This window comes from Mytilus edulis, chromosome 2, assembly GCF_963676685.1.
Source record: "Mytilus edulis chromosome 2, xbMytEdul2.2, whole genome shotgun sequence".
NCBI classification, from domain to species: domain Eukaryota; kingdom Metazoa; phylum Mollusca; class Bivalvia; order Mytilida; family Mytilidae; genus Mytilus; species Mytilus edulis.
In genome coordinates, this window is record NC_092345.1 from 60,264,472 (window position 1) to 60,537,375 (window position 272,904).

The window sequence follows — 272,904 nt, forward strand, 5'->3', positions numbered from 1 at the left end:
TCAGAAACCCCGCTCGTCACACCCTGTGTTCAAATTTATAGCTAAAACTTGTGTCAGAAATATAGACTATGAAGTATAACAATAGTACTTGGGTGCACTTTGTTTGAAAGCGTGAGTAAATGACATGACGCAACACCTACTTAGAAAATGTATTTCATATATTCTTCACAATTATGAATCATCATAACTTTTTTTCTGTAACTGCAAGTGCATTTTGTATATGTGTTGGTCCTTGATAGAAACTTCCCCTTTTCAAGGGGTTCTATTGTTAATAAGTATAAGCTTTGCGACTGTCTTCGTTGTATTTATTCAGTCAAATAAATATGGCACAGATAAGCAGTCGGTTTATAGGAATTTTATTGTTTTCATCTTTATATTATATTTCCAATGGGTAAGTCTAACATGGCGTTCAATACTTTTATTTCAACATTTCGGCATTAGTGAAAGTCGATCGCTTTTTACTACATTTTAACAATATTAAAAAGAAGATGTGGTATAATTGCCAATGAGACAACTCTCCACTGGAGATCAAATGACACAGACATTAACAACACAATAGGTCACAGTACGGCCTTCAACAATTAGCAAACCCCATACCACATAGTCAGCTATAAAAGGCGCCGAAATAATAAATGTAAAACATCTCAAACGAGAAAACTAACGGCCTAAATCATGTACAAAAATGAACGAAAAACAAATATGTAGCACATCTGCAAACGACAACCATTAAGGATTAATGCACTCCATAGTATACTAATTCAAGATTTCCAGAAAACAAGGGGTTATTTATAGTGGTACCTCTATTCGGGCGACCTCTTCTTTGTTAAATGATTTTAAAGGTGTGTGGAAAATAGGCATGTAGAAAGATGATACCTGTACAATTCAGGATATAGATATAGGAAGATGTGGTGACCTGGTTTCAATGAAGTTAAACTTATGGTAAAATACTTAGAAAGCAGCACGTGAAAATTGCAAATTTTGGTTAAACAAATAGGGACTTTTAATTGGTGGTCTAACACCTATAGAAATATCTTAATATTTATAAAAAAAATGAGTTTGTGTGGTTGTTTTTTACAATAAGGTTTCAGATCACATTAAATCATTATATTTTCACTTTAAAGACAGATGAAAGAATATCCAAAACCGCTAATAGAAAAAATCTTCTTCAATATGAATACTAAATCATTTCCTTGCTAAACGATTGCTTATAGTTTCCAACCATGCGATAATAGGGATCAAATATGTACGAGGCATGCACGATACGATAACGCTGTAATCTGGAGTTTCAGACATTTATCTGATTCGCAAATTTATTTACTTCTTTTTAAGATATCTTCTGCATTGAAGACTTAGTCTACATAAGTGCAAGATGCATACATTCAAGCTATCTTCTTCATTGAACACTTAGTCTACATAAGTGCAAGATGAATAATTTAGTATATTTATTATATTTTGCTGACATTAAGCAAATATTGTATATCGATGGCTGATCTTCATATTCCAACATTATTTAGTGTGAAAGTGTAACAGCATTTTTTTTTGGTACCGGATTACTTAAATACTGTTATTAATAAATTCACCTTCATTCTTTATCTTATTTATTCATTAAATTGTATATCTTGAATAAGTTTTTATTCAATAATATCCTGTCGAGAGAATAGCACTTTTCTCTTTAAAATTTCTAAATAGTAGAATCGACAAGTATCTTTTCTTTGGAATTTTATCCAAGATGAAGTGAAACTGAAAAGAAGCATGAGCTTCAGAGAAAAGTTGTGTTTTTACACCTTTGTTTTATTCGTAAATTTCCATTATTTTGATTTTAATATTAGCGAAAAGATAAGGAAACTTTTCGGGGTCATGAGTTTCAAACTTCCCTTTAACAGGAAGTTTTTCTAAATTAAATCTTAAATCATACTTTTAAAAAAGATACTTATATAAATCAATAAATGATAAACAATGTCTATCAAATTCGTTTGTTAAAAATATATTCGCATGATGATAAAGAAAAAAGTCTAAATTATTTGATATATGTTGAAATTTTAAAATTGTACAAACTTTGTTCTGTTTTTGCTTCATAAATTTTAAAACATGTTTAAGGAAGATCATTGGCATTCTTACTTTACTTTATAGATCATTCATAGTTATCAAAGTATTAGGCTTATAACTAAAACACATGTTTGTGAATAGAAAGATATATTTGTGATTGAATTATGAATTAAATATAATAAGAAGCTAGCTTTTATAGTATGCTTTAAAAAATAAAAATAAAACATGCCGAACTTGTTTTCCTGACACAAGTAAAAGATTGAAGTTCACAATAATTACAGTTTAAAAAATTTACAAAACGAGTGATTCCCCCCTTGAATCGTCATTCTTTAAAATTAATACTTAAAACATAAATAGTTGCTTCTTTCAAAAGTTTTGGAAAATGCAACGAATAACATATTTTACTTTATACAAATACAGAATCTATATATACTAATTAAACGGGTCCGGGATTCCTCTATGCATTGAAGACCAATTGGTCGGGTTGTCTCTTTGACATTTCCCCATTTCCATTCTAAATTTATTGCACATAATTTTCAAATTTGTCTCAAAGACAAATAAAGGTAAAGATATAGACCAATTATTAACTTCTATTGTACAATCCAATTTCACCTATTTACTATAATATATAGATATACGTTTCGATATCTAACATCACTGAAGAGACATTTATTGTCGAAATCTAGATCTGATGTACAAAAAAAAATATTGACACCTAATGTTTATGGCATAACATCTGGGCCACAAGTTTATTGTTTTCTGTTTAGTATTGAATTTATATTAAGATTTATTTTGTTACATCGCGTGATCAATTTTATTTGGCAATCGCCAATGACAGTGAGCAGGGTTAAAGAACATCAGTTGTTCAACCTGTTAGTCAAATGCATTTTGTTTAAATACACTTTTTCACTTTTTTGGTCTTTTGGAAAATGTTGTTTGTGCTGTATTTAGACCCTTCTACAACGATTTCTTTTATCCAACGCAATCAGGTTTGAACGTAGTTTTTAATTTAGACTTGTTTATATTTTATATATATATATATACAACTCGTCTAAACATCAACCCAACAATGTTAGATCTGTAAATTTGCATTTGCAAATGTTTGTTCTATCCCTGCCGGGATTCGAACCCATGCTACTGAGATATCGTGACACCAAATCACCTGCACTGTAACCGGCGCGCTAGACCACACGACCACCTTGCCTTCATAAACTTAAACTAATTGGATGTTTATCTCCTTTTGAAACTTATGTATAAGAACTGCGTCGAACAAAAATTCATCATCAAACTCGGACCATATAAATGTGAGAATCTGACTTATTCGTATCTATACTACTAAAAGAAGAGACCGATCTCATTGACCCGCAACTCCTCTGAAACCATACAAAGTCGGAAATATTTGTGACATGACGTATAAATGTAGTGTTTTGTACTTTAAGTTTGTCTTTGAATTATTTTTTCCACAATAATCGTCAATTTTGTAGATTTCCAATTTTGGAGTTGTTATCCATTTTTGTCTAATGCATGCTCAGTAGCAAAATTTAAAAGCTCTTGGTTTCAACACTTGCCCTATTGAACCGCAATTTTGCGGGCGTCTTCCAGTATCAACTATTCAACTATTCTATTATGTAAATCTCAGTGATCGTTTAGGATTCGTGATGTTGATCGTAAAACATATTTAGAGTCGATTTCAATCTAGTACTGTAGGGTAAACATGATTCCAATTTGTATCTGCTTTTAGTAACTGTACGAACAGCGTCTGATTAACGCTTCCGGGTGCAGGAATTTCTCGCTGCATTGGAGACCTGTTTATGACCTTCTGTTGTTGTCTGTTCTATAGTCGGGTTGTTGTCTTTTTGACACATTCCCCATTTCTATTCTCAATTTTATGATTAATTATATCATTGAATCGGAGCAAATGAAAAATCGTTGTCTTTGCTTTTAATTTAGAGAAAGTTGTCGAGCCTTAATGTGAATCATACTCATTCGTATATCAAATATTTCAGAAATTTGATTTCAGAAATTACTGTAGAAGACAGAAAGCCAAATGGTATACAGAGACAGTCTGCACGTGTTGGTTTTGGTGGTCGTATGTAAAATTTTAGTTTTTCTTAAAGACGAACGAGACCTTCCATATTAATATATTTTTTAGATATTAATTTTGTCAGTGTTTTAAGCAAGTTCTATTATCAATAAATAATAATTTTGCCTGTTTATCTGGTAAAACATGTTTACCAAATGAATATAGATGTATCATTTAAAATGAAAAATTAGGGAAATTTTTTATTATTTTACGACTCCATAAAAGAAAAGATGACTGGAATCTTACTTTTTAAACATTTTCTTTTCAACATCGCGCATGTATATATTCGTCTTCATCATTCAAAGTTTATATTTAGAGCACATGAATGAAATTGAAATGAGAGTTTATATTTTTACACCTTTTTGTCGCATTATTCGCAATAATAAAAAAACCCTCGCAAAAATGTTCTGAATTTAAAATAAGTTTAATTATTATGTCAAGGTTACTGCTAGTACCAAAAACATATTATATCAAAATATCAAGGTCCAATTCATCTCTATGCATCTTCACATTCAGACACTACTGTTTGTATCATTTGAGTTACACTTTGTCGAGGCAAAGCTTGAGATGGAATGGCGGAAAAGTTTAAGATTTACGAAACTACAAGGGAAAGTACCGTAGGTTTTCAAATTATCGCACATCATTGCTACTTACAGATTAATGATCTGTAGTTGTTTCAACTTTTATATTTTTCGTGAAAAGGTATGTCACTGAAAAACATATCACAAATCCTTATCGTTTTATTTTCATTAGAAAATTATAATGTGATATTTTACAGCTTTTTACAAATTGTGTTGGTTTGTATTTGTATATTCAAAATCATTTGATTTTTTAAACTTCATTTGCAATCGAGTATAGATACTTTATAGTTGTCAAAGGTACTAGGTCAGATTCATTTTGTCTACATTAAACTCGTCAGTGACGCTTAAATCAAAATAGTTAGATAGCCAAACAAGTGCAAAGTTGGATATCATTGAGAAACCTAACTTCTAAAAAGTTTTGCCAAATACGACTAAGGTAATCTGTGCTTAGGATAAGGAAAATCCTTAGTATTTCAAATAATTCATACTTTGGAAAACTGTGAATTTATAAAGTTGAATTACTAAGGTCTTTCTATCTAAGGAATAGATTACCTTAGATGTATTTGGCAAACCTTTTAAGAATTGTTGGTCCTCAATGCTCTTCAACTTGGTACTTTATTTTTTATTTTTTTAAATGATGCGTCTTTAAGAGATGAAACGCGCATCTGGCGCAAACACAAAATTTCAATCCTGGTATCTATAATGATGTGTTTATAGAAAGTGAAGATAATTATCCAGTACATATTTCTAATATACTAGGTGATGTATTGGGGCCTATCAACCGACGTTATCGATTTCCTTTTGTATAACGCCTTATTACCAAATATGACTTATTGTTTGATTTTAGAAAGAGTGACACAGTGGATGTCATGCGAACAGGAGCAAATGACCCCTCCGGACTACATTAGTTCTTTTCTGGTTCTAAGTGCGAGTCGTGTTCATCACGTATTACAAGTGATTTGTTTTTGACCATGGACAATATGACAGGTCTTCACTCATACCAAATTAACAATTAAATGTTTTTTTCTTTTTTTAATTAAATGCTTTATTCTAAATATCTTCAAGGTGTACCCATTATAGAAGTGTTTCGAGAGTTTCCTATACATATGAACGTTACTGCTGTCCTGGATGGCAGGGATATTCTTGTCAAACACGTACGTAACTTAATTCTGAATTGAGCTGTACTGAGTTTTGTACTCGTTTTATAAAATTATGAACTCATTCTACTGGTTTGCTCTTATTCTTCAATCCATTCACCCTATTTAAAGAAAAAAGTAGGTTTTGTGTGAGATTTTTTTTCTTAAAACAACTCAAATGCATATTCAGACTTTTAAAATTTTATCAACCGCAAGTGAACCATTTTTGAAGGTTATGAATCTGTACTTTATTACACAGTTAATGCAAAAGCAAACAAAAAATCGAATTTATATATATTTTTTTTAAGAAAGAAAATAACGTTACTTGTGTTTGAAATAATGGTAATGAAAGGCTTTCTGAACGCATTTGGTATAATGACCATTCGCGCGGACCTGAGAAATTGAACCTTATGTCAAATCAGCTTTTCTGTTGTACAAAGTTTGACTTTTGACGATACTGGTAATGATATTTAGAACAAGTGTTTTGCAACCGCTGAGAAAAGGTTGTATTTTGAAAATAAGTCATCAGTGTCTGAGTAGAAAGTTGATGAAACAGGGGTATGTCAAAGAACGTCTCGTTCTTTTTCTAAAAAAGTTCATCGGAAGGTACCAATTAAGACCTTGTTGATAAATATTCCGTATCAACTTCTCAAATAATACACGATGGTCTTGATGTATAGATTCTGCGTACTGATGTTGTTTATCATCTTAACAACGTGTTTTATAGTTCTTTCATTTGTCTTTGTTCTATTATTATTATTACTTTTACTGTTGAATGGTTTCATGTGATATCCGTTTCACGTGGCTCGGTACTTATACATCTCGTCAATGTGTTTGTATTGGCTTTCGTTTTTTTGTGGTTTGTTTTGTATTTGCGACTTTTTGTATTTCTTTTGTTCTCATAACGTGACTCTGTACTTTAAAAGATCCCGTCAATATGATATTGTTCTATTATATGTCATTATGATATATTTCTATTATGAATTACAATATACGTTGAACCACAAACGTCAAAATCATACAATCGCGTAGTGGAATTAACTATTTTTGGATTCTTATAAATTCTATATATAACTTTTGGACTAGTTTAAATCTCGGTCTATTTCTTAAATTTATTCTTACATACTTTTGATTTTTTAACCCTGTATGCTAACATTCCCATGAAAATTTTAAAATTGTTTGTATGCACATTGAGCGACAAATTTATGTGACGTATACAATTTTCTGACGTCAGACACTCAAATCAATAAATGTGTTCGTAGATAGTAGATGTTTTTGTGTTCTGTTAAATTGTTCCTTTTGGGGTTGTTAAACGATGATGACTGATGTACCCATATTTTGACTATTTTATTTATTGTGTCTATTTATTTAACGCATCAATTTAAAAATATCGGAAATTGATGAGACTGTCATTAAAGTGAGAGGGTTAGCGCTATAGAACCAGGTTTAATCCACCATTTTCTACATTTGAAAATGCCTGTACCAAGTCAGGAATATGACAGTTCTTGTCCATTCGTTTTTGATGCGTTTTGTTATTTGATTTTGCCATGTGATTATGGACTTTCCCAATTGATCTTCCTCTAAGTTCAGTATTTTTGTGATTTTCCTTATTATGTAACACTTAATTAGCAATAGAATTTGAATTTCTGGTTAAAATATCAAAAGATAATGGTTTCAAAGGATTGAAACTAGTTTTTAAACATACAGTTCAGAGATAATGAAATCAAACTCATAAAAGAAAAGATAAAAGAAATTAAAAAAAAAAACTATAATAAGTAACAATGCAATATGATTCCCGATAATATACAAGATCTAGTGTCATAAAATACTGAATTCACAGACATTTTCAATGAGGGAAAAATGTGTTTTAATTTTCTATTACACTTGTACCTTAAATGTTAATAAGCTCCGTATAAGTTCATGTACATAACTTATCGGTATACACAACTCGATTTCAGTGGCAATAGTATTAAAGAAATACGTACGAATAGTAGGACACAATATTGATATTGTTTTTTTTAAATCATTACAAATTGAATGCATTTCTCTACGTTTCAGCTATTTGTAGCCCGTCTTGTCAGAATGGTGGTACATGTGTCAGTCCGTTTAAATGTTCTTGTCCTAGTGGTTATAAAGGAGATATATGTTCAGGCTGTAAGTATTATTTGCTTATATTTAATTTTGTTTAAGCATAACAACCAAATTTTGTGAACGCTGACAGTACCACATTGTACAAAGTCAATACGTTTTTGTGATACACAACATTAGCGTTAAAACATGTGGTTAACTCTTCTTCTTTTACATGTGTACCAAAATGACTCAAAGTGACATGAGCTGATTAAGTTGAAATACATCTTTTGGCTTATCAGATCATTTAAATCAAGAGTTCGAAATGGTGAAGTTGAAATCATCTCGTCGTAAATTTTACGGACGCTATCACGAGTTGGTTGACCGTTATGGAATAACCGTTTAACAATTGATATCGGATATGTTCCTTACGTCGTAACTACAATCCCCTTCCCTTTCATGAATGTGACCTACCGAATTAGACTATTTACCGGATTTGTAATCACATAAGCAACACGACGGGTGCCACATGTGGAGCAGGATCTGCTTAACCATCCGGAGCACCTGAGATCACCCTTAGTTTTTGGTGGGGTTCGTGTTGTTTATTCTTTAGTTTTCTATGTTGTGTCATGTGTACTATTGTTTGTCTGATTGTCCTTTTCATTTTGAGCCATGGCATTGTCAGTTTTTTTTCGATTTATGAGTTTGACTGTTCCTCTGGTATCTGTCGTCCCTCTTTTTTAACTTTTTTAATAGACGACAAAGGCAGACCTTCGCATGACGGTAGATACATGCATATCAGGAGACGCTTATTCTGTCGAAACATACACACTCGCTTCCTATATCCTTCACGTACGTGTGTAAATGTATATAGTAACATCCAATTATTTATAACTGTAGGTAAATTAATTTCAAATTGGGCCATTGTTTCATATTCAACTGTTCAAACAGTAAACGTAATACAAATCGTACATTTGACAAGAGTTTGTTAACCGTTAAGGAATATCTGTTTCACAGATGACGACGGAAATGTTCCAATTGGCACTGAAATCTTTCCCAGATTTTTGTTAGGGTTGTTATGCTAAGCCTTTAGTTTTTATGTTGCGATTTGTGTACCTGTGAGTTTGAATGTCCAATTGGTATCTTCGCCTCTCTTTTGTAGACGTTCGTTTTCTCTCTAAAATTCTGTAATTTGTTTGTTTGAGTTAAGAAACTGTAATAACTAAACAAAATCATTATAGGAACTAGAATTAAAATTGTGTACGTCACACTGCAAAAGACATGCCAACGACAATCGAACCCACCAAAATTTAAAAATGCCAAAAAAAATTAAAGAGAATTGAGGACCCAAATTAAATGTTTTGCCTTTAACATCTAATATACTCTATTCCTGGGGTAGGAAACCTTTAGTTTAACGTCCCTGCTAAAATAGATTTACCCCACAGCTGGAGATAACAATGATTAACTCTTTTAGACTTTTTGAGTATACATGCTTTTCAGTTTATCTCCAACAAGCAAAATACACAAACACTTTTCAGTTAATCTAAGCCATTGAAAGAGTTCACAATTTCGACTACACGAAAATTTTTATGACTACATTATATTTCTTGTTTTTTAAATTGATTAACAAAATTTTAGATATTCAGTCTTTTTGTCTATTTTAATTACTTAAACATAGGAAACAACTCATAAACAAGTATAAAAATTGGCCAAAAGATACCGTTGGGACATAATAGACACATGTGATGAAGAACAATGACAACGCCATAGTTAATAAAGAATAGAATAAAAAAGAAAAAGATAGAAAAGATTCTTTTCTACTGTTTCTTTGTTTTAAATTTCAAAACAGAATTGATAATTGAACCTAACACTGAATTGACTAAAATGTTTCTAACATAAGAACATTAAAAAAAAAGAGCGGTGTATTTAATAGAAATTTTTACAATCCTATATAAAAGATACACGGCTATTAAAAAGAGGTATTGTGATAAATTAAAACATATCTAGTAAAAAGTGTGAATAGTGTATTTTTGTATATATTTTTGTTTTAAGATCAGGGTCTCATGAGACAATTTGTGTTTATGGATATTGATTGGTTCTGTTTTGTTACATTGTTTGCTAGATTGAATCATTTGCTGGTTTATTGTTTGCTTTCTTTAGTCTTGTGACAGAAAGCTACTAATAAAAACGAAGATGTGGTATGATTGCCAAATGAGACAACTCTCCACAAGAAACCAAAAATGACACAGAAAATCAGAACTATAGGTCACCGTATAGAATGCTATGGGAATATTTGGTCCTTAATGCTCTAACAAGTAAATATATTACCATGAATAGGCTGTATTTATTGACTTTTTTTATAATTTTATGTTTTATTTTAGTAGTCTTGATTTACAATTTTTTTTAAATTATTTAAAATAGAATCCCATTCATTTACAAGACTGATCGCTTATGCAATCAACTAATTTAAATGCCTTATAATTTTGATATGTAGATACTCAAAAATCGTCTTCTTGCACTAAAGCGCATTTTAATGTCATTATTTTAGTTGCCATTGGCGTTACACTGTATTACGCAACTACAACGAAGTCCATATTCTGCAGCTTCTATTTATAAATAGGGATTTACTTAAATACCTACAAATCACTGATATTTCAAGAGTTTTGTAAAATTAACATACCATATTTGGACGAAGGAGTTTACCAAATCCTGAAAATAGTTAAGATTCTTGTAAAAGTTCACTGATATAGTTCAAATGTTTTTTTGGTCAAAATAAAAAGAAAAAAGTGGTTCATACCCCAAATATTATTGAGGAAAAGGCATACTTGACCACTGAATAGATTTCTAGGGATAAGATGAGGACAGGGATAAACCTATTATCATATCGGATAGTTGAAATACGTTATCTTTAGTTATTGTAAGTTATCAAAAATAAAGGCAACAGTATTATACTGGTGTTCAAAAGTCATAAATCGATTAAGAGAAAATAAATCCGGGTTACGAGCTAAAACCGAGTCAAACACACAAACTATAAAAGGAAAACAAAAGAACAAGAGGAACACTGACGCGCAATAAAAACAAACGCCAACATACATAGAAACGCGATATTCGATAACACAGATCCAACTTAACGTATTGTAATTTAGAGTTAGCATTTTGACGACTCAATTCTTCATCACGCTGTCTTAACTATATTTTAATCGTTTTGTACATCTCTAATATATGACAGCTGAGGGTTAATAATATAATTAAAGGAACAGATCTTGTAGCTTTTCTTGACATCTCATATATTTGGATTGATTAAAGCCATATGCTAAAATATGATTTTAATTTAATTGATACTTATCTTTACAGTAGCTGATTGCTCTCACACAAAACCTTGTTATCCAGGAACGTGTTATGGTGGTCGTGGGTGTGAATGCACCATTGGATTCACTGGCAGAACGTGTTTAACATGTTAGTCAATAATAATTAGCATTTATTGCTTCCTTTTGAAATTGTCTTTCCTCTTTTAGTATGTCTATTTTCGAAAAAAATTTACCTTGACTTCCCTGAGAATGCCAGGTGAAAGAGGGTGTATAAGGAACTAATCCATTTTCATAACACTTGCTGTCAAATCAGCAATGGGGCTCCGGTGTATTTTTTAGTTGTATTATATCAAGAGATAATATAATTACTGTGTTTTAAAAATAGAAGCACACCAAATGCTATTCACCATTTAAAAACACTGCAGAAAACAAAACCACATACAATAAAATTGAGAATGGAAATGGGGAATGTGTCAAACAGACAACAACCCGACCATAGAAAAAAACAACAGCAGAAGGTCTATACATTTGTAAGTTCAATAGTCGATTATCTTGAAAAACCATTTGAACAGAAATGTTTACACAAAACAATTATATTCCTAGTGCAATCTCTAAATGAATTAAGACTTTCTTTTATTTCGTTTATTCGTCTGAATAGTTTTAAAAAACAATGAATGCATGAAATATTTGTCACTACATATAATGGAGACAATATTTAATCGTTGTATTTAGAATTTAAAATATCAGATTAATATTAATGTTAACACTAACCTTTCAAACTCCATGTCATTATATTATTATTGTCTTTCTGTATAGTAAATAGTGACAAGTTCAAGCTTTTCTATAGTATGCCACATAAGCAAAAGCACTCAGTTCATATGTTTAAAAGGTCTTACTCGCACATTATTTTTATTTCACTTATTTTTTAGTGTACTGCAACGTAATCCATTTAAACCGTTAGAGGTAGAAATATTTGTCCAAATTGAACATGTTGAATGCTTTATACACAATGTAACAGGTGATGAAACAAATTTTATGTACCTGGGTACGTCCGTACTTCACGGGTTAATAATTGACACGAGATTAAATAAGGTCGAAAATTTTTACCTGTTGTCAATTGAAAGTTTGTACTTTAATGTTAGAATAGATCATATAGATAAATCAACGAAATTAAATTACCTTTTAACTAATCATTACAATGACAAATATTAATTTATGTACACTTAATGTTAATGGTATACAAAATAAAGAAAAAGGATTAAGAGTCATAGATTGGGTTAAACGTAATAAGTGTTCCATTGCACTTTTACAAGAAACACATCTAAATGAAGAAACTAGGGCTAGTCTAGAAAAAGAAACTGATTTTATTTTTCACTGCAGTCATGGAACTACGGCAAGTAGGGGGGTAGCAATAGGTATAAACAAGCATGCAGACATTGAGGTTATTAATAAATTCTGCGATAATGACGGAAGACTTATTTTATTAAATGTGAAAATGGATAATGTAATATTGTCTTTAGTTTGTCTTTACGCACCAAATTATAGAACCGATAGAAATTCTTTCTTTAAAAAAGTAAACAATTTTATAAAAGAAAATTCTATAGGCATTACTCTAGTTGCCGGCGATTTCAATGAAGCATTGAAAACTTTAGATAGGAAAAGCTTAAATAAAAATACGAAATTTTCAGAGCCTGTTAATAGTTTAAAAGTTCTTTTAAAAAATCATAATTTTATAGATATTTGGCGTATTTTACATAAAAGCACACAACAGTTTACATGGAGAAGAAAGGATAAGACACAAGCTAGTAGGATAGATTTAATTTTAATTGCAAAAGAATTCCAGTCTCTCGTTGAATATTGTAAAATTAAACCGGCACTGATTAAAGTGACTGACCATCAAGGGATAGTTTTAAACTTTAAGACAGGGGCTTCAGAAAGAGGGAATGGATACTGGAAACTAAATAATTCTATCTTAAAGGATATTGAATATAAAAACACAATCAACAGGGTAATAAATCAGTTCGAAAATCGTATGATCAATAATGACAGTAGCGATATCCGTCTTTTATGGGACAATCTAAAAATTGAAATTAGAGATGAATCTATTCTATACTGTAAAAGAAAATCGAAGTTATCAAGGGAGACAACAAGAAAATTAGAAAGCGAATTAGAACACTTAATGACAACCAGAGATAAACAATTAAAAGAAGATGAAACACTAACAAATAATATTAAACAATTAGAATTACAATTAGACACAATTTATGAATATAAAGCAAAGGGGGCTCAAATTAGATCAAGGGAGAAATGGATAGAACTAGGGGAAAAGAATAATTCTTATTTTCTGGGATTAGAAAAACAGCGACAAGTCAAAAAATCTATTAACAAACTCAGAAATGAAAATAACGAGGTAACAACAAATCAAGAACAAATTTTAGAAATGATTAAAAACTATTATAAAATATTATATACAACCACGGCTCCAGATAAAGATCTACTGCATACATATGTAAGTGATACTATTATGGAAAGGGAGATAAATGTAAATGACTTTAAAGTTTGTGATGGGGAGGTTACTATAGATGAATGTACTAAAGCTATTAACACGATGAAGCTAAATAAATCACCTGGTCTAGATGGTTTAACATTAGAATTTTATAAGACATTCTGGGAAAAATTAAAAACAATGTTGGTAAAAGTTCTAAATAAGGGACATGAGGAAAAACTTCTTTCATATACACAACGAACAGGTGTTCTTTCTTTATTATTCAAGAAAAATGATCCATTATCTTTAGACAATTATCGTCCGATATCATTATTAAATGTAGATTTGAAAATACTATCTCATGTTTTAGCACAGAGACTAAAAAAACTTCTTCCTAAATTAATTAATGAAGATCAAACCGGATATATAAAAAATCGTTTTATTGGATTTAATTTACGGCAAATCCAAGATATAATGGACTATGCAGAATCAAACGGAATAGATGGGGCTATAATATTTGTTGATTTTACAAAAGCTTTTGATTCTTTGGAATGGGAATTTATGTTAAGTGTTCTAAAGCATTTTGGTTTTAATGAATCATTCATATCATGGGTGGAAACATTATATAAGGGAATACAGACGTGTGTAATAAATAATGGATGGGTATCCGAAATTTTTGAAAACTCTAGAGGAATCCGTCAAGGGTGTCCTTTATCGGCTTTACTTTTTGTTTTATCAGTCGAAATTATGGCCGAGCGATTGAGGCAAACCTCAGACATTAAAGGTTTTCGTGTTACTATAGATAATAAAACACATAGCATTAAAATATCACAATTAGCTGATGATACAACTCTGTTTTGTAGTTCAAAATCAGATATATCTAAAGCTATGAATATAATTGAAACATTTGGCTCTTTCTCAGGGTTAAAGCTAAATCGTAATAAAACAGAAGGAATTTGGATTGGGGCGCTTAAAAACAGCGTAGATAAGATTGAAGGCATACGCTGGACCGACAAACCCGTCAAAGCTTTAGGTATTTATTTTGGTCACGATAAACTTCAATGTGAAAAGTTAAATTGGGAACCTAAAATAGATAACATGAAATCATTAATTAAAACATGGGAAAAAAGAAAATTAACAATGGTTGGGAAAATATTGATCATAAAATCTTTAATATTACCAAAATTTACATTTTTGGCTACTTCGTGTAAAGTTCCAGAGATTTACTTGAAAGAAATTGAAAGCTGCTGTTTCAAATACATTTGGGAAGGAAAAAATGACAAAGTAAAAAGAAACACACTTATTGGAGAATACCAAAAAGGGGGGTTAAGAATGATCGATTTTGATAGTTATTTTACTGCACTGAAAGCCTCATGGGTCTCAAAATTAACAACAACCAATATGTCGAATTGGAAGATTATTCCTACTAAGTATTTTAACAATCTTGGTAAAAACTTTCTTGTTTTTAACATGAATTTAGATAATATTAAATCAATAGATAGACTTGGAAAAATACCCGACTTTTATTCACAAGTAATTTCAAGTTGGGTTAAAACAGGAGGAGGTTTATCAACATTTTCTAATCACTTCTCTAATATTAGAAAACAGATTATTTGGGGAAATAAATATATTAAATATCGCAACAAATGCCTGTTTTTCCCGAACTGGGTTAAAAGTGGATTGGTTTATATAAACGACATGTTGGATAGTAAAGGAAATTTATCCGAAAGTTTTATTTTAAAAAAGTTAATTAATAAAACAAACTGGATTGCAGAGTTTAAGATGTTAAAATCCTGCATCCCAAAAGAATGGATGCAAGTTTTAAAAAAAGAAAACTCCGTTAAGAGTAAAATCAATATATGTAAGGTTAAATTAAGATGGCAAAATAAACAAATTGAAACAAAAGATATCAATAATAAAATACTCTATAAAACTTTAGTAGATACAAAATATACAAAGCCAATCGGTATCAACATTTGGACAAGATATTTAAAATTAGAATACGTACCACAGATGCCATTTGTATATGATTTTATATTTAAAATTTTAAAGGAAAATAAGTTGAAAATTTTCAGATGGAAACTGCTTCAATATATCATTCCTACAAAGCAGCTACTATTAAAGTGGAAAATATCTGAGAACGATAAATGCAACTTTTGTAAAACAAAAGAAGAAGATTATTTACATTTCTTTATTACATGTTCATTTTTGAAAGATTTTTGGGAGAAAGTACATTATCTTCTAGCCAAAATGAATTTTCAAAACAAGATATTGGCAAAGCATATAGTATTTGGATACAAAATATCAGATCAAGGATATAACGGTTTAAATTATTTCTTGACAATTTTAGGTTTTTGTATTTACAAGTCGTACTATGTGTCAGAGCAAAAACTGAAATTTTTAGATGTGTATGCTATGTTTATAAAGGAACTACGAAGGTTTATGAATGAGAACAAAACAATATCTCATAATGTATTTTTCATAAAGTTAAAAAGATTGATATAATTGATGGAAAAAAAATAATGTTTATATTTATTTATATTCTGTGTATTTTCCTGGATACTCAGAAAGTATTTCACAGGGATACTTTATTGAAGCTTGGACAATGAAGTAAAGTTGTAACAAGCAATTTGATGAATAAAGAATATTTATTTGTTGTAAAAGACAAGTTCAAGCCACTCATTGAGAGGATTAATTCAACGTTCACTTACCACAGTTTTACTAAAAATAGAGATGTTTACAACTACATGGCCGATGCGACAAACAGGATTGATGGTGATGTTGTGTGGACAAATCAAAATAAATTCAACCAATTAGAATTTGACCTGGAGGCCTACTTAGATACTGAAACTGTTTTTCCTAACAACCCACCAGTACCTTCATATATAACAGAAGCTAGATTGGGTATTGTAGCTGCAAGTGTTAAAATCATACACGAAAAACTGAGAAGAGGTAAAATCAATGTTTGATTAATAAAAGTAAATTCATGTTTAATTAGAGCTATTGAAAAAAATTATCAATGTCTGTACAAAATGTATGCAAGATAATTATTAAACTACAAAAAAAAACAAGACAAATATATATCTAGGGTCGTCTAAAGGGTATGTCTGGCATACCACAAACAGATAAACAAGACAAATATATATTCAGCTCTTCTAGTAGCATTTTCAATATCTATGAAAAGCAATTGTGTATTGACTCAGTTTCAATATATAATATTTGTATACTTTATACATTACTGTATAGTATATATCCTTAATGAGCATTATATACAATGATTTAACATGTTAAATTAACAGAGAGTAAGTATCCACTAAGCCTGGTGTAATACTAGTATATGAATCGTGGCTCCATTAAAGATAAAAAGAAATCGTGGCTTCATTTGCTTAATGTTTCGAGTTTAAATACCGGCAGAGACACTGGAAATTTGGTACATGTTTTTTTCAAAATACATTTTTGAAAGTTATAAGTCTTTAATCTGGATATATATTTTCAAGTTTTATTGAGTATTCGACATTCCAGCTAAAATGTTACAGAACAAACGAAAGCATTTAAAGGTAGGGCGATTTGGTAGGGCTGATCCGACTGAGATCACATCTGTAAGAACAAAGGATTTGAGATTTAAACTATATGATTCTATTAATTCACAAGTTATGATTGTAGGATCCTGATTTGCATAACCTTTGTAATGAGAAATATAGTCTGCGTTCAATTTTCGAAATCCTTCTCCTATTATAGACAATAGAGGGTTAGTGACTTTTTAATCTTTTTATGTAGCCTAATACAGATATATGACAATGCTTAGCCGCGTCGTATGTTTAAATCATTTGCTTCTACTGTTGTGTTATTTTGTAGGTGAGAGATATATAGCAAATGAAACGACCCTTACGTGTTCAGGCGTCTCAGATGTACAACCCATCAGTGACAAAAGTTTCAAGTGCTATAAAAAGGAACCGTATATAATTCAGTTTGACTCCGGAGACAGGTGGGTCACTCCAAACTAAGAAAGTTTATAAGTTACTATTTTTTACATGAATGTGCAATTTGTGTGAGATCAGGCAGGACTAACTAGATCTTACAATACAATTAAAAACCCACTTTGAATTAAGCTTGGCTTATAAATGTACAATTTTATATTTAATAAGTTGGCGCCGCTGCTCGGGAATTATCAGTATATCCCTCCAAAGCAGTAGATCTACACATAGTCTGCATTGGGACTATTAGGACCATTGTTATTTAACAAAGACTCAAGTCGGGGATGTAATCAAATTGAAGTTACATCGCATCTTATCAATTCACTAACTTACTAGTTGATTTCTTTACATTTCGTATAGAAAAAAAACCCACCTTCATTAACATCAAAGATAGTGGATTTACATTGTTCAATATTAACTGCACTTTGAGTATAACCATTAAAGTCAATATGGTTTCAAATTGTCCGCATGAATGAGAAATAAAGTGTATATTCATAAGATGTTGCATCTCTTATGATTTAATCGTGTTTGTAAACAGTAATGCTTTGTTTATAAATTCAACTGAAATAAAATTAACCATAAACAACAGCTTTGAAGTAATTTGGAAGCGTATAGATCACAAAGAGAATACAACGCATGTTTATAGTTTGACCAAAAGCACATGATATATTACATAGTTGACATTGTATTCTAAGTGCAATGATCCCAGATTGAAAGATAACAGTTCAAATAATTAAGCTTATTTTTGTCCTGGCATACTGCAATGATTTAAGTAATTATGTGATCCTTACAGTTTATGTTTAAAACAAAATACTGTATATATAAGGCGAAGGGAAAACGTGAAATTTGAACAAAATACTACATTATTTTCTCATTATACAAGAGGTATAAAATGTTAAAGTCAAAAGTTTGACCTTTGTTTTTCAAATATTTCAAATCGGAACACAATTTATCTTATTTATTTTCTGGTCAGTTTGTTGTTTCTTGTTTGTAAAAACCCTAGATAGATCATGCTGCTGATATACTACTATATTACTTAGTTTTCATTTATTATTTGATTTCTACCTATTGAACGTATGCACTATATCTTCGTTTGTGATATCACTGCAAACAAAATCCGAAGAACTTATATCCCACCTTGTCTACCCGTTCGTCGATCTGTCTGTTAGTTTGTCTGTCTGTCCAGGTGCGTTGTATACGAACCTCCTCCTAAATCTAAGCGAATATCTATGAGACTTTACGCAGTTATAGAACACTAACCCGATGATATAAATAGAGGAATATATTTTTAACTTACTACCCAAAAGGGATGTAAACCGAATTGATATGCTGAAAGATTGCGGACCTGGGGTGTTTCTTTATGAAATTAATTCAATGGTACAAGAACATGTTAGCAGAATACAATTTTTGATTCAAAGAAATATTTATTTTGATTTGATAAATAAAAGTTGCATTTCTGTAAATATTGACAATGCAATTTCCCTTAGGAACTCCCTTTACGGCAAAAACTGTACCACTTTTACTATGAAGTTTTGAAAAAAATCTTGTCCTAGAATTGAAAGTTCATATGCACTTCAATTTTATTTTAAAGGTCAAACTATAGGGCTGTGCGGCATATTTTCAACGTTTATATGCCCTGAACTTTTCAGAGTTTAAACTAACACTAATTTTCTTAACTACCCCTACCTCGAATGAAGGGTTACCACAGATTTCAATGTAAACAATATGCACATGTATATTTACTGGTAACATAACCAAGTTATGTCTCTATGAGATGGAACACAGAGAGCATAACTGGGAACCAGTATGTCAACAAAATTAATTTTCTATGAATATTCTAAATCTCCCCAAAAGAGGCGTGGTTTGAGAAACAGCTGTATTTACAAAGTGCAACCTATACTCAGATCTAAATACAATTAATAGAAAAGGACACACTTTTGTAAATTATTATCTCTACATGATTCCAATATTTCTAATGAAACCGAATAGTTGTACTTATATTTGGTATTAGAATGGTGACATTGCTGACACGGAAAGGAGGATGTTTTTTTTTCTGTCTTACGATATGTTCATCGTTGTTTCTCATATTTTTGCAGGTATAAATTAAAATATTCAATAACAACTGGCGGGTTTAGGAAGCTTAGAAATACATATTTGAGAACACAAACGTACTCCGGTATCAGCGAAGAAAACTCTATGGAGTTCTGGTTTGACTATGATGAACCAAACCATTGCACCGAAGACTACAGTTGTACGTCAAATGAATCCCCACTGCAGTTAGAGGAAGATATAACTAAGGTAAATTAAGATAATAGTAGTTTATCGATTTACACATGTCATAAATCGATTAAGAAAACAAATCAAGATTAGAAACAAAACCTGATGGAAGCATATGAACTCCAAAATGGATGATATCGGGTTCGTCGACTAGGACGCGTCTACTGCTATGCAATTATAACACGCCATCGAAATCCACAGACGGTCAAAATGTCACCGTTGATCGCATAGTCGATTTTAGTTGCCGTTGAAATCCAAACAGTGTTAAGATGCAAAAGTGTACAGTATCAATTGGATATGGGATGGAGGCATAGGGTAATACTCTGTTACTGCCTAGCAATGAGATAATCCTTCACGGCATCAATTTTACTGCACACATTGCGCATTTCAACAATTTATTTAACTTCAAAATGGCTCGACGCAAAACATTTGAAAAAAACAAAATTTAAACAAACGTCTAAAAGCTTAACAAACCAAAAAAGAACATTAACTATAGTCAAATCGTACAGTGGGAGCAAAATGTTAGAAATATCTTCACCTGAGATCACCCCAAGTTTTATGTTGGGTTCGTGTTGCTAAGACTTTAGTTTTCTATGTTATGTCTTGTGTACTACCGTATAGCGGTTTATTTAACTGGGGTGTAAATTTTCGCTTATTTTCGCGGATAGAAAACAAATCGCCAAAATAAATTCCGCCAATTTAAAAATGTTCATACAAAGGTATTGATAAAGTTATGAATCGGCTAAATAATAAATGCCAAAATAAATCTGATACCTTATTCAAAGAAAGCGTCGTAATGCAGTACATGATATATAAGGCATGCATATGGTATTGTGACAAATCAGCTGAATTATCTATTGTAAAAAATCCTTCAAATTAATGCAGGATACAGTCACAGAAATTAATATATTTATAAGTACGTGTGAACCAGTGACTATAAATATAATAAATCTAAAAGGGAACAACATCACCTAAACAATAAAAATCATGAGGAAATGTTAAATATATCGGAAAACTAAAATCTTATATTAGTAAGATGTAAAATTATTTTTTATCTTTACATGTGGAAGTCAAAATGAAATTATAATCTTGACTGTTATAGAAATAATCACGAATCAATACGCTAGTAATCTTTTTTAATATGATGTTTGGGTTGAGAAATAAGTTTCGTCAACTGTGAGCGTCCTGTACTAAATTCTGAGTTACTGGAAACGAGTGATGGTAGGGATTCATTTTGTGTCTTGTTTTTAATGGCCTCTTGGGGAAACTGTTATCGTGGTCTATGATAGTGATAGTACCAGTGAAATGACTGTAAAAAATCCTTGCAATATATTTAAATTCTATAAAAAAAATCAAACTTCGTAGTGTAATAGCACGCGCACTATCATTTAATGTTTATGGCGTCATCTTTCTGGAGAATTGACAATATGCATTTTACTAAATTTTAATTTTAATCGAGTTTTACGAAATCATAAAACATTTTATCAAATATGTAAATACATATATGAACGATATTTTATTTTCGTAACTAATTATCTTTATGGTATTTCTTATAATTTGAAGTTACCAATCTCACCGAAATGGTCTGGATGGATTGACAAGCTTTCGGGAATAGGGAAATATGTCATAGAAATTTGGAAAATGGAGTATAGCATCGATAACTCAGGTTTAAGAGAACCAGAAATAACAACAAACTTCAATCCGGTTCCGGATTATATAAAGGAACTTCCTGAGAACCCTACAAAGTTTCCTACATACGAACCAAAAGATCCCGGTGTTTATTCTGTTATTATAGAAGTTAATGATAGAGCGAAAAATTCTAAATATGCCAGGAGATTTGTCATTTATGATAAAACATCAGAAATTAGTACTAGTGAAATTCACCGCTTGTATGCCACTTCTGCATCAAATGATACTAATTTCTCATGGAAAACTAAATTTGACAAAAACATTGATTTGTCATGGACTAGTCATTTTTTAAACGAAGTACACGAAAAGGGTCATTTTCTGACCAAGATTTTAGACTATACACCAAGACTGAGTGATAATATAGATAGAGTCGATTACAAGAAAATCCTACCGAAATTTGATGACACTGAGGGTGCAAGAAACAAAATGGCTATTACAAACATCAACTCAATTGTACGATTTGAAACCAATCATGGAAAAGTTAGCACAAAAATACCACAACACGGATGGGTTTCCGTTTCTCCTATACGGGAAAACTTTTCATTTACGTTGGATGAAATTCAAATACAAGATGGAGATTCACACCAGTTTTGGGTTCGAGCATTTGATATCATGGGTAATACAAAAGTGGACTCTACCGTTGTTCATTTTGATAGCAGTGAACCGTTAATATACGAACCGAAGATACGTCTTAATCTCAAAGATGGAAAGTATCCTTTCTCAAGCAGGTAACATTTATATTTCACTATTTTCTATGTTCAAAAATTATGACTAAGATAACGGATGTGAAAGGCCAAACATATAGTATATTTATATAGACAAACGATGTTACAAAAATGTATATGTTAAGTTCTATTTTCTACTTTTTTATGAAAAAAAATGTACTCTAAACTGTATTATTATGTTTCATACAGTCCGATTTGAGATCATTAAGTAACTGTTAAAAATGTAAGATAAAATCCCCAGCATCAAACCGACCAAAGTTTTTATAAATATGAAAACTGTTATTCTTTTTTTTCAATCGTCTTTATGTATTTTGATTTTCATGAATATTACAACCTAGTTACTTTAATTTTGAATATGTATTAGTTAACTTTATTTTTAATTATACGTAATAGTAACTGTTTTCAGTGTTGTTGTGTCTGCAAAGGATGAACACAGTGGTATAAAGAAAGTGTCATTTAAATTCAAAATAAAACACACAGACGAGGTCAGAAGCGAGCATAGGTTTGACATGCTAATAAAGGTAATACAATACAGTAAAGAGGAAAGTGTAGAACTTATCCTCAAGTTTAATTATTATACAATTCTTAGTCGTAAAAGTAACTTTTGTGTAAACTTTTTACTTGTTTCAATCTTATGTTATGTTTGAAATTAATCATTTGATTCAACTAGAACAAACAGAAATTAAAACTAAAAACATTTTGGAGTCAGAATACGATATTCAACAATAGTGCCTTTATAATAATATCTCATACTTTGAATTTAATACCCTCTAAACATCTCGAAAAACAAACAAAAAAAAAACAAACAAGTAAAGATAATCCTAACTATAGTCACCTAAAATGAACAGTATTAACTTGTTTTTAGGGAGGCTAAGGATGCCTTTTTAAAACCTTAGTTATACAGGTATACTTAATAAAAACATGGCCAAATATCATTTCACTTTTCACTAGTTAAATTGGTTTAATCCACCATTTTTCTACATAAGGAATACCTGCACCTAGTTAGGAGTATGATATTTGTTTTCTTTTCGTTTGATGTGTTTGAGCTTTTGATGTTACAAACTGATGAAGGTCTATCTATTTTGAAATTTCCTCTATATAACTATTAACTTACTTTTAAAATATGGTCAATTTTTCACTTAAAGGTAATAAATATAAAAAAAAGATGTGGTCTGATTGCCAATGAGACACCTCTCCACGAGCGAGTAAAATAACACAGAAATTAACCACTGTAGGTGTTAAATAATATAATATTGATACAGTGTTGCTGAAAACAAGAGTTAAGAACCTTATTTTCATATTTGAATTGATAGGACTTTTATGATATGTTTGTGAGTGACTCTGTCAAGTCCAACATCAACACATTTCTTCAAAAATGCGTTAAAATTCTTATAATTTTTTACAATTTGAGATGAAACATTTGATTTCTCCACACGTAAATTTAAAATATGAAGCATTGAATTATCCTCTGGCATGAATATGTTTATAGAATAACGCCAAAAAATAATTGAAATTTGCTATCTGAAAAACCTGATTTTTTATCTTCCTTCAAATAAATGTTGTGCATTTATATTTTGATTTGACGATGAACACAATCACATAAACGTTTTCCCTGATATGCAAATCATAAAAGAATTATTTCGAAAAAAATTATAAGGGGTACATTATATATCCAACACCATTTACATTTTTTTTGCAAATGCATTAATTGTAATTGTCATTACAAAATGCAGGCATTGATTTCCACAGAGTTTGCACTCTTCTGGTATCAATACTCAACGACCACGAACAACACGAACAAAGCAGCTAAATAGAACGTATGATTTGTATTTCCTTTGGAAATATGTTATTTATAAGTATAAACTTGTATTATTAAGCAACAGTGCTTAAGCAATCCTATATGATAACATTCATTTATTCAAATTTTCAAAAAAGTGCACAATTTTTTACACTCTTTTAGAAATGGAATTTTAATGAATATACTGTAATCATGTATTTCTTTCTTTCAACTTTAGACGCGAGAATACTGCAACAAACTACCAAAAGAGTGTTACTGTGTTCGGATGGGCGATTGTTTCATGATAGACACAAAACTTGAAATAAACAATTGCTGGATGAAGGTTCCTATTGATGACATAGGGAATGATGTCTATGTACTTGAAATTACGGTGTTTAATTCTGCAATGCTACAATCAAGCATTACAAAAGAGGTACATACAATTAATCTTTAAATCGATGGTTTAAACATATTAAACGACGACAAGTCGTTTGATAGTCCACTCAGTGTCAATCATTCCACATTTCTAATTTATATATGAGGTTTACGATACATTTTAATTGATTATGATTGAAAATGATTGATTATTCTTATTTCATTTTTCTACATCTAGAAATTAATAAAATCTGTTTAATCATGGAACAAAATAAAGTGCATGTCATTGATACAAAACATTGTACATAGAAGCATTTCTATCAACGATATAACACACATTTTCTTTTTCTGCAATAGATTGGAATGGTTAGAAACATCAACGGTGTACAGGACTGTAAGTTGCTTCCTTCTACTTAATCCAGCAAATATTTTTCCAAGAAAAATTTTAAAAAATAAAATATTGGTGATTACTGGTTAACGTCACTAGACCAAGATATGATATCGATTTTTTTTTATGCCCCATTTACGGGAATTATATTTTCTGGTCTGTGTGTCCGTTCGTCTGTTTGTCCGTCCGTCCGTTCGTCTGTTTGTCCGTCCGTCTGTTCGTCAGTCTGTCCTTCCGTTCGTTCGTCTGTCATGTCTGTCACGTTTCAGGTTAAAGTTTTAGTTAAAGTTTTTGTTCGAGGTAGATTTTGATGAAGTTGAGATCCGATCAACTTGAAACGTAGTAAAAATGTTCCCTATGATATGATCTTTCTAATTTTTATGCCAAATTAGAGATTTTATCCCATTTTCACAGTCCCCTGAACATAGAAATTGATAGTGCTAGAGGTTTTGGGCAAACAAAAATATCTAAATATTAAAAAGAACATTTAATTACTAGGACAACGATAAATATACAGAAACCATTCTATTATTGCAAAATCATTTTGACTAGTAAATATCTTATATTTGATTTTTTTTATTAGTTTAGTGACTTTGTAATTGATGTATTTGCCATGTTTTAATGAACTGACAATACAATACACGATTTTTATGTCCTCATGTGAATGTTGTTATTGTTTGTCTAAGATTTTGCAATTGTTTCCGTCCTATAACTTCCCATACTAAAGATACCCATCGGTCACCTTCTATTGTATTTGACAAAAGCTTTTGGACTTTAGAGTTCCGAATGCTCTTCAACTGGGTACTTTACTTTTTAATTGTTTTCATTCGACAGTCACAAATGTTTAAATCTGGTATCTATTATGCGTTTATTTACAGTACCGTTCAAAAACCACATGTAAGATAAAAAAGGAAAAACCCAAGTTACCTTGATGTTTATATTTTATCCATTACGGGTTTTGTAAATGAACTGTATTCTTATATCCTTTGTTTAGAGCCTTGATTGTGAGATGACTTTGTTCAAAAATTAAATTTCGATTCCCAAACTGAAATTGAACAATATTTAGATTTCAGTCCCTCAAACATAACTGTTTTGAAGACAACAGACAACAGTGTAAGGATCAAGTGGATTCAAGCCCCAGCATGTTATGAAAGGGCTGGGATATGGATTATTCTGTTTAGACCAGATAATTCGACAAAGTTTTTCAAAGTTCACAAAGAGGCAACAACCTTTGACCTCACAGGTTTATCAGCAGCAACATCATACTGGTTTAAAATGACAACTAATTATGGGAATGATACTCACTATGTCAGCAGTTCTGTTCCGACAACATTTGCATTTGTTACCACAGAAGAAGGTATTTTGTTTGTTTTATATTTTTATATCGTACGTACCATATAATGTGTAAATGAAACGCCCTTTACATTTCTCAAAAATAATGTCTGTATATATTTTATTCATACGAGATGCCATTTAGTCAACTCTCCATCCAAGTAACAATTTGTAAAAACGATACCATTATTTTATAGGTCAAAGTATAGTCTTCAACACGGAGCCTTCGCTTACACCAAACAGCAAGCTATAAAGCGCACCAAAAATACTAGACGTGTAAAACCATGCACACCGGAAAACCAAAATACTAATCTATATAAAAAACGGGAAACAATTATGAAGCACATTAACAAACTACAACCTCTGGGCATCCGGTTCCTAACTTAAGACAGATGCAAACAACTGCAGTAGTTTGTTTTAACGTTTTAATTAGTAACAACCGTCTCCCCTACCTGAATCAATAATATAACCCATAACATAAAAGACACATTTTAAATATCAATAAAGATGGCTTAGCTCAATCAAAAGACATATAAACACACACACACACACAAGTGAACATACCCTGAACGAATTTGTGTGATATATAACAAAATGTAAATAAAACCTCAATAAAATTAGGGTAGTGATGTTAAACTATTATCAGAAAAACAACGTTTAACTGGGACATGCACCTTCCCTATTTATTTTCCCTTTTAATTTGATACTTTTATTAGGTTTTTTGGTGAGTTTTTCTAAAGTTACCTTTAAAAATTTGATAAGTGTGGAATTAATTTATCTCAGTGTAGCAAATATACATCAGTTCATCGCGTTACTTTCCTTCTTCGAAATGCATTAAGTAAACATAAATAATACAGGAAAAAATTTCCGAATATATGTTAATCTCAACAAAATGTCGAGACAGGTGAATATTAAATTTTGGGAATACAATATCGTCTGACTTTTTTTAGAAGTTGGAATATCCAGCGGCGGAGTTGGTGGATTAGTAGCAGGTAATCTAGAAATTTACTATTAATTTTTATTGTTAGAAGAAAAGATTGGTTATTTAAAAAAAATATGAACAAAACAGACACAATATTACATTTTGTAAATAACACATTGCTAGGTCGTTTGCTAACTCTCCTCGGTTGATCATATCTATTCCGAGAGGTAACAGTTTACTCAATCAATACCTAAGCTACGCTGTGTTTTTTCTTCTTTCATATACTGAATATTCGGTTATATTCGGTCTTTTACTTAAAAATCAATGTCTTTTGAATAATTGATTTCACTTAAAAGTTATTTTTTAAATAAGTAACTCAAAAGAATATTATTGCGTACTATATCAATAATTTTTGTATTGCACTGCACGAGATTGGCATTAACAAAAGGTTAAACGTAGTTACATGAATTTAAATTAAATGGCATCCACGAATCAGCTTTCAAAAAACATTTAAACAATAGTACAATAATATAAATTTAAGATTTCTGCATGTTTGGCCTAATCATAAAAAAAAATTATATGATAATTTATACCTTATAATGTTATACTTTAACAAAGTTCCAAGTAAACGTTACTTTGAAATGTAAACCATTAGAGTGGTTAGATTTGCAATAAAACAAAGTTGTCTTTTATTAGGCTTCCTTTTGTTACTGATTGTTGTCATTGTCGTGCTGGTCTTTCTTGGGAGAACCGGTAGACTACAACCCGCTAAACAACAAGTTACTGCAGGTATACGCACAATTCGAAATACCATAAGAGAACGTCGTGCGACACCCAGTGGAATAAATGTAAGTACTTGCATCACTTGAGTGACATCATCCACATAATTAAAATCAAAATTTTTTTTATGTTAAATAGTCTATTTAACATGAAATAAACTGTTTTGAAATGGGGATTTTAGGAAGAAAAAGAATGATTAATAACATAATGGTGGATTACATAAACCTGATAAAAAACAAATTGTTGATTGAACTTTTTGATACATACAACGTCAATAGTAATGCCAGTTTAATATTCAAGATATTTTTTATCATGCAGTATCGAGCTTTTGTTTCGAAAGAATATGATGACATATATTTCTATGGCGGTATGGATATAAAGGGAGAAAAATCTTGGATATTGTCTCGAAAGGATATTTCATTGGAGTCCGAGCTTACACGGGGACGATTTGCGATTATATATTTAGCACAATACTATACCCATCAAGAAGCAATCACAGTTGTGGCAAAAGCCCTGAAAGGTATTTTAGAAATACAATTCAAACGATCTTTTTTACAATTGTCATATTTTACGGTTACCTATAGTTGTAAATTTCTGTCTCATTTTGGTCTCTTGTGGAGAGTTGTCTCATTGGCAATCATACCACATCTTCTTTTTTATAACAATTTTGGGTTAGTCCTGGTAAACACAAAATCCCAGTGTCCAATACGACTATTTCTCTTGACTGAGATTTTTCAACTTACTGTAGTTGAATGCTGAAAGGGAGTTTATTTGTATGCATAACCAAATCATCTTACACACTACAAAAATCTAAAACAAACGGCAACAAACTACTATGTTTCTCATTTATACGCGTTGTTGTTATCGCGTATTTTTGGTTGAAATTGGAAGTGATTATTCTTGTCGTACTTATTCGTTTCATGGTTGAATAGTTGTAATCACATCTGCCATAAATATAACAAACGACTACTAAATATAACTTTTGATGAATGATTCAACACCTTAACCGACAGTTATGCTACACTGACCTTGAGAAAATTTAAATAATTGTTTTCTACATACGAAAATGCCCGTACCAAGTCTGGAATATGACAGTTGTTGTCCAATCGTTTGATGTTTGTGCTCTTTATTTTGCAATTTGATTAGGGACTTTCCTTTATGGACTTTCCTCGGATAGGTTCAGTATTTTTGTGATTTTACTTTTTTCTGATCAAATAATTTGAGAAAAAAATGAAAAGATATGTTGCAATATTACGCTTTTTCATTACAGTTTGATTTCGAAATATGTATGATACCAATGAATTGCTTATTAATATAAGGTTTTGTCTACAGTTTTTAAAATATGACAAAAAACGCGCAGTTTTATTTGTATCCCGATAATAGTGAACACATCTCTTGTATATCGCATTAAATAAGGTATAATTGTTACATATGGTGAGAGAGATATTTTCTACTACTGTGATGTTGTCATTTGGAACCAATGCGTTATGAAAATATCAAAACTGTTAAGTGAATTCATACATATGTTAAACACGTAGTAAAATTGCTTTACATTTAATCTGTACTAAATGTGGTTATTTTGTATAATTCAAGATGAACAAAATGATGAAAATGTGCTTAAAATGAGAGCTAAGATAAATTTTTATGCGATTAAAGTGGGACATCACAAAAATATCTTGGATTTCATTGGATCAGTTGAAGATGATATCCGTAAGTAAACATAAAAGATGAATTCAAATGAGTGCATATACACATACTGTTTTGATGCATCCGGTTATCTATTTTTAAAGTCCATCCGAACATTGTTGTTTTATTTGTTACGTTGAATTGTCTACTTAATCGATTTATAAGATTTAAATACCGGTAAATTACTATATTGATATCTACAGAAGCCTAGATTTCAAAAACTTATATGAATAAGTGCATTGGAATTTCATCGTGAACAACCAACGACAACATGATATAAAGCTTTCAAGATGAATTTGTATTTTTTTCAACAAGTGCATTTACATTATGTCTGAGTTTCCGAGAAACTATATTTTACATGACAAAGCATGAAGTCGCTTTGCCTTATTTGTAGGTGGTCCAATGATGATTCTGGAATATTGCCCAAATGGAGTTCTGAAAGAATTTCTTGAGAATGCGAGATCAAACATTTCGGTAGAATTAGTGGAGAGATTGTTCCGAATGGCATTTGGTATTTGTAACGGAATGGATTATTTGGCCTCTAACAAAGTATGTATTAAATTCGTTTTAAATGCAATTATGAAAACATAATTCTTAGATGCATATTAAGGAATACGTTGATATAATTGGTCGAAAGGACTTCCGATAACTGATCTTAAGCTTAACGTTGTTTATTTTTCGAAAGACGACGTTGACCGAACTTCTTTACGTAAACAATGTAAACAAGATGGCGGTGATAATAACACTAACGTTCACGAAACTTATTTTCACTGACTTTAATTTTTAAATTAAATAATAAACACAAAAACATTCGTTTGAATGATAATGAGAGTTTTTGTACCAAGTCAGAAAAATGGCCATTGTTATATTATATATCGTTTCTGTGTGTGTTACATTTAAATGTTGTGTTTCTGTTGTGTCGTAGTTCTCCTCTTATAATTTAATTTTGGATGTAACGCGTCTTCTGATTGGCTGACGTTGTTTTGTTTATCAGCTCATAGACATAATTGTGTCATGTGACCGTGACGTCATCAATGTTTTTTCATGGTTTACTCCGGTTTATTTTGAATTAGATTATAAGAAATGACTGTAATATTTTTTTCTGTCTATTCAAAATAAAAAAATAGTACAGTCATTTCTTAAATATTTGATGTGTTTCCCTCAGTTTTAGTTTGTAACCCGGATTTGTTTTGTTCTCAATCGATTTATGAATTTCGAACAGCGGTATACTACTGTTGCCTTTATTTGTAGTTTATTTTTTTATCAGATAACAAATTTCATTGCGTACATATTTTTGCGTTAACCAATAAATATATGCATGCGACATGCCTATTCAATGACACAAATATACAATTTACGTGTGTTAGAGGTAACGAGTGTGGAAAAATATATTCCTTATCTCCAATTTTAAAGAATAATAAGGATTACAAGCCTTTTTAACGGAATTTATTGGTATATAAACTAGACCAACTCACACACAAACATATCAATACATAAGATTTTATATCAAATATACACCATTACGTTAAGAGCTGTACTAATTCTTTATATCTTGATTAAAATAGTACACACGCGTTGTTTAACTCCTGTTTAAACGCCATCAGTGTTTTGTTTGTTTTTGTAATTTGTCGCGTGCTATTTAAAGAAAGATTGTGTTCATTTATGAAATGTTAACTATGGGATTGGGACTACAATTTGTAACTAAATGTAATCATAGGTAGTACATAGACTTTTTTAGTTAATTTGTAACTAAATATTATCATAGGTAGTACATAGACGACTAGCTGCTCGAAATGTGTTACTCAACAAATTGCTTGAACCAAAGATCACTGGATTTGGTCCTGACCCAGAAGCAAATAAAGACGAAGAGGTAAAAATACTTTAATTTACAACTGAAAAAATTTAATCGTCCTTTCTTAAATTTTGGACATCTTATTGTTACCAGATTCAGATTTTGGATATTTTTGTTTTTTCTGTAATACTTTAATACCTGATTTATCCTTTTCTTGACCTGCTGATTATTTTAATTCGGTCCACGTGTGGTTCCTTTGATCTCCGTTCTTCATTGGTCAACATGTGATTTAGACGTAAAATGTCTTTCTTTTCTCCGGGTTACGTAGATTTGCGACTATTGGACGAGTTGCTAGCATAGCTGCTATCAATATCTATGTAGCAACTAGGCTAGCTACACGTTCAATAGTCATTAATCTACGTAGTCCTATGTAGCCGGTACGGTATTGAACGCAACCCTGGTTTACCCACTCTCGTCATTAACTTTAAAATATCTCAAACGCTCGGCAAAACCTCGCCTTTTAAATTTGAAAATTTTACTGTCTCGAGTAAATATACATTGTATCTTACTTTATGCAGAGGTTGAATATATATACGTTAACTTAACTTGAAATGTATTAAAGATCAGTAATATTGGTGTTGAATTCAATATAGTATGCTATAAAAGATAGCAACACTATGCATCAAATTATAAATTACTTGTATTCTTTTCGGATGGTTTCGGGGATGTAAAAATACACATTCTCGTTTATTTTCAATCTTGAGAATGCTATTCCTGTACAGTTTATATAATAAAAGTTTTTTTTAAGGTTGACATCCTACTGCCTTGCGATACATTTGTTTTGGTATGCAATGGTCATATATTCTTCGAATGTCCATGACGTTTAGAAACTAAACCCTTGGAAATATTTCATTGATTTTAGTCTCGTTGATTTATCTTGGCTTTCAACAAGCTTTCAGTAACTTTGAGTTCTCTCAAGTCGTACTTTCGTGTTGATTTGACCTTTTGACACAATTTTTAATGTATTTCTGTAATTCAACGTAAACTATACTTATTTTGTGTTTTGTCTCGTCTCAATATATACCACCTTTGATACCTTTGAAGTATCTTTTATGACGAATTCCACTCCTGTATATATCCGTACTCTCAACAATAAATTTATTTATTTCGTAAAAATGAAACAGAAATATACCTTTTTATATTTTAGTTTACGAATCTCCAACTGCCATAAATTATGTCAGCGTCTTTATCAGGAAATGAATTGAGTTCGTAATTGAAGTAATTCGGAAAATTTACATTTTTTTTTAAATAATCAGTAGTTCGATGCAGTGTATATGCTTTGATTTTTTTGTCTTATTTCGTCCAGTTATAGATTAATTATGTAATATAGAACGAGGTCTGAAATATACCGAAGTCGGAACGTAGACATTTTCTTCAACGTACTATGAATAAAATCAATTATTAATCATATAATGGCTGGCATTTTGTTAAAAGAGAAGAAAATAAAATGAGAAAGTCATTAGATTAGATTGAAATATATATATATATTGATTTAAAAAAGAAGCAACTCGGGGTCCATATATACATATTAACTAACAAGTCGTGACATGCTGAAATGGACCATTTTTCTTTCAGATGATAAAGAGTAAACTATAACATGTTGTTGTTTTTTTCAACTTCAGATACTTTATTTCACTATAATAGCCCCTCAATGTTACAACAATGGCACTAAGGTTCTTCCCTGTATTGTTTATTACCAATAAAACCAGACATGTTTGTCTCGCAAGCTTTGTTGTTACTTCATAGATTTATGTGAGAAAACATTCATATAATCGAATTTTCAATTATTTGAAGGAAAGAGTTCCAATCAAATGGATGGCCCCAGAATGTATGAAATCAACAGAACATGCAAATGAATTGAGTGATGTTTGGTCTTACGGCATCGTAATGTGGGAGATATTTTCTCTCGGTATGTATTCATTCGTCTATCGCAATTTTTAAATATTAGACAGTATATTCGTGGTTATATTTCATTATTAGTTTATGAAATATGTGCTTTGTCTATCTTAATAATGAATAGTAACATATTCTAACAAATAAAAATGAGATATCATTTATGAATTGTATTCCTGTACCAAGAAATATGACAGTTGTTGTTTATTCGTTTGATGTATTTATCATTTGATTTTGCCATTTGATTAGGGACTTTCCGCTTTGAATTTTCCTCGGAGTTCAGTATTTTTGTGGTTTTACTTTTTAGATATTGTTTTGTCTTTTGAAATATATTTTACAAAAAAAAAATGAGAGGGAGGCCTTCTAATGGGTTATTCTTGATGCCAACATGTGTTTTGGGAGGGATCAAATTTCGATTGTATCAAACTACTCGGTACATATCGTATAGAAGGAGCGGGATATTCGTATCATTGACTTTGTTTATTTCAACAATCTCGCTAACGTTTAAATTCAAACTGAAATATATAAGATAAAATATATTTCAGGGGATACTCCTTACCCAGGTGTGCAAAGTAGAGATGTACCGGGTAAGGTCAGACGTGATTATAAGATGAAGAAACCAGAGCAGTGTGATGATGCGTATGTATCAGACTTATGTACTGTTCAGAGGTCAAACAATAAATTCCTATTCATGTAATTAAAATCAATGGAGAAATATAAATAAAGGCAACAGTAGTATACCGCTGTTCGAAACTCATAAATTGATAACATAAAATCGATAAACATGTTTTCCAAATGGTTTGCCTTTTTATATAGATATTTGATACATAAAGGAATACAAGTAATTGTAAACGAATACATCAAACTGAGTGAGAACATTTTCTACACTATGATAACCGTACGGATCAGTGTCTATCTTTTTTATCGAAGTATTTTCTTTTTCTTCTTTGGAGAAACATATGAGAGTTATCACGGTATGAACTAATGTCTGCACTGTTTGCATCATTCGTTTTTTATTCTGAATATTAAGTCTAATAGAATTTCTGAAGAAAAAGTCATTGAATTTGCTTTCTCGAGACCAATTGAAAAAAAGAAACGGATAGGAATTTGGACATGCATGAAAATAAGGGCGTACACAATTTTTATCCTGGTACTATGATTTATTCCTCCCACAATAACTACAGTTTACAACCTTAGAGTCTTCAACCACCAAAAAAAACGCATTATCACTTGCACACAGTTGGAAATTTTAAGCAAATGAAAAAAATGCCAATTTTCAGCACCATTACAAAGAATAGACATAATTCGTGTTATAAATTCTCCACATAGTTTTTGAAGGAGCTGTGTGTGAATGTGTGTGTAGAAACATTGCACCATGATTGTCTCCTTGCATAAACTAATTATATGTCAAGTATGATTCTTCATGTGACAACTGTCCTTTAGATGTGGGTGTACATAGTAGTCCTTTCTGTGTAGTTTTGAAACTATTGTAGATGTGTTGGTTTTAAGGATATAAAACTTTCGAATTTGCAATATATGAGTTCTATCACAACTAAAGAGGATAACGGTTTACTTGCATACAATTAGAATATAATGTTTTGCCATGTTGTGTCTCAGTTAAAAATTACACAGATAACCCATCTACAATGCAATGTGAGTCCTCATTTCATATGACAACTTATTAATTGATTGTGTATTCGAATGAAAAACATGTCGACTACAACTGAATAGCGCAGAGCAATTGCTAGATCCCCATAGTACCTGCGTATAGAGTATATATCCCAGTTGATACGATTTTAAAAAATTGCCTTTCATATCTTGGTTTCTTTACTACTTGGTTGCTGTTATGAGAAGCTATTGCAGCCTGATTCTAAGTGGAAACATTGAAATAATTCCTTTGAAAACTGAAACGTCATCACGAGCTGAGTTGGTTGACCATTATGGAAGATCTTGACATTGATGATATTTAATATGTTACGATTGTTGTAACATAAATTCATTCTTTTCTAATCGAACATGACATCAGTGATTGAAAATTTTAACACCGGTTTTGAACTAACGATGAGCAACATAAAGGTCCCCTTAGTGGAGCAGGATCTGCTTATCATTGCACTGCTTCTGAGATCTGCTTGCAAATCCTTTATTTTAGGTCTGAAGATAATGTCATATCATTGTGAAGGCTATGCAAACTCAACAATTATCCTAGGAAAAGTAGTATCACACAGTTTCATTCATTTGAAAATAAATCGTCTGCTTTAAAATGTCCATCTTAAAGTACTTATATTCCATATGAAAGTAACATTACAATAACACCGTACTCCACGGATAATTGAAAAAGGAAATGTATTAATGATTCAAGGGTTAATAATGAATAGAAAAAGATAATTAACTTATTAAAACATGCTTAAATATAAGAAGTTGTGGTATGAGTGCCAATAAGACAACTATCCATCGAAGACAAAATTTGTTAAAGAAAACCATTATGGATCAAAGTACGGTCTTAAATATAGAGCCTTGACTCACAGAGAACAGCAAGCGATAAAGAGCACCCATAATGACTAGGGTAAAACCATTCAAACGGGATTAGTACAGATTGTGTAGCAAATATGTTTTGTAAGGAAAATAAATAACTTTCCCTGTTTGAGTATACTCAGTATTTATCGTTTACGTAAGGCTTTGGCTTATTCTTTTTTGGCCTTAGAAATATCCAAACAGGAGTAAATCGGTTCTGATGTGTGTTGTAGATGCCGCAAAACCTATACATATATAATAATAAAAAGTGTGATGCATTCTTTTTTTTTTATTTCCAGTTTCTACAATATCATGCTGAAGTGTTGGCACTATGATCCTCGTAAGCGAGCTGGATTTTCCCAGATGAAGGAGGAAATGAATAAAATATTTACAGAAGTGCCCGGTGATAGTTTTTACTACCAAACAAATGAACTATAATTTTATTCTTGCTTGCTTTGTATATTGCACATACATGTATCTTTACATAACTACTTTGGAACAAAGATGACACTAATTGGCAAAAACTATAGTACACATATTATCATGATTTAACTTTGTATTTAGGTAATGCAAGATGGCAGTCCAATTCTGGAAATTGACAGAGATTTTACGTAATATCATTACGTGTATGTTTTATTTTTTTTTATTTTTCAAGTTTATAAAATAAAAACAGAACCTACTGAAAACTAGTTTTTTCCCTTGATTATGCAAATGCTTAAACAAAATATTTCTCTATTTCTTTTGTTGTATTATAGTTGTTTGAGCAATAGCCAAATTTCAGAAGCAAAAAAAACATGAAAATTTAAAGGAAGGAAAACCCGTGTTTTTTTTTTTTACTGATAGTGCCCTTTAATTCCATTCTTATACTAAAGAACGATGATTAACATTTTTTTAATATATGACGTGAAACGATAATAAAATTGAGATTGGAAATGGGGAATATGTCACAGAGAAAACAACCCGAACAAAGATCAGACAGCTGCAATTCGGACTTCCGCTCGTCATAAAAACCACGATTAAAATTGTTTACACCAGACTTGCTTTCGTCTACAAAATACTCATCAGTGATGCTCGAATTAGTAATTAAAAAGTGCAAAAATTGACCTTGAAAAATCGTCATTATACGATTGCACGTGTTTGTCGGTCAATTTATAAATATTTTCATATCGGTCGTATGGCCATCTTAAGTTTTTTGGATGTCAACTCGATGGCTAATTGAATGGGGTCTTATATAAAACGTGCACTTAATATTGATACAGTATAACGAGTCGATTCACTTTTAATTGTTATTTTTGATAGTTTGCCATTTTTGATAATTGTTTTAGCATCACGGAATTAATTAAATATGAGAATTTAGGTCAAATCGGTGATTACCAATTTGATACCTACAAAATGTTATCCTCCTTTAATAACTGCATTTAGAAGTAAGTACAGAGACTGGTTTTCTCGGTGTTAAGGTGGTACCTAACACTACAGGGAGATAACTCTATGAAATCAGCAGAACGTTTTAATGACATTGTGTTGTTAAGGGAATATTAAGCTTCTCAATGACCAAAATAAGTGTTTGTCAAATTGCTATATAACCAGTGTAATTTTTCTGATTAAACGGTTGGTTCAATTTTTTTGATTTTTTTTATATTTTTGTCAAAGGGTCAAAGTAAATAGTTTGTCAAAATTTTAAGAAAATTAAACGAGCCAAATTAATTTTAGTTAAGGTGTTAGGTACCACCTTAACATGCGATGTCCAGGTAATGTGATACGTCTTTCTGTGAACTGTTACTTTGTGAATTAAAACTCTAAAACCAGCTCAGTGTGTTAGTTTAATTCAAAGTCATTTTTATATTCATAACAATAACATGTTCTCGTCCTGAATATAATAAAATTGAGAAAGGAAATGGGGAATGTTTCAAAGCGACAACAACCCTTCCATAGAGTAGAATGTATATTAACGTGTCGCTGGACGTTAATTGTAAGCAGTCATCAATTATAATCAGCAGCAATGACATCAATGCGTTACTTATTACAGTTTAAGGTTTTTTTACAATCGCTTTGGGTCGTAAATTACAAGTAATCAGTTTATCCACGAAAGGCAGTGGCGAATCCCGCCATTTGAAAAAGGGAGGTCCTAACCCAGGAAAAGGGGGGGGGGGAGCCAACTATATGTCCCCATTCAAATGCATTGATTGTCCAAAAAAAGGGAGGTTCCAACCTTCGGAACCCTCCCCCTGGATCCGCCACTGGAAAGCCCACAAATATGCGAGAATACGTAATAATATTAGAGGAATTAAAAACAAATGTTTTCTTTTTTAATTTACCAACAGCTGATATATATATAAATCTTATATTTCTTTTTTAAATTGATGAAGTCATACTGAATGAAACAAAGCAGTGATTTGATTCATTTGATGATGCTTTAACTTAATTTAAAATTATTTTGAGATTTTCTCAAATTACTGCGTCCATCCGTTCATCACAATTTTACTTTGGTCTCTTGCCAGCGTTGTGTTAATAGAACATCGTGGTAAATAAAAAATACAAAATGGTTTGCACACGTAAATTATGTAATACAAATCTTGTAAACAAACAGGTGATTCATTTCGATACCATACATTTAGACAAAGGAATTATACTGCATAAGAAAACCATGTAAATGTAAGTTTGCCTCTATATAATTTCTATAATTTCTTTATCATAAATAATGTATTTATTAATCAGCTCTGGGTGGGAATTAAGATTAGCAATGTATACTGCTATCATATACAGCTAAACATAACATAAATCAAAGATGGAAACAGCAGATAGTTAGAGTTGCATTTCACATAAAGTATTTTTACTCCTATGCAAATCAATTCATAACATATCATTCTTAATGTAATTTCCTACTACCAGTGCGTGTCACGTGGTAAAAAGTACCGATCAGCTGGTTGTTTGCATATTGATTTCGTAAAATATCAGGTGCGAGTCACAATATGAAGCTTTTTTGTCGAGTGAGCGCAGCGAAAAAAAAAGCCATCATATTGTGTCCAGCAGCTGATACTTTACAATCTCAATATGCAGATAACCTGATAATGGATTTATCGGGCTGCAATTGCGCCTTTGGGATGTGTTTTCTTTGATTCACTAGCAAACAATATGACGTCTCTAATATGTATGGGTCAAAGTTATTAAGACCGGTCACTGTATTTGACGTCACATTTATTCTAATTATAAAACCCATAGACTACACAACTCTTAACGCATGCCACAGTCACGAAAATGTTTATATAAACCAAACTAGAGTTTCAAATTGAATACCCACACAACAGTGCCATATTCTGAATTACATAGAACAAGCAATACGAATTGTGCATTGCTTTTAGAATTTACTTATCTCATACATGTGTTCAACAGCGGTTTATTATCCTTCCGAAGTACACATTCTTTCACACATCCGAATCCATACATACTATCAAACTACAGAATTGCCATCACGATAAATATCGGGGTTTTTTTTCTTTATAAATATAGACAAATAACCCAATTAAAATTTATACCACATCTTTGTATATTTAATGACTCGGTCACTCTTATAAAACCGAAATAAGCAAGTAAACACGTGCAAATAATACACAACAATATATTCCTCAAATAAAGAACTTTTTGATAGGTGCTCAAGAGTAACTTTTTTCTTTTTCTCAGTAATTATAGCTAAACGCTGTTTTGTACCTTCTTTTCTTTGCAAATAAATGTCCGATAGGAGACGTTTGACCGGTCATACGATGTGTCAATTGAATACTTTAAAATGCTGAATTAACTGGACTATCAGTGTGACTGTTGAAGAAAAATACAGTGCAACGTGCAAGGGTTTTGCCAGTAAAATATCACAACCATAATTTATACCAATTATGACCGGTCCACTTTTCCCAACGAATAAACCTGAATGATAAGTATTAACGGTAACGCCCGCTTTAAATTCGTAAAGTAAATCCACAAAAACATCAACATCGGTTTGCAGAGTAGGTGGCAAGAAATTAATCTCGGATCCATTACACTTCAAAAACACATGTAGACGATAGAATAGAATCAAATCTATAAAGACAATAAATAACAAATCATAAGAACCAATATCTTTTCAAAAATTTGGCATTTTCTGTCAACCTTCCCGTAACAATAATATTATTACCATCCCGCTCATGTCGGAAACCTCCATTCTGAACACGACTGTCCACCTCTAATTAGTGTTATTGATGATTTAGACTGGGATTAGACTTAGCAGAAATGTGCTGTTGTTTAGCTGCTAGTTTTCTCTTTGTCTTTTTCTTCCTAATGGCCCTTTTTATTTCATATAATCTTAGATTCATACTCTGATTCACTATAGCTAGCGATTGGTGTTGCCTCGTACTGGCGAGTGATATCCGTTCTTCAATTAGACGTCTCAACGATCGTCATTAGCTAATTTCACTGTCGGTGAAGGATAGTCAACTATGCCGTTGTCAATATTGAAGGAGCTTGTCTTGTTACCATTGAATTGAAATTTGTTACCTCCAGAACGCTCCGCTAAATAAACTGAATTTCCGACAGTAAAAACTACGTTTTAAGAGGCCAGGCTTACAAGTATTACATTGCAGTTATTTCCTAATTGGTATGAAACAAATTCAGATCTATCTTCTTATAAATTGAAAATGTTCTCTCATTCTAGGACATATAAATGTTTAACAGCTTTGCATGCAAAGCAAGTCAATCATTTCTAACTTCCAACAGAAAGACACAGCGACATTTCGTTCTCTTTTGTTCTCCTTTTACATACAATTACATATAAGAATAACATGTGATATGGCGGTGGTTTATTTAATGTTATTTTCACCATAATTAATCTGAATTGAAACAAAAAGCATGTACAAACAAATTAGTATGAATATCAAAAGATTATATATGACGAAAATAACGCTGTAGACATGATCTTCCGATCCCTGCATATTAGTTTTAATATTGGTGGTGAACAATTTTTAGTATATGACAATACAAATATTGTGGTGTTTTTTTTTTTTAGGTATGCATGAATAAGTTTAACCCTGGCTGTTTTCTTTATTTCATCATAAGCTATGACACGGATGAGCAGGTGGTTTTCAGGAATGATGTTATTCCCATCTTTATATTGAGTTTCCTGTGAGTAAGTCAAATATGATTTTCATCACTTTTATTTTAACATTCATAAACTAAACGGATGATTAATGACTATAACCTACACACAGTAATGTGTGAGCCAAAACTCCGTGTTGAAGGCCGTACCTTGACCTATAATGGTTTACTTTTATAAATTATTACTTGGATGGACAATTGTCTAATTGGTACTCATACCACATCTTCATATTTCTACTTAAACGAAAAAGGGTTATTTACGATCTAATCATTTTAAAAACTGGTTCAGTATGACGATCAAATGGTTTCAAATATATATTGCATAAAGGTTTCTCCTAGACTTAAATTAAAAGAGGGTAGTAAGCAATCTTTAACCGCCTTACTACACAAAAAACCCAGTGATAAATGTAAATATTTTCAAACTAATACAATTCGGCAGGCATTATACAATTTAATATACACACCTAACATATCATTAACAATTCAAATACACCAACTCGGTTATATATCATATCAAATTCGAAAGCCTCCGTTCTTCCCAATAACTTTGATGGACAGTTGTTATTTGAGCGGAATAATAAACCATTTTTTTTTTCAAAAATAATTTATTTGTAATTTCATTTACCATATAATTGCAGTAACATGAACTTAAGCCTTTAAACTAAAATGAAAACCACATGTTGAATATGTTGTACCCATCGTCAAAAGTATTAAGTGATATAGTAAAAAATGTTTCACTGGTAAATTATTAAGTCAGGGATTTCGTTAGCATAACTTACTTATTTTTTTTACTTAATTCTTTCATAGGTACATATATTTTATTTGATTTGTACATTTGGCTGAAAACTTATTGAAAACGGTATTTCACATCCTACATGTTATAGTAATTTTGTACTTCAGCGCGGTAATCACTATTTGATCTATGTAAACTCATCGAACCTTTTAACACGCTTATCAGTAAAGATTATCTTACTAGTGTGATAATTAGACCTTTGAATATAGTTTACATTGGCACAATTATCGATTATGTCATCAACAAATTAAAACATAACTAAATTTTTATTTTTTCCAAACGGTTTGATTAAAGATGTATAATAACACATCCACGTTAGTTTTCTATAGAGTTTTAACCTTAACTATCCTACTGTGCTACCTGTCGAAATGTTTATTTTTGGCATAGCACGAGCAAGTCATGTTTTCTTTGATTGTCAATGACGTTTTTAAAAATACTAAATCCATTGGATGTGTTTTAGTCGGTTTTAGTCTCTGATGCGCGAGTTTTTTTTATTTATTGATTTTCCCATTTAGCCAGCTTTTTGGAATTTTGGATTTTCATTGCTCTTCAACTTTGTACTTGTTTGGTTTTATTAATATTTTGATATGATCGTCACTGATGAGTCTTATGTAGAAACGCGCGTTTAACATTATATCTCGTTTCTCTATTTTTGATATATACCAGATTTAATAAGTGTTTGTAGATTAATATATAAACATTTATGTCTCTGGTGTTTGGTGTGACTATAAATTTTCACTTCTGCTCTCGTACTATGAACAACAAATTATTTACTTTAATAACAAAACAAATCCGTTTCTCCATTACTGTATACCTTACAACAAGATTATTTACATTTACCTTTGTACCTAATTTTATTTGGCGGCATTTTGGCCAATGTTATGGTTTGGTTTCTGATATTGTTTAACATCTAACACCGTATTTTATCGATTTTGTATTTTCGTTGTATTAAAGATCACGCAAATTCGTTCAGTGTATGTTCACTTGTTTGTTTTAATATGTATTTTGATTGAGTTAGGCCATTTCAATTAATATTTTATAGTGCGTCCTTCTATATTGTGACGTTATACTATTGTTTCATGCAAGGGTGAAGGTTGATCCTTAATAAAATGTTTAAACCCGTAGCATTTGTTTGCACTTGTCCGAAGTCAGGAACCTTTGTGTTTACATCGTTGTTTCTCCTGTTTGAATAGCTTAACACTGTTCATTTGAGGGCCTCTATAGCTTGCTGTTCGGATTTAGCCAAGGCTCCATGTTAAGACCTTTTAGTGGTTTACTTTTTACAAATTGTTACCTAGATGGAGTGTTGTCTCATAGGCATTTATTTCACATCATCTTATATCTATTCAGATATCATAATCCGAGTTCTTATTATTGTGAAACTTAGTCGAATTGTTCACATTAAGAAACATTTTCGTTGCAATATACTTGCGACGTCAGAACTGCCTATTTGTATAGTTTCCCCATTCTTTCTGATGAAACCATTTTAAATACAGAATTGTTTATATTTCTAAAATTGTCATATTTATTTTAAAATGTTGTTAAAATTTGCCAGCTATAAGGTTCAGAACTCTTTTTCTTCAACACCGTGTCTACCTAAGTATAGATAATGTATAAGAGTTCTATAACAAGTGTGTATTCATCCTTATCTAAGTGCCTCCTCTTGAATTGGTGTAAACAGTATTAACAATAACTTCCTTATTGCATACATTTATATAAAACCTCTTCAATGTCACTTGAAAGTACTTTAAATGTTATTGGTAAATGTCAGAAGATTGAGTATCGCCTACAAGATTTCTAAAAAAACACAAACATTTTCTGAGAAAATGATGTTAAAAAGACTATGACATATGACATGATTTTCCACAAGACCATTTTTGCGAAAGGGAGCGTATTTTCTCTTATCGTTGATGTAATTCTCCTTCGTGAATCATTCCATTTCAACATCATTTACACCAAGTTCGTGTTTAATCTTATCTAAAAATAAACGTTTTTTAAATTGACATTTTTACGGTGAGATCACCAGTATTGAATCTGAACGAGCTTGTTTGGGGGATCATTGCATACATATATTAGCCTCTTCGTCTATATTTGATACGTATACGTGAAACATGAAGATGAGTAGGCTTCCTTTTTTAAATTTTTTGTAAAGGTTAGATTAGTGTCATAACTATCATTTACCTAAAACAATAAAATTTATCAAATTTTGGTTTGTTATTATTGTCGAAATTTACGAAGCTTATGAAATTCGAAAATTTCCTCAAAGTCACTAATTTAAAGTGTTTGACAAAATGACAAAAAATTGTTTACCAACAATTTCGTTCTTTTAACCTTTGCACACATCATTTGTAGCTTAGTTTTAAGAGTAAATGTGCGATCAAATTTAAGATATTTGAAATAGTTATTACTTCCAAAATATGATGTATCCATATTTCTTTTGAATTTTCAAATTTCCATTAGAAATTATTTTTAAGAGTGAACGGCATATATTTGTTTAAAGTTCTGTTGACAAGGATTTAGTCATTGTATACATAATATGGTTATCACTGTTTCCTATTATATCTAAAGTACCGATAACCGAAAGAGTCTGTAACAACATAAAACAACCTCATAACGAAAGTAGTTTAAATAGCTTTAAAACACAACGAATAAAACTGCATATAAAATAATGATTACATTTCTTCAATATTCCCATATTTGTAAATCTAATTACAAAAGATCAGAAAAAAAGCATAAAACGTATGACTCGTTTCCCTTTGTTACATTAAATATTGAGTACTCAATGCATACATCTCATAAACCGTCATAACGCCTGACAAGGTTTTGTGAAGTAGACGAATCCGGCCTATATAAGTCTAATAGACTGTTGATGTTCAAAAATGGAAATATTGGTCATATATGCACTTCATTCGCTAACTGCTTTCGTTTCAGTTAAATTGGAATGAAACGTATAATGTTGTTTTCTGTTAAGACACACACACGTTGTACATTAAGTCTTTAAAATTATATGCAATAAAAGTTTTTCCATATTTCTGTTTAAAATTTTAACCGAGTCAAAAAAAGTATTGCATGATCTGTAAAAGTGCTTAAATTGATGAAAAATGCGCTATTTTTATATCGTAAAGATGTACTTAGGTGAGGTTTTGGATTTTGTGTCAAATGTTTTCCATACACTACAACGTAAAATATTTTGCCCCATAACACCCATTCATAATTTTATACAAGACTTAATAGATCATGAAAGGTCATTAACCAAAATTTTAGAAGATTTTTGATTTTCTTTCTTTTGTTTTGAGACCCAAATAATACCAATGCAAATATAATGTAAAAGTCCGAGTCAGCCTTTTTACCGCCATATTTTAAATCTCAAATATCTCGAAAAGGAGGTTCATGACCTATCAATATTTTAGCTTATTTTTGTTTTATCCTTAATGAATGCTCTACCAGCTTATAGTATTAATTTTAAATTCTTAATCTATTAATTTTTTCCTAACCTCACCTAAGTACATCCTTAAATAGTCTCTGCATTGCGTATGTGTTGATACAATACGAACTAGGAAATCAAATCTTTTGGGGTCATCTTAATGGCATTGGCAGTGACGAGACAAATTCCTAATTGTCAAATATGAATATCAACTATACGGAATTCCGCCTTAACAATGTGAACTTTCAATGTCTTGTTGCAACATAACAATGTTAATATTGGTATGTATGCATCTTCGCTAGCCAAGGGTTACGATCCACTCCCGCTAACCCTTGGCTAGCGAAGATGGTATGTATGATGAGTTTATTGATTTTCCCATAAGAATTTTTTTGATAAAGAGAGTTGTTATTTAAAAAGAAACTATAAAACCAATGGTTCAAATGGTAAGTTCTAGTTATCCAGACGCATTCACTCTGTTGTTGATCGTTATTGAATGTTTAGGTAATAGATGACCACGATTATGTTCCAATTGGTGTTCCATGTTTCAATTCACACATACCACCGAATGACACTTATTTCCAAATCTGTACTTTTGTATCTAGTTGTGTTAAGATATAACATTAAGAGTGCACTTTATTGTCTATAAATATTAGATATATTATTATTAAAATCTAAGACTCAAAGAAGTTTAGATTTTAACTATAAAAAAAAGTAATCGATATATTGATGTTCCAGTTTTTGATTTGTCGAGTGTATGTCACATTTTACCAAAGTAGTGACAATGTTGTTTAAAACTTTAGAACGCAGGGTTTTGAAAATTATAATCCTCTTAAAAAATGGACTTAGAGGTGTAATAACCAGCTCAAACATTAGACCAAGTCTAACTGTATAAGTACTTGAAATAGTAGAAATATGATGTGTTTTGAATACATGAAACAGCAATGCATGGCCTAAATAGTTTGGTTGTGGAAAAGAGACAAAGTGATAGAAGCGTCGATTGTGGTCTACAAACTAATTTTCAACAAATTTGTCATAATTTCAAACGGTATTCAGCGTGTTATGACAGTTAATGTTAATAACTTTGTTTATCACAATTGTATAGTCCTTACATTTGAAACATTCTAAATTAAATAGTAAATATGAAAGTACATTTATGTCATCAAAAACAATAATCACTATACATGGATATGGAAAAGAATAGTGTGTAAAATAACGGTGTTTCCCAAACTTAAAGTACTTTAGAAGTGCTTAGAGTGAACACTTATTAGACCTCCGGTCTGATTCAATATAATTTCAGTTAACAAAAGTATGGCGAAGATTACACACTGTAGTCGTTTGTTTCAAGGAATACTGTTTCTTTCGTCTTTACACTTTTTGTTATGTGGGTGAGTACACTAGAACATTTTTATACACAATATATATATAAAACTCGTCTAAACATCAACCCAACAATGTTATATCTGTAAATTTGCTTTCACAAATTTTTTGTTCTTCCCTCGCCGGGATTCGAACCAATGCTACTGAGATATCGTGACAACAAATCGCCTGCACTATAGTCGTCCCGCTAGACCACACGATCACCTTGTCATCACTATATATTTACTTTGCATTTCAAAGATTCAAAGTATTTGTTTTTTCATGATATTTAACTTGCAGTTCACATTTAAAGAATTCATATTCTTTTATATAAGAAAACATCAAAATGTTCTTAATTCGATGCAATCAACCCATTTGTAACCGATGGCCAGAGTGAGAGTTGTTGTAAAAGGAATTTCTTATCCAAGGCATAAAATACCTTAGCAGTATTTGGCACAACTTTTAGGAATTCTGGGTCCTCATTACTCTTCAACTTAATACATGTTTGGCTGTTTAACTATTTCTATCTGAGCGTCACTGATGAGACTTATGTAGACGAAACGCGCGTCTGGGGTATCAAATTATAAGCCTGGTACCTTTGATAACTATTTACATCACTGGGTCAATGACACTAATGGGGGACGTTTCGTCCCCGAGGACATCACCACCCCAGTAGTCAGCAATTCGGTGTTGACATGAATATCATTGTATGGTCATTTTTATAAATCAACTGTTCGCAAAAGTATGCAATATTCGAAATACTAAGAATTTTCTTATCCCAGGCATAGAATAACTTTGCACGTCTGTTTATCTTTTTTATTTTTAGCCATGATGTTGTCAGTTTATTTTCCATTTATAAGTTTGACTGTTCCTCTGGAATCTTTCGCCTCTCTTTTAGTCGTATTTGGCACAACTTTTGTAATTAAGGGCCTCAATGCTATTCAACTTTATACTTGTTCGTCTTTTTAACTATTTCGATTTGAGCGACACTGATGAGACTTGTGTGCGTCTTGCGTATTTAATTAAACTGGTACCTCCGATAAGTATTGTTGCATGCAGGGCACAACATACTTTTCTTGATTTGTTTCATTATCCATTTATTTCCAAAATTAGTATGTTAGCATTGAATTAAATTCTTAAAATATTTACACGTGGCGTGGGCATATTTACTTGATATTTAAAAATGTTCATTTTATCACCTACTAGTCTTAGAATGATAAGATGAAAATCCCCCCAAAAATATACAATTGTATAAAATACAGGTAAAACTGACGAAAAGTTTTGTTGATGTTGTCTTTATGATCCCCCCTCCAAAGTCAGTTGGTATATTATAGTTTTTCCTTAAAACAGACATATACAAATTGATGTTTAGTTTTAATGCTTTAAAATAGTTAAACTTTAAAGGGGCACTAGCTGTCAAATTCATTGTAACCGATTTGACTCAAATTCTCATATTTGGTTTATAACAATGTAAAACATTTATCCAAACTATCAAAAGTATAAAATAAACAGTTTACAGAGCATGGGGTAGATAATATATAGGTTCGTTTCGTGTGTATTTCAGTCCAGACGCTATCTAATTAACTATCGATTTGACCTCAGATGACCATATAAGCGATGTAAACAAAAATAAAGATACGAATAGATTAAACCAACACGTGCAATTGCATTTTTATAGGTCTGTTTGATTTTATTTTATAGATTAAAAATAGATGTTTCTCATTGTTTTAACCATATAAGAATGATTTTATGTGCATCGAATTAGTAATCAAATGATTTACCGTAGTTTCACTTTCATTGTTGACATTCTTTTTCTTTAAATAACCAGTACACGTACAATGCATGCGTTGTCAATCTCTAGCTTGGGGTTAACTTGAAGTTCACATGAATACCGGTTAGAATGATGATGACGTTTTCACTTGCAAGTGAATCAGTCAAAAATTATGTTTAATCGCTTATTTCAACAAAATTAAAGGAAATTGATTGCTAAAAGCAAATTATTATTTCATTATTCCAATTTGATTAATGATTGATCTAAAAAAAAATCATACTTTATTTTTTTATATATATCGTAGCTAGTGCCCCTTTAAGTCTCAACGAACATAAGTATTGTTCTGACAAAACCCATTTCCGAAAAATTATAAATTATTCAACTTTTCTTTTTTAAAGTCACTTTTGAGTTAACCAAATTACACACACAAACATGTTTACGTATGAATGTCGTAGCATTTTACATTTTTTACACAAATACAGTCTTTCACATTTAAAGCAAACATTCATAAATTACACTTTCTTTTTATCGAGCGTGTGATTAATTATCGTTCTCCTTCAATGTGCTGTTATAAATTAGACCCGATTGTTGTTTTCCATTCGTTTGATACGTTAGAGCGATTAAATTTGCCATTTGATAACGGAATTTCCATTAAGAATGTTCTTGGAGCATTTTTCTTTTCTTTTTTTTTTTAGAATTTTTACTTTTGTTCATCTTCTTTTTTGTTTTGTTTTGTTTAATGAAGAACATATTACTTTCATATAACTACAAAAATAAGATATATTTTATTGCAATATATTGGGTATTAATACGACATAATTTAGTTTTGAAATATATTATTAGCTCACCTGGCCTACAAGGCCAAGTGAGCTTTTCTCATTACTTGGCGCCCGGTGTCTTTTACAAAAATCTTCTTCTCTGAAACTACTGGGCCAAATTTAACCAAACTTGGCCACAATCATCATTGGGGTATCTAGTTTAAAAAATGTTTCCGATGACCCGGCCAACCACCTAAGATGACCGCCATGGCTAAAAATAGAACATAGGGGTAAAATGTAGATTTTGGCTTATATCTCTGAAACCAAAGCATTTAGAGCAAATCTGACGTGGGGTAAAGTTGTTCATTACGTCAAGATCGATCTACCCTGAAATTTTAAGACAAATCGGAAAACCTGTTGTTGGGTTGTTGCCCCCGAATTAGTAATTTTAAGGAAATTTTGCAGTTTTTGGTTATTATCTTTAATATTATTATAGATAGAGATAAACTGTTAACAGCAATAATATTCAGCAAAGTAAGATATACAAATAAGACAACATGACCAAAATTGTCAAATGACCCCTTAAAGAGTAATGGCCTTTATAGTAAATTTTTAACCATTCTCTAAAATCTTAGTAATCTTTTTAAAAAATCTTCTCCTCTGAAACTACTGGGCCAAATTTAACCAAACTTGGCCACAATCATCATTTTGGTATTTACTTTTAAAAATGTGTCCGATGACCCAGCCAACCAACCAAGATTGCCGCCATGGCTAAAAATAGTACATAAGGGTAAAATGTAGATTTTGGCTTTTTTCTCTGAAACCAAAGCATTTAGAGCAAATCTGACGTGGGGTAAAATTGTTTATCAGGTCAACATCAATCAAAACATTTTCCACTGTAATTACTGGGCCAAGTTCATTATAGATAGAGATAATTGTAGCAACTAGAATGTTCAGTAAAGTAAGATTTACAAACACATCACCACCACCAAAACACAATTTTGTCATGAATTTATCTGTGTCCATTGTTTAATATGCCCACAAGACCAAGGTGAGCGACACAGGCTCTTGAGAGCCTCTAGTTTTTATATACCTATTATGTTTGTAAATGACATTTTATTCAAAATAGAAAACTCTGACATTGAAAAACTCTTGCATACGTTAACCATAAAAGTTACAAACGTTCCCACACACACAACACGTTCTTTCACAGTCTAATAAATCCAATTATTACAATTTATATGAGATTTTTTAAGATAGGAAAAGGCTGCTATTGTAGATAATTTATGTTATAATACTAGTATATGAACATTCTCTGCAATAAGTCATGTCATGGTATAGGCTATGATAGTTATGGTTTAATAGTACGTTTATTTTCTGATCTATAATACTAAAATAACGAGGTCCAATTTGTCAGCCGTCATGGGGTAAAAACGACAAATCAAAGAATTCAACTTTATATATAGCTAATATAGGAGAATGGTGTTGATTAAAAATTACACAACTCCAGACCCTTTTGTTTTCCACATAATTAATATTGCCAATAATTGACAAGTTCGGGTTAGGATTTGCTATATACACGGGTCATAATCACAAGGTTGACCCTTCTAAATTCTATCATTGTCACATTGTTTCCTTTTGTAGTATTTTAATCAGTATGACTTTAAAAGATGACAATACGAATACTAAAATTCTAGGTTTAAAATAAGGCGTATAGGTACAGTTTTCAATTTGTTAGCGGGCATGACGCAAAACAGCGGAACAAAGAATCAAATTTATTCAATAATAATATTGGACAATGCTTTGATAAAAAAGTACTTCATTTCAGGTCCTTTTGTTTTTCAAATAGTTTATATTACCAATAATTGATAAGCACAAACAGAAAGATTTTGAAAGTAGAGAAAACTGTGCATCTTATAATCAGCATAACTTTATCAGATGACAATATCAATACTAGATATCTAGGCTAAAATAAGGCTTACACATAATTTTTTACTTTAATTCAGTCACGGACCAGCGAGTTCACGGGTGTGTTCTTCTATATATATAAAATTGAGAATGGAAATTGGGAATGTGTCAAAGAGATAACAACCCGACCACAGAACAGACAACAGCAGAAGGTCACCTGAATGTCTTCAATACAGCGAGAAATCACGCACCCGAAGGCGTCATTCAGCTGGCCTTTAAACAAATATATATAATAGTTCAGTGATAATGAACGCTATACTAAGCTACAAATCATATACAAGAAACTAAAATCAAAAATAATACAAAACTAACAAAGGCCAGAGGCTCCTAACTTGGGACAGGTGCAAAAATGCGGATGGGTTAAACATGTTTATGAGATCTCCCCCCTCCCCCTATACCTCTAGCCAATGTATAAAAGTAAACGCACAACAATACGCACATTAAAATTCAGTTCAAGAGAAGTCCGAGTCTGATGTCAGAAAATGTAACAAAAGAAAATAAACAAAATGATAATCATACATAAATAACAACAGAATACAAGCAGTGAACTGACATGCCAGCTACATATTCAATTAAACTGATTGGAAGATTATGTCATCATCATATGAATATCAGGCACAATCCCTCCCGTTAGGGGTTTAGTATCATACCATAATAACATATATGAGAAGAGAATAACCCGTGTCATGCCAACAACTGTTTTTATTTTAGATTAATGAGCTTAGTTCCGATGCAAAGACCCTATAAGTGAATCAATATTAAAGCCAAATTATGCAATCTTTAATTTACTGACAGTATCGTAACTATATCCCTTCTAAATAAGTATATTCAAAGGTTTTGTTAGCTTCTGATGTGAATACAGACATTTTTGTGCTTTATAAAGAATATTACCATAAAAGATTAAATGTGAAATACCTGAACGTATAAGAAGTCTGCATGTTGAGATCTATTTACGAATGATGTCCTTCTACCGATGATAAAATTTAGTAAATGTTTTGACTAGTAATAGTTAATGGAATGGGATGAGGAACATATTACAAAAGTCATTACTATATAAAGTTAGATAATTGACAAACGATAACCTGGTATGTTGCTGTCATTGTTAGATTATATTTTCATACTTTGTAGAAATTTTTGCTCCAGACAAAAAATATACCAGTATGGCACTAAGTCTTGTCCTGGGTATGTATTCTGATATTTTACCATAATGAATTGTTATAAATAGAGTATACACGCAAAGAAGTATCATCCTACCCGAGATAACATTAAGAAATTCCCATTCAATTAAACATTTGTTTTACATCAATGAATAAATATTTATTCATATGAAATTTTAAAATTAGAATTAATGGAAAACATACAATATTATAGAAAAATGCCGAGCAGCACAACTCTCACCAGATAAAATCAAACGGAAATCATTACACAAAAAAAAGTGGAACACAAACTGAAAAAAGAAATGCAGTAAATAATTATTAAAAATATTCAATCAAAAACACCAACATGCTTTCCGCCTGCAATATCAAATTGCAATATCATAATGTGTCCCGCGCATCGCGATACGAGTAACAAAGAAATACCGGGCGTCCATCCATCCTGTTTAGTAAGCACTCGAACCTGAACAAGTCTGGACATATTTTCATTAGATTTATTTCAAAGGTTTATGTCTAGAATGTCTTCAACTAAGTGAAAATAAGGCAACAGTAATATACCGCTGTTTAAAAGTCATAAATCGATTGAGAAAAAAAAACCCAAATCAGTGTACAAACTAAAACCAAAGGCAACACATCAACTATACGAGGACACAACGGAACAACAGAAACACTGATGTGCAAATAAAAACAACGCCAAATTACATAGAAAAGGACCTTTTGATAAAAACTGTCCTGACTTAGTACAGGACATATCAAGAATAATGATGGGTTGAACTAATTAGTTTTATAGCTACCCAACCTCCCGCTTATATAAGTTAGAAAATATCGCAAAAATTTCAACACTCCGTGACAGAAATACAGAATTCACACCACAAACAAAAAGACATAACACAATATACATCTGAACTCACGTAATGAACATCGTAACTAAACACATTTTGGACGAATAAATACCGAGATATGTCGTATAGCAATGCAAATTCACACTTGACTCGGTAAAATATTCATATTTGGGAAAAGTTACGTTCGGTACTTTACAGACAGAAGACATAGATGTTAGACAACAATCTAAGACGTGTATAAAATGATGTTTGTCAGTTGAGACCCATATATTGTAAATACCAACCAATTCGTGATGGTACTCATAAAATTTACGGAGAGTATTTTTAATATTTCTACCTCAAAACTCTTTTGGAACAGTTTCTGCGTATGAAGCACACTCCTTTATATGAAGCCCGTATAATGAGAACATGCACGAACATAACGTATCATTTATGATAAGTAAACATTATACTTTTGAGAAATTGGAAATTGGGAAGTTGAAATCATCTCCTTTGTTATAGATTTTAGTGTGAAGTTGTCCATCTGTGTCAATATTGAATAAAATATCAAGGTATCAGTGGTATCCTTAATAATGTTTACTGTGATATATAAACGGAAGAATTGACAAAAATATAAGTTATTCAGTAATGGGAAATCATCAATATGTCTGAAAGTAAAATAAATGATTATGCAAGGTGCTTTTTCTTTTTGAATTTTTGATGGATAAACATCAGTCCAAATTGACTTTTTTCAATGGGTATCCTCAGTGCTCTTCAACTTTGTACTTGTTTGGCTGTATAAATATTTTGATATGAGCGTCACTGATGAGTCTTATGTGGACGAAACGCGCGTCTTGCGCACCTGGTACCTTTGATAACTTTCTGGGTATGGGAAATTGCCTTACTTGCGCGTTGAAGGCTACACTTCAGTTACAATCATTCCGAATTTTTTGTTCATATTTATAATAGACAATATCAATGGTTGGGACAAGTTTGAAAATCAACGCTAATCAGATATTTTTACACGAGAAACGTCCGTTATTGAGGAAGCATCTATTAAAAAATGCATTGTATTTACTATCAAGTGTACCATTCTTCAATATGTTTTATAAAATTTGTATCATAGGATTATAAACATAATCAACGATGTTTCGAATGTGCTCTAAACTCGGTTCCAATTTTAAAGAGTTATGTCCCCTGGAAGTTTGAATTATAAAGAAAATTGCATTGAAAGCACTCTCACACCAACAAAGGATTGTTATGATATTTAAATTATGAGTTTGAATGAAGCATATTAATCGGTGTATAGCAATTGTTATGCCCCTGGGATTTTTAAACTGTAGAAAATTGCATTGTAGGCACTATCACACATACATATATTGTTGATTTTTAATGAAATTTTTATACCTGAATGTGACCTACCGAATTAGACTATTTACCGGATTTGTTATCACATAAGCAACACGACGGGTACCGCATGTGGAGCAGGATCTGCTTACCCTTCCGGAGCACCTGAGATCACCCCTAGTTTTTTGGTGGGGTTCGTGTTGTTTATATTTTAGTTTTCTATGTTGTGTCGTGTGTGCTGTTGTTTGTTTTTCTTTTTCTTTTTTAGCCATGGCGTTGTCAGTTTGTTTTAGATTTATGAGTTTGACTGTCCATTTGGTATCTTTCGTCCCTCTTTTATACCAAAAGTTTATATTATAAAAAGATATGAATTAGCAGACCGATGTTTTTATAGGATTCATGCCTCTTTGCAATAAAATTATATGGAAACGTTCTTGTGCCTACATTAATATACGATATATTTTTTTTTAAAGACATTTTGTTTACTTATGATCACTGTCCTTGGACAGATAAGAGACGTGCGACGCGTGGGACATTGGAACGATATCCTTTTATTCATCTTCGTACCTTCGTTTTACTCAAGTGTGCAATTTACATTAAGAACACATCATGACAAGGCCTGAATTTGTTTCCGTGCACAATAATTGTATTTCTTTTATTTCTTATTTTTCTTTATTTAGTTTGAATGACAAGAATATTTAAACATACATACGCACATTTGTTTAGACTATGAAATGGTTAGATTATGTATTATTTTAAGTGAACAATCATGGAACCTGAGTAAGATTTAAAAAGTATATATCTACTGTGGAATATGATATAAATCCTATACGAAAATGTCTGCAACATTGACATTCCTGAAAATCCTTCAACTTTGAAAATGTAATTTCAGTTGAACGCAATAGTTGGTCTTAAATTTAAAAAAAAAACATTGATGCTACAATATTTTATAATGAAATGAACCCACAATAGTGTTGTGCTTCGCTGTCGTATTAGAACATATGTATATTTTGTTTATTTGGAATATAATAGTAAAACTATTGCACGTGTAATGATAATTTAATGATTGCAATATTTAAATGTATACAGGTGTTCAAATACAAAACTTTACAGAGAGATCCATTGCTGCGATAAATGGAAAGGATATACCTGTGATGTTCGTAAGTTTTTCTAATATCATTATTTCAAATCGAATGAAAATAAATTTCTCTATTAGTTTTACATAGAACGATGCAACTAAAATCTAAGGAAAGGTAACACCCGGGAGATAGACATGAGACACGTGTTTTTAAGCGTGTGTAGATATTATATTATTATTTTTATACACAATGTATTTATTATTTATCAGCAATCTAACTCAACAATTTTTATATATCATATAGGATATAGTAAAAACTATAACACAAATTCCCATACGTTTCGCCCATTACGGCTTTCTTCATAGGAATAAATTACAACATTGAAACATCAATTACATCTCTTGGATACATTACGTTATAATAACTTCTATGACGTTCATTTGCCGCGTTTTTCGCTTTTTCAATATAAATATTTTTATTATCGTTCATACATTGTGTTGAGATCTTCAGGTTCTAAAGTTTTTATTTTTTTTTTATCCAAAAGGCTCCTTTAGTTTTTCTGTCAATTTCTGTCCCAAATACACTTTCTATGGCGGTACCTTTTAAATTTGTCATTGAATGATTGTTCTGAATGAAATGGTTGGCTACTGGATCTTCTGTTTTCTTTGTTCGTATTTTTAAAAAGTTCAATAGCATCCGTTGATATAGTGTATCACCCGTTTGTCCTACATATATAACTTTTTCACATTTTGTACAAATAATTGCATATACTACGCCTAGGGTTTTACATTTTATTTGTCCCTGAATGGTATATTCTTTGCGGTGTTGTCACAAAATACCTTGGTTTCATTTATATGTGAGCATACCACACAATGTTTACCACATGATCCATGTGAAGCCCAGGTGGTCGTGTGGTCTAGCGGGATGGCTACAGTGCAGGCGATTTGGTGTCACGATATCTCAGTAGCATGGGTTCGAATCCCGGCGAGGGAAGAAAAAAAAATTTGCGAAAGCAAATTTACAGATCTAACATTGTTGGGTTGATGTCAAATGAATCATGCCAAATATATTCAAATTGAGACACTATCATAATCTTGAAAGTTCATACAATTTAGGCGGACATCACAGACGCTGGAACAATTTTAAAATTTCCAAACACGGCGCAAAGATTGCAAATATATGCCAAATATAAATAGTTATTTGCGATGTGAAATGGCACAACTCTAAATTTCCAAAGGTTGTGACAGTTGAGATGTTATATATATATATATATATATATATATATATATATATATATATATAGATAAAAAGTCTGAATAGTCAACGATTTTCCCTACGAGGGCGCTGGATCGTTCCGATTAACGATACATGTACACAATAAATAAATTATATAAACGCCTAAAAAATGTACACAACAACACCAAATACAAAAAAAAAGGTAACTATAAAATGTAATTATTTATAACGGAGTGGCTATTTGTCCGGCCATTGCAATGCGCATGTCATTATGTGCGTTCGGAAGTGCGTGTAATATTATCTTTTGTAGCACCAGGAGGTCACGTGTAATCCGATCACTGATTTTCAATTTTATGATCATGGCTGAAAACGGCAATATCAATATTTGTGATATATTTTGACGTTTTCGGAATTTTAAAATGGAATACTATAGAATGAACTTCAAAGAATGATACAATACTCGCTACAGCTGTATATATGTTGGAAAAGATTTTCAATGCAAGAGCAGTTGAGAAAGGCCTTTACAATTGCATGTCTAACTAATTAAATTTAATTATATTTCGCAAATGAATCTTGCAAGTATCGAAATTGGATATAGTGGGATGTGGTGGGACGAGATTACCAAAAGTGGGGAAGTTGGATATAGAATTATAAAAAGTGGGGTAATGAAATATGGGGGACAACAAAGGTGTGATCTGGGGAAAAAAAGAAAAGAGGAATTTGGGAAAAGAGTACACCGTGTCACCGACCCCCTCACGTAAATTAAATAAAATCCCACCTGGAATTTCTGAATAAGATTTTAATAGTGCTGTTTGCTTATTTTATTAGGGGGAGGGGGGGGTATAGAAAAATCTCCAGCCTCTCACTCAAAATATGGATAACTTTATGTCAAGGTGTCTATAATTCTCTTTGACCGCTACAGACAACCTTTTTAAGCTCGACACAGTCCTTTATGTTAACTTAAAATGCATGAATCAAACACAACCCGAGTTTATTTTACAAGTAATTTCTTCTCTCTTCTTAAATTGGAAATATATATGATTTTTTTCTAATTATCATTATCCACATTGGACTATATACTAGTATAAAGAAAACAACAATTTCAATTACCAGTAACAAAATGGGGTCCTAACAATAAAGATTACAAACATTTGCTACCCCCTGGTGCTGCTGAAGATAATATTACACGCACACACAAATAGTGATATGCGCATTGTATTGGCCGGACAAATAGTCCTGGTACTATTCGTCCGGCTAGCCGGACAAATAGCAACTGCCTATTTATAAATATTTTGGATAACAGATATCCTTCCTCAGTGAGATTCTGATGTTAAATGAATCATCTTTAAGTCTTCTTAGATTTAACTGTTACAATCTTGAAATTTATACAATAAAAACGTCAAACCGAACATCAGTTAAGACGCTTGCACCATTCTAAAATTAAATACAAATAATAATGTGCGATATGAACTAGCACAATTCCAAAACTTTTCAAAACGGGAACGACAATTATGATGGTACAAGAATGATTACGTTAATTAAATTACCAAAATAGACAGCACTGAACGTTCTAAATTTATAAATATTTTAAATTGACAGAGTAAAGTAGCTACTTTATTCTGTCAATTTAAGATATTTCTAAATTATATATATAAAACGCCTAGAAAATCAATCAAACGATTTTAGAATAGATTTGATTATAGATATATACTATGTCCGACAGTTAGTTTCCAGTCGTTCCGTTGGCTGATATAGTCGGACGTTTGGTTTTGTACTTATTTTACTTATTACACGCTGCGACAAACAAATCTAACGGTAACTTGTGTATCGGGTATTAACCAGATTGTTGCATCTTTAATAGAGAAAGATTCTTATATTCGTGAAAGATTTGACACTTAAAGAGTGCATTATTAGGTTTAATCCACCATTTTCTACATTTGAAAATGCCTGTACCAAGTCAGGAATATGACAGTTCTTGTCCATTCGTTTTTGATACGTTTTGTTATTTGATTTTGCCATGTGATTATGGACTTTCCGAATTGATTTTCCTCTAAGTTCAGTATTTTTGTGATTTTACTTTTTATGTGATACGAATGACTCTTTAGCGTTCTGACCATTTAAGGTATTGACAATCTCAACCAATTTTCCTTAACGATTATATTAGAAATATTATCATTTTAAAAATAAACAGACGGTTTCTAAACTTTAGGTATCATTTGCATTAAGAAATAGATGTTTTATGTGTTAATGTCTTAAATGACGTATTGAATTTAATTTCAGCCATTTGTGATCCTCCTTGTTACGATGGCAAAAACTGTTATGGACCTGATTCATGTCGCTGTTCAAACAAAACCGTAGGAGGAGTATGTTCTAGTCGTAAGTTAAGATTTATTCAATGTATTATTTTGTTTAGCTGTTATTTATTTGATGGTCACGGTTAGTAGTTTTAGGTGAAACTGTTATAGTTTGATTCAATTGGTCATGATTTTAATACTACCTCAAAAAAATTGACTGACTTCTTTTCAAATGATCAAATAAAACACAAATTAACATTTTGAATCTTCATTTTATGCAAGCGATGTACATTGACAAGGTTGTTTTAAGAAATCAACGCAGAATAAGTACCGCCATTATTATTGTTTCGATTTGGCCGTTGACATGGTTGAGTTAAATTTTTTAGAAATGCAACCTAGTGTTAATTAATTTGTCACACTTTAGATCCAAATAAATATTGTTTTGCCTTTCGGTGTTTTATTCCCAATGCTGTACAGAGGATCAATATTTACGCACCAACAATTTAATATATAAGTGTCCATTAAAAGGGTATTTGTCAATTCCCGTAATTGACCCTGTAATTAGAGATCCCATTTTTAGGTGTCTCCCTTATGAGGGACAATAATTTTTTTTACAATGGAGAGCTAACAGTAAGAGCAAATTTACCTGTGCGTAATGTGAGTAATCTTTAAGGTTTTTAAATCTTTTAATTACAATAATTTGTGATAAAGATAAATACTTCTGACATCAGAAATTATTATTCATGAAAAATTAGTTAAACCGCCGATACATCAATTTTAATTCATCATGCTTTGCATTGGCAAGAGTAAATTTTGTCCGGTATGGAACCAGTCTGCGATTGAAAAAGGGAAGTAATTTGTTTTAAAAGTGTGTAATTACAGAATCAATTCGGTAATTGGCAAAGGGACTATTGCATATGTTGATTTGAATATGCATATTCAGAACAAAAAAAATGACGTAGGACTTGGCTGTGTACTTAAACGACACGCGGCAAAGTTGCATTTTCGAGGTTTTCCAAAGACTAAATGTAATACTATTGAACATTTGTAATTTGTTTGATATTAAAATTCGTTTGGATTTGTGGCTACAGGATTACCACTAAATCCACGACAATTGATACCCAAAGAATAATAATTAATCCACAGTACACGAACATGTATATTCAAACTTTTGAAACTAGAACAGTACATGTGGCACAATGTCCCTTCGCATTATCAGATATACATGTATAGTGAACCACTGAATCCTGGTCTTATTTGGTTAAACGCCAAACATATGTTTTAAAGATGCATTCTTATAAATTCTATCTAAACCATGACAACGGGGAATGTGTCAAAGAGACAATAACATGACTAAAGAGCTCTCTTTAGTTTGCTGTGCGGTATGGGTGTTTGTCTCTGTTGTAAGCCGTATGGCTACCTGTAGTTGCTAACATCTACGTCATTTGCGGGTGTCTGGTGGATAGTCTCATTGGAAATCCTAATTTATCTACATATGATACATTACTATGATAAATCTTAGTGTAGAGATTACCAACATAAGTGCGTAAAAAATGCAAGAATTACATAAGGAAAAAGTTGAATAAAAATATTGTATTAAGACAAGACAAAGTTGCATTTTCGAGGTTTTCCAAAGACTACATGTATATAAATATACTTCACTATTCAATATTATGAAACAACTTTGTTGACATACATGAATAAGAACAGAAAAGCAGGCAACATCCCGACCTAAATGAAAAAAATAACAGACAAACATCAGTAAATGACAACTTGATAAATTGATTAAATTCTGTTTTATGCCACTTTTAACACCAGTGAAAATGTCTTGGTGGTCAGCTTATTTAAGTACAGAATGCCGTAATGCCTCTAGAAAAACAACGACTTTTGTAAGGAAAATTGACAAACCACACGAGTAGAATGGCATATATTCGACTGTTTTATGGAATCTCATTTAATTATGACGTCAATTTCAGGAACGAAAATTGATCTTAGTCTCACAAATATATGTTTGAAAATAAAGGCGCTGATTGAATGCATTTTATTTTTACAGATGCGTGTTTTCCACCTTGTCAGCACGGCGGGGAATGTTATGGACTAAATAAATGTTCTTGTCGACCAGGATATGCAGGGGATTTCTGTGACGTTAATCGTAAGTATGTTAGTAAAGTTATTCATGTTGCAGTTTTCAGTTTAATAGAGCCATTGGTTAACATGCTTAGTCTTTTAAGAAATATATGAGTTGTTTTACTTAGTAGTTTCCATTTAAGCTCAGCTTAACGAAATTAAGTATATATGTGTGGTTTGATTAAAAAGTTTCAGAAATTTAATCATTAACTTGTAAAAAACATTATATACTATTCTCATTTAGAGGGCATTACACTATATAATAAAAATCCTTCTTGTGGAGTCCAGGTAGACGAGTTGCATCTAGCTTGATGCAAAAGATCCATATACCAGGTAAACAGGATATGTCGATAAACACTGACTTGTTACTGTTATAGTCCATGTTGAAATATATATACAAAAGTAAAAATTGTTGTTAATGGAAAAAAAAATCTTCTTCTAAAACCCGAATTTCTTGCTATTGGGGGGGGGGGGGGGGGTATCCATCGGAATTCGTATGATATTGTATTAAAACTGATTTTTTAAGGTAGGTTTTGTTTTATTTTCTATTCTATTGCATTATTCGCATATTTACCCATTTCAGCAAGTCAACATGGCGGCTCCTTAGTTACAAAATGTCAACTTTTGATTTGACGGAAGCTTACGAGAAAAACATGTAAATTAAAAATGACAAATGTTTAGTTTGAGAACTTAAAGAATTAAAAAGTTTTTTTTCTAGCAGTTATTCTCGAAATAACCTACGCAAGTTACATATTTATAAAGATATTTGAGCTTTATCTAACAGGGAGTAAAAAGGAACAGCCACATACACAGCATACCCACCCTCGCTTCAGATTTTTAATGACCGTATTTGTCCTATTAGAATCGAAATAATTCATGGAAGCCATAGATTGTTGGATTTACACATGGCCTGGGCCGTGATATTCGTTAATTTTATTTTATTCGCTAACGCTCAGGATAAAATTCGAATATCACGGCCAAGGCCATGTGTAAATTTCGAACAATCTATGGCTTCCATGAATTATTTCTTAAATCTATGACTTGTGTATAAATACTTCATCAATTGGAACAATGATTCGAGGCAAAAACAACAACACTTAAGAATAATTTCTGTAGATATGAAGATGCCATAAAATGTTCAAAACTCTAACGAAATCGTCATTTAAACACCGAGCGATTAACTTTTTTTCAGCATCTGATATTATATTTGTGGTAGACGAATCAGGTAGTGTTGGGAATGGTAATTTTCGTGTAACCATGGAGTATCTTGCCAATGCTGTTAATCGACTTCCTATTAGATACGACCTACTACGTATTGGTTTGGCTTTATTTAGTGGCTCTACTAGAAAAAGTTTTAAACTCGATGATCATTTCACAAAAAAACTTGTCACAGACGCTATATTAAATACATATTTTGGAAGAGGCCTAACAGATATTGATGGTGCTCTTGGCTACACATGCGGAGATATGTTCCAACTCACGAAAGGAGATCGACCTTATGCACAGAATATTTTGGTGTTGTTAACTGATGGACGGTCATCTAGTGCAAACAATCCTGGACTGCAAAAATGTAAAAGCAAAAACGTAACAATAATTGGGATAGGAATTGGGAGTAGCGTTGATGAACAACAACTCAAATCTTTGGTCTCCAAACCCGAATATTACTTTGACACAACCTACGATAATTTGGATACAACTTTGCCAAAACTGATAAAAACTATAACAGGTATGTTATTCCTGTGTCTGTTGTTAATTAAATATGTTCGTTGTTGTCCTGCGTATGCATGTTATGTCGATTATTGAATTGTTTGTTTGTGCGTTTCTCTTTCATGAATGTTCCTGGGTGTGTTCGTGCTGTGTTTGTGTCACGTAGTGTTGTCATTTTTTCGATATTTGTCCTCTTATAGTTGATGTGTATCCTACGGTTTAAGTTTATAAGTCTTTTTGTTTTCTCTCTATCAATCCATGACTTGAAAGATCGTATAACACTTGTACCAGAATACACTTTGTCAATCCTGTATAAAGCTTCACACATCAATGTCACTAGTTTTATTTTACATTCTATAAATACATTGACTCTGAAACAATAATACTGACAGATTTTTCAAAGTTGTAAAAAGGCTTAGTCGAACACATGATAGCCCTGCTTTTCAATTGCCGTTTCGTTTTCTTAATGTGTTTATAACATAACATTATGGTGTACATAGACAATGTGGAAAGTTATTTTGTTTTAACCTTCACATTTTCACAGTGTACGTTTGTGTGGACAATGTGTAATGTTTCGTTGTGATTTGACGTTTTTTTAGTTTGTGGTATGTGGTACTGTCAAATAGTTTACTTCATCTTGACAATAGGGCCAATTTGATCTATTGAAATCGGTAGATGTCCCTTTTCTTACTTCGTCGTCCGTAAACTATAGCAAATTCCCTCTCCTCTTAACCTCTGAGTCAATTGCAACAAAACTATACCCACAATCATACTTAGGCAAACTTTTTTTTTCAAATAATGTCAAAAGTACAATTGACCTTACGGAAATTGATCAAATGCTTTGAAAATCTGAGGTCATTTTCAATTTTCAATGGAAAGGGTTCAAAATACATGTACCATGACTGCGTCAAAATATTTTCTAATTTGTTTTATTTCTACCAAGTACTTATTTATGCATGCAGTATTACGATATCATACAGTAAGAATAGCTAATACGACTTGAAAATCTGAGGTCTATAGAGAAGGGGTCTTTCCATGGTAGGCGGATTCAATATACCATAGGTAACAAGCTTAATCATTTTTCTTGCATGTAAGAGTATCCCTTACATTCAGATTAAAACATCATTACTATGTTAAGTAGGATGAAAGGCTAATACAATTTAAAAATCTAAACTCATTAGATATGTACTCTTGCAAGATTGATTAGTCTCTGATGAATGTTAGGTTTCTGCTTTGAACTAGCTTTCAGTATTTGCTTGTACTCTTAACTCGATAATTTGTGTCTTGAATCGTTTTAGTATTTTTTTCCCCGTTCTGACGAGTCAATTCTTCTTCAGCTCATGTGTTTATGTTTTGAAATGTAACACTACTATTCCAGACTAGAGAATGGTTTGATACCAGAAAATATGTTTTACCCTTTGATGGTTGTCGATTGTTGCTGTATATTTTATATTTGTTTTTATCGTTTATTGTTTTGTCATTCAAATCTTTCAGAATTGGCGTGCTTGTCTTATGAATCAGATCATTATCTAACCAGAGATCGATATTTTACTTATTAGATAGTTCTAAAGTATATCGATCAGAGCGTTAGTTTTCTCGTATGAACATTTATCAACAATGCATTTATAGCTTGCTGTGCCGAACGAGTTTTACTATTTATTATAGAATAAAGCGATATTAGTTCACCGATGTTAAATTCTCGCAAATCGATCGCGATTAGTAAGATACAAAGAATAAATAGAGAGAAATACATGAACTCGAAAAGAATTGAGACTTAGTGCTTCCACTGAGTAAATACCTCCTTCTATGCATCTAACTAATATCTCATTTAGTCATTGGAGTTAATGTCCTAAAAGGACGATTCTTACGATTTTTGGGTTTTCGCTATAAATATTTGAAACTGTAATACAAAAATAGATAGAAATTTTGAAATGCAAAACTACCAGCATGGCTGAAATGAGATGTTAACAAGTTATATGAAATTTTGCAATTAAAAGACGATTCGTACACATTTTTTCTGTGTTGACATGACCGAAATGGTTATGTACCTTATCATATACGTCTTGTCCCTAAGAGATTATTCGTTACCAATTCTCATGTGTAAACTAATAACTAGAAACTTTAAAACAGAAATAGGATAAAACTTTGAATATAAAAAATTATCAGCCACATAAGGTTAACAAATATGTCAAATGTTTTAAATCGCCCCTGTATTCACATATTTTGCCGTTTTAATTTTATATGTGCCTATTATGTCGTACACTATAATAAATCAATTAACACACTTGAAACAAAAATGATGAACAAAAAAGATTTTAGGTCTTACGTTTCCAATTCATTCATATATCCTCTCTGTATTTTATTATTTTGCCAAGAGAACAGTACATGCTCCATGAATTCTCTACGGAGTCCTCGTTATCTTGTGTATTGACCTACTTGTCTGCTTTTTGAAAAATGAGAAGAGTTCAGAGCAATCTTTATATGGTTATCGTCTGTCTCTTTAGATTTTTGTCCACCAGGCTGCAAAAATGGCGGAACTTGCATATCTCGGGGGAAATGTCAATGTCCAGGTGGATATGGAGGATTACTTTGTGAAACTGAGGGTAAGTCAAAATAAAAATGTTTGAGATATTTTTTTATTTTGTTTTTTAGACATCCATTCACATGCACATACCAATCAGTAAATAAAATATACAACTATGATGTGAATGTCTAGTTATTAAAAACATGTCTAATATAAATTATTCCGTGGTACATTTCCTGATGGAAATTTAAGAGGTAAAACCGTCACAGTGTGGACAGACCATAATGAGTATGTTGATATTAAGAGATCTTACTTAAATTTGACGAATGTAACGTCCGCTTGACGAATCACACACAATACTCGTTTTATTGATCCTTTGATATATTTATGAAATCTTTATTGAAGCTTCAAACCATTACACTACATGTAAAGACGAAATGGAATGTATCACACATTCTCGGATCGTATCAATGGTTGTTGCAATATTTTGATATTGAATTTTGTGATTCTTTTTTCTTGAAGTAAATGCAAGGTGTAGCTAGGACCCATTACATGTAGCTTTTTTACAATATGTTGAAGCTCGAAAAGGACCGTATAAAATAAAGTAAAGTAAATGCAAGTTGTAGCTAGGACCCATTACATGTAGCTTTTGTACAATATATTGAAGCTCGAAAAGGACCGTATAAAATAAAGTAAAGTAAATGCAAGTTGTAGCTAGGACCCATTACATGAAGCTTTTTTCACAATATGTTGAAGCTCGAAAAGGACCTTACAAAAATTGTTTTTTCTTCAAAAGAACGAAAAGGGTAATTGCTTACACACGCACGATCGTTCGATATTACTACATTATAATATTTACATGTTCGTGGGTTTTAAAATTCGTGGATTTTAGTTTCCAAAAAAAAAAGTAAAAAATTAAAGCCTTCGAAACGAAGGTTACAAATAGTCTGAATTGACGGAAATTGCAAAGTAAACATTGATCCATCTAAATCGTAGTGACAACACTTATCAACCCAAGATAAAGTGATCAACAGATAAAGGACCATCAAAGGTGTTAATTAGGCAATAACCATGTCACCTAAAGAAATCAGGATCATAAACAAATGCTATAAACGTATCTTGAATTGTCAAATAATTCTTATCAAAATCAAGCCCAGCATGAAATTATTATTTCCCATATATACGAGAACTATGAGGATATAAAATGAACACTTTATCATTCTAGAATATCAATACCTGAAATCTGACTTTCATCGAAAAAAAAAATTTATGAGAATAAAATGATCAAAAGTTGTACAGTTTAGGTTACTAGTATTAAAGATTAAATGAGTATAATCCTGCATAAAGTTGTAATACTGTGACTGCAATTAAAATACTCCAAGTTTCGAGGTTATTCAATATATTCTCTAGATCATATAGTAGTCAAACCTTCATGGGAATCTTTCCAAGTCTGGATTTGGACAATGGTTGTTTTATTTCGTTGGACAATTAAATTCGTGGATAAAGTCATCCAGGAAAACCACGAAAATTGGTACCCATCGAATAAAAGTACTTTAACAGTATCCCGCTAGAGACAAGCTTAGTGCGAGTTAAATTAATGTGTAGTACCTTATTTTAAGTAATTTAAATATGTTTTTTTTTTCAATTGTTTTAGTGACATGCACTCCAGAATGTCAGAACAATGGAACATGTCACAATACAAACCAATGCCGATGCCTTGTAGGTTATAAAGGAGATATATGTGATATTCGTAAGTATATACTAGTACATCAGGTATATTTATGTTCGAAAACTAAACAAAAACTTATGATAGTACATATATATATTTACATTCTTGAATATTTTGTTAAATCTCCTGAAGGAAAATAATAACTCAAAACTGAAAACGTAGATTGTTTGTCCCAAAGTCACTAATATTTCATCCTTATTTGACTCCCAATTGCATAGTTGACAATGTAATGCATAAAATCTTATTTGCGAACCAGATTCAGAAAACCGATTCACTTCGATGTAAATAAATAACTAATATATTTTCCAACCTATATATTCTCATGATTGTTCTTAGTTTCTAGGTTGATTAAAGATGTATTCTTCTGACGTTTCAGTCTCATCCAGTCACATTGAAATTTCGTTGTGAAATTATTTCCAAAGCATGGGGCACAAGTGGAAAGTAGCAATGAATTTGATAAACATCATAATCAAACTTAACTCTGGGGGGAAATGAGTATTTCCAATAAGCTGTAGTTTTTGAGTAATAAAATTTTCAAATGTTAATAATAATCTAGTCAGTCTTTTAGCCACAATTTTGAGAAAATGGGTGAGGGGTAATTTTACCAGAAACATGTACATCCCATATAACTTTTTCTTTTCAATTTTCTTAGATATGTATTTTTCCAATCATTTATAACAAAGAAGTTGAAATGATATGCATTTTGTTCTTTAAACTGGAAAAAATCACAATTTTACAAAATTGACAACATGGTAAATTTGACACATAAAAGCATTAACATATGATAAAACTATCTTATATTAACGCCTTCTTATAGGTTTTTTTTTATATGAATTTATTCAGATTGGTCCACTGCATATTTATGAAGAGTATGAGAAAAAGTTTAATTGTTGAACTGTATTTTTTTTTCACGATAATAGCCCTAAAATGGGTAAAAAATGATGAAAAATGGGGAAAATAATCAAAATTATGTACTTTCAAAGGGCCGTAGCAGAAAAAGAAGTAAAACCCCCATATGATTTTTTCTTCACCAATTATTTCTTCACAGTCATATGAAACCAAAAATCAGGTTTAGAAAAAAAGTTTAATTCTAGAAATGTTTGGCTCCTCAGAGGTGTACATCCTTCAGGTTATAAATCATGAAAATACACATATTCATCTTAATTCTAATTTAATATCGCTCTTTATATATCATTTTATCTTACTCTTTTTATCTTTTAATATAAGCAGCGTGATAAGTTCATGTGTTTGTATCCAATTCCTTTTAATTTTCCACATAATCTTTTGAAATTCCTTATAGCATTACGCAGTTCCTTTTTGTACCTGTTGACCTTAACAATTGGATTTGTGTTTTAGTTTTCCTATACCAGTGTATGCTTTGACTTCATATTTCGGGTATTGTTGTATATGTGTGGGGTTAATACAAAAGCAGCAAAATCCCTAAAATTCTAAAAAGGATTCATAATATCTAAGGAGTTGGGCACTTGTAGTTTTAAATATGAATTTTTCTTTACGATTATGTCTATCTATTTGTAGCTGTATGTAATCCTGAATGTAAGAATAATGGAACTTGTTACGCAGCTGACAAATGTTTATGCGAAAATGGGTACGACGGAGGTTTGTGTGAAGTCAATTGTAAGTATCAAATACGTGCGATGTTTATGCTTTTTAAAAATCTAAAGACAGTGTACTGATCAGCCATCTTTTCGAGGACGCTGATTTATTAATAAAAATGGTTTTTAAATTGTCATAAGTGGCACAACTTAAACACAAATTTCCACTTACTCCGTGAGCAAGAATTCTATGTAATGTTTTCGTGGTCAAATTTAAAAACGATCATTCAACAATTAATGAAAACTATTTTTCATAATGTATTCTTACGTTTATGTAGATATACGTGATGTCATGTTACATGGTGTAATGATATAAACTCCGTATAAATTCAAACCGTCTGAATTGTGTCACACTGAAATGTTGCAAGCCTGAACGCAAAATTTACCACAAGTTCAACTTATTGCTAATGTATGATATGATAAAACTTTCTTTCGCTTAAATGTTACTAGTTTAAATCAGATTGTAATACAACAACATTAATGACAAGTTTCATTGCATTCACATATTATTATGAAGAAAATGTCACGGTAAAAACAGCAATCAACTACGGTTAGATCAGGTTGAACTTTTTTTAGAGCCCTCAACCTATGATGTATCTTTGTCCTTTTCAAGTTCAGAAAGTGAAATAAAACGTCTTCATGCAAGTTTTTCATATCCGAAAGATACCAAATCACATTCTATAATTCAAATGTATATAAACGCATGAAAATACGGATTGTTTGTGTTATTCAAATTTGCTTTTACAAATTGTTAGAAATTATTATAAATTAAGGAATGTATGTCCATCATGCAAAGCTCTGATTCCTTTCACGGATTTGGCTATACTTTTTGGATCTTTTGAATTATAGCTCTCCATCTTTTATATAAACTTTGGATTTCAAATATTTTGGCCACGAGCATCACTGAAGAGACATGTTTTGTCTAAATGCGCATCTGGTGCAGAAAAATTGTACCGTTAATGTGATTAACAATATATCCTCTTTAATTTTCCGGAATTTTTTTTTAAGAAAGCAATAGTTTCTATGTGTTTTTGGTTTTGTTGATAACTATTGACATTCTGATAACAAAAAAATAGCAAATCACTTTCTATAATCTTTTTCGTTTACAATTGTAGTGGCGGAAATGGCTCCTGTGTACACTCAAACCCATGTGAATGTAATAGCAGGACTTTCAAAGAACCTTTTCGTTGCAATAGTTGCAAGTAAGAACATTTGCCATGACAATCTTCGATAGTGTCAAATATTCATTGACAAGTTTTAGTGTCAATTACGAAAACCTCATTTGCGGCAGACTGCAAATTGATTGTAAAAAAATGTGAAAATGACAAGGGAAAATATTACAAATCACAGCGATGGCGATGCCTTATTCGAGTTTTAAATGTTGCTCCTTGCATGTAAATATATTTATTCATCCATAGCCTTCCTGAGTGTTCCTGGTGAAGGTAAATCGGAAAAAAGACAACTATGATTCTTAATTTCTTGAAAATGATAGTTTTCTTTAAAAGGGATAAAACATATAAATTGTCGGTGCAGAAATTAATTGCAAAGCAAATTTGAATCTAATTCGTACGATTACAATACTTGACTTTAACTCATTTTTCTTTTCGTTTAAATGACCTGTATTAATAAACAGTATCTTTTTCCAAAACTTTAGTTTACGATGTAGGCTAACAATGTTTTTTTTTAATATGGATAATATTGTGATATTTCAGGTTTATGTTTTATACTGCTTATTGTTGTTGCTTTATTCATGTTTCTTTGGAGAACCGGAAGACTGCAACCAGTTAAACAAAGAGTTACTGCTGGCATGCGAACTATCAGAAATACCATCAGAGTACGGGACACATCCAGTGGAAATGTAAATATACTTTATGGGAAAGTTAAATTAACTGGTATCAGTAACACATGTATCAAAATATGAATAACACTATGGTTATATTTAAATAATATATAATTATTTTTTCTTGACTGACGCGGAATATGGATACTTCTGTAAAAAAATAATAAAAATCTTAATTTTAAGGACTTAAGTTAAGAAAACTAGTTTGGTTCCACCGATGCAATACATGCTTAGTGTTATTTTTGATAAAAAAAAACTTTGTACAGGCAAATTCATTATGACGTCTTTACACTAAATCGTTTGGATGTTTAATGCGTATGGATTGACATGTGAGTCTTAGTCACTTGATTTATTTGTTATTGGCATTGAACTAAATATAAATAACTGCAAGTACTCTCATATCTGTACTTTTGTGTTATTGTTAGGGCTTATGTGTGCTATGTATCAATCTGATGGGTTAATATAAAAAAAGACGTAGTGTGATTGCCAATCGTTAAACTCTTCACAAAAAACCGAATGACACAGAAATTAACAACTATAGTTAACCGTACAGCCTTCAACAATGAACAAAGCCCATACCACATATTCATTAATAAATGTCTTCCAAAATTACAAATGTAAAACAAATCATACGCGAAAACTAACGACCTAATAAATGAAACAAAATGAATGAAAAACAAATACAAGTATGTAATACAGCAACAAACGACAATTACAGAAATACTTGTGCCTGACTTGCGACAGACACATATATACAGAATGGGGAGGGGTAAAAAGTTAACATGTTAGAGGAATCCCAACCTCCCCTAACCTTATACAGTGGCCTGGTGTAACAGTACAACATAACAATAATTATAAAAATCAGTTAAAAAAGGCTTAACCCATCCAAAGGATACAATTTAGAAATACATCTGACAAAAACACCTACTTGTATATCCCACAAACAAAACGACACTGAGAATACTCGCAGTTAAGGACAGCTAGTTCCAAACCCTTAACAATTGCAAAAAGTCCTGCATTCCATATTAAATTACCAATCAATACACATTCAACATCCAATGGATTAAGTGTAAAGACTTCCTAAACAGTCAGAGAAAAACATGAAATTATGCTCTTTTCAACAGATTTTTTAAATTTGTTCTGTTTAACTGTTAAACCATGAGGATGAGTTTGGCGCCAGAAAACAGTTTTCAGACTGCCATTATTTGTATTTGCCAGTTCCAAATGAGGATCATGTAATTTAGTGGATGTAGTTTGTTACTGTATATCATATTTCTTTTTCGTGAATTCTTTTGTACAATAATCAGACCGTTAGTTTTCTTGTTTTGATTTGTTTAACATTTACCATTTCGGGGTCTTTTAAAGCTAATTTGCAGTATAGGTTTTGCATTTTATTTAAATCATTACGGTACCCTATATTTCTTGACCACTAAAAATATTGGTCTCTGGTAGTAAGTTGATTCGTTGCAAATCACACCACGTCTTCCTAGTTCTATGTTATGTATTTTGTATGCATATGGATATGTATTAACACTATTATTCCGATCCTGGTATCTATGATGATTTTATTTACTATTTTTTTGATTTTTTTTTCTAAATTTCGTTTGATTGTCTTCACATGAATAAATTGAAATCTCTACATATAAAAAAAAATTCAGTTTGGAATCGTTTATAAACGGTATACATGTGCTTATTTGTACAAACATGTACATATTTGTTTTGGATCGTTTTACTTTCGAAAGTATTAAATATAAAAATAAAATACTTATAGTTTTCCCGTAGAACAACACTTGCCGTCGAACTGGTTTTTTATTAGTACATTGAGTGTTTGGAACTTTCAATGGTGTTTGTTTCAATATGTTTCCATAGCGTTTACTACATTATATGTTTTTAATTAATCAAAGCTACACACAATTTTGAAAAATTAGTAGTCTTCATTATTATTCATAGTGAATGTAGAATAAATGTATGTAATTCAACAATGCATCATATTTTACTTTGAATGAAAGGAGTAGGTCCGGTATGGGCCGATTTTGGCCTCACATTTCAGGTTCATCTAACGAATTATTTTTGGACACTTTTTAAAAAAAACACTTAAGTGTCTATTTCAATTGATTCAATTAGTTTATGTTAAAGATATAACTGATTTAGTCATTAAAAACGCTCCGATTCAAGCTTAAATATGAAAAATCTACCAAATATGCAAAAAAACGTCTCTTTTCAGATGGTTTTTGTCAAATATGAAAGTGGCCGCATCCGTTTTCATCCTCAATCTTTATATATGTTATGCATTATCATCAAATACGACTTACATTTCAATATTATGAATGAACACGAATGCGGCTACTTTTATTTAAGACGGAAACCGTCTAAAATTTGACTAAAATGCTAGAATTGTTAAGATTTCAGTAATTTAGCATGACTTAATGATTCTAGTACCCGACATATGTGCGTTGTTTTGTCAAAAACAGCCCATATTTATATAGCAGAAGTATTCTACTTTCAATTAAATAGCTAAAAGACTACACTTTCATAATTTTGTAAAACTGCTATATTTTGGGGCCAAAAAGGGGTCTTACTGAACCTACTCCTTTGGTTGTTTTGTTTTCGACTTTTGTGCCAATTGCATTTACATTCTTTATCATTTCATAGAAAGGCCGATCCGATGTTTTAGTTGTTTTATCACACATAGATATTAAATCTAATGTTTTGTAATAAGTATGATAAAATGATACATCGAATAGATATGAAAATGCACATATAACTTGTTTGTTTTATGAAAAAAAATTGTAAAAATGTTACATACTGCAGGATGAATATGAAGATAATTCAGTAAAAATAGTAAAGATCTATTAACATACTAAGAATATTAATAACTTAGATATAGTACTAAACTTTGACATTGGGAAATGAGAAATTGGAGAATAGCATTTATCAAATTCATTATTATAATATTTAACTACGGTCAATATTATAAAAATTGAAATTGGAACAAAATAAACCCAACTTGAGCATTTTGTTTCAACTCTTCATTTCAGAACAGAGCTCATATGTCGAATAACGATGATGATATATATTTTTATGGTGCAATGGAAACACAAGGACAAGATGAGTGGATAATTTCAAGACAAGATTTATCTTTAGAAACAGAACTTGCACGTGGACGATTCGCCATAATTTATTTGGCTCAATACTTTAACCATTATGAAGTCAAAAAAGTTGTGGCTAAAACTTTAAAAGGTAATGTTTAAATGATATTAATATTAATCTCTTAAGTTGGTAAATATATTACAATTCAGGAGAATTAAATTTCAACGTTTAAATAACACCAACGACCATGTTTTGGAAGAAATTGAGAATGCAACATCGCCTTTGATAATAGATTATGGACATACGTTAAATTATCAAAACAGAAACTATAAAAAGTTCTACCATCAACACATCAAAATCCTTCATATAACAAAAACGATTATGTTCGTTGTTAAAAGAATTAGTGTATTTGTATTTCAAACGTCGTTTATTAGTTTCGCATCTATGCATTGTGATATTAATAGCCTCGTTTGAATGTTTCATTTACAATAAATGTAAGTAAGAATTATGTTGTTTTCCCTGATGAAATAGATATATTTTTATTTAATAAAATACTGAAATAGTTGTACTATCGTTTTTGAATGATTTTATGTTGAAACATTAGACTTAAATGCACGTTTATTTCTCTTCTTGAAGATGATCAGAATGAAGATAATGTCATTAAGATGAAAGGGAAGATCAACTTTTATGGGTCAAAAATTGGACATCACAAAAATATCTTGGATTTTATTGGTTCTGTCAACGATGACATTCGTGAGTATAGACGGTTTTATGAATTGCTATAAACAAGTATGCTTTCGATTGCGGTACATACGACATGCATTTCTAGAACCACTCCTAAGGTTCACTCCATGCAACATGGTGTAAGGCCTAATACAAACAGAATTTTTATGATTGATCAATAAATGTTATTAAACTTTACTCCCCCTTTGCTGGCGACTTTAAAACAAATATATTGATAGGAGTATGCTGATGGCTAACTAGGTAAACATTTCAACAAACTTTCAGAGGAAGTGATAATATGCTCGAAACGATATCTGTAAATCGTATGTAATTTGATATGCTTGAACCACCAAGGAGTACGACTCAATGTTCTAAGGGATTATACAAAGTTATTGTAAAGATATGATTCCATAGATTTAGATTTGAGTTAAATTGTGTCCACTTTAATTTTTACTTATGGTCGTAAACATGATACAAGTTATGAATTATAATTGAAAATAGACGAAATTTTGTATAAGTAGCTCGAGATTACTATGACGTCTAACAGGCTATCATGACCAAAAGTATAACAATGAGAAAAGTGTCTATAAAACCGTAGTTCTCTTTTCTCCACAGCTTTATTTTCAAACTTCAGAGTATGTTAATTGTTACCAGATACAATTTCTGCTCCACCGCGAAAAAGGAATATACAATCTACGACTGCTACGTATTAATCATTAACAAACTACATGTGAATTATAAAAAAAACATCACATGGTATATTCTACCGTTTTCCTGCATTTGGAAATTATTCATTTTATCACCTTAACTCATTCTTGACCATAGACTACACACCATGGCACGTAATATTTTCCACTAACACAACAACAGGTTAATGACCCAACGATCCTATTACGTTACGTAAATGGCAATGAATTAAGCAAAGTGCATATATAACATGTTTAAAGTTTAGAAAACAAAATTAAATGATTGGTATTTGAGAATTGAGATTTTTTATTATGCATTGTAATAGTTCATATAAAGTTCCTACCAGGGATACATAGTCAGCTCATACTATATACACTCACTACTATGCATGTAGAACAAAATCTGATTAGACGAAACACATGGTCCGAGAACACAATTAATTCGTAGTGCATTTCTTTTAGAACATAAATGAAAATTAAAAAAATCCCACCTGCGCTTTCTCAATGAAATGTTTACAGTGTGTTGTACTACTTTTGGGACAAATTATATCAAAATTATAGAAAACTTCATCGCCTCAAACTCAAAATATGGACAATTTTGTGTTTAGGGTGTCTTGAAATCTTTTGACAGCTTCCGAAGTGCTAATTTTTAACCTTTTTCAGCTGGACCGAATCACTACTTTCCTGTAAAATTCTGGACCCAAATTTTTTTACAGTGTAATTTCACCCCCCTACTTACAATTTGAGGCATTAAACATGGAGAAATAAATTTGGAAGGGGTATAAAAATTATTGGCAAGTAACCCACTGTTAACACTAGGGACTATATTCAAGGGACGACAATTGTGGTCTCGGACCACATTCAAAACTATACCAAAAACACAGATTGGGAATTTATTTGGAACAATGTCAAGCAATTTGTAACAATATGCAATTTTGTATTGCATCCGTATCCCCAATCAATATCCCTATATCAAAAAGAATCTCACCCACGTTTTGTACCAATACCACCATAATATCTCATTTCCTAAAAGTTTCATCCAGTTTGTTCTTGTACTTTAAGATTTTGAATTTATATTTGTTTTTTTTTTTGTACTTTTTTGTAGTTTCCATGGCATGGCAACCATCGTAAAAATGTCATTCCCCAATTTAATTATGCATATGATGGTTAATATTATTGAATAGTTTCGTTTAAAATGGTTCAGTGATACTTTGCCAAACTTTTAAGAATTATAAGTCCTCAATTTTCTTCAATTTTGTTCATTATTTGGCTTTTTTTTTATCTTTTTTTTATTTGAGCGTCACTGGTGGGTGTTTTTAAAACAAAACGCGCGTCTGGCGTACACACTTTCAATCCTGGTATCTATAATAAGTTTATTCGTGTAATTAAAAGACATAGTGGAAGGATTATCAAAAAAAGAACAAATAACATATGTAACCACAACTCCGTTGAGAGTAGCTTAATTTACAACTTGACAAGAATTCTGTTTTGTAGGTGGTCCTATCATGGTTTTAGAATATTGTTCTCAAGGAGTTCTGAAGGACTTTCTAGAATCCGTTAGATCAAACGTCACTGTGGAATTAGAGGAAAGATTGTTCCGAATAACACTTGGTATTTGTGAAGGAATGGATTATTTATCCTCTCAGCAGGTAAAGTATTTCCTGCAGACATTAAAGGAAATATCTGTTTGCAATTTAATGAAGAACGACGAAACTAATATTGGTTAAATAAAAGCAACACAATACGTGGATGGTATTACAGATATAAAAATTATCAATTATTTGCAAATTAATTTCGTTTTGCCTTCATAAAAAATGGCGGAGCAGCGAAGATAATATAACACTACATTGTATAACAGAGCTAATTAGATTTTGACGAAAAATCATTGATTTATCTTCTCACTGTTGCCTGTGTTCAAATTAATGTACTAGTATGTGCTTTTTAGCATTCATATATCTGGCCAACATTTGTAAAATATGCATTAAATTTAGACAATCATGTATAAAATTGCATCGAATGGGTTCAATTTGTTTCTATTTTTGCTTTTTGACTGTTCATCGAAGTAAAAGCTAAGAAGGGGTGTTTCATTTAGCAGTTCGAGTAAAATGTGCTTTAAAAGATGTGGTATGGTTATTACCTACACAGTTTTTCACTAGCTGAAATCAAGTGATGTAGAAATATAACCATATTTGCAATTCTTATCACATGTAGAGTGGTGCGCTCATATTCACCGGGGACACAACTTTTTTTATTTTTAAGATTTTGAGGTGTAAAAACTTCAAAGGATGGGTGAAATGGAAGAAATATGCCAGTAAATTATATAATTACAACAAATATGATTATTTTTTAAACTGAGACAAAATTTCGACACTTACCGCAAAAGACCGAAAAATTTTCGGCCAATTTCCTGAATGAAATAATGATTTCAAAGAAGTATTTTTTAATACTTCTTTGACTGATTGCCATAAAGGAGTCGGTCCGGTAAGGACCGATTTTGGCCTCAATTTTCAGGTTCATCTTACGAAACAGTGTGGACACTTTTTAATCACTTAAGTGTTTATTTAGATTGTTTCAATTAGTTTATGTGAAAGATTTTAACTAATTAAGTCATTACAAACGCTCCGATTCAAGCTTAAATAAGAAAATTCTTCAAATATGCCAAAAAACGTAACTTTTCAGTTGATTTTTGTCAAAAATGAAAGTGGCCGCATCCGTGTTCATCTTCAACATTTATATATGTTATGTATTATCATCAAATACAACTAACATATAAATATTATGAATCAACACGAATGCGGTCACTTTTATTTGAGACGGAAACCGTCTAAAATTTAACTAAAATGCTGAAATTTTATTATGATAGCCCATATTTATGTAGCAGAAGCATTCTTCTTTTCAACTAATAGCTAAAAGACTACATTTTCACAATTTTGTAAAGTTACTCTATTTTGGGGCCAAAAAGGGGTCTTACTGAACCTACTCCTTTCAGTTCTTTACACGTTTGAAATGTCTGCTATTCATCTATAATGAAATTGATTTGATAATTATTGTTTAAAGCTGCAGTTATTTAGTTTTAAATAGATGTGTAAAAACTACGAATGTGTGTCCCCCTTTGAAAAAACATCCGAAAATTTTAGATAGCCTTTACTCTAACTTTTCTTGTGATTTTTTTTTTACAGAAACATATGTTCAAGCTAAGAATATTTTGATTTTGATGTTATCTTCATATAGAAATATCAGTATACTTCAAAAACATAAAGACTTGAACATGAACTACAGAAAACATGGAAAATTATGGCGAAAATGAGCACCCCACTCTAACTTTTCATTTTAAAATTCTGTCAAAAAAAATTTATTTTCACTAGTTTTATGAATAAATGATAATGATAATTTTGTCATGGACTTAGTAATATTGATTGCATTTTTGAAAACAAAAGTTTAAAACATGTTTCCGTGATGGTTTTACAGGAAGATTGTTATCAATGTATAAACTGCTTTTCGCCTTTTGTGTAAGGCATATAACTATTGTTTTTATTACACTCGAAGATTTTAAATAGTTGGAATCTGCTATTTTTTTAAGGCCATACTTTAATCCATGTCATTTCGGCTCTTGGGGTAAATTGTCTCATTGACAATCATGCATTGTACCATAAATACATGTTGTATATCAAATGTGTTTATTAAGAGGCCTATGCATATAAACTCATCATAGACATTTGGTAATCAAAATAGATATTGTCGATTTCTTTGGAGGCAATTATATGACAAATTTCACACGTTTTTATTAAATTTTGCATTGGAAAACAATCATTAAACAAATGAATTAATTTTTAACGCAAAAAAGTATATATATAGATGCTTCCAATATAATTTAAATGTGCTGTTCAAAAGTGTTAAAATAGTACTGAAATTTTACTAAAATGTTTGAAAATGTCATCTTGAACCTATTGTCTTTTATAAATTATTCAGAATTCGGAAATACGCATAAATGTTTGCTATGTTGCTATAAAAAAGGTATGACACAATTTTTTTTATTCCACACCAATGACTTTTACTGAAAGTCCTCGAATCTTTACTAATGCTAATAAAACCATTAAGAACGCATATTATTCTATGGTTTTATTAGCGTTAGTAAAGATTCGAGGACTTTCAGTAAAAGTCATTGGTGTGGAATAAAAAAAATTGTGTCATACCTTTTTTATAGCAACATAGCAAAAAGTTTACCTTTTTTTCTTATAAACACAAATTTATTATTGTTTTAGGTGGTACATAGGCGTTTAGCAGCACGAAATGTGTTACTCAACGATCAGTATGTTCCGAAAATCACAGGATTTGGCCCCGATCCGGAAACAGACGAAACAGGAGACACAAAAAAATCAGTAAATATCATTTAGATAAGTAAAGATATTATTATAGACAACTTTCAACACCAGATCTTTTCAGATGATGTCATCAAAACCCTTCAAATATAGCATAACTAACTGGTTTCCTTTTGTATGCATGTTTTATTTTGGAGAAGGGGGTAATCGATAAACTGATATACTGACTTGTTTTCTGTGTTTTGTCTTCTGTTCTATTATTTAAAAAAAGAAAAGAAAATGTGGTATGATTGCCAATGAGACAACTCTCCACAAGAGACCAAAATGACACAGAAATTAACAACTATAGGTCACCGTTCGCCCTTCAACAATGAGCAAACCCCATACCGCGGTAACAGCTATAAAAGGCCCCGAAATGACAATTATATATATTTGTAAAACAATTCAAACGAGAAAACTAACCGCCTTATTTATGTACAAAAAAAGAACGAAAAACAAAAAGGTAACACATTTAAAACAAACAACAACCACTAAATTACAGGCTCCTGACTTGGGACAGGCACATACATACATGTACATAATGAGACGGGATTAAACATGTTAGCGGGATCCCAACCCTCCCATAACCTGGGACAGTGGTATAACAGTACAATATAAGAACAAACTATAAAACTCAGTTGAAAAAGGCTTAACTCATCAGATGGACAAAAACATTTGTCTGTTTTTCTTTTTCTGTTTTAGCCATGGCGTTGTCAGTTTATTTTCAATCTATGAGTTTGACTCTCCCTCTGGTATCTTTCGTCCCTCGTTGACTAAATTGTAAATGCTAATCATTGACATATATTTGTTTATCAATGTGACAGCAACCAAACGACACAAAGTAGAATATATGACAACGGAATGTCCGTTAACGGGTTTCAATGAAATTCGAATGACTATAAAAAATCATTAAATAAATTTCACTGATACTTACTGAAAGAAAGACAAAAAGTTATTTGAGAAACGATAAAATTTCTGTTACTAGTATATATGCCAATGATGATGTTTTATTTCTATACATGAGAGATTTCATATTTTGTTTTGTAGGAGAGAATACCAATTAAATGGATGGCTCCAGAATGCATGAAAACAACTAAATATGCAAATGAGTTGAGTGATGTGTGGTCTTATGGTATCGTTATGTGGGAAATATTTTCTCTTGGTAAACCCTTATATCTTCATTTTTAAAGTTTTCAGAGTTTGGTTTAGAAACAATTAAAAATACAGACACGATTATAAAGAAAGATATGCTTTATGTTGTAGGCTGTACTCGGTAAACTATGCAATGGTGTTTAATTATTTAGAAGAAAAAAATGCTAACAAACACAAAAGTTAGCAAACGCATTTATAAGATATTTTAAGTCAAAATGCTTCAAACTTTTAATTTCAGTTTAAAAGACCTAGCTAGCTTAAGTTATGCTCAATTTAAAAAGTACAGTTTAGTTGTTTAGAAGAAGAAAAACGCATGCTAACAAACAAAAATTTATACATAGCAAACGCATTAATGAGATATTTTATGTCCAAATGCTTCAAACAAGTTTTTCATAAGTTACATAAGTCGTAAATATTACAAGAGTTCCTGATACTGCAAAATTAGAACAATTCTGCAGTATTTAAAAAATTATGTAAGTATATAGATAAATTAATAAGATCTTATTATCTCAGACTAGACTTTGTAGTGCAAAAACTTCTGTCTTCATATTACCATGAAGATGAATTTACCAACTATTTTACATGGGTATGTTGGGTAGACCAAACGTTTTCCATAGAAACAAACTACCTACACAATGTACGGGAGTCCTTGAAAAGCATTTATAACTTTCAAAAAGTTTCGTTTCTATATACTTTTATTTTGACTAAATGTATACCACATACCCATATTTTTATGTACAGTTTAATAAGACAATATTCAATTTCTAAAGGTGAAACACCATACCCAGGCATACAAAACACAGACGTACCTAGTGTGGTTAAACGTGGCACTAAAATGAAGAAGCCAGAACTATGTGATGATGCGTATGTATAATAAAGCACTTTATTTTATTTTCCATTCAATTTGTAAAATATTGTTTAACTTTTCATGAGAATACAGTGCTGATTAACATTAGGCAGGAAGAACGAAGGAACGCACAAACCAGAAATATATGCAAAAATTGCCTGCTATGCACATACATGTAGTATACACTGTGTTTGCATGAAAAAAATATACTCTTTTTTTTTAGCTTCAAGTTGATGAATTGCATCATTTAACTCAAAACTAACTTGAGATTTAAAACCATATCAATGTTCATTAATGGTTTATTTTGCGGGGATGTTTTAGTCCTAAAAGATTTGTATTGAGTTTTGCAACACTTGGTGTCGATCATACTAGTACCTGCATGAGAAAAAAAAGTCTCATTGGAAGTACAACTCGGTTATGTTGTGATTGGAATCATGCAAATACCAAAAAAAGAACCCCACTACAATATCAAATATTTAAAATCAAAATCTGTGCAGACACTGCTATTTATTTCTTTTATTTTCGATGAAAATTGCGATGGGGTTCCAAACCCTAATTTAGCAAGTATGAACATAGCTCACATTATAATGAAAATGATATCTAAATTTTGAACTGGATATTTAACATTGACCAAAAAATCAGTCTGACACTGACGGATGCACTTATTCATGGAGGTGCAGAGGGACTTACAGAAGGAGGGACGAACAGATCAGAACAAAAAAACATGTCATCCTTCTGTGGTAGTCGAGCATTAAAAACAGAGAAAGACAATGTTGCTTGTATTTATTTCACTCATAGGAACACTATCTGAATGCTGTCGATTCCTACTGGAATTGTAACATGCATGAATAAAACTGAATATTATTGAAATTGGACATTAATGTATATTTCATTCATATACATATGCATATTGACTGTACAACTTTTCGATTTCTGTATTTAGGCATTCTACTAGTTTATATTTTCCACTGACCGTTAATGACGTCTTTACACTAACTAAATCCATTAGGTTTTGGATATATACTTATTGATATTTTTGATACTTGATTTGTTGTATAAGTTGTTATTGGCTTTGAAGAAGCTATCAGTAACAGGGAGTACAATTATATTCTGTCCGTTGTGCGGAAGTGTAAATATACTGTCGCGTCCACTCTGAGATTTTGTAGGATGTACGTGAGCTTTGTATCCAACTGATGAGGTAAGCCCTTGTCAACTGTTTGTGTACCTTTAAACGTTTCCATATCTTGGAATTACGACATTCTTTCTCTCTCAGTACAACTGGGTGTGTCATGACTTTACCTTTCGTAACTGATGAAGGTTTTGTTCATTTGAAACACTTGTCGTGCATAATAAAATCTATATTTATATGCTTTTATAGCGATGCCTTCATAAAAAAAGTTATCTTTTATAGGTTTTACAAAATTATGCTGAAGTGTTGGCACTATGATCCACGTAAACGTTCAGGATTTGAACAAATCAAGCAAGAATTGACCAAGCTTTTTACAGAAGAATCTGGAGACGACGACTATTACATGTACTACAAAACAAACGAGGTCTAAAAATTTCCAGAGTCTGAATATCGTGTCAAGATATTGTTAGCAAACAATAGCATCCATGAACATAAAATTAAATAAGTTCGCAAAATGTTTATTTTGTTTTTAAAAAAAGCTTCTATTTTATAGCTTTTTACTTTTGTATAAACTTGTATTTTGAAATTCGTTCTTTCATTTTATGAACGTTCAGATTATTCGACAAAACTGAACAACAGAATAACATAAATGATAGTGTGTTAAATATTTTTAGAGACGTCCTTCTGCGAAGAAAATAAAATCTCAGTATCAAAGTATTTATGTTAAAAAAGGACAAATTTAGATACACCTTTTTGTGGGAGATTTTCTTTGAAAATTCATTAGAAGGTCAACTTTACTTTGTCGGAATTAAAACCTTGCGTCAAAAATTGCCAATAAGTTACTGCTTTTCAAACAAAAATAATTAAAACCCTCGTCGTTTGTATCGGTATTAATCATTTCTTTCTGTGCCTCTAAAAATACACAGGGATTCTTCCTAGTAACATCGTCAGTGTTCTTGGCTTTCGGGGGCATGTTTGGTATAACAATATAATTGGTAAAATTTGTCCTTTTTATTGGACAATTATCTGATATACAAAGAAATTAACAAATAAAATGGATTTTGCGCATAATTTAGTTTATTTTTATTAACTATTCTATGTATGCATGTTTTCGCTGTTCTTTTATCTGTTAACTTTAGAATTGTTGATTTTAATCATATTAGGAACAATAACATTTAGCAAGTATAAAGTCTGCTATATGCTTTATTTGAATCAATTTTAGTTCACCTGATTAGAAGAGTCAAGTGCGCATAGCTCATCAACTGGTGTCTGTCGTCTGTCTTCTTCCCTTCTAGTTTGTTTTAATCTTCTCGTTTTAAAAATACTGGAAGTATATTGAACCAACATGTGAAAACCATCATTCTTGTGGTATCTAATTTTAAAATTGTGACCGACGACCCCGCCTTTAAACCAACATGGCCAACATGGCTACAATTAAGTATAGGGGTAAACTGTTTGTCTTATCTTAGAAACTGCTATTGATGCTGAAAATCCGACAAAGCAGGAATGTCAAAATATTGATGATCTACTATCTGTCTGTATATACCAAAACCGTCATACGACTTTTTATAGTAGTGATTGTCGTTTAATGATATATTTAGCCTATGACAAAAAAAGTACAATTAATATTCTAACGAACAGTAACTATGAATAATAGGTAAGAAACAGTAAAAACAAACATAAACCTTACTTGTAAGATTAGAAAATAATAAAGTAGACAACTTGAAACTTGACAAATTGTGATCGGGTACTTATACATCCCCACAACAAAAAGACACTAAGTACAGATCTGAGAGTACTTGTTCATACACAATAACTAATGAAACATTTATTTATCTAAGACTTAAATATCCATCAGTACACACCCAACATAAAATAGGTCACTATCACACTTTGTAACTAATAGTATTTATGGTATTAGTAGGAGAGATTTGTTTTCTTACCTTTGCTTTTCTTTGTCGTTTATTTAGTTTATTTTGTTTTTGTTGATGTAATTTCGTATTAATTGTGTATTAATTAATTAATATGAAATCATGAACTATGATTTCATATTAATTATGAACTTTTATGTGCAATGTTTTATTTCTAAATGTATTTTTTGCATTTTAATAAATGTACTTTTCCTCAATTTAGCTTTTTTTCTATCATATAACAAAACAAGTTCTGATTCTGGCTAGTGCATGCAATACTAGTATGTTTATGGTATTTGTATGTCTGACTGAAATATATATTGACTAATTAGTGTTTTAAACATTACCGTGTATGGCTTTACAACGTTAATCAGATTAAAATTGTCAGAACAAAACATTTGTGTCACAGACAAATTTGGAAGGTCATCAACTTATTCTTATTTATTATTTGTTACTTATTCCTTATTCGTTACGTATTCCTTATTCCTCATTCCATATTCGTTACTCATTCCTTATCCCTTATTCGTTATTTATTCCCTATTTGTTACCTTTTCGTTACTTATTCCTTCTTCTTTACATATTCTTTATTCTTTATTCATTACGTATTCGATTTTAGTGTATTTCCCCCTTTTCTTGCTTTACTTTCTTATCTCTGGTCATGATAGTTCTTGGTTTGTAGAGGTGCAACTACACATCCAGTGCAAATGTACCCGTTTCAGTTCTCGACTGATATCCTGTTACTTATTCGTTCCTGATTCGCTTGTAATACGTGTGTAGTACGTTGCAACTTTTAAAAAATACTTTTCCATTTTTTTTCTTGTCTCAGGTGTTAACTATGGGTTAATGGAGGTCAAATCACACTATTGGCGCGTGTATATCCGTTTCAGCGCTCATCTGATACCCTGTAACTCATTCGCTTGTAATATGGGTATCATACGTTGCAACTCAAAAAAAGTCTTATCGATTTTGTTCTGGTCTCTTGTGTTAGCTTTGGATTCTTAGAGATGAAATAACCATATAAGCGCGTATGTTCCACTTTCAGCGCTCGACTGAAACCCTGTTACTTATTTCTTCCTTTTTCGCTTGTTATACGTGAATTATATGTTGCACCTTTTATAAAAAAAAATCGTTTCTTTCGTTTTAGTGTCTCTGGTGTGATCTTTGGGTTCTTAGAGGTGAAATAACCATATTAGCGCCTATGTACCCGTTTCAGCGCTCTCTTGATACTCTTTTAATTATTCGTTCCTTATTTGCTTGTAAAACATATGCTTTACGTAGCACCTTTCGCTTGTAATAAGTGTGTTATACGTTACACCTTTTCAAAAAACCTCTTCAATTTTTTCTTGTCTCTGGAGTTGGCCATGGGTTTTTAAATTTGAAATAACCATATTAGCGCGTATGTACCCGTTTTAGTGCTCGATTGATACCCTATTACTTAGTCGTTCCTTTATCTCTTGTAACACGAGAAAAGAATAAGTAATAACTAACGAACAGGTTACAAACAAGAAATAAGGAAAAAGGAACAAACTTGACGACCTTCACATTTAGATACTATCGAATTTCCTCTCACTTCGTTCGCTATCCTAATAATTTATTCACAAAACCAGGAGTTATCTTTGTTATAATAGTCATTTCACAGAAATCAAAAGATAGATTTACTTCATTTGGATGTTTAAAAAACACATTTCAGTATATAATTGTTTTCATAGCAAAGGCCTTCTAATTTTCAATTACATGACTTGTATATTTATTTTTCTTGCATGCGCTTTTAATATTCTCATATAATTAGTGTCTACGCTTGTCTATATTACTTGCACTGGCAAAATAACACAGATTTCTATTATAAGTTTTGAATGCTCAGCAACGCAACAAGTTTAGTTGTAGATATAAATTTGTAGCAGAAAATCATATTGTAAATGTCTTTGCGATTTAGGTCTTTTTATACATCGCAAGTAATCAGACGTTTGGAAGTCTTAAACAAAATTTCCCACACTGCTGCTGTCTGTGTTGTTTTTATACTAGCAGAAAGCTATTCCACAAATTCACGTTTGTGTTTAGTTTTCTTTTTTTTTAAGAAAAAATCAAATGTCAAATGATATTTGATTGAAATTTCTATTTGTGCACTGCTTAACTAGATTGAACATAATTATTATTCTTAAATATTTGTAAAAATATAATAGTTTTGAAAAATAAGTATGTTCATATCAATGGATAATTTACGTGTTAATAAAAATATTAAGGTGAATGACTATACACCGTTTATCAGATAAAAATTGATAGAACAAAAGATTTTTGTCACGGATGAATTTAGATACTTTCACATTCCTTTTCATTGGTTCTATTTTCTAAGTAGACCCTTCCGCAAACATGATTTATTTATCTTATAGTTATATCACAGAAATCCATGGACAAGCTACTTCCTTAAACTATTTACTTATTTGGACATTCGTTGTTGATTGACCTGGTCATAAACTGATTAAAGATACAAAAACAAAAAGTTTCAGGTTTTTATTTTAACGGCATAATGCGGTCACTTGGACTAGTTTTTACATTGATTGGCCTCGATCAGTCAAAACATTTCTTTTCTTTAAATGCCGAATTTATTTAGTGAGGAATACTATTGGTTGAAGATATTTACCCCTGGGGTCTTTTTTTCAAAAGGATAATCATGTTTAAAATATTATTATACTTTTTACACTAATTATTGTTTTTTTTTTTAATAACACCAATTTAAAATATCAACGGACGTACAAAAGGGGAGTGAACTGAACAAAACATTTGCTTCCGCAAATTTACAAATCTTACACCGCTGTGTTATTTAGACGATTATATAAACAAAATGTATTTTCAGCCTTGTATCACCATCACTGGTGATCTGAGGGATGAAATCTGTCGTAGAGTTGTCACTGCTTCAGACGTACTTATAAATACATAAAATTGAGAATGGAAATGGGGAATGTGCCAAAGAGACAACAACCCGACCATAGAAAAAAACAACAACAGAAAGTCAAACAATATAAGCATAGGGTCGTGTTTAATATCGTAGCAGCTACGTAGCGGCTATGTAGATGCTACGTAGCTGCTTTCAATATCTATGTAGAAACTAGGCTAGCTACTCGTTCAATAGTCATAAATCTACGTTGCCCGATGTAGCCGCTACAATATTGCACATGTACATTGTACATTTATGACAAATTTAAAACAAATTGCTTGAGAGTTTTTGTTTAAAGTAGGCTTCATAATTTTTGTATTAAAATGAGTGACAAGTGATTATTAAAAAATCTCCACTGGAAGGCTCTGACAGATTTTGTGAGCGTAAAAACATTGTTTTAGTTAGCCGATAAATATATGATAGATTCTGAAATAAAGTTAAAAACGGAAAAGAAGCCAACAAGTCAATGAACGTCATGATAGTGTTCAAACTTATGAAAAGACATCGACTGCAGCTAAAGATTGATTGGTGTTTCCTTTGCACCTCATCTACACAAACAGGCTACATTGCTGCGACCAATGCGATAAAAGAGTACATCAGTAACACTTAATAAATCGTCATTGAACTCTAATCCTCTGAAAAATATTAAGATCCACTAAATTAATATCACTTTTATTCATTAATAAACAAAATAATATATATATGGTAAAGGATTTTTGTTTTGGTAGTGGTGGTGGAAGGTTTTTGAGGGATGAGGGGAAATTGGTTTTTATTTTTCACATGTTTTAAATTTTTGTTTTTATTTCATTCCTGAAAGAATATTTCCTTCTGAACTCGAACAGATTTAACCTTAGTCTTATTTGAAGTCGGTTCATCAATAGTAAATATCAGAGCACATACATGTATCTGTCACCAGAAAACGATGCCTGGAAAGATAAAAGATTAGATTGTAAGATAATGGTTTCCCCAAACTTTAAGCCCTTTTAAAGTACTTAGAGTGAACACTTATTAGACCTCCGGTTTGAATCAATACTATTTCAGTTAACAAAAGTATGGCGAAGATATCACAGAGTTGGCTTCAAGCAATAATATTTCTTTTGTCTTTTCATTTTTTGTTATGTGGGTGAGTACAATAATTTTTTGCTTTGTAATTTTTCAATAATTATTTTGTATTTTATAGAATCATAATTTGTAATTTGTTTTCCTGGTAATTAACTGGTCGCTAAAAATAAACTTTTTTGAAATGTTAAAAAGTTTCATGTTGAAGAAAAAAAATGAATATTCTTCAGTTGATTTTTAAATTCTATCTGTAACCGGTTGCCAAATTGAAAGTTGTTGCCTGCAAGGCAAAACCTACTGTTCATGCTTTGTTTTTTTATCCTTTAATTTCCAAGAATGGTAAATTAGTGATGAAGGCAATTTCAAAAATATTTGGATATAACTTGGACATGCTGAACTTATATAAATGAAAGAAAGATAATATTTTCATTTCATTATTCAGTATTTACTACAATTAAATTATTATTGACAATGATTAAAATTCAATGTTTAATCTCTCTTATTATCAAACGTTCGATTGTTTATCGATCGTTGTCCTTCCATGTACTGGTCTACATTACGCCCCCGCATTTGGTCATTTTCTGTCGGGTTTGATGAGGAACATATAACAAAATTATAAAAGTGATTTACTAAGACTAAAATAAAATTTTGTATTCGCGCAAATTATTGGATATGCTTATTACATTATCATGATTGAACCGAAATAACCTGAGATTACCCCAGTTTTCTATTGTTTCTTTTTTTAGGGGGGAGGGGGGCGATGCGGTCACATTGCTTAGTCTTTATGATTCTATGTTGTGTATTTTGTAGTATTGTTTGTCTGTTTTTTTTTTCTATTTTAGCAATGGCGTTGTCATTTTACTTGCGATTTATGAGTCTGAATTTCCCTCTGGTATCTTTCGTCCCTTTTTCTAAATATACAGACAACATTGTATTATACAATTAAAGGTTGCTTATTCTATAAACTTTTCTGTATATTTTTTGTTTTGTTGTCTTTATACTATTATTTCAAAGCTGTGTTACTAGTAAAGCGTTTTATTGTTATAATTTTTTTTATGTATATACCGTTTAATGTGTTTCAACTTTTGATTGTGCCATTTGGTTAGGGACTTTCTGTTTTGAATTTGCCTCCGAGTTCAGTATTTATGTGATTTTTATTTTTGTTAAACAACGTTTGTCGTTAGTTTGCTGGTACGACAGCATGCAGCCATGTCGGTATAGTAGGTCCCTGTACTGAGACGTAAAATTGACCTGTAAATCACCAATATTCGAGGAAAATTAGATACAACAATCCTTCTTCAGATCCTAAGGCATTGAAAATTACTATGGCTATGACCTTGATTAAGTTTTAGCATATTTGTTGACATCCATGAACGAATGTCGGAAAGACATTATTCAAGTTTTGAAAAATAGTTCTCCCAGTTGTCTAGCGGCTTGATAACCATGTACACTTGTGTATCTTCCGCATATCAGTGGTATGTCATGCCATATTTCGAGAAAAGACATAAAAAAATCATCCGGATCGAAATGAAAAGTTCATCTACTACAAGTCAGCATCACCAAACAATGTATCAAACGACGGATCCAGAATGCTCATATGAGTACGAGTGTCTAGATATTTTCATAATCTAATTTTATTATAAAGGAACTTCCATTTGTTTCGTGACATTGCTACTCGTTAAAGGAAATGTGTAATTCATTCATAAAAAGTCGGATTTATAATTTGGTTTATCAAAAAGAAGTTATTTCAAAGATATGATAAGTAAATATTTCCTTATAATATTATCTACCGATACACATTGTTCTTATCCCATGTATATAATATGAAAGACATAATTTGTATACACAATAGAAAACGCATGGTACATAGATGGAGTTGATTTTAATGTATGTGATAATTTTTCAGTTTTTTTTTAAGTGGTCATTACACTAGCCTGACCACGCACAAATATATAGTTATATACAAAACGTTTCACATATATAAAAAAAAGCTTCATTGTTTGAATTTTGTTTTAGACATTTGAATAAAAATTGCATTTCATTTCATGAATTATCATAATCAAAATCCTAGATTTAGTTACGCATTCGTTTGATATTTTGCAATATTTCAAGTTTTCCAAGAAAAGAAATATCGTATCTAGAATTTAAAAATAAGAAATATCTGCATTTATGACACCCACAAGTATTAACTGATTTCTGATTTTTTTCTAGCTTTGCTATACTCAATTTTGAACAAAATTCCCCTATTTTCTAAAAAAGAAAATTCCTGCTAAACTTCACCCACTAGTTTACAGTATATAAAAAGATTATAAATAGTAGTTCTTTTTCAATACAATAGTGACACTTTCCGTTTTGGGCGATTTTTTTTTGTAATTTGGCTTCCGTGTAAGTTATAACATGAAGTAATTTCCATTGCAGTTGTTTCGATTTCCGGAAAACTAATTCTAATCTAAATTACCCCAAATAGATATTTTTTCCGACTGCAATGATTATTTATACAGCCAGGTGTCATCTTTTATTAGAAAGCTAATTAACTTATTGTGATTTGTAAATTGATTTGATTGAATTTTCATTCAGTTTTTAAATGTTATTCTTATATGACGTGCTTCTTTCGCTTAGTGAACAATCTCCTGCTCTAAATCTAATAAAATTTGTTTGCACATACTTTTATTGACCTCTTCAGAATAATAAAATTTTATGAAATTATCATGCACTTAATATGTTTCCTTAATTTTAAATCACTTTCAAACTCTTAAACTCATTCTTTTATTATGACTGTAATGTGTTGAATTCCGAAATTGACATATTTGACCTAGGTACGACAACCGTTTCTGCTGGCGGTTCAAACTCCTCCCTCTGAAAAATCACAGTGCAAGCCGTTTGCCTCTTCACAAACAAAAAGGGGAGGTTCACGGAAGAGTCTACAGAAACGCTTTTACACTTATACTTATTGGACATAGAAATTACCTAAATTGTCCTATTCAGAATCGAAATAATTGATGCAAGCTATACTTTATTGTAGTTTTAACATGGGTAGGCATTATATTCGTAATATTTTAGCACTCACTATCGCTCGGGCAAAAATAATCACGAATATAATGCCTATCCATGTTAAAACTACAAGGAGGTATAGCTTGCATCAATTATTTCTTAACCATAATGATTGTTTCCTAAATCATGCTTATTATTGTACATTTACCCCTTGTAACACATACATGTGTCTGAGTGTTGCTTTACAATAAAACCTTGAAACTTGCTGAAAATTTTGAGAAAAGTATTAAAGGATTTATTGTTATAAAGTTCCTATATCTTTTTTTTTCTTCCAATAGAAGCAAAAATCGCATGATATAAAGCACGAACCTTGACAATTGCTAAATAAATTTTACTCCATAAGGTCCTCATTCGTGAAAAAGTTTTGAGTGTTCTGCAAGTCAGTTCAGAATCTAAAATTATTTTTGATAACATCTAGACATTTAATTTGCTCAATATCTCTAGTGTCCGAACATGAACATATAAAGTTTGTATCATATTTTCCGTCTAGAGACCTTAACCAGAATTTACCTATTGCATTCTATTCACAAAAAAAAATGCATGTTTTCTGAGTTTATAATACTTTAAGGACCAAAAATTCCTAAACGTTTTGCCAAATACTGCTAAGGTAAACTATTCCTGGGGTAGCAAAGCCTTAGTTTTATTTCAAAAATTCTAAGTTTTGTAAACAGTTAATTTATAATTATTGACAAATCATTGATTACTCAAGTCAACACAGAAGTGCTGACTACTGGGCTGGTGGTTATTAAAACACAATCAGCAGTGGAATCGACCCACTGGTTGTAAATAAATTCATCATAGACACCAGGTTTCAAATTTTATATTTGCGCCAGACGCACGTTTCGCCTACAAAAGACTAATCGGTGATGCTCGAATAAAAAATAGTAAAAAGGCAAAATAAAGTACGAACTTGATGAGCATTGATGACCAAAAATTCGTAAAGGTTTTGCCAAATACAGCTTAGGTAAACTATTCCCGAACTAGAAAAGCCTTAGAATTATTTTAAAAAATCGAAGTTTTGTAAACGGTTAAATAAACTCAAAAAGACATCATAAATACCAGGATTACCTTCTGTATTACGCCAGACGCGCGTTAATTTATAATAAGGAACATATCAATGATGACTCAAGTCAACACAGAAGTGCTGACTACTAGGCTGGTGATACCCTCGGGAATTAAATCGCCAGCACATCAATAAACGACAACCACTGAACATCAGGTTCCTGACTTAGGCCAGTTGCACACAAATACAGCGGGTTTAAAAGTACCAACCTTTACACTTACTTTAAACAACAATAGAGTAACATCACAATATAAAGTATAAAGACACAATATGAAAAATCAATTGTAATGGCTTAATTCAATCAAAAGACATATTAACACAAACTAGTGAAACCATTTAAAAAAAAACCTCTGCATTTTAGCATCTGTCCTAAATCAGGAAACTGAGGTTCAGTAGTTGTCGTTTGTTTATGTGGTTGTCGTTTTTGGTATAGATTAGAGGAGCGTTGGTTTTCTGGTTTGAATTGTTTTCACTAGTCATGTTCGGGGCCCTGTATAGCTTGCTGTTCTGTGTGAGCCCAGGCTTTGTGTTGAAGACCATACTTTAAACTATAATTGTTTACTTTTATTAATTGTCTTCTTATATCAATATACACTGAACGAAAAAAATATGATCTATGTCACAAAGTTATTACAATATCAATAAAATAAGTTTTGAAATAATAAACACCTTCAAAACGGCAACCATAACATTGAAAAAAAATCCGACAAAATGAATAATGTACACAGGAAATATTTATATGCCGTATCTACGATAGTAGATGGGCATTATGTTTTCTGGCCTGTGTGTCCGTTCGTTCATATGTCCTTTCGTCCGTCTGTCCCGGTTCAGGATAAAATGTATGGTTAAGGAAGTTTATAATGAAGTTGAAGTCCAATCAACTTGATACTTAAAACATATGTTACCTTGATATGATCTTTCGAATTTTAATGCCAAATTAGATTTTTACCTAAATCTCACGGTCACCTAACATAATAAAAAAAATGATAGTGCGAGTGAGACAACAGTGTACTATGGACACATTCTTGTTTATAAAATAAATAATTCTGTTGTTCATAGTACGGAAAAGGGGTGAAAATGTATAGTCATACCAAACAGTTACCAACGCTGTTTTATATATATATATATGAACGTAGTTTTCAATTTAGACTCGTTTATATTTTTTCGTTTGGGCTTGTATCATATTTTCCCTCCGGTTTATATGATCCGTTCATCCTATATTGACTCTTAAAATTCAAGAGTCGATCTGAAATTGAGGGTAAATTATATGGCCTTCCAAATACCGTTTCGATCCCTAACATCACTGAAGAGACATAAATTGTCGAAATCTAGATCTGGTGTACAAAAAAAAATATTGACACCTTGTGTTTGTGGCATGACATCTTGGTCACAAGTTTATCGTTTTCTGTTTAGTATTAAATTTATATCAAGATCCATTTAGTTACATCTCGTGATCAATTTTATTTGGCAATCGCCAATGACAGTCAGCAGGGTTAAAGACATCAGTTGTTCGACCTGTTAGTCAAATGCGTTTTGTTTAAATATACTTTTTCACTTTTTTGGTCTTTTGGAAAATGTTGTTTGTGCTGTTTTTAGACCCTTCTACAACGAAATTTGTTTTACATGCACACGTATAAAAATTGCGGTTTTTATCCAACGCAATCATAGGTTTGAACGTAGTTTTCAATTTAGACTCGTTTATATTTTTTCGTTTTGGCTTGTATCATATTTTCCCTCCGGTTTATATGATCCGTTTATCCTATATTGACTCTTAAATTCAAGAGTCGATCTGAAATTGAGGGTAAATTATATGGCCTTCCAAATACCGTTTCGATCCCTAACATCACTGAAGAGACATATATTGTCGAAATCTAGATCTGGTGTACACAAAAAAATATTGACACCTTGTGTTTGTGGCATGACATCTTGGTCACAAGTTTATCGTTTTCTGTTTAGTATTAAATTTATATTAAGATCCATTTTGTTACATCTCGTGATCAAAATTTATTTGGCAATCGCCAATGGCAGTCAGCAGGGTTTAAGAACATCAGTTGTTCGACCTGTTAGTCAAATGCGTTTTGTTTAAATATACTTTTTCACTTTTTTGGTCTTTTGGAAAATGTTGTTTGTGCTGTTTTTATACCCTTCTACAACGAAATTTGTTGTACATGCACACGTATAAAAATTGCAGTTTTTATCCAACGCAATCATAGGTTTGAACGTAGTTTTCAATTTAGACTCGTTATATATATATATATATATATATATATATATATATATATATATATATATATATATATATATATATATATATATATATATATATATATATATATATATATATATATTGAAAATAGAGAGTCGAGATATAACTTTAAATAAGTAAACATTAATAACAAAAAAGCATTACAGATTGTATGAACAATTCAAATTAACACAAGAGAACGATTTGAGAAAACTCGCAATAACTGAAAGTTAAGTAAAAGCCAAAAACAATTAATAATAAAAAATAATGCATCATAGCCTTTCAAGTTTATTATTCCTATCCTCCTTTGCTTTCGATAAACAGTACACGGTCTTTGCGATTTCGTTTGTTTTCCCGTCTCATATAAAGAACCATATAATGATATATATTTGGTTTTCGTATAGATCTGGAAAATATCTCATTTTAATTTTCGTATCCAATCATACAGTACAAACGATTATATGGTTTAAACTTTTCCCGTAAATGTGAGATATCTTGATTTCTCAACCTCCTAACAACTTTCTAATTCTTTTATCTAACTAAATCTGATCTATATCCACCCTTTTCCGTGTTGAACCCCTACTGCTTTCACATGCCGCTTAAGTCCATTTAATTTTGTTTAAAAAAATATGTATAATATATTATTAATTCGCCACCTTACTAAGTACACACCTTCAGTCGTTCCAGGGTGGTATGGGTGTCTTTCGCCATCTTAGATTGTAAAAAACAGAGAATATAAGGTCCAGATTTTCAATCAAAGTGTAGATTATTTGTCCTAAATTTTTAATTGGCATTTTAAAGGGAGGTTACTCTGAAATAGTCCATTTTCTGAGGAAACCTACATGGAATTTTTCTATTTTGTATTTTAGCCGGGAAAAACGCACGGTGACCCTATCTTTTCTGATATTCACAAGGCATGATCTAAAAGCAATCTTCTCGTCTTTTATTTCACGTTTCTATCATTAAGTTTATATTCTAATCACATAATGCTGATTTTTCCTGTATAATTCATGCGCAATGTGTTATTTTGTCACAACATGTAGCTCAAGAAAATGCGCGATGACCTATCCTTTTTATTTTATATTTTTATGCCCCATGTATGTACATTATGTTTTCTGGTCTGTGTGTCCGTTTGTTTGTTCGTCCGTGGGTCCATCCGTTTGTTTGTTCGTCCGTCTGTCACGCTTCAGGTTAAAGTTTTTAGTTGAGGCAGTTTTTGATGAAGTTTAAGTCCAATAAACTTGAAACTTAGTTCACATGTTCCCTATAATATGATCTTTCTAATTTTAATGCCAAATAAGAGTTTTTACTCCATTTTCACGGTCCACTGAACATAGAAAATGATAGTGCGGATGTGGCATCCGTGTACTAGGGACACATTGTTCATATGTATCAATATATACTACTTTTTTGCAAATTGTGAACAAATTCTATGATTTTTAATTTAGAAAACCATACCACCTTAAACCTCTGAAACGTTTTCGTACAGTTGAAAAGTTTTAAATTTTTCTTCCGATATGTTCTTCATTTGTATTACAGAGTTAAGAATCGTACGCAAACATGTAAAGCTTTGTTTCAACACCAATAAATAAATCAACAAAATTAATTTGTAAATCAAGGACATTGATTCATTACGTCTTCAATTGTGAAGATGACTGACAAAACATCGCTCAAATGGGAAATATCATCTGGTGATACATTTTATAGTGTTAAAGCCAATTCAAAAAATTAAAACCGAAATTTTGTGACGGTTGAATCTATTATATTTTGCTATATAGAGCAATACATCACTATGTACTTCTGCTGTGTATTCGTCGTTAGTCATTGAGGACGGTTGTACATGGTTGCTAATTTGGGTTCTAAATTTATCCAATTCTATTCATATTGACGATGATCGTACCTTTAATAATTCAAATAATGGGTCGGAAAATAGCATGTAACAAAGAAAAATCCTAGGAAGCAATGATGTCATACTAATTAAATGTTTGTGTCGTACTATTGTTGTGATTTTGTGCACTGGTTCATCACTGAGTCATTACTTCGTAAAGTATTGTCCTGAATGACAACTTACGGTAATTATTAAAGTAAGGACGTATTCATACGTTTACCTAATCTTTTGTCATCAATAAAATATATTCGTTCACGGTCTACTACATCAAATTTTTACAATTTATATTGATTTCTGAAAATCATATAAAAAATTGCACATTATATATGTTGAAAGAATGTCAATTCTATGCAATAAGTGATGCCATAATTAAGGCTAGGATGTTCGTTATGGTTCAGTACGGCGTTTCTACAATTTCTTAATAATTAAGGAAATATAGTGCTGTCATACTTGTATTATATGTATGTACTTTGTAGACACTTTTGCAAAAGACAAAGAACATACCAGTACGACACCTGTCTTTCGGGTGGTTACGGGTATGTATTCTGATATTTTACCATATTGAATATAATTTTTTTAAAAACTATATGCTCAAGACATTATTTTACAATATCTGATTTGAAATCTGAATTTTGTATACAGATGTCAACTGGCAACTTTAAATTTTAGATTTCGGATCTGTACAGATTTGTCGGGTGCTCGTTCATAACTGAGTCATAACTGGTATTTAACATAATGAATAGATCTTGTAATTTACTAAATAAAATCAAGAAAATGAGATCAGGTGTGAATGTCATACGCATTGGATCGCACACGTATCAAATATAAAAAAAATACAATAGTTAACGATGCACACTAGATCCTACGACATATTCTTTATGACCCTAGTCTATATTAATTCGAAGGAATTTTACAAAGTTTTCATACTTCACATTTTATTTCTATCAGCGTAAAAACTAAAGATTCGGTACGAATAGAAACTCATAGTTAACAAAAGATAATTGTGTACGTCGTAATTGGTAAGGGTGCATAACGAAAAAAATGATAAATATAAAGAGACTATTACAAATGTAAAAAGTTCGTTAGAGCCGAGAAAAAAATAAGAAACATTTTTTCATTATTTATAACAAATGTTTAATACCATTTTGTCTGTCTAATCTAGAAAATGCATAACATTTCTTCAGAGTGTTTTTTTAGCTGATTTATTATTATCTTGATGACATTCGTGCTCTAAAAACGACAAAAAGTGTAAATGAGGTTTGAATGCTTACATAGTAGCTTCGTTGATACCTTATTCATGAGGTATATAATGCATTATAAGACTACGACACACGTGCAGCTGCCACATATTACAGAAAACAAAGCATAACGGGGTATCCATCCATAACACAAAATCAGTACATGCACAGCAAAAAAAACAATAAAAGCAAAAGAACAGAGTTGTTTTTCTTTTCTTCATCTCAAAGAAAAAGTGAGATCTTTAACACAGAGCAGAACACCTCTCACCTCATTCATGGCCGACACTCTGCTAACCGAGAGAATGGTCGGTTAATCTATATTGAGTATGCGGCTATATGGGCGTTTTTTCTGTTAATCGGGTCGGTTATACTTCTGTTAAAAGTAAAACGGACAAATTAATGTTAAAATCTGTTAAATATACAGTTTTTATGGTATGTTATAAGAACCAAATCAAAAAAAGAAAAAGTGTATGACAAAATAATATCTATCATAGAACATTTTCCACCTGTAAAACATTTCATAGTCTGCGCAGTTTTCCATAAAACTAAAAAGCGTCGCGCAAGTATGTGATAATTGTGCTTATACGCATAGAATTTTTTTTTAATAAAAGGCGAAACAAACAATTTTAGATATAATTTAAAGGACACAAAATCAGAGGTATTATGGTTCAATGAGATATAAGGGGATATCAAATATACAACTGAGGATATTTTCAATGAAAGGAACCATTAATTTTGGTATGTTTTGTTGCTACACTTGAACGTCTATACAAATAGCATTTTTCTAATCTGGTAGAACAATACAATTATCGCATGTATAATCTGGTAACTAACATATTGCAACATTTTAATGAATGCAGGTGTAAAGATTCTGAAACATTTAGAGAGGTATATTGCTGCGATGGATGGAAAGGATATACATGCGACGTTCGTAAGTTTATATACATAAAATTGAGAATGGAAATAGGGAATGTGTCAAAGAGACAACAACCCGACCAAATAAAAAACAACAGCAGAGGGTCACCAACAGGTCTTCAATGTAGCGAGAAATTCCCGCAACCGGAGGCGTCCTTCAGCTGGCCCCTAAACAAATATATACTAGTCCAGTGATAATGTATTTATTTCGTCTTTTTTAGTGAATGTTTTAATAATAAGTTATGTATAGAACGGTGTGATAAAGATTTAAACAAGAATGTGTCCCAAGTACAAGTTTTGCATTATAATTGGAAAGATCATATCATAGGGATTAAGTTTCAAGTTTCAAGTTAATTGGACTTCAACTTCATCAAAAACTACCTCGACCAAAAACTTTAACCTGAAGCGCGATAGACGGACGAACGGACGAACAGAGGGACGAACGGACGAATGAACGAACGGACCAGAGAATATAATGCCTATCATTAATGGGGCATAAAATAGATAGCTACATTATTGTCCATAGCGGAATAATTTTAGTTATACATTTACTTTTTAATGCGCGTGTCACTAGATGAATCATTTTGACGAAATTATATCTGAGATGCGCTTTGTTTCAGAAGTCGTATGCAAGAATATAAATATCCGTAGCAAACATGTTTACTTGATAAGAACTTCTATACAAGTTTTTACTTCATACATGTATTCATTTTTTCATAATATATTTGACTGTTTTTGGTACTGTCTAACTATACCGTACAAACTTGTTCCATAATATGACATTGGTGCAAAAACCTTTTCGTGTTGATGATATTGATATATCTATATATAAGTGTCACTGGGATCATCTTTGCTGTCTAGTTTAGTTTTGAGTGATGTATAAAATCATAGTTTAGAAAACATTACGATTTTGCAGTTTAACGTGGTTACAATATTACGTTTGTTTTGTGTTTTTTACTATTTTCATCATCAGAGATTAATAAATTTCTTCTGGAAATATCAGAACAGGATGACCGCCTTATATTTGCATATCACGAAAACGATATCATTTACACCAAGAACATATTATTTCTAAACAAAATTCTGAGTATGGATATTCGAACCTGTGATTCGATGGGAAAACTGCAGATTTACGACGCTTATTTTTTGTCGATTTTTACGTACAATCTGTATTTTAATAGACTGAACGTTTTACTCAGCTGTATTGCTTGTATACCTAACGGGGTAAATACTACATATACATCTACCCTCAAACCTGTCCGATGTTTCCAAACGCGTCCACATCAACGTCACAGTTTTGCAAAACATGTCTAGTTATAAAAGGGCTCCAAAGCTTACCATTTGTATAAACGGCCAAAACGTGTCCATGTTTTAATAAACACCCAAACGTGTCCAATTCCCCAAACGTGTCCATAGCAAGCCTATTGTTGTTTTCTTTAATTGGAACTACCATATAAATACGTATGTTATTCGGTTATTGCTTTTTATTAACGTATACTCATTTCACTATTTCATTAGAAAATAAGAATATTTTTTTGTTTAGAAGCCATACTTTGCAGCGATTGACAAGATTTATTTCAATCTTGCATAAGATTATACATTTCAAATATTTTATCTTTTCTTGTCTCAGTTATAACGTCTCTCTTCATTCCCTTAAATGTCAAATTTTCGTGAATTTAAATTTCACGGATATTTGACATACGTTAGTAAAAATGCAAATATTTTAAAACATACAGTTATTAGCCCGCAGGCTCCAACCACAATCATTTTAAAGAAGTAGTGTCAAACAAATATATACAAAATTATTTTGATTGTAGGAGTTTGAACTAAATATTTAAATTCTTGTTTATTTCATTTTTAAAGGAATAGTTAAAATCCTTTCCGGCGCAAATGGTATCACTCCCAATTTTTGTTAAGGATCGTTGTTGCCTTGTGTTTCTTCTCGTCGTCTATACATTTACCATAGTCAGTTTTGAATCGAGCATTTGGTATATTAAGCCATTGTTTTATACACATTTGGTGTTTGTTATGTTAATTTCGTAGTTTGCTGTGTACTGCTACATTATTGTTGTTTGTCGTTTTGTCGATTTTGTTCTCTCTTTTCTCTCGCTCTCTCTCTTTCGCATTTTTTTATGTTTCAATGTGTTTTATTTCAGCCATTTGTAAATATTGTAAAAGTGGTGAGATCTGCCTTGGTCCTGATAACTGTGGCTGTTCAAACAAAACTGTAGGAGGAGTCTGTCCTGCTAGTAAGCTTAGACTGTATTCGATTTATAATTGCTAAATTATTGTTAAAAAGTAAGGAAAGGGTAGGTTACCGATGTTCAAACTTCTTAATACGATTAAGGAGAAACAAATCAAACAAACAAAAACTGAGGGAATCGTATTAGCTCCAAAATGAGAATCAGGATTAATAGTGTTTTTTTAAGGTTTATATTATGACACTACACCAAATTGCAAGATTGGAAATTTTAGATTTCTTGAAAACAACAATAACAATTATTTCAATGTTCTCTATGGTGGAGAAAATATACAGTTTGTCAAGAGGGAAACAAATATTAAGCTTACAAGTGCAAATATTAACAATGGCAAAAGTCGACAGATATGGAATATGAGGACAGAAAAAACGTCATTTAAAACACTGTTCATTCATATCCTTGTGCCTTCCGTCAAAGATTCACATGGCTATGAAAGAATAACCTTTGGATTATGTTAATAACGCTTCGTCATAACCAAGGCTCAAACCGAACAACAAGCTATAAAGGGCACCAAAATTGCTAGTGTAAAACCATTCAAACGGGAAAACCAACGGTCTAATCTATATAAAAAACGAAAAACGAGAAACACGTATAAATTACATAAACAAACGACAACTACTGTACATCAGATTCCTGACTTAGGACAGGTGCAAATATTTGCAGCCGGATTAAACGTTTTAATGGTACCAAACCTTCTCCCTTTTTTTGAAACAATAGCATAACACCACAACAAAGAAAAACACACGATAAAATATCAATTGGCAGGCTTAACTCAATCAAAAAACGTAAATTAATACACTATGAACGAATAAATTTGATCTGCGATATCTGAATGCAAATAAACAGTTAATAAAATATAAGGGACAAACAAACAAGTCCAAACAAAGCCATGGCAAGACACCACTGCGAAATATTTAACCCTTCGAAAATTATCACTTTTGAAAAAAAACGGTTTTAATAATACAGGTAAATCTTGAAGTTTATACAAATGAAAAGCTGTTATATAGGCAAGATCCATATTAATATAAAATAACAAAAAAGCATAATAAACAGTATCAAAAGGTCGAATTAACAAGAAAATACGATTTGATATTAGTAAACTACTTTTAAAACCAAAGACAAATCGTGATTCATAAATAAGTAAAATAGGTCCAAAATTATAATATACGAATGCTAACTGAAATATACGGAGGAACAAATAAAATCATGAAAGCAACACGTGAGTTTTGAAAATCATTAAAGGTCAAGGACAAACAAAAATAGAATAAGCATTCATTTATTTATGGTGATTAACACATTCACTATGAATTTAGAGAGATCTGAAGTCGACATTTAATATATATATATGTTGAATACAAATTTATCGTTGAAAAGAGAAAATGTTAATTAATTACTATTTTTCAACAGATCTGATTGAGTGTTTTCCTCCTTGTCAACACGGAGCAAATTGTTATAAAAAAAATACATGTGATTGTAAACCAGGTTATGAAGGTGACTTCTGTGATGTTAATCGTAAGTATATAATCAAAGTTGTAGGTTGCATTTCTGCAAATAGTGACAATGCAATTTCCCAATGGAACTCCTTTTACGGCTAACACTGTACCACTTTTACTATTAAATTATAATCCTGGTACCTTTGATAACTATTTACTATGAAGTTTTGAAAAAAATCTTATCCTAAAATTAAAAGTTCATATGCACTACAATTTTTTTCAAAGGTGAAAATATAGGGCTGTGCGGCATATTTTCAACGTTTATATGCCCTGAACTTTTCAGAGTTTAAATTAACACTAATTTTCTTAACTACCCCTACCTCGAATGAAGGGTTACCACAGATTTCAATGTAAACAAAATACACATGTATATTTACTGGTAACATTCCCAAATTATGTCTCTATGAGATGGTACACAGAGAGCATATCTGGGAACCAGTATGTAAACAAAATTAGTTTTCTATGAATATTCTAAATATCCCCAAAAGAGGCGTGGTTTGAGATTAAGCTGTATTTCCAAAGTGCAACCTATACAAACATTTATTCAAATAGAAAACTCTCTTAAATCAGTTTTTCTCACATTAATACTCATTTATCAGAATTATAGCCTTAAAGATATCACTGTGTATACTCTTAGGTTTTTTTTACTGAACATTTTATATCCCCTCCCCTGTTTCAATTTTATTTAAAGAATTTGAAAAACAAGACTTTAATTATTGCCAGAATACCCTATTTGCATATTGTCTGATATAAAATGCCTAGAACCTGCTTGAAACTGTTTTGATAACATATTGAAAGCATATCAGAATACTATAAATTTTATGTTAAGCAGTCAACTATTACAACATTCAAGATTATATAAAGTATCCAATCCTGCCTCTGTCTCCAGTCCACATCTTACTGTATGCCTATTTGTCAATCAAAAGTTCACATTTTCTACTTCAAATAGACAATTTAGAATTCTTGTCAGAACAGTATCATCTGTAACCATATATCTGACACAATTTACCTAATAAATATACTAGGAGTGTTCAAACAAAGCCATATTTGCAATAGTTGTATGTATGCAGATACCAGTCTGAGATTTAAATTCACTTAAAATGTTATAGAGATGACTGCTAACATCAGATTTTTGCATAACTTCCAAGCAAAGATATTGTTTTCTAATTCAAGAACTTAAAAATCATAAAATCATAGCATTTACAAATTAAATTATTTGTTTTATGACCCAGGGGGTAGGCAATTTTCTATGTTTTTTGCCTCTGGGGCCTCAAATTTCCTAAATTTTTCTGCTGTTTCTACCAATTTGGAATAATTAGTACATATTTAGGAAAGAACACACTACTGCAAGTTTTGTTGAGATATTTTTGTATTTCTAGCTTGTATTTTTTATGCCGTGGTGATAAAAAAGCAGATTTAGGTGTTACGGCTTACTATTGGGTTATCGACAGGACAAAAACACCCCATAAATAATATTCAGGAAGGATCGATGAGTTTTAATGACTGCAAAGAGTAAATATAAGCACCTCTTAACAATTTGACTTACATATATGCAAATATTATGAAATAATTTTGTATTCAGGACTTTAAGTAAACTATGCATACTGTAAACTGTGAATTTATGCTGAGTTATCATATCTAAGGGCCAGGATTCTATCAATCTTTATGAAATATTTATAAAACTTCATATTTGAGTTAATTTCTTTAAAATCTGTGAGATTAAGCAAATTTGGTTAAATTCTAAATGTTCTCTTTATTCACCATATATACAAACATTTATTCAAATAGAAAACTCTCTTAAATTAGTTTTTCTCACATTAATACTCATTTATCAGAATTATAGCCTTAAAGAAATCACTGTGTATACTCTAAGTTTTTTTTTACTAAACATTTTATATCCCCTCCCCTGTTTCAATTTTTCTAAAGAATTTGAAAACAAGACTTTAATTATTGCCAGAATACCCTATTTACATATTGTCTGATATAAAATGCGTAGAACCTGTTTAAAACTGTTTTGATAACATATTGAAAGCAGATCAGAATACTATAAATGTTATGTTTAGCAGTCAACCATTACAACATTCAAGATTATATAAAGTATCCAATCCTGCCTCCGTCTCCAGTCCACATCTTACTGTATGCCTATTTGTCAATCAAAAGTTCACATTTTCTATTTCAAATGGTCAATTTAGAATTCTTGTCACAACAGTATCATCTGTAACCATATATCTGACACAATTTACCTAATAAATATACTAGAAGTGTTCAAACAAAGCCATATTTGCAATAGTTGTATGTATGCAGATACCAGTCTGAGATTTAAATTCACTTAAAATGTTATAGAAATGACTGCTAACATCTGATTTTTGCATAACTTCCAAGCATAGATATTGTTTTCTAATTCAAGAACTTAAAAATCATAAAATCATAGCATTTACAAATTAAATTATTTGTTTTATGACCCAGGGGGTAGGCAATTTTCTATGTTTTTTGCCTCTGGGGCCTCAAATTTCCTAAATTTTTCTGCTGTTTCTACCAATTTGGAATAATTAGTACATATTTAGGAAAGAACACACTACTGCAAGTTTTGTTGAGATATTTTTGTATTTCTAGCTTGTATTTTTTATGCCGTGGTGATAAAAAAGCAGATTTAGGTGTTACGGCTTACTATTGGGTTATCGACAGGACAAAAACACCCTATAAATAATATTCAGGAAGGATCGATGAGTTTCAATGACTGCGAAGAGTAAATATAAGCACTTCTTAACAATTTAACTTACATATATGCAAATATTATGAAATAATTTTGTATTCAGGACTTTAAGTAAACTATGCATACTGTAAACTGTGATTTTATGCTGAGTCATCATATCTAAGGCCCAGGATTCTATCAACCTTCATGAAATATTTATAAAACTTCATATTTGAGTTAATTTTTTTAAAATCTGTGAGATAAAGCAAATTTGGTTAAATTCTGAATGTTCTCTTGTTTCACCCTATATAGGTTGCATTTCTGTACATATTGTCAATGCAATTTCTCATAGGAACTCCTTTTACGGCTAAAACTGTACCACTTTCACTATGAAGTTTTGAAAAAAAATTTATCCTAGAATTGATGGTTCATATGCACTACAATTTTTTTCAAAGGTCAAAATATAGGGCTGTGCGGCATATTTTCAACGTTTATATGCCCTGAACTTTTCAGAGTTTAATGAAGGGTTACCACAGATTTCAATGTAAACAATATACACATGTATATTTACTGGTAACATTCCCAAATAATGTCTCTATGAGATGGAACACAGAGAGCATATCTGGGAACCAGTATGTAAACAAAATTAATTTTCTATGAATATTCTAAATCTCCCCAAAAGAGGCGTGGTTTGAGAAACAGCTGTATTTACAAAGTGCAACCTATAGACTTTGAAGTATTCAGTACAACGATAATGTTGCTATTTTTTATTTTTTTATTTTTAAGAAATATTTGAGTTCATATACTTTCCTACAGCTCATACCAGATGATAACTATTTTGTTTAAATGTGTGCTTTTCATTATCCAAAAATTTTCAAGAAAAATTTAATGTCTCAAAAAAATTGTCTAGCATTTTAATATGCTATGTATTAAAAGTATACTATATAAATCATTTCTGTGGAAAGGCAACGTTAATCGAGCGACCTATAAAATCTATGACAAACGGGATGATTTCGACTTTCCAATTATCAGTCTCCTATTTCTTAGCAGTAACATCCCTTCTGCTCCGTCGTATGGTGTTTACATATCTCGATTGATACGTTATGCTTGTCCATTTTCACATTTTACTGACTTTAAATATAGGAGTGTGCTCCTCACGCAGAAACTGCTCAAACAGAGTTATGAGGAGGAAAGATTAAAAATGACACTCCGTATATTTTATGGACACCATCACAAATTGGTTAATCTATACAGTGTGTCTGCGTCTTAACTATCTTATGACATTTTTACCACGTCTTAGATATTGGTTAAACACCTATGTTGTCTCTCTGTTAAGTACCGAACGTGACCTATTTCCGACATCATTGTCATGCAAATTGTGTGGACGAGTATTGTGTAATAATTATATACAGTTCGAGATTGCATGTTCGTTAAGTAAGCGCGTCACTACTTTTGATATCCTGTGGTGTCTGTCGTTGATGGAATATGTCCGTTGTTGTTCTGCTGTTTGCATGTTGTGTCTACCAGTAGTGTTATATTATTTGTTTGTGCGTTTCTCTGTGATGAATGTTATTGCGTTTGTTTATGCTGTATTTCTGTCACGTAGTATTGTCATTTTAGCGATATTTTTTAACATTGTCATAAAGCAGGAGGTTTGTCTAGCCATTAAACAAGGTCGATGCCACTGCTGGTGGACGTTTCGTCCCGAGGGTATCACCAGCCCAGTAGTCAACATTTCGGTGTTGACATGAATATCAATCATGTGGTCATTTTTATAAATTTCCTGTTTACAAAACTTTGAATTTTTCGAAAAACTAAGGATTTTCTTATTCCAGGCATAGATTACCTTAGTCGTATTTGGCACAACTTTTGGGAATTTGTGATCCTCAATGCTCTTCAACTTTGTAATTGTTTGGCTTTATAAATATTTCGATTTGAGCGTCACTGATGAGTCTTTTGTAGACGAAACGCGCGTCTGGCGTACTAAATTATAATCCTGGTACTTTTGATAACTATTTAAACACACGTATTTTTCTTAAATGTCCTGTACCAAAGTCAGGAATATGGCAGTTGTTATCAAATAGTTCGTGTCTATGTATGTTGGCGTTTGCTTTTGTTGCACTTCATTGTTCCTGTTGTTCCATAATTTTCCTCTGATAGATGATGTGTTTCCCTTGGTTTTAGTTTGTAAACCGGATTTGTTTTCTCTCAGTCTCAATATGAGTTTTGAACACCGGTATACTACTGTATCCTTTATCTTTAACTTGAAAAACCTTTCAAAATAAACGTAAGACGAATGGTATTTCGAATAACCGAAATAATTTTATTTTTACTTTGGCACAACTTGGTTTCCGTGAAAGAGCATAATGAAATAACAAAAACTAAAACCTTTTTCTGATTGACAAATTTTTCTTCTGTTTATTGAATGATTCGAAATATTTGGATGGTACTTGAAATCACTGCAGAAATTGCAATCTGAGCAACATGCGATAAAAGCTATTATTTTTTTCAGCATCTGATATCATATTTGTGATAGACGAATCTGGTAGTGTTGGTGATGCTAATTTTCGTGTAACCATGGAGTATCTTGCCAATGCTGTTAATAGACTTCCTGTCGGACGTGAGTTACTGCGTATCGGATTGGCTTTATTCGATGATTCTGTCAGAAGAAGCTTCGACCTCGATGATCATTATACAAAAACGTCTTTAACAGACGCTATATTAAAGACATATTTTGGAAATGGCGGAACAGATATAGATGGTGCTATAGGCTTCGCATGTGAAGATATGTTTACAATAAAGAGTGGTGCACGATCATCTAAAATCCATAAGATTTTAGTGTTGTTAACTGATGGACAGTCATCTAGCCGAAACAATCCTGGACTGCAGAAATGTAAAAATAAAGATGTAACAATAATTGGAATAGGAATTGGGAGTAGCGTTAATAAACAACAACTTAGATCTTTGGTCTCCAAACCCGAATATTACTTTGATACAACATATAATGACTTGGAGAACACTTTACCGAAACTTTTAAAAACTATAACAGGTATTTTACAGCCTTTTATTATATTTTCTGTATTTTTAAAAGGCTATTTAAATGTAATTAAAAGTTTAAAAGTTGCAAAGTAAAATTGCTGTCAATCCTGCACAAAAATTCTTAATTCCAGTATTGATGAGTGTTTTTTTTTTACTCAGACACTTTGTTTTGCTTGTACTCAGTTCGGCTGTCTAAACAATGTGATCTGTTTGATTGAAAGTCTAACATGATTTTATTATTTTATTACGTGGGTTTCTGGTTGTCCTATATTGAAAGACATCTGTATCACGGTGTCATTTTAAACAAATTGCCATCGTTTTGTGTCTTTTTCCTGTGTTCTTCGTCTGTTATCTTTTACAAAATCTTTTCCTCTTTAACAAGAGTCAATTGCAAAAACACTTGCCATAATCGTCCTCCGAGTATTTGGTTTACAAATTATGCCCGACAAATCTGTTTGTTAAGCAACATAACCCTAATGGCTAAACTAGATCTTTGCATATAATAAAATAAATAGAAAAATGATTGAGTATAGCCCCTTTAAAAACAGTTTCAACTGCATGCCACTCATGATCTGCATTTAAAAACAAATTACTAGCGAAACAATAAAATTGGAAAAACTGCACCGAGCGTCTTTTTGGCGACATATAGGAAATTCAAGTAAAATCCTTTTTCTTGGCATGCAAATGTTTAGACGTGTAATATGAAGTGAAATTCAACTCTATGATAATCGACTTTTGGATGTTTCACTACAGCACTAACAAACTACAACAGAAACTGCATAAACTGTATAAAGCAAGATAAGATCTGAAAATGTGAGCTACTATAAAGTCTATATTACAAAAATAGTACGGTAAATCTTTTTGCGAGTAATTGCCTTTAAAAGGCGATTATTAAACATATTTTAGTTCGTTTTTGGTCATTTATATAAATATTGGTACAGATAAAGAAAAACTTTTAATTGCAAAAGATCAAGTATTCTTCGGCAGTTTATAACGTCGTAACACATAATTTATCAGATGTGTACTGATTGAATTTTAGTCCAAGATACGTTATGTGATTATTACTTGTAGTTGCCTTTGAACTATTTTTACGTTACTGCAAGTACCCTCAGATCAACACATTGCGTATTTCTTCTTTTTTTAGAAAACTATGTAGATCTGATAAGTCATGATTTTGCAACTGATTTTTACAGTTTGTTTTTATGATGTGATGCAACACCACTCTTCTAGATAAGCAGAAGGTTTGGCGCACGCAAATGTGTTTAACCGGCAGTCATTCCGCATGTTCTGGACCCAAGTACTAGTAGTTAAGACTGTTTTACATTTTCATGGTAGTGCTGTTATAGCTTGCTGTGTCCTATGGGTATTTCTCATTTTTTGAATTAAGACGACCGCAGTTTACCTAAAAATCCCATTAATTAAATCAGAGTGTCATCCGATTGAAATTCATATATAGAAATTAAATTCTTTAGTACAGGAGGTTAAAAAAAAATTGCCAAGTTGGTACATTTGAATGTTTTTACATCCGTTCCTTTGGGTTTTAAAAGTTTAATGAAGGTACATATTTTTAAGTTTTATACATCTTATACATGTACATGTATATGTGTTTTTACTCCAATTAAATAACTTCGAAATATATGTAAATTTCTAAATTAAAGACAAATTTTCACAAAACTGTAAATTTTAGGTGAAATACATTTGGACCTTTTTTGTGCATAAACATAAATTCCGCCGAAAATAAACCCACCGAAAAATAAAAGAATAATCTATCTAAACCATTAACTTGCGTGTGTGCCCCCGGCGATAGTTTTTTTTTATGGAAAGAGATTGGCAATAATTTCATCTAAAAGAGAAAAAAAAATTATTAGCTAGTAAAACAGATACCTTCATATTTTCATAGTTTCAATTATGAAATTATTTTTGGTGTACTTTATCAATTGTATACCATAATGTGAAATTTGTCTGTTTTTTGAAAGACGGGAGCTCAACTCTAAGTTGAGAGAAATCTAACTATATAATCATGTTTCTTTAGATTTTTGTCCACCTGGCTGCAAAAATGGTGGAATTTGCATTGCTCGAGGATTATGTCGATGTCCAGGAGGATTTGCAGGATCACTTTGTGAAACTAAAGGTAAGTTAGAATAACAATGTTTAAGCAGAATTCATTCAGAACTTTCTAAAAGATAAAAAGAAGAAGCACCTTGCGAAATTCTATAATATTACTTTCCGATATATTGACGATGTCCTATTATTGAATAACCCATATGCTCCTAACGCAAAAACTGCTCTACCAAAGTTATGAGGAGGACAGATTAAAAAATGACACCATCACGAATTGGTTGATCCAAACGATGTGTCTTTGTTCAAACTAACTAAGGACATGTTTACCACATGTTACATTGTGGTTTGTCACTACATCGTGTGATCTTTTAATTACCGAACGTGACTTATTCTCGAATGCGACTGTTTTGCTTCTTAACTTAATTTGGGAAAAATTGACTAATATTGATATATGTGAAATCAATTTTGGATAAACATAACTTGCAGCAATTTTTATCCCCACCCTTAAACTATTTGAATTAAGTTTTTTATCCTTCCTTGATTTTTTTATGTCGTCCCTTACATGTTAAATTAATTGTTTTATGACCCAGTCCAGAGGTAAGCGTTTTTTCTGTTGTTTTTGCCACTCGGGCCTTAAATATGCTAAATAATTCTCATGTTCTGCGAGTACGGAATATTTAGTGTATATGAAGGATAGAACACATTTTTGTTACTTTCAAGAGGTATCTACATCTCGTCCTTTTTTATGACGCAGTCACAAAAAAGCACAATCAAGTGTTGCAGTTTTCTTGTGGGTTTTCGACAGAAAAAAAACCTTTACCAACATTGTTCATCAAGGTTCTATGCATTTCTTCATGACTGCAAAGAATAGATTTGTGCACTTCCTAACAACGTAAATGTTAATGTTTGCTGAGTCATTATATTTAAGGTCAATGATATTCTCAATCTTCATGAAATATATATAAAATTTGATATTTGAGTTTATTGCATAAGAAACTCTTGTTTTGTTCAACATACACAATAGGATGCACTTCTGTAAAATAGACAATGCAATTTACCATATGATTTTTTTATTGCCTAAATGATCACACTTTTACCATGAAGTTTCGTAAAATAACCTATTTTAGACTGGAAAGTTTTCTTTGTCTAATATGGTCTCCTTTTTATTTGTATTGTAGTCCTGTAATATTATGTTGTCATTTCAATGTTATATTTAACTTTGCCATTAAAGTGCGAGGTTTGGCATGCCATAAAACCAGGTTCAACCCACCACTTTTATTCCCCTTTTAAAGTGTCCTGTACCAAGTCAGGAAGATGGCCATTGTTATAATATTGTTCGTTTCTGTGTGTGTTGCATTTTAACGTTGAGTCGTTTGTGTTTTCTATTATTTTTGAGATAAGACGTGGCACGGTACTTGTCTATCCCAAATTCATGTATTTGGTTTTGATGTTATATTTGTTATTCTCGTGGTGTTTTGTCTGTTGCTTGGTCCGTTTCTGTGTGTGTGTGTGTTGCGTTTCGGTGTTGTGTCGTTGTTCTCCTCTTATAATTAATGCGTTTCCCTCGGTTTTAGTTTGTTACCCCGATTTTGTTTTTTGTCCATGGATTTATGAGTTTTGAACAGCGGTATACTACTGTTGCCTTTATTTATGCACTATTCTTTCTATAATTTTATCAACAGTCAAAAAATATAGGGATGTGCGGCATATTTTAACTTCATATACCTCTACCTTACAAGAATTCAAACTGATACTACATCTGTACAACTCCTCTGTTCACGCTGGGGTCTCTTCAAAACTTAATTTGTCCACTATCCATGAGTATTCATATTAGTAACATTATCAGGTTGTGTCTTTAAGATATGAAGCATTGACATCATATCTGGAAACTGGTTAGTAAACAAAAACAAACATCTATGAATATTAAATTTCTCCCATAAAGAATTATGGTTTGTGAAACAGCTGTATTTACAATTTGCAACGTAAATTCAAATTGTACCGCGAGATACATATCAAATATATAGGACTTCATAAGTTAATAGTTATCAAAGGTACGAGGATTATAATTCAATACGCCAGACGCGCGTTTCGTCTACATAAGACTCATCAGTGACGCTCAGACCAAAAAAGTTATAAAGCCAAACAAGTACAAAGTTGACGAGCACTGAGGACCCAAAATTTCAAAAAGTTGTGGCAAATACGGCTATGGTAAATGTATTTTTGGGATAAGAAAATATATTTTCTATTTTTTTTTTTTCATGACTTAGTGACATGTAGTCCAGGATGCATGAACAATGGAACATGCTACGATACGAACAAATGCAGATGTCTCGACGGTTATGAAGGAAATATTTGTACGATTCGTAAGTAAATTATACATGTTTGTTCGAAAAATAAGTTCTGATTGCACAATTTCATTTCTAGCCTTGAACACTTGGTAACACTTGTTGACGGAAAACAATACTATAAAGCTGAAACGTTACCCATAATTATTTGAAATATGTATTATTACTTTTTTTCTCTCCGATTTGTTTCCTTTTTGTTTTTAACACAAGTCCCAATTGCATATATCTGACAATGTGTGTAATGCCCAGATCTTATTAGTGTACAAAACATAGAAATTCGGAATTGATAAACAATGATAAAAGATGTAACGGCAATTACATATTAAAATCAATATCGTTGTATTTATATATCTATCTTACTTTTCACTGTCATTTAAAATTAATCAATTGTAACTTTTTAATACTAGATAGATGATAATAATTCGTTTGTATCCGACATGTCCGATTTCGTTGAAATTTTCACAGGTTTGTTGATACCTAATAGCATTGTGGCATCTTATTTCATTTGTTTATCTTAATGATTTGTTTGTTATTTTCCTATACCAGTCTATGCTTTGACTTCCTATTTAGGATGTAGACACATTAATTTAATATTTGATAATTTCAAAAGCCTTTCAATGAAATTATAAAAAGACTTCAATATATTTAAGACGTAGCGCATCTATTACTGTTTTCATTTTGACATTTTTGTGTAAGATTATGTCTATCTGTAGCTGTCTGTAATCCTAAGTGTAAAAACAATGGAACTTGTACTGAACCTGACACATGTGTATGCGAAAATGGATTTAGTGGAGGCTTGTGTGAAGTGGATTGTAAGTATTAACAGCACGCACAGAAAATTTTCAGCTTTAAACCTGAAGACGATGTAGTGTTTTAATTAGAAAATATTCGACATCTATACATGTCATTGCATATAATGGCAAAAAATAACATGTTAAAATAAGATGAAAAATATCACGCCATGAATGTGTTGCCTCCGAGGTGCTGTAGATAAACAATTTTACTATCTATCAATCTCTTTAATTTTTTTGGCAAAGAGGTTAAATGACAGCAGTTATTTCATTGCTGTTTCTTTTTTCTTTTTTTTTTGTTGAGTTATTTTTGGTGTGTACAAATGTTGTCAGTATGATTACAACGGCCAGCCAATACAGATGTCACGTTATAGAATAAGAGAACGATGTGTTATCCCATACGTGTTGTGATAATTGCCACATGTGTAGCAGGATCTACTTACCCTAATGTAGCACTTGAAATCAACCCCTTTTAGTGGGGTTCGTGTTTCTTAGTCTTACTTTTTTTTCTATGCTGTGTTTTGTTTACTATCATTTGTCTGTTTTGTCTTTTTCTTTTTTAGTCATGTTGTTGTCAATTCATTTTTTATCTATGAGTTTGAATGTCCTTCTGTTATCTTTTGCCCCTCTTTTATAACGAATTTAATCCAAATGTACATGTACTATCATGTTGTAAACTTTTAATTGATTCACCAAGATATGTACAGTCTGCTAACTAGGAACATATATCATTCTCAAATATGAAGAGTTAATTTTGCAGCCAACTACTCGATTAAGATCAAAGAAAATTATAGTTTGGTCTCATGCATCTCTGAATAAGCTTCAAATGTCAATATCTTGAACATTGAAACAGGTACCTATAAGGTTATTAAACATTTGCCAGTTGTATATAAAGATAACATTAATTGAAATCTATAACAGCACTACAAACAAGTGAATAGCAGCTGGACTTTGCTATCAAACTGTGGATCACTTACATATTTTAAGATTATAAGCTAATTTTTGATATTTTTTGTTCAAAATGCTATTGGAATATTTGAAACCTACAAAATATGAATGTCTGTCGGGTGAACCTAACTTACGTCAGGACGGTTCACAACTGTAAATGAAAGGTCATGAACATTAAACCACTGTTAATGTGAATCCTTGATAGTTTTGAGAAGGATGCACATGAGACTATAATACTAATAAAACATTTTATTAAAACTTGAAAAAAATCTGCCGGTACTCATAAACATTTGAGTAGAAAACAACAGCTACATTGTCAATAGTATTTAATTAAACCTTTACAAGAAAAAAATGTCAAACATTCGAACTGTAGCATATATATATATTTCCTTTTTTTACAATTTTAGTGTCGCAATATGCTCCTGTGTATACTGAAACACACGTGAATGTAATAGCAGGGCTTTCCAAGAACCTTTTCATTGCAATAGTTACAAGTAAGTTTGCCATGTAAATCGACGATAGTGTCAAGTATCAGTTGGCATGTGTTTACAGTGTTAATTAGAAAAAACCTCAGCGGCAACAGAGTGCAAATTGATTGTAAAACCAAATGTGAAGAGAACAAAAGAAAATGGACATCTTAAAAACAAATCACAACAATGGCTTTATTCTAGCTCTAAAATTTGTGAAACCTTATAATGTTTTTTTTTCAAATTGATTTTGTTTTTAAGGTCATCACCTAACGTTTTTGAAAGACATATTACAATAAGTTTTAACATTTTCATGTAAAAAAGATAAAAGATTTCGGTGATTTCTAATGATAAAAAGCTTTATAAGATTCAATCTTTTTATACAAATGCAGTTGAGATCAGTTGTTTAACTGTCCCTATTGAATATTCATTTCGGATATAGAATTTAAGGGCACATATCGGAATATGATTAAAATAGCCTAGCATATTTTATTTTGTTCGATTTGATATAGAATTATCAAAACTATTACAAATCTCGTTGATATTAGACCGTCTAGTTAATCATATAACAAAAGGACATATTGGGCGTGTACCAACATAACCACAACTAAGGAAGAGTTTGTTTATACCTGCACCAAGTCAGGAAAATGAAAATTGTTACCTTATAGTTCGTGTTTGTTGCATTGTCGTTTAGTTTTTTGTTGCACTTAAGTGTTGATGTTGTTTCGTTGTTTTCCTCTTATGTTTGATGTGTTTCCCTCAATTTTAGTTTGCAACCCGGATTTGTTTTCTCTCAAAATCGATTTATGACTTTCGAACAGCGGTATACTACTGTTGCCTTTATCTATACAATACTTCAATACAATCTTTATTTAATAAGTTACCTTATAAAAACCGTATATGACTTATAACAGACTATTCATAAAAATATAAAGGTTGATAGAGTTCAAAATTATTCGTAAAACTAAGAATCCACCTCCTCAGGCAAACTTTCCGTTTAGTCAAAAAGCTCCTTATTACATGTTTTGATATATAGAGTCATGGCTTTCGAATATTAAGGTTTGAGCGTTATTGATGAAGGTTATTGTGAAAAATTGCTTCGGACGAACGAAATTTATAAAATATTTGTCTTTGATTTATATATGCGCACTGTAATATCATTTTCTACTCCGATTTGCTCGAAGCAAAATGTTGCAAACACGTAGAGTCCAATGACTTGAAGAGCAACACAAGTTCTGTCATGTATTACCAAACAGGATGCTAATCGACATCATTTAGTTTCAAGTCTTAAGGTACCGACTATTTATCTTTTGTGGATTGCATATATATTTGTTTTTAAATTTTATTGTATAATTCTAAGTTTCTTCAAAATGATACAAAAATTCTAAAGGGAAGAGAACAACAGATAAATTGCATCGCATATTTGAATATAGTTCGCACGATTACAAGCCCTGACTTCAATTCAATTTAAATTCAATGATGATTTTGTTTTTTTGATTTTTTTGATTTTTTTCCACGATAACAAATATTTTATACAATCATTTCCTGATCTGTAAATACCTAAGTAGCACAGGTCGCATACTTAGGGGCCCCTGTATTTTAACAGCCTCACTTGACCAGGGAAAATATCAAATGAGTTTATACGATAGTTTTACATACATAATTATATTTTAATAACCAATACAATTGATTTTCACACCTGATAAACATCACTGTATACAATTACTATCGTATATCTGGTTCACTGAGCAAACATGTGTTGATTTAAACTGGAAAAATTTTAAAATTTGATTGTGTTAATAAGTTATAGTTTGAACTATAGAGCAATAGAACCAAGTACATCTTCCTATATTTTTTCGATAAAAAGTTTAATGTTTCGTTTTGCATATATACTTTATATCCGAGCGTAAAAAGAAGAAGTTTTAATTCGTTTTTCATGTGCAGTTTTAGCAAAGCCTGTATAGACTGCACATTCAGTTTAATTTTATCGAATTTGCAATTATTACGTATTTTCCAAATAGCCCATTTGAAATAAAGTATTATTGCATTAACAATGGTATTATTCAAATTCTCTGTACAAATTCCTAATGAAATATCTTTTTCAACGAGAACCTCGTCGCTTATAAGGTTACAAACAAAAAATAAATTTCTAACAACCGTTTCTATCAATGGTTTAACATTGTTACATTGATGAAATAAATGTTCAGGAGTTTCAATATTATTAATTTCATCACATAAACATTTTTCATTTGACATATGCATTATTTGCAGTCTGTTTTCTGTATATTTAATCCTGTGTATACATTTCCATTGAAATTCTTTAACTTTTCTAGTAATATTAGATTTACTTAGATTTAGCCAAATTTGTTCCCAATTTATATACTCGCTATACAAATTTTCCGATTTTGTTTGACACTTAGGGGTCTCAGTTATGTTAATGTTTAATTGAAGATATTTTAATGTCAAATCCTTGATTTTAATGATTTTATTATCTGGATTTAAAAATTCAAGGTTTTCAGAAATTTTGATTTTGTTGCTTTTTAAAGCAGTTTGATCATCGTTATTTTTTTTTAAATCTGCATGAATGTTTGTGGTATGAAACTTTTAATTCGTGAATATTCCGAATACAATTACGTTTATCTATTAATTGTCTATATATTTCATTGCACGATTTAAAATCTTTGGTATTATCGTCCCATATATCACCAATAGTTTTGATCTGACTTTTTGAAAAGGAAGAATAAAATAAAGATTTGCCCTGATATAAAATATTTGAGTTTTCAAATAATCGCTGTTTCTTTACTTCCATTTCGTTAAATATACCCTAATTGATCTTTGTCAATTTTTACCACGATTGTAAAGCGCTTTTGTAATAATGTAGTAGGTTTTTTATCTCAAAACCTGAAAGGTCAGAACATTTACACAGAAAAAGTTCATCCTCAAATTTCTTTTCACATTTTTTAACCCTTGCATTCCAACTAGATAATCGCTTATGTAATATCGAATATAAAGATTTGATATATTTCCTTTCTATCCAACTATCTAAATTTACCATCCCCATGCCCCCTTTTTAACATGTAAACAACAAACCTTCCGGTCTACTTGATTCACTTTCCCGTCCCAAATAGAATTCCATATTATCTTATTCAATTCTTTTTTTGTATTTTTCGGGTATACCTCTTATTTCTAACTCATAACCACACACTGATATAATAGAATTTTTAACAATAAGGACTTTTCCAGAGTAAGTAAATTTTCGACTTTTCCAGACGTGTACATAATTTTGTACTTTTTCTAATATTGATTTCCAAATTTTGTCATTGTAAATGTTATAACCATGGTGAATATATATGTACCTAGTGTTTTTATGTTATCTGTTGTCCAGCTTATCTTTTTAAAAGTAGGTCGTCTGCGTTTATTTGCGCCAATATTTATTCCCTAAGTCTTTTCGTAATAAATTTTAGAAACCGATGCCTTTTCATATTTGTCTAATATTTCAAAAGATTTTTTTACAGAACTTTCATTTTTATTAAATAATTGCGTGTCGTCTGCAAACATATTTAATTTGGTTTCTACTCGCTCCCCAATTTCTTCCCCGGGTAATATAATGCCTTGAACGTCTTTGTCTGCCCTTATTACACAGGCCAAGGGTTTTGCCTGTAATATATATAAATAGGGGGCTATAGGACACCCCTGCCTGGCTGATGTAGAAATTGAAAAATATTTTGAGACGTAGCCATTTGTTTTAATACACGTCTTTGCTCGTTTTAATAGCATTTGAACACAAGCACGAAAATTGTCCCCAAATTTAAATTCCTTCATTACGAAGTCTAGCCATCCCCATTCCATCCTATCAAAGGCCTTTTGTTGATCTAAAAAGACAATTATATCCTCTTCATCATCAATATATTTTATGATATTCTGTATCATTCTATTCGCTTCCGTTATATGTCTGCCTTTTACAATAAATAAACTCATCATAGATACCAGACTAAATTTTGTATATACGCCAGACGCGCGTTTCTTCTACAAAAGAGTCCTCAGTGACGCTCGAATTCAAGAAAGTTTAAAAAGCCAAATAAAGTACAAAGTTGAAGAGCATTGAGATCCAAAATTCCTAAAAGTGTTGCCAAATACAGCTATGGTAATCAATGCCTGAGGTTGAAAAGCCTTATTTTTTCAAAAAATTCCAAATTTTGTTAACAGTTAATTTATAAATACAACAATATCAATGATAATTCATGTCAGCACAAAAAGTGCTGACTACTGGGCTTGTGATACCCTCGGAGAAATAAATCTCTACCAGCAGTGGCATCGACCCAGACAAACCCTTTTTGGTCGGGATGTAAAAGCTTAGGAAGGACTATTCTTTCTGCTAGTATTTTAGCTATAATTTTATATTCGCAATTCAGTAGTGTAAGAGGGCGCCAGTTTTGTATATTTTCCCATTCCCCTCCCTTAAATAATAATTTTAAAACTCCTTTATAATGCGAGTCCGACAATGTTTTTTCATTAAATATTTCTTGCAATAACGTACAATATTCTTGTATGATATTTCAAAATATTAAATAAAATTCAGATAGGATCCCGTTCTCCCATGGGGGTTTATTTGTTTTTATAATTTTTAGAACTTTCATTATTTCCTCCGCGGTAATATCACGGTCAAGTATTGTTTTGTCGTCATCGTTTAGACTTTCGATGTGACTGGTAAAATCTTTAGCACTTTCCAAATTCCATTCCTCGGAGCTAAAAAAATTTGAGTAGAATTTAACTTGTTCATTTAGTATTTCGTCTATATTGTTTTTATAATGCCCATTATCTGTTTTTATTCGACTCCATAATTTATTTTTTTTCCGTTTTGCTTTTCAAGATTGAAAAAGTAGCTCGACGATTTCCTCCCTTCTTCCGCCCATTTTACACGCGTCCTTATTTTAGACGCCTCTGATTTGTTCTCATAGTAATTTTTAATTAGTGATTCTATTTCGGATATCTCATTTTAACCTCCCTAGACGTAGAACTATTTAATTTGAGCTTTTCTAATTTCTTTTCAAGGTTGATATATAACTTTTTTGAGAATTTTTGTTAAATATTTTACTTACTTCCATTGTTAACTTTTTTATTTGTGATTTTGTTTTTATAATTTTTATAATTACACAAAACTCCATATAAAGAACGATACATAGCTGGGTCTTCAAAATGTTCAACCAAACATCTTTCTAAGGTACTGACTACTATTCTTTCGACAGTTAAAGATGGGCTTCAAAAATATTGTGAGGAGATATATTCTACCAGTGGTGTAAACCAGATGTGGATTCTCAAAAATTCGAAAGATCTACTGCTTAACCTTCAATCACAATCTTTGCAATTTTGCAGCAACATAAAAACTTTTGATTTTTCTACGCTATATACTACTATTCCCCATGCTCAGTTGAAAGATCGACTACACCATCTCATAAAACAGAGCTTTTTCTATAAAAATGGAAATCGTAGATACAAATTTCTTGTTTTGGGTTACAATAATTCATATTTTGTGAAAAATCACACTGAATCTCCCAAAAAATATACAGAAGATGATATTATCAAAATGCTGGACTTTTTGATCGACAATATATTTGTTGAGTTTGGAGGATTTATATTTCAACAGACAGTCGGTATTCCAATGGGTACTAATTGTGCACCCCTGCTGGCTGATTTGTTTTTGTACTCGTATGAAGCAGAATTCATTCAGAACCTTATAAAAGACAAAAAGAAAAAGCACCTTGCGAAATTCTTTAATTTTACTTTCCGATATATTGATGATGTTCTATCATTGAATAACCCATATTTCAGCCAATACTTACATCTCATATATCCAAGTGAACTTGAAATTAAGGATACCACTGATACTAGAAGGACTGCTTCATACCTTGATCTTTTCCTCAATATTGACGTAGATGGACGACTTCACACGAAAATCTATGATAAACGGGACGATTTCAACTTCCCAATTATCAATTTCCCATTTCTCAGCAGTAACATACCCTCTGCCCCTTCGTATGGTGTTTACATATCACAATTGATACGTTATTCTCGTGCTTGTTCACACTATACGGACTTCATATACAGGAGTGTGCTCCTTACGCAGAAACTGCTCCAACAAAGTTATGAGGAGGACAGATTAAAATTGACACTCCGTAAATTTTATGGACACCATCACGATTTGGTGGATCCATACGATGTTTCGTTGACCAAACTAGCTAAGGACATTTTTACCACATGGTAGATTGTGTTTTGTCATAATGTCGTCTAATCTTTTAATTACCAAACGTGACTTATTCCCGATTGTGACTGTTTTGCCGAATGTGAACTCGCATTACTATAAGACGTGGTACGGTACTTATCCATCCCAAATTCATGTATTTAGTTTAAATGTTTAATGTTGTATTTGTGGTTCTCATCGGGTTTTGTCGGATGTGTTGACGTCTTTTCTGTTGTATTTATGTGTTATGGTAGAGAGAGTTAGTCGTCGCCTTCATTTATCGGATTTGATTTCGTTCAAAGTAATCAGTACGATATTTTACGTTTGAGGTTGGATTCATAACAATAGTTATCAGAAGTACCAGGATTATAATTTTATACGCCATATATATATGGCCACTGACATAGTTTTATAATATAGTTAATTGCTACCTCAGTTTTATATTAATAAGAATTAAAATGTGCTTTGTTATTAAATGCAATATCAGTATTTGGTTCAAATATATAATCTTAAATTAGTCCTAATTCTATCTTATTCATTCTTATGTGACGTCATTTTTCATTTTTATGCTCTGTTTTACTAATTCAAATGACGTCATTTTTTCGTCATTTTTCAGTTTCAAATAGGACGTCACTTGGCGTAGAGGTTTAAACGTATTCGGATGTGTCTACTTTTGTGTTTCAAATGTCTGGTTATGTAAATGTATTTCAGTTGTTTCCTGTAATTAGTTAATACTTCAGCTTTATCATGTACATCTTTTGTATATTCATTTTATTAAATTTACTGTTTGCAAAAGTATAAATTACTCTAAATTATAGGGATTTTCTGGTAACTTAACAGAAAACCCTTGCCGTTTTTGGCACAACCTTTTTGATCTTTTGGTCCTCGATGCTGTTCAACTTTGTACTCGTTTCGGCTTTCAAACTTTTGTATCTGTGCGTCACACATAGGTCTTGTGTGGACAAAATACACTTCTGGCGTATTAAAATTTTGAACTTGTTGCCTTTTGTTGGCTGTTGTTCATGTGATTCTTTGTCAATTGTGTTCTCCAATTTATTTATATTGTAGTCCTGTGTTGTCATTTTGATGTTATATTTCACATGGCCATAAAAGTGCGAGGTTTGGCATGCCACAAAACCAGGTTCAACCCACCATTTTTTCCTTTAAAAATGCCCTGTACCAAGTCAGGAATATGGTCATTGTTATATTATAGTTCGTTTCTGTGTGTATTACATTATAACGTTGTGTCGTTTGTTTTCTCTTATTTTTGAGTGTAAATTCACATTGCGATTCATGTATTTGGTTTTGATGTTATATATATATGTTATATTTGTTATTCTCGTGGGATTTTGTCTATGTGTGTTACATTTTAGTGTTATGTCGTTGTTCTCCTCTTATATTTAATGCGTTTCCCTCGGTTTTAGTTTGTTATCCCGATTTTGTTTTTTGTCCATGGATTTATGAGTTTTGAACAGCGGTATACTACTGTTGCCTTTATTTGTTACATCCCACCAATCTTGAATTTTTTCGAACCTACTTTTTTAATTTTTCCAGGTTTCCCACCAATTTTAAATGCATTTTTATATTCTTCACTTTTGATTGTATTTATATTCCTTATCCATATACCCGGACCTCTTTGGATTTCATCAAGTTTTATTTTGAATGACACAAGATCATAATCGCTAAAAGGACAAAGCGCGATACCAACATTGTAAACTTTATTTGACAGATTTTTATCACAAAAGATATAGTCTATTCTAGACTTCGAATTTCCTTTCTGAAACGTATACCGTTTATCTTTTGGATATCTGTCTCTCCAAATGTCTGTTAGATCATATTGTGACAATAAATAAAGTAATTCTTTTGTACCAATGTCATCACGATTATGAGAGGGATTTCTATCAATTGTTCTGTCAAGAGTACAGTTAAAATCCCCTACCAAAATATTGTAATGGTCTACACTATCGTCTGTAAAATAACCAAAAACGTTATGAAATGATTTAAAAAGCCGTTTCCACTCGATGCCACTATTGTTGGCATATATATTTGAAATATGATAAATCACACTTTCCGTTTTGATTTTATTTTGCGGGTTACTATTATCAAACACGACTTCGCCGGGACAATTTTTTGTTTGTAAAATGGTTCCGCAATTCCAAACACTTTTATTGCCTCCATTTAACTTCCAATTTTTTGTTTTATTTTTTTTGGGGAGGGGGAATTTAAATGACCTATATATTTTGCAAAACTTTAAGGAATTTTTGACCTTATTGCTTTTCAACTTCGTAGTTTATTTGACGCTTTTAACATTTTTGGGATTCGAGTGCCACTGATGAGTCTTTTGTAGACGAAACACCCGTATGGCGGAAATACAAAATTTAAATTCTGGTATCTATGATGAGTTTATGTACACCAAATGTATCTACATACAAAACTTTAGTTTACAATTTAGGAAGAAAATAACCTTTTGGAAATTTGATAAATATTGTGATATTTGTACTTATTTCAATATAATTTCAGGTTTCTGTTTACTGATAATTATTATGGTTGCTGTATTCATGTTTCTTTGGAGAACCAGAAGATTACAATCTGGCATACGAACAATTAGAAATACCATCAGAGTAACTGAACCAGCCAGTGGAAATGTAAATATACTTTATTGGAAAGTAAAGTTAACTGGTACCAGTAATATATAAATCAAATTATTAATACCAGTTAATTGATAGCACTATTTTGTTGGCAATGAGGTGGGTGTCTGTTTCTGATAATTTGTAAATTACCTAACAATGAAACTTTGTAATCAAGTGAACAAATGCAATAGAAAACATTTAGTGTAGAATTGACGTGAGAACGTTAAAAATGAATACCAGTATTCCAGTAAAATTTCAAGAGCATAAGAAAAATATAAACGAAAGTGGAATTGTCAGGATTCGTTTTATGATCAATTTAATCGGTTCATTGATCTCGGTATCACTGCTTTAAGGTAGCACAATACAACAATTGTTTTACTTCCAATCACTAACCTTTAAAATGCTGTAACTTTCTTATGAATGCATAGAAAATAATAAAAGAGGTATATATAGATAGATAAAAGATTGATCTTTTAAATGGTTGCAATATTTTTATTATGCAATCATTATGTAATCAATTATTATGTAATTAGTGGCAACATCCGGGTCAGTTCACTTGGATGAATTTAGCTCTAACATTTCTTTAACTATACAGAAAATTTTAACGAAATCTTAATCAACACATCATGGGCTTCAAAAGGGTGTCTCAAATTGTCCTTATGATATTCCATTCACTTATAAATATCTAATTAGTGTAAACATCCTAACCACATAAAAGCGGATAATATTTGATTAAGTGTAAAATTTGTTCTATACATTCTATCTGAAATCTGAGACACCCTTTTGTAGATAATGGCCATAGGAACAACATATAATAAAATCAACCCTCTAGGGATACCTATGCAGAAGCTAATTTCATTCGAAAGTGGGAATTTGGTGCAAAATATTTTAGACACAGTTAACATTATAATTGGTTACATAATTGGTGCATAATACTATCTTTTCATTAATTTGAAAGAGTAATCTGTTAGCTATCCAAAACTACCACTTTTATAAATTTTCAAGCATTATTAGGAAAGTTACAGCATTTTAAAACTTGGGACTATAAAATCTTTGTATTGTGCTACCTTAAGTGTCTGTCTTTAAAATTTGTTAAGACTTTAAATACGAGATAAAAGCAAACAAAATAACCTATATATAAAAAAGAAGATGTGGTATGATTGCCAATGAGACAACTATCCACAAAAGACCAAAATGACACTGACATTAACAACTATAGGTCACCGTACGGCCTTCAACAATAAGCAAAACCCATACCGCATAGTCAGCTATAAAAGGCCCCAATAAGACAATGTAAAACAATTCAAACGAGAAAACTAACGGCCTTATTTATGTAAAAAAAATGAATAGACCTCTCGATTTGATTCTTCCATCGAACATCAGATAGATATAAGAAGATGCCTATTCATTTAGTACAATGTACCCGGTATTTATTGCAATTATATTTCTAAAACACTTGTCAATTTTAAAATACGTGTTCAAACAGGTTGCTCTGCACTCCCAGTCGTTATAGATTAAGGTGTAATATGGGTTTTAAGTAATAGATAAAAGCAAAAAAAGAACCAATACATATATAGATTGCTTGATTTCAATCTTCCCTCGAACATCAGATGCCTATTTATCTAGTGCCCGGTACCAATTTAGTATACTTATATTACATGTATGTTTCATTACTATACATTAATGTGATAGGCTACCAGCACATCGCGTCATTCTAGAATTAACTTTCATTTCAAAATGAAATGTAACATTCATGATAACACGAGCTTCCACAATAAAGTGCACAGGTGAAAAAGAAAAAGAAAAAGTTGATAGGAATCGTCGTTTTATGTTCCTAGCAAATGTATAGGGTTGTAAAAGCTTCGTACAAAATCTACTTGAGTCCACGTTTTAACACCCAAATATTTTTTTCTTACAAAAAGTAACATTACACTCTTGAATATTTCTGAACAAAAAAAGTCAAATTTCAAAATACATTTTCAAACTTGTGGCTCCATACTCCTAGGTGTTAGGAATTGAAGCGTGACATAGGTACTTCTTTAAGAAATGAAAAATAAATCAATTCGGTTCCAAGGATGCAATAATTGCGCAACTCAACATTTCAAAAAGAAACTTTTTTAAGGAAACGTTGTAGAGACGTCTTTAAAATATATCTGTTGGATATTGAATGTTTCCGATTGTTATAAAATACACACGACTTTTCATGATTCGTAATTGGCATTGAACTAACTTTCAATAACTGCAAGTACTCTCATATAATATGCCTTTTGCACATGGTATTTATCGTCTGTGTTTTGTTGTACTTTTACACCACTGTCAAGTTAAGCCAGCAAGTCAAATGACATCTTCTGATATCTATTATATCCGCCACATTATACATGTATCTGTCCCATTAATTAGAGTTATTTGTAAATAGACTAGACCGTTCGTTTTCTGGTTTGAAAATTGATTTACATTTTAAATTTCGGGATCTTTTCTAGCTGACTATGCGGTATGAGGTTTGTCTATTGTTGAAGTCCATACGATAACCTATAGTTATGCGGTATGAGGTTTGTCTATTGTTGAAGTCCATACGATAACCTATAGTAGTTGACTTCTTTTAGTTTTAATTGTCTCTGGTATATGATTGTCTCATTGGCAATCATACCACATCTTATTATTTTTAAATTATGAATTGTTTATGAATGTGGCTATTTATTAAGACCATTTTGCTATTCCTATTTAAACGTTTTGAAATATCGTTGAAATTCCTCTAAGTAAATAAATCTACATATAAAAGAAGTGTTCAGTTTGTAAACGTTTCATAAACGATATATTACATGAACCTGGATTTACCAAATGTGATGTGCATATTTTTGATTTTCAATAATATATCTTTTAATAATAAAATACTTATCAAAGTCTGAAATAATGAACAGAACTAAAACCAACTTAAAGTATTTCTTAGAGACAACTCCTTGCTGTCGATTTCATCTTCGTTTTTATTAGTATATTGACTGGTTGTGGTTATCTATTATAGAGATTGAATTAATGTGCGTTCGTCCACTTTTATATACATTTATTTTATAAGTCGTTTAGGGTATTTTATTGGTTTTTACTTAATTATTATAAAAGAACAAATAAGAAAAATAATATATTTTACATATCCATTGCAGTAAATTTATACAAAATGTATAAATACAATAAGATAAGATCTTTCCCTATTCCTTGATTATTTTTTTTTGGCGTTTTTGAATTTTATATCAATATCATTTACATTTTCCCCATTCCATAGACAGTTAAATACGCTTTTAATTACACTCATAGATATTAGATAATACATATGATCAAATGACAAGGTCAAAAGATGCTTAATATTGTTTGTAATGTCCATTCAGCTTGCTATTTGACAGAGTTTAAATGAAATAATGCATTTTTTTATAAAAGAAAATTCTAAAGTTTACATACCGAAGAATGAATATGAGGATGATTTAACTTTTTTGAATTCGAGCGTCACTGATGAGTCTTTTATAGACGAAACGCGCATCTGGCGTAAATACAACATTTAATCCTGGTTACTATGATGAGTTTATTTATCAATTGTAGTGAAGATCTCTGAACTTTCTAAAAATTCAAATATAAAAAATCATCATTGAAAACAAGAAATACATTATGAAGGATAATATTTTCAAAAAATATATATTATGGAGAGTGTAATTAGAACATTATACATGTAAACCAAACTTTTATTTCTGTTTCAAATTTTATATTAGAACCGAGCCCAGATGTCGAATAACGATGATGATATATATTTTTACGGTGCAATGGAAACACAAGGACGAGATACATGGACGATCTCAAGACAAGATTTATCTTTAGAAACAGAACTTGCACGTGGACGATTCGCCATAATTTATTTGGCTCAATACTTTAACCACCAGGATGTCAGAAAAGTTGTTGCAAAAACTTTAAAAGGTATCGTTGAAGAAGATAACTTATTTTGTAAATTATATAAAATCTTCCACTTTGGCAAATACATAACCATTCAAGAAGTTAGAAATTACAACATTCAAATGGCACCATAGACGATTTATTTAGAAGAATTTAGGAGGCAATGTATACAGTCTTTGTCAAAAGATTAATGACAAATATCAACATACGTATGTAATATCTAAATAAATTAAACAGTAACTATAAAAGATCCACCATCGACAATCATCTTTCAAATAATAAAAACGTATAATGTTAATCGTTAAGTGTTAGTTTATTTAAATTTTTTTATTTTTTTTTTTTTTTTTTTTAAGTTTCCAATTCTATAGATTTCCCAATAGTATACTTCGGCCAAAATGATGGTTTCGTTTGAATGTATTACTAAGATAACAGTGGAAGTTAACAAAATATTGTTTTGCTTGATGAAAAAAAAGGTATGAATGCCAATGAGACAACTCTCAATCCAAGTCGCAATTTGTAAAAGAAAACCATCATATGTCAAAGTACGGCCTTCAACCAAAAGCCTTGGCTCACGTAAAAAATAAGCTTTAAATGGCGCCAAAAATGATTTATATATAAAACATATATGTGAATATTTGCACCACAATAGATAATTCTGTCATGTTTGATGATTGCATTGAGTGATATTGTTTTGTTTTGAAACATTGGACTTAGTTGCACATTTATTTCTCTTCTTGAAGATGATCAGAATGAAGATAATGTTATTAAGATGAAAGGGAAGATCAACTTTTATGGGACAAAAATTGGACATCACAAAAATATCTTGGATTTTATTGGATCTGTTAACGATGATATTCGTGAGTATAGACGTGATAATGGAATGATATAAACAGGTATGCTATCAATTGAGGTACATACGTCATTCGATTCCGAATAACTTTTCTGAAGGTGCACTCCATGCATTCTTAATATGCACATAACATTAAGGAACATCAAAATCAAACATTATGTTTATGTTTGATTAATTAATGTGATTTGATTAACTCTTCTTTCTTTTAATGTTATTGACGAGGAAATACTGATTGGCTTACGCATACATAAGTTTGTAGAAAAAGAACTATCGCTTGTGATAGTGTTATATGTATTGTACTACGAAGCCGATCAGCGCACCACAAATAATTTGAGAGAAGCACATACACATGAGAAACTTGACACAATTTCTGTTTTGTAGGTGGTCCTATCATGATTTTAGAATATTGTCCTAAAGGAGTTCTGAAGGAGTTTCTAGAGTCCGTCAGATCAAACGTCACTGTGGATTTAGAGGAAAGATTGTTTCGAATGACACTTGCTATTTGTGAAGGAATGGATTATTTATCCTCTCAGCAGGTGAGAATATCTCGCAGATCTTAAAGAAAACAGATTTTTTTTTCAATTTACTGCTGAACCATAATAGTTATCAAAAGTACCAGGATTATAATTCAGTACGCCAGACGCGGGTTTCGTCTACATAAGACTCATCAGTGACACTCAAATCGAAATATTGATAAAGCCAAACATGTACAAAGTTGAAGAGCATTGAGGATCCAAAATTCCAAAAAGTTGTGCCAAATACGGCTAAGGTAATCTATGCCTGGAATAAGAAAATCCTTAGTTTTTCGAAAAATTCAAAGTTTTGTAAACCTACTCCTTTATAAAAATGACCACATTATTGATATTCATGTCAACACCGAAATGTTGACTACTGGGCTGGTGATACCCTCGGGGACGAAACGTCCACCAGCAGTGGCATCGACCCAGTGGTTTAAATAGTTATCAAAAGTACCAGGATTATAATTTAGTACGCCAGACGCGCGTTTCGTCTACATAAGACTCATCAGTGACGCTCAAATCGAAATATATAAAATAGTTATTCCATTCAATTGGGTTAATTAAACTACGGAGTATAAGTCAATATAATACTTAGATGGTATAACCATGATAACAGATATGAAAATTATTTAAACAGGACAAGTTTTAAAGTATTAATCGCTCTTCACTTGCAGTCATATATAAAGTATTGTCTGCTTGTCTTTGTAAACAATTACTCAGGGATGAGTACAACATAACTACAATTCAAAAGAGCTAGATTTTGCATATGTATACAATTAATTTTACTAAAAAGTCATGTTTTTTTATTATTTATATATCTGTCACGTATGGTATCTTGTTCCGTTAATTTAGATAATGGAAATAAAAAGTAAAACCACTCCGAGGAAAAATCAAAACGGAAAGTCACAAATCAAATGGCAAAATCAAAAGTTCAAACACATCAAACGATTTGATAACAGCTGTCATATTCCTGACTTGGCATGGTATTTGTTTATGCAGACAATGGTGGATTAAACCTGGTTTTAAAGCTAGCTAAACCTTATTGAGTCAATGAGTCTATTTTGTTTGTAGTTATGCCTTTTGATTGATGTTATGTTTCGTTCAGCATTTCGAATGCAAGGTGAAGGATTTAAATTGTGCTATGAACAAAAGAGGATCTCGTATGAATGCCAATAACCCTCTTCATCCGAGATCAAACTACTACTACTACAAGTTGTTTCCAATTACCTTATCTGCGTTTCGTATTGCTTGTCACTTTAAAAAATTGTTAAACTATTCATAATAATTTCTTTACAATTTTGATATGAATAAAATATAATGATATATAACGTCAAATACGCAATATTATCGCTATTTTGTGCATTTTTCCTTTGATCTTTTTTTGTGATAATTTTTTTATATCATGCTACTTGCTTGAGATTGAAAATTATCGCTAGAAACTAAGGAGGCACGTGGCGTTGCTAATGAAATTGACATGAATTTGACAACGTCGTCATAGTTAAAATAGCGATAAACAGATTATCATTGGTCATCTCAAGTCGATTACTTTTCTCGCTTTCGCCGTCCCGGCTCAAGCGAGAAAATCAATCTCGTTGAGATGATCAACGATAATCTATAATCATTGATTTTGCTTTTGACGAAATCTTTCTTTGAAATGGTTTCTCGAAAGGTAGCACATGATGGTCATCAAAATGTAAACTGTATTTTTCCTTGTGTAAAGTTAAGGGCATATTTCGATTGTTTTTGTCACATAAAATTTAGAAATGTGTTTTAAACCATCTGAGCTTTACTCATTGTTGAAGGCCAGTCTTGAATCCTTGTCATTTTGACTATTTTTGATAATTGTGTAAATGATAATCATACATTGTACTGCATATATTTGTTACACAATTTTTTCGAATATTAAGGCACAAGTTTGATACTCTTAAAACAAATTGATGATTTGACATATCATTAATGAATAAAAGTTTTATTCAGCGCCCCATATTGCTATGTTGAGCAATTATAAGGCAAATTTTACACGTTTTGTAAAATTTTGCATTGAAATTATTCATTCAGCGGAATAAATTAATCTATATCGTAAAAACAAAATATATATGTAGTTGCTACCAACACTATAGCTCAAAACTACAATATGGAACTCCGAAATACGCCTGAATGTTATGTTACAAACGTGTATCATTCTATAATTCTTTTAACTTTAGTAAAGATTCTAGGAATTTCAGAAAATGGCCTTAGTGTGGAATAAATAGAATTATGTCGTACCTCTTTTTTTAACAATTTTACAATCGTTTTACGTGGTTCCTTTTTATTACTTATAAAAAAACGAATTGATTATTGTTGTAGGTGGTACATAGGCGGTTAGCAGCACGAAATGTGTTACTCAACGATCAGTATATTCCAAAAATCACAGGATTCGGCCCGGATCCGGAAGCAATTAAAACCGAAACCGGAGACACCAGAAAATCTGTAAATATAATTTTAATGCTTGGAGATTAAATCTATTTTAGTATCAGATCTTTTCAGATGTCGTAGTTGCAAATATGATTATCTAACATTTTAACCGTTCACACAAAGCATACAAAAATCTGTTCTATATTGGGGGTCTTTTTTGGGGAGGGGATTGAGGAAGGGGGATATTTAGTAAACCAGAGAGATATATTTACATTATATGTACCTGTACCTGAGTAAATATTCATGCTAATTTTGAATGAATTATAAGAGACTGTCGTTAAAATGTATTTGTACCTCAATGAGACAACACAAAAGAAAGAAACACTAAATACCAACTAGATGTCAGTTAACATACAGGTTTCACGGGGTTTCGGATGACTATATAACAACTAGTTTTTCAAATGAATGAATTTGAGACTCACTGGAGACAAAAAGACAAACAATAAAGATGAACATAAAAAAGTTGTCAGAGAAACAAAAAAGTTTCTATTGCTATTACATATGTCATTGGTGATGGTTTATTTCCTACTATACTATATACTTTACAAACATTTTTTGTAGGAGAGAATTCCAATCAAATGGATGGCTCCAGAATGTATGAAAACAACTAAATATGCAAATGAGTTGAGTGACGTGTGGTCATATGGAATCGTTATGTGGGAAATATTTTCGCTTGGTAAAACCCTATAGATTCATCTTTTAAAGATTCAGAATTTAGTTTAGAAATAATAACAAAATGATTACACTGAAAGACAAAAATAATGTTGCAGGCTGTCCTCGGTAAAATGTATGCTGTAAAAAAACAGTTTTGCAAACAAACACAAAAAATATTTATAGAAAACGCATATATATGAGATATTTTAAGTAGATACTTCGAACTTACAATTCAATTTAAAAGACGTATTTTTCGGTATTCAAGAGCTTGCAGCTCCTACTCAGACTTTGTAAATCGTCACCAGTGTCTGAGCAAAAAGTTGATAAACCAGGAATATGTCAAAGAACGTCTCGTCATTTTTCTATAAATATTCATCGGATGGTACCAAGAACTTGTTGATAAATATTCTGTTTCAACTTCTCAAATAATACACAATGGTCTTGAAGTATGAGAGATTATTGGTACTGACGTTGTTTATAATCTAAATAATATTGTGTTATAAAGTGTTCTTTAATCTGTCTTTGTGGTTATTACTTTTACTGTTTAGTCTGTCTTTATTGATATATATTTGATATGGCTCGGTACTTGTACATCCCGTCATTGTGTTATTGTTCTATGATAATTCTCGTATTCTTGACTTTTATTTTCACTAATGTGGTTTGTCTGTATACCTTATGATGTTTCTTTTATACATATGACGTGGCCCTGTACTTTTACATCCCGTTATTGTGAACTTATACAACATTTTTTTATTCTTGTCTTTCATGATTGCTTATGTACTTTGTCAAAATGCCTTTTTTGTTTCTATGGTACATACATGACGTGACTCTGTACTTATACATCCCGTCATTGTGTTATTATACTAAAGTAAATTTGTGTACTTTAGTATTCTTGTCTTTAATTTTTGTTAATTGATTAGTCTAGTATATGTCATTTTGTGTTTCTTTGTTACATATTTGTTTGTTTTTATTGTGGTTAAGATTATGATATAATGTTGGCTGCTATGCCCCTACTTGTGACATTTTTGCTTATTGTGTCTGTTTGTTTTTTTCACACAATATAATGAAATTTGATGCGACTGTCATACAAGAGATGTTTAACTAACTTTAAAACCTTTTTTTACATAAGAACAGGATTGTACCAAGCCAGGAATATGACAGTTCTTATCTATTCGTGCGCTGTGTTTGAGCGTTTGATTTTGCCATTTAATTATAGACTTTCCTTTTTGAATTTTCCTCGGAGTATTTTTATGATTTTACTTTTTTCTAGCCTGTAGTTTGGATTGACTTAAAACCTTTTTCATATGTGTGCAGATCTGAAATTAGAACGAAGAAAGATGTAAACATGTCTCCGGAACATTTGAAAATATTTCTATATATACCTCAGATTTGTTCATACAAAAGTACCTGCTGTTAACACCCAATACATGATAATAATTTCATACGAAAAACCCATGAAATTGCAAAATTATTAAAAGTTCGTCAAAAATACTTTTGCAATTTAAAAAAATAAATAAGATTTCATTACGCAAGTCTTGATTTTACCATGAAGATGAATTGAACAACTCCTCACCTGAAATTAAAAAGTTATAAGATCATAATAAATTGTCATCATATCCAACATTGTATTGTGGTTTTTTTTTTAAACTAAACTCATTTCTATTCTTTTTCATATTTTGTATGTACAGTGTAAAAACGATGTTTTACTTTCTATAGGTGAAACACCATATCCAGGTATAAAAAACACAGACGTATTAAGTGTGGTTAAGCGTGGCACTAAAATGAAGAAACCAGAGCTATGTGATGACGTGTATGTATTATAATATATTTTATTTTCAATTTGTAAAAAAGTTATACATACTTTTACTCTAATTTGGCAAATTATATAAAGAGTTCACATCATAAAATATGATAACTAAGTGTGAATGTGATGTGACCACAACTGGATGTTAGAATACCTTGACCAAAATATTCAATCTAAAACAAACACTTATTGCTCATTAATGCATTAAGAGACAAACATAAGGACGTTCTAGCGGTAGGATAAATGTACCGACGCGAAGATAAGAAAGAAATAGTTCTCCTTTACTCCGCAGGCTGGCATAAACAAACTGAGTAACACCAATTTCCCCTGTATTTGTTTCACTTTTGTAGACAAAACGCGCGTCTGGTGCATATACAAAATTTCAGTCCTTGTATCTATGACGAGTTTATTCACAGGCACAAAATCTATAAGTTGTCAAATCATAATGGACATTTAATTTTTAGAAGTCTACATCATGATACCATACCCCAAAAAAACATCTTTTTCAGCACTATATGTTGTTGTTAAAAGCATTTTGATGGAAAATTACACACGTGTTGTAAAATTTTGTATTGTAGACCATCTATTACCAAAATAAAAAGTAGAATCACAAAACTCCGAGGAAAATTCAAAAAAGAAAGTCCCTCATCAAATGGCAAAATCAAAAGCTCAAAACACATCAAACGAATGGATTACAACTGTCATTTTCCTGACTTTTTACAGGCATTTACTTATATATAGAAAGTGGTGGATTGAACCTTGTGGATTGAATTTGTAGCACAAAGAAAATACATGCTTTACGGTTTTTGGCTAACGATGTCCTTAGAAATATTAGGGTTAAATACTCAAAAGGAGGCGGTGTTATAAGAACCATTATTTGGGCCCTGAAATGTCAAAATTAGATAATTTATTAAAGTCTTGTAAAAGTATGTTTATCTAATTGTGAATGAGCAGTTTAATATATAACCTACAGATCATTGGATGTAGAATGAACACATGTGATATCACATTATAAATTCATTTACAATATATATATACATATAGTAGGCAATATCTTAGCTGAACAGATATTTTACACCGATTGACAACCTAGTTAAATACATATTTTGCAAAATATTTCATAAGGTAAAGCTGTTATACGCAAAATACAAGAGTTTTTAGGGGCTCTAGTGACAAACGTAAGAAAAAATTGTACGACTTATGAACATATTATTATATAATTTTAAAATACTTAGGATTTTTTAATGAAAGGGCTTACAAATTGCTTCATCATACCTTCTCGTTCATAAAACAGATGATTAGAGCTATCTTTGTATGTATAAAACTTGATGAAATGAACTAAGCAATTACAGGGTTACAACCTTAATTAAAGTAAACATTACATGTATTGTGCACACTGGTAAGAACTAGTTTCAAGAGAAATCACCGATCGTGCAAGCTTAGGGCTGTATAGCCAGTCAAGGTCGTTAAAAACTTCCATTTGAAGAGAAATCGGCCTTACGCCTTTGGATATCTTAGAGAAAAGCTTGATTTGATACTGATCTAATTAGTCTTTGTGATTGTATACTTTTGGTACCAGAACTACGGAGTAGATGACAACTTGACTATTAACCTTCATTATAAAATATTTTTCTATAGATTTTACAAAATCATGCTGAAGTGTTGGCACTATGATCCACGTAAACGTTCAGGATTTGAACAAATCAAGGAGGAATTGACCAAACTTTTCACAGAAGAAACTGGTGACGACGATTATTACATGTACTACAAATCAAACGAGAAGTGATCATTTTCGGCCAATAGATAATTGTATATCAAGTGCTTGATATCAAACAACAGATTCCATGATTAGACAATTAAACCAGCAACGGTTTTTTTTATATTTTCAAATTCAGCTTTTGTTTCAGCTTTGTAAAGAATTTGCACTTTTACTTTTATGATGTATTTGGAAACTAATTCTGTCATTTCATAAAACGTTCATATTATTTTAAAAAAAAATCATAATTTTAATCTCGTACATGTAAATTCTGGAAATTGTTGTTCGGTTTTACCCGGCAATGGACGACAATTTCAGCGATAAAAAAAAGACGATTGAGCGCCTAAGTATTAGACATTTGAGTCAAAATAAAAATAAAAGTAAGACATTTGAGCAAGACAATTTTTGATCCGTTCGCCAAATACAATCTGTTATTCCTGCTCACCACGGGGAGAAGCAAGTAGGAATTCAAGCAGAATTTAACTAATAAAATGAAGAGTTTATATCGCTCGAAGTTTAAAACATCTTTATTTATTTTTTTAAAAAGCCCAAAGCACTGGCATAAAGATGATAAAGCCGGTGCTTAATGATGTTAACACTCAAATGACCCTATGTGCATTTGTTTTCCCGATCAAATGTCCTACGCCCTGTTTTTAACTCTGTAGTAAGGTCTTTGAATATCGGTTTTTAGTAGTACTAAAATTAATTTTGTTTTGTTATTTATCTTAAAAATGACAATTTTTTTCACATAAAATGATTAAATCAAATTTATGTTCTTTACTCATTGAAATAATGCAAGGAACAATCTCAGAACAAATAAATTAATTCTAGAGTTATTTATCGGTGTACACATGGTTCTTCCAACTCATACCACATGTACCAACATTTTGAAATTTTAAAAATATAGAATAATTATAACATGAAAAAATAAGGCATACTATTAGGTTAAATAATATAGAAACAGATTTTGAAATTGAAATACAGAAAATGTTATTTTAAAAAACATAAAATAATTCGATGGCTTATCAAATTACAACCAGTTCAAATTAAATGTAATAATCTTTGCTACACGAAAAAAGTAATTGTAAGTAAATCTTGATTCTAACTTTTGAATAAGAACACCGTGTATCATCGTACAGCGGATATAGGTACTAACCAAGCGTGCGTGAGCAATTTTGATCTTACACGGTAACGAAAAATCTTTGTTTTGTTCACACAATATCAATGTGTACTTCAATCTAAACATAATTGCTGTTTTAAGAAATGATTTGGGAAATGTACATTGAATATTGATAAAGTAAAACAAAGATCTTCGTTACCTTGTAAGGTCAAAATCGATCATGCCCGCTTGGTTAGTACCTAAATCCGGTGTACTGATGATACACGGTGAAGAATGAACATGACAATGCATTATGTTATATTCAAACAATGGAAAATGAAATTTTAATTTTAGCAATAAAATTTACTTTTGTGTGAAAATTAGTGTTAAATTTTGGTGAAAAATAAATTTTTAACAAATATTTATTAATTTGAGAAACATCCTGTCTTTGTGTCAAAAATCATCTTTCAGACACGTTTTCAATCGAAACATATTCTGAATTGTTTCCTAATAAAATTGAGAATGGAAATGGGGAATGTGTCAAAGAGAGAACTACCCGCCCAAATAAAAAACAACAGCAGAGGGTCACCAACAGGTCTTCAATGTAGCGAGAAATTCCCGCACCCGGAGGCGTCCTTCAGCTGGCCCCTAAACAAATATATACTAGTCCTATACTAGTCCTAAGCTTGTAACAAAATTTCTAAAAGCAAACAAAACAACCTCCTAAGCGTATTGATTAGGTTGTATCGGTATAAGTTATTTTTTCTGTGCCTCGCACAAATGCACAAGGGACCCTTCCTGAGTTCTTCATGTCGGTTATTTTGTTTTGCATATTTGGTACAAAAAGATAATTGGTTAACTGTGTCTTTGATAAGTACTGTTTCAAATGAAATCAATAAACAAAAAGGATGTTTTGCTTCGTTTGTTTTTTAAAGATATTTTGTAAGTTTTATATGTTTTTGTGTATTTATTTATGTTTTGCTTTTTTAAGGTTTTATTACGTGTATATTAAGAATAACAACACTAAGCATATTTTAAGTTTCTTGATTTTTATTTTTATCTATTATTTTAAGGTCATCTGAACCGAATGAACAAATGAGCTTTTCTCATTACTTGGCGTCTGTTGTCTGCTGTCGTCCGATATATAGTTTTACAATCATCTTCTCCACGGCACCAAAGTTGGACAGACTTATCCTTGATATATCTAGTTCTCAAATTGTGTCCGATGATCCTGCTTGCCAATATACATGGCCAACATAGCTAATATGTTATAGTTTTTTTTTTATCTTGCAAATGCTGAAAATAATGAAAAACTTACCAGGAATTATCAAAATGTTAAGAGTCAATGTCAGAGAGCACCAGGCAGGACTGTTCAACTAAAAAAAATGGCAAATTTTCAATGAAATGTATGGGGGAAAAGCCAGTTTCTACCAGTTTTCAATTATCCATCACCGCAAGAAAACAACACTTATGACTAAACTACATATATGGAAATATAGTACTATGTTGGTGTAAAAGTAATAAAATTAAAATTTTGGTATTTTTATTTTTATTTTTCTAGAGCAAAAATAGAGAAAATTGTAAAAAAAAATATAGCAAAATTATGCTTTGCAAGCCAAAATGGTAAATGCATGGAGATAGATAGAAAAGTTCAAAAAGCAAAAATAATCAGCTAGACAGGATAAGTATACATGGCCCATATCGTCAGTCAACTCCTTATAAGAGTTATTGCCCTTAATTTTGATTTTTAACTTGTTTTTCATATTTGTTTGAAAATTATAGACAAATATTAACTTTAAATAGCAAATATGATCTACAGGACAACATTTTTAAATACGTTAAAATAATTTTAAATTCACTCTTTATGAAGTTAACATAACTTTCGTGCTGAATATTATCAAAACAAAAAGTGGTCATTGTTGAAGATGCATGTGAGCGCCACAAGCTCTAGTTCATTTTTTTAATTACTGCAACACAATTTTGCAAGTATTAAGTTGTCAATTCATTTGTTTATTTTTTTATGTATATAGTAATTTGTCGCAGTTTTTGACAGTGTTTTATCGCTAATAGATAGTTACTTGTTATAATAATATATATATATAAATTTTACTTTGTTTGCATATGCTACTATGGTTGTTAATTTCTATGTCATTTGGTCTCTTGTGCATGGAAAGTTGTCTCATTGGAAATCATACCACATCTTCATTTCTATATTCTGTAGTTAGGTAGAGCCGCTAAATGGACACTCTAGCTTCTAATGCTATTTTATATATTGACAACGTTCAATCGTAGGTGTTTAATCAGAAAAAAATACTAAATACAAATCGTACTAATTTGCTTTTTAATTTATTTAATTATCATTGTTAAAGAGCAATTCTTTCAAATACTTTGTATTTTTCATTTATATTTTTTGCTTAAGCAGAATAATTTATAATTTTTCGGGGTTAATTTTGTTTAGAAATGGTATTTTGTTTTCCCCAATTGCAAAACTAAAGAAAGATTAGAAAAAGTACTTTGATTTTCCAAACTGTGATGAGAAAAGTTTGATTTTAGATAGTTGTGTTTTAATTTTTATTAACATCATATGATAATATCCATTGAGTTTAAAATATGAAGCCTAGATCCCCTACAGTGAAATCACTCGGAGCTAGCACACGAACGTGTCCTGGGTTCATTTCCAGTTTAGGCAGTACAGCTTTATTTTAAGGCCTATGACAAAAGAAAATTTTGTTTAGCCAATTTAGTTTGGAGGTTTACCGATTTCATTGACAAATAATTCACTTCAAGTGTTTTTCTTTCTTCTCCAAAGAAAGTGACGATATCTCGATTATAATAAAGGATAATTGAATAGATCATTTCACAAGCTTATAGAACTTCGTATAGGTTAGACCAAGGAGGTTATATTAATATTAACCTCCTTGGTTAGACAAAACTTTTATCAACATTAAACCCTATAGGCGAAGATGATATATAGCAAAAGCATCAAAATACAACATTTTCTTTATACAAAAATATGACTTTAATACACCTCTGCAATTTCTATAGTATTATTATGCAATTTATGTACAATGTTCAATTTATGCCATTTTATAATAAACTTTCCGCTTTTCTTATTGTTTTTATTTTATCAAAAACATTTGCCTCAGTCTAGTCAATACTCGATTTTACTGTTACAAGTGTACGTTCCATTGCTCACAATATTCGTTTAAATTGTTGAAACAATTTTGCAATGAATTTTGGGATGCTGATATTAATTATATTAATTAAACCACGTATCAAACAATGTGTTAAACTATGGTAGGCCTATCTCCGTAACTATTAATTGATTTTCACAAGCAAACTTTCAAATGAATTTGACATACAGTGGTTCAAGAGGTATGAGTGTAAGCGACTACCAGTCCCGTTAGCTTAGCCAATTGCAAAAAAAAACCTTGGAAACGCTTTTAAATTCATTTCAAGTAATTTCACAACATACAATGATTTTGATTTGCATCGAAAATAAACACATTTATTCTAACATGTCTAAAACCAGTTATTGGCATGATACGGGTTATGTTCTTCTCATATTTTTTATGATACTAAACCCCTAACGAGGGGGACTTTCATGATGAAGACATAATTTTCTATCAGTTTAATTGAGGTCTGGAGCTGGCATCTCAATAACTGCTAGTAGCCTTCTATTAATTTATGTTTCATTGTCGTTTTGTTGGAAAGTTTGTTATAGCTTGCTATAGCTACTTTCCATAGGCGTCGGCCTCAACCTCCGGTGAGACAGATTATCGCAATGTTCTGCTTCAAGATAATGCAGTCCTAGTGTTCGAATTCTGATTCTTGGATATTTTGTGTTACTATTTTGAAAAGATTACAGCTTGAATAAAAAAGGAATGAATTTTCACCGACAATTCAGATGAATTAAACTTCATTTTGAAATAAGTATCACAAACACTACTTTGCGGATCGGCCATTGGCTGAAGAGAAAATCAAAAGAAATCTACGCGAGATAGCGTTTCATTCATGAATATTTCATGAATGAACATTTTCCCGCACTATTTTTTTACTATGTACGATATTTACAACCGTTTATTACTCACGGTGGGTATGGTTGTCCTGCGAGAGAACGTACTGTGCTGGTGATTTGGTCCTGACGGGTGCTGGTGGGTCCTGATTCTGTGCTGGTGGGTTTGTTTACATTGTATCAGAACGGCAATAAAACGACTGTTTTGTTGCTTAATTTTTCTCTGATGCGTCATAAGTACCATGCAAAGTATATTTCAACAATATAAAATTGCAAAAGTCGTGCAAGTTCGTTAAACGGAATTGTCCTGACGATGTGCTGGTGATAAGAAAAACGGTCCTGGTTCTGTGCTCCTATGTCCTGGTTCTGTGCCTTTATATTTTAGTTAAAAGTGGCAAATATTCAAGATCATTGATGCTGTACTGTTATTGACTACTAGTAATTAACTGTTGTCTGCTTTCTTGAAATTGACATTGTTATGAATCTGTTTACTGTTATTATGAGAGAAAAAAAAACCTATTTTTTTATTCTTTTTAAAATTAACTGTGATTTTATTTATTGGCCTGTTAATGGAACCCTTCTTGCCCCCTTTTAAGATAAGAAAATATGTTTACGATTTTCGTGATTACGATCATTTTGCAAGATCGCCAAAATACGTTGTAATTTATACAATACTTATATAAAGTAGATGATGTTGTATGTTTGTTGTCAAAGGACAAATTTCCATAAGAAACCAAAGAAAGTATGTGTTAACAACCATAAGTCATTGTACGACCTTCAACAATAACCCATAAAATAAAAATGTAAAAGGTTTTGTATAAAAATGGAGAGCAAAAATATAGAAGAAAGGACTTTCTGAGCGTTTGAATCATATGTCTTTAGCAGCTTAAAACACATTTGTTTGTGAAAAATTGAGTGCTGACTATAAGAATGACAATAGTATTGCGGGTTTGTTTGTTTGGTTTTTTTGGGGGGATGGGGGATAAGTTAGAGCGAGGTTACAGTGAAAGTGTTAAGCTTGGAATAGTTTCCCGTAAGATTTAAAAGTTGTATTTTAAAAGAAAAATGTATCTTACAGCTATTAAGAATCACTTGCTGTATCTGTAAGATTTTTTCAACATATTTTTTTTTGTCTGAACGGTTATCAGGTATTTTTTTTTCGAAAGTTCGATAGAACACTAAAAAAATCACTATTTTATGAAAAGGCAGACTAGAATATGTCAGAGAATATGTCAGAGAATGAAGACGAGATAACCTAGAGAACATTAACAAAACTAAGATTTCTTAGCTTTTTCATTTCAAAATTCCAAAATAAATAAATATTTTTGATAAAGAATTACAGGGGAGGAAATGAACAATGTGTCCTACTTTTCTATATTTAAATATTTTTATGAATAAAAATCAAATGTGCCTTAATTATGATTGAAAATGAGTAAATGGAAAAACAACCAAACTGAAATACACTTTTATTTTAATATTGGTAATATCACTAAGCTTTTAAGTTTTGTGTGTCAAACACACCATCTCTGTAGTAATGACTCCTTATTAAGATATTTCACATCTCCATTTTTTTTCTGCATTTTTTTATATTGTGAATTCTTAGTATTATTATATTAAAATGTAGACTTAATTTATATTTAAAATAACTGAATCTAAAGCCAGATAAATCAAACATTTTTGTTTCTATCTATCCGTTTTCAGGACTTTAACAATCAACGTACCCACGCCTGCAAAGTAAAATGCGTACTCGGCTGTCTGTAATCGACCATTTTTAGACACCCTCCTAAAAAACAAGCCGGGGGTGGGGTTCAGAGATGCAAATTTTAAAAGTACTTAGATCAATATTTTATATTTTCGTGTATGGTTTATCACCCCCTCCTGTGGCCTGTCAATTACGAAAATGTGCAAACTGCAATAGTATCAAAACAGCACAGACAATGAATAATAGAGATATAATTTTGTACATATACATGTATCAAGGGATAATAGAGATATAATTTTGTACATATACATGTATCAAGGGGAAACTTCTTGCAAAGCATTATTATTTATAGTTCATTATTGTATTTAGTAGAAAAAGAGAATTTGGTGAAAATAAAATCACTATTTTTGTAGAAAATTCACAGACCTTTGTACAGAGATTTTTGTTATGTTTAGCATGGGATCAACACAAGGGTACATTATCCTTAAAAATCTATTTAAAAGTATTTGAAACTAACGTTTGCTTTGTTAATTGTGCCTTCAATTTCAAAAATTAAAATATCTCGTAACTTCATACTACTAATTGAGTATAAAACAAGTATATAAGTTTAAAAAAGAAATTCTTAAATTAAACACCAAGATTTAACTTTAAAAAGTCATAACAGTTTAAAACAATACAAATCTACACACACAAACAACTGACTTAATTTCAACTGATTTTCAACCCGAATCGCTATAAGATCATATATAAGCTCAACTGTGTCGAGGGATCGTATGAGGTTCATTTATTGTCTTGGCGTCCGTATTACAATGACCAAATGTTACCAAATGATTTTTCAAGAGTGAATCTAGGAAAAACAATATTCATCAACAAACCAGACCACTGTCTGTTAAAATGTATTCGAGGTTTTAGTTACAGCCGATTCCATTGAATATGTAGGCAAAGGTTATATCTTTGGTTAGCTTGCTTGTTAGCTAAACCGTGAAGTCATTGATAGGTAAGGTCTATACCCTCCTTTCGAATTAGCCTGGTCCTACAGACAGAAAGATGTGTCATTTGTCGGACTTGTCTACTCTTAAAGTAGGGTAGTTTACATAACCTAACAATGACTTTTCTGTTCAGCAAGCAAGATAACCAAAGATATTCCCTTTGTCTACACGCTCATTGAAATCGGCTTTAATATTGCAAATGTTCAAGCAATTAGGGCAAAACTTACCGAGTAAAAAAAATCAAAATGTCTATCTACCTTGCACTTTCAGAAAATTCAGATCAGATAACGAAACTGGGTCCAGCAACATTTATAAGCAATTTAAGATTTTGACCCTTACAGTTTCCATTCACCACAAATATTCTCGTTACACCGAATCAAATACCAGTTGCAGCCTTTTGTTTATCTATTAATATATGTATACGGATAAAGTTATGAAAGGTAGCAGGGTCACCAGGGTGAGGAGTCCATGTCATCTGAAATAAATGCTAAGCATAGATCTAGAAAGCGGCAGATAATCATGACATTAAAAAAACTCTCTTCTTTTCGACTTTTTTCGAACAAATTGACACATAAAATTAATTATATAGTATTTTGGAATTTTTAACTTGTGTTCAATTCATTGGTTACACCTTTTACTAGGATAACAGTCCTGTCAAGTATGAGCTGGGTAAAATATTTCAGAAAAGAAGATGGAAATGTGAAAGTTTCCGTGCGTCAGGTGCAACAGCATACGAACAGCTAACATGTCTCGTCAGGGTGGAATCTAAAAAGTCCACGAAAATTTGATTTAAAACCTTTATTCGTTCCAACAAAGATATTGAGATTTTGTTGAGGATTTAACCATCTATGACAACAAAATTTCTTTTTTTTTTAGAATTTACAGCTCTTCTATAAATATATGCAAAGCAAACCATTGATTAAATTGCTTGCTATGATTGTTTGGATGTTTGTAAACGACAGGTAAGTAGTCTGTTTACTATATACTACAATTTGTTTGGAAAATAAACATTAACTTCAATTCCTGTCAGTTTGTATTTGTCCAATCAAATCCCAGTATGTATTGAAACTCCGCCTACCTATTGTTTGAAAACATCCAAGCGAACATGCAAGCAAGTCAATCAAAGTTTTTTTTGCATGCTTTTATAGAAGAGCTGTACTATATAATGCAAGGAAGCGTTTAAGTCTTTCGCCAAAAAATACTATCAATTTTTTTTGTCCTATTTAAACTTCCGTACCATTTCCTTCCATTCATGATCATTAAATTCAACTGTAAAATATTTCTTGGTACATTCTTAATTCCTTTATGAGTCTTATGTAAACATAATTATGACAATAACTGTTGTGAGAACAAGATTCACTGCACACTTTTAAAGTTCTGCTTCATCAAACATTAAAATGTGAACTTAAGTTTTGAGACTTTTTTAATCTACACGATTGGAATTTTTGTATATGAGAACATGGTTTATCTATTAGTTGAAAATGCGGCTTTGAACTAACTTTCAGTACCTGTAAGCATTCGTTATTCAATAATGTGTGTCTTTGTGTTATTATTTTATGTAATAAATTGTTGTGTTGATACACCACTGTAACAATGAAGGAGGAAATGAGGAGGGTTGGTTGGGTGGAAGTGGGGAGGGGTATGCGGAGCGCTAACAAACATGTCTATGCGGCATTGGCTTTGATCATTGTTGAAGCATCAATGTAAGGAGCATTTAAAATATCCTAATAAAACTATTCTTATTTTAGATACTATATATTGTTATCTGATATTGGACGAAAGATGTTGCCCTTTTATGTAATTATTTAATACAAGTTACGATCATTTGAAAACACATATTAAACAGCCAAATGGATGCACAAGAGCTAAAATAGGAGTCATAGATCCTATTGACAACAATTATCTGCCCAATTTTATTGATTTTGTGACATTTGTTTCAAATATGACCAACTTCTTATCCAAAATCACCAGCACCGTATCAGGACCCACCAGCACAATGACAGGACCCACCAGCACAGTATCAGGACATGAATAAATTGAGAAAATGCTAAATTTTAATAAATTGCAATGTTTTTCACAAAATAGTTTTGTCGCGTGGATTGCGGTATAGAAAGCGGACTCTATGAGCATTTTTGTTTTATTTTTTCAGTTCGAGATTTTCTGAAAATGAGCATTTCTGTGTTACGCTTACTGAAAAAGTTTAGAGGGTCAACTTTTTAATGGTTTACATATGAACCCATAAGAAACAAAATTGAAAAATCTCAACCGTTTTCTTCCATTTTTTATGAGTGAAAACGTCAAAAATCATTATTTTCGTCTTTGTTTACATTTTTTCATTGATCACCAGCACCCGTCAGGACCAAATCACCAGCACAGTACGTTCTCTCGCAGGACAACCATACCCACCGTGATTACTGAATAAGTAAAAGCCAGAGTGTATCGAAAGAGTCCGATATGCGAGAACAAGTTGATATTTGACCAAGTTGTCGGATAGTTGACAAGTGATAATGGTTTGATTTATTTTAACAATACACAGGTGATAGAATATATATAATGATCGATGATTATATGGCTTATGTCTCACGCCAAAGACGGGTAAAGGATAATTCTAATGCAATTATTTTGTAAAAACTGTTCTGATTGGATGACAGCAAGCGTAAAATTCTCTATCTCCTTGTCTGTAACTAAGGAAGCCGACATTTTGAATTTCGGAATGTATTGACATGTTATTTCTACAATAATAAACAAAAAACTCACTTGATAGAAAAGTGCATTGTTTTTGTCAAACTGACATCGATCTGAAAGTTTTGATGCCTAAAATCATTTGAAAACTTTTAATTTCGTTATCTAAATACAAGCTGTTTCACTTTCCAATGTGGATATAAGGACCTTCACTCGTTCAGCATGCTCAAATGGATCAAACTGACAACAGAAAAACATTGTCTTATATGACAATTAGTAGCATAGCATCGGTATAATTTAAAAGCAACCGAATTATCATCTACTTCTTATAATATTATAGTTCAGTGTATCAAGACCGAGATCAAGCTAAAGACAAGTGCTGTAGAAATTATTGAAATGATTTAATAACATTTGTCCATGTACTACATGTAGCAACATTACTTTCTTAGTCACGACTTAACATTGCAGTGGCGGATCCAGAACTTTTCGTTATCCTCACACTTTATGCCTGGGGCAGTATGATTCTTTAAGATTGACCTATAATTAACAATTTGTTGTATTAACACACAGGCAATACTTACTAGTATATCAAATAAATGGCTTAAAACAAAAATCTAAAATGTCATTGCCTCAATGGTAATTACACAGCAGCAACTAAAATGTGTTACAGGGTTATAAGCACCTCAGCTCAACATTGTATGAATCTAGTGTATATAAACTTTTTATTCCTGATGTCAAACAAATATTGTTATGCCCCCACTATATTGAGTTTTATCGTTGTTTTTTTTCTGTAAGTATGTACGTCCCCTACTTGTATGACTACGTTCATACATCCCAAAATTGATTTCTGTTCTCTTACTTTAGTTTGCCTGAACCAAATTTTATGAAACTTATACGCAATGCTTACAACCACAAAACACAAGTCAAGTTTGAATTTGGTTGGCGTCACTTTTACCATTCTAGATGTAAAGGGGTGAAATTTTCAGTATACCCTATCAAGTATATATACCCTTATATATAAGTTTGACTTATAGCTTTCTTTGGTTATACATTTATCAGGTGAACATAAAAACGGTCTTTAGATTTAGAAGTATCTATACTATTAAACGAGAAGACCTCATTTTTGGTGTCGCTTCTCTTCTTTCCACAATAAATTAATCAACACGACTCTGTGTCCTATATGTACAGTGCATAGTCGCATTTGTCATCCATTCATATGATTATTCAGATTGAGTTATTTTGGGAGAAAAACGAGAAAAAAGGCATCCGGATATTGTCCCGTCATTGGACGAAATTTTAAGTCAGATTATACTTCCGGTTTGCGTTTTTCTGTATACTTTGAACAAACAAATAGTACGAATAAAGTGTATTTTAATTCTGTTCAGAGTTTATTAAATGGAGAGGGTCTGTATACTATGTCAATTGACCACCATGGATCGATTACTAAACTAAGAATTGAAAGTAAATACACTTTATTTATATAGTAATATACAGATAAGCGCTAAAAAATATTCATGTGAACTTTTGATACCTTTTCTGAAATTCTCCATTCATTAAATATTTTACAAAATTCATTGATTACAAAAACTAGAGGCTCTAAAGAGCCTGTGTCGCTCACCTTGGTCTATGAACTTGGCCCAGTAGTTTCAGTAGAAAATGTTAGTAAAAATTTACAAATTTTATAAAAATTGTTGAAAATTGACTATAAAGGACAATAACTCCTTAGGGGGTCAATTGACCATTTCGGTCATGTTGACTTATTTGTAAATCTTACTTTGTTGAACATTATTGCTGTTTACAGTTTATCTCTATCTATAATAATATTCAAGACAATAACCAAAAACAGCAAAATTTCCTTAAAATTACCAATTCAGGGGCAGCAACCCAACAACGGGATGTCCGATTCATCTGAAAATTTCGGGGCAGATAGATCTTGACCTGATATACAATTTTACTCGAGTCAGATTTGCTCTAAATGCTTTGGTTTTTGAGTTTTAAGCCCAAAACTGCATTTTACCCCTATGTTCTATTTTAGCCATGGCGGCCATCTTGGTTGGTTGGCCGGGTCACGCCACACATTTTTAAACTAGATACCCTAATGATGATTGTGGCCAAGTTTGGTTTAATTTGGCCCAGTAGTTTCAGAGAAGAAGATTTTTGTAAAAGTTAACAGACGACGACGGACGACGACGGACGACGGACGCAAAGTGATGAGAAAAGCTCACTTGGCCCATAAAAAAGATGTGGTATGATTGCTATGTTGAGACAACTCTCCACAAGAGACCAAAATGACACAGAAATTAACGACTATAGGTCACCGTACGGCCTTCAACAACGAGCAAAGCCCATACCGCATACTCAGCTTTAAAAGGCCCCGAAATGACGATGTAAAAAAATTGAAACGAGAAAACTAGCGGCCTTATTTAAGTACAAAAAAGGAACGAAAAACACACATGTAACACACAAACAAACGACAACCACTGAATTACAGGCTCCTTACTTAAATGTTCATAACATACTAAATGTATGTTCATATTGAAATTGATAGAAAACCAAAGAATTTTGGAAATGAAGGAGGAGGTATATAACTTCAAACAACACTTTACATACTTTTAACTCCGCTCTGAATGCCCGCGATTTCGCGGGTGTGTTCTAGTAGATATATAAAACAAGAATGTGTCCATAGTACACGCATGCCCCATCTGCACTATCATTTTCAGTGGCGGATCCAGAACTTTTCCTAGAAAGGGGGGGGGGGGGGGGGGGCGCGCACTCCAGTCATGCTTCAATGATTCCCCATATAATCAACCAATTTTTTCCCACGAAAGGGGGGCGGGCCTCCAGGCCCCCCTCCCTGGATCCGCCTATGATTTTTCTATGTTCAGTGGACCGTGAAAATGGAGTAAAAACTCTTAATTTGGCATTTAAATTAGAAAGATTATATCACAGGGAACATCTATCTGTATAATACTAAAATAACGAGGTCCAATTTGTCAGCCGTCATGGGCTAAAAACGAAAAATCAAAGAATTCAATTTTATATATATCCAATATAGGACAATGGTGTTGATTAAAAGTTACACCACTCCAAACCCTTTTGTTTTCCACAGAATTAATATTGCCAATAATTAACAATTTAAGGGTCGAATCCGATACCAATACCAATAGTATATTTATCTGTTACCTATTACCTTATCTGTACGTTTCTCATCTGACAGGCGCACCACCAAACGGTGTATTTCGAATTTGCTATATACACGGGTCAATTGATTTGACTTCAACATCATCAAAAACTACCTCGACCAAAAACTTAAACCTGAATGAGACAGACAGACGAACGGACGGAAGGACGGACGAACGGACACATAGACCAGAAAACATTATGTCCATTAAATGGGGCATTAAAAGTGATTTTTGAAAATGCTGCCGAGACAATGGTTTAGTTTGAAAAATCCAAATTGTGATTAAATATTATACATATTTGAAAATATACGCGTCTATAACCTATTTGAAATAATACACATATACAGTTGCAAACTTTCCAGAGGTGCTATCCAGCACTTTGATTTAATTTATTTTGTAATCTTTTCTGACATCGGACTTAGACTTCTTTTAAACTAAGTTTTACTGTGAGTATTGCTATGTTTTCTTTATTCTACATTGGCTAGAGTTAATGCGGAGGGTTGAGATCTCATAAAACATGTTTAATCCCGTCGCATTTTTGCACCGTTTCCCTACTCAGGAGCCTCTAGCCTTCGTAAGTCTTGTATGTTTTTTTTTTTAATTAAAGTTCATTTATATGTTTTGGAGTTTAGTGTGAAGTTCATTTTCACTGAACTAGTACGTGACAATTTCATTTAGGGGCCAGCTGAGGACCACCTCCGGGTGTGGGATTTTCTCTTTGCGTTGAAGACACCATGCAGATTGGTTGCCTATGGCTATTGTGTGCTTTTTGGAAGGGGTTGTTGTCTCTTTGACATATTCCCCATTTCCATTCTCAATTTTCTCATCCACCCCTACATGATGTTCTACTTGATGTAAAATTGGCTTTTGAGGAGTCTTTTCTATGCAATCCAATAATTAATATCAACATGAGATTTTAAGGGCAATTCATGAACTTACATGTGACAAAAACAATGTTCCAGCTGGTTGTTTACTGACTGAATTTGTCATTCGGAATACAAGGATTTGATCATATGCCATATTTTTATGTACTATTTTAATGTAATATTAAATAGGGGATATTTCCCACCAGCATGGTCAGTTGCTATCCTAGTACCAATTTGTATATCTGATGAAGCTAGTGATGCAGAAACTATCGTTTTTAAGACTTATCGGCAATCTGTGTATAACATTATAATATCAGTACAGTGCGTACTATACTTTTCATCACAGAATACAAAATAATACATTGTAAATTAAAATTGGGAAACTTTTGTATCCTTTACTTTTCGAAAGAGCACTTATGCATGTTATGAAAAATGGACAAACATAAAAGAAATTAAAGTTATCTTCTATCGCTGGGTCAAGTTCTCCACAGACACACAGATGGTTGTCTGTTCTCGTACGGAACCGTCGTCTAATAATAATATGACTGTGTAGTGTGACTGTGTCGGAATTATTTTGTAAAAATTGATGTTGTTTTTACATTGTGACAATAGGCGGATCGTGGGGAAAATTTGGTTCATTATATAGGGAATCATTGAAACATGACTGGAGCCCTCCCCCTTTTTAAGTCAGTCAGCACCCCATCTTTTTCTGAAAAGTTCTGGATCATGGTGATCGTGGCATAGACCAAATTTATACGTTTAATGTTTGTTCATTCCTTTGTGTTAATATGCCTTTTGATTGAGTAAAACCATTCTAATTGATATTTGTGTCTTCTTATGTTGTGATGTTACGTCTTACCTGAGACTACTATAACACTGTGTTTCCAATTTGGGAAACTTTTGATTTTAGGGAGCTACCATTTAATTTTTAGGGGGGGGGCTAGGATGAAATTTGAAAAAATAGGCAGGACAGGAGTTTTGAGTAAAAAAAAAGGCAGGATGAGACAATTGCCAAAAAAAAAGTCAGGACGACAATTTAGGTAAAAAAAAATCAGGATAAACTAAAAAAAAAAAGCAGGACCAAACAGAGTGAAAAATAAAAAGGCAGGACAGAGATTACAGCTAAAAAAAATGCAGGACAAAATTTTTCATCCTAGCCCCCCCCCTAAAAATCAAATGGTAGCTCCCTTACAGTACTGTAGACCTAGGAATGAGATTTTTAATCCAATGTATACATGACACATATTTTTCGAGCGACACAGATGATAACGACAGTGAAGATGATGTTGTGTCAATATTTAATGCGTTTCCCTCAGTTTTAGTTTGTTACCCCGATTTTGTTTTTTGTCCATGATAGATTTATGAGTTTTGAACAGCGGTATACTACTGTTGCCTTTATTTATAGTAGTCTCAGGTCTTACTATTGTTTCAGGTTGTTTTTAAAATGTTTTACCAATTTATGTCATCTTTTTTTATAAATTTTATTAACATTAATTTAATTAGTTATTATATTGACAAAGTAAATTAGCTAATTTTTAAATAACGCATATATTTTTAATGCGGTGACCCTGCATATAGGGATGATATCCTACAGAAGAAAAGATTCCCGCGTAAATTACTTCCCTTGTGCCGTAAAAAAATACATCAACATGGCTTCGTCGAGAAACTGCCGAAAGCGCCGTCATTCCCCTGTAAACTACAAACAATTTCATGAAACCGGAAGAACACCACCGTCTGTATCAACTGAAAGCACAGACGACGCAACAAAAACCGATTTTGAGAGTGGGAGTACGTCGGGCTACAAGAAAGCCAAGGAGCGCTCTAGTACACCATTTCCCGATGGCAATGGCAATGCCTCTGGCTCTGCGGGGTCTCCGTGTAAAGGAACAGAAGAAACTAATGATAGCAGTACGTTTGAAAAGAACGAACAGACTAATAAATGTAAGACCACTAATGGTGCGAGCACTGCCACAGGTACTGAGTTTGACGATGACTTACCAAGATTTTACAGTAGACCTAGGAATGAGAGATTTAATCCAATGTATGACACATATTTTTCGAGCGACACAGATGATAACGACAGTGAAGATGATGTTGTGTCAAATTCAAACAATGAGACTGACGGCGAGCTCCATACGGGCAACGCAGAAATGAATGTTGAAGACAACTCTCAATCTCGTGCAGAAGAAAAGGTCCAAGAACCAAGCACCACAGCCAATGCTGACAAACTGTCTGTTGGTTCTGCAGGTACATTTCACTCTTTTTCATCTTCTAGTTTCCCTTAATTTATGGTGTCGGATTATTCTAAATAATTATGACCTCTGGTAAGGCTATGCTAATTTTTTTCTGGGACGCCTTCCTTCGACAATGTAGGAAGGCATTCTAGAAAAAAAAGAAAATAGCCTTGCCAGAAGTCATAACTATTTGGACTAGTGTCAGTATGTCATTAGTCCAAATAATTATGACGTCTTGGAAGGCTATTTTAACTTTTTGCTTTGACGCCTTCCTGCGACGATGTAAGGCGTCAAGAAAAAAAATATAATAGCCTAAGCCCTTTCAAGATGTCATAATTTATATTTGGACTAGTATGTCATAACCATTATCATATACCCTTTACTTTAGAACAATTTCTGTGTGGAGCATACATTTGTACCTGCCTGGAACCCTCCTGTTTTGAGCTGGAATGTCTCCTGCTCAAATGGCGAAAATAGAGAAATCTCTCGCTTGCCGAGACCATCCCAAGCGGGAGATTAGAATATCCCACTTTTAGATATTTTAACCTTGAATAACAAGGTAACATTAATTACATTTTTGTGTCACTGATGAGGGTTGTTGTTACATGTACCTGTAAATCACAAACCATGTGAAAGTAAATGGCTTTACTTGACCACTTGCAGTCAGGGGTACTACTTGTACAAGTGTATTTTATTTACTTGAAGAAGTAAAAAAAACTAGTATCTCAATTGTTTGTAAAACAATTGAAAGGTCTTTCCTGTAAAAGTGATGTTTTCGTAATGTACTTTGTACGACCTTTCGTTTGATATACGACAAGCATACCTTTTCAAACTTTTCGCTTTTAACACTTAATGACCTCATCCGCCTACATGTTTGAGATCGGAAGTATGATATATGTAACATAGAGTAGATGAGCTTTTATTTGATATGCGACAACGCCATGTTCTAGAAAGTTTGATTTTTGCACTTAATAACCCTATGCAACTAATTTTTGGAGGTCGGGAATTTGATATTTCAAATGTACACATCATGACCTTTCATTTGATATACATCAACCTTATCTCAAAAGAAAATTTATTTTTTGCACTCAATTACCCCATGCAACACATTTTTGGGAGACGTCAATTTGAAATTTGAAATGTACGCTTTATGTTCTTTCATTTGATATACGACAACCTTACCATCTGAGAAATTTGAGTGTTTGCACTAAATGACCCCACCCGTCCCCCTGGGATGGAAAGGGGGTTTACAATTTTCATTTTTAAGTAAAGTTTATCAAGACCTTCAATTTGATATATCAGTTGACCCCATTTGACGAAGTGCAAATAATGATGCAATATCAACTATATAAATAGAAGTTATGAAACTTACAAAGTCAATGCAAAACTTGAAAATTTCAAATTGAATTTTTGGTGTTTTTTTCCATGGAATGTTTATGGTATTTGGTCAAACATATAACTATGTTAACCTCTTCAATTTCTAAAACATTTTAAGTGGTAAGCTCTTGTTGATTAAGAAATACAAGCCTCCGCTCGCAAAACTTCAAACTGCATTATCTCTAAAACGACAATAGATATCTCAAATCTGTTAAATGATAAATGATCTACAGTTAAAGGACAACATCATAGAAAAAGAATTGGGACAATTTCAAAGTTCACCAAGGTCACAATTAATCATCAAATATATGATGCAATATCAAACTTAAGAACCGGAAGTCGTAGAGACATAGGACTAGCATCATTCAACTCAGGACAACTTGACCTTACAAATATCACAAGGTCAAGGTCATAGTATACTGCGAAGGTCAAGGTGAAATTTCATCATGACCTGACATTGACCTCAAATTGAAGGTCTTGAATTACTGATCATCTTTGCATTTTATAGTAGGTTGATATCTGTTACCTGGTTACCTTTAAAAAGATATACACAAAATACTATGCTTTTAAGAATCATCCCGTTGTAACTTTTGAACAGACAGTCGGACATTTTTGGACTTATCATATCAAATGTAGAACTCGTCGAGAGGACCATTTTATACGCTGTATGTATGCAGCAAAGTCTTATCGTTTTCCTAATATGTAAGCTTGAAATTTCAGCTTAATTTTTTTTTGCACTCGGTGACCTTTGACCTTGGGTGCATATTAAAGGTCACATGAATTAAAGATTATTGGTGAAGGTCCCAAGTCTCTACGATTTCCGGTTCTGGAAATACAATTTTTCTAAAATTGTTCACAATTTTTTAAGGGGAATAACTCCTTATAAGGGTTAATAACAAAATGACTGTATATGTTTATTAACATTGCCATCTGTTCTTGTACATGTTGCCGTTTTCAAATCGATTCTATCTCTTATACTTTTTGAGAAAAATGCAAAGAAAAGAAATTGTTTGAAGGGGATATAACTCTCACAGGGGACGATGGAATCCTATTCAGACTCACATGGTTATACATCATGATGAGTTTTACAGTTTGTTCAATTAAGGTCATGATATCTTTAAAACCAACGAGGGGGGGCCATGTTGAAAAAAATCGATAAAGGGGAGATAACTCCTAAAGGGAATGATGAAATCCTTAACAGGATCATTTGGTAATACATCTTGGTGAGGTCTAGCGATGGTCCATATTTGGTCTTAATAACTTCAACAGAAACAAGAGGCGGGCATGTCAAAAAAATGTTGGAAGAAAAAAAAGAAAAAAAAGAAAAAGAAAAAGAAGAAAAAACATTAGAAAAACAATAAGGTCTTTCCTCACGTAGGGGAAAGACCTTAAATATACACATATAAGTAAATAAATAATGTTTGAATAATATCTCCCCTTATCGGACCACAGATGAATTATCACGTTGTGATTGGTTAAATGCCGTCACGTGGTGACCCCCTATGAGACCGTATGGGGTTAGTAAGTTTCATATGGGGTTCATGACGCGTTAATGGCGACGTCATCTATTAATGTTGTTGTGTTTCATTGTTTATTTTTCAACAAAACGCCGCAGAAAAAGTCCAGCGTCCGATAAATTTGTTATACGGTTAACAACTGACCCCCTACGGATCCATAGAGGGTGAATAAAATTCATAGGGGACTCGGCCTCCTGCTTCACCCCCTATGGATTTTACTAACCCTCTATGGATCCGTATGGGGTCAGTAGCGAACCATATAACTTATATTAATTTTCTAAAAAATTTACTTGTATAAGTAAATTTTTCTTACAATCCCACAAAAATCCTCAAGTTTTGAGATGAAAAATCATGCCTTTAATGATTTTTCCCAGGTTTGCTTAAATTTTTTCATTAAAGTTCAATGTTTCATCTCATTAATTCATCAAAGAAACTGATTGAGCAAAGATCTTGTATATTTGTGCAAGGCAATCAAAAATTGCTCCTTTGGGACTTGTAAATGAGCAGTGTTATGAAGATAACAGACAAATGGGATTTTCATTGTCCATGAAATTACACTTAAATGATTAGTAAAGACATCTGTAAAGGGTACACAATTTATAATTCTATTAGAGCAAAGAAATCGTAAGAATTCAAGAAAAGAAGAAAGGATGATTTTTTGCGAGTTTTGGATGTGTCTATGGGCCACTCGATATCTCTCGGCCAGAAGTCAGTATAAAATTCTCGGAACGTCTCGAAAGTTTTCGGTCATCTATACAGGTCTTCACAGGTTGTTATCTACGTCTTTGATATGGTCCCTTGATGGCCCTTGACGACGCAATTATATTTGTTTTAAAACGACCACTGTACACTGTGTATATCTGGGTCAATTATAACATGGTATTGTCTGTTGTCTCGATAACATGTAAACAAATTATGTTTGAAGATTTAACCACGGGATACTGTGTATTTCATCATAGACTTACGGGATAGAACATTCTGTTTAAAATGTTAATTTTAGATCGGAAAACAGAAAGATAATATTCTTATCAAAAGAATTTAATTCAATCGGAATCAAAGAAATATATAAAAAATATATAATACTTTATTTATGTTTCTGAAGAAACTAACAATGATTGAAATCAGAATATTTTCAGAGTTCCAATTAAGAAATAAGTATTTTATATGACAAGATACTCTGCTTTGGTATTTTTAAATATTCATTTGTAAAGGAAACAAAAAAATTCAATCCAAATAAATTCTTGCATCCTACAAAAAATGTTTATAAACAATAATCATTATATTTCTACGTTAATTATTTCATACCATTTTAGTATTTAGCCGGGTTTTATGAGTAATTATTATATATTTTTTTGGGGAAGACGGCTTGAAGCCGTCAATCCCCAATGGGGTTGACCAGAGTGACATTCCCTCAATTCATTCATTTTGTTTTTATAGTGTGGAAAACCCCCCAACAAATCTTACTAAGAATGATGAGATGGGGAGACACAAATGAATAAATTGACTTTAAACACTTTTTTACACATTTCCCTTCTGTTTCTCTCGAAATTATCGTATATCGAGCTCTCCTTTACACTATTTACGTTTCTTTTACAATCCGGAAAAATCAGTATGACGAGATATTCTAAATATATCCACCCTACATTATATTTTATATTGACGTCATTGTTGGAATGCCACACTACGCATAAGCAGGGATATCCTTCACTGGTTATTTAAATCATTCTCAAAGATTGTGCACTTATTAAAAAATAGTATTTGTTGAATTTAAACATAATGATGTTTGCTGTAGATGATTTAAACATCAACATGCAATACTTTAATTTGTAGGTCAACAACTTTCAAAGTAAACAGGAAGTCCGAGGGGCTAATGAGATCGGGGAGAGAAACGATCTTTTCCATTTTTTTCTGTAAAACTCTGTTTTTAGAATCTTCCTCCAATTCAGGAGCACCTCAATTTATGAGCTAATTATCCACTAAAATAAACACTTAAAATGTGACATTTAGTATATGATACGTAGTCTTTCATTAAAACTAAATTTTGTGTACCAACACAATCATTGTAATAGTTACAAAAAAATTACAAATGTTGCATTATGCAGTTTAAACTTATTTATTCATGAAATTTTACAAATATTTCAAAATGTAGGATTTGGAAACAAGCTTCACACAGTTTACATCAATCATATTGTTATTTTTATTAGTACCTGTATCCCTGTGATGAGAGATATAACTGGGAACTTTATCAATGGAAATTTAAAACTGAATAAATTTTTCAGTCCTAACTTTCTTAAGAAAAAAATTAAAAATTTTAAGAGTACTGTCACAAAAAATGGAAAATGGCCCTAGCCTACAGTTCAGTCGTACACTATTAAGATTTCAAAAATAATTGTAGTTGTTGTTAAATGACAGAATTCAACTAGTTGAATTTTAGATAATTAACTATCAACTTAATTGAATGTTTAGATTTAGAAGATGCAGATCTCTTCCATTGGTCCAAATTGAATCCTAAACTAAAGAAACGAAATTACATTAAACAACAATTGATTCCAATAGTGTCAACCTTCCACATGTTCTAGCTGTTCTTTTTTTCATTCTTTATATGAAGACTATCAAAAGATAACCCTCCCCCCCCCCCCAAACCCCCACCCCAAAAAAATGAAATAGAAACAAGGGCCGTCTTTCCCCTCAGAGCTATTCAGCTCTTTGATTGTATTATAATATATCCATAAAACGGAAAGTAAAATAAATTTATTAAATATTTAAATTTTAAACGGTCGTGAACAAAAATACTTGTGTGTTTTCAATTCATAAAGCATGATTTTAAATCCTTGCAGCTCACAACAACCGCAAAAATAATTTACAATAATCACAATAAAATTTAATTACAACCATAATGTTGATTATTTTATACTGTTTTAGTATGGATTTAGAAGTCTTTGCTTATATTTTGTATAGTAATATATTCACATAGTGGAATGTTAGAATTTAAAAGTACAAAATGTAGATTCATTCGATAAATAAAATGTCCATCCGTAAATACATGACGTTCGTGTTTATCGATATTATATATATTCAAAAGAATTTGGAAAAAAAATTACTTACCGGAACGTTAGTTTATTATAAAATTTTAATTCAATTTTTGTTTGTTTGTTTTAATAGTTTAACCTTATAGCATCTACATATTTGTACTATGGTACGGTTTTGAAAATTGTATTCATTGTGTTGACCAACTATCCTACACGTCTTGATTCATTCACATTATAGATCACATTTCAAAAGCACACTATCGGTTTGCGTACTCACAAATTCCGGATAAAATGTCAATGAATCCTGAGTCAAAACATTTAGTGTAGGCCGTTTGACATTCGAATTCAACTATTAGATTAAGATATGTGATGACGCAAATGTGTATTCTTTTCCTGAGCTTTCTATTTACTATTTCGTGCGCTAAAATACTACTTGCTTGCAATACTATTAAATTCACTCGTGAAAGCTTATTTTCGATTTTGTTATCTTAATTCAGGACACGGCAGAAAGAGCTTTACATATGACTTTCAAGCACGATCATTACTAACGGTATTCTAACCTCGAGTTGTTTCTCTTTTGTTTCTTTTTTGAGTCACTGTTCTATTATAAACTTTGACCTTTTCGAAAAGCTAAGGATTGTCTACCCAAGGAATAAATTCCTTTACTTTGTAATGTATTTAGCCTTTTAACTTTTTTCATTCGAGCGTCACTGATGCTTTTTTTTGTAGACTTAACTCGTGTCTGGCGTACATCATTTTAATTCTGGTATCTTTTTATATCTACATACCTTTTTATATATTTTTTTTTTAAAGTGTGCACAGGTTTATAAACTTCTGAATTAAGAAATTCTTCGGCAAAACTAAGTTTCCCTGTATAATGTTTGAATTGATTTAAGTAAAATCAGGAAATCCTTAAAGTTTGAGATGTTTTATGAGACCAAAATAAGTCTCTTCATAAGAAGTCCCAATCAATTGCATGCCACAGGTTTCACCGCATACAACATCTAACATGAGTAAAGACAGCTTCAAATAAGAGTCGGATATGATAGATAAAATAAACGCATCCTGAATTCCAGATTATAAAGCAAACTGAGTGCATAAAGTATTGCGATAGGTTTGTGCAATTTGCATAAGTCATCTGGTTAGTAGGATTGCCAAAGGGTTATAATAAAAAAAAAATATGTGCATTCCCAAGTGATAAATATAATAGTCGAGCTTTAAAATAGCTATTCAAATAGAAGCTGTAAATAAATACTTTCTTTTCACAGTCAATTATTTCAATTCAAAAGCAAACACAAATTCAGCAACAATCTTTTGGTGACCCGGCAGTCAGCGGTCTTAGGTTCATGTATTGCTTTTCTTTTTTTAAAGAAAGCAACTTGTTTACTTTTACAAGTAAAAAATTCTGAATGCCTAAGGGACATAACTAAGCCAATTTTTTTTTTACCTATACAAGTAAATAAAATTCACTTGTATAAGTATCCTACAAATTTACTTATATGTGTATATTTTTTTTTACTTCTTCAAGTAAATAAAATACACTTGTACAAGTAGTACCCTTGACTGACTTGAGTGTCAAACATAGTACTAATTAATGATCTTTAACGACTTTTGCTTCAAGATTTGTAAACAATTCAAAGCAATTTCGGGTTACTTCCCCTGATTCATCCTGTTTTAAGTTTTCCTTCTTAAAATAATGTGAATTGATAAAACAACATAAACTAAATACAAATTCAACAAAGAATCAGAAAAGGGTGGCAATTAAATGATTTTGCTTTGTATGCCTTAAGATAAAAAAATATTATGTCAAGAATTTGATCACAATCCAAATACAGAGCTGTATCAAGCTTGATTATTGTGTCTGTTGTGTCCATACTAATGCATACTTACCCCAACTGTTTAGGGTTCGACCTCTGCGGTCGTTTAAAGCTGTGCCCTGCGGAGCACCTGGTTGGTTATTATCTTGGATATTATTATAGATAGAGATAAACTGTAAACAGCAATAATGTTCAGCAAAGTAAGATATATATGTACAAATAAGTCAATATGACCAAAATAGTCAGTTGACCCCTTAACAAGTAATTATTGCCCTTAACGTGCTTAAGACATGTAAGAGTCAATTTTTAACAATTTTTTGGTAATTTTTTGTAATCTTTTACAAAAATCTTCCACACTACTCTGAGGCTCCTTAGACAAATTCAACCAAACTTGTCCTCAATCATTAGGTAATTTAGTTTAAAAAATGTGTCCCATGACCCTGCCCATTAACCCAGATAAGTATGACCGGACTGGATCGCATGTCAATAAGTGGGGGAACTAGCTGACATTCTGCTACCCAGTTCTGATCATATTATTTTGTAGGGGAACTAACTCTGAATAGTGATAGTAGAGCATAGGTAACGGATTGTTTGGTTTTCTTCATATAACGTAACGCACAAGAAGTCAATAAAACACTAAATTCGATGATTGTATATTAATTATTCTCAAATAGATGAGCATTCATATTTACAACACAAGTCATACATGTATATGAATATGCGACTAAGTCACCATGATGTGACAAAGCCTGAAATTATCCAATCCTCTAAATTACACCAAGTTAATATATCCAAGTCTCTTTCTAAACTCATTCTCTCTCTCTAATTTCAATAATCATTTAATGTATATCATAGTTACTTGACCAATCAAAATACATAGCTCCCAAAAAGGGGAGGGTAATTATTTTAATTCTTACTTTTTAACATATGGTCCCTTAGATACCTTTTTATCAATTACAATGTATGATTTAAGTATAAATTATGTAACTAAAATATATCACTTCTATTGTAGTTTATCTTAAATAGGAAATAGCTAATTACAGTCTTATTGTAATATTTTGAAGGTGCTAATAGCTTTACCTCAAGTTTTACCTTAATCCCTAATCCAGAATTAAGAAAGACAGTCTAATTATATTCTCTTTAAGATGTGAAATATTTGCAATAAGCCCTTACTCAGTTTTGACATGTTGATATTCTAACACTTTAATTCAACCTTAAAGTAATAAAGAAAATATAGATTTATTTATATAAAACTATTCAAAATTATTGCCTTATTTATATAAAACTATTCAAAATTATTGCCAAGGAAAAATACCTCATTTTTCCTTGGTGATATAAGTACAAATGTACATAGGGTAAAATGCAGGTTTTGGCTCATATTTCTGAAACCAAAGCATTTAGAGAAAGTCTGTTATGGATAAATTGGTTCATTAGGTCAAGATCTATCTGCCCTGAAATTTTCAGACCAAACGGGCATGTCTTGTTGTTGGGCTGCTGCCCCTGAATTGGTAATTTTGAGCAAATTTTGCAGCTTTTGGTTATTAGGGCCCCGCCGACGGCGGGTCGCCCTATAGTGATCAGTCTGTCCGTCCGTCCGTCTGTCCGTCCGTCCGTCCGTCTGTCCGTCCGTAACACTTTCGTGTCCGCTCCATATCTAGAGAACCGTTATGATTTCATACTTAATACTTAACATGATTATTAACCAACACCAGAGGGTGTGTCATGTTGTATGTACAACTTCCTAGGTCAAAGGTCAAGGTCAAAAACTTTGGTTTCAGTTGACAACCTTGTGTCCTGTGGTGAAGATCGTGTCCGCTCCATATCTAGATAACCATTATGATTTCAAAGTTTATACTTGACATCCATTTTAACAACCACCAGAGGGTGTGTCATGATGTATGTACAACTTCCTAGGTCAAAGGTCAAGATCAAAAACTTTGGTTTCGAGTTGACAATCCTGTGTCCTGTGGTGAAGATCGTGTCCGCTCCATATCTAGATAATCGTTATGATTTCAAAGTATATACTTGTCATACATTTTAACCACCACCAGAGGGCGTGTCATGATGTATGTACAACTTCCTAGGTCAAAGGTCAACGTCAAAAAAACTTTGGTTTCAGTTGACAACCCTGTGTCCTGTGGTGAAGATTGTGTCCGCTCTATATCTTGAAAACCGTTATGATTTCAAATATTATACTTGACATCTATTTTAACCAACACCAGAGGGTGTGTCATGATATATGTACCACTTCCTAGGTCAAAGGTCTGTCTGTCTGTTGGTCTGTCCATCGCTAACAAATTTGATCCACATTATATTTTGAGAGGACAGCTGTTATTATTTCATACTTTATACCTGACAAACATTTTCAACTTAACATATATATTAACCAACACAAGAGAATGTGTCATAATGTATGCATCCTAGGTCTAAGATCAGTCTGTCGGTCTGTCCATCTGTTCGTTGTTCTTAACAAATTGTGTCCGCTCTACCTCTCGAGAACCATTAATATTTCATACTTTATACTTGGTGGGTCATAATATATTGAAGGCATAATTCTAAAAATATGTGACAAATATCAATTGGGCAGCACCTTTAAACATATTGTTCAAACATCAATCCATATATCCAGAAGTCACCTTAGAGTAGTAATCAATGAGTTCACATCATGCAGTCATATCACTATTATACTATGAAAGTAAGATGAGAATATTTATCAGTTTTAACTTAAAATCTTAGATCAAAATCACACATGAGACTATGTAATAACTTCAAATAATGCTTCATATCAGATTATCCATACAACTTATTTACCCCACGTTATTGACAGCGGGGCCCACAGAGATGGCTCCCATCTCAATGATATCTAGTTATCTTGAATATTATTATAGATACAGATAAACTGTAAATAGCAATAATGTACAGAAAAGTAAGAACTACAAATAAGTCAACTTGACCAAAGTGGTCAATTGACCCCTTAAGCATGTTAAGGAGGGAGTTATTGTCCTTTATAGTCAATTTTTAACAATTTTCATAAATTTTGTACATGTTGTAAATTATTGTAAATTTTTACAAAATATTTTCCTCTGATGTCACTTCTGGGCCGATTTCATTATAGATAGAGATAGTTGTAAGCAGCAACATTCTTCAATAAACATAAAGTAAGATGATGATCTACAAACACATCACCAACACCAAAACAATTTTGTCATGAATCCATCTGTGTCCTTTGTTTAAGGCCAAATAAAAATATATGTGTGGTTCCAGTCACCCTACCTACCCTACTTTTTAGTCGTAATATTAGCCTACCTTAAAGATTTTTTTTTGTCATTTTCCATTAAGCACTGTTAAAGTCAGAATGTTGCTCCCGTAGCACAGGCACTTGTCTCAGAAAAAAAAATCATACATACCTTTATATAACACAAGGTACTTAACTTGCATTTTAGAAAAATGTCAGGTGGTGACGAAGTTCTGTTATATGCAGATTTATAGGCTGTCAACCCCACTAAAACTTGTATCGTAAATCTAAATTGATTTATCTTTACAATGGTGTATAACATGCCTACATTTGTTGTCAAAATAATCTGTAGCAATCCTACCAAAGTATGTCAATTGTAATGATTTTGCAAACCGCTGAAGAATTGGCAATAAACGCGTCATGTCTCCTTTTATATCTCGGTTTCCGATTGGTCAATTCTATGGGAAAGGCTAAATGATTCTCAGAGTTATCTGATCTTGTTTCATTTCATATGTAAAATCAAGAGAGAGTCTGCATGACATTGACGTCATGGGAAAATTTAACTATTACACATACCACAAACAACACTTGTTAGTTTTTTTTCACGGTATATTATACAATTTTACTAACTGTATGATAAGTTCTATTCATAAGAAAACTAACAGTTTTTTCTGAAACAATTTTTATAATAAATCATTTACTGCGAGACGTGTATTGCCAAGCCTTTAGTCATGTTAGAGCCTCAAGTTATCAATTATTCCTAAAATTTTGTAATCTTTTACCAAATTCTTCTTCCCTGAAACTACTGAGACAAATTTAACCATACTTGGTCATATAAATAATTATTAAGGTATTTAGTTTTAAAAATGTGTCCAATGACCCCGCTTTCCAACCATCATGGCTTCTAATAATATCGGTTCTGTTCATATACATGTATGTTTAACTTTCAGTACAGCTGCATGCTTTATTTTTTAGGAACTTCAAGTGTAGCTGGTAATTCATCAGAACATTGGAGGACATTGGGAAATAAAATTTATGTCACTGCCTCCAAAAACCTTAGTCCATTTATTCAGAAAGAACGACTGACGAAAGCTTCAGGACACTACTACAAAGCTTTAAATTTCAGCCAATCAGAAGGAGATAAGGTGTCAGGTAAATATGAATAAAGGAATACTGAGGCAGTATTAAATTGAACTAAAAAGCATTTCAAAAGACCATGTACCAGTATATATCAGTCAGGGGACTTACTTAAATGAGTGATTTTCTAAATCACTGATTCAAGTAACATTATTTCCATAAAGGTTGAAAGTAAGAGTTGTCTTTCTTTAATAATCACCTATTTAAGTAGTACAAAATAATCACTAGAAGAAGTGATTTAATTTTACTGTAGCTTTAACAATGTTTAAATATAGAATACTAATAATCCAGGGACTAATTATGTTTCTAAACTTATCAGAACCAACATCTGTGTTGTCTAGGATGACCAGGTCATTTCAGGTGATGACCTTGTACTGAATCTAGGATAATGACATAAAAATCATTTGTTTAAGTATCATACCTCAATTTCCTTCCCAAAAATCACTTCTTTAAGTATAATTATTAGCTCACCTGACCTGAAAGGTCAAGTGAGCTTTTCTCATCACTTGGCGTCCGTCGTCCGTAAACTTTTACAAAAATCTTCTCCTCTGAAACTACTTGGCCAAATTCTACCAAACTTGGCCACAATCATCCTTGGGGTATCTAGTATAAAATGTGTGGCGTGACCCGTCAAACCTACCAAGATGGCCGCCATGGCTAAAAATAGAACATAGGGGTAAAATGCAGTTTTTGGCTTATAACTCAAAAACCAAAGCATTTAGAGCAAATCTGACTATGGGTAAAATTGTTGATCAGGTCAAGATCTATCTGCCCTGAAATTTTCAGACGAATCGGACAACCTGTTGTTGGGCTGCTGCCCCTGAATTGGTAATTTTGAGCAAATTTTGCAGCTTTTGGTTATTATCTTGAATATTATTATAGATACAGATAAACTGTAAATAGCAATAATGTACAGAAAAGTAAGAACTACAAATAAGTCAACTTGACCAAAGTGGTCAATTGACCCCTTAAGCATGTTAAGGAGGGAGTTATTGTAACTTGTATAAAAATCATTTCTAAAACTACTTGGCCAAATTTAACCAAACTTGGCCACAATCATAATACTAGGGTATCTTTTTTATACAAAAAGTGTCTAATGACCCCGCCTACCAACGAAGATGGCCAACATCTGTAAACACATTAACAGGTGAACGACACAGGCTCTTGAGAGCCTCTAGTTTTAATAACCCCCACTAATTTCAACACCCCCCGAACAGTGAAATTTTTATCGCAAACAGTAGAATTTTATTACATAATCTGAAAGATGAAACCTTGAACTTTACAAATTACAGGAAAAATACTCCCACTGCTGGGAAAAATCTGTGAAGAAAGTATCAGTTCATTATGTAAAGCCATTATTATAGCATTTTTTCAACTAAAATAGAATTTGCAGCTAAATGATAGCATCAAAGCCATAAACCTTGATACTTAAAAGAAGCAAAAAATTCATTTTTTTTTTATTTTACTAATGAAAAGATATTTTTTAAACCACAATCACAATTTGTGACAAAACATCAAATTTGTTACTCAAATAAGTGATTTAAAAATCACTTATTTAAGTAAATCCCCTGACTGTATACATGAAGTTATAATCAAGTGAAATTAAATGTAAACAGTTCAAGGGCTATAACTCTTGTAAGATGTCATCAGATTGTTTTGAACTGAAGGTACAATTTTTTCTTTCAAGATCCCAAATATTCACCTTATATGAAAATGATGTAGTTAAAATGAATTGTCAGTAGTTGTTTATCTATATAGTCTCCTGTCTGCTGGGCATGGTATAAATCTGTTATTAGAGATAAAAACTAGTACAAATCACAAAATCATGGACTTGGCAAAATTTGCTTTTACATGGCTCTTAGGCTTTGATTGTACATCATTGTACATGTGCTTAATTAATATCTTTAAATATTATTTTATCATGTTTATTTCAGCTTCCAAAAATCTTGGCATGGTATCTTGGCGGATTGCTGAATTGGAGAACAGACTATCAACCATGACATATTTCTTTAAAGAAGCATTTAAATATTTTTCTTTTTCTTGGAGAGACTCTTCCAATGGTGTCAAACCGCAGAGTTGGCGTGATGGTGTATTTGCAAATGCAACTGCATGTTTAGAGTGTTTTAAATTGAAAATAGCAGATGTAAATATAGAAGAAAGATTAAAGATCTATAATGATATTACAGATACTATTAAGATTGAAAATGTTAAATGTAGCGTTTACATAGAGTTAGGAAGTTGTCTGTTTCATCAAGCAGTTTATGCATTACAGAACAATGACTTTAAGAAAGCTATTTATGTATTAAAAGAAACATTTTTTCCTCTGAATGAAACCAAAAGAATTGGAAAAGGAGTAACAGTAATTGAGGCTGAGGCAAGAATTTTAGAAGAGGATGTTTTCATGCATTCTTGCATGGCCGAGTCAATACAGGCAAGAGAGATAGGTAAGAAACATTTACTAGGTACATAAACAATGCACATTGACTTTAAATAAAACTTTTGACTTAAACTTTCACTAACTTGCTTTGCGTCATATACATGTAATAAGTCCAAATATAAATTTTGTACTTTTGTATAAATTTGTAGGTTTACTACAAATGTACAATCATGAACAAAGGAAGATAACTCCAACTAAAATTTTTAACATGCCAAGCAAAATACAATTTGATGTTAAATTTAAAAATTCACAAATATCAAAATGAAAGCAATCTTTACCTTTCAGTGCTCATAAGCACTTTGATTTTGAATAACTATTTTATTCAGATTAGTTAAATGCAAAATACTGGTAAATGTATGAATCTTTTGAAATCAAACTTGTTAACTTTTTTGTATTTAAATGATAATCAATGATCAGTCACAATAAATTGAATTCATTTGATTTTAAGGAAATTTTAAAAGTAATAAGGCCTTAATTAGAATATTGTTTGTTTGCCCTTTTCCGACCCTATGTTTTGAAATAGGGTAGATAGGTAGGTAAAAATATTTCCCAAAAAATAACTTGCCTCGGTACATTTTTTGTCATGAGTAGGCAGGTAGGTATAATATTTCATAGATACAAAATCTGCATGATGTTATTTTGGTTTGTATTGCTACATGTATTGTTAAAGTATGCTTTTGCTAATAAGTTTCTGTGACTTTTAGTATAATAGTCCCAGGAAGTTTTGAAAAAAAATTGTCATCTAGAACAGTGAGGGGACTTACTTAAATGAGTGATTTTCTAAATCACTGATTCAAGTAACATTATTTCCATAAAGGTTGAAAGTAAGAGTTGTCTTTCTTTAATAATCACCTATTTAAGTAGTACAAAATAATCACTAGAAGAAGTGATTAAATTTTACTGTAGCTTTAAATATAGAATACTAATGATCCAGGGACTAATTATGTTTCTAAACTTATCAGAACCAACATCTGTGTTGTCTAGGATGACCAGGTCATTTCAGGTGATGACCTTGTACTGAATCTAGGATAATGACATAAAAATCACTTGTTTAAGTATCATATCTCAATTTCCTTCCCAAAAATCACTTCTTTAAGTATCATTATTTTAATAACCCCCACTAATTTCAAAACCCACCAGACAGTGAAATTTTTATCGTGAACAGTAGAATTTTATTACATAATCTGAAAGATGAAACCTTGAACTTTACAGGAAAAATACTCCCACTGCTGGGAAAAATCTGTTAAGAAAGTATCAGTTCATTATGTAAAGCCATTATTATAGCATTTTTTCAACTAAAATAGAATTTGCAGCTAAATGAAAGCATCAAAGGCATAAACCTTGATACTTAAAAGAAGCAAAAAATTCATTTTTTTCAATTTTACTAATGAAAAGATATTTTTTAAACCTATGTGTTTAAAATTTTGGTAAAACTACAAAATCACTATTTGTGACAAAACTTTGAATTTTCTACTCAAATAAGTGATCACTTATTTCAGTAAGTCCCCTATCTGTAGAATGTGAAGTTAATTCATATATTCACTACTATTTTGTTTTCAAATATCAAAATATAGGGCTTTGCGGCATATTTTCAACTTTTATATGCCTGCAACTTTCAGGAGTTTTAACTTACACTAATTAATGATATTCTGTACTAGTACTACATGTACTTACCGTGTACGCATACCTCGACCTAAAGGTTTTCTGTCAAAGATAACTTTGTCCTGGTAAAATATGTCCGGGCAGACATACATTACTAGAAGAAAAAGTCCCTATAGAGTGTTTAAATTATGTGTGTGCATTTGTTTCCAATAAAAATGCTATAAGACTTGAAACTCAATTGTCATGTATATTACATTGCATTTATAAATGATCTGTATGGAAAAACTTGGCGATTTTGCTGCCAAATATTCTCCACTTTACAGTTTTACAGTTCGTGTAAGATATAAATAATATATCAATGCTGGTAGAAGGCATCATTAACATAATCATCCTGATTTACGCATCACCAAAGGCCATCTCTACATAGGATACAACGTCCGTTTACAAGTTTGTGTTAAACGAGTATAAAGACACAGAGTAACGTTCATCATATCATGATTTCATAACTTTCAACATCGATTTCAAACAAATGCTTTGAAACTCCAAATGCAAGTGTTCATGTCAAACGCTCAAGTGATACCAAACCGACTAGACCGTATACAGGAAAGATAAAACCTAAGGATTGTGGTAAAAAAATTTGAGCAGAAAATACAAATAAAAGATTTTTGGTAGGAACGAAAAATTAAAATAAAATAAAATCTTGCTGGTAAATACAAATAAAAGATTTTCAGGCGGAAGGAATTTATAGGGTTGGTCGGTAAAGGTCAAACAAACAATATTTTAATTTAAGCCTAATCATTCGCATAGTTTGAGGTATACACCTAAAAGCTGATCACTGTATTCATAAAGTATTGCAATGCAGGTGTATTTGAACTTTCAGGGGATGGTATATTTAGGAAAGTTTTATTAGATGAAGAAAAGCTTAACATGGATATGGTGTACGAGATGATTGACTGGTACAAACAAGCCATTCTACGTACCCGAGAGGTGACTGAGGTAGAATTAGAGGCTATTGCACTCAGTAGGATGGGCAGAGTGTATGACAAAATACTGAAACTTAAGTACAAAGCTAAAGAGTACCTGATGAGGTCAATACAGTTGGCACATTCTATGCATCCAAGGACATTCCATGGAGAAGGTATGTTATGATGACTATTTTTCTTGATCTTTATCTGGTTTGACAACAATTTTTATGCAGTTAAGCTGCATTATGCGAGCACCCTAGATTTGTGTTCTACCCAATAAATGCTGAAATACTTGCTGTTGTTATTATCTAGCTGGCTTCTATGTTATATATAACTAATTGAACACTTTTTTAATACTTTTAATTCTGGATAACAAAAAATCTGACCAGAAAACCTTAAATGATCGTTGAACCACCCAAAAGTTTTGAAGTTGCATAAAGGAAGTAGTGCTCATTAGGAATCCTTGTGTAGTTTATTATTGCCTGTGCTTTTGGCTATGATGTCAAAGAACAATTGTATGAAATATTTAATCGCCAAAAATCTCTTAAGACAAGTAGTTTAGATTTTCCAAATGGCAAAAGTCGTAGGAATATTGTTTGTCATCAATACGTAAAATGTAGTACAAATCTTTTCAATTTGGAGGCAGGGGTTCAAATAAGCGATGGTTCAAGGTCCGCCACCTTCCACTTTTGCAAACGGAATTTGCACTTGGTTTCAACCTATGCCCGATGTAGTCACCTTTCAATTGAAAGAAAATAATAACTTTGCAAACCTTTTCACCAAAGTCTCCAAATAAATGATCTCAAAACTTATTTTCATCATTATTATTCATGACAGGGATGTTTATTTTGTTCATACCGCTTGCTTTATACAGAAAATCGCCGACAAATAATTTGTAAATTCAAATAAAATCGTATCTGACTAACAAAAATAACATTGTAAACACAAGAACAATGGCTGCTGTGAAGACAAAATATAACAATATCGGATCCGATTCCGGAAGCGGATAAGGGTAATTACAGGTTTTGGCGATCAACTACAAAAAAATCCAGGCAGGTGACAAAATTATACATGTATGCATGGTAAATGAATATAAACACTGCAATTGAAAACCAAAAGATATATATAAAAGAAAGAAAAAGCAGAAAATATTTTATACAGAAATTCCAAATTACTTTTTGACAAATTTTAATGTCAAAGTCCAATACAGCTCAATACAATATGACAGCTGGAAACAGTATATCTAACAATATATATATGTTTATGGTCACAGCATAAATTTTCTTTATCAGTGATAAAATGATGATAATGCATGCAAGATGCTTTTAAAGTGTAAACATATTACTGCAATTTTGAAAGGGTATTTTTTTTCTCAATTTTGAAAGGTCAGTTAAAGTAGCTGGAAGTTTCTTACAGCTTTATTTTCACAAATCATGCAACTATATTATATAATACCTGAATGTAAGCAAATCATATTCTATATAGGTGGCGTCCTTTGTGCCACTCTATCCTCTCCTGTTGATAACTTTGAAATGGTCGAGATCGTCACCCCTAAACCATATATTCAAGTAGAGGACAATATGATAAAATCAAATGAAATATAGAGGGAGTCCCTGTGGTCACTGTCACCCGCCTGTTTGAGAACTTGGAAATGGTCGAGATCCCCACCCCTAAACCATATATACTCATGTATTGTACTATAAAGCAAATCAAATGAAGTATAGGGGGAGTCCCTGTGTTCACCCTACCCCCTCCTGTTTTATATCTTAGAAACTGATGAGATCCCAACCCCTAAACCATACATTCTCATGTATGGGACAATATAACTATAGAGGGAGTCCCTGGGGTCACCCACCCTTTCCTGTTTGGAAACTTATGAAGTGGTCGAGATCCCCATCCCTAAACACAATATATATTCAAGTATGGGACAATATATAATTAATCAAATGGAATATAGAGGGAGTCCCTGCAGTTGCCCCACCCCCTCCCATTTTGAGAACTTGGAAATGGTCGAGATCCACGCCCCTTAACCATACATACTTATGTATGGGACTATATAGCAAATCAAATGAAATATAGGGGGTCCCTGGACACCCCCTCCTATTTGATAACTTGGAAATGGTCGAGATCCCAACCCCTAAACCACATATATTCAAGTATGGGACAATATGATACATCAAATAAAACATAGGGGAGTCCCTTGAGTCACTCACCCCCTCCTGTTTGATAACTTTGAAGCGGTCGAGATTCCAACCCCTAAACCACATATATTCATGAATGGGACAATATAACAAATCATTTACATTTAATATGGGCAGGTCAGTCAGACCTCACCTTTGATGATGATCCCTGTAGTAGTGAACATTTGTCTGATTTGCGTCTCATAACTTTTGTACTATAGAACACAAACTCAATTTTCTTTCCAGGGAAACAAGTCCATTCATACTAATACATGTTTGTACTAAGTCAAACTGTACTACTAGCAGTCAACTAAAACCAATGTTAACTAAAAAGTAGAACAACTGCAATCATCGGAACTTGTACCACTGCAGACTCACCATAAAAAATATACATTGATATAAATTGCATTGCTTTAGAAACCTTGAGAAAATTTAAATTATTTGCCTTAATAATTAATTTATTAGATAAACATAAATGTACTATATATGAATGTTTAATGTTGAAGCAACATTGCCACAGTTTTTATAATTACATTTGCCTTGGTTTTTGGTTAACTGCCTTCAGCTCTTGCATCGCTTTGATTCATGTAATCAGCTATTGAAAAGAAAAGAATGTCAACAATGAAAGTGAACAAGGATAAACCATATGGTTGACTTATTTTATATATCCACCAAAAATTCATTCTTGTATAGGAAAAAAAGCGAAAAAAAACATGCATACTTTATAACCTACAATATGAAATCAAACAGACCAATAAAAAAAACTAATTACTTATGGTCGCTATTTAGTACCTTAATTAATGTTTAAATCAGGTAATCATGGTAATATGACCGTCTGCAGTTTTTGGAGGAATCATCAATTGAATGACATTTAGACAAAAATACACACAAAATGATAAAACATATCGAGTCTTTGCATTGTCAATTGTTTATTTTAGATTCTTTTTGTCCATATGATAAAAATGATATGACATTCTAAAAAAAACTGTCAGTTGATAAAGGTGAGAATATTGTAGCACTAATATTTATTTTTTCAGACTGGTTTAAGGAATGTAGTGACATATTAGAACGGTACCAGAAAGAAACAGTCCAAGAAGAAGATAGCAAATGGCAGAAAGAGAAAGAAGAGCTGATGAAGGAACTTTCAAAAGAAATGAAAGATATTGAAAAGAATGACAAAAAAGACTCAGAAGACTTTTTGAAGTTTGTATACAGAGTTTTTCCACCAAAAAATCCAGAACACAAATTGCTTGGCATTCCACGCAAGAAAGGAGTACATTTAGATTCTCCAGTATTAAAAAAAATTCTACAAAAAGCCATAGTGCATTTTCATCCCGATAGAGTGAATGCCGATAAACATGGAAAAGCATGGAAAGTTATTGCTGAGGAGATCACTAAATGTCTGACAAGGAGATATGAATGTTTAAAGTGAGCTTTTGATCATATTTCAAGGAATGAGATGACAGTTAATTGAATATTTCACATCGAACAGTAGAATATGGGGTCACTTGATGAATAGGTATAACTGTTTTTTTATGAACATTTTGAAAGTTTTGAAATGATGCAAGTTTTTAGATCTTCATCAGACAAAAGAAGAAGAAGATATAGTGCTTGATGAGTTTTTAGTTTTTATCAAACAATAGTCATTATATAGTGCTGAAATGCTACTGTTTTACAGTTCAGAATTCCTTTTATTTTTGTTGACGTCATTTTTATCATGCTTGTTTTTGTACTTTTTAATAACTGTTTACTGTATTATCCTGTGTAATATATAAATAACATTTGTTTGCATGTTTATTTGATCATGTTTTTATAACCTCACAGGTTGTCTCTAAACTTTTATTGTTGTGCAAATTCGGAATTTACTGCTGCATCAACAGAAAGCAAGCTAGTCCACTGTCATCATGTAATAGGTTATGATAACTAAGTTTTAAAATTCTACTCAGTGGAATAGTTGATTAATCATAAAGGCTACATTTCCTAAAACCAATCAAACAGGCATAAAGACCTGAAGGTGTGTCTTTTTTTCAATCCTTGGTATAGTTCAGAAAATTTGTGTCTGCCATTACAGCTGTTATCTTAATACAAGAAAGTTAAATGTTCAGTTTGCTTGCTTGCTTTTGTTGTATTAAGGTTTGCTAAAGCATTGTTATTAAGATTGACATCTGCAAAGAATATAAGTAGGCAGAGTTAAACCTGTATATACATAAATTTAATTATTTGATAATTATATAATGTCCAATCAACATGATCAAATTTAAATATAATATATACAAATTAAACTCTGCCTTTTTACATTGTTTTCAGATGTCTAAATTACAATGCTCCAGCAAACATTAGTACAAACAAAGCAAGTAAGCAAACCAAACCTCAACTTGCTAACATTAGGATAACAGCTGTAACAGAATATGAGATGCATTTTCTTTGTGATTGTAAATAGCTTTATTGTATTTTTTTTATGTAGAATACCTTAACATCAGCATGATCAGTACATGTTTTCATTCAAATTTGAAAGAAGAAAAACATACCCATTATGGCTTATACACTGAAATGAAAAAAAATTAAAGTCAGATTGTAGTTTTATTTTTTAATATCCAACATTTTCGTCAATGATTCTAAGACCATAAAGACTAGTACTGGCATGCAACAGGTTTTTATACGACAGCAAAAAAAAATTTGCGTTGTATAATGGTATCATGTTGTCGTCATCGTAGTCCGAAGACGCATTTAGTTTCTGGACAATAAACTTTAGGATTTAGTGAATGGATCTCTATAAATTTTTACCAGACAGTTTAATACTGCTAAAGGAAAGTTGGGATTGATTTTGGGGGTTATAGTCCCAATAGTTTAGGAATTAAGTGCCGAATTAAGCATTTTTGTAGTTTTCAAACAATTAATTGTGTTTAAGTGGATGAATCTCTCTGAAATTATACCACAAGTTTTCATAACATTAAGGGATGGTTAGTTATGACTTTGGGGGTTATGGTTCAAAATGTTTTGGAATTAGGGGCCAAAAAAGGGAGAAACTAGGTTTTTCTGGTCAATTAGTAGGGTGCCCAATCAACAAATTTGACGAATTTGCTTTAATGGAATAACACACGGCTATATTTTATATCATTGGAAAGAGGAGAACAAGCCTCATCAAAATACCTTTGTCGTCGTTGTCTGTTGTGGTCACGTTTTTTTTTTTTTAAATCAAGATCAAAGTTCAAAGCAAAAATTCCAGAAAAATGCACAGTCACATTTAGATAGCTTGTTTCTCCTACAAATATGCGTTTGGAGCAAAATAAAAACAACTATTTTATAGAAAAATATCTTTTGTACCTACATTTTAAACTTATTTTATATTTTTATCGCCAAAAATGACTTTAGATTGACTTTTTGGCATATAGATTGGGGTGGTAGTAGTTTTCAAATTTTTTCTCCAAAATTCTCAAATTCCATATTTTTTGAAAAGTTATTTGCACAATATTGCGTAATAGATTTGTAAGATCTTGACATTTTCTTTTGTATCAAAAATTCATATTATGTGAAGAATTTGATTACAATGTAAATTCGGAACTGTATCAAGCTTGAATATTGTGTCCATACTTGCCCCAACTGTTCAGGGTTCGACCTCTACCGTTGTATAAAGCTGTGCCCTGGGGAGCATCTGGTTGGAATTATTTTGTTTACATTATCATGTGCGTTAATATAACTTTACATACACACAAGAAACATGAGAAAGTGAGGTTAAAGAATCTTTATAGGAACACTTTCAGGATTTAAAATTATTGACTGTGCATGTGCATTGTATTTTTAACTTGTTATTGCATTATTTAGAATCAGTATTACATATGAAGTATTTTGATATTTTTATTTAGAATAAGAAATAAATATGTACCTTTATGCTATTTTAGTCTGTTTCAAATTAGATCTTTCACTTTGCCTTGATAGAAATGTTTGCATCTAATTATATTAATATGTAGTCATTTCCAGTAAGGGGACATGTTAGATGATCTTTTAAGTAGTTTTTTTAATTAGAAAATAATTTTAAGGGACATGCTGTCACAAAATTTCCCCCAAACATAGATTATTCATTTTCGTCTTTTCAGTGATTATGTTTTATCAACTTCATTTTATGAAATTAATTAAAACCATGAAAAAAATAATGAAACTTGGAAAATGCTTTGATATGCTAAAAATGAATCGAGTCAATGCATTTAACTGGAACCACTTCAAAAAATATTTAGTTTAAAACACCTTACTTCTGTACAATATTCAAATCTTGTAATTGACCGAATCTTTTATTTAAGGTCTATTGTGAAAAAAAAAGGAAACTTTTTTATGGAATTATGTGATTAGATGTTGTAAGGTCACAGGACATGACCCCTTATTGGGTGTCTTCAAATCTTACATTAATTACAAATGAAACAAATTGAAAGATCTGACTTTAATGAGATTGTTGCCAATTTTTGCCATTTTTATGTAAAATTAGTCTTAGAGGTTGTGTTATTTAAAGAAGTTGATGAAAATCCTGTTGATTAACTTTGGTGTGCATGTGCATATACATCACAGTCTCTGTCTGGTCAATAATGTTGCAACCTTGTTACCAGCGGTGCGATAATGTCATTTATTGTATCCAGCGTTGGCTTGCAAGAAGGTTAGTTGACCCATGTGTCATGGTTTAATAACCTTTGGGTGGTTAACATCTGAATAATAGAATCATCTAAAGTTGTCATTGTGGGAATTAAGAAATTTTGTGTTGATGACAAATCTGTTTGATTTTGATTGTCTGTATTAAATTTATTCACAACTTTTTATTACTAAAGGTGATTTATTAGAGTGTGACACACTTTATTAATGATGAACAAAAGTTGACCTCTAGATGTCATGTGGGTTTTAAAGTTGTTGGACTGCTGTCTTATTGACATATTCTATATCTTTTATTCATACTTAAAATGCATCTTGTGTAAAACTTCAAAATTTTAAAAATATTAAAAATGTGAAGAATGAGTCAAACTTTGTAAACTTATATTACCTTTACTCATTAGTTAAAAATAGTGTTGTTTTATAGAATTGTTTTTAGAATTTATATGAGACGTTGCTAAATTAGTTAGGTTGATTCAGTTTTATACATGTTTAACAACTTGATTGCTTATTATTGTGTGCATCTAGTCATAAGGATTTATTGTGATAAGCTTATGTATCAGAATTGAATTGTTATTCACTGTATTGTTCGGACTATGCATTTGTATTAGGTGTTTTAGCTGAATAATGGGGAGTTTTTATACAACCCCAAAAATTAAAAAAAATTATGCAACCGCAAAATTTTTTTTTTTTTTAATATATTGGTATCTTTTCGTCGCCAGCTTCTTTCAAAGACGGATTGTTTAAGGATAATAACTTTTGAATAAGTAATTAGAAATCAACACAATGTTTATAACCACTAAAGGAAGCTTGGGATTGAATTTGGGGGTTATGGTCCCAAAGGTTTAGGAATTAGGGGCCCCTTTAAAAACAGCATTTATCTAGTTTCAGAACAAAAAGTTGTGTATTAGTATTTCAATTATTCTGAAACTGTACCACAGAAGTAGAAGGTTGGGATTTATTTTAGGGGGTTATTGGGCAAACAGCATAGGAATTAAGGGCCAAAACCTAGAATTTTTCTAGTTTCTGGACAATAACTTGTGTGTAGCTGTATGGATCTCTCTGACAGTGTACCACAAGGTTCCATATCACACAGGGAAGGCTGGGATTCAGTATAGGGTTAATTTTTCCAAATATGTAGGGAAAAGGGGCCAAAAAAGGGCAAAAAAGAAGCATTTTTCTAGTTTACAAACAATTACTTGTGTTTAAGTGTATGGATCTCTATAATTTTTTTACCAGAAGGTTCAATACCACTAAAGGAAGGTTGGTATTGATTTTTGGGGTTAAGGTATTAAGGACCAAAAAGGAGGCCCAAAATAATCATTTTTGTAGTTTTCAAACAATAACTTATGTTTAAGTGTATGAATCTCTCTGAAATTAAACCACAAGTTTCCATTCCTTGAAGGGATGGTAAGTATTGGCTATGGGGGATTATGGCTTAAAATGTTTTGGAATTAGGGGCAAAAAAGGAGGAAAAACTAGGTATTTTTGGTCAATGGACAATTAAGACAATTTAAAAGCAGTGTAAAGGAGGTAATTCTAAAACATTTAACATACAATGTTAGGTATGTTTGGATTTACCTCCATTACACTACTTGTATATTATGTATAAAAAAATGTCAGATTTTGGACTAATTGCAAAAAAAGGGGGATGGTAGAATGGTAGTTTTCAACCAAAAAAAATTAATTTCTCAAATTCAAAATTTTTGAAAAAGTTAAAAGAAAAAATCTTTAATTGTTGCACAACAGATTTGTAAGATCTTGACATTTGTTTTGTGTCAGAAACTCATATTATGTCAAAATTTTGATCGCAATCCAAATTCAGAGCTGTATCAAGCTTGAATGTTGTGTCCATACTTGCCCCATCTGTTCAGTGTTCGACTTCTGCAGTCGTATAAAGCTGTGCCCTGCAGAGCACCTAGTTCTCTGATTACATTCAAAAAAATGTTTCTTTAAAACCTAGATTCATCACTTTTGTTTGTTTTCAAATTTGTTCCATGTTATCTTGCCAGAAAACTGTTGTAGCTGCCATTACTTAAGTAGTTAATGGTAATTGTCAATAATATGACAACCGTAAGGAGGCTGAAAGAGATAAGTATGCTAAGAATGTTGAGATCTACCTATTTTTACTTTCATCAGATTTTTCACAATTTATGAGTTGTCCCTCAACATTTTTTTGTAAACTCAAATTCTAAGGTATGAATACATTTAGTACACTAATTAAACTTTTGCACGGTCATCTATCAAATATGCATAATTTTTATGTGCATTTGATTTTTCTATTAATTAAATTTGGAACAAACAAAAAAAATTCTCAAACAATTCCAAATATTGATGCATCAACAAAAACCTCTAACAGTATAGTTAGATGCCTTTGGAATTTCACACCTGTCTTGTGCATGATATATAGATGGGCATTTTATATTTTTGTGTAATTTTTGTATTAATTTGTATCACATATTTTGTTTTCTTTATCATCATGACAGCCATGACTGAAAACAGCTTTCATGGGGTAAAAATAGGAGATGGTGAGTGACTCAGACTTATTGTAGCCTCTATTTTGATTCATTATGTTTTCAAAGATATATCCACACATGGAAGATGGATCAATGTTTTCTATTTCAATGAGTATTATGATGCATTAAACAATCCTAAAATTTGATTTAGTTCATCTTTTTGCCTCAACCAAGTCTTATGAAACTTATAAACAATATAAAAAAGAAGATGTGGCATGATTGCCAATGAGACAACTGTCCACAAGAGACCAAAATGACACAGAAATTAACTATAGGTCACAGTATGGCCTTCAACAATGAGCAAAGCCCATACCACATACCTCGCTATAAAAGGCCGAAATGACTGTAAAACAATTCAAACAAGAACCTTACGGTACTTATTACAACAAAACTCAGATCAAGTACAAATTTGGTAGCTTCACTTTTTATACGCCCGTCAAAATTTTGACGGGACATATTATGGTATACAAATGTCCAGTGTCCGTCCGTCCGTCTGTCTGTCTGTCCGGCGTAAACATGTCGCACTGTAACTTGAGAACGACTTATCCAAATTTCATGAAACTTAATATAGTTGTTTTTTATGATGGTCAAATGATCTGTATACTTTTTGGTGAAAATAGATTTAAACTTTTTGAGTTATGGCACTTTGTAACTAAAACAGGGGTGTGTTTTTTTTTCACATGTCGCACGGTATCTCAAAAACGATTCTTGATTATTGCTTAAAACTTTACACACTTCTTAGTTATATTAATCTTAAGATCTATGTACTTTTTGGTGATGATTCAAAATTTCATTTTTGAGTTATTGAGTATTTTGTAAAAAAGGGGGTGGGTTTTTGTCGAGCCTTCGACTTTAGTCGAAAAAGCGAGACTAAGCGATCCTACATTCCGTCGTCGTCGGCGTCGGCGGCGGCGGCGTCCACAAATATTCACTCTGTGGTTAAAGTTTTTGAAATTTTAATAACTTTCTTAAACTATACTGAATTTCTACCAAACTTGGACAGCAGCTTGTCTATGATCATAAGAAAGTATCCAGAAGTAAATTATGTAAAAATAAAATTCCATTTTTTCCGTATTTTACTTATAAATGGATTTAGTTTTTCTGCGAGGAAACATTACATTCACTCTGTGGTTAAAGTTTTTAAAATTTTAATAACTTTCATAAACTATCCTTGATTTGTACCAAACTTGAACAGAAGCTTGTTTATGATCATAAGATAGTATCAAGAAGAAAATTTTGTAAAAATAAATTTCCACTTTTCCGTATTTTACTTATAAATGGACTTAGTTTTTTTGCCAGAAACAAAACATTCACTCTGTGGTTTAAGTTTTTAAAATCTTTATAATGTTCTTAAACTATCCTGGATTTCTACCAAACTTTGACAAAAGCTTGTTTCTGATTATAAGATATTATTCAGAAGTAAATTTTGTAAAAAAAAAAATCACTTTTTCCGTATTTTACTTATAAATGGACTTAGTTTTTCTTCCAGTTAACATTACATACAGTCTGCAGTTCATTTATTAGATTCATAAACTATCTTGGATTTTTTACCAAACTTGGAAGCTTCTTTCAAACTAAAGACAGTATCGAGAGGGAAATTTTTATTGATGTTTTTCCTCATTTTTGTTGAGTCTGCGATTAACAGCAAAAGTAGGCGAGACACTGGGTTCCGTGGAACCCTTACACATTTTTTACATGTCGCGCCGTATCTCAAAAACGATTTATGATTATTGCTTGAAACAGTACACACTTCTTTGTTATATTAAGGATGTATTCTTCTGACTTTTCAGTCTCGTTCTTGAATTATTTCCAAAACATGTGATACAACTAACAAGTGGAAAATATCAATGAATTTTAAAAATATTATAATCAAACATAACTCTGTGAAAACATTGTGTATTTACAATGAATGGTTTTTGAGTAATTCAGTTTTCAAATTTTACGACCTATCAAGTCACTATTTTTAGCCAAAATTTTGAGAAAATGGGTTTATAGGGATCCAAAAAATTATTTTACAAGAGTCATGTACATCCCATACCATTTTGGTCTTTTCAAATTTTTATGCCCCACCTACGATAGTAGAGGAGCATTATGTTTTCTGGTCTGTGCCTCCGTTCGTCCGTCCGGTTAAAGTTTTTGGTCGAGGTAGTTTTTGATGAAGCTGAAGTCCAATCAACTTGAAACTGAATACACATGTTCCCCATGATATGATCTTTCTAATTTTAATGCCAAATTATAGTTTTGACCCCAATTTCATGGTCGGCTGAACATAGAAAATGATAGTGCAAAATTCAGGTTAAAGTTTTTGGTCAAGGTAGTTTTTGATGAAGTTAAAGTTACATCAACTTGAAACTTAGTACACATGTTCCCTATGATATGATCTTTCTAATTTTAATTCCAAATTAAAGTTTTGACCCCAATTTCACGGTCCACTGAACATAGAAAATGATAGTGGGAGTGGGGCATCCGTGTACTATGGACACATTCTTGTTTAAATATGTATTTTTAGCTCACCTGGCCCGAAGGGCCAAGTGAGCTATTCCCATCACTTTGCGTCCGGCGTCCGTCGTCGTCGTCCGTCGTCGTTAACTTTTACAAAAATCTTCTCCTCTGAAACTACTGGGACAAATTTAACCAAACTTGACCAAAATCATCATTGGGGTATCTAGTTTAAAAAATGTGTGGCGTGACCCGGCCAACCAACCAAGATGGCCGCCATGGCTAAAAATAGAACATAGGGGTAAAATGCAGTTTTTGGGTTATAACTCAAAAATCAAAGCATTTAGAGCAAATCTGACATGGGGTAAAATTGGTTATCAGGTCAAGATCTATCTGCCCTGAAATTTTCAGATGAATCGGACAACCCGTTGTTGGGTTGCTGCCCCTGAATTGATAATTTTAAGGAAATTTTGCTGTTTTTGGTTATTATCTTGAATATTATTATAGATAGAGATAAACTGTTCACAGCAATAATGTTCAGCAAAGTAAGATTTACAAATAAGTCAACGGGACCGAAATGGTCAGTTGACCCCTTTAGGAGTTATTGCCCTTTTTAGTCCATTTTTAACCATTTTTAGCTCACCTGGCCTAAAAGGCCAAGTGAGCTTTTCTCATCACTTGGCGTCCGGCGTCCGTCGTCGTCCGTCGTCCGTCGTCGTCGTTAACTTTTACAAAAATCTTCTCCTCTGAAACTACTGGGCCAAATTAAACCAAACTTGGCCACAATCATCATTGGGGTATCTAGTTTAAAAAATGTGTCCGGTGACCCGGCCAACCATCCAAGATGGCCGCCATGGCTAAAAATAGAACATAGGGGTAAAATGCAGTTTTTGGCTTATAACTCAAAAACCAAAGCATTTAGAGCAAATCTGACATGGGTAGAATTGTTAAACAGGTGAAGATCTATCTGCCCTGAAATTTTCAGATGAATCGGATAACCCGTTTGTGGGTTGCTGCCCCTGAATTAGTAATTTTAAGGAAATTTTGCTGTTTTTGGTTATTATCTTGAATATTATTATAGATAGAGATAAACAGTAAACAGCAATAATGTTCAGCAAAGTAAGATTTACAAATAAGTCAACATGACTGAAATGGTCAGTTGACCCCTTTAGGAGTTATTGCCCTTTATAGTCAATTTTTAACCATTTTTCGTAAATCTTAGTAATATTTTACAAAAATCTTCTCCTCTGAAACTACTGGGCCAAATTAATCCAAACTTGACCACAATCATCTTTGGGTTAGTAGTTTGAAAAATGTGTCCGGTGACCCGGCCATCAAACCAAGATGGCCGCCATGGCTAAAAATAGAACATGGGGTAAAATGCAGTTTTTGGCTTATAACTCAAAACTTAAAGCATTTAGAGCAAATCTGACATGGAGTAAAATTGTTTATCAGTTCAAGATCTATCTGCCCTGAAATTTTCAGATGAATCGGATAACCCGTTGTTGGGTTGCTGCCCCTGAATTAGTAATTTTAAGGAAATTTTGCTGTTTTTGGTTATTATCTTGAATATTATTATAGATAGAGATAAACAGTAAACAGCAATAATGTTCAGCAAAGTAAGATTTACAAATAAGTCAACATGACTGAAATGGTCAGTTGACCCCTTTAGGAGTTATTGCCCTTTATAGTCAATTTTTAACCATTTTTCGTAAATCTTAGTAATATTTTACAAAAATCTTCTCCTCTGAAACTACTGGGCCAAATTAATCCAAACTTGACCACAATCATCTTTTGGGTTAGTAGTTTGAAAAATGTGTCCGGTGACCCGGCCATCAAACCAAGATGGCTGCCATGGCTAAAAATAGAACATGGGGTAAAATGCAGTTTTTGGCTTATAACTCAAAACCCAAAGCATTTAGAGCAAATCTGACATGGGGTAAAATTGTTTATCAGTTCAAGATCTATCTGCCCTGAAATTTTCAGATGAATCGGACAACCCGTTGTTGGGTTGCTGGCCCTGAATTAGTAATTTTAAGGAAATTTTGCTGTTTTTGGTTATTATCTTGAATATTATTATAGATAGAGATAAACTATAAACAGCAATAATGTTCAGCAAAGTAAGATTTACAAATAAGTCAACATGACTGAAATGGTCAGTGGACCCCTTTAGGAGTTATTGCCCTTTATAGTCAATTTTTAACCATTTTTCGTAAATCTTAGTTATCTTTTACAAAAATCTTCTCCTCTGAAACTACTTGGCCAAATTAATCCAAACTTGGCCACAATCATCTTTTGGGTTAGTAGTTTGAAAAATGTGTCCGGTGACCCGGCCATCCAACCAAGATGGCCGCCATGGCTAAAAATAAAACATGGGGTAAAATGCAGTTTTTGGCTTATAACTCAAAACCCAAAGCATTTAGAGCAAATCTGACAGGGGTAAAATTGTTTATCAGGTCAACATTTATCTGCTCTGAAATTTTTAGATGAATCGGACAACCCGTTGTTGGGTTGCTGACCCTGAATTGTTAGTTTTAAGGAAATTTTGCTGTTTTTGGTCATTATCTTGAATATTATTATTGATAGAGATAAACTGTAAACAACAATAATGTTCAGCAAAGTAAGATTTACAAATAAGTCAACATGACCGAAATGGTCAATTGACCCCCTTAGGAGTTATTGTTCTTTATAGTCAATTTTTAACAATTTTCATAAAATTTGTAAATTTTTACTAACATTTTCCACTGAAACTAATGGGCCAAGTTCATTATAGATGGAGATAATTTTAAGCAGCAAGAATGTTCAGTAAAGTAAGATGTACAAACACATCACCATCACCAAAACACAATTTTGTCATGAATCCATCTGCTTCCTTTAATATTCACATAGACCAAGGTGAGCGACACAGGCTCTTTAGAGCCTCTAGTTCGTAAATCTTAGTTATCTTTTACAAAAATCTTCTCCTCTGAAACTACTGGGACAAATTAATCCAAACTTGGCCACAATCATCATTTGGGTATCTAGTTTAAAAAATGTGTGGCGTGACCCATCCAACCAACTAAGATGGCCGCCATGGCTAAAAATAGAACATAGGGGTAAAATGCAGTTTTTGGCTTATAACTAAAACACCAGAGCATTTAGAGCAAATCTGACATGGAGTAAAATTGTTCATCAGGTCAAGATCTATCTGCCCTGAAATTTTCAGATGAATCGAACAACCCGTTGTTGGGTTGCTGCCCCTGAATTGATAATTTTAAGGAAATTTTGCTGTTTTTGGTTATTATCTTGAATATTATTATAGATAGAGATAAACTGTAAACAGCAATAATGTTCAGCAAAATAAGATCTACAAATAAGTCAACATGACCAAAATGGTCAGTTGACCACTTTAGGAGTTATTGCCCTTTATAGTCAATTTTTAACAATTTTTCTTAAATCTTAGTAATCTTTTAGAAAAATCTTCTTCTCTGAAACTACTGGGCCAAATTTAACCAAACTTGGCCATAATCATTATTGGCCTATCTAGTTAAAAAAATGTGTCCGGTGACCCGGCCAACCAACCAAGATGGCCGCCATGGCTAAAAATAGAACATAGGGGTAAAATGCAGTTTTTGGCTTATAACTCAAAAACCAAAGCATTTAGAGCAAATCTTAGTAATCTTTTAGAAAAATCTTCTCCTCTGAAACTACTGGGCCAAATTTAACCAAACTTAGCCATAATTGGGGTATCTAGTTAAAAAAATGTGTCCGGTAACTCGGCCAACAAACCAAGATGGCCGCCATGGCTAAAAATAGAACATGGGGGTAAAATGCAGTTTTTGGCTTATAACTCAAAAACCAAAGCATTTGGCAGGAAGTAAAATTGTTGATCAGGTCACGATCTATCTGCCCTGGAATTTTCAGATGAATTGGATAATCGGTTGTTAGGTTGCTGCCCCTGAATTGGTAATTTTGAGGAAATTTTGCTGTTTTTTTTGTTATCTTGAATATTATTATAGATAGAGATAAACTGTAAACAGCAATACTGTACAGCAAAGTAAGAACTAAAAATAAGTCACTATGACCAAAATAGTCAATTGACCCCCTAAGGAGTTATTGCCCTTCATAGTCAATTTTTAACAATTTTCTTAAAATTTGAAGATTTTCAATAACATTTTCCACAGAAAGTACTGTTATAGATAGAGATAATTGTCAGCAGCAAGAATGTTTAGTAAAGTAAGATCTACAAACACATCACCATCACCAAAACACAATTTTTTCATGAATCCATCTGTGTCCATTGTTTAATATTCACATTGACCAAGGTGAGCGACACAGGCTCTTTAGAGCCTCTAGTTCAATTATTTATAACAAAAAAGTTGAAATAATATACATTTTGTTCTTAAAACTGAGAAAAATCACAAAAATACAAAATTGACATCATGGTAAATTTTACACAAAAAAGCGTCAAAATATGATAAAACCTTCTTATATTAACACCTGCCTATAGTTTTTTTAAGTAAATTTTATTCAGATTGATCCTCTTCATCTTTATAGAAAGTATGAAAAAAAGTTTAATTGTGGAACTGTGATTTTTTTCACGATAATAGCCCAAAAATAGGTAAATATCGATGAAAAATGGGAAAATCATCAAAATTGGGCATTTTCAAAGGGCCGTAGCAAAAAAAGAAGTGCACCACCATATGTTTTTTTCTTCACCAATTATTTTGTTACAGTCTTATAAACCCAAAAATCTGGTTAAGAAAAAAGTTTAATTCTAGAAATTTTTGGCTCCTCAGAGGTGTACATCCTAAATCTAAAGATCTGTATACTTTTTGGTGATGATTCAAAATTTCATTTTTGAGTTATTGAGTATTTTGTAAAAAAGGGGAGGGTTTTTTTTTAGATGTCGCGCTGTATCTCAAAAACAATTTATGATTATTGCTTGAAACTGTACACACTTCTTTGTTATGTTAATCTAAAGATCTGTATACTTTTTGGTTTGATTCAAAATTCACATGTCCCGTGGCTCCTGCCGTTTCTCAAAACCAATAAATGGTAATTGCTTAAAATTTTCTCAGAAACTATTTATGATTTTGCATAAAACTTCCACACAAGACGTTGGGCGTATCATGCGCTCATGGCGCAGCTGTTTATTATTTTTCTAGAGTTATGCCCCTTTAAAATAGAAAAATTAGTGAGTTTTACGTTTACGTCCTCTAGCTTTAGTTTACCTTAATCAAATGTTATGAAACTTATACACAATGCTTATTACCACAAAACTCCAATCAAGTTTGAAATTTGGTTGGTGCCACTTATACCCTTTACAAATGGAAAAATTGCTTAATTTTAGTTTGCCCCAACCAAATGTTATGAAACTTATACATAATGTTTATTACCTCAAAACCAAATGAAGTTTTAATTTTGGTGGGGTCTCTTAAACCATTCTAAAGTTAGGCCCTTTACAATTGAAAATTGCTAAATTATTTCAATTCCCTAACATTAGTTTTGCCACAACCAAATGTTATACATTTACAATATATGCACAATGCTCATTACCAAAAATAAAAGATCCAAGTTTTAATTTTAGTGGCGTCACTTTTACCATTCTAGAGTTTTGCCCCTTTATAATGGAAAAGTTGCTGAATTTTTCGTTTCGGTTCTGTAAATTTAGTTTGCCTCAACCATATGTTATGAAACTTATACACAATGCTTTTAAAATACCTCAAAACACAAATCAAATTTGAATATTGGTGGCGTCACTTTATCCCTTCTAGAGATATGCCCCTTTACAGTATGAAAAATAGCTGAATTTTTGGTTCTCGTTCTCCATCTTTAAATTGCCTCAACCAAATGTTATGAAACTTGCACTCAATGTTAATTACCACAAAACAAAAACAATTTTGATTTTGGTGGCTTCACCTTTAATGTTCTAGAGTTATGCCCTTTTACAACGTAACAAATGGTACAATTTCTGATATATTATCCGTTCTTTATCCTAAGTTTGCCTCAGCTTAATGTTACGAAACTTGATAACAATGCTTATGACTTCAAAACTCAGATCAAGTACAAATTTGGGTACATGGCATCACTTTTACACTTCCTTTGTTATTTCCCTGTATGAAGTTATGTGTAAGCCAGGGCATCATATGTGTTCCATGGACATATTCACCATTTATTTCTTTTAATTTTACTGTTTGAAATCTTCATTGCAACTATTCAAATGCATTTATTTTTATGCTTCAAATATCATTTTACCAAAACTATAAACTTGTAGCAAAAATCAGAAAGGTGAAACTAATATATTTTATTGTATGATTGGTGATTAGAAATCAAATGATATGGATGTAAGTAACAGTAAACTATTGGTACTTGACATGCAGCCTTCAACATGTGCAAAACCTATACCAACTGAGTTCTGATCTTGTGAAAAAATGCATTCAGGTTAAGCTATTACTTGTAATGTTGGCTTTCAAGTTCAAGCCTCCCTGCCCTCATTTCATAATCCTGGATTGACACACGAGTCGTTCTGTACCTAACATTTGATGACAGTTTTACATTCTCTGATACATGTAGCTACAAGAAAGTTTCTTTGAATGCAAAACAATTCAAATAGCAATACAAACTATAGTAACAGCACAAATTCAAGCAACAGGACAAACTTTTATTTTGTATTGCTGTTTGAATTGTTTTGCTGCTTGCGTTTGTATTGTTGTTTGAATTTGTATTGCTGCTTGATTTTGCGATACGGGCATTACTCTCATGTTAGTACATTGTTTCACAAAGCCTGATAATTTACAAAAAACAAGATTGTGTGCCCAAAGTAAGACACCAAGTCCCTGGTGCAATCATAGTGCCATGATAACTGAACACGGTTAATTCGGGATCAAAACCTTTACCAACGTATTCGAATACACAGACTGTATAGACTGACAAACCGAAAAAAAAAAATAAAAATGAGAATTCTTCCAACAAGATTCATATACAATGTGGCGCGATCAAACATGTCCAAACCATAAAAATCAGTTGCAATGGGCTTAACTCATCAGATTAAAACACAAAATTATCATGACAAAGTACACATCTGAGAGTACTCTTCGTTACTTAAAGCTAGTCCAAATCCAGTAACAACTTAAACAGAGTGAGAAGGTTTGCTACCATTAAACGTTTAATCCCGCTGCAAATGTTTGCACTTGTCCTAAGTCAGCAATCTGATGTACAGTAGTTGCAGATTTTTCATGTAGTTCATATACGTGTTTCTCGTTTCTCGTTTTTATATAGATAAGACCGTTGGTTTTCCCGTTTGAATGGTTTTACATTGCTATTTTTGGGGGCCCTTTATAGCTTGCTGTTCGGTGTGAGTCATTCGAAGCTCCGTGTTGAAGGCCGTACCTTGCCCTATAATCATTTACTTTTATAAATTGTTATTTACTTTTATAAATTGTTATTTGGATGGAGAGTTGTCTCATTGGCACTCATACCACATCTTCCTATATCTATATAAGACTCAAACGTTGACTTTGAAATATTGATATACATTTTTAGCCTTTTATGCATAAGCTACCGAAATAAAAAATGATACGAGGACTGATTTATCAAATGCTCGGGGAAAAACACCAGTAAATACATTTTTTTTCCTATCCAGTTATAGTGTTCTGGAAGTTTATTTAATTTAAATACAGTTAACACCCAATGCTTGGAGAAACAACTTAAAAGAACAGGACCCTACTGCAATAAATAACAAACTTTCTCTGATAATTACTGTAAAGAATTAACAATTCACAAACACCCTGCTTCATTGCGTGAATAAATATGAATTTAGACTAAGTCATCATTTTGGTCCTTTTCTGAAATGTAGACACTCAAAATTTTATTTGTTCTATTTTACAAATTATCAGGGGCGATAAACTTAATGGCAATGGCGGGAGTCCAATCGCTTTTGGTAACAACCGGCCCGAGACCACAATTAATTCCTCTATCATTTCTTTATAACGTTTTGTCGCATTAAAAAAAATTTGCCTATTCTTTTTGTCTAATTTTTTGTGTGTGTAATGTACAGTACAAGTCCAAAAATATGTCCAAGTTTCAGAAAAATTGCACGTATAAAACTTACAAATTTAGCCAATACACATCCATACCCCTATGGACAAGTCAAGAGATGTTCCGAAAACTGTAAATATCACCTTTTTGCACCTGACCTAATCACTCTTTCCATATCAAAATCAGTTAAAATTAAACATCTAAAAATTTATTTCACCTCTCTTCTTTCATTTCCACCTTATAAAAGCTAAGAAATGTTTGAGAAAAGGAAAGAAAAAAATTTAAGAAGAAATACACTATAATTAAAGGGAACTATATTCGTGAACAACGAAAAGCGGGGTCATTAATTGTGGTCTTGGGCCAACCTACATGTATCTCAAGTATCCATGGAGATCATCAAAAACAAAACATACTTTTATAACATACCTATTAAAATTGGAGCCTCCTGTGGGTATTTTCAGGAAATTATTTCATTAGTTTAAAGAGAATAAAAAGTTAAAACAGTTCAACATGAATTTTTATTCATAAACAACAAAGAACAAATATAATATTGCAATAAAAATTCATTGAATTTAAATGACTACTGTAGCTCTCATATACCAATATAATCTAAATCAATAACACCACTGTCATTTTCATTTACACAAAGTTTTTTTTTTTGTAGTGCACCAATTGTTTTGTCAATCCGTTAACACCTGTCTAAATAAATAAGAAGATGTGGTATGAGACAGCTCTCTATTCAAGTCACAATGAGTTCACATTTTAACGTTTCATATTTACCCAATCGATTTGAAGGTCACATGCGGACAACACTTCTATCTTCAACAATGAGGAAAATGCAGTAGTAGACCGGATGACTGAAAGCACATCAGTAGAATTAATGTCAAATATTGGATGAGAAAAGGACGGATGATGTATCTGAAAGGACGGAAGATGTAGCTGAAACAAAACTTATTTTGATTTGAAAACCTAATTGCTAAAAAAGAAATACAAATAATATAAGTAACAAGTGCGAAAATAATGCACTGATGAAGAGATGAATTATAGTTTCGAAAAAAAAAGAAAAATTCTATCGTAAAATGCAACAAATTTGTTCACTTAGAACATAACTATAATAAATACTTTCATACTATTACTCTTGTTCATCATATTTCTTGTTTTATTCGAACCACTGGACCAATCTACACAAAATATTGACAGCAATATTAAAAGGTGATCTATAACTAGTGCAAACAATATAATAATAAAATATATATAGTAACAAGAATGATATATTCAAGACGATTGTCTTCACATCTTCAGAAATAATGTTTATTTTAAATAAAAGCAACTGTATAATGTCTAGTGAATTATATTCATTTTGAATGAATCAATAAATAATGATATAATTTATATGCTAAAAATAAAAGCCTCTAGAAATCTCGATTATATTATTAATTCCTTTTCAAGGATATTTCGTTTCAACCTTTCACACATGTTTGCAAGTGACATAAAATTAATACAAGTAAAATTCGTTTTTAACATTTGCATAAATATCTTTATACGCCGACGGTATATATCGTTTGGTTTGTAAAACATATCCACTAATGATTACTAGAAACAACTACTGTATACCAAGCTTTTATGCATACTGCCTTTGTCTTTAGTGTACATACTGAAGTCGTCATTATTTCGAGATTGTATATGAAAGATTCTTAACTGATCAGATCGATACAGAGCACAAAAACCCTAACAAAAACTCGTCGTTACTTAAAGCTAGCTCAACGCCAGAAACAACTAATAAAATAAATATATAATCCTGTTTCTAAGACCCAAATGTTTAATTTGTAAAATGTTTATATATACTATTTTAGCCATTCCTGCATAAGCTACCGAAATAAAAAAATTACGAGGACTGATTAATCAAATGCTCCTATCAAGCTTCTATGCATACTGCCTTTGTTTAAAACGAACCATCTTTTCATTTGAATACAAAAAGACGTATACTGGAAATTTAATTATTCTTTCAAGTCAATTACATAATTAAATGCATGTTTTTCCTTGTCAGAGAGTTTCATTTGCTCTTAAGCTGTAGTTTTCTGACATACATTCTGGTAAATTTCCAGATGATGAATTTGTTTAGTTTCTACAGACATTTGAGTTCGAAGAATTTCATGATGGTTGACTATAGACGATTCCAACCTCTCTTATAATGTTAATTATCGTTATTTCAGTTTACTATGCTAATTATATATTTATCTTCTCCTTATCAAATATAGAGTATACTTCATACAATGTATGCCTTTCCTGGTAGAGCAATGAAGAATTAATAATAAAATTTAGCACGCAATAAATTTAGTTTAATTGTGAATTAGCACTATTTCTCTAGCTACATGTAAATGCAGACACATTCCAAGCATATGATTTTTAATATTGTACTAACAAAAATATATCATAACATAAAATGGCACTGGTGTCATACGAACAATAATTTCAAAGAACATGTATTGAAAATGAGATATACACATTCTAAGATATCGTATAAATAATTACTGCATACCTAGTAAGTAATTCAAAGAGTTATCGTTTTATTGCACAACCTTATACATTTTGTAATTGTAAAATCTAGAAGTCATGCAAGTAGCTTCTACGACCTAAAAAAAATTTAATTGGTCATACTTCTGAAAATTGCTCATTGTTATCCATATGTAAACAGAAACTTTGACTTCAAATATTCAATTTAAAGGGCAAAAAAAATGCAAATCAATCACATATTTTTTTTCTTTGGATAAACTTTATATCATTGTCTTTGAAAGTTGTCTTCAGAGCAATGATTAATTCATGTATAACAATGGCTATATTTTAAAATTCTGAGCTATATCGGTCGATTCTTAAATTATAAAACTGGAACTAATGTTTTTTGAATGAGTTATTATCAATTAGGATTTTATTATATTAATCATTTTTATTACTTTGCAAGTCATATTTAGATGTTTGTTAAAAATAAATCCAATATATATTTATTGAAAGAGCCCATCTTTAAATTACAAATAGTTATGTTATTGCTAGTAACAACTACACAAATATTGATTTGCCATGATACACAAAATGTCCTTGATCCCTGTACTTCTCGTGCTTCAGCAACAAGATTTGTCAAGATATACAACATGCTCTTGACTTCTGTGCTGCTCGAGCTTTAGCAACAAATCTAGCCACTTGTAATGCTGTGCCCATACTATTCTTGCCTTGGATGATATCACCGTTTGTTGACCGATAGCCATTCTGCTGATTGCCCTGTGTATTCCTACTCGGTAAGCACTGCAAAAGTTCGACACTTTCTTCGTACTCCGGATCGGCTATTGTTAACACAGTAAAACTACCGTCAACTGCCCCTATAACTAGCGTACCACCTTCCGGCGTACATGACATGACTTTTACTTCTGCGTGCGCTTTGTAATTTGCGATACGCTTACCGTCTGATATACGGAACACGCGGATAGTGCGATGACCAGAATGATAATACACAACATGGCGGTCGTTTTCTGTAAACATAACGTCAATACTGAATACACCTTCTGCAATTCGAGGAATATATGTTCGTAATGTTTTGCCAGATTTTAAGTCTAAAAGTTCTAGACCTCCTCTATTTGGTGCAAAAAGTCCCTGTTTTCCGGTTTTCATCGCCATGCCGTTCCATCTAGTAGTAGATCGTACTAAAGTTTTTTTCTTTAAATCAAGTATGTTACCTTTGAATTCATCAACTACAACAATTTGGTTCGGATCATGTGGCATCGGCTTTAAACATGTCAGTTCTTTGTAATCATTATACTTCAATTGCAAGTTATACAAGTGTGTTCCAGTTTTAGCATGATATACACCGAGTATATCTCCACTTTTATCGCTTGCTGGAACAGCAAGAAATGACCCATCCATAGTAAGAACTCCCTTTTTGAACTTTTTAATGTTGTATTCAAATGTGAACACTGATTCGCCTTCGGGAAAAGTGTATGCAACACAATGACCTTTGTTAAAACCCAATGTACCTATTGCTATGACACGAGTATCATCCTCATTCAATAACAGTTGCTGAATATCTTTTTGCTGAATTGATTTTCCTACGGTTTCCTGACTTATTTCCCAAATCACCAATTTGCCAGTTTCTGCAGCAGCGACAAACTTTGCGTCCTTGTTGATAACGGCAAGTAAGACAACAGATTTGGTTTCCAGTGAATGTTCCAATTTTCCTGTCGCTAAATTCCATACACCTACACAGTTACGACTTGTAGTAACGCCAAAATGAGTTTCGCGTGCAAGATGAATGTGCTCAATAGGTTTTTCAAGCCTGTCAATGGAGAACACTTCTTCTAAAATGTTATCGAAATTCCAAACCTTGATTGTCTTGTCGATAGAAGATGATATGAGTTTGTTTGTTCCTGCTGTTACTGATGTCAGGGCTATAATTCTTCCAAAGTGAGCATCTAGAACCTTAACCATATTCCCTTGCTTTGTATCCCATACATACAAATTCTTCCGTACAGCAGCCACGACAAAATGGTTGCTTCTCGTAAACACCACTGAACTCAGGAGTGGATTCCTATTAGGAATGTTTCTGGTAGCAGGAGGAAGTTTAAGTTCCACCAATGAATCATTTTTCAAATTCCACAATTTGAAACCTAAAGCTATTGTCGCAACAAGATAGTTCTCATCTTCAGATAGAGTTAAGCTGAACACCATATCTTTATTATCTCCTAAAGTTCTGTCGTAATGCCAGGCATCATCCGATTTCTTGTAAACAGCAATATTATTATCGCTTATTTCGATACATGTATATAGAATCATCTTATCTTTGGATACAGCTATTGCACTATGAAATTCAAATGGTTCTATAGATTGGTCTTGAACCTCTATAGCCATGTCATTGTCACGATCGGTGCCACTTTTAACAATAAGATAAGTTTTTTCGTCAACACCAAAGTCGACTGACATGAGTGGCATTTTGAGTTGAATTGTATGTGACGAAATATAAACACCGTTGATTGTGTATAAATACCATTCTTTGGAGGTCCAAGCAGCAACATGTGTATTTGAAACCTGGGTACCAATGACAGATTCTGTATTTCCTTTGGTTGTTGGGGTTATTGATATAAAATCACCAGTCATGATACAAGCAACGATTATTTGGTTATTGTTTGTGTAACTCACGGCAAAAATATCATTTGGTGATATTGCGAGATTTTGCATTATGCCTTCTATTCCTGGAATGATTTGTCGGAAAACATCTCCACTATGTAAATCCCATATAATAAACTTATTTGATACTGAGACTAGATACCTTCCTGTAGATGTGCAGCATATTCCAAATGGTGCAAACGGGTGACCTTCCAGTGAAAACTGTAAAGGACCACCAGGAGTATGAAGATGATGATGAGCAGGGACTAACGAACAATTGACTAGACCATCGGAATCACACTGCTGAATCAGACTTCGAATATTCAAATTAGACTGGAAGTATGGCAATAATCTACCAGTAATCTGAGGGCCAAGCATACTTGGATAATGATTCAATATGGAGCTGGATAAGCGAATTGCATCAGCAATTAACTTTACATCTTTCTGATATACATGTTCTAACAAATCTTCAAAATCCGCCACTACCGCTTGCAGTGGCATTGAACATAGCTTAGCATGCAGCCAGTTGTAATTAAATAGACATGTGTTATACAAGTCTTCGTACTGGTGAGAACGCACAAGATGGAAGGGAAGTTCATTTAACTTCCGAAGGTTGTAGCGAGTAAGCTTGCCATCCTGGTCATGAAATGCAAGTGGCTGTAGAGGGACTTTACGATCACTTTCGCCTTTCATTTCGTTCAGTTGAAACATCCGACGTTGGTGTTCTGAATATTCAAATGGTTTTGGAATTCCTCCACCCCATGTTCCCATGAAATATTCAGCATTTGATGCATGCATTTGTGCAACAAAGTTCAAATTTCTGAAATATCTCTCTCGGGCTGCTTCAATAAATTGTCGATGGTACCAATTAATGACACTTACTCCGTCAGCCTCTCGTTCAGATAAGTATCCTGGCAGATCACTACGGATTCGTGTCCACAGTAGAGGTGGGATCCTCCGAACTGGAGGCAAGTGATACTGATAAACGTCATTCAAAACCTTTTCATCTAAAGATAATAAGTCTTCCAACTCGCTCTCTGATACTCCACTTTTTGCTGCAGTGATGTATCCTAATGCATGTGCCACTAATGTTTTGCCGTGTTGATTTTCAATACGTTCAAAAAGCTTCATAATGCTATCATGGATTGTGAAGTCTAAAACAGTTTGTTGTGGTTTTGTATATGACTTCCAACGACAAACTTGATCGAAAACAAGTTTTACAAAAAGTGGCAGATTGCATTTAGTAAAGGCTTCATTTACAATTTTCCACTGCTCCTCTGATATTGTCCTATTTGCATTTTTTAGCCAAAACGTCAAAATCGTTGTACTCAAACCTTCGCCAAGTGGCAATACTTGAACATAATTTTCTTTTGGTTCAATCATGATTTTCAAATTATCTAATATATTGTACATGTTTGGGAGGGTTGAAACAATAAGTTTGACGTGAGAAGGCAGAACCGCTGGTAACCATGCTAACTGATGAGCACCATCTGATCCCGATAGCTGATCTAGTGAATCAAATATCAGCACGATAGGCTTTTCCTCAGATGCAAGTGTTAATAAATTTTTGAAATGGCCTACTAAGGGAGATAATTCATCAGGTATATTGTCAACCGGCTGGTCGTACAGGAGAGATATCTGTTGTATGACACTCGTTAACAATGGGATGATAGTCGAACTGTTTGGTGTTGTTCCTAGAAATCGTAGAACAAGAGTTGGCTCGTTATCCTTTTTCTGTAACCATGATCGTGACTGAAATTATAATTAAATAAATAGTTATCTAGGTGTTTAATTGAAGCGACATCTGATACAAAAGTCTATTGCATATTGTGAATGGTAGTGATAAAAATTGCACAATTTATTGAAGATTATGTGTTTAAACACTGCAGTTATACATAATTCTGTTTGTATTATGATAAAGTATATCCGTTTTATAACGAAACTTTGCTGTATCAATCTTTAGTGAATTATAATACCCTTTTCACGTCTGTTTTCATGTTATTTAATGTTTTAATTTTGATTGTTATAGTGCAATGCCACTTTCACCACTCTACAATACTTCACGGCGACAAGCGTTTATCAGTGGAAGAATGTATAGTACCCAGAGAGAACTATTGATCTTCTGCAGTAAATCTGGCAATAAGATGGGAGTCAAACGCACTATTTCAATGGCGCAATATATAAAACAACAATTAAAGTGACACAAAATAAGCAGGTTGTACACACAGTGTTAGTAATTAACGAAGTTAAGTGTCCACAAGAACTGCTAATCAAACAAATCTTAATAAAAAACGAAAACAAACAGCAAATTATCAATGTAAATATTATTCAGCAACAACTCACAACCTCAATGTTGAAAGGCTATTGAACTACGTAGAATTTCAATCGTTATAAAAATAAGGAGATGTGGTTTGACAGCCACTGAGCTAACTATCCTTCAGAGATCCAAATTAAGTGGATGTGAGCAATTATAACGTGAATTAACTCAAACGAGAAAACTAACGGCATAATTCAAATCATAACAATCCATGAAAAACAAATATAACATACATGAACCAACAAAAACCACTGAACTATAGACTCCTGACTTGGGACTGACACATAATTATTGTTCAGTGTTTTAAACTGAGTGCATATTTAAAATGGACACATTTGAATCATAAACAATCAGTTAAATATAAAAAAAGAAGATGTGGTATGATTGTCAATGAGACAACTATACAAAAGAGACCAAATGACTCAGAAATTAACAACTGAAAGTCACCTTACGGCCTTCAACAATGAGAAAAGCACATACCGTATAGTCAACTATAAAAGACCCCGAAATGATAAATATATAAAAAAAAAAAAAAGAGAAATCTAACGGCCTAATTTATGCAAAAACAAACAAAATTATGATATAATTACAGCTACCTGTGTTATTTTAGTATGCCATTTGAGTTTTAGATTCTTAGATCAAATCAATGCTGATACAATCACAAACCAAATTTCATCCCCAATCTGATATACAGCCATTCAAACTGAGCAAAAGTTTGAAAATCAAAAGACCTTGTCTGAATAATCTACATGGAAATTAGATGTGCAAATGCTCTGCATTCATAATATAAGTCTCCTTTTTTGAATTCTTCAAGGCGAGAAAATAAGAAAAAAAGAAACCGTGTTTGTACTTACTTGACTTGCTCCTTTGGCTGTTAAAGATGTTTTACCACAACCACTTTCACCATGCAGAACAAATGGGAAATTAGAACTCCCGGTAACGTAAGCTTTGATTTGGTCAATTATATCCTGTCGTCCTTGAAACACTTTACAAAAGTTGACACATGCGTGTGAATGTTGTAATACTTCCGTGTATACTGGATCCTGGGATAATTTCTCGTGTTGCATCATGGCTCTCTCTACTAAACTTAGAATTGATGTATGAAAATGTGTTGTGAATTCCTTGATATAATCTGAATGGGATTCCATATCGATTCCTTCCTTTCCGGACCAATCCACAGTAAAACGAGCGACATTTGATTCAGGCATTTTCTTTGCCAGTTTTTCATCACGTAATGTTTTGAGTAACTTTTGCGCTTCGCCATCAACATTTCGAGCTGCAAAGTCAATAAATTTGGCAGCAAACCTGAGAAGTCCGACATTGATATTGCTAATTTCCCGGATGTAAGCTAGAGTGTGGTCTGTTACATTTGGAGCCTTCAATATACCGTGCTCTACTTCTCTTTCTGTAACTGTAAAACAAAAACATTGGCATTTAATAATGTGTTAGTTGCAAATACATTTTTTTTGTCATATCAACCCTTTACATGTTTTTTACAATGCAAAATAGATTTTGAATTAGGTTTGTTAGACAAGAGGCACATGTGGAAACGTCTTGCCTGCTTCATTGATCATGACTAAATTTTATGTTGATTGTCAAATATCAAGTCTTACAAGTGGTATGAAATTATTTCTATGAAAAAGAACTAAAGGCCAGTAGAACATTGTACAATATCGCATTGAAAAAACTATACATTTTGTTTTCCTCATTCGCTGAATCATGAAAATGATATAAAGGGCAACGAAAAAATCCCAAACGGAAACTTTAAAAGATCAAAATTAATTTGCATAAAAGATGAAGTATTCAGGTCATCTTCCATCTGAAAAATAAAGTGTTATAGCGATGATTTACAAGTGATACAAGTGAGAGGTTTAGCTAGCTATAAAACCAGGTTTAATCCACCATTTTCTATATAAGAAAATGCCTGTACCAAGTCAGGAATATGAAAGTTGTTATCCATTCGTTTGATGTGTTTGAGCTTTTGATTTTGTCATTTGATTATGACTTATATCTAGAAATTGACTATGAGGGTCGGTTGAAAACAAAACTTTGCAACAAAAGAGATGATTTCAGCTTCCAAATTGTGTGAATTTTCATTTTTAAACCAAGAGTTCCCAATGAGGAAGTTGAAATCATCACTTTGTAAATTTTACGGAAGCCATCACGAGTTGGTTGACCGTTATGGAATATCCGTTTCACAGATGATATCGGATATGTTCCTTATGTCGTAACTACAATCCCGTTCCCTTTTCACGAATGTGACCTACCGAATTAGACTATTTACCCCTATTTGTGACATTTTTACCTATTGTTTTTGTTGTTTTGTTCACACATCGTTGTCAATATAATGGAATTTGATGCGACTGTCATAGAAGTGAGAGGTTTAGTTAGCTTTAAAACCAGGTTCAATCCACCATTTTCTACATTTGAAAATGCCTGTACCAAGTCAGGAATATGACAGTTCTTGTCCATTCGTTTTTGGATGTGTTTTGTTATTTGATTTTGCCATGTGATTATGGACTTTCCGAATTGATTTTTCTCTGAGTTCAGTATTTTTGTGATTTTACTTTTTACTCCTTTGTCTAATAATCAAACATTTGTCTCGTATTCTGCGACAATTTGATTTTTTTTACAACTAACTTATACTTGGGCCGGTTTAGAGCTTTACATTCTGTATAAATACTTGTATACTGTTGTTGCCATTGTTTTGTTGTATCTTTAATGTTTACCAAACTCTATAAAAAAGGGGACGAAAGATACCACAGGGACAATCAAACTCATAAATCTAAAACAAACTGACAACGCCATGGCTAAAAATGAAAAAGACAAACAAACAACAGCACACATGACACAACATAGAAAACTAAAGAATAAACAACACGAACCCCATCAAAAAACTAGGGGTGATCTCAGGTGCTCCGGAAGGGTAAGCAGATCTTGCTCCACATGTGGCACCCGTCGTGTTGTTTATGTGATAACAAATCCGGTAAATAGTCTAATTCGGTAGGTCACATTCATGAAAGTGAAGGGGATTGTAGTTACGACGTAAGGAACATATCCGATATCATTTGTGAAACGGTTATTCCATAACGGTCAACCAACTCGTGATGGCGTCCGTAAAATTTACGACGGGATGATTTCAACTTCACCATTTGGAACTCTTGGTTTAATAGCTTCCTTGTGAGCAGCAAGCCTCTATCAAGAAAATCATGATAGGAAATGCAAGCACGGGAATATGCAGGTGCTGCTGGAATGTTGCTACTTAGAAATGGAAAGTTCACAATTGGAAAGCTAAAATCATCTCTTTTGTCGTAAAGTTTTGTTTTCAATCGACCCTCATTGTCAATCTCTAGATGTAAGTCAAGATATGAGGCTGACTTAACTGTATCTGTAGTATCCTTTATCTCTAGCTCGATGGGATAGATGCGTTCCACATAGTCACCAAATTTTGAATTAATTAGTGAAAGAACGTCATCTATATAGCGGAAAGTAGAGTTAAAGGATATTGCTAACTTCTTATCTTTCTTATAACTTACCAGACATGAAAAAGTTGTGCATTTGTTCTCTGTCTATCCTTTTGGCAATGAATAAAACTTGCGCAGCTTTTCTGCAAATTCGTTGAAGTTTTGTAAACGTGTCCCACCATGTTGCTTGATCGGCATCTTGTAGACCTTTGTGTCTCTGTACAAAATAAAAAAAAAGGTGTAATACTAAAAAGTGCAAATTAATAATTTTGTATTTGCACAATGTCTTTGCAGTAAATGAACGGTATCAATATGCATCTTATAGTTTTTTCTGATAAATAAAAGCATAATGCTGCTACTAATCAATGACCGACAATTACAAACAGAGGGAAGCTGAGAATTATTACAAGTTTAACTTTTATGCAAAGATATGGAGTGCTTCGAGATATCATAAACTGAGTCAACACTTTTGTTTTCAATCGGAATGGAATGCCTATACTCAGAGACATATATACATGTATCGCCGTATGTATCTTCTGTATTAAATATATTCTCTCTTCCAGGACATGTTCCCAATGCTATATATCAGTCTGGCCAATTGAATCATAGCCACATATTAAGGCAACCATTATGATTTCAAGATGGCGTGAATATCGGATAAAACTAATAGCTCTGCACCGTTTTTCGAAGAAAACAATGTGTTTTGTCAGATGTAACGGTTCGTTGAGATATGATTAGAAAGATGCCGAACGCACTCATTATATCAAGGCAATTATAAACTTTATAAGAAAACTTCAGCCCAGTTAAAATTTAATTACAATGCATATTAAAGGTTGTATTTCAAAATGTACAAATTCAATGAATGCACATAATAAATGAATAACTAGTGCCCTCTTGAGATTAAACTTACTTTGTTGTTAAAATTAGTAAGAATGGAACTGATTGGTTGTAGGATATAAACAGGAGGGACCGTGTTTTCATCTTGAATGTACCACTTGTCCATCAGTTCAAGTTCTTCAGGTTCTCCCTTGATACAATCCCTCATCATTTCGAATTCTTTAGCATCAATATGCGTTGGTATCGGACGGTATCCATACTTTTGACCAAGAAATACCTGTAAATAAAAATGAAGTTATTTTACTGTAATCAGAAATGAAAAATGAGCAGGACACATTTACTTTGACATTGTTTTACAACATTTTCATAAGAATAGCATGAACTTGGGCAATGTCAAGATATATAATCAGTAAATAGTGTTAAAAATGGTGGAAGGCCAACAGGTTCATCACTATAAAGCAATGCATTCCTGAACCTGAATCAAGAACCTGTTGTTCAGTGTTTGTCATTTTTTATGTGATTCACAAGTGTTTCTCGTTTTTATTGCATTCTTACAGAACATTGAGGTTTGTATATTTGAAATTTCCAACAGCTTGTGTTTCTTGGATTTTTTTTGATTTTTTTAACCTTTTGATCTATGCAAATATCTTGATTGAACATTGTATCGTAAAATCTGTGTTTCTAAGCGCATGAAATACTCAGCCCTCATTCGAATAGGAATACGTACTTCGTGTGAATAACCTTTATTAAAGTTTAATAGAAAATGGGAATCTATGAATACTCGAAAAGTGTGCGAACGAATAATTTGTGGATATTTCTGAAGCAAACGGAAATAATTCGTATGTATACGTCGTGGTATTGAAGAAAAATGAAGATGACATTTACTTAAATATGAGACCGTTTCAGCCCATTCTCTTGTTTCACGCACGCGAACAAATAAATTAATTACGTCTCGTTTCAATTATTACATAAATTTTTTTATCATCTTCAAACAGCACCTATTGAATTTCAATTGAAAGCTACAAGCTCTACTTTCCGATCAAATAAAGTTTATAATTAAATTATGGAAATTTCAACACTGAACACTGATGTTGTTACAATTTACATTTTATCGTCATTTATATTCGATTTTCTTGTGAATATTTTATGATTAAGAGAGACAATAAAATAAATAAAAGGTAAATTGGCTTGTTATGTCTAATGATTCTTGATGATTTTTGATAATTTATGATCAATACTTTGCTTTCAACTACATTCAATTGTCGATAACATCCAATTCAACTCTAGAAAAGTCGCATCATTTAAAAGAGGAAACTATGATTTTTTTTCTAGATCTATATTTTTTTATATATATGGGAAAGCGTTGAGACCTGTTTGATGTCTCCTCTCTAGTCCGACATCTACACATTTAAAAATCAATTTGGTTCACTGTCCTTTTAATAGCCGTCACACTACTAGGTAGCTCGGAAAGGATAGATATGTATGCGTATACTCTCCGCGAATTTATGTATAAATGTAGCTCCGAAATTGATAAAGATGCTACTTTAAATAACAAAAAAGTTATAAAAAACATCGCAAATTACAACACTACATGTGAAATAAGCATGCCATTGGACTAAACATTTGATGTTTCGTTATATCCCAAATAAAATTTTGTTGGTAGTTTTGTTTGACTGAAAGCCAAAAGAATAAAATTATTTAGGTACAATTTGCTGCACTGGTATTTAGATTTTCATTCTTTATGTATCATTGTCATTTTGTTTAGGCTTTTTTTCTTACCTATTCTGACATCGGACTCGGATTTCATTCAAACTGAGTTTTACAGTGCGTATTGTTGTGTGTTTGTATTTTTTACATAGGCTAGATGTATAGAAGGGGGTTGAGATATAAATAAACATGTTAATCCATGCTGGATCTTATTTTAGAGGGGCTGACAGTAAAATGCCTTCAAGATATCACAAAATATTGTCTTGAATATGTGTCCATAGGACACCATGCCACTCTCACACAATCATATTAGTTCAGGTTTAATGAACCATGAAATCGGGATGAAACTCGTTATTGGCATACAATTCTTAAAGTTATCCTCAATATGCACACGTCTACGTTGTTTCAAAAATTGATCAAAGAACGATATTTCAGATTTTATTTTGCTTGTAATTATGTTATATGTTGATGCTTCTTACCACAAAATTAGGTCCTATAGATAGCCGCTGGCAGTTGTGGATCTCCTGCATACAAAGTGATGTTGTCATGTGATCATCTGTCGCCTCATCTCTTACACCCCATCTCATGTCAACAACCTGAAATATTAAAATTGAAGACTAAATTAAACATGAAGGGGCATGTAACCACAAAAAACATCAATCACAATTTCTTGCAAGCTTCAAGTAAACATTAGAAAAATTGCCATTTGATTGCTCTATGTGGACTTGCAAGCTCAAGCTCGTGTGGGTGCGAATACCGTAAATATTCCATCAGTACTATGTAGCATATCCCCCTTTCCGGGCTCTGTCATCCCTTTCAACCTCATTTTTTTCCATATTTACTTGTGTTTACACCAATCTACAAATGGTTGCATCAATACCTATACAAATATCTTTATGGACACGTTTGAAATGCTTTCAAAAGGAAGTTAAAATAATTTCCGGCAGATAAGCAAGTTAATATTATCGTAGATAAAATTGACCTATGTCTGCTTTTAAGGACTTCGCCAGTCGTGTTGACATGTCTACCCTAACCCAAATATGTGGATGGCAATAATATAATAAGATGTGGTATAATTACCAACTAGACCAACTACCCACTAGTTTTCAAATGAAGATGAACTTTTTTCTGCATGGAATCAATTTCAATTCCATATATTACAAGACAGGTTGCTTAGAGTTCTTTTTTTTTTCATTTTTATGGGCACCCCCACTTTTTTAAGCAAGTCTCATAAGTCTTATTAGTACCAGCTTTCCTCCAAGGAAAACATCATAAAAAAAGTGAGATACCTCATGAATGTGAAATTTCTCATTTAAAACTTATTGAAGTGCCGTTGAAAAAGTTTCAAATAACGGACAGGTCTAAGATGCCCCCATTGGTAGAGATGCATCAAAATAATATTTACTTTTCCATAGAAATCCTATTAAATGATGATCTTTTTTCTGAAATCAGAATTAAGCGAAATGCGTCTTTAATGTCACTTTTATCCAGTAGACACAGTAAGCCATAAAACTGGACTTATTCTATAACGGTCTCATATTTTGATATTACACTCCTAAAAATTCTAGAGAAATACCCATATTAACTAAATTTCCTTTAGGGTATGAAAAATTATGAATTAATCTAAATGAATAAAGGCAACAGTAGTATACCGCTGTTCAAAACTCATAAATCCATGGACAAAAAACAAAATCGAACTCGGCTCATTCTTTTGAACAAAATTAGGGAAAGGTGCATTTTTAGAAAGGACCTTTAAAACGCCCCATCTTTAATTCTCTTTAAATTCTTGATTGTACTACAACTAGATTTTCTCTGGTGCTATAATGATTTCGAGGAAAATATAAATCCGATCTTGAAAAAGAAGAATTTATTGGAAAAACCCATGTGTAAAACCATGTATCAATTTCTCTTTCTTGATTGTAACCCGGTAAATATGTATTCAATCCATACACTTTTACCGGAGAAAGAAGGTTTGAAAGAGGTTGCTTGTTTAACTTGACCCTCTATACAAATGAAGGTAGAATGTTTCTCGCTACAATGGACACACTGTGGTATTTGAGTTTTTTTTTGTATGAATTCCTCTGACTAACAGAAGGCCAAACAATGCCGATGGGAAATTGAAATTGTTGTTGGACCCTTCTTTGAATGTATTCTTAGAGGTTTTCATAAGAGAGCTTCTATCCTTAGACATGGCACTGTTTGGCCATTCAGTTAGAGATACAAACCTTTATAACTCAAATTTCCAACCCTTCTCAATTTCTCATCATATGTTTTAGATGCTTGAAACCCCAAAGATTTAAATAAACCACGAATAGTATAACCATACTTTATCAATGCCAAAGCTGAATTCAAAAACTTTATCACAGGTTTTACTTCGCAATTTCGCACTGCAAGTGTCGAATATCTAACGAGAGGATTCATGATTAAGGTTGTTGCATACTGAAAAGCTGTCAGCGAGTTAAGAGAAATTGAGAAGTTTGTCATTCAAGTATAAAAATAATTTTGACTATTTTGTCAAATTTGAAAAATAAAACAAAAATGATTTTATTTAAAAAGAACGAGTCTTAAGTTTTGACTTGTGCAAGGAGTAGAAGACAATCATCAAGTTCACTTTGATCAGACATGATGTCTGGTCAACAAACTAACCGCACCCGTCTGTATTAAAGGCTATAGAGAAACAATCACTGTTCTCACCTAACAGTAAAAGTCTAGATAATTTCTGGGTGCGTTCTTTATGTTGTCAGTGTTTAAAATTAAAAATCTAAGACACTTGACTTTTCAAATAACCGGAAAATATAATTCATCAACTCTCTATCAATTTGGAAGAAATCGATTGGCAATATTTATGTCCATTTCAAATGCAATTATGAAAAGCCATAAATGATTAATTGTCATAAACGACCACTTTTCTTTCATTATTTTATCATCATCGCCTTCAATTATCTGTCATTTGATAAGATACGTTGTTTTATTTGTTGCCGTAAATGAAAACACAACTTCCGGTCTAACATTGTCGAACAATTATCAATTCCATCTAATTTCTAGATTATTTTCAATGACAACATTAGAGCTTAAAGTGGAGTTAATTTGGTAACAATTGGTTTGGTGAATTTGCAGAAATGAAGTTCAAACAAATATCTTAAAATAGTTTCAAAGTATGAGTTTTTTTTTTTTTTTTTTTTTTGCTATTTGTGAGGAGAAATTGAGATTTCACTGAAGCATAATTAAGGCCTTATTAAGTATCAAAAATACGAAATTAAAAACATGTCTAGAAAGTAACAATCCTTCCTATTAAGATGAACGATACTTTTATATACACTTATATCATGTTCAAATGTCTAGTAAACTTTAAAGTAGTATACTGACATTATTGATTTCAAATATTGAAACATGGTGTAACTCAAACATATTAAGATGCTATTAAACTACTGTCTTGTGTTATGAAAAGGTTGATATCTCGCAAACATGTTGGACTCCGTTATTTTCTGTAAACGCCTTCCAAAGAATAAAGCTTGTAATTCAGTAGCTGTAGTCGGTTGCTGTCTGCCATTATTGTTTTCCCTTTATTTCTAAACTATGTTTGTGTGTTTAATAGCTTACTTTACCATCAAGCTCTATGTTGAGGGTCGTACTGTGGCCAATAGTTGCTAACATCCACGACATTTAGACTCAAGCAGATACCTTAATGTATGTATGTCGATAATTGCTTTATTGTTGTCAATGTCCAGTTAAAAAAGCTTCGTGCATATTGAGGAGGAAAACAATTAAAATGCAATTCAATTGAAGCTGCTGCAAAGTGGGACGCACAAGATGAATGGTAAAAAATTCCAACTGTCACTGGATATATATTGTATGTTTAAAAAAAGGTTCTTCTTTCAGGCTACTAACCGGAAACAAAGGACTTACAAATCCAAATGCATGCTTCACTGCAGTTGAAAATAATACATGTCCGAAAATAACAAAATAGCAATAATTTGCAATGACTGAATTATTTAAGTACCGGAAGCTGTAATCGACATTATTGGGTCTTTGACTGAAAAGTTTTAGCTATAAAGCAGCGTCATTTGAGTGCTTTATCATGAGCAATAAATGTTAACCGGAAATACCTGCCACGCGAAAACAACTGAAACACAAGTTGCTTTAAAACATTTTTATTTTACGTTTAAAGAGAATAATGGTAAGACATGAACATAATTGAAAATCGACTTACAATTCATTGAAAGCTTCATTTAAAAATTGCTCTATTGCTAACTCAAATCAGCAATTTAGCTATGATGCTTCGGAAATAGACTTCCAATATCGACCTTGATCGATACATTGCATTATGTAACACAAACGATTCAGTAGGTTTGAAGTTGACAATTAGTTGACCCACAGAATTTCCTTGCATCGGATATGATATGACATTCTTTAGGAAACGCTCAGCACCCGTGTTAGTCGCAGTGAAGATGATTAACGATAAAAAATTTGAAGGATATTTGATTATATCCATGACAGACAAAATAAGGCATCGGTTATTGCTCAGGGTAATGAACCATATTTTTATTTGACTTTCTAGATATTATAAAATGAACACTTTCATTATCTTTTATTTGTTATATTACTGTATATCAACCACACACATGACCTCGCAGTTCACCTTCACAGGTATGACTGTTTGCGAATTAAGTAAGAGTATCAATGTTTACCAACACTACATCTCAACTAAAACATCGATATTTAGTCCTATTTTTGACAAAAACACGGAGAAAATGTTCGTGTTGATCGAAATATTGTTAAATATGTTGTTTAATAAATGCGTGGACAATCAATCAAACTGAAAAATAAAGATATGTCAAATAAAAATTGTATCAATTATTTTTATTTATATTTCTGATGACAATTATATTTTCATTATCAATTGTGGTCATTAAAAAGTTAATTATTGACAGAAGACAGTAATTTATAGTTAATCAATAGCTTTATCAGTTCTCAAGTACAGGTTGTTACTAATGCGATACTCGAGTTTCCTGAAGTTCAGCTCGCCAATACAATGTGCAAATAATTCAATAATATGAAATAAGGTCCATTAACAAACAGATACCTCATTCAATATATTGCTTGACCAAGGCCTTGTTTAATAATTTGAGTCAACCACATATAAACTTTATGCCAATGTAAAGCGTGACCAAAGTCTCCTTTCCGAATTTCATTTAAACAATCATTTTATTGAAACGTGTTCTAATTCATATAATGTACATAATGTTTAGGTAAATTACTGTTTTGTTTTAAAAGACACTATAACCATCAAAAATACACTGACAGGGTTCCGCGGAAGCATGTGTTTTGCCTGCGATTGCTACTGTGAGTGTTAAAGTGTAATGCTGATTGCTCAAAAAGTTCAATTTATATATCAGTAAAATTCAGAAGAAAAAAACAGAAAATATATTTATTCTGTTTTTTGGTGATTTCCATTTGACATGGCTCTGTACATATGCATCTCGTCATTGTGATATTGTGCAATGGTAAATTTTGTATTCTTGTTTTTCAGTTTTGCAAATGTGCTTTGCGTAAATGCCCTTTTTGTTGCTTTGCTTTACATGGCATTGCTCTGGACTTGTACATTCCGTCATTGTGTTATTGTGCTACAATTTAGGGTTATTTCTTGTATTCCCTTCTATCAATTCTACTAATGAGCTTTGTCTATATGCCTTATTGTGTTTTTGTGTTACATATTATTTATTTTTTATAGTGAATAAGATAACAACATGATTCCATTTTTTTTGACATTTTTGCATATTAAGTCTATTTGTTTTGTTCACAAATCGTTGATTATATAATGGAATTTTATTCGACTGTCATACAAGTGAGAGGTTGCCTGTAACAAGTCAGGAATATGACAATTGTTCGTTTCATGTGTTTGAGCTTTTGATTTTGTCACTTGATTGAGGGATTTTCCGTTTTTAATTTTCCTGGGCGTTCGGTTTTTTTGTGATTTTACTTTTTATTATCGAGAAGAAGCTCATTTCTAAGTTTAAAACATTGCATGAAAGTTTAACAAAAGGATCTATACCTTAAAAGTAAGACATCTACTGTTACACAAAATGTAAACTTCAATATTAAAATCATAAAATCACTTTGTCTTTAATACTTCTTTTTGCAATCAAATTTTCTGTAAGTATTCAGGATTTGAAAATATATATTACCAGACTAAGCATCTTATAACAGCAACTTCTATCAAATCATCGACTCGTAATCAATGAAACATTAACATTAATTTTCTAAAGAAATGCATTGTTAACTAACATTTCATTTCTCTATGATCTAAGTGAATGGGCGTATTTTCATTGTAGAAAATTCGACACAGTGTGAGCTCAGCTCAGTTTTCTACCTTGTATTTTTGAGCACATACTTTTACTTGACCTTTTTCGAACTTCTGATAAATAGGATCAAGTTTTTCTACAGACTACAAATAAATCTTAACGGAATCTGTCGATAATTTTGTGACGCCAACAAAAAAATAGGTTGATTTAAGTGGAAATAAAAAGACTCAACAGTTCCAATTAATGATTAACTTTAGTCAACGAGTTCAAACAACCGACCCTGCTCATTTGTTCGAGACACAACGGATATAAATGCGCACCGTTGTATTCTTGACTATTGTGGAATGCTTTTCTTGTTTTAATTCTAAAAGTCGCATAAAATTTTAATTTGTAAAAATTAATCTATGATATATTGTCCTATAAAATTGTCCTATTTTTCAGCAACCAGTTAAGATATTCTATAAGCACTTATTTATTCGATCAATGATGGTTTCAATTCATATGCCTACAATTACTGCAATCCCCTGTCAATTATTTTATTTAAAATAGATAAGGACAGATCATGTGCAGTTGTATTCACAATTAACTTAACCTTTTATAAAGATAATTGTCGGATGAGACTTGATGGAGAGTTTGACACTAATGACACAGTGGTACATTTAATGATGGATTGTACGGTATGGAGATATACGTACAATGATATGAGATATACGTTTAATGATACGACATAAACGTACATTGATACAAGATATACGTACACTGATACGAGATATACATACACTGATACAAGGCAGTATACGTACAATGATACGAGATATGCGTACAATGACGCGAGGTATACGAGATATATGTCAATGACGCGAGGTACACGAGATATATGAGATATACCACAATGATACGATGTAAACGAGATATACGAGGTATGCGTACAGTAATACAAAAATTGATGTACTTCCTTAAATTTTCTATTTCAACAATTCAAAGTATGTTTAAATGATTTTTAAAAACATATTATAACAAAACTGATCCTTTTCCGAACTTTTATTGAAATGAAACTTTATCCAGTATTTAGTCTATTCTTCTCAGTTTGAGAAGTGGAAAGGAAATGATTAATTGACAAAAAAGTACCGTCTATTTGCATTTTAATGTTTACATAGAATGTATGCTATTGTGAAAAGTGCAATTCAAATTCAAATCAATGTATAAACTATTACAACGATAGTTTGAGAGGCGATTCGTACGTTATTTGTACCGTAACTATAGTTATTTACATGTATGCTTTCGTGTCTAATTTCGTAATATAAAAAAAAAAAAAATTAAGCTGTACTGGCCAATCAAGACATTAAACCCTTTTTTTTTTTTTATATATATGTGGTTTTCTGTAGACATCGATTTTTACATTCAAAAACATTCATATTTCTATCCTTTCTGTCCCTCCATTGTATAATTCATAAGAAAAATTATTGAATAAAGATCTAAAATCGTTCATAATAAATCATTCTTCTATATATCCATAAGCTTACAATAGTCGGCACACCTAAAGTAAACCAAACATAAAAAACCTTTAATAAATCTTGTACAATTCAAATGGCAAACTTGTTGACTAGTCGTAAATTATACCATAGGGTAAAGATTTCAAAACCTTAACACACTTCAATCATTTTAATACGTCTTAAGGTTAAATGTTTTATTAATACACTTAACTGAAGGACTAAATATATATAATCCTATTTTATATTTATTACATGGAGCATATTTTAGAGTCATATTTATTACTTGTTAATCTTTTAAAGTTGTATATTTATTTGGATCATTGAAAGTTAATGTAAACTTTCTAAATTTATGTCAAAATAGTTACAATAAACTTCACACTTTCCTTTCCGTCATAATCTTAAGACTATTTACTGATGCTTAGAAAAATCTTCAATCTAATTAACACGTTGGTTTATCAAAATATCGGGTTTTTTTTTTTAAGAAATGCTTTATAACGGTTATTCATCCAATATTGATGTCTGACAGTAAAAGCATAATTTTATAGTCACCGGAGGAATGTTACCACTAAGCATTCATCTTATAATGCACTGTTTAATATTGATATGTTGCATTTTTTTTATATTTAATTTCGATTTACGTGACTAAGAGATTGATTTGTATTTTCCCATTTATTGTCATGTTTTTGCCACTAGGTCTGTCAGTTACTGATTTCGCACTGGTTTCGTCTCCGACTGATTTCGCACTGGTTTCGTCTCTGACTGATTTTGCACTAGTTTCGTCTCTGACTGATTTCGCACTAGTTTCGTCACTGACTGATTTTGTACTAATTTCTTCACTGTCTGATTTTTACTAGTTCTGTCACTGATAGAAATTGTACTTAATCTAATTTTGTCAACGATTATTATTGAAGGCTCATATCGTGGTTGCAACGAAATTTTCAGAAAATTGTAAGTTTTTGAAGGCACTGTGGAGCTTGTTTCCAACTGATTTTTATGGCCCCGCAACGAAGTTATCGGTGCCATATAGTTTTACCCTTTCCGTAATTCCGTAAGTCCGTCATTCCGCAACAAACCATTATACGGACTTTTTTTCTAAACGCCTTCAGATATTGGGCCAATTTTTGGTATTTGAGTTAACCATGATGAGTAACAGATCAAATTTCAGTTTTGTTCCGCTCCGCAAATTTTTGCCGAAATTACGGGCTTTGGACTCTGATAAATTGTTGAAAATCACAGTTATACGGACTTTTTTCTAAACGCTTTCAGATATTGGGCTGATTTTTTAGCATGTGAGCTAACCATGATGAGTTACAGATCAAGTTGAAGTTTCGATCCGCTTTTATTTTTAGGACCGAGGACGCTAATTTTTGCTAAAATTAAGGGTTTACAACTTTGAAAATTGTTAAAAATCACAGTTATACTGACTTTTTTCTATACGCCTCCAGATTTTGAGACTACCATCATGTTTGTGTCCACATTGATATTGAAATTGCAGATTTTTCAACTTTTTGAGATGGGCCAATCGTGTCGCTTTGACACATCTAGTTGAGATATAAAACGTGAACTTTTCCAGGTTTACAAAGGGGTAGGCATACTTTACATTAGTCACAGACTAGTCATAAATGACAGACTTGGGTTTAGTAAAACTTTACATCAACTTTATTCGTTAGGCACCTCCTTTACTCGAATCTCCAATTCAAATGATTTGGAGGGGGTCCTACAGCAAAACATGGGTTTAATATATCCATTAAAGGCATTTTGTAATTAATCTGAAAAACGTCTGAAAACTTGAAAACTATCTATTGGTATAAGAGTAGAATTTGCTCTTTACAATCATCATGATACGATGACTATGAAGTTAATTCCACAACAATAGGGAAAACGTCGATTCCCAGAACAACAGAACCGTTACATAACTTATTATTTACAAATCTTAAAAAAAAAACATAATTCTAATTATTTCTAAGACACATTTAAAGAATAAGAATTTATTTTTACATATTGTCTTTGCTTTAAATTGCTCTACTTTACTTATCTTAAACAATAACTTCAATATTTTTTGTTATAAAAAGTGGTAATAAACTCATCATAGATACAGGACTAAATTTAATTTATACTGCACTCGTTCTATCTGAGCAGTCAAATTGCGTTGACCGTATATTTCTATGCCATATACAGTCACTGACATGATATCACTTTTCCTCATGAATATTTAAATAGAAATTGCCGAAATTACATTTAATTATTCATACGACCTATTCAACCTGTTCTTGTTTTCAATGTATACAACGACTCAAGCTTATTTCTTTTGCAATTTTTATAAAAAAAAAACATATTTCACTTGTTAATATGTATGGTCTGCATACCAAACATCAAATATTTATGCTTATTGTTGATACTTTAGTTCATTCTTAAACAAATTCGTTCACCATCGATTGCGAATTTCAACAGGGAAATGTACATTTCATCGTGTTGTATATTTCTCCGCCTGCATGATATGAGGCCTTTTTAGAAAAGAGGGAAGTATCCCAATATTTAAATCAGTGATGACATTATTACATTAAACAACAATTGAAAATGTTTTTTTTTAGATTGCAGTATAAAGACAATAATAGTGCATTGACTTGACATATCAACGATAGAAGGATTCGGCCAGAAACGGGGAAATAGCTCGGCACAGCCTCGCATTTCCCCGTTTCTAAGCCTCATCCTTCTATCGTTGATACGTCAAGTCAATGCACTATTATTGTCTATATATACGCCAGACGCGCGTTTCGTCCACAAAAGACTCATCAGTGACGCTCGAATCCAAAAAAGTTAAAAAGGCCAAATAAAGTACGAAGTTGAAGAGCATTGAGGACCAAAATTCCTAAAAGTTTTGCTAAATACAGCGAAGGTAATCTATGTCTGAGGTAGAAAAGCCTTAGTTTTTAAAAAAAATTTCAATATTTTGTAAACAGTAAATTTATAAATATAACCATATCAATGACAATTCATATCAGCACAAAAAGTGCTGACTACTGAACTTGTGATACCCTCGGGGAAATAAATCTCCACCAGCAGTGGCTGCGACCCAGTGGTTGTAAATAAACTCATCATAGATACCCAGACTAAATTTAATATATACGCCAGGCCTTGAAGGCATAAAACTTTGCTCAGTGCTCGGAGCACAAAAATCATGCTCGAAACATGAAATCCAGCAATTTGATTGGTTGATTTTCGAGTCTGAGTACAAAAATCATGCTCGAAAGTTTTATGACCGTGAGGTCAGACGTGCGTTTCGTCTACAAAAGACTCATCAGTGACCCTCGAATCCAAAAAAGTTAAAAAGGCCAAATAAAGTACGAAGTTGAAGAGCATTGAGGACCAAAATTCCTAAAAGTTTTGTCAAATACAGCTAAGGTAATCGTAGATAGTGATCAGACAAATCACATATGAAAATTCAGGATATCAAGATACTAAAAATATGTCAAATGCAGGAATAATCATCCTATGAGAATCGAAACATCCATATAACTTCTTAAAAGTGTTGCCCATTGTTTCGCCTACATGTTCTAAAATTTTTCTACTATAGCTTTTTAAATGACATAGTATCTGGCAATCTTTAATTTGTAGTAAATGATCGAAACAAGGAAAGATTATTTCCTTAATAAAAGCGTATTTGGTATTTGAATCGTCGATTTTAGAGATAATCACCAATGAACACCTTGAGTGAATAGTGTGTGTTATTTGTTAACTTTAATTTGTTACAAACCCTATACAAATATTTTATTTGCTATATAATGCACATAAATCAAATAAACGGACAATGTAATAAGAAAAAAATCATAAACCAAAGGAGAAAGGTAAATATTTTAATTAGTATTCTATAATTACAAGATTATCACAAAAAGTAATATGTTAAAGATAATATTGTAAAGTTTTGATCGTGTCGAGTGAGATTAAAATAATTACGTCGAAAGGTATTCTATTGTTCTGGCTAATATATCTTCTAAAAAATATAGGGCTTGCATAGAACGACTTTGTGTGCTGAAGTAAAAAATCAAAACACTCTCACAAAATCGGAACACTATGTGCAGGCATGAAATATTAGCCACTGGACGTTAAGTTACCAATTATAGATCAATTCAAAATATGTACTTGAAGAACACGGTAGATTTTCAAATGAAATTGTCACAGATATGCTAACGTATATAACTGTTTATTGAACTACAGTAGATGGTAGATAGTTGTAAGTTATAATATTGACAAATGTATGTACTTGGTTTATCATTAAATTTCTTTTGCAGGACCACACTCCATTCGAAATGACACAGTTAAAACCATATTCATTTCAACAAGAGGGGAAAGTTCCCTTTTTATTTATAAAATATCAATGTTTAAGCGAGAAATATGTAGTAGTAAATATACAATCATTGCCACAAGGCATAATTTAAAAAGGACTAAAACCAGTCACTGTAGAAACAAGGATAAAATACAAACAAAATTGTGAGGAGGACCGAAAGATATTCATTTCAACAAACCCTACAGGCCAGCATATTGTCAGTTCATTTGACGACTCCGAGAAAGCGTGTTGATGTGGACTATGAAATCTAAGCAGGTATTGGTATCTATAAAAGAAACTAAAATTTCTACATTAATGGTCCAAGCAGTGATCAAAAAGAGCAGGTCACATAAAAAGATAATCGACCAGACAAAACACGCCCATACCTCTACATTGAAAACGACGGAGATATATCGAGTGCAAAAGACTAAAAGTGTGACTATAAATTCTTCTATCATAACGGGTTGATGCATCATATGAAATACCATCACGAATTAAACCATTTTCCATTAGATAAAATTTAATAAAGATTGGTTTGTCTTTCATCCAATATCTGTGAACCCAAGATTAAGAGAAAGATCAAAGGATTTAAATCCTATGACAATGTGTAAACACTGGCCGACAAGTTTATCGAAACACTAGGTTATTAATGAATATAAATATGTCTAAAATTCAATGATTTAGTATAAGTCATAGATTGATAGGTAAGGTTGTGGTGGTAGAGTTTGAAGTAAGTCATGATCAATTTATAACATGATTATTGCTTTTCAACATCAATACTATCTATTATAACAAGAGTGCACACGCTGAAATGTCTCGCCGAAATTATATATTATTTTTCATGATTTAACTTCTATTGAAGTGTGCAATATATATGCTTGAATACAAGTACCACAAATTAAACATAAACAATTATAATCAATGTAAATGCGGTCAAGTTGAGATTAACCCTACCATACAGACATTTACACCTTACAATTAATACAATACACCAAATATAAATATTATACGGCGTATTGCCTATTCGTGTTGCTCAGTCTTTAGTTTTCTATGTTGTCTGTAGGTTTTGTGGTTTTTGATTTCTGTTCATTTTTAACTTCTGAGTTTGAATGTTCCTTTGGTATCTCTCTCTCTCTCTCTCTCTCTCTCTCTCTCTCTCTCTCTCTCTCTCTCTCTCTCTCTCTCTTGCTTTGATATGATATCTAGACACAGACATAAGCCAGGACCGAGTAGCAGTAGTAGTCCGACAATGTATTACTAGCCTATCAAAACGAGGTTGTGAATTGAATCCTGCACGTGACAGGTGCGTTCGACTCCATTCTTAAATGAATAAGATTGTCAATTTTCCTACCAAAGGCTGGTGGTTCTCTCCTGACACTCCGGCTTTCTCCGCTAATAAAAAATGACCGCCACGAAAAAGCGCAGTTGTACTGTAAGTGGCATTTTTACACCAAGCAAACAATCAATCAATCAATCCTAAACAAGTAAAAATGAACATTGATCAATACACTATGAAAATGAGGTCAATGTCATATGAACCTTCAAGACAGACACGTGCAGCTTGCAATTATTCCATACACTAAATTGCCCTATTGAGAAATAGCACAAATCGCAAAAATAAATAACATTACTCAATGACCGATGATAAAAGGTCAAAGAAAATGACAAAAGAGGGACGAAAGATACCAGAGGGACAGTCAAACTCATAAATCGAAAATAAACTGACAACGCCATGGCTTAAAATGAAAAAAGACAAACAAACAAACAATAGTACACATGACACAACATAGAAAACTAAAAATAAACAACACGAACCCCAACAAAAACTAGGGTTGTGCTCCGGGAGGGTAAGCAGATCCTGCTCTACATGTGGCACCCGTCGTGCTGCTTATGTGATAAAAAATCCGGTAAATAGTATAATTCGGTAGGTCACATTCATGAACGGGAAGGGGATTGTAGTTACGACGTAAGGAACATATCCGATATCTTTTGTGAAACGGTTATTCCATAAAGGTTAACCAACTCGTGATGGCGTCCGTAAAATTTACGAAGTGATGATTTCAACTTCACCATTTGGAACTACTGGTTTAATAGCTTCCTTGTGAGCAGCAAGCCTCTATCAAGAAAATCATGCAATGTATACCTTACAATCATATACATATGAAAGTATCACGTGTCCATTTATCTTTTTTTGGAGGAGTGTGGATACAAATATTATTTCATCAGTATCTAATGCATAATGATGACCAGTCTTGGAGATCATTAAGTGTTCATTTTGCTGCAATATACCACTTGTTCACTTAATTTCGCGAAGCCATTTTTATTCAGGCAACTTTGCCAAACATTTTTATCAATCAATCAGGATAATCATTTTTCAAGCACATGAACAGTAGTGACAAAAACATATAATTTGTACCCGACCGGCGGACATTGAACTATGAAAATACAAGTGATTAACATGAAACATTCCATTCTTGCACCTGCATCATTAAATAATAGAAAGCTATAAATACTCCTTTGCTACAATCGATTTTGATGAACTAAAGTCGTTGTTTTTAATTCATTCCTGTACAAATGCAAAATTACTGGACCATAATTGTGAAATTGACGGCTAATCCTAGATAAAAAGTGAAGTTATTGGATTTCAATTTAAATCATACAGATGATAATACTTCATCATTTCTGAAAGACATAGAAAGGCGTTAATTGATTTTGAAAGTTGCGTATATCTAGCATGAACAATACTGGAAGTGGACCGGGTGAATTTTAATCCTCAGAATTTAGTTTCGGATTATTGATCAATAAAATGGTGTTACTGTCAATAATGTCAGTATGGGGTATAGCAGATAAAAAGATGGCGAATTTTATAGATGTTGGCATAATCAAATCCAAATTTATAAAATACGATAAAGGTTTAATATATGTTTATACATTTTTTTTAGTGTTTAAAGCTTGGTCATATATCATGTAATTTCTATATAATTTACGAATTCCATTGTATCTAACGTTGACAAAACCACTATAAAATATGGGATGCTAGAGTGAGAAGCATGCTATTTTTGAAAAAAAATGTATTCACAAGATACGTTTGTTAAACAAATAGTCTGCAAAAAAGTATAATTGAGGTTTGAAATATCTTTTGATGAACAGAGTTACCAGGTTCAGGTAACAAAGCCCATGTTCTTTGGTTTTAGTTTGATAAGTGGCTCGAGAACATAGTTATTTCATAGTGCATCGCCTTTAGAAAATAAAATTCAATTTAAAAAAAAATCGCACCTGCTTTATTTGAAAAAGATTTTTACAGTGTAGTGTACTACTATTGGGACACATAATATCTAAATTATAGAAACTTCTTACAGCTCTCTAACTCAAAATATTGACAATTCTGTGTTAAGGGGGTCTAAAATTCAGTTTGACAGCTTCAGACGTACTAAGTTAACATAAAGATTCAACATCCAAATCTTTTTAACATATAATTTCATCCCCCTACTTAATATTTCATGCATTAAATATCAAGAAATAAATTGACCAAGTAGATTTGGTGTCGTGAATGAATCCACCGTAACCTTCTTTGCATTACATTAATAAATTTACTGTTTTGTGATTATTGCCTGAATAGTGTCAAGTACTTTATGAACTACTATGTTGACACATTAAATAAAAGAAACATATAGTTAGTAACAACGGTATGAAGAATTGATAAAAGTCATCACACAGCGGTTTAGAATTTTAAAGTTTCAAAGTCCGTATATTTGATCAATTAAACATGTTTTGAACTCGCTATTATCAAAATATGAAGGTATAATTGCCAAAAAATATAAAAATAGGGATATATGTGGAATGAATTGCCCGAGACCAAGAAGAAGAGGTTAACGACAATGGGTCACCGTACTCTTTGGAATCATATGTTTGTATGTTTAAATACCATAAGAATTCCGTCTTTTTATAAAACTTTATCTAAATCATCTTACCAATAATCCAAATACAATGTAACTGTACATGTACCTTGTATGGGTGATATTATTTATACTTTTTGGAAGGGGTTTCATGTTGGGTTGGGATTGAAGAACTGCAAAAACGTATCTATAATACTAAAATTACGAGGTCCAATTTGTCAGCCGTCATCACGTAAAAACGACGAATCAAAGAATTCAACTTTATATACAACTAATATAGTACAAAGGTGTAGATTAAAAATTACACCACTCCAGGCCCTTTTGTTTTCCACGTAATTAATATTGCCAATAATTAGGAAGTTCCGGGTCGAGTCCGATACCGATACCAATAGTATAATCACCTGTTACCTATTACCTTATCTGTACGTTCCGCATCTGACAGGCGCACCACCAAACGGTGTATTCAGGATTAATATGCTATATACACGGGTCATAATCACAGGGTTGACACTACTAAATTGTCAAATTGTTACCTATTGTAGTATTTTAATCCGTAAGACTTTCTAAGATAACAATACGAATACTAAAAATCTGGACTAAAAATAAGTTTCAATTTGTTAGCGGGCATGCATGACGTAAAACAGCGAATCAAAGAATTCAACTTTATTTATGACTAATATAGGACAATGCTGTTGATTAAAAAATACTCCATTCCAGGACCTTTTGTTTTCCAAATAATTAATATTACCAATAATTGATAAGTTCCAGTTCGACGGGTTCAAACAGAAAGATTTGAAAGCAAAGAAAATTGTGTATCTTATAATCGGCATGACTTTATCAGATGACAGTACTAATACTAAAATAAGGCTTGCGCATAGTTATATACTTTAATTCAGTCACGGACCCGCGATATCACTGGTGTGTTCTAGTTAAACAGAAAACTACGTGTTCGTAGTTATTATAAGATGGATTCATTCAATTCAAGGGATGTAAAGTCGTAAAATACATCGCTGAGTTTAGCTTTTTTGCAACAAAAATAAGGGTTTTTACACACCCTTTAACCCCTACAACTGCCCATTATCAATTCATATCCACCGTGCTGAATTGTTCACTCATCTTGTTCATATCACAGTCATATTGATACTCAAATGATTTTTCATGTTCTAAGTATATTTTTTTCAAATTCTTGCTTGAATAAACCATGATTTATGAAATTTTGCACATCTCCTTTTCATCTTAAAGAAATCCTCCATATTGTATGTATACATATAGCACACATCATTTATTCTATACATACTAGGTTGATATAGGGCTTAACAATATAATTATATATACATATGTCTGTTGACAGACCTTTATAGTATACATGTAAGTGTGTCTGTTTGGTCGATTGATAAGGTAAATCTAAACATCTGCATCACACAAGAAAGAATGCAAAATTCAAATTTAAACATTTAAGTGAATTTTAATAAATCCCTACCTGAAATTCCAGCCCATAGTTTTCACGAAGGTATTCTTTTAACTTCGGATACACATTTTCCATCAATGCATTTCTTTCTAGTGTAGTATCTGAAAAAAAAGACGATTAGAGTATTATACATGTACATTTTGTGACTTGGATGGAGAGTTGTCTCATTGGAACTCATACCAAACTTCTTATATCTAGGTATTTCGTGTATTATTGTCAAATCGATATATTATACAATTTTATTCTAATCACGTATATTACACTAAAACTGTCACTTTTAAAGCAAGTAAATACTAGTAATTTCAGACAAAAAAAGACATCCCCTTTTAACTTCGATCTGAAATACTGCAGCTTAGACAAGAATTTATCGAAAACGCATATACTTTAAGGTTTATATAAATATATTGTGTAGCTTTAATACCCCCTTTTGGAGAAGGGATAGAGTGTCTAGTAATGTACATGTCAGCCCGTTCGTCCGCTACCACTTTAGTTTCTGGGCTACTTTCAAATTGACGCCGGACTAAGACCGCGTTCAAGGTGGCTTAACATTTTGAAATGTTAACACAAACTATAAAATACAGGACTGGGGTCGTTTAATTTTTGATGGTTCTGATATGCTATGCCCCTTTTCTTACCTAAAACATGTTTTTTCTTCGGTTAACGGACAATAATGAGGATATTAAATCTTTTGAAATTAAACAAAATGTCATAGACCATTAAATAAAGGGCGAGTTAGATTTTGATGCTTTTGACATTTACAGGTCAAAAGGTATGAGCATATATTGTCATAGACCTTAAATACACTGTCAGGTCAAAGTCTATTTTATCATTTGGAGATTAGTGCTATTCAAGGGATTTATTTATTCCCTTTAATTACATAAAAACTTCAGTTTTTTCCAGATCATAATGAATCTATTATGTTATGCAATCTTTTAAGATTCTGACACGATGCTATAAGATATATATTGCAGGTCACATTCAATTGGAATTTTGTGTTTTGGTGTTCCCCGTATACATGTTTAAGAGTTTTTTTGCAAGCAGAGGTATCGGTGATCATTAGATTTTTTTAACTTCTATTTGCTGTCACGATTGACAAGTCGATACACATTATCGCTTTGAATTATTTCGTTGAATTTTAGAACAATAAGTTTAAATCTTTCTAATTATTTTTTTCCAAAAAGCAATTTCATAGAATTGATTGAAACATTTCTTTGTTATAAAAAATGCCGGTGACAAATAGGTTTCTTTTGAAATAAATTTAAACAAACATAGCTGGAAAAAGAAGTTAAAAAATCATTGTTTTCTTTCAATATTTAGAACAGTAACTATATAAAGACGAATATTTGTATTTGAAAAAATGCTTTAAAACTACATTAGTTTCTGCATTCTTTGATTTTCTATTTTGAAGATATTTATTTGTGTCTATCAATAATTAATGTTTTGATTTAGATAGTATCGAACTTGTAATGTAATACTTATCATGTGAAACATAGAAAAGTCAAAGTTTAATATGAAGAAAAGGTATTAACAGCATTTGTTATCTCAGTAAAAAAATAAATAAAAGCGAATAGATGGAAATAACTGTTTGTTTGCGTTATAAAAATAGCGAATCCATCTTGAAACTCAGATTTTACACTTTCATAGATCTTTATGAAACGAATACTCAACTATTAGAAAGAACGAAGAAGTTTAAGCCACATTCTTTTAATGAAGTCATATCTTGCATTTATTGTTATTTTCGTTGATGCATCTACCGTTTTTGTATTGTCCGCATGCAATTGACAACATTTTATACAATGTACATGTAAATTATTTCTTTGTCCTTTATTTCGAAGTACAAAGAATATTTTCTTGTTAAACATTGTTTTTTGAAAACGTATTGCTTGGCTATCAATCAATTATAAATCTACCAGTCCCTAATACTCCGACTCCTGCCGGAGAAATAGACAAAAAGTGCAACAAGCCACACAATCACAAACTCCCGATACCCCGAATCCTCTCAGAAAATAGACTATAAGTTATATATAAATATACTAAATAAATAAATGATTTGGAAAATACGTTGAAGGTATAAAAAGTCATGAGAATTCCGAATGCAATAAGGTTCTATCCGGGCACTCTGGTTCTAAACCTTGGTTCCATCTGGGTTGTTTGGTTCTGAACCTTGGTTCTATCCGGGTTCTTTGGTTCGAAACCATGGTAACTGGTTCAACATCCGGGTTGTTTGGTTATAGCAACCCGACTTCTTGGTTCCATCTGGTTTCTATTCTAGATATTTCTAATGTTCCCGTTGACATTGGAGAAGATAACCACAAGTATCCGAATAAAAAGATAAAGTAGGTCAAAGACGCTAAAATTGTTTTATAACATTAAACATTTCAGGATCGACGGTAAAAGAAGCTGTAAGGTATTTATTTTCTCATTCTAATAATTTTGATTAGGAAACTAGATAAAAATAAAGCATCGTTTAGATTTTGAAAATAAAACGAAATATACAAATATATCAGAGACATATGTACACATGTGTATATATGTCTCTGATGATATCGAACATTCTTTTATTTAATTCAGTCGTTCTGTTTTTATTTATTTTCCTTTACTCATAATTGACTTATTTCCGTTAATATTTCTAGAAGTTTTAAAACAACAAAATTAGGACCTGTCGTTCAATTAGCCAACGAAATATGTATCTAGCCACTTGACCAGTTGACGACTTGCATATATATTTGATTGCACATTTAAAGTTCTAATGAATTTTATTTAATAGCTGCTTTGTAATAATCATAATGTCAGATTTGACTACTTGTGAAAGGCATGCATATAATCATTATAAGCCCAAAATAATCAAATCAAAATTAAGATTGAATATTTTTATAATAAAATTGTGTGTGTGTTAATGACAGTGCTAGTGGGATGAGTAGCACCAGCACAATAGTCAGAACTTCTGTGTTGGTAACATAGTAAAGGGGCATAAAGAGTAACTCTAGTCGAGGGGGTGCAAGGGGGTCCCAATAACAGCAAAACAGCAAATTGATTTGGCTCATAACAGATAACAAGGAATTAAAATGGACAAAAACAGATAACAGTAAATGAAATATTAAAATACTTCGGTCTTTGACAAATCAGTATTTCTTATTACGGATATAATCCTTTGTAATGCATTCCATTTTTTATGACTATGTTTTTAGAATTAATTTATGTATCTAGAATGTGTTTAAATTACTACTCAATATATTATAATATTTTTTATACGCTCGTTTACGGAACGCATTATGGTATACTGTTGTCCGTCTGTTGTCAACATGTCGGACATTAACTCAAAAACTCTTTAACCATTTGCATTAAACTTTGGGAAATTGGTTATATCTATTGACGTGAGCTCCCTTTTTTTTTCTTTCTTTTTTTTTTTTTTTTTTTTTTATAAATTTTAGATTTTAAGTTTCTGGGTAATGGGTTTTTATTCAATAAAATTGGTGTTTTTTTTTCAGTTTTCTGATAATATCTCAAAAATGTTTTCACAAAGCAAGGAATTTTGGTGAATTGTTTATATCTATTAACATGAGGTAACTTTCAATTTTTATAAATTTTAGATTTTACGTTTCCGAGTTAACGGGTTTTATTAATTAAAAAGGGGTGATTTTCCAGTTTTCAGACATTAACACACAAATGTTTTCAGCAGTTCTCATGAAACGTTGGTGTATTGTTTATATATATTGACTGAAGCTCCCTTTGTTGCTAATCAAAAAAGTTACCTAAAAGAGTTTGAATATTCTGACTTTTTCTAAATGACCATTTAATGAGGTGTGTGAATTTTTCTTAATAAAACTTTGAGGCAAAGTGGTATATAGGGTAGAAAAATCAAAAGCACCAATTATAAGCATGCAATTTATCAAGTACTTCGAACGAATTTTGACACTCTAAAAGCAATTTATTCCACTATTTTCAAAGGCCTTATTTGAACAATTTTTTATCAGCTGAGGTTTTTGATTGTACCAAGTGTACTAGTAAGTAGAATACATAGTTTAGTAGGGAAACAATGGCTTGAAACGAAATAAATCTTTGTTTGTAATGAGTTATGTGCAGCTTCGGACCCAAGTACATGGTTGGAACTTTCATTGTACAATGCATTTGGTTCTGCTTTGAAAAGAATCACAGAGCTGAGTCTATGTACCATATTATATAAAAGGTTAAGTGGTTGTTAGGACCTAGTCCTTAATTGAGATCCTTGTCAGATATTCCTGGCCATATGTTTTCCTTTTTGTCATATTAAGAATTGTTTTAATTTAATATGTTCGTACGGAAAACAAGGAACATTATTCTCATACAAAAAAATAAGATAATTCTAAATGCACATTCATAAAAAAAAATGGAATTTATTACAAAGGATAATCATAAGATATACTTGAATTGTCCTGGACCTCACTTCTGTGATGGGTATATGTTAATGGAATCCTTCTCTGAATACGGGACAAACATATTAGTAGTGGTAGACCCCAATGGCCAATGATCTTCAATTTATACCGAATATTGACTGTCAAAAAAAATGCTAACATTCCAATTTTCAATAACAGTTAACAGCAAATACATTATCACAATAACAGATAACAAAAAAACTAAAAGCCCAATAACAGCTAACAAAGAATAAGACAATAACAGCTAACAGCAAATATATTTTCAAAATAACAGATAACAAAGAATTAAATTGCCCCATAACAGCATAACAGTTAAACCCCTTGCCCCCCCCCCCCCCCTAGTCCGTTCGTCCCGAACGTCCAAAAAAAGGGTTCCGTTCTCTTAACTTTAGTTGCCTCAACCAAATACTACAAAACTTATACACAAAATACAAAAGAAGCTGTGGCATGAGTGCCAAAAAGAACTCTCCACAAAAGAATAGATGACACAGAAATTAACAGCTATAAGTCACCCTACGGCCTTCAACAATGAGCAAAGTCCATACCGCATAGTCAGCTATAAAAGACACCGAAATGACGATGTAAAACAATTCAAACGAGAAAAGAAACGCACAAGTTTATGAACAAAAACAAATATGTAACACATAAACAAACGACAATTCATGAATTTCAGTCTCCTGACTTGGGACAGGCACATACAAACAGAAGTAGGCGGATTAAACGTGCTAGCGGGATCCCCACCCTCCACCTAATGTGGCATGAGTGCCAAAGAAGAACTCTCCACAAGAGACCAGATGACACAGAAATTAACAACTATATGTCCCCATACGGCCTTCAACAATGAGCAAATAGATATAAGAAGATGTGGTATGAGTGCCAATGAGACAACTCTCCATCCAAATAACAATTTATAAAAGTAAACCATTATAGGTTAATGTACGGCTTTCAACACGGAGCCTTGGCTCACGCTGAACCACAAGCTATAAAGGGCCCTAAAACTACTAGTGTAAAACCATTCAAACGGGAAAACCAACGGTCTAATCTATATAAGAAACGAGAAACACGTATAAATTACATAAACAAACGACAACTAATGTACATTAGATTCCTGACTTAGGACAGGTGCAAATATTTGCAGCGGGATGAAACAATAGTATAACATCACAACATAAGAAAACACACGATAAAACGAAATTCAAACGAGAAAAGATACGGACAAATGTATAGGCTCCTGACTTGCGACAGGCGCATGCATACTGAATAAGGCGGGGTTGAACATGTTAGCGGGGTTTCCACCATCTCCCTAACCTGGGTCAATGCTTATTTTCACATAAAAAAATTAAATTTGAAATTTGGTAGCGTCACTTTTACCGTTCATGAGTTATCATGTTCCTTTAAAAACAGAAAATGCTGAATTTTTAACTCAATCAAATGTTATAAACCTTATACGTAATGCTTATTAATCCATAACACAGATCTATCAAGTTCGATATTGGGTGGTGTTACTGTTCATGAGTTATTAGATATAAGAAGTTGGTATGAGTACTAATGATACTAATATCAACACGTAGCCTTAAGATACATGTAGGAAAAATGCTAAATCTGTTGTTTCTGTTTCTTTAACTTTAGTTTGTCACAACCAAATGTTTTGAAACTGATACAAAATGCTTATGGTTACAAAACAGTCAAAATTACGTGAATCCTGCATCTATATGTGGAAGTTTACTTGTGGGTTTTTTCACAAGCAGGGGCATCTGTGGCCATAGACATATTGTACATTTATTTCAGTAAACAGTTTATTTACTTCCTTTGGATTCTACTTCTATTAGAATTAACTTGCATATTTTTTTTCAGGATAGCGGTGCAGTTTAATAACAGACAGTGACCAGCATAAAAAAAGTGTTTCACTAGATTGAGCTCTATGTCTAAGTGTACTTTAAAGGTTCTTCGCACTGAGTTCAGTTTATTGATATGCGTATACCTTCTGTGTGATTTTTCAAGATACTTAAACAGACTATCTATATCTACATGTCCATGAAATGAAATCCAAGGTAAAATGATTGAAACATTTTGAATTATCTATCACAACTGGCAGCACATGGTGCTACTGAAGCAGTACATGTTCTCTCTAATTTTTCACAGCAATTAAAAGATTTAGTTTTCATTTGATCAAAGCATTCTTCAATTCAAAAATTGAGAATGGAAATGTGAATTGTGTTAAAGGGACAGTAACATGACAAAAGAGAAAAAAAGCAGTCGAAGGTCACCAATGGGTTTTTAACAAAGTGAGAAAATCCCTCGCCCGGAGGCGAACTTCATACCAAGAGGCACACCCAATATGCATAGGTCAAGAGTCAAAAAGTCATAGACTGGTCAAGAGTTTCATGACAAAAAAAAACAAAACCACAAAGCAAATTTTTAGGAAAGGGTCATCGTGGTACACAAAACTAACAAATATATCTATATATCTAATATAGATATAAGAAGATGTGGTATGAGCGCAATCAGACAATTCTCCATATAATTCAAACAAAATATACAAGTTGTACAATGAGGGCAAAGGTCAAGCTCATATGAAGTTTCTCGTGCCACGAGACTCACCATCTTATGACAATACATCTTCATGCTACATATTCAGAGGCAAGGTCAATTTAGAATTATACTTTTAGGTTACATATACTGAAGCAAGGTCAATTTAGAATTATACTTTTATGTCAGGGTAATATACAAAGGAACACACTGTATCATGATGACACATCCAAAGTGCATAGGTCAAGAGTCAAAAAGTCATAGTCTGGTCAAGAGTTCCATGTCAAAAATACACAAAGCAGTCCTGCACGAAAATTCATCACGGTACACGTAACAATGTTTTATGTCATGATGCACTACACATGCCAAATACAAAAAACATGGGTCAGGGACAGAAACAGAAGACATATAACTAAATTCAACGAGTGCTTGTATTTCAGGTCACTTTATACAAGTGCCTTCAACATAGAACATAAACTCTCGCAACACTTCAAAGTTAAAAGTTTAAACCGTCTTTCACAAAAGTTTGAGCAGGACTTTTTGCAACGATTATCTTACCACTGTTAATTGAAAATCGGGTCGTGCAGTTATGTCAATAAATTTAAACGGTAAGATAAGACATTAAAACACTTAAAACTAGGGTTTACCATTAATTTCTAACCTTATCATGTGATAGCACTATGGTAAACTGATAGAAACACATGATGCAGTCATGAAATTTAATATTTGCAATAGTACGACCAGAACAATACAAGACAGAGTTGGAAACAAATGAAAGTAATTATTATACATGCGAATTTTTAATCACAATGCACAAATAAGGAACCGTAGTTTTCATTCAGTTTATTCATTTAAAATGTACGCTCGCGTTAAACAATGGAAATTAACGCTGTATATTTATATAAACGATCAATCTTGTAAAAACATAAATAAACAACAACATGCAACTCGATCATCAAGTACATTGACTTGTTGCAGGCACAATTTGTGCATGTACGTAAAGTATGAAAAAAATCTATATATACTCCTTCATACTGACTACAAATAACAACAAAACATCTAAACTCCTTAACATATTGCTGTGGCTAAATGATATAAAACTAAGAAGATGTGGTATGATTGCCAATGAGAAAACTCTCTACAAGAGACAAAATGACAGCAATTAGCAACTTTATGGGAAATTCCTTTCAAAGATCTGGTAAAACGACGCAATTGGTTAAAAGAAACTTAAACAAGTATTTTCAGTAAATTCGGACACCCAAAACAATAACCAATTCAAATATTAAAATGTTCCTAGTCAAACCTGTTTTAGGAGACAAATTAAGGGAGAACAAAAAAAGTGGTCTCTTAAGACAGGTGGTTTTTAAATACAGGTTCAATTTATATGAAATGCACTACATAGGGATCTAAAATGTGCGGTCTTTTAACACAGATTTTTGCTTAACACATGAGGTATCTTAGGTAACTTTGACTGTATATGTCAAAAACAAAATGAGATAAACAATGGACATACAATTGAAATGAGGACCTACAGGAGCGCAAGGAGCAGCATTTCACTCTCTGTTTATGATTTATCTCTAAGCATCGAACTATTCTATTTGTTACCATTATAAATGGAATTGATTTTGTCTGGTTATTGTGTTGCCAATAATACTAAACATTAACTGCAGATGAAAATAATACGAGAATATTAGGTAACATCGCTGTCGGATGAAAGTTGTTAATGGAAACATGTCTTGTATAGATTGGTTAACAAAGGAATATTAAATATTTCACGGTTAATTAAAAATCACGATTATGTAGCAGTATAGCAGGCGCTTAGGTCTATTTGCTTTATTATGCTACGTGAAAGGGTTATAGAAAAAATACGGATATAATCCGAATCAAATACGATTTCAATTGATTAAAAAAGATGCGAAAGACACTAAGGGGAAATTCGAACATCATACGTTGAAGCAAAACTGACAACGCCATATACAGCAAGTAAAAAACAGGAAAACGACGAAAAGAGAAACAATTCAGTCCTTAAAGCTAAAAAGAGAGTAACACGAACTCTGTTATGCCTTATACGATAATCTTTATTGTCATTTAAATTAAAATGTTAGTTAGTAGTAAATATGAAATATTGGTACAGTGTGTTGTAGAATAACTGTTTTTATTCAACGTCCAGTGGCAAATATTTGTATACTTTTTTTAAAAATCAGACAAGTTTACATTCTTATCAATTAGCAGCAGCGTGACTATTTTTGAATGACTTTGTAAAAAATATATGTAACACTAATTATTCTTTTGGAGACGAAACGTGCGTTTAACATTCAGAAATATAAACCCGGCTAACGACAGTTGTAGTGTAACGAATGTTTTGTGAATACGGGGCCTGGTATCTTAATGATGTTTTTCACAATGAGGAAGAAAATGTAGCCTTATAGCAATTCACCCCATAAAACCATTAGTTAAAATGATTTCATGGCTAAATACATAATGCGGAGAAAGTTGCATCCTATCAAGAGCCTACTTTTTAAAATTAACATATATAACTTAACGGTATGTTTTTAAAACTGACGTGCATTCATTTAGCATCCGTTTTGTAAAGTGCAGTTAATGTCTCCTTTGGACTATTTTTTATCTGGTCAAAATATTACTTAAGCACCACAGTTTTTTTTGTCTCAGATTTCTTTTTATAAATACCTTAATATAGCACACTCGATCAGGTATAAAGGAAAGAAAATTCTGAGTCAAATGCCTGTGTTCAGCACTAGTGAAGGTTGTACGAGTTCGTTAATAATATTTTTGAACTTAGGTGCATTATCTAACGGTCGTTATTGCAATATAGAAGTATGATTTTGAGGCATAATGATAATTATAAAGGTTTAAGGGACCGGTTATCCAATCTTGATTCAAACGTATATATATATATAAACGTTGAATATACATGTGATCATTCCTTTCATACCCACTTGTAACTCTCGGTATGACCGTCTTTAATACCTGATACTGTTTAATCTTTATTACTTCTATCAATATATGCGAGTTTATTTCTCACTTTCATATAATAAAAATACAAAATGAAAACATATTTTAAACTCAAACAATTAAATTCATCTTATTAGTTTTTTATTAAATTAATTTCATTCGAACTTCCATAAATATAGTATTTCAATTCCCAACGTATTTAAATATTTATCAGGGGCGCTTATAAATATTGAATCGGGTATATAATATATATTTTCACGACTCGTTTCCTCTATTCATTAGAATTTGAAATTAAAATTGCAATCGTTAGTTTACATAAGTTGTAAAATACACTTGCACTATCATAGTCATTTTTAAATGTTTGTGAGTAATACATGTAACTAAAAAAAAAGGTTCTGTTATAGCCCAATTAAAAATGAAATAAATAGTTTCATATAGTGTATATCTATTGGTATGAGGTATTCGTAAACAACAGCAATATAAACGTTTTTTTCCCCTCTTTTTGACGTATATACAGGGACTATGTGATGAACACAGTACAGTCCAATGATATAGTCAGCAAATAGATGAAATTAACTTTAATATTCACCGAAGAAATATGGAATATGGGTTCTTGATCTTAAGTTTTGAAAATGATATGTGTGCTCAGGTTTTTCTGTATAACTTTCTATTTTCATTGCTTAATCTTTGGTTATATACTTCTAGACTATAATTTAAATTGTTTAATGTAGCAAAAAAAAAAATGCTGAGCTCACAAGAGGAACATAATGATTGCTCATTATTTCGCACAGACGTGTGAGAATTGAAAAGACAGACCACACCAGGTTTTGCTTACGATATATATTCGAAAAGAGTGTTTTATAAACCTTATTTTTTATAAAGAGTAACTACAGGACACTGTCAAGGATTGAACCCTCTTTAAAAAAAAACGCTATTCGAATACCTTTGACAAATAAAACCTGGAAGTGTGAATGAATTGTAAGTTAGATTATGTATGGTTGTTTCATATTATTCGTTTTTAATCTGTTGAAAGTAAAATAAACTGATTACATGTATTGTACTCATTCACTTAGTTTATGTCACGTATATAACTCGGATGGATACATATACAAGTATACATATATATCATGTGTGCCGAACTGTCACACAAAGTGCTAACTAATAAAATAGCTTTTCGGAATTATTCAGTTACAATGTATGTGTCTTTCTATTCGGTATAATGCATTTCTTTATACAAGTTCTAAAATAAGTTAAAAAAAATAAAGTTTTGACAACCAAAAGATAAAAATTTTAGAAGATGTTTGCACTAGCATTAGTATCGGAATATTGTTACAATAATTTGGTCAAATTCAAGAGGATGTTATCTCGATAAAGACACAATGGATTTTTTTTAAATGTCAAGTGATGTTTAATCCTTACCTGTAAAAGTTGAACTTGTAAAAATACGAACAATTTTTGAACTTTGAGCCGGTAACTTTTCCAACGATCCAGACAAAACATGCTTTAACCTTTCCTGGTCTTCAGATGAAAAATCACCATTTTCCTGTCCAGCTTCAGGTACATGCCCATCTTGATTCGTATTTACATCCATAATAAATGCAAGTTAGTTGTCACAAAAGTTATGTAATATCATTACCACTAAACATGTTGAAAAGTGTCACTGGATCACTGATTTCTTAGTTGAATTTATTCGTTTTACATCGCTTCACTCAATCACTTTTGGATAAAATATTACACGCGATATTTGACCTGCTAGGTACACCACCGTCTTATTAAATTTTTCACCCGTTTGTTTACGGATTAAACTTAAAGGTATTATCAGTGAAAATATTAGAACAACATTTATCGTCAACCCTCGTTGCTACGCCATTTATTTGGACAATAAATACAAACATTTAACACGAGTTTGTTTTGTGTAGTAATTTAGACAGTGAATAGATAATCACACACGATAAAAATTGTACCAATAAAGTATTTTAAAAACCTCGAGTTCACCAAACGATTTATTTTCTCCAACAATTCCGAATAAATTCCGGGTTCCGGGTAGACTCGTAAAAGACTTGTCGATATAAATAGTAGGTGAAATTCTTATCAATTATGTCCAATATAAATAGAAGTGCGAATTCTTATCAAATATGGTTAATCTCTGAAATCCGTCTTTCCTTGCAAAGTTTGGTGAAAATAAAAAACAATGACTTCGGACATTGACGCCTTTACAGCTAAATGCGATAGAACTTCACTTCGATCCTTTACTGTAATTACAAAGTAAGATCGATCAACTGCATTTATATAGAATTTATCAGTTATCGGTTTTTACCTGCTACCTTTGCGACAACCATGTAAGCTTTAGCCGTTTATTGTTTATAAAGGAACTTAGACATTTACATAAAACTAACCACATTCAACAAAACTATTGGATTTGTATAGACAGTGGGTAATGAAACAGTGATGAAAGGCTATAATTATATAAGAGGTACAGAATAAAAAAGAAACAAAGCAGCGAGCAGTGGAGTTAAGGTTGTGTAACTTCTGCTATTAAAGCGATAATCCTTATTCGATGTTATTTAGTTTCGGATCTGCAAAGCGTTAGGAACGAAAAAAAGCTGAAAGGGAGATCACACCGTTTGCTATATAAACAGAATTTTGAACAAATTCAAAAACTGTTTACAAGCATTTCTCACAACAACTATATTAATTTGAGTTATTTATTTTATGATAGTCAGTGGCGGATCTAGCCATTTTAAAAAGGGGGGTTCCCAACACAGAGTAAGGGGGAGGGGGGTTCCAACTATATGCTTTCATTCAAATGCATTGATCGGCCAAAAAAAGGGGGGTTCCAACCCCCAACCCCCCCCCCCCCCCCCCCCCTGGATCCGCCACTGATAGTTACAAACGAACTTGAGGCCCATTACGAATAAGCCGTAACAAGTTTGAAGGCAATTATTATTAAGCGTCAACACTAAAAAAGTCTTGTTTTTAAGATTTTAAGATTTTAGTATCTATAATACTAAAATTACGAGGTCCAATTTGTCAGCCGTCATCACGTAAAAACGACGAATCAAAGAATTCAACTTTATATACAACTAATATAGTACAACGGTGTAGATTAAAAATTACACCACTCCAGGCCCTTTTGTTTTCCACGTAATTAATAATGCCAATAATTAGGAAGTTCCGGGTCCAGTCCGATACCGATACCAATAGTATAATCACCTATTACCTTATCTGTACGTTCCGCATCTGACAGGCGCACCACCAAACGGTGTATTCAGGATTAATATGCTATATACACGGGTCATAATCACAGGGTTGACACTACTAAATTGTCAAATTGTTACCTATTGTAGTATTTTAATCCGTAAGACTTTCTAAGATAACAATACGAATACTAAAAATCTGGACTAAAAATAAGTTTCAATTTGTTAGCGGGCATGACGTAAAACAGCGAATCAAAGAATTCAACTTTATTTATAAGTAATATAGGACAATGCTGTTGATTAAAAAATACTCCATTCCAGGACCTTTTTTTTCCAAATAATTAATATTACCAATAATTGATAAGTTCCAGTTCGACGGGTTAAAACAGAAAGATTTGAAAGCAGAGAAAATTGTGTATCTTATAATCGGCATGACCGGCTTTATCAGATGACAAAATATCTACTTACTAATACTAAGATAAGGCTTGCGCATAGTTATATACTTTAATTCAGTCACGGACCCGCGATATCACGGGTGTGTTCTAGTGTTTATAAAATGTCTGCTATTGTAAGATTGTTGCATTTGTGTCATGTTTTATTGGTCTTTTTAAACTTCGTCAATAATATTGTACGGATGCCTTGTGAGGAAAATACACAGCTTATCATTATTTGAATTGGTGTCCTACATAGCACAACGCAAGTTCTGCTATTTGCAGAAGGAAAATAAGGTATAGATACATGTCCACTATTAATGGTCAACTTGATAAAATCTGACCTAATTTTGTTATGTAGTGGACATTTTTGTTGTGTGATTGGCAATATCGTCATGTAGGTGGCAAAAGCAAAAGTCAACATAGGTCGTTGAACACTGTAATAACTGAAGTAATTAGAAGAAGTACATTTGTCTATTACTAAAGAACGAGACCGATTTTATTGCGCCGCAACTCATCTGAAACCATACAAAGTCGGAAACATGTGTGATATCTGGCGTATAAATGTAGTGTTTTGTAGTTCCTACATCAATGTGGAAGTAAGAAGGAAGGATAGGAAGTAGAGACAGTTAGGCATGTAAGGATTCTGTTTAGTTTTTTCATGGCATCATTTTTCTAAATCAAACGATATTCACCAGTTTCACTCAGGCACAGAACTGTCTAAAAATGAAAGAGGTTGAACATGTCAAAGCCAGTGATCATACCGCTTTTTATGTGTAAATACAGACACCCGACGTCCGGGCTCATCTACTTTTTCCCCACCTTATTACTATGTCCACACTCTTTGTTGCAACACTTGCACAATTGTTTCTGATGATATTTAAGCAAAAAGTCGACCATCGATTATTAATATCAAACATTATCTATATATCTACATGTATCTGGTTTGACTGCAAACATTATCTATATATCTACATGTATCTGGTTTGACTGCAACACAAGACTATATAACACATAAACGTTTATTTATTTATCGCATTTATTTGATACTATAAAAGTTAGTTCCTATATGTCCATGTTTACTGTAAATCTAAAAGACACAATCCCGATTCCAATATATTCCTTAGTGTTATTGGCATTGTTGATACTAGTATATGCTCACAGGTTAGAAGAACATAAATATTTATATTTACCAAGCTAGAATACATAAGTTTGTTACGTATGTGATAATAGTTGAAAATATACAAAGAAATGGATAAACTCATCAGTTTTATTTAGAAGTACATATTTGATTTTAGAAAAGAACACAATTATTTGATTAAAAACATCATTCTTATATTTTATTAATGTACAAGTGTGGACACAGATGAGTGTGGATAGTATGTTTGGATGTTTGACAGTGTTTTATGATAAATGTAGTTCTATGATTTTCCTATATGTGTTATTAACTGTGTTGCACGATGACAACCAACCGGAGCATTAGGAGTATTTTTTATTTTATATTTAGTTTAGTTTTTATGTTCAAGACAGGCATGGAAGAGACACTAATTGCATAAGTTACCAAATGATTATGATAAAATATGTTCCACATCTTTGATTTTGGATACATTTTATAGCTAGGAGAGCAACACATAATAGGTTCAATTTTTCGTGATTTTTTTAAATTGGGAGATGATATCTGAGAACATGATATAAGGAGCCTGTAATTCAGTGGTTGTCGTTTGTTTATGTGTTACATATTCGTTTTTTCTTTATTTTTTGTACATAAATAAGCCTGTTATTTTTCTCCTTTGAATTGTTTCACATTGTCATTTCGAGACCTTTTATAGCTGACTATGCTGCATTAGCTTTGCTCATTGTTGAAGGTTGTGCGGCGACCTGTAATTGTTAATTTCTATGTCATTTTGGTCTGTTGTGGAGAATTGTCTCATTGGCAATCATATCACATCTTTTTTTATATGTATTTGCTAACTATTTGTATGGTTCTATTTATATATACTGAGTGCCAATGAAAACGCAACACTTGGTTTTTCAAAAATAAAATTTATATTAGAAATCATAATCTTTCAAAATGAATTGTTCTTGAAAATTAACAATTCTAACAATAGATCGATATCAAACAAAAATGTTTCATTGTCATCTTTCGGGCGAAATAGATAAACGAAACATCCAATGTCGAATCATCAAATCACAGTCCTAACTAAAAATGTTACAACCCCGTTGTGCAGCGCAATCTCGACAGCGCCGTGGAATTGATCATCCCGGACATTTAATGTGATCTCGAGGAATGTTATTCCACTTGTCCTGTAAAGCAAACTCAAGCTGACTTTATGATATTGGTGGTGGTTTTCATCGTCTAAACCATGTCAAATCTGATGCAAAATTTGCTCTATCAGACCTAAATCTGGCGAAACGCACGACTTTTGGCCAAGGCGGGTGCCAAACGTCTATGTAACCACCACTGACGATTTTTGGTACATGATGAATGATTTTTGGTCTACAGAATTCGACATTTACACCAGACGGCCGTTTAGATGTCGGCTGTGGTCCTCTTTAACCGTTGAATTTCTGCGCAAATGGTGCTTTACTGAAATTGCTCCATAGGATCTACCGTGACCACCATTGAACTCACGTGACCTTTGGACATCCATCAGAGTCGATATCGGATATGTTAAAGACCAAATGTATCGGTTTTGCTGAGCGTTTCTTGCTTTTTGAACCCCGGGATGTGGCTTATCATTAACTGATCCATTTTTGTTGAATTTGTGGATGATTTGGGTTATTGTATGCTGTGAAAGGCTTCATTGGATCATGCCCGAAACTGCATGTCGCTGTTTGTCAGAAAGTCCTGGCATTTACTCAGATGTTTATTGCAGTTTCCTTACAATAAGGGCGGGAAAATTCATGATATAAGCCAAGCTTTAAATGACAAAATCGTGAAAATGGTGCGTATGTTGAAAAGCGGTGAACTCGGTTTATGTCCGTTCAAAATAACCCTTACTTCGCATTTGTTCCAAAAATCACCCAACCGTAAAGTTGTCGACAATTGTCTTTAAAGTCATTTTCAACCAACTTTACAAAGTTCTAATATAAAATAAATAAAAATTATCAGGCGTTTTCATTGGCACTCAGTATATCTTTGTGGTGGCTTGTCAGTATCATTAGTAAAACACTTTAAAATGTTGAATTGATCCTCAGATTAGAAGACATTTATTGGTTTTTAGTAATGACAATGCCTAACATGATGCTTGGGCCTGATGAGCTAGAAAGTTAGCTTCTGTGCTGTTTTCTATCAATTCTTTGATAATATCTCCTTCAAAGCTGGTGAAAGCAAAACAAATTTGGTCAATGGACAAATAATGTTTGGTTCAAACAAAAAAAATATGCTTTTATCTCCCTGTTACTTACATTGTACATAGAAAGGATAATACTTGGAGACATCCTTGTACATGAGAGTTGTCTGTAAAATCTTTATTTCACAAAGAATGAATTGCATAACAATGAACCGAGCTCAAAGCAAAGCACTTTAATAATACACTTTGACAGAGAGCTCAATCCAGTGATATACTTTGTACTACAGGTCCTTCATGAACATCCATCAACCAGAACTATATCTCAATAACATGCCATTCTACATGGTTGGATCAGAAGTCCTGAAAAAGACATGATTTTTTTTATCGTATTTAAAGTATATATATTAAAACTTTCACAAATTTGTGGTATAATCATTCAGTGTCTGGCAACTATCAATCGCTTCATGCACAAACTGATATAGGTTGAGCATGAGTGCCCCTCTGTTGGAAATAAAAACATACCTCCACCTAATTTCAGTCAACTGATGAAGAAACATTCAAAACTATAAAATGTTATCTAAGACTTGTCAGTGTCTATATATAGCTATTTACCATCGCCACTGAATCAGTGATATATGTACACATAAATACATGTAAGACTAAAATTAAAGAACATATATAAGACTAAAACTGACATTCGGTCTTTACCTTCATTCCCCAAGTCCTGTTCAGATCCGATTCATGATAAAATAAAAATTACAACCAATGAAATCAAAGGCGAATTAAGAGCCCCCCCCCCCCCTTTGTCTGGAAAAAAAATGGTTGATTATTTAGAGAACCACTGGAGCATGATCAGAGTGGGCCCTCTCTTAGGCAGTCAGTGGGCCCCCACTTATGAAAATTTCTGATTTCGCCACTGGAAATATCCCTCTAATAGACTAGCGTTTAAATCCCAGTTTTCTAATATGGTAGCTAGGTGGAACCTACATTGTTGTATAACTAAAAAATTTGAAAAAAATATTTTAAATGTATTTCAAATGCATGTACATGTGATAATATAAATTCTCCAAATTTCACTGTATTTTCCCTTTTGATGTTTTTCAACTACAGCCAGTTTGGTGTGGGTTGATGTTTGATTGTTGTACATGTTATATATCGACATGAGATTTGTTTATATACATAATACTTATTTCCCTAAATTCAAATAAAATAGATGTGAGAAATTAAAGGAAACCATATGCAAATATTAAAAAAATAATTTGCATTTGTTCTGTTGATTGATAGTAGTACACATATGAAGAAATGGTGAAATCACTTATATATAGTTCTGATCCAAAGTTTCATGATAGAAATGCATGGTAAATAAGTAGTAGGTTGTTTGAAGTTTGCAGCATATTCAACTTTGAAAATCTTTTTTTAGGTCTACAATCCATATAAAAATCTGTATATATGTGGTATAATTTCAAATGAGACAGCTTTCCAGAGGTTAAAATAACAAAGTAATTATAGGCAACCATACAGCCTTAAAAAGTGAGAAAGAAACAGTCTAGACATGTTAAGTAAGCAACAATTAAATTAAGAAAAGTAATGGCCTGATTTGCAACTTATAAACAACTGGTTTGGAACCCTCCCCCCAAAATAATCAAAAGAGCAGATTGCTCTGAGGGAAACGATTGCCGTTGTTTTGTTGATACATGCAGCTGGATAATATTATTTTCAAAACTAATTCAACTGCACATGTAAAATAGTTACAAAATAGCCAATCTCGGATAAAAGTGTATAAACAATACAATTAGGCCTTTTGTGTTTTATTTTTGTACTATCAATTCCAAGTTTACTTTCCACAGCAGTCACTGAGACTCAGAGTGAGAGAAGGTATTTCACTTCGTATCTTATCACCTATTTTCTAAGTTAATTCTAGGAGGAACCCAATTCCTAACTCTTTAAATATTTAATTTCCTTTCGGTCAGTGATCATGACTCCTTTCCGTACACATTTATGGATTTAAATTGCGATCAATTTTAATATAATACACTTTATTGACAGAACGAGTTAATACTCGACGTATTGTTTTGATTCAGAATTCACGGAAGTTACTTCCTGAAGGGAGACAACTCGAAACAATAATATGGAAGACTCCATTTCGCCTGAAGGGGTGTTCTACAATGTGGACTATATTTATTTTAATTTAAATGATGCATATGATTTAAAATTATGCAACAATAATAACCTTCAATAGCAGACATACATAGAAAAGATCCCATGAGTTAAAAATTAATTAATTGAGTGGGGAATCCAGAGCAACCATTCAATCGAAAACCCCTCGAAGTCAAGAAAACTATACCCATGCGCATAATTTCCCAAAAAAACCTGGAGCAAGAACGTATATTAAATGTTTATTAAACGACCTAGATAGTTCTCTATTTCTGTATGGAAGTACAATCTCAAAAGGTACCTTCATAAAGGTAAAATATAAGAAAAACTCCACTTCAGTTCTTATATGACAGAAATAGATTTATCGGAATTCAGAGAACTCTCGCATTTGATCAAAACTGGGAATTCCCTCTAACGTGTTTCTAAATTTATAAAAACACTAAATATAAATACTGCTTGATTCTGATTTTCCGTGTTGTTAAAAACACGGATATAAGTCAAGGGAATTATCAAACATGAAGATTATGAAAAGAACATTATAGGAAAGTTGTTAAAGTTCAATCCCTTTGTTTGTTTTTACCTTTTAAAGCAAGACAATCATAAGAATCTGAGATGTTCCTTAATGTTTAGAATAAAACGATTGACGTGAGGGCAATGCTCTGAGCCACCAGTATAAGTCTACAGATTGCTTGAAAGCAATCGTATCCCAAAAATTGTTCCAATGAAGATAAAGGCAAGCCTGGAGGGGATTCATAACATTTGGAACAACTTTTCTGAAGGATGGATATGTATAAAAATTAAAATATGTTTAATAAGATTGCCAATAAGACAACTACCCACAAATGTTCAAATGACAAAGCAATTATAGGCAACCATACAGCCTTCAAAAATGAGGGAAACTGTCCGAACATGAAAAGTATGCATTAATACAATTGAGAAGAGTAATGGCCTGATTCACAATTCCACTAATAAACAGGTCGGGAACATCTACCCTTCAAATAAACCAGATGCTCCACAGGGCGCAGCTTGATACTACAGCAGAGGCCGAACCCTGAACAGTTGGGGCAAGTATGGACACAACATTAAAGCCTGATAGAGCTCTGATTTTGGATTGTGATCAAATAGTCAAAACAGAATAGGTTTCTGACACAGAATGAATGTAGTCTAAGAACTTAAAACATTTCATATTAAATTGGACTTTTACCTATTGTGGTCCTTTATCCAAAAATCTTAATACATGGTTTGAGGCACTTGTCGCAGAAAAAAATCCTATATATAGACTTAGGGGTCGACCATTTGATATTCTGGGAGAAGGGGCAGGCGGATTTGTTTTTGATCGGTTATTTATTTTTGTAATCTAAGAGGACAAATTATTCATTTTCTGCACTAGTGAAGCAAGATTTTTCATTTTCATTAAAGCAAGGGACTGATTATTCATTTTCACAACTGTATTTATGATATTCGAAAAACATACAATTTTTAAATGATTTGTTTATTATAAACAACATATTTGTGTTTCCTTTAAATTTTTATTTTGACATTAATTTTTTTTGCGTACCGAATGCTATAAATTTTCATTTTGACATTTTTTTTTTTGCATGCCGAATGCTATAAATTTTTATTTTGATATTTTTTTGCATGCTGAATTGATATGCACGTAGTTGCGTGTTGGCATATAGGGAGCTACGCGCCTGAATACAATTTAATATATTAAATAACTGGGAATCCTCCCCCCTTTATAAGTACAGACAATACACATCCTCAGAAATATTAATCTTAAATTTATATAAATGAAAAGTAAGCTTCCATAAATAAAATTCAACAATGTTTCTTAAAATTGTTAAAAGTGGTATAGTCATACCCCAACATGTTGACCATAGATAAACAATTCACTTGCATTCGATTCGCATTTGAACTATGTGTTCGTTAATGTAAACCGTTTCAAATGTGAATTAAACTAATTCAAATTAGTTAATGTCAATGCAATCCAATTCAAATTAAGTGTGAACTCAGTATGATTGTCAGGTAGTTTCAAACTGAAAGATACTTTTAAGGGAAGGGAAAGAAACGGATAAAACCATGTGTGTTACAAACACTGTTTATTCAAGTCAGATTCCTGGATCTCAATAGTACTTTCATAATGTCAAATACAAACATGAATATGATAGTTACATACAATGCTACATGTATTTAATACATGTACGTATTAAATGACATTTATTTTAGTGATTGGTAATTAGGAAAAATCTGAAATTCAGGCGTAAATTGAGACAAACAATATCACTGAATGCAGTTTCTAGTCGAGTGACCAGCAAACATGGAAATCTACCTTTTGAATGAAAGGAGAACTCTTACATTGAAAATGAATGATGTAAATCTAGATTCTAATAATAGCCGAAGGGAGCTCACATTCACAACAGTTAAAGCATTGCTGAATTAGTGAACAAAGCATTTTTCTCATTAACTTAAAAATCCACCTATTATAATGGAAAAAACCCGAATTTTAAGACATAAATTATAAAATTCCTGATAAAAAGCGGTGCCGAGCATGCATGTAATATGATTGAAACATATTCAAAGAATAAAGTTTTATAACTTCCTAATGTCATTTCCAAAATTTATCAAAACCTAAATCTTACTGTGGATTCCTATATTTTTCGTGGATGTCAATTCTCCTGGATTGTTGAAAACTTGCATATTCATCGATATTTGAATTTATGGTTTTAACAATCCAGACAGACAAATAGCAATAAGGTGTTTAGGAAAACATGACCTAAAACCTCCTTAATATAAGACAAACCAGGTGCTCCGCAGGGCGCAGCTTTATACGACCGCAGAGGTCGAACCCTGAACAGTTGGGGCAAGTATGGACAAAACATTCAAGCGTGATACAGCTCTGAATTTGGATTGTGATCAAATTTTTGACATTACATGGTTTTTTTTTTACACAAAACAAATGTCAAGATTTTACAAATCAATTAAAGATTTCTTCTTCAAACTTTTAAAATCTAAAATTAAATAGTTGACACAGCATAGGTTTCCGACACAGAATGAATGTGGTCTAATGAACTTAAAAGTTTTTTTTGCCTTTGAGCAATTCACTATGCTGTTGAATAATAATCCTCTCAAAAAAATGTTTGAAGTAATTTTCATTTTATTTATGAAATCTGAAATGAGAAAAATTTAAACCCCCCCCCCCCCTTTTTTTTCACATCCCCGTTTCCCTTTTTCCAAACTGATATCAATTCAAATTTCTAATGGAGTTTGCAACAATAACTACTCTTTTAAATACATCATCAAATATTAAAATGTAAAATAAAGTGCTTGTTATCACTGAATGGTAAAGATTGGTTGGTAGTAAAAGTGAATATACATTGTTTATTGTATAAAACAATAAAAAAAACTTCCTCAGCAACATTTTATATTGGCAAATTTCCAATGAAGTTATTTACATAAAGTTATTGGCAAATAAAAATAGAAAAGGACATCATAGTCATGTCTGGCAAATGTCCAACATACATTATCTAAAAACATTTTAGATAAGATAAGGAAAAAGAGCTTCATCAGCAACATTTTATATTGGCAAATTTCCAATGAAGTTATTTACATAAAGTTATTGGCAAATAAAAATAGAAAATGACATCATAGTCATGTCTGGCAAATTTCCAACATATATTATCAACTACTATTCTATACAAAGAAAGATAACTCCAATTGAAAATTAATTGCTATTGCACAATATTGTGCAATTAGATATTTCTTGCTATTGTGCAATACTGTGCAATTGAAAATTTCTTGCTATTGCACAATACTTGATATGGAATCCTGATTTGGACCAACTTGAAAACTGGGCCCATAATCAAAATTCAAAGTACATATTTAGATACAGCATATCAAATAAGCCCAAGAATTTAATTTTTGTTAAAATCAAACTTAGTTTAATTTTGGACCCTTTGGACCTTAATGTAGACCAATTTGAAAACTGGACCAAAAATTATGAATCTACATACACAGTTAGATTTGGCATATCAAAGAACCCATTTATTCAATTTTTGATGAAATCAAACAAAGTTTAATTTTGGACCCCCATTTGGACCAACTTGAAAACTAGGCCAATAATTAAAAATCTAAGTACATTTTTAAATTCAGCATATCAAAGAACCACAAGGATTCAATTTTTGTTAAAATCAAACTAAGTTTAATTTTGGACCCTTGGGACCTTAATGTAGACCAATTTGAAAACGGGACCAAAAATTAAGAATCTACATACATAGTTAGATTCGGCATATCAAAGAACCCCAATTATTCAATTTTTGATGAAATCACACAAAGTTCAATTTTGGACCCTTTGGGCCCCTTATTCCTAAACTGTTGGGACCAAAACTCCCAAAATCAAACCCAACCTTCCATTTATGGTCATAAACCTTGTGTTTAAATTTCATAGATTTCTATTTACTTATACTAAAGTTATGGTGCAAAAACCAAAAACAATGCTTATTTGGGCCCCTTTTTGGCCCCTAATTCATAAACTGTTGTGACCTCAACTCCAAAAATCAATCCCAATCTTCCTTTTGTGGTCATTAACCTTGTGTTAAAATTTCATTGATTTCTATTTACTTATACTAAAGTTATTGTTCGAAAACCAAGAATAATGCTTATTTGGGCCCTTTTTTGGCCCTTAATTCCTAAACTGTTGGAACCAAAACTCCCAAAATCAATCCCAACCTTCCTTTTGTGGTCATAAACCTTGTGTTAAAATTTCATTGATTTCTATTCACTTTTACTAAAGTTAGAGTGCGAAAACTAAAAGTATTCGGACGACGACGACGACGACGACGACGCCAACGTGATAGCAATATACGACCAAAAAATTAAAATTTTTGCGGTCGTATAAAAATACATGGGAACTCATACTGAATGGTCAAATGTGTTCAATATGAAAATTGCAGTTAAGATGGTAAAATCACAAATCAGCCATTACTGTAAATGGACTATGACTTTTGAGCAAATTTAAAGGGAAATGACAGGGAAGGGGAGCAAATGCCCTTTCATTTGGTATGCAGGTTTCAAAAATAGAGGGAGAATAAGAGGGAAAGTTGAGTCATCTTTTTAGACTTCAGTTAAACTGAGACTACTATAATGTGTTATAGTAGTCTCAGAGTTAAATAATGACTTATGAAGTTATGTAGACATACCTTCTAATTAAAAAAAAAAAAAAAAAACCCACAATACTCAGAACTATGTCTAATTCACTTTGACTACTGATATGCAAACCTACAAACAGAAAAATATATCATAAAATAGTGATTGAAAGATTCATAACACTTTGAAAGGATAATTCAGACACGTGTTACACGGGTAGCATGTTTGTTTACAAATAATAATGTCACGTGATCGCGCAGACCTCGCATTCCACTAATACATAACCCATTAGTATGCAAACATGCAACGTGAATGTGATTGGTTATCAAATAATACAGAAATAATGCAAGTACAGTTTATGAAGAAATTAGTTCATCAAATAGATCGATTTTCACTTTTGACACGAATAGGTCGGGTTGACATTTTTTCATCGGGGATAATATTGAGATAAATGGGATAAAACTGACCGTCAAAAAGGTCTAGAGAAGCACATCAGTAGAACCTTAACATTAATAAGTAATACTTACCAAAATTTCTCTAATAAATAAACTATATAACAGAAATTTCACAAAGATAACGGTAAATAATTTTGATGGTGGTGGTGATGCTGGTTAAATTGGCGCGAAATAATATTCTTACTCCTATTGCTTTACGTAAAAAAAATGTATAGAATTGAATTTGACTAAAGTTGAGCATAAAAAAAACGTGAATATGCAAAGCCTGGTAATATATTAATGATAAAGTGTGTATAAATTTCCGTAAACGAATTTACCCGTATACTTCACTAAGAATTACATTTGAGCGCAAGGAGAACTATTTGTGAATCGGTTTATATAACCCCGGTTGAACTCAGGGTATTAACGGAATTTTTTGCGTTGCTTTTAAAAATCATTGAGGCCATCTATTTTTATTACGGGTTTCCACATCTTTAAATCGGAATTATAGAAAAAATGGAATGTTGTTAGCAGAATCAAAACAGAAATGATGAACACTGCAACATTTTCAGCAAAACATAAATAGGATGGAGGATCTGTGTATTCACATTATTTGTAAAACTCTCCTTATTCCTGTGAAGCGTGTGCTTTACATCGAGGCTTTCTATGCTTATGCCCGAGTCACACTGTCCCGATTTTTATATACGATGGACACCCGAATGCGAAAATTGTAAGTTCGTACGAAGTTGGTCCCGATCTCGTTAAAATACAAAAAAGTGAACGAAGCAAGTACGATGAATAACGAAGTATATACGAGGGTGCCGAAAGTATATACGATAGCAAAAGATGGACATACGAAGGTTAACCGAAGACGGTATTTGAGCTTCATATCTCAGCCGAAGCCTACAAGATGGATCACGAAGGCTACACGATGGATTACGATGATGGCGCGATGGCCATACGATGTCTAAAAGACGTCGTGTACAGCTTACGATGCATTTAAATTATATGCCGAAGGCATCACGCGTTTTAAATTGTTTGATCAGTATTGAATATATATTATATTGTACATTTAATTTTTGGTTTAATCATAAGAGGAAGACCGTGGGTATTTCCAGTTACTGAATAATTTGGTTGATTTCTAAAAAAATAGTTTATGTATCAAATATGCGTATTCAATTTACCATTTTCTGCATGTGTCATATATACAAATATAGTGTCCATATTTGTCCCCAATATGTTACATACCAGGGGATGCCACGCTCGGCATTGCCTTGTTTGAACTGTAAAAAGTGTGCACTAGTCTGAATAATCACCCATAATTATGCCAATGTTTACTGATCTATCTTAAAGGTAAGGTAATGGGTTCGTTGATCCTTTTTATTCAAAAAGAGCTCTTTCCTGGAGAATATCATAATAATATAGACTAAAGGAAGGATGTGGGGAAAGCAACAAATGCGGCAAAATATGACATATAGAAAACAAAATGTTTATGGAGTAAACATTCGTGTGACAACAACTCAGACGATACATAAAAAATCAGAATAATGAAGAAAAAGTTGGTTACCCTATATACGTGTACCTGCAGTGTTGGTAAACGAGGTGCGTTTATGATTTTTATTATGTTATTTGATATGAAAAATTGACAAAAAATAATATTTTATTTGTAAAAGAAAATCCTGAGCCTGTAATAGCTGCTCTTCTTGTTCCATTTGAATTAATAGAAACAACGCTGTCGACTTTCTTGTTCTCATAGAATCATATGATATGAGGTCCATGTTTTGTGAACGTCTTTCTTAACTGTCGTATTAGACTGACCAGTGCATATCGCGCATGGCACTTTAAATGAATTTAAGCGCGAAAATTAACTTACATTTAGCTGGATTTATTGCCGTCGTAGTTCCATCTTGTCACCTTCGTACTTTTATTCGATGGCATCACGACGGGATTACGAGGTCTTCACGAAGTCGTGTTGCCATCGTAAGACCTTCGGTTAGCTTCGTGATTCATTCGTGTAGACATCGTAATGTCAAAACTGCCCGATGGAAACGACGGAAACACGAATGCAATACGATGTTCAAAGATGCATTCCCGGTGACATCACGATGGTGAGGATGGTGATACGAACTCAATACGAACCATAAACATCGGACGCACCTTCGGGGATTTTTTAACATGTTAAAAAATTTAGAACCCTTCCCGAAGTTGTCCCCGAAGGCTAGAAAAAGTGGCTGATGGTTCTACGATGGTTAAAGATGACACTACGAATAGCCCGATCTGGATACGATCAGTCCCGATTTTGAAAATTTCCATAATCGTGTTGCCATCGGCGTAAAAATCGGGACAGTGTGACGCGGGCATTATCATCGACGCCACAGTACTTCAACCAATCAGACAACGTTTATTTGGGGCATTCGTCCTATTTTAACTCAGATTTTGGAATTTTTTAATCGAAATTATAGAAAAATGGAATGTTGTTTGTACATATAAAATAGAAAAAAATGAATACTATTAGCTAAAGCAAGTTTGGATGGGGTTCTGTGTATTTACATTGTTTGTACAACTCTCCTTACTGATGCCATATTTTGGAATTTCCGTGACCTAAATGGTTCGCGAAAATTAATATTTTTATATATAGTATAGTAATTATATCAGGTCATGGTCTATTCTGTATGCTGTCTTTGTTTCATGCTACATTTGTATATTCCAATAAATAATCCAAACACAACATAATAGATAGAATAATAAGACAGATATATAATATAGATCATATTAATAAAATTCTACCCAGAGGAATTTATCTTTTTTTTTCACGTCCCAACAATTCAAATATTCATTACTAACTTATAACAACATTTCCATTTTAATCTAATTTTATTGTGATCTATGGTGCATAAAAAATTATTGCTAATTATTTAACTTTTGTACACTTTAATTATAAGTGCTCTTGTGTGATTCCATGCAATCTAAATAGTTTCAGATATTATATTACAGAATTAATGACATAACTGATCATAACTCCATTCAATCGAGAGAAGAAAACAAACAATTTAATTTTTTTTTCGTCTAGATGATCTGCCAATTAAAATGCACATCCAATATCATGTATTTTTGTCAAGATACTAGCTTTTCCCTAACTCCTTATCATAATTTTGTGACATACCCAAGCTGGCTGCCACTTTTAGCTGTCGATCAAGATGGCAGCCAATTTTTTCGAGCTGTTAATTTGAATGATAAAAAAATATGTCTAAAACCCCAAAACACTGTATATGACACAAAAATTCCAAAAGTCTCAAAATCTTAGTCAAATATAATAAATAATAATAGCACATCTTTTGACAGCAGACGTCTACATTTTCACGGCTTGTCATGATTCTCAAAAGATGAAAATCTGTTGTATATGACATAATACTAGCAGCCACTAATATTTATGAGGACATTGTGTGTTTGATAAACTAGAGGCTCTAAAGATCATGTGTCGCTCACCTTGGTCTATGTGAATATTAAAGGAAGCAGATGGATTCATGACAAAATTGTGTTTTGGTGATGGTGATGTGTTTGTACATCTTTCTTTACTGAACATTCTTGCTGCTTAAAAATATCTCTATCTATAATGAACTTGGCCCATTAGTTTCAGTGGAAAATGTTAGTAAAAATTTACAAATTTTATGAAAATTGTTAAAAATTGACTATAAAGAACAATAACTCCTAAGGGGGTCAAATGACCATTTCGGTCATGTTGACTTATTTGTAAATCTTACTTTGCTGAACATTATTGTTGTTTACAGTTTATCTCTATCAATAATAATATTCAAGATAATGACCAAAAACAGCAAAATTTCCTTAAAACTAACAATTCAGGGTCAGCAACCCAACAACGGGTTGTCCGATTCATCTAAACATTTCAGAGCAGATAAATGTTGACCTGATAAACAATTTGACCCCATGTCAGATTTGCTCTAAATGCTTTGGGTTTTGAGTTATAAGCCAAAAACTGCATTTTACCCCTATGTTCTATTTTTAGCCATGGCGGCCATCTTGGTTTGATGGCCGGGTCACCGGACACATATTTTTCAAACTACTAACCAAAAGATGATTGTGGCCAAGTTTGGATTAATTTGGCCAAGTAGTTTCAGAGGAGAAGATTTTTGTAAAAGATTACTAAGATTTACGAAAAATGGTTAAAAATTGACTATAAAGGGCAATAACTCCTAAAGGGGTCAACTGACCATTTCAGTCATGTTGACTTATTTGTAAATCTTACTTTGGTGAACATTATTGCTGTTTATAGTTTGTCTCTATCTATAATAATATTCAAGATAATAACCAAAAAGAGCAAAATTTCCTTAAAATTACTAATTCAGGGCCAGCAACCCAACAACGGGTTATCCGATTCATCTGAAAATTTCAGGGCAGATAGATCTTGAACTGATAAACAATTTTACCCCGTCAGATTTGCTCTAAATGCTTTGGGTTTTGAGTTATAAGCCAAAAACTGCATTTTACCCCATGTTCTATTTTTAGCCATGGCCGCCATCTTGGTTTGATGGCCGGGTCACCGGACACATTTTTCAAACTACTAACCCAAAAGATGATTGTGGCCAAGTTTGGATAATTTGGCCAAGTAGTTTCAGAGGAGAAGATTTTTGTAAAAGATTACTAAGATTTACGAAAAATGGTTAAAAATTGACTATAAAGGGCAATAACTCCTAAAAGGGTCAACTGACCATTTCAGTCATGTTGACTTATTTGTAAATCTTACTTTGGTGAACATTATTGCTGTTTACTGTTTATCTCTATCTATAATAATATTCAAGATAATAACCAAAAACAGCAAAATTTCCTTAAAATTACTAATTCAGGGGCAGCAACCCAACAACGGGTTATCCGATTCATCTGAAAATTTCAGGGCAGATAGATCTTCACCTGTTTAACAATTCTACCACTGTCAGATTTGCTCTAAATGCTTTGGTTTTTGAGTTATAAGCCAAAAACTGCATTTTACCCCTATGTTCTTTTTTTAGCCATGGCGGCCATCTTGGATAGTTGGCCGGGTCACCGGACACATTTTTAAACTAGATACCCCAATGATGATTGTGGCCAAGTTTGGTTTAATTTGGCCAAGTAGTTTCATAGAAGATTTTTGTAAAAGTTAACGACGACGAAGGACGACGACGGAAGCCGGACGCCAAGTGATGAGAAAAACTCACTTGGCCTTTTAGGCCAGGTGAGCTAAAAAATGAACAATTCAAAATCAGTTTTTTTCCGTTCTTTTTTTTTTCGTTTTCTGATTCCTCATGATTAGGAGATACTGAAACAATGTCGGAAAATAAAATAAAAAAGAAATACAACTATCATTTTTTATATTGGATATGAGTAAATTGTGAGAAATCGTGTTATATATTTATTTCCAAGAACTGAATAAATGTAAGAGAGACAAATCACATACATGCTTTCCCAATAGTCAGCAACCTGATCTTCAGTTGTTCGGTATGAGCCAAGGCCCCGTGATCATGAAGACCGTACTTTGACCTGTAATGGTTTACTTTTACAAATTGTGACATGGATGGAGAGTTACAAAAATGTATCTCTTTGGCACTCATACCACATGTTCTCATGGCTATTCCCGTTCACTCGGCCATGATCCTCAAATATCCAGTATTTCAATTGAAACCATTTGCAATATCTATTTCTGAAAACATGAAATGAACACATTTCGATATACACGTAATGGTTTTTTTTTAATGTAATCAAAAGTTGTGTGATAAAAAAAAAATCCTTCGTGAACTATTTTGTACGGCCTGCGACATTACCAATTCATCAACCTTAAACTGAAAAGGTTTTCAGATGATGTACATTCACTACCGTTTTGTACTCACAAATTTTGAACGATATACAACAGTTGCTGTTGTTAATTGTGTGGGCAGGGGTAACAATTTTTTTAGTTAAAATAATAGTCTGGTGACCTATATTTTTATTATTTAAAGCTTATTGTCTTTACCATCTTATATCAAATGAAAAAAAAAATTGGACCAAGTTTGGGCGAATTTAAGAAAAATAGAAAATTTTAACAAAATCTGTGTGCAGCAGTGTTGACGAAATTTGGGCCGGAATTACTAAATATGTATATATGAAGACCAAACCTTTCAAAATGCTTTTAAAGGCTTGAAAACAATCATAGGTTTGAACGTTGTTGTCAATTTAGACTTTTATATTATTATATTATTTATATTATTATATCATTTATATTATTTCGTTTGGGCTTGTATTACAATTTCCTTCGGGTTTATATGATCCGTTCATCCAATTTCGACTTTTTAAAATTCAAGGGTCTATACTCAGTTGAAGTAAATTATATGGCCTTCCAAATGCCGTTTCGATCCATAACATCATTTTGAAGAAAGAGTCATTAATTGTCAAAATTCGGATATGGTGTACAAATGTTTGCACCTCATGTTTGTGGTATGCCATCTTTACCGCAAGTTTATTGTTTACTGTATGGTATTAGATAATATTAAGATCAAATTTCTTATATCTAGTGATCAATTTATTTAACAATCGCAAATGGCAGTCAGCTGGGTTTAAGAACATCTGTAACAGTTGTTCGACCTGTTAGTCAAATACGTTTTACTAAAATATATCTTTTTTCACTTTTTTGGTCTTTTGGAAAATGTTGCTTGTGCTCTATATAGACCCTTCTACCTAGAAGTTGGTTCAACATGCCTACGAATAAAAATTGCGGTTTTTATCCAACGCAATCATACTTTTGAACGTTGTTTTTAATTTAGAGTTGTTTATAAATACATGTAATATACCAACCTTAGGTGACCGTTACCATGAAAACGAATCTGGTGACATGATATTTCAAATCAATTTTTTATAGAGGCCATTGCAAAGTATATGCAAATTTTAAGAAAAATTCAATCGGGGCAACATTGCTTTAACTATAGGGGTCCCCATTAAAGAATGTTTTACGTTTGAAGGGAAACCATCGACGAATTTTCCGTTGAGATTGAAAAGGAAAGAAAATTGTTGTACCCCATCATAAAAACGACAAAAGGTGAAGGGAAATTGGTTTAAATTGTGCGAGATAAACTTAAAATAGACGGTCATCAATAAAAGCGGTCCATAAAGACCTCTATTTAAGTCACCAGTGACAAAAATATATTTAAAATAGACTCAGTTATGAAACTTTGCTATCATAACACAAAAAGGATATTGCATGAGTATTGATGAATAGTATCCCTCGTTAAAATATAACTTGTAAACGCAATTTCGTGAAATGATTTTTTTAAAACCTGTCAATATTCACCAATTACGATAATTGTATTCTATATTCCCAGCGTAAAAGCAACTAAACGTGCATTGTAGAAGATTGTATGCAGGTACGTATATGTAGAGGTCGGATTATAAAAAGTAAAATCACAAAAATACTGAACTCCGAGGAAAATTCAATCAGAAAGTCCCTAATCACATACCAAAATCAAAATTAATGACAAAACACATCAAACGAATGGACAACAACTGTCATATTGTCAAATTATAACTACATAAACTAAAACAAAGGATATGCATGTTCATTTCAATATATTTCTCAACCTGTTGTTCGCGTAAAGTTGTTCTCACCCTCTTTCTAAATTAAATTCAACAGGAACAACTTAACATTCGATTCTTTAATATTTACCTCCAATATTTAACTTCTCAATTAAATATTTATTATTTGATAAATTTGAGTAATGAAAAATGGTTTTCAAATATTTACTTTTTCCCTGTACATGGGAGTCTTTGGGGAGAAGGCACGACTTAATACATTGTACAAGACTTGTATTATACCTGTACTTTCAAATTGTACTTGTATTTATTAAAACTATTAACGACATAATAATCCAGTCTTTTTAAACATAATATGGAACTTGTTTAAATACTTGTGCATGACTTAATGTATAGGATCAAACATTCGCACGTAAAACACTTTAATCGATTTTCATTCAATGAAAAAAAAGTGATATTAATCCAACAATTACGCGATGCTTATTATCAGTCGGTCACGATGTTTATAGAGTAAAACGTCAAAAATCCCATAGATAGCTTCCTTGGAATTAATTATTTAACCAAAGTTTTAGTCTATTATTATCAATTTGTTTGCACTTATATAAATTTATATTAATAAACAAATCTAAATTGAAACAACGTTCAAACCTATGATTTCGTTGGATAAAAACCGCACATTTTTATACGTGTGCATGTTATACAATTTAATTGGTGGAGGAGTCTAAATACAGCACAAACAACATTTTCCAAAAGACCAAAATATTACATTTAACGCATTTTACCAACAGGTCGAACAACTAATGTTGTTAAACTCTGATGACCGGCATTTACGATTGCCAAATAAATTGATCACGCGATGTAACATGGATCTTAATTATTAATTTAATACCAAACAGAAAACAATAGACTTGCGGAGAAGATGGTATACCGCAAACATGAAGTGGAAATATTTGTACACCATATCCGGAGTCCGACAAATAATGAAAAACATATTAGAAAAACCATTTATAGGTACATAGTAGGCTCTGCAAAGTAGTTCGACCAGGATAGAGCGAAGGAAAATTGGACTGCCAGCTGTTACAAAACATGTACTTCATATTATAATAGCTCTCGTTTGGAAATTTCATGTTTTTATGTCTCAGTAAGATTATCTTGTGTATGTGATGCCAATAATTTATATAAAAAAAAACAAGTTAAACATAACATTAACTTCAGAAAATCCCTGTACTAAGTCAGGAATGTAACATTTTGTTTTAACATTATAAGTTAAGTAATCTTTCCTGACAGTACTGATGTGTACGAGGGTGGAAATGTACCAAAAAACGTGGGTAAAATCTTGGCAGTGTACGTTGGTTGATAACCTTTGATTTTGTAAGTTTTTGTGAACTTTCCCTTTTTTTTCGTTTTATTTACCTTGGAGCTCTGTAATTTTGAGAAAAATTTTTGTAAGACCCATTGTGGAGCTGTCATAATTTTATTTAAATCATTGAAAATTGATCATAGTATTTTTGGTTACAGTTCAGTTCAAAACATTTCTTATTAAATTTGACATCGCTTCCTTAAGCGGTCTTTTCCCCCTATGTTCAAGACACAGTGGTAACGTTTGCAAAAACGGTCTCATTTTTTTTTAAGAAAATTCTCATGTTGGCTTCTCCAATTTCAAACTGACAACTGACATAATATCAATACTAGACAATTTTTTAACCAACAAACCTATAAAAACAACGTTTGATTTTTTTTTATTTACAGTATAAGAGATTACAATAGGAAGAACATCAGTAATTCGTTTTTTCAGGAACACAAGGTGAAATTAGATCATTTGATCACAAAGATATTAAATATCATAATAGTAAAGAAACAAACACAGCAGTACATGAGTAGCCTATTGCCACTGTTCTTTGAGCAACCCTCCCTCATGATCAGTTAATGTTTTCGAAAATGCTAGAGATCTTAATGTCACAGATGCGTCAAATGAGTCTATAAGACCGAATTTGGGAACCACACTCCCCTCTTCTACTGGGTCGTTTTTGTTATTGAACAGACGACAACCTGGACAACTTCAGTAGATAAACGAGTGGTATATCCGTTACCCCAACCTTAGTAGCAATTTACCAACTTTACCTGCACATGGGATAAACATTTCCAAACTTATTCGGTATTCAAAAGCTTACAGCTCCTATTCAGACTCTGTAAAACGTTACCAGTGTCGGAGTAGAAAATTTATGAACCAAATGACAAAGACTACTCGTCCTTTTCAAAAAAAAAAAAAACTCTTCGGAAGGTACCAAGACATCGTTGGTAAATATACCGTATCAACTTCACCACAACAACAAAAAAAAACGATTGTCTTGTAGTATAGATGCTGGGTACAAACGTTGTTTATCTTCTTAATAACGTGTTATATATTCTTATTATACGTCCCGTCATTATGTAATTGTACTAATGTAAATTTTTGTATTCAGATCTTATCTTTGCTAATGCGCTTTGTATACCTTTTTGTACTTCTCTGGTATTTATTTGGTTTTTTTTTAAGGGGATTGAGATTACGACACACTGTTGACTCATGTACCCTTATTTTTGACGTTTTACCTATTATGTCTGTTTGTTTTGTTCACACATAATTTGATGCGACTGTCATACAAGTGAAAGGTTTTAGCTAGCCATAAAACCTGGTTTATTTCACCATTTTCTACAGACGAAAATACCTGTACCAAGTCAGGATTATGACAGTTGATATCCATCCTATTGAAGTGTTTGAGCTTTTGATCTTGCCATTTGAGTAGGGACTTTCCGATTTGAATTTTCCTCGGAGTTCAGTATTTTTGTTATTTTCCTTTTTACTGAAGGCAATGCTAGCGACATATCGCAAATTCTGCAACTAACTCCATAAGAGCTGTTCATATTAGAAACCAGTACAGTGTAATTTGAGGAGATGTAGCTAGTCCATATTAAAATGTCCTATTAAAACTGAACATTCTTGCCGTAACAAGAAATTCATGAAGTAATAAAATACTCTGCTGTTGTACTACTACGAATGGTGTAAAAGAATGAGAAATAATGAACAACCAGGTAATGTCAAATACAAGCACATATCATTTTACAAGGATTCGATTTTGCGAATCATTAGTCTTTCATGGTTTGAATGAACAATACATTGAACAACAATTCCGAGAACTTATCAGGTTTGTATTGGATACATAAGCCTCACTTAATTCCGTACAAACACGTATACATTGCCAGCTCATCTGTATATTCGACTAAAAAATTGTCCATTAGATTTACAAAATTTCTGTCCACAATGAAAGAGAATCTTCAGAAATTATGAAACTGTTTTCGCGTAGTCGTATTAGCCACATGTGGATTTTAAAAAACCCAAAAGAACTTCTTAATGATTTTTAATCTCGATCTTTTTCTGGAATTAGTTCTATAAAAATTTGGATTTTTCAACCCTGTATACCACTATTCCCCGGGTGAAATTGAAAAATCGTCAAAAAGAAATAATCCACAATGCTTTTCAATATATACACGGTATATTTTGTTAATAGTGAACAAAAAAATAAAACATGCTGCTCAGAGGAACAATTAAGTGATCAGTATGCTGGAGTTTCTTATTGACAACATATTTGTTGAATTTGGAGGTAGACTTTTTCAACAAATTTTCGACTTTCCTATGGGATCGAACTGTTTGCCTCTCCTTGCTGACCTCCTTTTATTTTCTCCTTCAGACACTCGCCAAAACCAAAAGGATCATAGAAGCCAGGTCTTTAATTTCACATTCAGATATATTGACGATGCGCTTTCCATTAACAGGCACGGCTTCCTCCGCCTCATTTTTAAAGCTCGAATTTGACATACATGGCTATCTCAATATAAAAATCTATGACAAACGAGACGATTTTAATTTTGAAATTATCAATTTTCCCAACCTTAGTAGCAACATACCAACTTCACCAACATATGGGATAAACATTTCCTTACTAATTTGGTATTCAAAAGCTTGCAGCTGCTACTCAAACTTTGTAGAACGTCACCAGTGTCGGAGTATAAAGTTGTTGAACCAGCAGTATGACAAAGAACGTCTCGTACATTTTATAAGAAAAAGTTCATTGGAAAGTACCAAGACCTTGTTGATATAAATTCCGTAACAACGTTGAGCTTTTAAGTATGTTTGTTTCTGTCTTTTCTGTCAATTGATAATAATGTTTTAGTCTAATTTTGGTGATATTCATTTGTCGTGGTTCGGTACATATTCATCCCATCATTGAGCTATTGTGCTAATAAAAATTATGGAAACATTTGTCTTTTTGTCCTACTTTTTTGCAAGTGTGCTTTGCCTGTATGACGACTTGTTTGTCATGTTTGTCATCTTGACGTATTTGCTTGTTTTATAGTTAACACATTGTTGACTGCTGTGCCCCTATTTTTGATATATATTGAAATTGTATGCGACTGTCAAACAAGTGAAAGATTTAGCTAGCTATGAAACAAAGTTTAATCCTCTATTTTCTACAAAAGAAAATGTCTGTATCAAGCCAGGAATATGACAGTTGTAATCCGTTTGTTTGATGTGTTGGTGCTTTTGATTTTGCCATTTGCTTAGTAAATTTCCGTTTAGAATTTTCCTCGGAGTTCGTTTTTTTTTTTTTTTTTTGTTATTTGCTTTTTTGTATCCCTACCAGTTTGAATTAAATGTTAAACCCATTTCCAAAGGATTTGTACCACGGTATTCACCATTTGCGTGACCAACCTAAAGTATGTATAATTTGTAAAGAATAAGCTACGGACATCATCAGTAGAGTAAAATGACGTTACAGAAAATATGACGCAAATAATTCTTTACTTTTATAAACAAAATACTTTATTTTAAATTAGAGTGATCTCTCTTTTCCCGGCAGGATTTATTTCAGCATAACATGTATTAAATATCAATTGACGCATACTTTTCTTTTACAAACCGAAACAATCAACACCAACCTCACTTTAAATGCTATACTGCCTTTACATATCCATACACTATCCAATAAAATACAAACGACGTCAATCTAAACAACTATTTGACAATGTCCAACATACAATGTGAACATGATTGCGAAATTATTACAAGGATATCTTGTGTTCTTTTACAATTGTTTTTGAAAGTCAATATGAGTAACAGGGATTAGATTAATTTTGAACCTTTAAATATGTACCTTCACACTGCATTTGTATCTTTAAAATGAAAATGACCAAATAAGTGTGACAAATTTTGCCTGTTACAGGTCACATGATTTAGTATACCATGGTGATGATAACTAGTTTCATCCCTTGTGAAAGTTTTGTATTTTAATAAAAGTCGAACAACCTTTTCATAAAAGCAGATCAACAAACCAGTTGAATACCAATTCCAATATATAAAAACGAACGGAAAGTGCCCATCCTGGAACGATTATTATTTAATATGTCGATTTGAAGTAAATGTGTTATGGTTGTCAATGGAATAATTAATCACATATATACTATAGAACCTGTATTAGGACATATGATTAACGAAATGTGTAAGGATCGAAATACCGTATGTCTAAATCCCACATTAAATGAATTTTACTCTGAAACAGCAATTTCGATCATCATCTTAACATTATCTGAAAAGTCTTGTTCATGTTTTTAAAGTATCAAATTGATATTTGCTGTCTTTTCTAAAAAAGTACACAATTGTCGACGGAATTATATATAATTGGGCCATTTATAAAAATGGTGTTGAAACCTGGAAGAACATGTGGACGGCATTAACAAATTTTAATATCTTTACATTTAATATAAGCAGAAACTTATACAGTGGTATATATGTTACAGGGAATTTGTAAAATCAGGGATTTTGTAAAATCACTGGACTAATCAGTGATTGTGTAAAATCACTAACAGTTTCAGTGGTTTTGTAAAATCCCTGAAATTGTTAGGGATTTTACAAAATCACTGAAAATAGAGGTAGGAATTTTGTAAAATCCCTGATTACAATAAAGTATAACATGCTATTAGAAATGTGTTTTTCTTAATATAAAGATAGACCAAATGAAAGATCACTAATGATTTAGAAATATATGTGTTTAATTAACACTATGAGCCAGAACTTGTGTATAATGATAATGACTAAAGGCATATAAAAGGGTATTTGGCCACTCTGAATTTGCTTACTTTTGCAAGACAAGTTTGGATGACATCCCTACCACCATAAGCTATTGATATGTGAATTTTCTTAACTATGCTGTACGTGAGTGATGTCTTCAAGACACACATAATATTTTTAAAACATCTTCATCTGATGAATATCGTTTTTAACAATTTTTTCAAATCTCCACATTGAAGAACTTCATTTTTTTTTACATAAATAAGGCCGTTAGTTTTCTCGTTTGAATTGTTTTACATTGTGTTATCGGGGCCTATTATAGCTGACTATGCGGTATGGGCTTTGCTCATTGTTGAAGGCCGTACGGTGACCTATAGTTGTTAATGTCTTTGTCATTTTGGTCTTGCTGATAGTTGTCTCATTGGCAATCATACCACATCTTCTTTTTTATATTCATACCTTCAACCATATCAACAAAATATTTACTTTATTTGGATTAAAAGAGTTGAGAAATTTTAGAAACTTATTCAAAGTTATACTACTTTGTGATAGAATACATGTGTCTGATAAATGACCAAAGTAGGTAAAACTTTGTTTATTTTTGCTTGGTTAGATTAATTAACCTATTCATAAACATGCAAGTACAAAACAAAGTATCATTACCAATATTTTCTGTTGTCTTTTTTTATTATGATTTTGTGAATATAAATGTTATTTTGTAGGCAGCAAATTAATAATACTACACTTATTTGCTTTTTATATATCAATTTTCATGCAGCAATAAGATGCTCTTGATCTGATATGCATGTAATATTTGCCACTGGATCACATACCCTAACCCACTCAATTTTTTATACCTTACACATGTGTTTTTCTTGTCTAATGACAGCAATCAACCTAATGTTCAGTTTTTATATTTGATTTAAAACAAATGATATAATTGGTTTAATTTTCTACAGTAATTATACAGAAAAACTATAATAAACAGTAACTTTCTTTCAAATACGGTAGTGATAAGAGCTTGTTTTGTCTTCTTTCTGTGGCTCATTGACAAGATATTCCATATTTTCCCTGGTTCCATATGTTGCACTTTATATGTGTTAATTTTATCTCAATTATTTGAAGTAACTTTTGTGTGTATGTTTGCTCTTGATTTCAAGACATTTGTGCCTGAGCCATTGTTCTACAGTATGTCAGTTGTTTTGTGCATGAAAACCGCTCACTTAATATAAAAATAAAGACTAGATTAACCTCAAACTTATTGAGTGTTACTGTTGTAGTCTTTTTTCACAGAAATTCTTAATAAAAATGAATGAATGTATTTCACAAATTCCCTGAATTTAATCAGTGAATCTGTAAAAAAGATCTTGATTATTTCAGGGATTTTGTAAAATTACTAGTCAAAATCAGGGATTTTATAAAATCACAAATCAGTTCAGTGATTTTACGAATTCCCTGAAATTTCAGTGATTTTACAAAATCACTGATTTCACAAATTCCCTGTAACATATACACTTCAATGAGAAAAAGATAAAGATGATATGAAAATAAAGATTTTTATTTTTATATTTCACAAAGGATTCGTCTTATTTATCATACATGTATACATATGTCAAAATGCACATGTATAAAAAAAAAAGTCAAAATGCATTAAATTGCATATTAATAAAACACAAACAACAGGTACAGTTTGTGAACATTACAAAAATTTATTAATAATCTGTGATATTCCACTCAAGGGAACATTCATTTATAATAAGAAAAAACAACTGTGTGATGTTGTAATATAATCTAATCGACACATACAATATACAGTTAAATTAAACCAAATATGTTTAAACCATCATTAGTAAGTTAATGAAACAAACAGGGATATCTCAATAAAAATAAAAGATAAAATAGGGTAGGTGAGGATTGGATTTTGAATTAGCTAGCCAAATTACATGCGTCTGCTTTATGCAGTTGTATTCTATAGAATGCAAAAATGAGGCGCGCAGTAATGAAAACAAAAGGATGATAATAAATCAACTGCCGTTGTCGGTTGGATAATTTGAAATAAGGACCTTGTTCTGATTGGCCATTGGGGAACTCCTTATATCATTGGTTGTTAATAAGAAATATAAGCTGAACTAAAATACACACTCGCCAATAAAGGAAGAACTATTATGAGTAAGCTGTTGATATAAGGTAATGCATTTGCGACGATACATGTCATAATGCTGTGTATTTATACTCCATTTTCGTTGATACTAGTAATGAACATATCACATTAATCCACATCACTTTGAAACAACTCAACCCTTTTCAATCCCAGGAATCTAGACCAGTATCAGATCAGATGCATGTCAAAGTCCAACTCTGATCGGAATCCAGTCTGGAAACCTGGAAATCTAGATGGTTACTAGTTAACTAAGTTACTTTAAACAAAGACATGTTTAGGAAAAGAGCCTCAGTTTAATGCTTTAATCATCGGTATCAACAACTTTGAATATTTTTACTTTAGATATAAGCAGAAACTTTTACAGTGGTGTACAATCCAATGAAAAAAAGATAAAGATGGTATCAAATAAAGAAAAACACATTTTAATACATAAAGGATTTGTCTTCTTCATCACACATCCAAAAGTCAAAATGCACATGTATTAAAAAAATCTGAAAAGCCTGAAAGATTAATAATTCAATCATATTTATGTTTTTTTTTATAGTATCAAATTGATGGTTGCAGTCATTTCAATTGTCGACGGAATGATATATAGTTGGGCCAGTCATACAAAAGGTTGTTTAAAACTGGAAGAACACGGTAAACGACATTGACAACTTTGAATATTTTTCCATTTAATATAAGCAGAAACGTTTACAGTGGTGTACAATTCAATGGAAAAAAGATAAAGATGATAAAAATAAAGAAAAAAGCATTTTAACAAATAAAGGGATTGTCTTACTTATAACACGAACAAAATATAAAATGCATATGTAAAAAAAAAACAAACCCACATACATCTTCTTCATTAGGTGGTCTCTTAATGCAGGTGTAACTGTACATTGTACACTGTACATTGAGTTCATGTATGGTCAGTTTAAAGTCATTTAAAAACGAGATAATTGTGAAAAATAATGCTAATCCAATACTTGATTGCATATTTCATAAACTAGTCATCTGCGCACGATTTTATCACATTTAAAATGTTTTATGCAATCATTCATTTCGTATAATCGTTAAAAAAACATTTCACTCGGTCAGTGTTGTTGTGAAAATATGGCAGCTTATTAATGGTCATGGTTTGAAGCTGAAGTTAACCTATTGTCACTTTGGTAAACAATCAACTAGGAAGCGTAGGTATTCAGGTAAGCAAGAATACGATATAATTATGTCGATGACAGAGTGATGTTTACGCTTGTTGACTCTCCCTGCCAATTTGATTTTCCGCTTCGCACTTGCGTATTGCGATCACCGGATTTTTACAAGAATGGTCACGCTGTTGTAACTCTATGTGGAAAAAATGTCGGTGAATTGTTGTCTGGTAGCTAACGACTAAAACAAGTAAATTTCTTTTAAAATTTGACAAATTAAAGATTTTTCTTCAAAAAAGATATATGTACATAAGTTTTATAAAACAAAATAGCCATTAAGTTGTAAAAACATATGCATCATTTTTATTAATTTGAAGTTTCATATGACTTTAATTACTATGATGATGTACCTGAACATAAAGTTGTATTACTTTTCATTGGATTCATTAGTACACAAACAGTTATTAAGAAAGGATGCAAACGTGTACTTAAAAGCACAAGTTAAAAATAAACTGACCACACTATGGAAGAACGATAAAGAGCGCTAATCTATAGATTAAGCATCACGAACCAATCCAAAATTTCGCAGTGTACTCATATGCTTCAAAAGGTTAAGCAGTCCTGTTTTCTACAAACGACACCCGTTTTGTTGACAACAACCGTCCATCAATTAAGACAATATTGTGATCAACACTAATACAAATCATAATATAGATTCAAATTCAAATGTGGAATTCAGGAACAAGCAGCAATTGCTAATATGTCTTCTCGTGGAAATGTATACAATATACTAAAATGAATCAAAACCAAATGCTCAGTTACATAATAAGAAATATTAATAATGTCAGTTGAGTTAAATTATGAACTGGAAAAAGAGAGAAATGCAGCTAAGATGTAATGCTTAGATATATATTGTGTGAATTATTAATATTGTAAACCTTTAACATTTAATCATGAACCTAGAACCTAAAAAGAAAGAATTTTAAAAAATCATAACTTTTAATCCTGTCTCACAATTTTACATATTTCTATTCATAAGTTCATGTTACCGTTAAAGCAGTTAAAAAGAAATTGAAATTTAAAATGGTTCTGTTTCTTAGGAATTCGGTAACCAAAACGACTTAATCTGTTTCCAAAATCATAGCTATACTTTTAATAGTTTTGGTCCTGGTAATCGATGTCCTTCTTATATATTTTTGGGATACATACCCACAAAATTGATTTCTTAAATCACTAACAAAAGACAAGCGGAAGTTAATAGTGGGATATCTTTGTGACCTGATTAGTAATAAGCCAAAATATTTGTATAACCTTAAATACATTGGTACACATATTGGTACTATGATTTTATGTAAAACATTAACTTTTTAATAGTAGTTATTTTTTCTATTGAGTCATAACAGTCTGGTGATGTTTTGAATCAGTTTAAACCGTAACACACTTATTCTTATTCTACATTTATATCATCCAACTAGCAATTTAATTTAGTTCCCATGACGCAGTTATGCAATTTTACAGCAAAATACATTTGTATGTGAAGGTCCCAATCGTGGTTTTAATTGTCGTAACTGTTTTATCATATCAATAAACTATTCGTATTGTCTTGATTTTATAAGAAAACACAACATTCTTAAAAAAAAATTATAAATATAAAGAATAAATTGAAAGAAAAAAAAAACACTGTTTCATGTGGATTTCTTTTTGATTAATCCAGTTAATGGTATTTAAACAGTTAATAGGTAAAAATCCATAAATACAAATAAAAAAAAACAACATCAAGAAAGTAATATATTAAAACGTCAATAGTCTACCCTTCATTTAAGGTGGTACCCAACACCTTGACTAAAATTAATTTGTTTTATTTAATTTTCTTAAAATTCTGACAAAATATTTACTTTGACCCTTTTTAAAAAATATAAAAAATTCGAAAATCTTGAACCAATCACTTTCTCGGAAAAAAAATGGTTGGATATATAGCACTTTGACAAAAACTAATTGTGATCGTTGAAAAGCTTAATATACATTAACAATACAATCTAATTAAAACGTTTAGCTGATTTTACAGAGTTATCTCCCTGTAGTGGTAGGTACCACCTTAAATGCAATTGTTGGTTTTTTTCTGAAATATCACAGTAGAAAAGCATTGGAATTTTTGTAAAGCAGAGGAAGAACCAACTTTGAACAATTTGGTCATGATGACCTCCTGTTTATGTTTCACATATGGTCATCGGTAATTGCCTTAAAACCATCTACAATAAAGTTCTCCTTTTCCAACATTGTTGCAGAATTATTGAACAACAAACAATTTCAAACTATAAGTCTTAAATGATATTTCTAAACTATTCGTTTTTGCTTATTTATTTAAAAAAAAGTTCTTCAAATGTAAAAATCGAAGTTTGAAATCATGCAACTAATATTAAGAATTAGAAGGTTGTATTACCGTGTCTTCATGATATATTTTCTGTATCTTTAATTCTTCGTAGAAACAACCATAAGTTTCAATGCACTCTTCAAACAAATCTTCGAGGTCTCTTTTAACTCTAGACAGAAAACTTTTCGCCGCACTCTTTTTGATGAAGAATTTTGAAAGTGTATTAATATCATATGCACTCTTATAGTTATGATTCTTTAAAGACGTTGGTCATAAAAGGGGCACTAGCTGCCCAATTCCTGTTCACCGATTTGACTCAAATTCTCATATTTTATTGATGACAATGTAAAACAATTTTCCAAACTATCAAAAATATCAAATAAACAATTCAGAGGACATGGTCACAATAAAATGTTGCTTCGTTTCGTGTAAAATTTAGCCAAGATGCCATCTAATTAACTATCGAATTGAACTTCTATGACCATATAAGTGATGTAAACAAATTATTTACCTTTGTTTCACTTTCAATGTTGACATCCTTTTCCTTTAAAAATCAGCACACAGACAATGCATGCGTTATTCTATCACTTTCTACAGGGTTAAATTGGAGTTCCCATGAACATGTATTCAATGAGGTCGAATTATTCACTTGCAAGTGAATAATTCATTATCAATGTTTATAAGCTTAATTTGACAAAATTGGACCATTTTAGCTGATTAAATCAAATTATTATTTCACTTTTTCACTTTTATTAATGATTGAACAAAAAAAATCATACTTTTGATTTTTTATATATCTCTTAAAGTCATGCGTGTCTGTTTTGTTTTCGTGTATAAAACTGTATAAAAAAAGTTTAATTATTTAAATGCCGCCTTTTCAAATAAGAAACCTAAATATGATAGATATATTTATTATGAGGAATGGTCAGATGATTGAAGAGGTTAATTTTCTTACTAATATATTGATAATTCATAATGCGTCGTGTCATATTGGATTTCAATGAATGTTATCTGTGTATTACTGGTTAATTATTAAGTTAGGAATTTCAAAACAACAAATTACTTTAAACTTTAACTAAATTCATTTATATTACAAATACTTAATTTGTGAAAGTTTGTCTTTACCTGTTAAAACCTTATTCAAAATAACACTAAATCCATTGGATGTTGGAAGTGATATTTCAGTCTTAGATAATAATTTGTTTTACTTGTTATTGGCTTTTATCTAGCTGTCAGTAACTGTGAGTACTTTCAGATCTGTGTCTTTTTCGTTTTTTGTGAATTTGTAAAACAAAAACCTGCCATGTCAGGTCTGTGTTTTATCCTTTTTTCTGCTTTCGATCGATCTGACGAGCTACGCCATTTTCAACCGATTTTTATAGTTTATTCATATGTTTATAAACCACTGTAACAGGTAAGAGACACGTTCACATGGTTAACCCTGCCACATTCCGTATATTCATTGGGCCATTCCAGTTAATTTCTGACAGGTGGGGATTGATGGGCAGAGTTTTCTTATGCGTATTAGAGAAAACATCATAAAAAACTACCTATCAGATCTAAAAATTAAGACCTGTTCATATTGAGTGGATGGGAATTCATGGGAAAAAATAACCTACTGCGGCAAGAACCTCAGAAGTTTTTTGTGTATAATTGTACGTGTCGGATGAAAAAAAAAATAACATCCCCTAAGATGTTTAAATTTTACACCCCTCATAAAGGACCATCCATCCTCCTTTAGCAGACATTAACTGGAATGGCCCATTAGTTAACATTTGTTACTGGGTCGATGCCACTGCTGGTGGGTATTACCAGCCAAGTGTTCAGCACTACGGTGTTGACATGAATATCAATTTTATGGTAATTTTTTATAAATTTTCTGTTTACAAAACTTTGAATTTTTCAAAAAGTATCAAACGAAAGATACTTTCGGGAATGTCACAAGCGGGGAAAAGAAAGATTTGTGGTAATGACAAGTAGAAAATGTCCACAGTGATCTATGACACCAATATTCAATAACGCTTAACACATCGTGATGGTGTCGGTATATTCAAAAGTGATGGCTTTAACTCTTCATAGTGTAGGACATCTGTTTTCAACTGTTCAAGATTAAAAGACAGATTACTTAAAATAAGTTAAACCGGATATGATCCCATTTGATGTCTCAAAATATTGAGCTTCGTCAGTATTTTGTCAAATTTCAATGCATTTTGCCCTTAAAAGGAGTTTCCATTATGGAATTACAGAGCCTTGATAACCTCAGTTGAATCTGCAAGCAACTTTTAGTTTTACGGGTCAATGTTAATGTGTGAAATTAAACTTTGTGTATTAAAAGACTTCTACCTCGAACTTGGCATAAGCGGTCATCTCAGTATCAGATTCTTCTGACAAACGAAACAATTATAATTATCTATTTGCCTCACCTATGAGCAATATACCATTTTCTCCTGTATATGGGATATACATTTTCCAAATCATTCGGTATTCAAGACCTTTCAGCTACTACCCAGACTTTGTTAAACGTCATCAGTGTCTGAGCAGAAAGTTAAACCAGGTTTATGTCTAAGAAAGTCCTTGTCCTTTTTAAACAAAAAAGAAAGTTCTTCGGAAGATACCAACACTTTGTTGATAAATATGTCTTACTAATAAAAAGAATAATACACGATGGTCTTGAAACAGTTTTTATTTTATTTCTAGGTAATGACGTTGTTGATCATTTCGCCATTGTATTATTGTACTATGCTAATTTCTATTCTAGGTGGCTCTGTACTTATACAACATGTTGTTGTGTAATTGTGCTATGGTAAATTTTTGGGGGATTTTCTTTCGTTTTTGTTAATGTGCTTTGAATTTTTGACCTATTATTAAAATCAGATAAATCAGGCAGATTAGACAAAATGATACAAAAATTAACAACTATAGGTCACCGTAGGTTCACACATGGGAATTTTATGCGTCTGTAATAAAAATGAGATGTTAAGCTAGCTAGTAGCTATTTAACCATTTTTTATCCACCATTTTCTACATGAGAAAATGCCTGTACCAAGTCAGTAATATGACAATTGTTATCCATCCCATTGATGTGTTTGTGTTTTTGATTAGGGACTTTCCGTTTTGAATTTTTATTTGAGTTCTGTATTTTTGTTATTTGACTTTTTCCTATCAACATTGAATAAAAGAAGTGATTTAATTTGGAACTGAATCGGGTCAGTTGACACAAAAATTAAACTTAAAGACATACAACACGTACAATGCGCATAATAATAAATAATCGCAGTGGCGTAGCCACCATTGACACAACGACGCACTACGCGCACGAACGTAATGGCCCCCAAAAATATCTTAATTAAAAATTCATAAACGTCATAAAAAGAAAGAGTGCGATTGACATTCACTATATATATATATATGTATATCTAAAAGTTTCAAGATGTCAGAAAGGTTTGCGTGTTTTCTATCATATCAGTTTTGTTGTGCGTACATCGGTATATAAAATTTTTATACAATCTACTAAACGAACTACGAGATCGTCTTGTCAATTCGGAAGAACGTTTTCTTGCCTCCAACCAATCTGAAATGTTTGAATCGGGACCATCAAATTCGAATATTTCGCGCCTACGAGTCCGATCTTCAATCAGAAGATCAGTTTCTTCTCGAAATTTAAAGGTGGATTGCGAGGTGGGATATTTATCATTCTAAGAAACCAGACTAATTAACTCTGTGCAACATTGGAGATGACGCTGAAAGAACTTTGCCCAAATATATTTTGTATTTTGCAAATACTTTTCAACATGCCACCCTCAACCGGTACTGCTCTACGCTCTTTCAGCGCTCTGAAACGGGAAAAAAGTATCTGATATAGACCATGGGACAAGAAAAACTTTCGTTACTTGCACTGCTTTACGTTCATTCTGATAAAGAAGTTAGTGACACGTTTAACAATGCTAGGCAAAGGAAAATTTTACTCTCCTTAAGGACCTCGGTTGTTAACTTCAGTCTTACATAAGGTCTTACATACGAGCGTCACATTCATATATTACCAAATTAAAATTGATTGTTTGAATTGTTTTGTTTTCGTATGTTAACATATATGTTATGAGATGATGCAGTTCTCTAGCCCTTTTCTTTCTCTGAAGCATAATGAATTGTCGAGCAAGTTTTTAGATTTTTTTATGTCAGTTTAAGTCTTTGATTTGATGTATAGTTAACACTCAACTGTGCATACTTCAATTCAAAATTAACCATCTTAGATCGAAAACAGATTCATTTTCTGCAAAAAAGGGTCCAAATTGTTTTCGCCTCACTTCACTTGGCGAAAATTTGTTGCATCGCTACGCTCGGCAACTTCTGCGTGCAGATCATTATAAGTCTAGCGACGGCACTGTAATCGTATATAAATGAGCTGTTAACTTCTATTAATCTTGTTTCAGTTAAATCTTCAAAATATAGAGGAATCTCCGAGACAATCCAGTGGGAATTGACACAAAACTCATTATCATCTTCGATTATGTCAATATGAATTAACTGTACTCGGTATTAAAAATGCAATAATGATGATATCTTTTCCATGGTTGTTACATCACAAATTCGCACTTAGCATTAGTAAACACCGGATGGATCATGTTGAGCCGGATCTACCTACTAATCCGGAGTACCTAATATTATTAGAACCCCATTTGGCGGGCTACTGTAAGTGGTACTTTGTAGAATGTTTTTTTTCCCTGTCGAATTATGATTTGATATTTTCCCTGTGGTGCATTTGACATCTTTTGAAGACCGTATTATGAACCCATTTAGACATATAATTACCTTATTGAGTAATACAGATTTTGATTACCAGTAAACAAAATCAATAACTTATAAACTTTTGTTTACAACATGTAAAAAAAAATTATTGAAATAACTTTTAGCTATAAGCAGTTTGGGTTAAGTTTGTCAAATTTAATTCAACTCAGGTTCAATCTACCATTGTCAGGTTCAATCCACCATTTTCTACATTTGACAATGCCTGTACCAAGTCAGGAATATGACAGTTGTTGTCCATTCGTTCGATGTGTTTTATCCTTTGAATTTGCCATTTGATTAGGGACTTTTTGTTTTGAATTTTCCTCGGAGTTCAGTATTTTTGTGATTTTACTTTTTAAATAACACTGAATTACATGAATCGTCATTACAAGAATGTAAATCCTTGTGACCAACAAACCCTATGAAATGGAACACGCTACATATTAATGTTATTGTTGAACTTAGATTTAAGATCATTCGCGTTTTTCGTGCGTCGTGTCGATGGTTGATTAAATGGTATAGAGTCTAAATCATGTACAAAACTCTGATACATGTCATGTTAATTCTTTATTTTGGATTTTGTAAAATTGAATACGTTTTAGAATGTTTTCAATCAAATAAACGTTGTTGATCAAGAATTTTACAGTGTCTTCTTGTACATGTAAAACTTCATTGATACTTGAAAACGACAGCGTGTTTATGTAGGCATTTAATAACATTTTTTCTTTTAAATTGTAATTTTAATTCTATGCATCATTATAAACAGTTGTATATGTTTGTATGGATTGAGCATTGCTTCAGATGTCATGAATACCAATTTATAAATATGTGTTGATCTATTTCTATTTTAGTGACATATAAACATCGAATGTGTTATGACCGCGTATTTGGACATGTACTTACACCAACTAAGTACAAAGGGGAACCAGTTGGGGTTGTAGTCAATAGGGATATTATCACCAGTCCCTACAACCCCAAACAGGCCTGCCATCGCCTGGTATTCTACACCTCCACAAATGACAGAGGCAAGCGATGTAGGATCGAATTCGAAGAAGGGTTTGACTCGACGACAAAGACCTACTGAACACCCCAACACTCACATCGCCCGTTATTAACGCAGATTCCAAAGAGGCAATACAAACAGCCATGCTAGCAGCACGACCTGATACTCCGTACCAGCAGCACCAACGCAGTCGGAGTAAAATGAAGGCCAAAAGACAAACAGACACCGGTCTGTAAAATTGGTTATTCCAGTCCGCAATATCCAGACAGGATAGCCGAACGTGAAACATCTACATATCATCATGACCGCGAGTAACAAGAAGGGTGTACGCGTGGAGCTGAAGATGATTATTCATCAGGACAAATGTGATCACCACAGTTTTTGGTTGCTCAGTCTTTTACTTTCAATGTAATGTTTTGTAAACTTGCTAGTCGTTTCGTGTTTTCGAATTTTTTTTTTTCTTATTTTCATGGCATAGTCGGTTTCTTTCACCTTATCAGCTTATAATATCCCACTGAATATTCCTCATCCTTTTAAGCATTTGAGTTTATCCCAACCGGCTCCTCTTATTGTTTTATGCACTGTTTTCCTGTACATCTTTTAACTTTCTAAGCAAATTTTGGAGAACCAATCATCGTTAATGTATCAACATTCAGATTTACTTTAGCACGGCCTTGCCTCGTAAAAACACCCTCTAGCAAGTAAACCTCAGTATTTTTAGCAATGGCGGTGTCAGTTTATTTTCAATCTATGAGTTTGACTGTCCCTCTGGTATCTTTCGTCCCTCTCTTATTTTACATTATTAGTTTTTGTTCTTATCCGCTATTTTAATCAAACCAAATGAACAATATAAACTATATATTCCAATTTATAAAGAGATACAAAAAAAATTCGAGGTAAAAAAAGTATGATATTCATTAATTTTTATAATTTCATTCATATATACCGATTTATTTGCATTCTGCATAACAAAAATTGCACCGCTCATCATGAAATGATTCTGGATATTGTCAAATTGTACTTTTAAAATTATGTAGATATATTGTGATATAACACTTTATACGTCAAAAATTCATATTGACATAAAGAGAAAGTTTCATGAGTCATATAAATATATATATATATATACATATTTGTGGATAAAAAGGACAATCTGTTTCCAAATGCGTATCTTAATTTATTTACTCAATGCATTTCCAACAATATGTAATCCAAAATTAATTTTCTGAACCGGTGAAGGATGAGTTTATATTCAATTGAAGGAATGCTCATACGAATTTTCACATTTTTTATATCTATTCAAAAATTGGAAGTACTTCAATGATATTTATGTGGTAATCAACAAGGGATCATCCCTTTAATAAACTATGTTAAACAAATCATCTTTACCTGTCTAAATGGCACATAAAGGCATAGTGTGTACATATATTTACCCTCCAAGTTTTGTGTGGGGTATGTGTTGCTCAGTCTTCAGTATTTTTAATGTTGTGTTTTGGGTGCTACTGTTTGTCTATTATGGTTTTTTGTGGGTTGTTTTACATATTTCAGCAATGACGTTGTCAGTTTATTTTCGTGTTTGAATATACCTCTGATAATTCAATGACAAATTCATCAAAGAAAAGAAATAACTAAGTTGATGATATGTCAGCATTAGTTGATCGACCCCAAGTTCTACCGTCAAAGTATGTATTGAGTTTTATGAAAATACAAGGAATGTTTATATCTATCGAATTTACTCGCCAATACTTCGTGTAGGTCGAGCGCTAAAATCTCTTCGTTTTGGAATCCTTGCAACTATCAAAGAGTTCTGTCGATGATTTTTGCAATACAAAATTTCTGACCCTGTAAAATACCTTTAATTTTCATTGACTGTTCGAATGTACTTGCTTTCCTCCTGGTCAACCTTCCACGCAGCCCTCGACTAATGTACTACTTGTTGATTTCTTTTTGATAATATTTTTGTTAGTTTTTTTATTTCATTTATTTGATTAATTTTGAGTATAGCCCCATTATAAATCTTCTAGATCTTTTGTTTGGTCCCCATTTTGACTTAGATATGTTCGACTAAATTTAAGGTCAGTAAGTAAATTTTAGTGTCACAATCTAATATTATACATACTACATTATACATAAAGGCAACAGTAGTATACCGCTATTCGAAAAGAAAAATAAATCCGGGTTACAAACTAAAAATGAGAGAAACGTATCAAATATAAGAGAACTACAACACAACAGAAACACAACATTAAAATGTAACACACAGAGAAACGAACTATAATATAACAATGGCCATTTTCTTGACTTGGTACAGGGCATTTTAAGAACAAAATGGTGGGTTGAACCTGGTTTTGTGGCAGGCATAACCTCCCGCGTTAATGACAATGTAAATTATAACATTAAAATGACAATATTACATGAAAGAACTACAAATAAATTGGAGAAAATATAGGACAGAGAAAAAAACAAATAATAGCCAACAAAAGGTACCAGGTTAAAAATCTAATACGCCAGACGCGGGCCACGTCCACACAAGACAAACCAGCGACGCTAGGAGGAAAAAAGTTTGAAAGCCAAAACCAGTATAAAGTTGAAGATTAATGAGGACCAAAAGTTCCAAAAAGTTGTGACCAATACGGCCAGGGTTATCCGCCTGGGACAAGAATATCCTTATAATTTAGAATAATTCATACTTTTGCAAACAGTAAATTTTATAAAATTACTATATCATAGATATAAATGATTAAACTGAAGTGGTGACTAGCTACAGAATAAAAACGGATACAGTACAAAAATGCACAGCCGTGTTAGCAAAAGCCAGTGCAACGCACAAATTACAAAGCGACGTCACAAT

General features: G+C 32.0%; 5 protein-coding genes across 9 annotated transcripts; 4 read left to right on the plus strand and 1 right to left on the minus strand.

Annotated features, from left to right (window-relative positions):
- Positions 1–285: 285 nt before the first annotated feature.
- On the plus strand, positions 286–136,312 carry LOC139512567 (uncharacterized). Of its 2 annotated transcripts, none has more exons than XM_071300287.1 (18): positions 286–391; positions 97,156–97,215; positions 98,778–98,848; positions 100,989–101,081; positions 102,498–102,602; positions 107,788–108,324; positions 110,347–110,445; positions 112,643–112,738; positions 113,434–113,532; positions 114,867–114,953; positions 123,685–123,809; positions 127,547–127,748; positions 128,465–128,581; positions 128,956–129,110; positions 131,439–131,561; positions 132,108–132,222; positions 133,917–134,010; positions 135,643–136,312. In XM_071300287.1, the coding sequence occupies exons 1-18, from the start codon at positions 324–326 to the stop codon at positions 135,788–135,790; spliced, it is 2,394 nt and encodes a 797-aa protein (XP_071156388.1). In that variant the 5' UTR covers positions 286–323; the 3' UTR covers positions 135,791–136,312. The 2 variants fall into 2 exon arrangements, with proteins under 2 accessions (XP_071156388.1, XP_071156387.1); XM_071300286.1 differs by lacking the exon at positions 286–391 and adding an exon at positions 88,325–88,496.
- Positions 16,376–36,622, plus strand: LOC139512565 (uncharacterized). The gene is made up of 17 exons (XM_071300280.1): positions 16,376–16,658; positions 17,562–17,691; positions 19,777–19,978; positions 21,521–22,374; positions 22,778–22,892; positions 24,387–24,581; positions 24,881–24,917; positions 25,978–26,268; positions 27,194–27,235; positions 27,862–28,013; positions 28,264–28,465; positions 29,539–29,655; positions 30,026–30,180; positions 31,397–31,501; positions 33,278–33,392; positions 33,922–34,015; positions 36,187–36,622. Exons 1-17 carry the CDS (start codon positions 16,454–16,456, stop codon positions 36,323–36,325), a joined length of 3,150 nt encoding a protein of 1,049 aa, XP_071156381.1. The 5' UTR covers positions 16,376–16,453; the 3' UTR covers positions 36,326–36,622.
- LOC139512566 (uncharacterized) lies at positions 38,406–84,659 on the plus strand. Of its 4 annotated transcripts, none has more exons than XM_071300283.1 (20): positions 38,465–38,539; positions 40,917–41,032; positions 46,520–46,607; positions 52,204–52,257; positions 55,487–55,557; positions 58,993–59,088; positions 61,060–61,158; positions 62,326–62,859; positions 65,345–65,443; positions 67,019–67,114; positions 68,630–68,728; positions 69,822–69,908; positions 70,419–70,564; positions 73,585–73,786; positions 74,273–74,389; positions 76,540–76,694; positions 79,308–79,424; positions 80,451–80,565; positions 81,326–81,419; positions 82,814–84,659. In XM_071300283.1, the coding sequence occupies exons 3-20, from the start codon at positions 46,531–46,533 to the stop codon at positions 82,959–82,961; spliced, it is 2,406 nt and encodes an 801-aa protein (XP_071156384.1). In that variant the 5' UTR covers positions 38,465–38,539; positions 40,917–41,032; positions 46,520–46,530; the 3' UTR covers positions 82,962–84,659. The 4 variants fall into 4 exon arrangements, with proteins under 4 accessions (XP_071156386.1, XP_071156384.1, XP_071156382.1 ...); XM_071300284.1 differs by having other exon boundaries at positions 38,477–38,539; positions 40,917–41,036; XM_071300285.1 differs by lacking the exon at positions 40,917–41,032 and having other exon boundaries at positions 38,406–38,539.
- Positions 136,313–151,900: 15,588 nt separating the features above from the next.
- On the plus strand, positions 151,901–173,263 carry LOC139512568 (uncharacterized). The gene is made up of 5 exons (XM_071300288.1): positions 151,901–152,542; positions 164,480–164,656; positions 166,576–167,085; positions 169,561–169,818; positions 172,863–173,263. Exons 1-5 carry the CDS (start codon positions 151,945–151,947, stop codon positions 173,255–173,257), a joined length of 1,938 nt encoding a protein of 645 aa, XP_071156389.1. The 5' UTR covers positions 151,901–151,944; the 3' UTR covers positions 173,258–173,263.
- Positions 173,264–192,137: 18,874 nt separating this feature from the next.
- On the minus strand, positions 192,138–232,195 carry LOC139512570 (NACHT and WD repeat domain-containing protein 2-like). The gene is made up of 7 exons (XM_071300290.1): positions 231,718–232,195; positions 220,397–220,485; positions 203,381–203,497; positions 201,268–201,471; positions 200,430–200,574; positions 197,748–198,304; positions 192,138–196,328 (listed from the first exon to the last, which is right to left on the minus strand). Exons 1-7 carry the CDS (start codon positions 231,887–231,889, stop codon positions 192,561–192,563), a joined length of 5,052 nt encoding a protein of 1,683 aa, XP_071156391.1. The 5' UTR covers positions 231,890–232,195; the 3' UTR covers positions 192,138–192,560.
- Positions 232,196–272,904: the final 40,709 nt, after the last annotated feature.

Excerpts from the sequence above, each read along its gene's own strand:
- LOC139512570 (XM_071300290.1), bottom strand. The coding sequence starts at position 231,889 with ATGGATGTAAATACGAATCAAGATGGGCATGTACCTGAAGCTGGACAG. Across the intron at positions 220,486-231,717 it reads TACAAGTTCAACTTTTACAG|ATACTACACTAGAAAGAAAT; the intron begins GTAAGGATTAAA and ends CTTTTTTTTCAG. Across the intron at positions 196,329-197,747 it reads CAGCCAAAGGAGCAAGTCAA|TCACGATCATGGTTACAGAA; the intron begins GTAAGTACAAAC and ends TTATAATTTCAG.
- LOC139512568 (XM_071300288.1), top strand. The coding sequence starts at position 151,945 with ATGGCTTCGTCGAGAAACTGCCGAAAGCGCCGTCATTCCCCTGTAAAC. Across the intron at positions 164,657-166,575 it reads AGAAGGAGATAAGGTGTCAG|CTTCCAAAAATCTTGGCATG; the intron begins GTAAATATGAAT and ends TGTTTATTTCAG. Across the intron at positions 167,086-169,560 it reads AATACAGGCAAGAGAGATAG|GGGATGGTATATTTAGGAAA; the intron begins GTAAGAAACATT and ends TTGAACTTTCAG.
- LOC139512565 (XM_071300280.1), top strand. The coding sequence starts at position 16,454 with ATGGCCGATGCGACAAACAGGATTGATGGTGATGTTGTGTGGACAAAT. Across the intron at positions 16,659-17,561 it reads ACACGAAAAACTGAGAAGAG|GTGAGAGATATATAGCAAAT; the intron begins GTAAAATCAATG and ends GTTATTTTGTAG. Across the intron at positions 24,918-25,977 it reads CATCAACGGTGTACAGGACT|ATTTCAGTCCCTCAAACATA; the intron begins GTAAGTTGCTTC and ends AACAATATTTAG.
- LOC139512567 (XM_071300286.1), top strand. The coding sequence starts at position 88,426 with ATGGCGAAGATATCACAGAGTTGGCTTCAAGCAATAATATTTCTTTTG. Across the intron at positions 108,325-110,346 it reads ACTTTTAAAAACTATAACAG|ATTTTTGTCCACCTGGCTGC; the intron begins GTATTTTACAGC and ends ATGTTTCTTTAG. Across the intron at positions 123,810-127,546 it reads CTGAACCAGCCAGTGGAAAT|AACCGAGCCCAGATGTCGAA; the intron begins GTAAATATACTT and ends ATTTTATATTAG.
- LOC139512566 (XM_071300281.1), top strand. The coding sequence starts at position 40,923 with ATGAATAAGTTTAACCCTGGCTGTTTTCTTTATTTCATCATAAGCTAT. Across the intron at positions 55,558-58,992 it reads AGGATATACCTGTGATGTTC|CCATTTGTGATCCTCCTTGT; the intron begins GTAAGTTTTTCT and ends ATTTAATTTCAG. Across the intron at positions 74,390-76,539 it reads TTCTGTCAACGATGACATTC|GTGGTCCTATCATGGTTTTA; the intron begins GTGAGTATAGAC and ends TCTGTTTTGTAG.